Source organism: Triturus cristatus, chromosome 7 (genome assembly GCF_964204655.1).
Source record: "Triturus cristatus chromosome 7, aTriCri1.1, whole genome shotgun sequence".
NCBI lineage: Eukaryota > Metazoa > Chordata > Amphibia > Caudata > Salamandridae > Triturus > Triturus cristatus.
The window spans coordinates 1,690,745,076-1,691,024,577 of record NC_140590.1 but is presented as its reverse complement, the minus strand read 5'-3'; the positions used below and the strand labels follow the sequence as shown (position 1 = coordinate 1,691,024,577).

General features: G+C 47.4%; 1 protein-coding gene across 2 annotated transcripts; it reads right to left on the bottom strand.

Annotated features, from left to right (window-relative positions):
- Nucleotides 1-58,267: 58,267 nt before the first annotated feature.
- On the bottom strand, nucleotides 58,268-258,018 carry NECAP1 (NECAP endocytosis associated 1). 2 transcript variants are annotated; one of them, XM_085619868.1, is made up of 8 exons: nucleotides 257,843-258,011; nucleotides 214,252-214,352; nucleotides 175,472-175,576; nucleotides 174,825-174,906; nucleotides 173,700-173,808; nucleotides 149,348-149,528; nucleotides 135,872-135,986; nucleotides 58,268-60,876 (listed from the first exon to the last, which is right to left on the bottom strand). In XM_085619868.1, exons 1-8 carry the CDS (start codon nucleotides 257,956-257,958, stop codon nucleotides 60,828-60,830), a joined length of 858 nt encoding a protein of 285 aa, XP_085475994.1. In that variant the 5' UTR covers nucleotides 257,959-258,011; the 3' UTR covers nucleotides 58,268-60,827. The 2 variants fall into 2 exon arrangements, with proteins under 2 accessions (XP_085475994.1, XP_085475995.1); XM_085619869.1 differs by lacking the exon at nucleotides 149,348-149,528 and having other exon boundaries at nucleotides 257,843-258,018.
- Between the last annotated feature and the right edge of the window lie 21,484 nt (nucleotides 258,019-279,502).

Genomic DNA, 279,502 nt, shown 5'->3' with positions numbered 1-279,502 from the left:
CAATTGCTATTGCCTCCTTCACCTAAGTGATCCTCCAAGGCATTATCAAGACAAGTCAAATTCTCCAGCTCCAGAAGGACCTACACTAGAACCCGATGAGCTTGCCAACTACCGGCCCATCAGTCACCTACCATTCATCAGTAATGTCCAACTCCAAGATCAGTGCTAACCAACTCCTGCTCAACGACCATTCTGGCTTCAGATCACGCTGCTGCATGGAGACTGCTACTTCGCACATCATGGCGATGCCCCCTTGACCACAGATTAAGATGGCCTCTCTCCTTCCCCCACTATACTCTCTCCTTTAATTCTTAACCTCTGCATGGAGCCTCTTTGTGCTCTACTTACATAACCGCATCAAGATTCACTAATGTGCTGCTGTTTTAATACAGCGCTTGAAAGTCTCCTCTGCTTCATACAACCGCTGGCTCAAACACTGCCTTCACATGTGGATGCCCAGCACCTACCTGAAGCTCAATCCAAACAAGACAGAATTCCTATTAGCCGATAACAAGAAACAAGGCAAACCTTTATAAATTGCATCATCTTTAAAGACTTAGAACCTTAACCTTCACCAAATGCCAAGTCACTTGGATTCAGCTTCGAGGAGCATGTTACCAAAATAGACAAAGATTACCTGGTGCCAGCTCTCTCTTTTCTAAAGAAAGTGAATCTGTTTCTTCCAGAAAGAAACTCCAGAACTGTTGTTCAAGCTTTTATCCTCTTGCATCTGGAAGGTGGTAAAATATATGATCACGTCACCCTCATCCTCATGGAACTCAATTGGCTCCCCTTGCCGGCTACCACAATCTTCAAAACAAGCTGCCTCATTTACACAGTCATCACAACCAGCACCCCACTGATCTTGCGGACAAGCTCACCACCTCTGGCGTTTCTCTGCACACCTGCTGCTAAGGACACCATCAGACTGCAGAGTTAAAAAAAAGAAAGAAAAAGACAGCTGGATCTGGAACAACATCCTTTTATCCATCAAGCTAGATTTGTATTGTAGAACTACCATATACTCAAGTACATAAAAAGATTCCTAAAAGGGACCTGCCACCAAGTGGGTAACAAGATCTACCTAGGGCTGCACCTGCATACACAGCAGTCCCAGAACTACAGACAAGGTACCAGCACCTATGGAACTCGTGAAGGAGGTCCCGGTAATAAGCCAGGTCCCTGCCAAGAAGGATAGTGAATGGGAATATAGAGGCCCCATTTTTCCGTTCTTTATCCTCTTTGGTGGTGGTATCTGAAGCCTTATCGTCCCCCTCACATTGGATGCTGCTGGCCCGGTGGGACTCATTAATCAACATCAGTATGAATGCTGGTGGGATCCTGCAAATGAGGATGACCGGTCTCATATTAGGGCTTGGGTTTCTTTCACACCAGTGAACAAACTATATGTAACTTGTTAGATGTGTCACTGCCCACATCCTTCATGGATACTGAAGTAAGCACACGTGAAGCACTAGGTGGATTCCAGGTAGATTTATTTCCAACAGAGAAGACAGCTTGTACAACCACACAAGTCAGTCCCCAACCGCCAATGGTCCACAACCCACCATAGAACCTAGAACCCTGGTAAAGCAATAACACTCTAAACCAGAGGGTGCCCATGGATAGTATGAACACTACACACCTTCCCCCCTTGGAAAAAAAATAAATAATAATAAATGCAAAAATACTAACATTTAAAATCTAACAAAACCATTCATTTTAACAGGTGGTTTTCTAACACGAGAACTTTTCCTTTGAGCAGATATTTCTTCACATGCAATAGACACCTCTTCTGCAGGACTAACATGTTGGTTCACAACCGGAACATCACTAGGTATCACAGCATTACCCTGAATCAAAAGAGGTTTAATAATGTTACCACCCGCATCAATGATGTCAGTGTTTGAAGATGGAAACACCACCTCCGACTCAAAGTTAGAACCACTCAAATTATCCAGAAAATTTTGGACATCATCATTCTCATTTGTAACTAGAGATTCTTTTTGTGGAGGTACAAGTGATTCACCACCAATATCCTTGGATCTGAATATAGATATTCGTCTGAAATTCCAAATTTTACACCCTTGTACCCTTACAGCTTTACTGAATACTTCAATTACCTTAACTGGGTCAGACCACCTAGACCATCTTTTGTCTATGCCACCCAATTTAACACAAACTAAATCGCCCACTTTGATTTTGCAGTTCACAGAACAGTTGTAACTCTTAACCCTCTGCATTTTATCTTGGTATTTTTGAACACGCTCTCTAACTATTTTAAAATCCAAAATAGGATCATGAATATTATTCTTCTTCAACCACCATGGCATGAGCTTAGAACAAGGTCTCCTCCCTCTTAACATTTCAAATGGAGAACAACCTGTAACTGAATTAGGAGACATCCGATATGTATGCAAGGTGGCACGTAAAGCTTTTCTCCAATCAATATTGCTCTTGATAGCTAACTGTATGGATTCCTTCACAACCCTATTAAAACGTTCAACTTGGCCATTAGCCATAGGATTATAATTAGATACTCTTTTGTGAGTGACTCCACATTTGTTTAGGAATATTTCAAATTCATTACTGATGAATTGTGGTCCATTGTCTGAAACCAGCAGCTCAGAAGGAATGCCCTCCCGACTAAAGATGTTATCCAAAAATTCTATAACGTGGTTGGAAGTTATTTTATCCACCACTTTAACTTCCGGCCATTTTGAAAAATAATCCACTGACACCACAGCAAAAACATGTTTAGCAGAAGGTAGATTCAAAGGCCCAATAATGTCAATGCCTAACTTCCTCCAAGGACCTTGCGAGTACTCAATGGGAGAAACCCCCACAGATAGTGGTTTAACTGATTTGTCACTCTTCGCACATTGGACACAATCTCTAACCCATCTGTCCACCATACTATCCATACTAGGCCACCAATAAAATTCTCTCAGACGTCGTTTAGTGGAGGACATGCCCAAATGTCCTTCATGTGACAAGTTAATTAACTGTTCTCTAATTCTCTGAGGTGGAACAATTTTATCACCTCTGATTACGAACCCATGCAAAAACATAAGTTTGTCTTTAATTTTCCAAAATGAGCTCAACTCACCACTCAGCTTCCTCTCTTCAGGCCATCTGCCTTGTAAATACTTTACAACCTCTTGTAAAATGTCATCCTCAGACATTGCTTTTGCCCATATCGCCTCCGAGATAGCGTCCGAACTTATACTATTCTGAACATCTTCCATGGTATATGCTATATCGCACTCCTCTGAACTATTAGTGACATTAGGACCCTCATCTAATGACAAGCGAGACATGCAATCAGCATGGACATTCATACGGCCAGGAATATACACGCCTGAACATTGGTATTCCTGCAATTTAGCAGCCAACCTGGCTAAACGAGCTGTCAGAGTTCTACCACCCCCAGCTGCCAACATGTTAATAAGTGGTTTATGATCAGTTCGTAATTGAAACTTTGTCCCCTATAAAAATTGCCTAAAATGCTGAGCAGCCCAAGTGCATGCAAGTAGTTCTCTTTCAATAGTGGAATAATTAAATTCCGCTCCTCTCAAAGTTCTTGAAGCATAAGATACCACATACTCTTCCCCAAATTTCTTTTGCAAAAGCACAGCACCTAGACCTGTGTTACTTGCATCCACTGCTACAATACATTCCCCTCCAATTGTGAAAGGTCTCAAAAATGGAGCAACACCGATTTCTTTTTTAAGTGCTTCAAAAGCTAGTTTTTGCTCTTCACCCCAGACAAATTTAGCGTTTTTCTTTAATAGACTGCGTAAAGGGAATACTCTTGAAGCGTAATTTAAACCAGAGCGTGACCATAGATAGTATGAACACTACAGATACCGCCCTGCTTACAGGAAGGTGGCACCCAGGGCCGGACTGGGAACCAAAACCGGCCCTGGCAAAGTGCTCGTCCGGCCCCTACCCGTGCAGCCCAACAGGGGGATTGCCCGGTGCCCGCTATGGCCAGTCCGGCCCTGGTGGCACCCCGCCAAATGCTTCTGTGCAAACCTTGCTTGTCCTCCTTGACTTCAGGTCCACTGAGCTCCCAAAAACCCTTCCGGTGTCCTCCGTGGGGGTTACTTACTAAGGGGTGTGGTAGATGGGCTGGCATACACGGAAAGGGAAGCAGGGAATACGGAAATTATAAAAATAGCGTAAAACAGAGAGAGAGGAACAAATAGGAAAAGTGAGACGGAGTGGAAGGTAAATAAGGAACAGTAACGATGTGGGGACAAAACATGGGGAGAAAGAGGAAAGGAAGTATTGGGAGAAGGTTAGAAGGGCGAAAGGAAGGAATAACAGGGAAACGTAACTAAGGAAGAAAGGGTGAAAGGTAGGATATGAGGGTGAAAGAATGAAGAGATAGAAGGGTGAAAGGATGGAAAGATGGTTCTATGAATATATTAATTGAAAGTGCGGATGAACCGATGGGGGAGATTCATGGACTGAATCATAGCTAGGTGGATGGAGAGGACGAAAGGTTGAAGGGAACTCCCCTAAATAGGGTTGGCTTTCCTTGTTTCCCATGCTCAGTGTGATTGGAGTTATGGTTCACATGAGGGATATTTAAATTTTCTGGCTACTTTCCTTGATTTCTAAGCTTACCCCTTTAACTTCTGTACCAACTTAATTGGTGAACTTGGAAACATATAGTATCAGCGACAATTTAAATCAGAAAAGACATTCCTCCGGCAGAGGGCGCTCTTTTGGTGCTGAAAACATATTTGACATGGGCTCATTCCACAGCATAGCAACGTCCTTTTCATTGCTCCAGCAGAGGCTCTTTCACTGGTTGTAGTCCACTCGACCGGAGCACCGGTTTTTTTCTTTTAACATGAAGGATTTCTTCTACCGGTTTAGAAGAGGCAGAGACAGCACAAGTAGCGAGTGATGACAGTCTGGAGCCAGATTTCTGTTTGCACTGCTCCCAGCCCAAAGCAAAGCGCAAAGACGCACCTAACTGGTTGTGCCTAGCTGGGAAACTGCCAGAGCCCTTCTGCTCAGTTTTTATTTGTCCTTAGCAGTAAATGATGCCTGGTCATGCTGGTAGGAGTGCAGTGCAGTGCTGCCGAGAGTTGCATGTTTAGATGCTTGAATACTTGGCCCTACAGAGGGGCTCCAGATGTTGTGAGTCTCAAAAGGAACTGTGTTAAATATGCCCCATATCTGTGAGCCCAGTTAAACACTACAGGACAGTGGTTCTTAACCTTTTGACTTCTGTGGACCCCACGAAACCATGATTGGAATCCGGGGACCACGGCCTAAGCAATTTCGATGATTGGGACATCAATTAATTGACAGTGATATGGAAACAATTATTCATCAACCAAATGCTGAAATGTTTTATTTCATTCACAAATATAGAAAAAAATCGGAATGATCATTTTAATGGGACGGTTGAAGATTTTCTAAATTCCAGTAATCTTAAAAACGAACAGAATGCTTGTCTTGAAGCCTGCACCCTGGCAGATGAGAGCCAATTAACTAATGATGTGAGAAATCAGGCAGGCAACATGATGCAGGTGTACCCTTAGTTCTACATTATGGGAATCGTATTTGACCTCAGACATTCCGGTATGTTTTTTTTGCCTGGGGCCTATCTGCCTTTTGTGAAACTTTTTCAAGCTAATGGAATGGGGGGGGGAGAGGGGGGTTGAATGAATGGGTGTTAGAGAGGTGTGTGCATGTTTGACCCACCCCCCTCTTCCCCTGGTAAAATTACCGGCTCCCACCGCATTTTGTGTCCACTGTAGTGCAGGGCATTAGATATCAAGCAACCATTTAGCTCTACCTCCCACCACGAATTACTAGGAATGGTGGAGCAGTTCAACTCCACTTTGAAAAAACAGAATAGCAAAGATTTGTACTGAGACGGGTCTCAAATAACCTGATGTACTTCCCATGGCACTAAGGTATATCCCAGCGATCCCTAAGCTAAGTAAGCTACGTGCATATGAAATAGCAGTACAATTACACATGTTGCTTACATCAAATGGGTATTGGAACTTATTCCTGCCACTTCGACTGTCAGTCTTTCGGACCGAAGCCTACAGCATTCTGCAACCCTGAGATTGGGTACTATCCACCCTCCAGCCCATGTAGCGTGGTCCTTTTCAAGACCTGCGGGCCAAGAACATTGCTGGAAGGTGCCAGAGAATACCAGGCAGGGTGCATGCCAGCTACTGCAGGAGAATTACTGAACCCAAAAGTTCAGGCCATGCTGATACCCCTGTGCTGGGGAGACAAGTGTCCAATATGGATTGCTTTCATGCTCCAATGAACAACCCAACTCCATCTGAAGAGATTGTAAATTATTTTTGGGAACATATTTTATTGCTCTGTATTGCAAATAAAGTACACCAGCCCTGCCGAAATCTCCCACCCATTGATACATTGAGAGAATATGTAAGAATAAAAAAATCTTTCCCAAACTGCATAGCCCATGATGTTCTGCGGTTCAGTCGCAAGGCAGTCCCTTTTTGGCCGTGGAATGTCCTGACATCTTCATGTGAGTTGATGGACTGGTGCAAAATCAATTTCTCTGTATTCTGCCCACTACTTCCATATCTTCAAGTGTTTGCGGGGTCAGCCCCTAGCTTTATACACCGCGATCCCCATGCCCATGTAGTGGTCCATTCCCATTTTGAACATCGATAATGATGGAGGGCTGTCGCCTTCTTGAGATTGTAATTTGTTTCTTGCAGCCCAATAAGATTCATAAACTTGATCCTAGTCAATTTGAACTTTCCTCCAGCGTTCTTAATTCCCGCAGCCACTCAACAGCAATCTCGTACTTACATTGTGGCAACCAATCCTGTACTTTAATACCCAATGATTGGCCTAAATCCTGCTATCCCACTTACATCATCCACACCCTACAACATGCTTCTGCTATTGCATGGCACCAGAAAGAAATCAGAGAAAAATATCAGAGACTGCCATCTTCTTTAGTATCCTCTTTCCAATGTATGTGACATGGTAAACCAGCCACAAAACCCAAACTGTGGCTAAGGTTTTAGATATTTATACTAAGGGGCCAATTTATGAAAAAGTCACCTTGCTGCACTGCATGACAGGAAAAGGGCAGAAATATGCCGTATTTAAAAGAATATGGCGCATTCCTGCTTTTTCCCCTGCGCTGGTGCACAATGGGCTGCCTAGCGCCAACGCAAGCAGCCTTGGTGAAAGGGTGCTTGAGTTGCATGCAAGATTGTTTTTGTGCAGAAATGCAGCACACATAGAAAGAGGAAGAAACAAGGAGAAATAGAGATATTTCTTCTCGTTATGCCGTTTGTGGGAAGGCGTAACGTTTTAGCTCATTACCAGGCTTACCAGTCCTGCTGAATCTAGGAATGCGTAAACAACATGGGAGTTGCACGGGAACACCCACACAACGACCATAGAACGCATTCCCAGAGCAGAGTAATGAAACGCAATGCATCAATTTGCGCTAGATTGCATTACTCCATATTTATGAAGCCATTCAGGGCCAAACTAAGTGGCTCTGTGTGGCTTCTTAAATCTTACTTAAGGTTTGTGTTGCGTAAGTACCATATTGCACGCTGCAAACGTGATGCAAACCTCCTCGTAAATAGGCCCTTAAATGTTTAATTGCATATACATGCCCAGACTGACCACATTCTTAATATCTGAAAGAGACACGTTAGTGATATATTCCTTACCTTAGAATATCCCCAGGCGTCAGACTGGATCTGTAAAGTTTTCGTCAGCAGTACCCCTGCGTGTCGGTAGGTGTCATCGTACGGCTCCGCGTACATCGTAGCCGCCGAGATGACGTCAGAGCTACTTAGACTCGCCCACGCGCGCTGACGTCAGTTATTCTTTTTCCACGCAGCAGCGCAGATCCGAGAGAGAGCTGTACCCCTAGTTAAAAGTTTAACTTGGTTTCTAACAACGTCTTTTGTCATGTGCTTGACTCCTGGTGCAATAGAGATGCCCGGGTTTAAGTCCTGTAGGGCCTGCAGCCGCAACATGTCGGTGTCGGACCCTCACGACTTGTATCTCTTCTACTGGGGGCACGCCCGTTACCCTGACGCGTGCCCCAATTGCCGGGCAATGGCGCCGAATGCTTTGCAGGACCGTTCCCGAAAGTTGTTGGAGGTCCGGCAATCGGTTCCTCGCCAATCAAGGTCCCGATCCCATGGGAGGTTAAGGGACCGGTCGCGGAGCCATCAGCATCACTCGTCGGAATCGGGTATATGTAAGTCTCGGCGCCATAAAAAGTCGAAGAAGCGTCGTCGCTCTTCTACCCCCTCACCGGCCATGGGACGCGGTGGAGGGGGCGGGCGGTAACTCCCTGAGTTGCCTGGATCTGGCTCCGGCACCGCCGCTGACGCCGGACGGCGCAGACCCGGGACTGGTATCTTACCCTCCCATTCCATTTCTTGGAGGGGAGTTTATCCCGTTTCCCAGGGCACCTCGTCCTTACCGGCCCCTTCAGCAACCGGTGGACGAAGGGGAATACTGGGAGGGGTCTGAGGACCCTCTTGCAGCTCAATGCGAGGATGAGCCTAAGTGGGAAGGCGATGTGGGGGGTCCAGTGGATCTGGATTGCTCTCCACACCCCGGCACTCTGTCCCCTTCTTCCGTGGCCATGGAGGAGGTTGGGACTTTTTCAGTGGTTTTATGTCGGGCAGCTGAGGCTCTTAACCTCGAGCTCCCTTCTGTACCTATCTAGACCAATCTCCTGACTGAGGTCCTGCAGCCGCAGTCCTCCTCTGTGGAGCCATTACTGCCCTTCAATGAAGTGCTTACTGATATCCTGTTGGGCACCTGGCGTAAACCTAATACAGGAGTCCCTGTAGACAAGGGTGTGGCGCGCCACCATCGCCGGGCGATCCCAGCTTTCTCACACAACACCCGACGCCTGAGAGTCTAGTTGTCCAGGCTTCTGCCTCGCCGAGTGCATTCCCTTCTGCTCCTCCGGACAAGGAATCTAGGAAACTGGAGCAATTTGGGAAAAAGATTTTCACTTCTGACAGCTCTGGGTTGCGGGCGGTGAATACTGCGTGCCTGCTAGGCCGCTATTCCCATTCTGTGTGGGACGCTGTGGCACAGGTGCTGCCTCAGTGCCCTGTGGAAGCACGAGCGGTTCTCTCCCAAGCCATTAACGAAGGGAGAGATGCTGCGAAATTTACTATTCGTTGTGGGCTTGACACGGCCGATTCTCTCGGTAGGGTACTTTCCACAACTGTGGTGCTCCGTCGTTATGCTTGGCTCCGCACTACTGGCTTCTCTGGGGATGTCCAGAATACCCTGTTGGACATGCCCTTTGATGGTACACGCCTCTTTGGTGATAAGGCGGATAGCACCCTAGAACGCTTTAAGGACTCTCGGGCTACGGCCCAGTCCTTGGGTCTCGCCACCACGCGTACTCCCTCAGGGTCCGCTTTTCGGTCCTTTCGAGGTCAAGGTCGGGACGCCCAGGTGCGTTTTTTTCAGACCTTCAAGGCTGCGCAGCCACAGTCTCAGCGCAGCTGCGGACGTTGGACCCGCCGTGGTGGATCCTGGGGACAGCGGACAGGTCAGTCCACCACCTCTCCTGCCGCCGCCTCTAAACCTTCCTAGTCCAGTGTTTCAGGCCCACCTGACGCCAGTGGGTGGCAGGATTCGCCATCACCTTCCCCACTGGCGCTCCATAACCTCGGACAGGTGGGTTCTGCAAATAGACCCAGGGGCTACTCCCGCCCCTTTGAATCTACCCCTCCAGCCATGCCACCTCAGTACCACCGCATGTCGGGGGGAACACTTGGCACTTCTCCAGCAGGAAGTTACAGCCCTCTTGGCCAAGGGGGCCATCGAGCGTGTTCCGACGCCAGAAGTAGGTCATGGTTGTTACTCCCACTACTACTTGGTTCCAAAGAAGGAAAAAGGTCTGCACCCTATCTTAGACCTCCGGAACGTCAATCGCTTCCTCCGGAAGGAGAAATTCAAGATGCTCACGCTAGCTCAGGTCTTGTCTGCTCTAGACCCGCAAGACTAGCTGGTAGCGCCGGACTTGCAGGATGCTTATTTTCTTATTCCCATCCTGCCAGCCCACCGGCGTTTCCTACGGTTCACTGTGAGCCACGAGCACTTTCAGTTCACCGTGCTCCCTTTTGACCTTACCAGCGCCCCTCGGGTGTTCACGAAAGTGATGGCGGTGGTCGCAGCTCATCTGCGCAGATTAGGGGTTTCAGTCTTACCCTATCTCGAAGACTGGCGGTTTAAAGCAGGCTTGCCCCAGGCAGTCTACTCCCACCTCCAGACTACGGCTGACCTCCTGCATTTGCTGGGGTTTTCCATCAACATGCCAAAGTCGCACCTGACTCCCTCTCAGAAGCTCCTCTTCATCTGAGCAGTTCTGGATACGGTGCAGTTTCGGGTTTATCCTCCCGAACAGCGAGCCCGGGACATTCGGGCTATGATTCCTATCTTTCAGCCCTGGTCCTGGGTTTCAGTCAGGAAGACACTGAGGCTGCTGGGCCCGTGGCCTCCTGAATCCTGCTGATCGATCATGCCAGATGGCATATGCGGGCTCTGCAGTGGGACCTGAAGTTGCAGTGGACGCAGCATCGAGGGAATCTGTCAGACTACATCCAGATCTCGGAGGGCACTGCACGGGACTTGCAGTGGTGGCTCACGAACCAGAGTTGGGTTAGCGGCAGATCCCTCTCCCTTCCCCAACCGGAGCACACAGAAGTGACGGACGCATCCCTCCTGGGATGGGGAATCCACATGGGAGAGGCGGAGATCAGAGGCTCCAGATCAACCTTTTGGCGCTCAGGGTGATCCTACTTGTACTCAAAGCATTCCTTCCCTCTGTCAAGGGGAGAGTAGTGCAAGTGTTCACAGACAACACCACCGCCCTGTGGTACTGCAACAAACAGGGCGGGGTGGGGTTGTGGACCCTGTGTCAGAAGGCTCTACGTCTCTGGATGTGGCTGGAACGTCAAGGCATTTTCTTGGTGGTTCAACACCTGGCAGGTTCACTGAACGCCAGGGCGGACTAACTCAGCCGACGATGCATGTTGGATCACGAATGGCATCTTCACTCGGAGGTGGTGCATGGTCTCTTTCAGCAGTGGGGAGAACCTTGGTTAGATCTATCCGCCACCGAAGAGAATGCGCAATGTCAGCAGTTCTGCATGTTGGGGTTTCCAAGGCGGCACTCGCTAGGCGACGCGTTCGTCGCGAGTGGCGTTGCGGTCTGTTGTATGCCTTTCCGCCTATACCACTACTGCCCAGAGTGCTGAAGAAGATCCGGCGCGACCGGGTTAAAGTCATTATTGTGGCACCGGACTGGGCCTCGAAGAGATAGGTATCCCGCGTTACTCAGTATGAGCGTGGATCCCCCGATTCTACTGCCTCTTTGGGAGGATCTCCTGTCGCAGCAACAGGGGACGGTCCTCCACCCGAACCTGTCCAGCCTCCACCTCCTTGCGTGGAGATTGAGAAGCAACAGCTGATTCCATTTGACTTGCCCCCCGAAGTCTGTAATGTGATTCTGGCAGCCAGGCGTCCCTCCACTAAAACGGTATACGCCTGTCGGTGGAAAAAATTTGTGGCATGCTGCACAGCAAAATCTGTTGATCCTCTTGCTGACCCTCTTTCTGAGGTCCTATTGTTCCTCTTTTCTTTGGCCCAGCAGAGCTCTGCTTTGGGCACTATCAAGGGCTACCTCTCTGCTCTTTCAGCCTTTCTTAGGTTGCCTGATCAACCCTCTCTTTTCAAGTCCCCGGTTGTCAATAGATTTCTCAAAAGCATTACTCACTTTTTCCCTCCTATTCCTTTTGTGATGCCTCAATGGGACTTGAACCTCGTTCTCACATATCTGATGTGCGCTCTATTTGAGCCTCTTCATAACTGTTCTTTGCGGTTATTGACTTTGAAAACTCGGCAGGTGAGTGAGCTCCAGGCTCTTTCCTGTAAACCTCCTTTCCTGGCGATTCATCTGGACAAGGTTGTGCTTCGACCGCGTCCCTCCTTTCTACCAAAAGTAGTCTCTGCATTTCATCTCAGGCAAACTGTAACTCTGCCCACTTTCTTACCGCCTCCGCACCCTTCAAGGGAAGAGGAGAGGCTCCACCGTCTGGACCCAAAACGTGCGCTCTAGTTCCATCTCAACTGCACACAACAGTTCGGGGTGGATGACCAGCTCTTTGTTGGCTACGTGGGCGCCAAGAAAGGCCGGGCTGTGCACAAGCGAACTATCTCTCATTGGGTTGTCTTGTGCATTAAAGCCTGTTACCTTCTGGCTAAAAAGGAGCCTCCGGTTGGGCTGCGCGCCCATTCTACAGGGCGACAGCAGCTACCACAGCATTGGGACGTGGTGTCCCCCTGCAGGACATCTGTCAGGCGTCCACTTGGGCCTCGTTGCACACTTTCACTAAACACTATTGCCTTGACAGTCTGGTCCGGAGAGACGGCTTCTTTGGCCATTCAGTTCTCCATGACTTTCTGGTGTAATCTCACTTCGCAGACCCACCACCGGGGTTGGTATTGCTTGGGTATGTATTCTAAGGAAAGGAATCTATCACTAACGTGTCTCTTTCAGATGCACAAGTTACTTGTGTAACGATATATCTGTAAGAGACATTAGTTAGTGATAGATTCCTTACCGCCCGCCCATCCTCCCCATCCTGCGAACTGTTCTCTAGGGTTCAGGTCATCCCTTTCAGGGCCCTAGCTCTATTGCAACAGTAGTCTGTCTCTGGCATGGCTCTGCGCTTCTGGCATGGAAAAGTTGTGTACAGAACGGACGTCAGCGCGCGTGGGCGTGTCTAAGTAGCTCTGACGACATCATCTCGGCAGCTACGACGTACGCGGAGCCATACGACGACCCCTACCGGCGCGCAGGGGTACTGCTGACAAACTTTCCAGATTTAGTCTGACGCTTGGGGATCTTCTAAGGTAAGGAATCTATCACTAACTAATGTCTCTTATAGATAGATCGTTACACAAGTAAGTAACTTGCGCATCATGGAGCGACACAAACCTGATCATGGGTTTAGTCTCAATCGATAGAGAATATGGTCTTGTTTAAAGGGCCAATGTAGATCTTCTTTTTTATTTTTTTTTAAACTATTAATTATTCCAATCGGGCTCTTCTATGTATCCCCTATTACTTTCCCACCCCCTATTTCCAACTGTTTCAGAATGTTGGTGAAATTCAAGACCGGTCAGTTGAGAGAAAGAGGGCGTCGCTTCTGACAAAATTAAGTGATGTACAAATAAACTTACCACATGACATCCGAAGTTGTTGCTTGAATTTACTTCTTACTTGAATGTGGAAAGGACTGTAGTCCTCTTGATGGGAAGGTAAGAAATGTATTTAAAGGTAGAACGACTCTTGGCAAGGTTTATGTAGCCAAACGTAGTTTACATTTACTGGGCTATCTTGAGGTTAAACTGGACCCCAACCAATTTGAGAATGTATTTTAGGTAGGTAGAACACTAACTGGGGAGGATGTATGTAATTAATTTATTGAGTTTTTCTCAGATTTTTTGGTCTTCTGGCCAGTTACTAGCACCATATTAGGTTGAAGTTGGATGGCAAACCAGTAGAACTCATAGTAGGAAACATTTAATAAAACAATCACTCAAGGTTTACAAAAACCTATTAACAGAAAGGTAATCAAACCAACTAAGTCTTTAAAGTGGTTGCCACCCACTGTTAATAGCTTCCAAGGTAGGGTATAAGGATTTCTGGTTACCTGTGAATGTACGTTATCTCAATTCCAACATACGAAGGGAACACCACTCGCTCCTGAGGATTACCAAGATGCTCAACCTAGTAAAGGACAGCTGTTTAAGTGTTACTGACTTAACTTCATATCACCAAGTGGAGCTAACCTCCAATCGAGATCCCTTACCTCTTTCATAATCCCTCTGATGGCAAAACAAAAATAGGTCATCATTAAAAAGAAACTCTTGCCCCTTCTGATATAGAGGAGTTACATCACTGTTAGGCCTACAACAATATTATTAAAAATGTGTTAAACATTTTGCCAACATAGTTGTTCCCTTGCATGTCCTTTTAAAGAAAGGTGCACATTTCAGTTGGAGGGAGGACTGCATGGTGGCTTTTGAAAAGGTTAAGGAGATTATCTCAAATCTTTCTTCCCTACGTGATTTTAAAGAGACATGCTCGTTTGACCACAGATAGAAGCACAAAATGCCATTGTGCTACCCTATCTTGGGTACTACGTGGGAAGGAACGCGCTGTGGCATTCATCTGCATGAAGAGGATCACACTTACCTGTTCAGCAGTACAGTGGGACACTCTAGCTTGTTATTGGATTATAAGGTAGTTTACATTTTCTTCTGGAATCTAGGATCACTTTAAGAATTGCCCTCAAACCCATAACGCATGTTTTCCCTTCAAAGGGTTGGTAGCACATCCCCAGAAAAGGTAAGTGGTTATTGGGGCTGGGAAGGTGCAACCTTACAGTTGAGTACCATCCAGCAGGAAGGAACTCAGCTGCAGATTAGTTATATAGGATGGCACTGAGCCTAATGGAGGAAGACCTAACAAGATAAGGTATTGGTGGTTGTAAGAAATTGGGTTAGTTTTTGAGGTGGGTGAAAGCCTTCAAGCAATAATTCTTCTCAGAGTGAATTCACAAGCAAACCCTAAATTTACCTATAGTCAATCATCGGGTAGCTTGGCACAGAGCAGCCAGGCTTAAGTCAGAAGCAATGAAGTATTTGTGCAACTCTTCAAACAGTAACGCAGTGAAATCGAACCACAGAAGGATCCCATACCAGTTTATAAAAATAGATTAATTTTACAAAATAAAAATCAGTAGAACCACAAAAATTTAATTTTGAGAATTTTAGTGAAAATAGCACCAAAAAGCCGCAAAGTGCCAACTGTGGATATCTGGTTGTGCCGGACTGGGAACAAAATCACAAGTTCAGGCTGACCACGACTGAGCGCGGGCTGGCTACAGGGGCCCAGTTAGGCCTACTGAACAAAGTACCTTAAATCCTGGTTAACGGAGTGTTGTGAAGAACTGTGAAGATGCATGTGCAACGTGATGCTTCCGTTCCTAAATGCGTCGTGGAGGGCTTTTGGTGCAGTCTGGCGTCATGGTTGTGTCATACTGTCGGGCAATATGCTGGGTCTGAGGAGCTGTGAGGCTGCAATGTGGAGTCTGGCATCATCATTGAGGCTGCCATGGGTGAGGGATGCAAGGGCCTGCGCTGAGGATGCATCACACAGTGGCAGTTCCAATGCGGCGATGGGCTGCGGTGGGGGTCTTTGCAAGGGTTGTGATCCAGGCAGCAGTGGCGAGGCGTCGTTTATCCTCGGGGTTTCATTGCGCAGAACAGGATATGTTGTTTCCGGTGGATCCACAGAGGCTCAAGCTTAGACAAAACTCATCATGGGCTCCACCCCCTTCACCTGGGACAACTCATGGTGGCCCGCTGCACTTGAAACCCCCCCCTCCCCACCCACTGACCACACATGAAACTTCTGCATCATCCTGGACTCCTTGCTCACCATGAACCTCCAGCTCAATGCCATCTCATTATCCTGCTTCCACGCGTTACGCCTGCTCCGAAGATCTTCAAGTGGAGCCCCACTGATTCAAGAGAGACAGTCACCCACGCACTCATCAGCAGCAGAATCATCCACGGCAAAACTCTATGCCAACATCACCCAGAAACTTCTCAAGGAACTGCAGAACATTAGACGTCCCTGATAGACTCATCCTCCACATCCCCGCCGCAGCCACATCACTGGCCATCTGAGAGACCTCCACTGGCTCCCAGTCAACAAAAGAATCACCTTCAAGCTCCTCACACACACCTGCAAAGCCCTACATGATGTAGGACCTGCGTACCTCAACTATCGCCTCGCATTCCACGCACCACCAGAGACCTCCACTCCGCCCAACTGGCCCTGGCCACCATCCCACGTATCTGCAAGACCACAGCTGGAGGAAGGTCCTTCTCCTACCTCACAGCAAAAACCTGGAACACCCTACCTCTACTACTAATCACTGTCCCTGCCCCAATTCAAAAAAAGACCTAAAGACCTGGGTCTTTGACTGAACCATAGGGCCTTCGACGCACCAGCAGCTCCTCCCCCTCCTTCCCAGCACCTTGATATCCTTACGGGTGAGTAGTCACGCTTTACAAGCCACCTGGTTGATTGATTGAGGGTGGCAGAGCATCTTAGGACCACTTCCAAGGGTCCAGGATTAGGGTGGCACCAATTGGCCGGGTAAACTTACAGGTTCTGGGTTCAAGTATCAACAGGTCCAAAAGTGTACTGAAGATTTGGTGCCTGAGGTCCAAGATTTATACCCAATTGTGAGGGGGAGAATCTTCCAGAGGTTGCCCTTTGAAGTGCCCAGGCATCCTGCCTTCCCTGTCCTGGCTCCAGATTAACTACGGGGGTATACAGCCCTTGGTGTGGAGGCAGGACAGAGCCTATTCAACCGTAAGTAGGGCTGTGTTCAGCTCGGCCCTCCCATCCTGTCAGTGATGGCTCATCCAGGCACACCTAAGCTATATTGTGTGAGGCTGTGTATAAGAAATACACAAAGCTCAACTGTCGGCTACACCCAGTCATGTGACCCAAAGACAGGCCACAGGCAGGAAAATGCCCACTTTCTCCATGCCACTGGAGTCAAGCTATCCTGGCTGATGAGGGGTGAAACTCCGAAACCGGTCCTATACAGAATCCCCTGCTAACCTCACACACCCCCCCACATTTTTCTCACATTTCAGTGTGGGAAAGTTGTAAGATCACCGGGCTGACACACATTTCCTATCACCCAGCGTTCCTCTAGGTCTCCCAATAAAAATGGTACCTCATTTGTGTGGGTGGGCCAACTACCCGGGGCAGGGAAGGGCCCAAAACGTATTGTGGAGACATCAAAATTATCAATCACACAGTTGAATCAGACTTGGTTTTGCAAGGGCGTCACCTGTGTTTTTGGTCCTGTGCTCGGTGGGCATCTAGGGAAACCTACCAAACCCAGACATTTCTGAAAACTGGACACCCGGGGAAGTCCAGGGAGGCCTAACCTGCGAGGATCCACAAGCGTTTTCCTTCCCAGAATCCCCTGCAAACCTCAAATTTAGCTAACTCATGTTTCTGTGTCGGAAAGTTGTGGGATCACCGGACTGACACAAACTTCCCAACACACAGTGTTCCCCCGGGTCTCTCGATAAAAAATGGTACCTCACTTGTGTGGATGGGCCAAGTACCCACCAAACCCACACATTTCTGAAAACAAGACACCCTCGGGAGTCCAGGGAGGTATGGCTTGCATGGATCCCCCAATGTTTTCCTACTCAGAATCCCCAGCAAACCTCCAATTTAGCTAAAAGAAAATAACAAAAAAAATCAAATTTTCCTCACAATTCTGCCTGGGATCACAGCGCCAGCACGAATGTCCTACCACCCAACTTTCCCATTGGTCTTCCGATTAAAATGATCTCACTTGTGAGGGTGTCTAATGCAAACCCAGCCTATAAAACGCTTACAAAAAAATATATAGCGCTTAGAGCTCGCTGTCTTATACCTTCAATCCCTATGTTTTTGGCCCTGCCCAGTTGAAGGCCCTTGACCCACCCACACAAGTGAGGTTTTATTTTACTCAGGCGACCGAGGGGAACTCTGGGTGGTAGGTATTTTGTGCTGGCATGGTAATCCCTGACAAAATGTTAGGAAAATGATTGTTTTAGCTAAATTTGAGATTTGCAGGGGATTGCGGGTTGGAAGATGTTGGGGGAGGCACACAAGCCACACCTCCCTGGACTCCCCGAAGGTCTAATTTTCAGAAATGTCTGGGATCGATAGGCTTTCCTAGATGGCCACCGAACGCGGTACCTACAACACAGGTGCCCCCTCGCAAAACCAGGTCGTTTTGTGATAGATAGGGGCATCTGCGATTTTGGTCCCAGGCTCAGCGGCCATCTAGCGAAACCTACCAAACCCAGACATTGCTGAAAACTAGACACCGGGGCAGTCCAGGGAGGTGTGGCTTGCATGGAACCCCAATGTTTTCTTACCCAGAATCCCCTGCAAACCTCAAATGTAGCTGAATAAAAATCTATTTTTTCTCACATTCCTGAGTGGGAAAGATGTGGGATCACCGGGCTGGCACAAATTTCATACCACCCAGAGTTCCTATAGGTCCCCTATTAAAAATGGTACCTCACGTGTGTCGGTGGGCCAAATACCCATGGCAGGGAAGGGGCCAAAACGTATTGTGCAGACATCAAAATTATCTATCACAAAATGACCTGGTTTTGCAAGAGGGTGACCTTCATTTTTGGTCCCGGGCTCGGTGGCCAGCTAGGGAAATAGTCCATACCTACAGATTTCTGAAAACTAGACACCTGGGGGAGTCCAGGGAGGTGTGATTTGCATGGATCCTCCAAAGTTTTCCTCTACAGAATCCCCTGCTAACCTCACATTTAGCTGAAACCCCCCCCCCACATTTTTCTCACATTTCGTTGTGGGAAAGTTGTAAGATCACCGGACTGACACACATGTCCTATCACCCAGCGTTCCTCTAGGTCTCCCAATAAAAATGGTACCTCACTTGTGTGGGTGGGCCAACTACCCGGGGCACGGAAGGGCCCAAAACGTATTGTGGAGACTTCAAAATTATCAATTACTCAGTTGAACTGACGGGTGGTCTTTTTTTTTTTTTTAGATTGATAAATATTTTTCAACTTTTAAATATGTTAAGTTTACTTTGACCTCTGTGTTTGACTTGCTAATTAAGAAAATCACTAAGGGCCAATTACTCTAGGGATACATGAAATGGAATGTGGAGGAACATTAGTGAATGCAAATGATCTGGTGGCAACGAACAAGTAACTTACCTTCGGTAACGCATTATCTGGTAGAGACAAAATCTAGCTGCAGACTCCTTACCTTAGAATTTCCCATGCGTCAGGCTGGATCAGGAAACATTTGCATGAGTAGTTCCCCGTGCGCACACCGTCGGGTGGCGCCATTCGGCTGCGCCTGAGGTCGGCTATGACATCACGGTCACCTTTATGGGCACCACTGAGGCGCATGGACGTCATACTTTTCCACACCAGAAGCGCAGAGTCACGAAGGGATTGACCTGTGTGCCAAAACTAGAGCCCTGAGAAAGGGAGAAGCCCTAACAAATCAATATGCAGAGCGGGGAGGCATGGGTGGGTCTGTAAGGAATCTGCAGCTAGATATTGTCTCTACCAGATAATGCGTTACCGAAGGTAAGTAACTTGTTCATCTGATAGAGCCTTATAGCTGCAGATTCCTTACCTGTGGGTGGTGGGCTGCTGACAAATTCATCACACTAAAAAGTCCTGCAGGACAGAACGGGCAATATGCCCGTCCCTACGGACCAGACTCTCCAGGCAGTAGTGCTTGACAAACTTGTGCAGAGACGCCCACGTTGCTGCCTGGGACTCCCCAAGCCAATACTGTGGTCACAGCCTTTCTCCTAGAGTAAAGGGCTCTTAATTCCTCAGGGGGCTGCTGCTTAGCAAAGCACAGCAGATCTTTATGCAGAGAACAACCCAGCAACAAATGGTACTTTTCTGCACTGCCCGATCTTTCTAAGCTCCCACGTACCCACAAAGAGTTGGCCATCCAGCCGGAACTCTTATGTGGTCAATGTAGAACGACAATGCTTTTTTGGGGGTCCAGACGATGGTGGTGCTCCTCTTCTTTAGAGGGATGCGGGGAGCAAAAAAAAGGTGGGCAGTGTCATAGAGTGAATTCGATGGAATGGGGTCACCACCTTTGTAAGAAATGAGGCACGGGTGCGAAGCACCACTTTATTTTACAAAGTCATCATGTAGGGGGGGCTTACATGATAACTCCTGCAATTTACTCACCCTCCGGGCAGATGTTATTGCCACTAGAAAGGCGGTCTTGATGGTAAGCAGCCAGAGGGGACAATTATGCAATGACTCCAAAGGAGCACAAATGAGAAATGTGAGGAGACCAAATTAAGGTCCCACTGAGGCATAACAAAAGGTGCTGGTGAAAACAAGTGACCAAGCCCTTTTGAGAACCTATTTACAATTGGAGATTTAAACAGTGAAGGTTGGTCTGGCTGCCACAAAAAAAGCAGATAGAGGAAAAAGATAACCCTTAAGAGTACCAATAGCAGAGCCCTGCTGGGCAAGTGTAAGAATGAAAAGAAAAGTAGAAAGAAGCAGAAAGAGGGTTAATAGACCGGTCTGTACAATATGATACAAACGTTTGCCAGTGGCAGACATATCCCCTCTTAGTGGAGGGCTGCCTGGATGCCAAAGTTGCATACTTTGGGATGAAGGTCAAAAGCCATCAACTACCGCCGCTCAATCTCCACACATAGAAGCGGAGAGTTGGCAGGTTCGGGTGGAGAAACACCTGCTGCTGCGACAGAAGATCCTCCCGAAGTGACAGCCTGAATGGAGGATCGATGCTCATTTTCAGGAGCTCTGGATACCAGTCTCTCCTTGCCCAGTCCAGAGCCACAAGAATTACTTGGGCCCGGTGAGGAAATTCGATTTTTGATCACGATCGCATTGAGCCGCCATTTTGTGCTCCGACACCATTTTGTGTTGCCCTCACTCAGGCAGCACGACGAACAAAGTCTTTTCTGCTTTTCCTGCAATATTGTGTCAAAATAGCCTTGTGCCTCTGTTTACAAAGCTGGTGTAAGAGACTGGCCGAGTACACCAATCCCTGTTTGGTTTTCCTAATCCTTGTCTTAACTATCTATTGGTTCACACTATTCTCTCCTGATCTTATCTTGTCTTCTGGCCTTCGCTGTCCTCCGCTAGTATTCTCTTGTTTCACAACTGTCCTCCAAAACACACAAACATATCTCGCCACCTGCAAACCAGTTACAGACATGTTAATACCTTAACCTGTGGGAGGGATGGCAAACACCGTTGGAGGAGAGGCTTCTTCGAGTTACTCGATATCTTTGTTTTTCAACCTTTTCTATTGGACATGTTCTGTCGTTAACTTTCCTTATTGGTCCTCTATGTATGTTTTAGGTGTATTCTTGGTTAATTTATATGTTATCTATGTACTATATAAGATTGTGCGCCACGGAGTGAAGTGGCAGTCTCCTGAGAACATACCGTGTGTACTTCTAGGACAACTGTACTAGCTGCAGCTAATAAAATCTGATCTTTTACGCCGACAGAGTGTCCCCGTGTCCCTGTTAGCTGAAGCAGGAGAACCCAGGAGATTAAGGCGTACCCTGCGCCGCCAGGCCTAATTGGTTCTGGTTCTTCACCGGTCGTTTTTGATATTCTTCAGAAATCTGGGCTGAAATGGTATGGGCGGAAAGGCGTACAATAGGCCTGAGCTCCACTCGCAATGAAAAGCGTCGCCGAGCGATAGCTGTCTTGGAAACTCCAGGGGAAAGAACTGCATATATTGTGCATTCCCTTCAGAGGCGGAAAGATCTAACAAAGGTTCTCCCCACTGCTGAAAGAGACCACATCGGACTGGAGACGCCATTTGTGATCTGCCAGGCATAGACGGCAGAGTTAATCTGCCCTGGCGTTCGAAAACCTGCCAGGTGTTGAACCACCAGGGTTATGCCCTGCTATTTCAGCCATGTCCAGAGACGCAGGGCTTCTGGACAAAGGGTCCATGAACCCACCTCAACCTGTTTGTTGCAGTACCTCATGGTGGTGGTGTTGTCTGTGAACACCTGCACTAACTTCCCCTTGACAGAGGGAAGAAATGCTTTCAATGCCAGTCGGATCGCTCGAAGCTCCAACAAATTGAGTGTCCCCTGTTCTCCACCTCTCCCAGATGGCTGCCCTATCCCAGGAGTGACGCAGCTGTCACCACTGTGTGATCTGATTTGGGAAGGTAGTGGAGTCTGCCTCTGACCCAATCGCGGTTCATCAACCACCACTGCAGATCTCTCGAAATTCCTTCCTAGATCTGGACCATGTCGGTGAGATTTCCTCAATGCTGTGCCCACTGGAACTTCATGTCCCACTGCAAAGCCCGTATAAGCCACCTGCCATGCTTTAGCAACAGGATAGAGGAAGCCATGAGGCCCAACAGCCTTAGAGTTGGTCTCACCGAAATTCAGGATAGAGGCTAAAACATCGGTATCATAACCTGAATATCCTGGACTCGCAGCTTGGGAGGATAAGTCTGAAACTGCACTGTGTCCAGAACAGCTCAAATGAAGGGGAGCGTCTGAGAAGAAGTCTGGTGTGACTTCGGCACTTTTATACTGAACCCCAGCGAATGCAGAAGGTCCGCTGTAGTCTGAAGGTTGGAGACAAAGGCCTGGGGCAAGGACGCCTTCAACAGACAGTCGTCTAGTTAGGGGAAGACTGACACTCCTAACCTGCGCAGATGAGCTGCTACCACTGCCATCACCTTGGCGAACACCAGAGGGGTGCTGGCACAGCCGAAGGGGAGCACGGTAAAATGAAAGTGCTCATGGCTCACCTTGAACCACAGGTAACATCTGTGGCCCTGCAGGATAGGGATGTGAAAATACGCATCCTGCAGGTCCAACGCTACCATCCCGTCTTCCTGGTCCATGGCAAACAAGACCTGAGCTAAAGTAAGCATCTTGAACTTCTCCTGGAGGAACAGATTGATGGTCCGAAGATCTAAAATGGGCTGTAACGTTTGTTCTTCTTCGGAATCAGAAAGTAGCGGGAATAACAGCCATTGCCTACTTCTGACACAGTGACCCTCTCTATAGCCACCTTGGCTAGGAGAGCTGTAACTTCCTCTTGGAGTAACTGTAATGGTCTTCTACCAGCTGTTCTTGAATTGGCAGAATAGGAGGAGGAAAAGAAAGGCATGGTAGAGAATAGCCCTCCTGAATTATCTGCAAGTCCCACTTGTCCGATGTTATGGACCTCCAGGGGGAGATGATGAAGGATTCTCCCTCCCACGGGAGTGGCGTGGTCTTGAAAAGTCAGACTAAGAGTGCTTGGAGGATGCGACTGCAGAGGGCAGGGTGGCTGACTACTTCTGGCTTCTATTCCTAGGACGGAATGAGCCGCGTCCACACACAGCTTGGGAAATCTGAGCACGTCGGTGCCTGGGATAGGGCTGGTGTGGCTGAAACCCCCTTTTGTTGCCACAAAAGCTAGACTGGCCATGAGGTGTAGCAGAGAGGCCCAAGGATCTGGCAGCAGCACGAGAGTCCTTGAACTGCTCTAGGGCAAAGTCTGCCTTCTCTCCACACAGATGGGATCCATCAAAGGGCACGTCCATCAAATTAGCCTGGACATCACCCGAAAAGCCAGACGTTCTAAGCCAGGTGTGGTGCCGTAAGGCGACCATCAAAGAAATTGCTCTGCCCAGAGTATGAGTTGTGTCAAGTCCACACCTGATGGTGAATTTTGCTGCATCTCCTGTCCTTAACTGCCTAGAAGAGGCCAGCCTGGGCCTCCTCAGAAACTTGTGGCAGCGCTTGCACATCCATCTCCCAGAGGGAATGGGAGAAACGGCCCTATAAGCATGCAGTATTCACCAACTACAATGCCAGGCTGGAGGAAGAAAACATCTTCCCAAGTGATTTCAACCTCTTGGATTCCCTGTCCCGAGGGGCGGACGGGAACGTGCCATGGGAAGGTGAAGCCTGCACCACCAAGCTTTAAGGGGTGGGTGTTGGCTGAGGAACTTTGGGTCACCCAGAGCGAGGCAATGGTGGCGTGTACCGTCCTCTTCACAGGAGCCCCTGTGCTAGACTTGTAGAACATCTCTCAGTGCTTCAATAAAGGGCAGAAGGGATTCAGAGGCGGAAGCGCCAGGCTGAAGCACTTCGGTCAGATTAGTACTGACCTGCACAGAGGGCAACTCTAGTCCAAGGACCTCAGCTGCCCTCGGTACCACCATGGCATAAGATGCCCCCTCCTCCATAGTCATAGTTGTTGGAGAAAGAATGCCAGTATCTGGGGATGTGTCCAGTCCACTGGCATCCTCAAGTTCCTCATACCAGTCCATTTGCTCTGCAGACACATCCTGGTACTCTAAAGGGTCCATAGACCCCTCCCAGTCCTCTCCCTTGCCTGAAACGTCAGGAAAATGCTCAGGTGGCAACCTAGAACACCTGGGTTCTATCGGCGTTGGAATCTGTGATGAATGACGCTGATCTGACTCCATGTCGTTGGGGATGGGAATGAGGCTGGAACTGCTGGTGGGCGCCGGCAGTTCCGTAGGCACCAGAGTCAGATTCCAGGGAAGGTCACGCTGGCACGACCGGTGCCGTTCCAGATACGGATACCAGAGGCCCTACCGACGCTGGGCGGGAGCCGACTGAGTGGAATCTGATGGGGACCCTTCCGACCCGCTGGCCTGAAGTCTCACCAGAGGAGTCAGCCCGCTCAAATATGAGGTACACGACCTCATAGAACTCTTAAATTTGAGCGGGGGTCACTAAGGCTCCAAGATAGGTAGGGAGGCACGAAGTTGACCATGGCTCATGCTCTGCAGAACTGTGCCTAGAGTGTTCGTGCTCCTAACCTCGTTCATTGACGGTGAAGACGGTTGAGGTGAAGAAGAAGTTCGCTTGGACTTCTTCTGCCTCTTCTGAGTGTCCCGAGGACCTAGTGTGGGAGGAAGAGGACTTGGGGCTCTGGGAGGGGGATATCTGCGGAGTATCGCTGGCCTATGTTGACTGCTGGGGCGCAAGGAGCTTCTAGGCCTGCTCCAGCAAGGGATTCGATGACATGGCCCGACAGTACGAGCACAACTTCTTTTCATAGTTGTACTCGAGATACCAAAAGCAGATGAGGTGGGGATGGAAAGCGACATGGCGCAGTGACAAGCACCTCGCGGTTTAAGTCATGTTTTCCTCGAAGACATCTCTCGACACACAATGGAAAAAAACACCAGAAGTCGACAAAAAGTCGAAAAAGGCGGTCAAAAAGCAACAGTAGCGGTAGGTCTTCCCGGATCTGCGCTTAACTGCTGCAGAAAGAAAAGAAGTGACGTCCGTGCACCTGGATAGCGCATATATAGGTGACTGCGACATCATACTCGTTGCCTTCACGCTAGCCAAATGGACCCACCCGACAGTACGCACAAGGGCTACTGTTCATGCTAAATTTTCCAGATTCAGCCGGATGCCTAGGAAATTCTAAGGTACGGAATCTACAGCTAGAAGTTTCGATCAGATAGCGTATATAGAGTCTCGAGACATTAGAGTTGGATAATGTATACAATGTTTTCTCTTGTGTGTTTTACCTTATGAATATGGCAGTCATATACTTATGGAGGGTTTGCAGTTAGTATTTTTTGATCTAAGGGATAAAGTCCAGACTTTGCTCTATAATTCTACATACATGTGGAATTAAAAATGGTGCCTTTGTAGAGCTCCTAGTGTATACTCGTAGATGTGGTGGCGACACTGTATCAGTGGATGCACTGACCCCATTGTATCGGTGACATTAGGGACTCCAATAATGATCTCGCATCTGAATTTTATCCTATTAGATATGGTGGCCATGTACTTGCGGAGCGATGATAGTAAGTTTTGTCTCATTGCATGAAATAAGTCCCGCGGCCTCCTATTTCTATGTACTCGGATTTCAAAATGACACCTGGTTTGAATGCCAGTCTAGTACACACTAAGATGCGGTGACGATACATAGTTACCCACTGTAAGTATTGCTGGGGACAATCTAATTTGGATTGGTAGAGCTTTATTAAGCATGCTTAAATTCAAAATGTATATGCATTTATTATACATTTCTGTACCTTCTTAGAGACGTTGGTTTGGTCTACTTGATGAGTGGACGTGTTATACACTCAGACATGCTAAACAGATGTAAGTTAGTCGCGTATCAGGTTCATGGTGTTGGTTGCTGTAATTAGGAGTGGATATGGACATACGGATGAAGAATATTAATAATTTCCACTTTATATGTGGTATTGTTATATTCAGGCTTGATCTTCATACAAGTTATAGTAATCATATGATAAATTTAGGTTTGATTAAGGTTTGGGTGTTTGCACATTAAATTGGATAGTTCTATCTGACTCACGTTTGTCTTGCTCTCTGATTTGGTTCATGATGTGCTGTGGGATACTATGCTTCGGTCACTTCTACTGACTTTTATCATGTCCACATCTCCGTTTACACATGGGGCTACTTTGGTCAGTTTTGGGTTCTATACTGGTCTACGGACAGCATGGGCGCTCCTCTGTATGAGCGGAGGAGCGTCGCCCTGCCTGCTGCAAGTGCAGCAGGCATAGACATAAGTAAAATTGCATGTCAATGCCATTTTACTCAAACGTCGCAGTGCGAGGGCATGGGGCGAGGCTGAATCGTGCAATTGCAGGATTACAGCTGCCCCTGCAGGGCGCATGTCGGGTTGGCCGGCTCTATTGCTACAGCCAGCCAAACATGCGCAGTGCGCACCCAGCAATCCCTTGGCTGAGAAACAGCCGGGGAATTGCTGCCACAGGCACTCAGACTCAAAATGAGCGCTGGGTTAGCCTGCTCCTACACATCCTGGAACTGCTATCAGCATGAGAGCCGCTCCAGAATTGGTTTCATTGGTGTCCACTGAGCAGGAAGGAGGTCCTTCCCTTTTTCTGCTCATGAACGCCGATCGGGAGAAAGGTGTGAACAGGGGAAGCAGTGTATGGCGAGCTTGGTGCCGTAGTGCCCTACCAGGTTTATACTTGTAGCCACCATTGGTACACAGTGGCTTTTTACGTATGGAATTTTAATTGTTCTTAACCTACCACCATGGTGTTTTGGGGAAGGTATAACCATTTTACATTGTGGCATAAGTCAATTAAATTTAAAAAAAAAACGTTTTTTAATTATCCTTTAGGTCATATTAATCTAGCCATGAAGAAGTTTAAGGCGGATGGGCCTTACGAAACACGGGTTGGCTTGAGAGGATCCTTGATTTCAAGAAAATAAAGAACAAACTGTTGGACAGTCTTCTAATGATTCGACCATCATTCCTCTCTGGTACTCGCAGTGAATTCCAAAAGTAGGTGTGCTTGGTAAGTGGAAGAGATAGAACATTCCCATTTAAACTGGCCCTGCCGAAGCAAAACCAGTTCCTATCTGTGAGCAACATGCCCCTTCAAAATGGCTGCACCGACAAGGTCACTACGCATCCACTTAGCCATTCTAAAAGTCTCTGGAGAGACAGCAGGACAGACAGTCCAACAATGTTTGAATCTAGGAGCAGGAAGAGTGCTGCCTCAAGATTTGAGGAGCACACATGTATTCCAGTGGTGCAACATCAGTGATTGGCCAGGCATGACAATAAGGGAGGAAGTACAGGCCGCCCCCTGGCCAGGATGCTGGTCAAAAATTCCACTCATCATTAAGAGGGCATGTGCGTCAAGCATTCAGAAAGAAGACTTTGAAAATTACTAGCATTGCTGCTGGACTTGTGGAGAGAAGGGATAGAAACTACCCTGAGCCACAAGCCCTTAGCAAAAGTACCATACGAAATCTGGGTCAAGGAACTGCACCATCGCCAAATGGCATTTATAGGCGTGAGACAGCTCCCTCCCCTAACTCTCCATGGTCTATGAAGTTTCTTTACACAACTCCTCTTGAGTTCTGTAGAAATCTGGACTTTGACTCTTGACACTAAACCAATTTTCTTCCAGAGAGATCAACTGTTGTTCCCAACCTGGACTCCAGTATTTATATAAAAAGTTTTATAGAGCGCAAACAAGACCCGGCAGGGTATCTGAGTTCTGTACAAACAAAGCCAGCTAATTAGCCTGGCACAGAAGAAAACAATATCTAGGTAAGCTTATGCAGAAGAAGCACAGTGGAGACAAAGTCGAGAAAGTAAACCGTTAACAAGATGAAGATTGCATAGTAGACAAGGGAAGGCAGGGTTGTAAGGTCAGTGCCATTGGTTTGTAAGGCTATAGTCCTCTTGTCACTTGTAGCTATTCAAGAGCAAACCTTTGACTTTGTTTTTTAAATGCATAGGTTGAGGGGTTCGTTCTGATTTCTGGTGGGAGTGTTTCAAATTCTTGGTGCAAGACCTGAAAAGGCGCGGCTGTAGGTTCTCTCTTTTTTTAAATATTTTTACTTTTCAGCACTTGGTGGTTTCAGCAATATAGTGTGTGAACTTCTTAGTGCACGATTCCCACTTGTTAGTTCAAGTTTATTTACCAAGTACGTGGGTGTGTTATGATGGAGTGCTTCATGCGTCAAGCAGGCTTTCTTATACCGGATCCTTGAGTTGATGGAGAGCCAGTTGAGTTGTATTGGGTCTGGTGAGATGCAGTCACGCTTTCCTGAGCCCAGGATGAGTCTTGCAGCAGAGTTTAGAGTGGCCCTTAAAGGGGCCAGTTTACCTTTGGGGAGCCCTGCCAGGGTCGCAATTCCGTACTCTAAATGGGAGATGACTAGGCATTGGACCGCTAGTTTCAAATCAGTAGGCAGCAAAAATGGTTTGAATTTCCTTAATTTGCCTAGTTGGAGATTGACTCTTTGTTGTTGCACTGATGTGAGCTTGCATATTTAGGTTTTGGTCCAAGATTAGACCTAGTGATCTAGTGGTACTTACAACATGTGGGATGCATTTGAGGGCTGTTGTTTGAGCCAGTCCTGAATAGGTGTTGTATTATTGCAGGGGGCATGCAAGAGGAATTCTGTTTTGAGTGTTTAGCATAAGGTGGTTGTGAGATAACCACTATTCGAGTTTTCAGAAGAGTATAGTTGAGAGTAGTGATGTCGTCCGGGGAGGAGATCTTCATATACAGTTGAGTATCATCCGTGTACATGTGATATTGTATGTCAGACTTTCAGAATTTTGGTGAGAGGTTCCAGGTAGAGGTTGAAGAGAGTTGGTGATAGGGCGGATCCTTGTGGGACTCCAATAGAGACCAGCTTACTGTTGGAAAGGTCATTGTTGATTTTGATTCTCTGAGATCTATTGTGAAGGAACGAGGTAAGCCAATTTAGGACTGGATCTGATAGCCCAATCCTTGTTTCTAGAAGGTTGATAAATTTGTCGTGTTTGACCGTGTCACACACTGAAGAGAGATCCAGCAGTATAATTAAGCGAGGTTCGTTTTGGTTCTGAAGTCTTAAGGCATACTCTATTGTGTGTGTTAACGCACTTTCAGTACTGTGTCCAGATCTGAAGCCAGATTGGTGTTGGTCAAGGAGTTGAAAATTATCAATGTGGTTGCAGAGTTGTGAATGAACGTACTTCTCAAGTAGTTTGGAGGAAGTCATGATATTAGAAATTGCACCGATATTTGTCCAGTAACTGGACTTTTGACCCTCAACCAGGAAGCAGAGAAACCAGGGAACATGAACGCCTACCTTGCAACATTTGCACCATTAAAACACATCATGAGGCGGCAGGAGCATCAACTACTCAGAACAGGAACGTACGAAGTCCTGAAAGCCTAACACACCTCATGTCCAAAAGATGACAAGTAGGAAGCAAAGCCCCTGGAGGCAACCTGATTTCGAGATTGAGGCCATCAACAAACAACAAAGATAACTGAACCAGACCAAGACAAAATTATAAGCAAGACTCCCCAGTGCACCACCTAACGGACCACAACTGACTGCAATGGCTTCAGATACAACTCTCTTGCTCCTAAGAGAGGACATCCAAGAAGGCCTCAGGATGGTATCAAAGACAGTAAGAAGTAATTAATCAGTGAAATAGGAAAGACTGGCAAGCAGCACGCCACGTCCTTAATCCACTACAGCTAATCCAAAAAGGCAGGAGTATAAAATCACTAAAACCAACTTTTAAGTTTCTCCCAGCTTCCAGAGATCTGTTGCTCCCAACCTACAGTTCAGTGTACTGTGGACTCTAGAAACTGGACTTTTGCACCTCAGCCAGGCAGCAGAGAAAGGGCACTGTCATCACAATAGTACCCCCCCCCCCCCCCCAAGGAAACACTGAAAGCACCTACAGACAACATATGATCAAAGATGGGGTTCTGATTGCTTGGGTTTTTGACCCAGAGAGCTATAGGTACATTCCTCAAACTTTACAATCACTGCCTTTGATGCAGATACGTCAGTTATAGAGATTGTAACACTGTGTTCCACTACTACTCTACTAACATTGCAACAATTGTGAACTTACCAGCCCATCATAACATTGGAAGTAGGGATCAAAGTTAACCATTCGTGGGGTTTGGTTCTCCAGTCCAGAATGTGTTAGGCACTATGGTTTACTTTTATAGACAAATTTAAGTTTGCCATTTATTTACTGGTTACTAAAGTTTTCTTTCCTTTTAGAATAATGGATATTTATTTATTAAATGAATAATATTGTGCTGCACTGTGTTCTGAACCTCCAGGACGCACCTGTATGATAAGAATTGTCTTGAACTCTCAGCCTTGAGACACTTTGGTGCAAAAAGAGAGTACTTGTCATTTAAACTGGAGTACACCACCACAGTAACTCTGGTACAGCAGTGGAAAACAGCCAAGGATAACCATCTGCCCCAGGGCACCACAAAAAGGCCATTATAATGGCTGTACCCTCAAACCGAGAAGTTCTGGATTGTAGACTAAAAGGTGCATGAAGGGAGAAAACAGATCCCCTGCGCTGTAATTGCGCCAGCATTGTTTCTCTGAAGTCTGGTTCCAAGCATGGGATTAGAAGACCCCCCCCCCCCCAAAGTTCACTTGTAACCGTAAATGGACACAAATAGATCATTTACGGACACATGCCCTCATTTTCCATTGTGTACTCCTCCTAAGTGTCTGTGCTGTACCATAGACCATTCACTCACTTCATTAGCCGGCATGGTGGCATCCATCTGTATCCAAGAGTCTCTCTCTCAGCAACAGTAATGCTAGGTCTGCCATAGATCTGTGGATCTAACATTGCCTTTATCGTACCTCAGACTGCACCTTAGTGTTAAACTGTCTTTACTAATGGTGCTTCTGCGACAGTCCTGAAGATCCGCTGCCACTGTCTCTGTTCAGAAAATATATTTTCTGTCATGAATACGTCCAACTAAATATTTGAGGGTCCGCTTCCTTCGCTTTAAGTATCCTCATCTGAGCTGTGTTGTTGGATGTTCTCTTCAAATGTTGGCCAGTTTATGGTTTGAAGGGTTGATGTATATGCAGTGCAGTGTTTGCATAGCAGAAATCTAGCCAAAAGGCAGCACAGTGATTCACAAGACAGATACTCATGAATCAATCCAGGAGCTAGATTGGTTCCAGAAAAATGCAACAGGGCTCCTTTGAAAAAAGGAGGCACAATAGTTTCAGCTCACCTCGGGCATAAGCTACGATGTGGCATGACAAAACCATATATTGTGCCACCTGGCACTCTGCGTTAATCCTTATCCTTTTTCCCTGTATGCCCGCAGAGGACAGACAAACAAATTAAAAGGAAGGCAGTGCACAAAACCTACCTGGCACAATAGAAGCAGCATAGTAACCACCCAAGTGAGGAGGTGGGTGGTTTGGAACAGTAGCTGCAGTGAGCTAGTTAATCCACCAGAAAGATCATTATCGAAGGTAAACAACCTTTCCTGATAAGACTCCATAGAGCAGGACAAATGACCAAAACAAGGCAGAAGCCTAACCCGAATGATGAACACCTACACATCCCTGGCACTCGCTCAATGTCAACACAGAACAAGCATTTGCAATGCAATAGGTCTCGCATTTGCAAAAGTTTAAGCTATTAGCATTGTAAATAACAATGCCTTTTATTTCTTTTTAAAAACCAAAACATAAATAAAAGGCATTGTCATTTACAATGGCAATAGCTCAAATCGCGTAAATGCAAGATCTATTGCATCGCACGCTCTGACACAAGGAGCACAGGTTGTAAGTCCCATTTGCCTGAATTGTGTGCTCCTGAGCAATACGCGTTTTTCCCCCTTATTTGCCTAAACTGCAAGCCCTTGGAAACCACTGGCTTTAAGCACTGAATAAAAACACAAAAACAGACAATCTGTTTCTTCATCAGATTGCAGGCTCCCCGAGAGCCACAATAGACACTTGAAGGATGAAAGGCACAAACCACATTTGGTCAGAGTGGGTCCCAATTAATGTAGATTTTCAATCGCACGGACAGTTATTTCTGTTAATCTATGCAAGCACATCAAGGGCTGCAATTTATGAGGGATAGATTTCCAACTTCTTCCTAAACGTTGGTGAATCTGTATTAAATGCACATTTTTACCTGAGCATAGGGATTGAATCAGCCGAAGTGGAACGTTTAGACACTTAATGGGGTAAGCGTCCTTCTCATGTACAAGGCTAACATAGGGGTGAGGGTGTGGCGTAACCACTAAAACTACTGCCTTTGGAACTGAGGAGCCAGGTTCGAGTCCCGGCGCTCGTTAAACAGAATGTGATTCTGAGCAAATGACATAATCTACCCGGCCTAAATCCTTGTACAATTAACTGGTGCTCATGTAAAGCGCTCCGATACCTTCAGTTCACGATGGCGCTTAGTAAAATGACTTTAATAAAAAAGAAAGAACAGCAGGAGTGGGAGGAGATAGGAAGCACAAGCAGAGGGAAGGGTAAAGCAGCACGAAGGAGCCAGAGGGCATGGAGAATGTCAGGCCAAAAAAACAAGCAGGAAGTGGGATAAGGGAGGGGGTGGCAAATGGTGATCACTTTCGCGGCCGCTTTGATGTTCTCAGTGGCCGCGCGGCTCACTGTGAACATCAAAGCGGCCGCAAAAGTGATCAGCAGGCTGACAAATGGTGCGCGCGCCCGGCGCACATGCACTGTAGTTGGCGGCCTGAAAAGCACTAGTTTGCACTTCCAAATCCCGCTCTCTATAGCTCTCGCCAGAGCAGCGCTAATGCGCTGGCTCAGGCGAGACCTAAAAAAGGAAAGAGAAAACAGCTGGAAAGCAATGCCTATTACAACAGAACGTAGAGGCTCGGCAGAAAATAGAGCAAAGCCAACTGGGAGACTGAAATGAGAACGACTCAAGGGAATGGAAATGATCCATGGTTGAGACACCACAATTGAAAAGAAGGCAAAAGCAAAAGAAGATATACAAATAGTCACCAACCCCTGAAGCAAAGAAATGCTAAGAGGACACCAATTCATACTAACAGAAGAGCGCAACTCTCCATCACACAGCACGTCTATGCCACTCAAGAACAAACTGAAAAACAGGGGTACCAAATAAAGCTTACCAGTAGAAGGAAAAGTAAAAACCACAAGGTTAACTCTAAGCAGTGACCAGCATAAAAAGGTGCTAGAAACATTATCACTCAATAGTCAGGAGGAACAAGTAAAAGCACTACTCACAAGCAGAGACTCTAAACCTGAGCAAAGCAAGCAACCCCCGGGAAGCAGGAGCACAGCAACAACTTCGAAACAAAAAAACACCCACTGACCTCTACAATGGATCAGGGAAGACAATATAACCGATGGGGAGAAAACAGCCACAATTACAGAAGAAGTCTATAGACACAGAGGGTACCCAAGACCAATAATCTGGGGAAGCTCAATCACCAAAGGCTCTATCGGATAATGATCAGCAGACCAAAAGCCATACACAACTGCATCTTGTACAAACTAACTGCATGTATACCATGGTGCTCAAATAGTTAAACGTGGACCAAACTCTACTCCCATACCAGAGCAAAGGGCAACAGCATACAGAGAACAGGGAACATAAATGTCTATCTGGCACCATGAATGCCCATCATGAGCCAGAAGGAGCATCAACTACTCAGAACAGGAACGTATTGAGTCGTGAAAGCCTAATGCACCATATAACACACAAGCAGGTAGCAAAGCCACTGAATGGAACCTGATTTAAGATTAAGGGCATCAACAAAGAACAAAGACAACAGAACCAGACCAAGACAAAATTATAAGCAAGACTCCCCAGTGCACCACCCAACAGACCACAACTGACTGCAATGGCTTCAGATACAACTCTCTGGCTCCTAGCAGAGGACATCCAAGAAGGCCTCTGGATGATACCAAAGTCAGTAAGAAGTGATTAATCAGTGTAATAGCAAAGAATCGCAAGCAGTACCATGCACCCCTCTACAGCTAATCCAAAAAGCCTGGAGAATGAAACGTGTAGCAGCAAGGGTAAGATCGAAATACAGCATAGAACTTGTGACCAGAATATACGGTCTGCTCTAGGCTGCAGCAACAGATCGCAATCCAGGGCTGTGGAACAAAAGCTCCAAACCTCAATATGGGACCTACAAGAGTGCTATCCCACAAAGAATAACTGAATTAACAATGCAGAACACCACCAACCATGGGAATCCCTGGGTACGACAATTGAAGTAAGCAGTCAAACAGCCCTACCTTTTAACCATTTCAGCAAGCTTGACCCACAACCAGGCTAGACCAGAAGCAGAACATGGTTCTCATGAACATTTTGAATAAATTCAAAAGAACATAAAAGTTAACACCAGAAGGCATATGGCTCCTATTCACAGCATAAGAAAGTACAAATGCACTAGACTGCTACAAAGAGTGCAAAACTCAGCAGAAGGCCCTCAAAAGCTGCACCAGGGGTCCCGAAGATATAGCACCTAACTTTCAGCACTGGGGAATGGATGAATGCTTTATAAAGTTGACCACATAAGCGTCTCCTAGACGGCCAAACCCTCAAAAAACAAAGCTAAGACCTGCATGTGCAGCCTCTGCCGCATATGCAAAGGAGAAGACAAGCTAGAATGGGATAAAATGTTCCCTCATCTAGGCCTATCCAGGATCTGCTCAGCTCCTGCTCCAAAAAGATGAGATCCTTCAAATGTTCAACAAGTCACCATGGAAAGCGCTGGGGTTCCAGGGACACCAAACTGAGCACAAGATGTACAGATACTAACAAGCTCATCGATCTATCCACTGAGTCCAGTGTGTCAACGCCAGACTTAAAGAGCCGTCATAAAACACCCAGCAATGTAGGAAGTACGTTATCCTGGAGGAATGTAACCACCATCTGTGCCATGCCTTAAGAGTGTGTAATTGGAAGGTTAACAGTCAGGACATAACAGAGGGCCATACCATCAGAATAGAAACCATTCTCCTCCATCCCATCCACAGCAATGGATGCAGTAAAAAAAGCGGTGCTGCTGACAAACCTGCAATTCAAGGCAGAACACCACTTAAGATAGTTGCTCATGGTTAGATGCCAAAAAACAGGATCGCCAGGATATGCCATGCGACCCAAACAGTGATTGATGAAGCATGAGGCAGCCTAGTCTAAATGAACTTAATGGATTCCAGCAGCCCCTCACTAAAGGGCAGCGAGGGCTGAGAAGGATGTACTAGACTGCAGGATTTCCATCAGTTTTAATCTCTGCCCTGGGTAGTGGGAAATCCAACACCTCTTCAGCTATGCAGAGATGAAATGTCCTCAGAAGGAAGACTAGGGGGTCAAGTCAAGACGAGCCTAAGACTTCCATCTGCTATAGCATCAAAGGCATGAAAAAAACACTTTGAGACTTTGATGAAGAATAGGTGCCAAATGCCATGTATGAATATTCTCATACACCTTCCACTACATCATAATGGAGCAGGCAGAGACTCGAAGGTAGAGATCTAGAGGCGCGAGGAGAGTGCCAGAATCTGTTCTAAAAGTGGGTTAGACTCTGAAAGACGGAGTGTGGAAGACCAGATGAGGGCCTTCTGAGGACACCAGCATGACGCAATCAGCACCAACAGAGAAGCAAAGGAAAAAAGGACACTTCTCCAGTGGCAAACTGGAGCACATTGATGACAGGATAGTGCCAACCAGCTGCACAAAGGAAGCCCATGGCAGTAAGGACATAAATGGTAACTGGGTAGGCAAATGGCCTGAAATCTCCGGAGGGTGGACCGGAGACGATGAAGGGGCTGGAGCCTAGTCACCAAAGGCCGGGTGAAGGCAGCCATGTGATTGGGGTCAGCACCAGGTACTGGAAAAGCGAGTGTGGATCTAGCAGCTCATGGAATGGCAGCGGATCAGAGTCGGACACCAGTGCTAGGCCTCTGCCAACCAGACAAGAGCATAGTCTGCAGGGGATGTCAAGGTTGAATTTGAGAGATGACCCCCAAACTGCTGACCTGCCCAGAGGTCGACAGTCACATCTGATAGGAGTAATACCACTGAACGGTATTGCTGTAAAGGACAGTGTAAAGTGACCCTGAGAAAGGGGGAGGATTCTCATAATTACCTTTGAAGCTGGAGCTAAAATGAGACCTGGACCATTAGCACCTTCACCAGCCTCAGCAGTCCTTTGAAAGCTTTCACCTGAGCACGGGAGTGTACAATAACAAAGGGCTGACCAAAACTGGCTCCAGGATGGCTCTGAAAACAGACTTGTGTAGAGGAAGACACCAGAGCTCGAGGATCACATGAAGCCCTCTGCAGAAGCAGGACCAACAGCACACCCAAACCCTTCAAAATCGAATAGAACTTTAAAAGAGTGCATCAAATCCATGTGAACCGCACCCCCCGCTACCTCGGGGTGCGTCTATACACTTCCCCATCTGACATTTTCGAGGGCAATCACCGCACAGAGCTAGCCGGAATCAGATCGGCGGTCGGGTTCTGTAAGAACCTCCCTCTGGCCCCGATCGGCAGAGTGGCCTTAGCCAAGATAATAGTCCCACGGCTCTTGTATCACTTCACGAACCTGCCAGTAATCCCACCGAGAGCATTCTTCCGTGATTTAGACTCACTCCTTAGTACACTAATATGGGGAGCAGGCAGACACAGGATAGCGCTTGCCAAGTTACAACTGCCCACCACACAGGGAAGGCTAGGCGCACCCTCTTTTGAATCGTACTTCCTAGCGGCGCAACTGCAGTGGCTATCCTACTGGACGGCAGGCAGACACATGGGTGAGACGCATATGGCAACTGGCCGGACTCCCGTCCCAGAACTCTGTCGTCTACTGCTACCAGGTACCAAGCCGCAGCAGACATACCCATTACAAGAGTCAGTATCCTGCAGGTGTATGCAGAGGATACATCGGATGTCGGACGGGGGCACCACTGTATTCTCCTTTGCTGCCGCTTGCTGGCTGGCCCAGACGAGAAATGTACTATACACCAGGCATGCTCCACCTCTAGACAGAACACACTCTGAGATGGAGTCCCTTTTCGAGGACGGACAGCCGAGATCATTTCATCAAATTATGGATGAATATGGTCTCTCCCCCCCCCCCCCCCCCACACTATTTATTTCACAGATAGCTCATAGAAAGCTTCCGGCCATATCACGATCTGTCGACAAGAGAGCCAGCCACCCACCCCGTCATTCACACGATCATGCACATGGGGGTGGGACATCACCTGGCTTTATAAAGTCATACGGGAACTCATGCACAAACCCCTAGACGCCCTGCGGGCCACAAGGGAGGAAGAGTTGGGATGTCAACTGCATGACAAAGAATGGGAAATAGCCCTTGAATACCCTAAAAAGCTATCCAGAAATGCACAGTTTAAAAATATCCAATTCTATATCCTACATAGAGCATACCAAACACCCGCGCGTCTCCAACTGTTTTTCCTTGACACCCAATTCCTATGCCCCAGATGTTAGACGCCGACTTCCGCCTCATGTTCTGGAGCTGCCCTACACTCCAATCATACTGGCAAACACTCCACGAGACACTCCGAGATCTTACGGGCCTACCACACATGAACACCTGGGAGGCTTGCGCACTAGGAGTCTTCTGGAGACGGAAACACAAGGTGCCCACCCACTTCATATCACTAGCATTGCTCCTAGCAAAAAGAGGCAAAGCAATGTATTGGCGCCCCCCCACAGGTCCCCACGATAGCGGCATGGGTGGGAGCAGTACACAAGTGGGCAGCAGCAGAGGAGGAAACACTCAGGGAGGAGGTAAAAGGGATGCACAAACATCCCATATCCATGGAATGGACCCTATTGTTGCATCAATTCAAACAGCATCCCACACGTGATAAGTCAGACAACTCCACGCAAGCCCCGGTTGACTCGCAACCACAAGCCCAGGCTGAAAATGCACGCATCGCCACTCGAACAGCAATAGACCGGTAACGAAGCAAGATACAGCAATTACATACCACACAAAGCATCTAGATGAATAACGATGACTGGACAGATCCCCCGTAGCAGAACCCGGTCACACTTGCCAACGGAAGTACAATAGCCCGGCACCCCGTTTGTCCCATATGCCCAAGGTCCTCAGACTACTACCCCAGTTTCATCCCCCAGTTCAATATTGACATTGGCTACCGAAATGACTGTATTGCATGCAAGATAGATATCAATCCAGAGACAAGATCGTTTATCACATGAAATGAAGCCAATTTCACATGTAATGTAATGCAATGAGTTTGTATTACAGAAATGTTAATAAAAATATTTCAACCAAAAAAAAAAAAAAATCCATGTGAACAGCACAGAAAAAAGGAAACTGACAGAGCGCCAGGTGCCATATACGGCTCTATTACTTCATATGTGAAATGCGCAGGGGTAGACTTTGGCCCGTATCGCTAACTGTTGTGCGGAACAGCTGTTGCAATCTTTTGCAGGTCTAGTCTGGCCCTTGGAGGAGACTCAGGAGGTTAAGAATGCAAGCAGAAGTATTCATTCAAACTATACTGTTACTGCTGTGTTCATTAAAGGAGGGGTGCCTCTAGCTCTTTCCTAAACATTAGCAGGTTTGCTGTGGTCCTGATGGATAAAGAGATGCGGGTTCATAGCCAGTGTGCATAAAGGGCGAAGGACTATTGGTTCCCCCACCCCCCCCCAGGTGCCCTCCTACTGGCTAGTGTGCAGAAAGCCACCGGAGGGGGTAAGCTTGTCAGCCAGATTTAAGGCGGCCATTGATGATGGCTTTGTTGAAGGTGCAGACTTGCAAGAAGAGCCAGTGGTGTTTAATAAGGGTTGGAAGGATGTGGTAGCATTTCTTTTGGCCCTTTATGAGGCATAAAAAATGCCCATAAGGGGCCCATTGTTGAGCCTGGTAGGCTGTGGAGCTCGTTTCCACCATCCAGATGTGAGTGTAACAAGGCTTGAACATCAGTTTAAGGCACTTTCTGGCATGTATTGCTTCACTTTCTCCTGTAAAGATAGCTGGTAACAGGAGGTCTTGCTTTTCCTCGCAACGTGCTCCTTGATGGTCTGTTTGGTATCCAAGATGAATCGGAGGAACTTGGCATTTAATGAGAGCTGAGGTTTAAATGTCTGCATTTTCATGTCGGTAAGCCACATTTGACTAGCTGTTGCTTGTTCTTGACGAACCAAGATAATTCAGTCTTGGTGGGGTCAGCATCAGGTTAGTGCTTGACATTCAAGGCTTAATGAGGTGCAGGCATTGTTTGATGTACTTGATATCTGGAGCTGATGAAACCTTCAAGTAAAGTTGTGTTTTGGCATATTGGTGAACTTCATCAGAGTGCCTGAGGGCTATTGGTAGAGCTTAAACAGGATGAGGGATAATGTAGAACCCTCAGGATCAAGGCAAGTTCAGGGACCCAAAGGACTGTATTTGAACAAAATGTCCATGGATAGGTAGGAGGAGACTTGCCAGACGCGAGCAAGAACGCCCTCCCGCAGTGTCATTATCATCTACTTTATCAGCCTGCCATCTTTGGCCAGGTCACAATATATATATCTTTCACTGAAATACTATCAACACCAAGGATCCATCAAAATTGTAGCATCTACCTGGGAATCCTTTGAATATCAGACAGATCAAGCTTTGCTCAACCATCGATCATTTATGAAAACAAACCATTTGTACATCTAAACATGTCTGAAGAATGAATAAATTGAGCAGTTGACCCAAGTATCTGTTTCTACCAATCTTTACTCCCCTTGGAGGTCGCTCCTTTATGTGCAATCTATGTTACCATTTCATGCAACCTGTGAGTTGCTTTTTCTCAACTGTACCACCTTGTTCCATCAGTGGCTTGCCTGATTAAGGCACATGGCTTAACAAAACGCGCATAGACTCGATCCTATCAAGAGTCTACCATGATCTAAGCCACTAATGTTCCGAGATGTAAGGAATATGCTACTTACCAGTATGCATCTGTTCTTGGCATGTAGAGCTGCAGATCTACACACTTTTGCATAGATCGCCATCTGGTGTTGGGCCCGGATGTTTGCAGTTTGTTTTTCCTGTTGGTAAGTCTTTGGAAGTCACGAGGTCGGTGACTCCTCCTTTGGATCGTATTGCGCATGGGCTTCGGCTCCATCCTCAGATTGTTTTTCGCCAGCAGGGAAAGATGGAGCGTAGTAACCACAGTGAAGAAACCCATGTGTGTTGTATCTAAATAAGATAGACTGGAACAGATACAGATAGCCGGGGAGGCGGGTGAGCGTGTGTAGATCTGCAACTCTACATGCCAAGAACAGATGCATACTGGTAAGTAGCATATTCCGTTCGAGCCATATGAGCTGCAGATTACACACTTTTGTATAGACTATATAGCAGTTCCCAACCTTAGCGGCGACCACCGGTATCTGTTGCAGTGGTTTGAAATAGTGTTTTTAGTACAGCCTGGCCCACACTAGCTTGTTGCTTGGTTTGCACATCTACACAATAGTGTTTAGTGAAAGTGTGCTGTGTTGACCATGTAGCTGCTTTGCAGATATCATCTAGTGGGATGTGCCCTAGAAAATGCCATGGAAGCCCCTATCTTCCGTGTAGAATGGGCTTTTAGGGGGGAACGGAAAGCTTTTGTTTTGCTTTGTGGTAGCAAATTTGGATGCATTTTACAATCCACCTAGCTATCCCTGAGGTGGGGTTGCCCTTGTGTGGTGGAGAGAAAGAGACAAACAGTTGTTTGGTCTATCAGAAAGGTTGTGTTCTCTGAATATAGTAAAGTAAGGCTCGTTTGACATCTAGCGTGTGCAGAGCCCTTTCTGCAACGGTCTGAGGTTGCGAGAAAAATACTGGAAATTCTACAGATTGGTTTAGGTGAAAAGGGGAAATGACTTTAGGTAGGAATTTTGGGTTGGTACGGAGAACAACCTTGTTCTGGTGCATTTGAAGAAAAGGTTCTTGTATGGTAAGTGCTTGTATCTCACTGACCCTTCTAAGGCAAGTGATGGCTACAAGGAAAGCGGTTTTCCATGTGAGGAATTGCAGTTTGCATTTATGCAAAGGTTCGAAGGGAGGCCCCATCAGCCTTGTGAGAACGATATTTAAGTTCCACACTGGTGAGGGTGGTACTCTGGAGGGAATTATTCTTTTGAGGCCTTCCATGAAGGCTTTAATGGCAGGTACTCTGAAAAGCAATAGGTGCTGCCTGTTTTGTAAGTAAGCTGCAATTGCTGCGAGGTGTAGCCGAATGGATGTATAGGCTAGATTACACCTTTGTAGGTGGAGTAAGTAGCATATGATGTGTTGTATAGACGCGTCTAGAGGATTGATTGTGTTATGGCAATAAACAACAAATCTTTTCCACTTAGCAGCATAGCAGGCTCTAGTGGTAGGGCGTCTAGCTTCTCTGATGACGTTCATACAGTCAGGGGGAAGGTTTAGGTACCCGAATTATAGGATTTCAGGAGCCAGATCACAAGGTTGAGCTGAGCTGGGTCCGGGTGCCTGATCTCTCCATGGTTCTGGGTTAGGAAGCATGGTGAGAGGTGTAGCTTTTGGTGTGGTACTACCGAGAGTTCCAGCAGCGTGGTGTACCACGGTTTTCTGGCCCACGTTGGAGCTACTAGGATCAGTGTGAGGGATTGCTGTTGTAGCTTTCTCAGCACTAATGGAATGAGTGGGAGCGGCGGAAAAGCGTACGCAAATTTGCCTGACCAGTTCATCCATATCGCATTTCCTTTGGACAATGGGTGTGGGTATCTGGCGGCGAAGCTTGGGCATTTTGTGTTTTCGTGGGTGGCGAAGAGGTCTATGTGCGGATGCCCCCACATTTGAAAGAACGGATGAAGAACCTGTGGGTGAAGTTCCCACTCGTGGATCTGTTGTGTCTGTCTGCTGAGCAGATCTGCCACGGTGCTTTGGACTCCTGGGACAGGTTGAGCTAGGAGAAAGATTTTGTGGGGACTTGCCCATCTCCATATGCTCTGTGCTAATTGAGAGAGCTGTGGAGAGTGTGTGCCGCCTTGTTTTTGAATATAATACATGGCTGTCATGTTGTCTGTGCGAATGAGGACTGCCTTGCCTGAAATCTGTGTTTGAAAAGATTTCAGGGCTAGAAAGATTGCTTGTAACTCCAGATGGTTGATATGGAGTAACTTTTGTTGCGGCGTCCATGTGTCCTGCACTGTGAGGTGTAATAGATGAGCTCCCCAGCCGGAGAGCAATGCGTCCGTTGTTAGTATTATCTGGGGAACCGGGTCCAGGAACGGTCGACCTTTGGAAAGGTTTGTGGTGTTCCACCACTGCAGAGAGCGATGGGTGCGACCGTCTACAAACACCAGATCTGTCAGTTACCCCTGGGCCTGGTTCCATTGGTGTGCTAAGCACTCTTGGAGTGGACGAATCTGGAGTCTTGCGTGGGGCACTATAAAAATGCAAGAGGTCATCATCCCTATCAGTTGCATAAACACTCGTGCTGGAAGGGAGTGTTGGGGTATGAATTTTTGTCGCAAAGCCTGAATGCTTGCAATCCTGGCCGGATTGGGGTAGGCTATTGCTTTTGAGGTGTCTATGGTGGCACCGAGGTATTATTTTATGTGGGATGGTGTTAGCTGGGACTTTTGGTGGTTCACTGTGAAGCCTAGTTGGTGAAGTAGTTGGATTGTGGTGGCGGTGTGGTGTACACATTGGTTGTATGAAGTGGCTTTTATCAGCCAGTCATCCAAGTATGGGAAGACGTGAATGTGCTGTCTTCTGAGATGTGCCACCACCACCGCTAGGCACTTGGTGAATACCCGTGGTGCTGTTGTGACTCCGAATGGGAGCACCTTGAACTGATATTGTTGTCTGTCCACTACAAATCTGAGGTACTTTCTGTGAGCATGGTGTACTGGAATGTGGAAGTATGCGTCTTTCAAGTCCAGTGTGGTGAGAAAGTCGTTCTGGGAGAGTACCTGCTGAAGCGTTACCATGTGAAAATGGTCTGAGTGTATGTATGTGTTTAGGGGCCGGAGATCTAGAATAGGTCGTAGAGTCTCGTCCCTTTTTGGTATTAGAAAGTATAGGGAGTAGACCCCTAAATTTTGTTGATTGACAGGAACGTGTTCTATTGCCTGTTTTTGTAGGAGGGAGATTACCTCCTGCTTTAGCAATGTTCTTGTGACATTGGGCGTTGCCTGGGTGGAATGTTTGGGGGGGGGGGGGGTAGATGTTAATTCCAGGCAGTATCCTGAGCGAATAATTTGGGTCACCCATTTGTCTTAGGTGATGGTCTCCCAGACATGAAGGAAATTTGTGAGTCTGCCCCGACTGGAGTCGAATGGTCTGGGGGGGCCGGGGGGGGGGGGGGGGGGGCTTGGGGGAAGTCATTGGGTAGTAGTTGGTTTTGCCTCTGCCCTTGTTGTGGTTACCCCTGTAGCCGCCTCTTTGGTAACCTTTTGTAAAGGGGACTTGTACGATGTGGACGCTGTGTCGGGTGCGACTAAGGCCCCCATGGATTTTGCGGTATCTGTGTCCTTTTTCATCTTTTCTAATGCCTCATCCACCTTTGGCCCGAATAGATGTTCTTGGTCAAAGGGATGGTTAAGGATGGAGGCTTGTACTTCTGGTTTAAACCCAGATACCCTTAACCAAGCATGACAACGGAGAAGGACGCTGGTGTTAATGGCCCTGGAGGCTGTGTCTGCTGCATCTAGGGCACAACGTATAGAGGTGTTTGTGATTGTTTTACCCTCTTGAATTAACTTGTTGGCTTTACTTTTATATTTTTCAGGGAGATGTTGCATTATGCTCTCTAATTCGTCATAATGAGCCCGGTCATATCTGGCCAGCAGTGCCTGAGTGTTTGCTATACGCCATATGTTGGCGGCCTGGGATGCTGTGCGTTTGCCTGAAGCATTTAGCAGTTTTGACTCCTTGTCAGGTGGTGGTGCATCACCTGACGCTTGTGAGTTTGCCCTTTTACGTGCCGTAGAGACCACTAAGGAATCTAGTGGCGCTGGTCCTCTGATGTAAGAGGGATCTGAGGGAGCAGGTTTGTACTTCTTTTCGATACGTGGGTTAAGGACCCAGGCTCTAACTGGGTCTTTAAAAACTTCTGCCGCATGCTTTACTACCCCTTTGAGCATGGGCAGTATGGAGGTGGACCTCTGTGTAGTATCGAATGTGTCTAGGAGGAAATCTTCCTCCACAGGGTCATTATGCATGTCCACCCCATGATAATGTGCTGCTCTTTGTAGAAGATGGTTAAACCCTAATGAATCTTCTGGTGGAGATGGTCTAGAAGGGTAAATATCGTCTTGTGGGATGTTGGGGATATTTGGTATATGGTAATCGTCCCATGGATCTGGAGATCCTGTAGGGGTGGGGTCTTGTGGCACATCCCCCTGTATCATAATATGGGTCCCCGTGATCATCATCGTCTGGAGACGGAGTAGGAGAACGATGAGGTGGGGTGGAGAGGGTGGAGGTGGGGAGGGAGGAGGAGGTTGAGGAGGAGGGGAAGGTATTCTGAACAGAGAGGTAGCAGAGTCCTTCCTCTTTGGAGGTGGAGGCGGAGCAGGCTTCTCCAAATGTCTCTTCTTAGTAGAGAGTGTCAAATGTTCAGTTTTTGGATCCTTGGTGAGAGTTTTTTGCAAGGGATCCGGTGTAAATAGCTCCGGTGAGGTAATTTGGTCCGTCGGCGCCGAAGGCGTCGGGGCCGATGATTTTTTAGGTTTTTCCGTGCCAGTTTGATGTTTAGAACCCGGCTTGGGACCCTCCGGTCTCTTGGTCGGCACTGAGATGGGCTTCGGCTTCGAAGTGTCGGTGGCCTTGTGTGGTTTGGTTGGCACCGAAGATGGCGTCGGTGCCGAAGGGCTGAGTTTCGACCCAGAGGGCTTCGGTGCGCAGCTCGGTGTCGAGGTGGAGGCCGTCTTCTTTTTCGGTGCCGAAGTTTGTTTCTCGGCACCGCTGGCAGGCTGGCTCGAGCCCGAGCCGCCGGAAGGCTTACTTGGCTTCTTCACCGGGCCCAAAGGTGGGGTGTGTGAAGCAGTGTCTCTGGTCTTGCCTAGGCCCGGAGGCGAAGGCGTGACCGAAGCCTTTTTGGGTGTCGGCGCGGGTGTGGGAGGGGTAGATTGGTACTCATGACCCTCTGCGCCGGGGTGATGTCCTCCACATCTGACTCGTCGGCCTCGGAAGCGCTGACGAGGTCCTCTTCGGTACGATGATGTTCCGGATCGTCAATGTCGTCTCCGAAGATGTCGACTGGAATGGACGTCGAGGAGTGTGCCATGTTCCTTCTAGCTCTTCGGTCCCGAATAGTCTTTTTGGATCGGAAAGACTTACAGGCTGGACAGTCTCGAGCCTCGTGTTCTGGGGAGAGGCAAAGGTTGCATACCTCATGAAGATCTGTGTGGGGAAATTTGGACCCACATCGAGGGCACTTTTTAAATGGAGTTCTTTCCATGAGCCGGGACCGGAGCCTGGGTAGGCCCGAAGGCCACCGTCGACGACTGGAACCGAAGGTGTGCGTCGATGAGAAGGCGCGTTGATTTAAGAGATCGTGAGCGAAACAATACAGCGATTGGGGTGAGGATTGCGTGTCGATCGTCGAACTGGAAGCTGTTCGGAACCGGCGCGCGAACATCACATCCGAGCCCGATGGCGGAAAAAAATAATCTTAGGATGGAGCCGAAGCCCGTGCGCAATACGATCCAAAGGAGGAGTCACCGACCTCGTGACTTCCAAAGACTTTCCAACAGGAAAAACAAACTGCAAACATCCGGGCCCAACACCAGATGGCGATCTATGCAAAAAAGTGTAATCTGCAGCTCATATGCCTCGAACAGTAATATACAAATTGTTTTGTGCAGAAGTGAAACAATCATTATGACATTGGTTACGTATTAAGGATTAAACAAATTGATTGAGGGACATATTGTTATATATTACTCATAGGATTGCACATTGTCAATAGATTTTTAAGATTTGTTTGCGGTTTTTAATTCTATATTTGATAATAAAGGGAAATGCTACTTACCAGTATGCATCTGTTCTTGGCATGTTGAGCTGCAGATCCACACACTAGCATAGTAGATCGCCATCTGGTGTTGGGCTCGGATGCTTGCACCTTGTTGTTGTCTTGGAAGAAGTCTTTGTAGTCACGAGATCGGTGACTCCTCCCTTGGACGATAGTGCGCATGGGCATCAACTCCATCCTTAGATTGTTTTTCGTGTTTTTCACCATGATGGGAAATGGAGTTAGTAGAAGAAAAAGAAAAAAAGATGTCCATGTGTGTATATCTAAGTAAGATAGAACTGGAACAGATACAGGTCCCGGGGAGGTGGGTGGGCGTGTGTGGATCTGCAGCTCTACATGCCAAGAACAGATGCATACTGGTAAGTAGCATTTCCCGTTCGAGGCATATGAGCTGCAGATCACACACTAGCATAGACTATACAGCAGTATGTCCCCTAGCGGTGGTCACCTGTATCGGTTGCAGTAGTTTGAAAAAGTTTTAAGGACAGCTTGGCCCACAGAAGCTTGTTGCTTCGCGTGCACGTCAACACAATAGTGTTTAGTGGAGGTGTGTGTTGCAGACCATGTGGCTGCCTTACAAGTGTCTTCTAAGGGAATGTTCCCTAAGAATGCCAGGGAAGCCCCTAGTTTGCGTGTGGAATGCGCTCTAGGGGGAACTGTTAATGTGTGTTTAGCTTTTTGGTAGCATATTTGGATACATTTACCTATACACCTTGCAATCCCAGATTTGGAGATGAGGTGGAGAGAAAACTACAAACAATTGTTTTGCGAAAAGATTTAGTTCTGTCAATGTAATTCAGAAGGGCTCTTTTAACTTGTGAAGAGCCCTCTCCGCTACGGAGTCAGGGTTTGGAAAGAACACTGGTAACTCTACTGACTGGTTAAGATGAAAAGGAGATATGACCTTTGGAAGGAATTTTGGATTTGTCCTGAGAACCACTTTGTTACGATGTCATTGTAAGAATGGTTCTTGTATGGTTAAAGCCTGGATCTCACTTACTCTTCTGAGTGATGTGATTGCAATAAGGAAAGCTACTTTCCATGTAAGGGACTGCAATTCGCATTTATGTAGAGGTTCAAATGGGGGTCCCATGAGCCTAGTAAGAATTTTTTTTAGATTCCACACGGGGGATGGTGGTAATCTGGGAGGAATAATTCTTTTAAGTCCTTTCATGAAGGCTTTGATTGCAGATACTCTAAAAAGTGACAAGTGTTGTCGGTTTTGTAAGTAAGCTGCAAGTGCAGACGTATGGACGTATGGATGAGTATGCTAAGTTACATCTTTGCAAATCTAGTAAGTAGCAAATGACGTTTTGGATGGAGGCATCCAGTGGGTGTATAGGATTGTTAGTGCAGTAAATGGCAAATCTTTTCCATTTTGCAACATAGCAAGCTCTAGTAGTAGGTCTTCTGGCTTCTTTGATAATGTTCATGCAGTCTGGTGGAAGGTTAAGGTAACCGAACTCTAGGACTTCAGGAGCCCGATCGCCAGATTCAGTTGACCTGGATCTGGATGTCTGATCTCTCCATAGTTCTGGGTTATTAAGGACAGGGAGAGATGTAGTTTTTGGTGTGGAACTGGTGAGAGTTCCAATAGTGTTGTGTGCCACGGTTGGTGTGCCCATGTGGGAGCTACTAGGATCAGTTTGACAGATTGTTGCCTGAGCGTGCGTACCACTAGTGGAATCAGTGGGAGTGGCGGAAAAGCATACGCAAATCTGCCTGACCAGTTCATCCATATCGAATTACCTTTCAACTGCAGATGTGGAAACCTGGCGGCGAAGTTTGGGCATTTTGCGTTTTCGTGTGTGGCGAACAGATCTGTCTGGTTGGCCCCACATTTGGAAAAAGGGTAATAGAACTTGGGGATGTAGTTCCCACTCGTGAATCTGTTGTGTCTGTCGACTTAACAGATCCGCAATCTGATTGTGAACTCCTGGAAGGTGTTCTGCAAGTAGGTATATGTTCTGAGTAATGACCCTTCTCCAAATGTTCTGTGCGAGCTGGGACAGCTGCAGAGAATGTGTGCCTCCTTGTTTTTGTATGCAATACATGGCTGTCATGTTGTCCGTCTGGATGAGGACAGCCTTGTTCTGTACATGTAGTTGGAAGGACTTTAGTGCTAGGAATACTGCCAGCAGTTCTAGGTAATTGATATGGAGCACTTTTTGTTGAGTGGTCCATTTGCCCTGAGTTGTGTGTCCGAGGAGATGTGCTCTCCATCCTGTGAGTAATGAGTCTGTCGTCAGCACTATCTGTGGAAGAGGCTCGAGGAACGGCCGCCCTTTGAACAAGTTTGTTATGTTCCACCACTGTAGAGAGCGATGTGTGCGGCTGTCCACCAACACCAGATCTGTAAGTTGTCCTTGAGCCCGGTTCCACTGACGTGCTAGACATTCCTGTAAGGGTCGCATTTGGAGTCTCGCATAAGGCACAATGAAGATGCAAGATGCCATCATGCCTATGAGTTGCATGAACACTCTGGCTGGCAGAGTCTGTTGGTTTTGAAATTTTGTGATAAGAGCTTGTATATTGGCTATCCTGGCTGGACTGGGATATGCTAGCGCTGTGGAGGTGTTTATTGTGGCTCCTAGATATTGGTGTATATGAGAGGACTGGAGATGCGACTTGGTGTAGTTGATCGAAAACCCAGAGTTGTGTAACATTTGGATGGTTTGGGGAGTGTGTAGAACACATTATTGGAATGACTAGATATGGGAAGACATGAATTTGTTGTCTTCTGAGATGTGCTGCTGCTACCGCAAGACATTTTGTGAATACTCTGGGTGCGGTGGTCACTCCGAATGGAAGGACTTTGAACTTGTAGTGTTGTCCGTCCACTACAAACCTTAGGTACTTCCTGTGAGCAGGATGTATGGGAATGTGGAAGTAGGCGTCCTTGAGATCTAGTGTGGCAAGGAAATCGCCTTGTTGCAGCAGCGAGAGCACTTGTTGTAGAGTGATCATATGGAAATGATCTGAGTGTATGGAATATGCTACTTACCAGTATGCATCTGTTCTTGGCATGTAGAGCTGCAGAGTCACACACTGAGGATAAGATCGCCATCTGGTGTTGGGCTCGGATGATTGCAGGTTGTTGTTGTCTTCGGAAGAAGCCTTTGGTCACGAGGTTGGTGACTCCTCCCCTGGACAACAGTGCGCATGGGCATCCACTCCATCGTCAGATTGTTTTTCGCCATGATGGGAAAAGATGGAGTGTATAGAAATGAAAGAAAGGATGTCCATGTGTAATGTCTAAGTAAGACGGATGCTGGAACAGATACAGGTCCCGGGGAGGCGGGCGGGCGTGTGTGACTCTGCAGCTCTACATGCCAAGAACAGATGCATACTGGTAAGTAGCATATTCCGTTCGAGGCATATGAGCTGCAGATCACACACTGAGGATAGATTATACAGCAGTGCTTCCCCTTAGCGGTGGTCGCCTGTATCCGTTGCAGCAGCTTGAAATAAAGTTTTTAGGACAGCCTGGCCCACGGAGGCCTGTTGTTTGGCCTGCACATCAACACAATAGTGTTTAGTGAAGGTATGCGTGGTAGACCACGTGGCTGCCTTGCAAATGTCTAAGGGAATGTTACCTAAGAAGGCCATAGAAGCCCCTATTTTACGGGTGGAGTGCGCCCTTGGGGGAACTGTAAGTGTACGTTTAGCCTTGAGGTAGCATATTTGGATGCATTTAACTATCCACCGGGCTATACCTGATTTGGAGATTGGGTTGCCTTTATGTGGTGGTGCGAAAGCAACAAAGAGTTGTTTTGTCTTTCGAAAGGGTTTTGTCCTGTCGATGTAATAAAGCAAGGCTCTTTTGACATCTAAGGTATGTAGGGCCCTTTCAGCTACGGAGTCTGGGTTTGGGAAAAAGACCGGTAGCTCTACTGATTGGTTAAGGTGGAAAGGGGAAATCACTTTTGGAAGAAATTTAGGGTTTGTCCTAAGAACCACTTTGTTACGGTGTAGTTGTAAGAAAGGTTCCTCTAGTGTAAGGGCTTGTATTTCACTTACTCTGCGTAGGGAAGTGATTGCGATAAGGAAAGCTACCTTCCATGTTAGGAATTGTAATTCACATTTGTGCATAGGTTCAAATGGGGGACCCATGAGTCTTGTTAGAACCACATTGAGATTCCACACTGGTGCAGGTGGCAATCTTGGGGGAAGGATTCTTTTGAGACCTTCCATAAACGCTTTGATAGCAGGTACCTTAAAAAGGGACAGGTGTTGCCTATTTTGCAAGTAGGCTGCCAAGGCTGCTAGGTGTAAACGTATAGAGGAATACGCTAGATTGCATCTTTGCAAGTGTAGTAGATAGCAAATGATGTTTTGGATGGAAGCGTCCAATGGATGTATGTCATTATTAGCGCAGTAGATGGCAAATCGTTTCCATTTAGCGGCATAACACGCTCTAATAGTAGGGCGTCTGGCTTCCTTTATGATATTCATACAGTCTGGAGGGAGATTGAGGTAACCGAACTATAAGACCTCAGGAGCCAGATCGCTAGGTTCAGTGTTTGAGGATCTGGGTGTCTGATTTCTCCATGGTTCTGGGTTAATAGATCCGGGGAGAGGCGTAGCCTTTGATGTGGAACTAAGGATAGTTCTAGAAGCGTGGTGAACCACGGTTGACGTGCCCAAGTGGGAGCCACTAGTATTAGTGTTAGTGACTGTTGTTTCAGTTTGCGTACCACAAATGGAACTAGTGGGAGAGGCGGAAAGGCGTACGCAAATCTGCCTGACCAGTTCATCCATAGGGCATTGCCCTTGGACTGTGGGTGTGGAAACCTGGCGGCGAAGGTTGGGCATTTTGTGTTTTCGGGAGTGGCGAACAGGTCTATGTCTGGTTGTCCCCACTTTTGGAAGAAGGGGAGTAGAACCTTGGGGTGTAGTTCCCATTCGTGGATCTGCTGTGTGTGGCGACTTAGGAGGTCGGCCACTTGATTGTGGATCCCTGGGAGATGTTCTGCTAACAGATAGATGTTTTGGGGAATTGCCCATCCCCAGATTTGCTGTGCCAGTTGGGACAGTTGGGGAGAGTGTGTCCCTCCCTGTTTCTGTATGTAATACATTGTCGTCATGTTGTCTGTGCGTATGAGGACAGTTTTGTTCTTTAGGTGAACTTGAAAGGATTTTAGTGCTAGGAACACTGCTAAGAGTTCCAGGTGGTTGATGTGGAGCAGTTTTTGTTGACTGGTCCATCTGCCCTGAGTGGTATGGTGAAGGAGGTGGGCTCCCCACCCCGTGAGAGATGCGTCGGTAGTTAGCACAACTTGTGGAAGAGGCTCTAAGAACGGTCGCCCTTTGGACAGGTTGATGGTGTTCCACCATTTCAGTGAGCGAAGTGAGCGACTGTCCACCAACACCAGATCGGTAAGTTGTCCGTGAGCTTGGTTCCACTGTTGTGCTAAACATTCCTGTAAGGGACGCATTTGAAGTCGTGCGTGTGGGACTATGGAGATGCATGACGCCATCATGCCTAGGAGCTGCATGAACACTCTTGCTGGAAGAGATGGATGAGTTTGAAACTGAGAGATGAGATTTTGTATACCGGCTATCCTGGCAGTGCTGGGATAAGCAATGGCCTTGGATGTATCTATGGTTGCTCCTAGATACTGATGTAAGTGGGAGGGTTGTAGGTGGGATTTGGGGTAGTTGATAGTGAATCCCAAATCGTGGAGAGTTTGAATCGTGCGATGAGTGTGGAGAACGCATTTTTGGTATGTATTGGCTTTTATGAGCCAATCGTCCAGATAGGGGAAGACATGGATCTGTTGTCTTCTGAGGTGCGCTGCCACGACTGCTAAGCACTTGGTGAACACTCTGGGTGCTGTTGTTACTCCGAATGGGAGAACTGTAAATTGATAGTGTTGCCCATCTACCACAAATCGTAGATATTTTCTGTGAGCGGGGTGCATAGGGATGTGAAAGTATGCGTCCTTGAGGTCTAATGTGGCAAGGAAGTCTCCCTGTTGTAGGAGTGGGAGGACTTGTTGGAGAGTGGTCATATGAAAATGATCCGAATGTATATACTGGTTTAGTAGTCTGAGGTCCAGTATGGGCCTTAGTGTTTTGTCCTTCTTGGGAATGAGGAAGTATAGAGAATATACCCCTTTTCCCTGATGTTGAAGGGGGACTGGTTCTATCGCATGTTTTTGTAACAGGGATTGAACTTCTTGTTTGAGGAGAGAGAGATGATGTGAGGACATTGGGCGTTGTTTGGGTGGTATGTTTGGGGGGGGATTGTATGAGTTCGAGGCAGTAGCCAGACTGGATAATTTGTCTTACCCATCTGTCTGTGGTGATGGAAGTCCAGACAGGTAGGAATTGTTGGAGTCGCCCCCCGACCGGAGTGGAATGGTCCGGGGGGAGTGGTGGCAAGTCACTGTTTGGTGGCTGGGGAGGTGCGGGTGTTGTTGTTATTGCCCCGCCCTCGGCCTTTGTTATTGTTTCCCCTATAACCTCCCCGGAAATAACCTCTGTTAGGGGATGTTTGTCCAGAATTTTTAAAGGTGGACGTGGTCTCAGTTGATGTGTTTTTGGAGCCTCCTCTATAAAAGGAGCGACGAAAGGAACCCCGGTTTTGAGGAGACTGCAGTGCTCCCATAGACTTGGCAGTTTCATTATCCTTCTTCATTTTTTCTAATGCAGTATCCACTGCAGGGCCAAATAACTGCTCTTGGTTGAAAGGTTGAGCCAGAATTGCGGTTTGAACCTCCGGTTTAAAACCGGAAATACGGAGCCAGGCATGTCGTCTGAGTAAGACGCTAGTATTGACCGCCCTAGAAGCAGTGTCTGCCGCATCTAAGGCGCATTTAATGGAGGCATTAGATATTAATTTGCCTTCTTGAATGAGGTCAGTGGCCTGGGACTTAAAGGGTTCAGGCAGATGTTGCATAAGGTCCTCAAGTTGGTCATAATGTGCCCTGTCATACCGAGCTAACAGGGCCTGGGTATTGGCAATACGCCAGTGGTTCGCCGCCTGCGCGGCGACTCGTTTGCCTGAGGCCTCTAAAAGCTTAGACTCCTTGTCTGGGGGGGGCGTTTCTCCAGTTGTCTGTGAGTTAACGCGCTTCCTGGCATTTGATACGACCAAGGAGTCTAAAGGGAGCTGGGCTTTAATGTATGCAGGGTCCTGCGGGGCTGGTCGGTACTTTTTTTCGATGCGGGGGTTGAGAACCCTCGCTCGAACAGGGTCTTTAAAGACGTCAGTGGCATGCTTTATAACCCCTTTAATCATGGGAAGCATATGAACAGTTTTTTGTGACTGCTCAAAGGTATCGAGGAGAAAATCCTCCTCAAGGGGGTCCGTGTGCATAGTGACACCATGGAACGTTGCTGCCCTATTTATTAGTTGGCCAAACCCTAGGTGGTCATCAGGAGGGGAGGGCTTGGAGGGGTAGGTAGTGGGGTCAGGCATGTCAGGCATTGGATAAGACCAGTCATCTACCGGTGCTGTGTCTGGAAAGGTAAACGGGTCGGTTGGATCAACAGGATCATTAAATAAATCAGGGTCCGCCCCTCCCCCTAAGTCATCATTATCATCCTGTGGAGGAGGTGAATGATAGGGGGGTGGTAAAGGTAAAGGTAAAGGAGAAACAGGAGGAGGAGGGGGGGACGGGTTAGAAGGTAAAACAGGAGAAGAAGGACGAAGTGGTGAAGTGGCACAGTCCTTTTTCCGTATGGGAGCTGGGGGAGGTGTAGTGTCCAGCTTCCGTTTTTTATATGGGATGGCAGTCACATGTCCAGTGTTAGGATTGATGTAGATCCGCTTTTGAGTAGGATCTGGTCGAAAAAGTTCATCTGGCTCCGAAGGTGGTGGCGGCGACGCCCGCTTCGGGTCTTTATGAGCTGTTTTTGGTGTGGACGTAGTTTTCGGTGCCGATGATGTTTTCGGTGCCGAAGGATGTTTCAGTTCCGATGGATTTTTCGGAGCCGATGGAGTTTTCGGTGCCGATGTATGTTTCGGTGCCGATGTATGTTTCGGTGCCGAGGGACTTTTAGGCATCGATGTCGAAGAACGTTTCGGCGCCGGTGGAGACTTCGGTGCCGAGGAACGTTTCAGTGCCGAAGGAGATTTCGGTCTCGAAGCCTGTTTCGGTGCCAACAGTGGTTTTTTCGGTGCCGAGGGTGTTAAAGGCACAATTACATGAGGTTTGCTCGAGCCCGAGCCACCTACAGGCTTAGATGTCTTCGGAGCCGGGCCCGAGGGCGGGGCTTCTGAAGAGGATTTCCGGTCGCGACTGGGCCCAGCTGGCGGAGTCTTGACCACTGTCTTTTTGGATGGGGCAGGGGCAGGGGGGGTGGTACTCACACGCTGCCCTGGAGTGATGAGGTCATCGGAATCGTCGGCCTCGGACACGATCTCGAGATCTTCGGTGTCGTCTTCGGGAACATCTTGAGCAAAGATGTCCTCAGGTTCTGGAGCTGGTTTGGCCATAATATGGCGTCGAGCTCTTCGGTCCCGGAGGGTCTTCTTCGAACGGAAAGCGGCACAAGCTGGACAGGTGGACTCGTTGTGTTCCGGCGACAGGCAGAGGTTACAAACCTCGTGGTGGTCACTGTGGGGCAGCTTCGCTCCACACTGGGGGCATTTTTTGAAGGGTGTCCTGTCCATCATCCGCTTCCGGAACCGGTCCGAGTTGATTTCGAAGTCGATGGAATGAAGATTAAGGAGTTAAATTGATTGCTAGAAGTTTTCTGCTGGAGCGGAAAAAAGTTCATCCGAACCCAATGGCGGAAAAAAACAATCTGACGATGGAGTGGATGCCCATGCGCACTGTTGTCCAGGGGAGGAGTCACCAACCTCGTGACCAAAGGCTTCTTCCGAAGACAACAACAACCTGCAATCATCCGAGCCCAACACCAGATGGCGATCTTATCCTCAGTGTGTGATCTGCAGCTCATATGCCTCGAACATACAGATTTAGGAGTCTGAGGTCGAGTATTGGTGTCAGAGTCCCATCCTTTTGGGTATTAGCAAGTACAATGAGTAGACCCCTGTTCCTTGATGCTCTAAGGGAACTGGTTCTATTGCGTGCTTTTGAAGCAGTGAGAGAACCTCTTGTTTGAGGAGCGCAAGATGGTCTGCGGATATTGGATGCTGTTTGGGTGGTATGTGTGGTGGGGTAGTTGTAAGTTCCAGGCAGTAACCATACTGGATAATATGTCTTACCCACCTGTCTGTTGTGATGGAATTCCAGTCAGGTAGGAACTGTGTTAATCTGCCCCCGACCGGATTGGAATGGTCTGGGGGAGCAGAGGGAAGTCACTGTTTTGTGGCGGGGGAGGTGCGAGTGTTATTACCCCGACCTCTTCCTCTATTGTGGTTTCCTCTGTAACCGCCTCTAAAATATCCTCTACTGGGGGATGTTTGTGTAGTGGCTCTAAATGAAGAGGAGGTGTCTGCGCCCATGTTTTTGGAGGCTCGTCTGTAGAAGGAGCGACGAAAGGAGCCACGTGTTTGTGGATACTGTAATGCTCCCATGGACTTAGCAGTCTCGGTGTCCTTTTTCATTTTTCAAGTGCAGTGTCCACAGCCAGGCCAAAAAGCTGTTCTTGGTTGAACGGCTGACTTAAGTATGGTAGTCTGGACCTCCTGCTTAAAGCCTGAAATGCGTAGCCAGGCATGTCGTCTAAGGAGCTCACTGGTGTTGATTGATCTAGAGGTAGTGTCTGCTGCGTCAAGTGCACATTTAATTGACGCATTTGAAATTAGCTTGCCCTCTTGGATAAGGTCATTTGCCTGGATTTTATACTGGTCAGGCAGATGCTGCAATAGGTTTTCCAGCTGGTCATAATGTGCCCTGTCATATCGTGCCAGCAGTGCTTGAATGTTGGCAATATGCCAGTGATTGGCTGCCTGTGCCGTTACCCTTTTGCCAGAAGCTTCTAGCAATTTGGATTCCTTATCAGGGGGTGGTGCATCCCTGGAGGTCTGGAAGTTGGCGCGTTTTCTAGCATTGGAAACGACTAGAGAATCCAAAGGCAACTGTCCTTTAATGTAAATAGGATCTTCAGGGGCAGGCCTATATTTTTTATCTATTCTAGGGTTAAGAATTCTGGCACGTACGGGATCTTTAAATACTTCTGGGGCATGCTTAATGACTTTTTTGATCATTGGTAATATTTGCACTGACTTGTTCAAATGTATCTAAGAGGAAGTCTTCCTCTGGTGCGTCTGAGTGCATTGTGACGCCATGATAAAGTGCACCCCTATTTAATAACTGTCCAAACCCAAGGTGATCATCTGGGGGAGATGGTTTTGAGGGATATGGCTGTGGGTCTGGGAGGTGTGGTAGATCTGTTGGGATAGGATATGCCCAATCATCTAGTGGTGAGATATCTGGATCCGTGAACGGGTCATTCGGATCACCCCCCCCCCCCCCCCCCCCAGGTCATCATCATCTGGAGGTGGTGTATGTGGTGGAGAAGTTAGAGGTAAAGGTGGTGTAGGCAGAGGGGGTGGATTAGAAGGCAGTATAGGAGAAGAAGAAGGCATAGGTGATGTGGCAGAGTCCTTCTGTGCAGGAACTGGAGCAGGTGGTGTGTCCAGTTTCCTCTTTTTACATGGCACAGCTGTCACATGTCCTGTTTTTGGATTTATATAAATCTTTTTCTGCCTTGGATCGATAGGATCTGGGTGAAAAAGTTCTTGTTCCTCGGGAACCGCTTTCGGTACAGATTTTTTTCGGTTCCGAGCGAGGCTGCGGTTGATCTGTATGGTCTTTGGCCTTAGGAGGCGTATTAGAGTCATTAGGCTTCTGTTTCGGTGCAGAGGATGTTGATTTCGGAGCAGAAGCCGGACCTTTAGGTTTGGAAACGTTCAAAGCCAGCTTATACACAGGCCTCGGGGTTTTCGGGGCTGTTTTGGAGGTGGAAGGCATCGAAGCAGATTTCGGAGCCGAGTGTTCCTTTGGTTTCAGTGCCGAAGGCGCCGGCGGGACAATTACATGAGGTTTGCTCGGTCCAGAGCTACCGGAAGGCTTGTCCCTTTTCTTCGGAGCCGAGCCCGGAGGCGGGGCTTCTGAAGGATGTTTTCGTTCTCGACTGGGGCCAACAGGCGAAGTCTTGACCACTGCCTTTGGTTTTGGAGGGTTGGGGAAGGGGCAGTAGTACTCACTCGCTTCCCAGGAGAGATGGGGTCGTCTGAGTCTTCTGCCTCTGACACGATTGAGAGCTTCGGAATCTTCTTCCAGGACATCGGGGCCTTCATCAAAGATGTCCTCTGGTTCCGTTGCTGGTCTCTGCGCCATGTCGTCGTTGAGCCCTTCGATCCAGAATAGTCTTCGATCGAAAGGATGCGCAGGCTGGACAGCTGGACTCGTCGTGTTCAGATGATAGGCACAGATTGCAGACCTTGTGATGGTCACTGTGCGGGAACTTTGCCTCACACTGGGGGCATTTTTTAAATGGCGTCCTTTCCATGAGCCGTAGGCCTTACGGCGTGGATAGGCCCAGCGGCCCGCGTCGACGACCGGAATCAAGCCGATGATGTTGGGTCAAAGATGAAGTGAATCCGATGATTTTCTGGAAGTTTTGCGCTTCGAAAAAGTTTGAAATTGAGATTTCGAACCGGAGCGGAAAAGTTGCATCCGAACCCAATGGCGGGAAAAAACAATCTAAGGATGGAGTTGATGCCCATGCGCACTATCGTCCAAGGGAGGAGTCACCTATCTCGTGACTACAAAGACTTCTTCCAAGACAACAACAAAGTGCAAGCATCCGAGCCCAACACCATATGGCGATCTACTATGCTAGTGTGTGATCTGCAGCTCATATGCCTCGAACACTGCATTTCTCTTTTTTTAATCTTGTATTTCTTGGCTTTCATATTTACGGACACATCATTTGTGTAGTAAATTGCAGGTTGCCTAGGGTCTTTACAAATAGTATAGGTAGGAGGAGAACCAGCAAATAATTTTGCCAGTGAACCCCATTCAAAACGTCCGGCGAGAGCTGAGAAGTCCAGCTGCCTTTCTCTATATGCTGGTGAGTTTTTTTTGGTTAGATGCGTTATCCCCGGTGGCTTATTCCATCTGTATGCAGCATGAGCCACCACGTCTTATAGAAAGTGCTGTCCAGGTCATTCCAGTTGAGGTTCTGCTACCTGCTCAGCTTTTGCATATATACCTAGGGATTGTGAACTCTCCATACGTTTGAATCTCCTCTGCTGTCCTACAGCTTGTCCAGTTCAGTGTAATTCTCTCACCACTTATCACAGAATACAAAACACAAACTCGAGTAATGTATTTTTTATCGCTATTATCTTTGTCGATATTGCACAGATACAGCCATTTACTTTATATACATAATAATTGAATTTTCTAGCTCTTTCTGCTTCATATTTTGCTCAAACACACAATATATATTACTTCATGTATACATTAATATGATATTTTAAGACTAGGGATAAAGACAAGGGGTGTTGGCCCTAGTTTCTAGCAGAGCAGTTCAGATTCCTGGACTAATTTGTTATGTATACGAGGGTGCCAAGTCCTGCCCCTAACACATCCATTGTCTTTTATAGTTCTCTTTTGTCTCTACAAGTTCTATAATGGAGGAATGGCTTCTTTATTTCACTCCTTAACTGTACCTGAATTACTTTTTCTTAACTTGTAAGATTCTTTCTAGAAATCAAATACTGATCGAAACACCTGTGATCAGATAACCACACAAGGAGAATGCTAGAGGTGTTAACACTGCCATGTTTGGAAGGAACACCCCAGAAAGTCTAAATTGTACAACAGGTGAAACGTAAAGCACAATGAAATGTGACAATTCTGCACATCAAGTACTTGGAACATCTTTCGCACTAATGGAAGTTGTGGAAAGGAAGTGGCTAGTCAACAGCTTTAGAGGTCTGTCAACATATTTAGAATAGTTGACTGGTACACTGCTCGTCTGTCAATAGTCCTCTCTACAAAAAGCATAGAGCCCAGGAGCGATTCATTCACCAGGCGCAAACCGCGCATAAAGACTGTGGTCAAATTGGGGGAAACTTGTACTCTGCTCATGTATTGCAATATGGCAAAGGTGAAGGAAATGGGCTGCAATCAAAGAGGAACCTATTACAGATCCGAGGGAATCCATGCTGAGACCACACAGAGATGGACAAGGGATAAACTGCCAGCTCATGAGCTATTTTGAGATTGAGGGCTTTGAATGATCCAATGGAGACTCAACAGCTTTTGCGCTCATATGGGAGTGTGTGCTAGAAATGAGAAGTCTAGAAAGTAAGCTGTTTACTTCTCATGAATGATCTAAAAGTTAAGGGTGGCTCCAAGACAACTTGCACATGGATGGGAACGCTAAAAACAAATTAGGATTGGAATCTATGTCTGCTGCACTAAAAGTGTGGTGGAACAGGAATCAGTCATTGATTGCTTGGAAGGAGGGAGATGCAAACATGGGAGGCCAATTGCAGCTTACGCTGCTCAGTGCTGGAATCAAGTTGCTCTCTGACCAGTGGTATTTCCAACTGATGACGCAATCAGTCTGTGTGCTTGTGTGGAATCCAGTGATGGGCGACTCTTTCACAGCTTGTGTTCAGAAACTGAAGCAACACTGGCGACAGGTTCTTCTCAGTTATCATTCAGTTGCTAACAGCTAGTGTTCTAGGGAGCAAAATAATGCCAAGGTCGAGCTGGCCATAAGGAGGACAACTTGTTCATAGCTTTAGTGCCAAGTGATCAATCAACTCTATATATCTGCCTGGCTCTTGAAAAGGATTCTGAGGTGCAAAAACACAAACAAGCTAACATGCGAGTTTTATGTAAAGTGCCCTGTTCTACCACTTACAGCTTTACATTCACAATGGCAGCATAGGGGAGGCTGACATGATTGAACTTGCCAACTGATGAAATTGGTAGGCAGCTACAAGGGAAAGATAAAGAAAGGAACAAGAAAGCTGAATGCTGGAAACTTGAAACAATGTGAAAGAATAATTCAAAGTGAACCTGCAGGTATCCTTGTGAGGATGGAGAAACAGTGATCCTGGGGACCAACAAATATAGAACGTAGGCAACTTTGGGATTAGTTATGGCCTTCCTATATGTGACAGCAGGAATAACACCTCTGCAGCCTTCTGAAGAGGTGTGGCAGACAAAGTGCAGTAAATATTTCCTTTGGATGGATGGCACTCCTTTACGTAGTGGAATGCAGGGGAGTAAGATGACTGGTTAGGGAGCATTTTCATACCGATCAGCTGACAAATGGGCATGCACTTTTACACTCAAATAATACTATCTACAAAACAGCAATGTCGCCAAGCAGAAACAAGCGGGCAACCAGACCTTCACTGGCACATCCCAGCTGACCTTTGAACAGGCCAGTCAGGTGGGCGTGATCAATAAACCACATTTTGGAAAGGAGATGGAGGAATTCTGCTAAAAAGGGAAGCGGAGAGCAAACAGCCTTCCCTCCCATTGCACCCCAGCCCCAAAACACTCAAGTCACTTTTCGATCTCTCAAAAGTCCATGTCAAAAAAAGAATTGGCCCCGCTAGCCATTGTCAGTTCCAGAGTGGATTTTTCCATTCTCCTAATGCAGTTAGTGTTCTTTTCCAGTATATGTTTACACTTGCAGCTGATCTCGATACAACTCCCTTTGGCGCTTCTGGCAAGCAGTAACCTGGAAGCAGACATCCTTCTCATGAGAGACCAGAATGACACTTTAAAAATATGGAAGAGTAGAAACATCTGGGAATGAAGCACTGAATTCTTCTGGGAGTTTCACCGCTCCACAGTGTGGCATTCCGAAAGGGTCCAGCATGGCTTCATCATTATCTCCCTCCCCAGCTCAGAACTGAACCCAGCTGGATGACTGCGGGCCCTGGTTGATGATGCCGCTGTGGAAGAAGCAAAGCACAGAGACACCTGGTAAGTAAACCTGAAGCAAACTGTTGAAAAGCCTTACTTTCCTGTTTGTTTCAAGACAGAGGGCAGTCCATTTTAACACTCCAGTCTAGTTGTGAAAGAGGTGATATACAGATGACACTATCCAACCTACTACAATTGCCTCTTTTGCTTCCTTTGTTTCCCATCCCTTTTCCGTCCCTTTCTATCCATCTCCTGCAAATCAGAATGCACAATGTATTTCTTCCTTACAGTTTGGGTAGGGCTTCAGTGCTGTTGGCACTTACACCTTTTTTTTTTGTTGCCCTTCTTGCCTGATTTTTTTCTATGTTTAAAGCACTTCTTCCACATGATCCACATTGTTTTTCAGCTGTCTTACACCTATTTAGGACATGAAGTAATGTATAATTTAGACAATTTGCAGACTAGAATATGGGTTTTCAGTCTATTTCTGATTACGGCATTAACTTGCTCATAGCAATTTACAATGGCCAGAATAATTGTTCAAGGGCCCCCTTCCCATTATATTTTTCTACCCCCCTCACTTCTGCTCTGCTGGCCCCAAAGTGTTGAAACTTCTTGCCTCTCATCTAATCTTGGTCTTTCATTATCTATTTTTAAAACGTGCATAAAGCTTACCTACTACCAATTTTATCTCTAATAATATATCTTAACTGCTGTTTTAAATTTATTTGGGATAACGTGTTTCTTGTAGTGCAACAAAGTGAGATATATATGTACAACAGACCGGAAATCGGACTATACAAATTCAACAGGAGGAAAAAAAATTACATTATCCCGGTTGCTAAAACAGAGCAGTTGGGGCCAAGCTTACTGAAAAATCTGTACTAAATACCTTTGTCCCAAAAGGAAGCTGGACATTGGGGTCATTACACTTACACCGAAAGAAAAACTAGGTATATAAAGGAAAGGATTATGTTACTTACCCAGTAAGTATCTGTTCTTGGCATGTAGAGCTGTAGATTCACATGCTTTGCATACACCTGTGATCTAGTGTTGGGTCCGGATGTTTGCAAGTTGTTTTTCTACGAAGAAGTCTTTCCAGTCACGAGGTAAGGTGACGACTTCTTTCGGTGATAGTGTGCATGGGCATAGACTCCATTGTTGGATTGTTTTCCCGCAAGAGGGTGAGAATGGAGTACGTGATTGCAGTAAAGAGATGTTCATGCGTGTATAATGTAAATAAGGAGAACTGCAACAAGTACAGGTGACCGGGGAGGTGGGAGGGCGCATGTGAATCTACTGCTCTACATGCCAAGAACAGATGCTTACGGGGTAAGTAACAATCCGTTCGCGGTATGTGTGCTGTAGGTCCACATGCTCAGCATAGACTATATAGCAGTATTCTCCCAAAGTGGGGGCTAACCAGTAGATGCTGCAGTGGTCTGAAAAAGTGCCTTTAGCACTGCTTGCCCTACATTGGCTTGTTGACATGCCAATACATCCACACAATAGTGTTTGGTTAATGCGTGTGGTGTAGACCATGTTGCTGCCTACCATATGTATGCTATAGTAATGTTACCTAAAAGGCCATAGATGTCCCTTATTTTGCAAGTGGAATGCGCTCAAGGGGGTATAACGTTTTTAGCTTTTGTATAGCAAGTTTGAATGCATTTAACAATCCATCTTGAAATGCCAGATTTAGAAATCGAATTGCCCTTGTGAGCTGGTGCAAATTCGACAAACAGCTGATTTGTTTTACGAAAATCATTTGTCCTTTTGATATAATACAATAACGTTCTTCTGATATCAAGTGTGTGAGGAGCTCGTTCTACTACAGAATCAGGTTGAAGGAAGAACACAGGTTGGTTAAGATGAAAAGCAGAAACTACTTTAGGGATGCCTTTTGGGTTGGTGCGAAGATCTACCCTATCTTTACGAAGCTGAAAGAAGGGTTCTTCCAAGGTTAATGCCTAAAGCTCAACAACTCTCCTTAATGAAGTAACTGCAATGAGGAAGGCAATCTTCCATGAAAGGAACTGTAAAGGCCAATTGTGTAATGGTTCAAAAGATGGACCCATGAGTCTTGTAAGTACAATGTTGAGATTCAATGCTGGTGCCGGAGGTATTCTGGGTGGTATTACTCTTTTTAGGCCTTGCAGAAAAGCTTTAATCACAGGGACTTTGAACAAAGATAAATACGGTCTGTTTTGCACATATGCAGCCATTGCTGCAAGGTGCAATCAAATAGATGTGTAAGCTAAATCAGATTGCTGTAGGTGCAGAAGGTAACAAAATGTTTTGAACAGAAGTATCCAGAGGACTAATCTTGTTCTTACAATAAATAACAAATGGTTTCTATTTTGCTGCATAGCAACCTCTGGTAGTGGGCTTTCTTGCTTCTTTTAGAATAGTCATACAGTTTGGTGGCAAATTTAAGTATCCAAACTCTAGGACTTCAGGAGCTAAATCGCTAAGTTGAGCTCCTTGGGGTTTGGGTGTCTGACTTCTCCATGGTTCTGAGTGAGAAGGCTGGAACTGAGGTGTAGCCTTTGATGTGGAACTACTGAGAGTTCCAGAAGTGTGGTGTACCATGGTTGACGGGCCCATGTCGGAGCTATCAAAATCAGTGAGAGCGATGTTTGCCTGAGCTTGAGAACCAGAAACGGGAGGAGTGAGCGAGGCAGAAAAGCGTAGGCCAATCTCTGACCAATTGATCCATAGGGCATAGTTTTTGGAGCGAGGATGTGGGAACCTTGAGGCAAAATTAGGGCATTTTGATTTGTCCACTATAGCAAACTGATCTAGTTGTGGGAATCCCCATTTTTGAAAGTATGGAAGGAGAATTTGAGGAAGTTCCCACTTGTGAATGTGCGGTCTCCTTCTTCTGAGGAGATCGGCAATTTGATTGTTAACCCCTGGATGGTGTTCTGTCAGAAGATGAATTTCGTGACGAATTGACCAGCTCCAGATGGTCTGAGAGTGGTCTGACAGCTGGAGAGTGTTGTTCCCCCTTGTTCTTGTACATAGTACATGGCTGTCATGTCTGTGCGGACTAGTACAACTTTATTTATGAGATGAGACTGAAAAACTTTGAGTGCTAGAAATACGGCTAGAAGCTCTAGATCGTTGATGTGGAGATATTTGTGCTTGTTGTCCTAGAGACCTTGAATTGTGTGATTGAGGAGAATGGCACCCCAACCTGTGACAGATGTCTGCTGCTAGCACGATCTGTGGAACAAAGTCGATGAAATGCCGCCTTTTTGATAAGTTTTGTCGGTTCCACCATTGCAGAGAGCGATGGGTGCGGCTGTCTATCAACACTAGATCGGTTAATTGACCCTGTGACTGATTCCACTGCCGTGCTAAGCATTCTTGTAGAGGACACATGTGTAGTCTTGTCTGAGGCACTATTGCAATGCAGGAGGCCATCATTCCTAGCAGTTGCATTAAGGTTTTGGCTGGCAAGGTTTGATCGGCTTGAAACTGTAATAACAGTTTGAATATTGCGAATTCTGGCTGTACTGGGAGAGGCTAGAGCCGTGTGAGTGTTGTCGCTCTCAGATAAGACACTATTTGTAAAGGCTGTAAATGAGTCTTTTGCATGTTGACGGTGAAACCCAATTGGTGCAGTAGATTTAGCATGGCTTGAGTGTGTGGTAAACACTTTTGGTGTGTGCTGGCTTTGATGAGCCAGTCGTCTAGATACGGGAAGACGTGAATTTGTTGTCTTCTGAGATGAGCTGCCACTACTGCTAGAAATTTGGTAAAAACTTTGAGAGCAGTAGTTACTCTGAATGGGAGTACTTTGAACTTGTAGTGTTTGCCTGATATAAGAAACCTGAGATATTTCTGATGAGCTGGATGGATTGGAATGTGGAAGTATGCGTCTTAAGTCTAGTGTGGACATAAAATCTCCTTGCTGCAGAAGTGGAAGCACCTGTTGAAGCGTTACCACATGGAAATGTTCTGACAGTATGTGCTGGTTTAACTGTCTGAGATCCAAAATTGGTCTCAGGGGCCGTCCTTTTTGGGGATTAGAAAGTAGAGAGCGTAAACCCCTGAATCTTGGTACTGTAATGGAACTGGCTCTATGACTTTTTTTCAACGAGGGATTGCACCTCTTGTTCGAGTAACTGTAAGTGGTCTCATGACAGTTTGTGAGTGCGAGGTGGAATATTTGGAGGATTGGTGGTAAGCTTCAGGCAATAACCATGTCGGATAAGATCTATCACTCATTTGTCGGATATTATGGATTGCCAAATCGGGAGAAATTGTTGAAGTCTTCCCCCTACAGGTGTTAAATAATCGGGGGGAGATGTGGGCAAGTCACTGTTTGTTGGGAGAAGGGGAGTTACGCACTGAGGAACCTCTACCCTACCTTTGGAACTGCTCCCTCTATACCGTCTGCTATAAAAACCTCTAGAGGGTTGTTGCTTGTATAAGAGGAAGCATTCAGGTCTGAGGATGTAGCCTTGGACCCTCCTCTGTAAAAGGAGCGGCAAAAGGAACCTTTATTTGATGTGGATTGGAGCGCTCCCAAGGACTTTGCCACTTCTGTGTCCTTTTTCATTTTTTCCAAAGCCCGATTTACTTAAGGACCAAACAAGTGTTTATCAAAAGGGGTGTTTAAAATGGACTGCTGAACCTCAGGTTTAAACCCGAAATTCTAAGCCATGCATGCCTTCTGAGAAGAATGCTGGTATTTATCTCCCTAGCCGCAGTGTCAGCAGCATCTAGAGCACATCTGATAGAAGAGTTAGAAATTGCTCCATCTCATCCCAGTGTGCCCTGTTGTACCTAGCTAGTAGGCCCTGTGTGTTTGCAATGCACCAGTGGTTAGCGGCTTGAGTGGCCACTCGCCTCTCTGAGGCATCTACAAGTTTAGATTCTTTGTCTGGGGGAGGTGCATTACCAGAGGTTTGTGAATTAGCTCTTTTGCGAGCATTGGACACCACTAGGGAGTCAAGAGGTAATGGTCCTTTGATAAACAGGATCAGATAGAGAAGTTTAATACTTCTTACCGACAGAGTTAAAATACCTGCTCACACAGAGTCTTTGAAGGTGCCAGCTGCATGCCTCATCATGCCCTTTAGCATAGGGAGTGTTTGACTTGACGTGTGTGGAACCAAGTGACTCAAATAAAAAGTCTTCTTAAGGACTCTTTATGGAAGGCCACCCCAAGATATTCTGCTGCTCTAGCAATAAGTTCTTGATAAGCCACATTATCATCTGGCAGGGATGGCTTTGCGGGGTAAAGCTCTGGGTCAGAATTCCCTGAAGGATAAATGGTATAATCATTCCATGGGTCTACAGGTAAATGAGTGTCTTCATCAATATCATCCCCTTCAGGCTAAGTATGTGGCAATCCGTGAGGTGTTCTGTGTAAGGGATCTTGAATTGGTAAATGTGGAGAAGATTGTGGCGGTATAGGGGATTGCGGGACAGGATACGCAGGGCTGGTAGCCATGTCCTTTTTCTTCTTCAGAGGGATTTTATCTGCAGGGTCCTCTGAAGGAAGTCCATGTTTGACTGGTGTTTTGGCAGAAATATGTCCTGTATCAGGATGGACATAAATCTTTTTCTGTTTAGAATCCAATTTAGCCTTGAGAACGTCTAAATTGGTTCGGGAGGCTCGGAGAGGCGGTCTTTTGATTTAGGCGCCGAAATAGGTTTGTTTTTTGGGAGCGGAAGGTTTTGGCTCCAAAGCATGTTTTTGTTTTGGGGCGGAGGGTTTTGGCTCTGAATCAGATTTGTCCTCGGAACTGGAGGGTTTCGCTGAACTTGATTTTGTCCGACTCAATCCCGAGCTGGAAGGCTTGACGATTTGTTTGAGTGCTCAGCCAGAAGGCAGGGCGTTAGAAACATTGTCTCGGTGCCGACCTTGGCCAGAAGGCAGAGGTGGTGCTGTAGCCTTATGTTTTTTGGGAAAGGTTTTAGGGGGCAAGGGGTCTTCAGTACTCATGACACCCTGTCTCGGAGGCACGACGTCGGACTCCAAATCGAGCTCAAGTTCAGAATCCGACAGAGAAAGCGGCTTCTTCCTCTGTCGCCGACGCCTCGACCTCTTCATGCTCAGATTCTTCACTGAAGATATCTTGAGTGTGTTGAATGCTTTGACGTTGCATTTCTCGTCGCCGAGCCAGACTATCACGTAGAGTTTTCTTCGACCGAAGACCTACAAGCGTCGCAGTCTTCCTCCTTGTGCTCCACTGAGAGGCACAAGTTACAAACTTTTTTTTTTTTTTTTTTTTTTGAAACCGTTTATTGCAATCTCAAATAGTTACAGGTATGGGCCTACAACCATCTGGCCGGCCGCTAGAGTGGCAGAAGCATATGACATACATACAGAAAAATCTCTTGGTGGTGCAAAAAGGTTAAATCAGGAGATGTCAGCAGTGCAGGCCACATAACTCCAAACCCACAATACGGTTTCCTTTTAGTGAAACACAACAACACAAAAAACCACACCCGCAAGGCAACCCGCAATCCCAAGTGACAGCACGCGCTCCTTAAGTGGGGGACCCCAACCAATCACCAAACTCTGAAGAGGGGAATGAGAACAGATCAGGGACTGGGGAACCACGTGCCCATGGCTGGGGGAGGGGGTCGGCTAGGGGGACGGAGCTGGTGAGGCAGCCGGCAGCAGTGGCGGCTCGCAGATGTCCCCGCGATAGGCGTTCCAGGGGCCCCAGATTTTCACCCACGCCCCAGGCTTACCCCTCGCAACATACACCACCTTTTCACGAAACATACACCAATCCATGTGTTCTTTCCAGGCCGACACCGCCGGGGGCCTCTGGGATCCCCACAATTGAGCAATGTCACGCTTAGCTATCATGTATCCCAGAGTCACCCACCGCGTCTGCGGAACCGAGTAGTCGGTTGGCTCCCACACATTCAGCAAGCATCTCCTCGCTTCAGGCAACAGCGCGACACGTGTAACCACTCGCAGGACCTCGTGCACACCACGCCAGAATCGCTCCACCTTGGGGCATTCCCACAGAATATGCAGGAAAGTTGCCAAAGCACCACAGCCACGCTTACACAGTCCATCCTCAGCAAAGCCCATACGTAAAAGCCTTGGCCCCGTCACGTAAACCCGGTGGAGGATCTTAAGCTGGACGAAGCGAAGGCGAGCCGGGATGGCCACCTCCTTCGGAGAGGCCACCGCGGAAATCCAGTCCTCGTCATCCAATTCCAGCCCATCGGCAACCCAGGCCTCGCGGAGGCCAGTCAGCAGGCCCGATCGGTCGTTGATCAGTTTTTTATATATAAGGGAGATCGTGCTGTCTGGGACATGGCCATCCAGCACTCTGTCCTCTAGGGGGGAAGACTCCGGAATGGACGCGACATCCGGGAAGACGGAGCCCAGCGCGTGGCGGACTTGTAAGTACCGAAAGTACTCACTGCCTTGCAACTGAAACTCCGTCTGCAGCGTCTCGAAAGTTTTGAATCCCCCCCTCGTCCAGAGATCTCCCACGGTGCTGATACCGATCGTGTCCCACTTCTCGAAGCCCTTCGAGGTCCACAGGGAGCCCAACCTCGCAGACGCATAGAGCGGTGACGCCCGGGTCAAACGGTCCTTCCACCCCATAGCTGCGTTAGCCGCGTGCCATACACGCACCATGACACGCGTCGGTCCCGTCAGGCGAGGGTCCGGCGCGCCAGAATAGAGCGCTCGATTGTAGTCGCCACCGGGCAGGAGCATCTTGTCCATTTCAAATGCCGGGTTCAGGGCGGGCCCGTAAAGGCCATGATTAATCGCAGCTAGCTGGGAGGCCCAGTAATACCGTTTAATATCCGGGAGGGCGACCCCCCCATCGTACCACGGAAGCGTCAATTTAGCCAAGGCAATACGTGGCCTCCCATCCCAGAACAGGCGACGCTGCAAACTCTCCACCTCTCGGAAGTAACGCGCCGGGACCAAGTCCATAGTGTTCTGGAGAGCGTACAGAAAGCGCGGCAACGACATCATCTTAAACAAGGCCGCTCGGCCGAGCGGCGAAAGCGGCAGACGCCGCCAACGCACCACGTCCTCCCTCAAGCGCTGGAGGGGGGGTAGCAAATTCCGCTCGTAGCGGGCCTCCGGGTCCAGAGTAATATATATATACCCAGGTACCGAAACCCCTGGGAAGCAATCTGGATCGGACAGTCCCGTGGTAGGACCGGAGCCTCCCCGGCAAGCACATATACACAGGATTTCCCCCAGTTGATGACGAGGCCTGAGTTGCGACCGAATGAGCGCAAAACATCAACTAGGACGATCAGTGATTTACGCAGGGAGGCGAGATATAGAAGGATATCATCAGCGTAGAGAGACACACGGTCCTCATGCTCGGGGGTCCAGCGGAGACCACGGATGGAAGGGTGCCACCGCAGCCACTCCGCCAGGGGCTCCAGGGCCAGTGCAAACAGGAGAGGCGACAGGGGGCAACCCTGTCGCGTGCCCCGTCCCAGTGCGAATGGAGCCGAGACTCGTCCATTCACCACCACCTGCGCCAGTGGGCCGGAATACAACAACTTGACCCAGCCGATGAAGCCCGGTCCGAAGCCAAACTTCGCCAGCATCGCCCAGATGTATGGCCACTCGAGCGTATCAAACGCCATGGTGGCGTCCAAGGACGCCAAGATGGCCGGCTCCCGCACGAACGGGACACGCGCGAGCACCCCGTGCAAGCGTCGCAGATTAAGGGCCGTGTTACGATGGGGTATGAAGCCGGACTGGTCTTGGTGGACCAAATCGCCCACCACGCCGACCAGCCGGTTGGCCAGCACCTTGGCGAGGATTTTGGGCTCCGCGTTCAAGAGCGAGATGGGCCTATAGGATGTGACCCGCTCACGGGGTCTCCCCTCCTTGTGGATCACCACGATCGTGGCCAGACGCTGGTCCGGCGGAAGGGAACCCCGCGAGCGGGCCGCCAGGAACATCGCGCGCAGGTGGGGCGCCAGTACATCCGGTCGCAGCTTATACAGCTCGATAGGGATGCCATTGGGGCCCATGGCCTTGCCAGATGCGACCGAGCGGATGGCAAGGGCAATTTCGTCCGAGGTGGGAGGAGCGTCCAGCGAGTCCCTGTCCTCCACCGAAAGGGAGGGCAGCGCGATGTCCCGAAGCAGGGCATGGGAATCCTCCTCCGAGCAGGGAGAAACCGGGGAATACACCTCGCGGAAATAATCCGCGAAGCAGGAGACAATGGCGTCCGGCTCGGTGACACACACACCATCCATCCTCTCGATCAACGGAACCACACGACTCGCTCTCTCCTTTTTGTCCAACCACGCAATCAATTTACCAGCCTTATCACCCACGTCATACAGTCGCCCCTGTTGCTCCCTACTGAGGCCCCTGGCCGCCTCCGTGACGAGGGCCCTATAGGCCGCCTGCTTGAGGTGTAGAACATGCAATGTGGCATCCGTCACCCCGCTCCCCAGGTCACCCTGTAGTTCAGTAATTTCGGCCTCCACCCGGGTTACCTCCTCCCGCTCGCGCCTCCGGGCATGGGAGATAAGGGAGAGGGCCTCCCCCCTGAGAACTATCTTAAAAGCCTCCCAAAGGGAGATAGCCGAAGGGACAGACCCCACATTCTCCTCAAAGTACCGCTGCAAGGATTTGATCAATTCTGCTCGAATAGTGGGGTCGCGCAAGTACCAGGCATTGATTGGGGCTACCCTGCCCTCCCCCCTCGGGAAGACATCAAAGTGCAACAGTAATGGGGAGTGATCTGAAATACCCCGCGCCAAGTGGCGCACCTCTCCCACTCTCCCAGCATAGGCCGCAGGGACAAGGACATAATCAAGCCGCGAGAGGCTACCATGGGCACCAGAGTGGAAGGTGTATTGCAGCTGCGCGGGATGCTTTAGTCGCCAGCAATCCACCAATCCTAGTGTATCTAAAAGGCCGGACAGCCACGCCTGTGCCCGGGGGAGGTCCCTGGGGGGATGACGATCCATAGACCCAGAAGCCACCGCATTGAAGTCTCCCCCAACTACCAGAAGCCCACCCGGGAGGTCAAGGAGGAGGCGCCCCAGGTCCGCAAACGTGGTAGATTGCAACCCCGGCGGAACGTACACTGATACAAAAACGATCACTTTGCCCTCCATTCTACCCACCAAGACAGTGTAACGTCCCCTCTCATCATGGCGCACCTCATCAATCTCCAATGGGAGCGAGTTCTTAATCATGATGCCCACCCCCCGCGAGCCCGAGGTGAAGCCCGAATGGGCCGCCAAGCGATAGCCTCGCCGATTCATGGCATGAAAGGAATTACCTATAAGGTGTGTCTCCTGCAGGAAGACCACATCTGGTGAAATCCGTTTCAGATACTGCAGGACCACACCACGCTTAATCCTATCCCCCAGTCCGTTAACGTTCCATGATAACACAGTCAAATCCCTACCCCCCATCATACATGGAAGCCATCAGTCGTCCCCCAAAGAGCATCTCAAAAACAACAATACAGTAAAGGGTTCGCCTTGCGGTGCAAACAAACACTCCACCCCCGCCCACCCATCCCAACAGAACTCCCCCCTCCCTGCACCCCTGCATGAGCCCAGACAGCCCCCCCAAAGTGCAGTGTGCCTGTCGCCCCATAGATGAAAAACTAACTAGTCCCCTAGAGGAGGAGGGAAAGCCCCCAATGGGCCCCGCACGACCTCCATGGGAGGGGAACATACACGGTCAGTGAATGGTAACAGGAATGTTGTCCAGAGCAAGGCCTACTATGCACCCCTCAGTTCTGGTCCGGCGAGCCCTCCCCGCCAACCGCACCCCCCCCACCCCCCCGGCCCCGATCCCCAGGCAGAGTATCCAACCAGTCCCCAGCTGCCTCGGGACGGTCAAAAAAGTGCGTGCGACCATCCACCTCCCCCCTCAGCTTAGCTGGAAAAAGCATTGAGTACTTAAGGTTCAGGTCCCGTAGGCGACGTTTAACTCCGAGAAAACTCAGTCTCTGCTTTTGGACTGTCGGAGTAAAGTCAGGGTAGAAATTCACGTCCATATTATCGAGCTTGACCGGTCCCTGTAGCCTGGAAGTCTGCAGGATAGCGTCTCTGTCCCGAAAGTTAAAAATCCGGGCAATGAGAGGCCGCGGCGGGGCTCCGGCCTTAGGTCTTCCTCCGGGGACCCTGTGAGCACGTTCCACCGCAAAAAGTTTACTCAGCCCCCGGGGCTGGAGACGGGTGAGGATCAGGTCTTCCACAAACAAATCTGCCGCCTCCTCCTCCCGTCCCTCCGGCACCCCGACAATGCGAACGTTGTTCCTCCGGGCCCGACCCTCGGCGTCCTCCAATCGACGGTCCATCAGGGCGCTCGCCTGGCCAAGCCGGTGCACCTCCTTTTGAAGGGCCGCCACGTCTGTAGTGAGACTCGAGGTGGTGTGGGCCAGGGAATCGACCCGGTCATTTGTTTTAGACAAGTCGGCTCTCACCAGGCCCACATCCACCAGGGCCGAGTCTATCTTCTGCGCCAGAGTATCAAAGCGCTGGTCCACCGAGGCCTTCATCTCGGCAATGGCGCCCATGACGTCCCGGAGGGTCAGATCCGCGGGCTGAGCAGACGCCTCAGCCGGGCCCGCGGGGGATGTACGCTGTGCCTCTGGGGATCCCTTCTGGAGGGTGTAGCGGTCCATACTGTTTGACTGAAGTGCCGGGCCACGGCGGGTCGATTTCACCTTTGCCCGGTCGCCATCTTGCTTTGTGGACATGTCGCACTCCCAAAGTCGTGCCAATCTCCTCAAAAGGGCCGATAAACCAGTTCACGGGTTCCGGGGGGGGGGTGACCACTGGACCGCAGGACAACTCACAGCCGGCGGGTCAGCCGGGCACCGGGACAAGGCCACACCACCGCACCCCGCTCCGCAACCCTACCTCGCTTGAGGGCAGGGAGGGCGCAAAAGCGAAAGTGAAAGCGCGGGGTACGCGAGTCGCCCAGCCCTGCCCGCCGCTGTTGTTCGCTTTGTCCCCGGATCGCCCCACAACTCCAATCCGGGGGGCCGGCGCGGAGAAGGCCGCAATCTTCGAGCGGTGCTCCCACCAGTGTCCGGGGTCCGATTCGAAAACGGAAAACGGGTGCCGCCTCAGCTCGGGTACACAGACACAGTCCCCTCGTCAAAGAAAGGATATATTCAGGATTAATTCAGGAGGTCGCGGAGGTCCTCGGGAGCTTCGCACCTACGCGGCCATCTTGGTTGCGCGCTAGGCTCCTCCTCCACAAGTTACAAACTTGATGTAGGTCTGTGTGAGGGTACTTGGAACGGTTCGAGGGAGAACTGGAATGGAGATTGTTCCATCGGCGGAAGGGTAGGCCTATGCCACTACGCCCAAGGGCCTCCCCCAATGTTTCTGACCGAAGACAGTGAGTTTCCCGATCGATTTGATAACCGGAGAACAGGGAAACGCGTGCAAGAACAATACCATCTACGGAAGAGTGTATTGCGCACCAAGGGGAACCCGAAGAACTGTTTCGAACCTGAGCCCAGCAATACACGTCCAAACCCAATGGCGGAAAAAAACAATCTAACAATGGAGTTGATGCCCATGCGCACTATCACCGAAAGGAGGAGTCACCTTACCTCGTGACTGGAAAGATTTTTTCAAAGAAAAACAACTTGCAAACATCAGGACCCAACACTAGATGGCATGAGTATTCAAAGCATGTGTGTCTTCAGCATACATGCCTCGAACACTTACTTACCTGAGAATACTTCACACTTCTCCTGTGATCGACCTCAGATTCATAACTTTAACCTAGAATCATACCCAACAGCAGACTGAACCTCAAAACAGCAATTGTTTTTAAATTCAAAAACATTCGGGTTTTTTGCTACCTCGGCTCTTTGCCAAAATGCATAAAGCGAGAACTATCGAAAAAACACATTTGAGCAGATTTTTCCAGGAGTACATATTCTGTCATAACTTTCTTCTACAGTGACAATATCGAGGCAGAGATTTGCCTTCAGAAAGGCATGTGCTTTTTTGGAGAAGTCATGCAGCCACTATAAGGAGAGAATCGGTTATGGGATGGGCAGAGCCCACCCTGGACATCAATTGTTACAGGCGAGTAAATGATAATTCTCCCACAAGTAATTTACCCCCGATCAAAACCTTAGAATCGAATTCATAGCCGTGCCAAACTCAGGCGAGAGTCCTGGATGATTCAATTCGGCAAAAAGCTTCCAGAAATCCAAGCAAAAAGCGCACAAAACATGTGTGTACAGACATCCAAGTTGCTATCTTACAAATCAAAAGAAGAAACCTATAACAAATGAGCATTGGCAAATCCAACAGGTCTGACTTTGGTAATTCCACCAAATGGCATCTGGACATGATCGCATATGCATGTGCCTTACACAACATTAAAGCCATACCAATCGACTTTTCCAGTAATAGTTTACATTTGTTCCTGGGTCGGTCACAAGTTCAAGAACACTAAGGTTGTTTAAATAGGTTCTTTGTGATTAGATTTTTTATTGAAAAGCATGTTGAGAAAAACAAGACCACCACATTATTATATTGGCAATCTGGTTGCCTGCATTGACTAACCATCCCAGCCATATACAGCAATGCTCACCGTTACATTAGGTATCAAAGAACATATTCTTGTGTCACTTGGACAGCAAAGATAAGTAAAGTAAAAAAATAAAATAAAAAAATAAAAAGACAAAGGCATCTTAGATCACATTTGTCTCTTTGAGGTATCTGATCTCTAATCAATCTCCCCAAAGAGGTATTGATCCAGATGTCGTTCTTGAATTATCATATATTTAATCCAGTCCTTCCTGCTACCCACTTCGCTCCCATCCTATTTTCTCACCCTACACAACAATCAAGGTAGTAAAGCTTAATAATGCAACATGTACACTCATCCCAAGGTATACAATAAGTAGAGAACAAATGTAAATGTCAAGGTACTTATAGAGCGCACTGTCACTAGACAGCCACCTTGCGGTGTCGCCTTTGCGGTTTCCTGGCGCGGATACTCATACCGCTGTGGAACCCCTCCTGGCTTTCCCTGTGAAGTGTCCACTCCTGGACACCCCCAGGGTGAAGCCAGGCATCCTTAGCGCTGTTGGGGCCGGTGTGGAGGCTAAGCAAGCTATTGCCCAGAGTTGCAGCGTGGGGCCCGTGATTAGAATAGGCACCGAGGCGAGAATAGACAGGTCCGAGGAAATTGAGCCCGAGCCCCGCCGAGGCGGGAATCGAACCCTGGTCCCTGGCCAGAACTCTGCTTCAGGGTCTGCCACTCTAACCATTGAGCCACACTCCTCCACAACATCAATACATGAATAGCAGGTGCATCAAATTCAACACAGCACTGTCAGATGTCATTAAATGTGCATCATAAGCTCTTTAGATCTCGCGCCTAGCGTTGCAGTGCGCAGAACTGCTCGCGCAGCGCGAGACCTCTTGTACGGGGTTTAGAAAGCTACCCGCTCGTGCGTGTGGTTTTGCTTTCCCCTTCTGGCACTGGCTTGCGCGTGTTTTTTTTTTTTTTTAAACGGCACGCGATTGGGCAAAGGCAGGACAATGTCCAGCCTTTGAAACGCCCATTGCCGGCGTTCGCCTTGCTGTCGCGCTCCCGTCCCCCCGCTCCTCTGTGGCGTGCGCGCACCACTAGTTGTTGACAATAGCGATCGCGACGCGATTGCTTTCAGTGCCGCTTGTTTTCTTTACTTTTGATATAATCGCGGCACCTGCGCTTTACTTTTAATGTTATAAGTAAAGCGCGGGTGCCGCGATTATACCAAAAGTTAAGAAATAGAAAAAACATCTATTTCTTTACTTTTGGTATAATTGCAGCACCCGCGCTTTACTTTTAATATTAAAAGTAAAGCGTCGGTGCCGCGATGCTTGTTAAGGAGGTTCTTGCCAGAGTAATTATTTTTAAGAAGCTGTGTGAAGATCAATCGTCCTGTATAGAATTCACAATGTAGTGGGACTGGCAGAGGGGCTGGCACAGCTGTGCCCGGCACTTCTGTGGAAACACAGACGTGTGTGTGTGGAGGGGGACGGGCGGGAGGGTGAAGAGTGGTGGGAATCTCTCCTGAACTAATTCCTTTAGCAGTTCAGATGCAGGCAGAGAAGTGAAGAACCTGACGTGCCTGGCGGGCTGGCACAAGAGCCTCTTCACCCCTGGTCCTGGCTCCACTCAGACACTATCTGTTGTCCTTGGCAGACGAACACGAAGGGAAGCGCAGGGATGGAGGTGGGAATGCACGCGCAGGTTTTGCGCAAAGTGGCCTTGGCGGGAATGCCGATGGCTGTCCTCATGGCTCAAGGTATGTTGTGGGGTGAATGAGTTCCCAGGTGTGCCCAACGCCCACTGGGCCAAAAGAACTCTAGTCCCCCCCAACCCTCCCTCCCATGCCCTAGCCCGGGCAGCTGCACCTTCGACGATGCACACACAGCTCTTCAGCTGTTGTGTGCTTGGACAGCAGTGCCCAGGGGGCCTCAGTGCCCCCCCCCCCCCTTAAAAGTTTCACTGATTAAAACAAGAAGGGAAACTGAGTGCAAAGGGGACTGGGTCAGAAATGTGTCTGAAAAGGACAAAACATTCTACAACTATCATGTTAGACTTTCACCTTCATAAATTAAATATAAATGGAAGTTCAAGTAACCTGGGAAATGTGCGATTTTATGACACAAGAGATTATTTGGTTAATGCCGTCACTGCAGATATCTGTATATATAATGAGTCATACAACTGAATCCTGGTTGGTGCAGGCGGAAATAGTGGAGTCTATTTATAGTGCTACGAGATCCCCAGCCTGAGATTGAGCACTCTAAATATGCAAGTCATTATTTTAATATTGAGTTACACACAGCGTAAGCTAGGCTGCTACATAATGAATAGAGATATTTGGGTCTGATGTGCAGAGCCATTTTGGGGTTATAAAGTTTGTGATTCGGAAAATGGCGGGGTTTGGGACTACTAAATGGCTTTTTTATTGCGATTCGCTAAGAGGTTGTTTATATTGCAAAATGGACTTAGAAAAACGTCACAAATCAGTGATCAGAAGAGGCGTTTTTAGGGCGTCCATTCTGAATAGGATTAGTTATGGACTGTATCAATGCTTTTCAACCGATATCCAGCCACATATCTTTGAAAAGTCACTGATTCCTGATTTGGGTGGTACGATATTTACAATTGTGAATGTAATAAAAATGTTTGCTGGGGATAGTGGTCCAGAGGACTACTGAAACTCTCAGACAAGCCGAAAAATAAACTCATCTTATCTAAATCCAGTCCCATTTCCTTTAAGAAACAAGCACTGGCAAAGCTGTCGGTTTTGTCAGTGTGTTTTAGACATGTTACACATGCTGTACAGCATGGTTTAAAGTTAACAAAAAGGGCTATAACATGGTCAACGCAGTCTGTGTCATAGTGCGTTAAAAAAAACTTTAAACTATCTTGTGTTTGTGCTTGGAGTCCACTTAGGCAGAACTCCCTGGCAAACCTATTACAGTAGCTACATCCGCAAACCACCATCCTTTGAGTATACCTGGTTGCCAGAAAATGGACCACAGTAGTTACGGTAATCTTTTGTGAAAGCATGCAGTGTCTGTGCCCATGATTGGCATAAATCACCTATTGAGCACAATGGAAATACTTCATATACTATCCACATGCGCTTTCCAAATGCATTTGGGTATTGTTTGTAAACCTTGCTAGAACATTGTTCCCCATCAACCCCTAAATCCACTCATGCGAAACAGGAGCATTGGCAAAGCCAATTGGTCTTGGCAATGCGAGTGCTATTGCTTTTGTCAATGTCTTTTAGCCAAGTGGTACAGCAGGCGGCTGTTGGTCAGCATGGCTGAAAGTTGTGGAGGAATCAGCAACATCCTGGGCATGGCCACCAACCCGCATGTCTACATGAGGCGGCAAAGTATGATCCAAGTCCATCTTTTCGTGCAGCGGCTGGGGATTGGCGCAGAGAAAGAAAACATGGGTAATGTGTGAAAAAGCAGATGGTGACACTGGGCGTTTCAAGTTTAGCTAAAAATCAGAAGCGTGGACACACATTAGCAGAAGGGGTCATCATGGTAGGATCCCTTTTCTACTCTTGACGACTGAAGCTTGCCAAAAAGAATACATTTATGCTGTGTACATTCATGCTGTGTACATTCATGTTGTGCACATCCCCGCTTTGTGGGATGAGGAATGGTGCTCTCGTTTCTCAGACAGACATTGGGTCCCTCCTTTCGCACCAGTGTTCACTCTTTTTTTAAGGCTCGTAGTGGATAGTAGAGTGCTACTTGCCAAAAAGCGTTTCATCAACTCGCCAGAGGTAGTAAGCGCTATATAACTGCAATTACAATCAGGGGCCGAGGGTTTAGGGAGTATGGCCCCCAGCGATCATAATCACTTTAAAACAAGCATTTGCAATGCAATAGGTCTCGCATTTACGCGAGTGAGAGCTATTGGCATTGTAAATGACAATGCCTTTTATTTAGGTTTTGGTTTTTAAAACAAATAGAAGGCATTGTAATTTACAATGCTTTTTTTTGTTAAATGTAATTTACAATGCTAATAGCTTAAACTCTCGCAAATGCGAGACCTATTGCATTGCAAATGCTTGTTCTATTTCTTCCTAAACATTAGCTTTACACATTTTGTCCCCCACTTCATTGTCCCGTCCGAAAACAAATCCTCCTCGGATCTGGTCAAAAACAGGTAAACTGTTATTTCATTTATAAATTAATCATAGTTTGCCACCAGGGGCCGTATTCTGCATTTTCATTGTTTGCGCTGGGCACACCTTTTAAAACCGGCACCGGGCGCAAACAATGAAAATGCACCCTAGATGAGAAACAGTGCTTACAATGCGGTCATTATATTGCGCTTTACAACACAGTTGTTACAACGGCCGCGTTGTTAGTACGCGATGCATTTACATCACAAGTCATTACAACGACTTGCACTAGGGGGGCTCTGAGGTATTGGAAATGAATTCTAACACCTTCCCTACTGTTGTGCAAACTGGAGTAGGAATAGTAATTAATACTATTCCCAAGTCCAGCGCGCCCCCTAGTGCAAGTCGTAATGACTTGCGATGTAGGTGCATCGCGTACTAACGCGGTCGGTGTAACAACTGCGTTGTAAGAACACACAATGAAGTACATTGCGATGTAACGAGCTATATTCGCCCTAGTAAGACTAATAATCTGCCCCAGGGCAGCCGCGGACTTGCGCTTCCTTGGGGGCAGCGCATGCCTGTGAAAACATGGAGCGGTGGCTTGCAGCCCCTCCGTGTGTTCACAGTGCAGGCAGCAACCCGTCTGCACTTTTGAAGGTGATTAGAGATCACATTGCAGGCGGGTGCAGTCAGTGACTGCACCCACCTGCAAGGAGCTGACTGGGGGTGGGGGGGTCCATAGGACCCCCTCCCCCCGTCCAAAGGGCTGGTCTCAGGGGGCTCACTCAGTGCGCCACCTACAAGGTGGTGAACTGAGAATGCACCCCTGAGAGCTTCTTTGCCTCTGCGCCGATGTCTGTAATATGGTGCACACTAGGAGGCTAAGGAATGCCCCCTGAAGGTAGCGCTGGCGCCATAAGTGCGCCAGCGATATTGGTATTACTGAAGGGGACACACAAGCGTCTGCGCCCCTGTCTGTAATAACAGAGTGCCCCTGGGGCACACAAAGCGGGCGCAAACGCCTGTTGTGCTCCCGGGGCACTTACTGTGATACGGCTCTAGGTATATTTCTCGTAGCCAGGTTTCAGAAGTTCAAACATTTGTCATTTTCTAGAAGTGCAGCACACCCAAGGTTGGCAACAGCCAAAGCCGAGGCAAGCTATCTAATTGACTGTGGAGTGATCACTGGGTATTGCAATGTATTTTGTAATGATACCGCCTACCCCATTAAATATCCCTGCAGGTCATAGATGGTTCTCATCTCTTTCTAAATATGGTCTCAGCAGGAGCTCAACAAGGTGCATTCCCAGACTATGTGGACAATTTAACTAACCGGCTGGTGAGATATACATCCACATACGTGGAGAGAAAGATGGTGTTTTCTAACCTTAGCTTTGACCAATGCAACCTGTGCAGCAGTTTATAGTATCCTAACTTCAGCCTGGCCTCCTGTACATCATTATGATTTGAGAAAAAGCACCACCTATTTTTCATCTGTATAGTTCTTCTGTTGTCTGTTAGAGCACCTGTCTAAGTTGTGACATTATTGGGTGTTAGAAAACCATGTCTACAAGGATCGTGTAACAATCCTGTTCCTTCGTATGTTCCCACACTTGCAGGTAGGTAAGAAAAGGGGAAACAGACAGCAATACACATTTAGGACCTAGAGCTGTGGAAAGAATGTGATAGTTGCCTAAATTTCTACGAATGGATCTGGTGACGTCTAAAGACAGATTGTGCAAAAGTCAGCAACCTACTGTCCTTTAATAGCTGATGTAACATGCATATGCCTTTAGCTATGAATGCATCCCAGAATCGTTCCGTACCACAATCCAGAATTGGCTTTTATCCCATAAAGGAGTGCCTACATGTACTGCACTATCAGCCTTTAGTAACCGGTGTGCTCTCCGCTATGCATAAGAAATTGTTCAGAAGATTGGATCGGCCTGCATAATAGTGTGTTTATCTTAAGAGTAAATGGGCTAAGATCACCCATGCCGTTAAATGTTCTATATACATACCCCCATCTTGGCTTGTCCAAGGTGACAATGATAGTGGAGTCAACTGGAAAATATCCAATTGCATTCCATATGTGGTAATAGCAGGCCTTCGATATACATGTCGGCATGTAGTCTGTCTATTCTTAACCTGAGTTTTTTTCCTCCTCACTCAAACGGTCACTATACAGGATTGTTCCAACAGCATTTCTTTAGTTACCCATGGAGGCAGTATTGCAAAAACATAATTGACCCTAGGTGCCAAATTCATTTTAATAACTTGTGTTTTGCCCCAGAGTGACAAACAAAGAACTGTCCACCCACCGTCTAGTTTTAGTTTAAACAATAAGGGATTCAAATGGTCTTCCACTGTGCTCTCAATGACTGTTTCCAGTGAAAGGGATAAGGTTACAAAATGGCTACTGTTGATGATCATGGCAATGGCATTGCTTTACATTTTCCCCAATTGAGGAGATATCCAGAGAAAGTGGGAGAACCTCCAAATTACATCTGTGAGGAATGTGAGAGAGGCTTCCAGTCTGGACAAAGTTAGGTTATCAGCACAGAAAAATGCTTTAGATTGTACAGCTGTGTGGGAGACCCCCAGGATATCCTTGTTGTGCCTATTGGCAATCACCCTTGTCTTGTGCACCTGCTAATTAGGAAAGGGGATGAAGTGTGGCCAATGCAAATCACCACTGCTGTGGGGATTGGAAATTGCCATTTTACTTTGGAAATAAAGCTTTGACTTAAAACTATGCAGTCCAAAGTTCTAAACATGTAGCCCCACTCCACCCGGTCAAATGCTTTTTCTGCATCAACAAATGCCACAACATTTACAAGAGTTTGAGCTATTGGCATTGTAAACGACAATCCTTTTATGTGTTAATTATCAAAACAGATAAATAAAAGGCATTGTCATTTACAATGCCAATAGTTTAAACTCTAGCAAATGCGAGACCTATTGCGTTGCCGCCTCAACTGAAAAACCAGCCATCGGCCAGCTTTTTCACCCCCATTCGTAACGCTTTTGTTTCAGACAAAATAATGTTTTCTCTTTTCTTAATGTATACAGTGCAAAAAGGTCAAACTTTTTTTGTAGGACTTCTTGAAAGGTGTTGCAGGAGTTTAACTTATGTTGGGTTATGAGGAGCGGAATTTGATGCTGAAGGTCTTTCAGAGCGTAAGTTCTTAAAGTCTGAATCCCTGAAAATCTCCAGTTAAATATGCATTTCCTTCCTCCCAGAGCAAATGTGATTAAGTCAGTGAATGGGGTTTTCCTCTAGAAATCTACTCACTAACTCCTGTACCGGATGCCAGGCCTCAGAGAAATTATACCTAGACACATTATAGAGCTACTGGCCAGTGGGGGAAAGGGAGACAATAAGCAGGGTCACATGTATGGAAACGACATCATGATCAGAAGTTCAATTGGGGATTGTTTCTGTGGCCGCGGCATGCTGAAGGAGGTTGGCAGACAGTAAAAGTCTACTCTAGAGTACGTGCCATTCAAACAGCAAAAATAGGTTTATCCTCAAGCAGTAGGATGTGTTAATCACCTAGAGTCTTGCAAGGAATGGAGTTATCCAGGTCAGGATTGAATACCAGATTTCAGTGAAATCTGGTATTCAATCCTGACCGGAACATGCTGTGGTCAAACCGCTCCAAAAGAAACAACTTGCTGATCCCACCACCCTCACTAATCTTCGACCTATCTCTCTACTTCCATGTCGGAGTAAGATTACCGAAAAATTAGTTAATGCTTAACTAATGACCTATCTGGAAGGAGCCAACATCTTACACCCCCAACCAATCAGGTTACTGGCATCAAACACACTACAGAATCAGCTCTCCTATACACCGCTGAATCCCTGAAAGCCACCTTGGACCAGGGGAAAATTGCTGTGCTGATCTTATTAGACCCATCAGCTGCTTTTTACAAGGTTTCACATGTCATCCTCCTGGACCGCCTCGCGTTGTGGTATTTCTCATCTTGCCCTGGTTTAAATAATTTTTACAAAATAGAAGACCAGTCATTATGCTTGGAAACTATCAGTCAGCAGAAAAAAACTCTGCTTTCCGGGGTACCAAAAGGGTCTATCCTCAGTCCAGCACTCTTTAATGTCTCTATGTCTCCCCTGATTAGTCTGATATCGTCCTTTAACATCGACACCATCTCCTACGGGGACGATACGCAGCTAATCTTAGATAAAAATACCACATTGGCATAGGAAAATCTCCGACAATGTCTTACAGCCGTCTTTCGCTGGATGAAAACAAACCACTTAAAATGCAACTCTGAGAAAACAGAAATTATGCCACATGGGAAAGAGAACATCTTTTCCCCTAGCCTATGGTGGCCCTCTGATACACCCCCCCAATCCCTAGTAGTAGCTGGAACCTGTTTCCATCTAATAATGTCACTTAAAAAGTTCTTTGACCTACTTCCTTGGATGGCAAGACAGGCAATTGCAGAGGCATTAATCACCTCCAGATTGGACTATTGCAACAGCCTCTATGCAGGAGCCAACGAGTCGGCCTTACACAAGCTACTGATGGTACAGCACGCTGCAGCCCGACTAGTCCTAAAATGGCCCAGGAACTCATCAGCATCCGCCGCACTAAAAGCTTTGCACTGGCCACCCATCCATAAAAGGATCTTGTTCAAGATCCTGATAATTACCATTCGAATCTTTCAGTTCGAGGCATGTGGGCTGCTGAATTCATATCTGTGCATAGATCGCCGCCTAGTGTTGGGTCCGGATGATTGCACGTTGTTGTCCTGGAAGAGTCTTCGAAGTATCCTGGGATAGGTGACTCCTCCCCTGGACTACAGTGCGCATGGGCATCCTCTCCATCCTCAGATTGTTTTTTTCCGCCATTGGGTTCGGATGTGCTTATCTTGACTCAAGTTAGGAAAAACTTTTTCTAGGCCAAAAGGCCTTTAGTTCGCGTCGGTACTGTTCCCGATCGGTATCGATAGTATCTTGTTAGTTTACTAACTTCCAGAACCAACTTTTTCGCTTCCTACCCGACCATCGACCAGTCATCGACGATGGAATCGAGGACACCATTCAAGCGGTGTCCGGTATGTAATGCGAAATATCCCCACATCGACGTCCATCCGGTGTGCAACAAATGCCTTTCACCGGATCACGACGAATCTACATGTATGGCCTGTGCCCGATTCCGATCCAAGAAGACTCTCCGGAATCGACGAGCAGCGAGACTCGAAGCGCAGCAAGCGGCACCGGCCCCGGCCGACATCTTCAGCGCTGAGACCGAAGATGTCGAAGACGTGGAGAACCTACCCTCCAGCCCCGTTTCCGAACACGACTCCGGCTCGGAAGACGTTGAAGAAAGCCTCTTTCGCAGAGACGAAGACGACACCGAGGTAGGAGACTACAATGAGGCCTTAGGGGCCGAAGAGAGTAGCTCCGATGACGAGCAAGGCCTACCCGTACAGACTGAGGACATCCCAGTGCGCCAGTCTATGGCTCCGGTCGAGGGATCGCCTTCGGGCCTTACCCAAGACCTATCCCGCAGTTCTTCGGCCCCGCCCTCTGGCCCGGCCTCGGACATTCAGCGGCAGCCATTAATACCCAAACCGGCTGGTTTCCCTTCTTCGAAACCAAAAGCTGTATTGGTTCAACCGAAACCGAAAGTAACGCTGGTCGGATCGAGGCCCACCACACCTTCGACGCCAGCAAAACCCATCGGCACCGAGCGCACCAAACGAGACTTCGGTGCCGAGCTTGCAACGGCCGACGTCGGCGTCGACATACGGAAGAAGACCTTCGGTGCCACCAAACCTACTCGGCTCCCGGCACCGTCGCAATCGACTCCGACCCCAAAGGTCAAACTGCCTGCTGCGTCTCACACCGCTTCGACAGCACCACCAAAGGCACACTCATCGAAGACGTCGACGGCCATTACCGCCCCTCGACTCGATGACTCACCGGCGCCGAAAAAGTCCACGCCCGCTTCTACGGAACCGGTCGGCGCAAAGAAATCGATGGCGCTCCAGGTGCGGCCCGTTGCTGCGCACGGCACCAAACACAAAACAGTCCTCCAGGACACATCGGGCTCCGAGCAAATAAATGCTCCAACAGCCTCTTCGGCACCGGCCAACATTACTTTTGGCCTGCCGCCATCCACGGCCCCGAAAATGTTCCAAATCAGGACACGGGTCACCCACACCACGATCACGCCTGCCGAATGTTCTCCTGCGGAGACGTCTCCGTCACATATCATCGACGCCGACACCGGCAGGATGCTGCTCCACAAAAGGAGAATAACTTCAGAGCCAGCTTTGGACTCCTTCCGGTTCCCACTTAAAAGAAAGCTGCCAGTGGTTTCGGAACCGGTTCTTTACGAACCTCTCCATTCCCCCTACCAGGATCCACTGTCCTTCTCTCCCACACACTCCGACACAGATGTTTTGGAGGACTACATGGGTGACCACGTCCCCTACCCCGGAGAAATGGACCATCAAGGCCAACAGGACCCTGATCAAGCTTGGGATGACCCTGTCGACTCCGGTGCACCTATAGATGCACAGGACCCGCAACTCTATGGAGCAAAAACATCTCCCACAGAGGACACTGCCGCGTTCAACGCCTTAATTGAACGTGCTGCGGCCAATCATGGGGTGCAACTTCACTCTGACACCGTAGAGGACGACTTTCTCATGGACACTTTCGCATCCTCAGAAAGGAACATTAAAACTACCTATGTTGAAGGGTGTCCTCAAACCAGCAAAGGACATCTTCAAGGAACCCACCAGGGCAAGAGTAATAAACCCCAGGATCGACAAAAAATACAGATCGGCGCCTGGGGACCCCACCTACATTAGAGGCCAGTTACCTTTGGATTCAATTGTAGTTGCGAATGCTCGCAAGAGGGCACACTCGCAAACAGGTGATGCTCCTCCCCCGGACAAAGAGTCCAAGGTGCTAGAGACCTCCGGCAAACGGGTTGCCGCACAGGCGGCTAACATATGGCGTATTGCCAATACTCAGGCGCTCCTCGCTCGCTACGATCGAGCACACTACGACACATTAGAACAACTACTCCAACATCTCCCTGACCAATACAAAGAAGGTGCAGAGATCCTCATCAGGGAGGGACAGCTCCTCACAAATGCATCCATTAAGTGTGCACTGGATGCCGCGGATACAGCTGCCAGAGCCATAAACACTAGCGTCATGTTGCGACGACATGCCTGGTTGCGAATCTCCGGATTCAAACCTGAGGTACAAAATAACATCCTCAACCAACCTGTCAACCCCGACTACTTATTCGGCCGGAGGTTGACACAACCCTAGAGAAAATAAAAAAAGACACGGACACTGCAAAGTCCATGGGGGCTCTACAAACGCAGTCTTTTCGGAGCGGCTCCTTTCGTCGCCCCGGAAATAGAGGAGCAGGTAGAGGACAGGGGTCACAGCAAACATACAACAAAGGCAACACACAGAGCACCTACAACAAAAACACCTGGGGTGGATATCGTGGCTCCAGCACAAAGGGCAGAGGACGCGGCTACGGCAACACCAGGTCCTCCCCCAAGAACAAGCAGTGACGCCCTCTCCCTTCCTCCCGACCACATAACACCTGTCGAGGGAAGGCTACAAAGGTTCCTGTCCACGTGGAACTCCATCACCACGGACAGGTGGGTCAAAGATATTGTCAAATACGGTTACTGCCTAGAATTAACCTCAACTCCGCCCACAATACCTCCAAAAAACCGTCCTATGTCCTCAGAGCACTTAGCGCTCTTACAGCAGGAGGTGCAAAGTATGCTACTAAAAGGTGCAATAGAAGTCGTACCCGTCCACGAGCAAGGATACGGGGGTGTACTCCCTGTACTTCTTAATACCAAAAAACGACGGGTCGCTCAGACCTATATTAGACCTGAGACCCCTAAACCGGTACATTCTCTCCGAGCATTTTCACATGCTCACTTTACAGCAAGTCCTCCCGCTGCTCAAGCAGGGAGACTTCCTGGCCACACTGGACCTCAAAGATGCGTATTTCCACATACCCATTCACCCCTCACACAAAAAATACCTCAGGTTCACTGTTCAGGGGCAGCACTACCAGTTCAAAGTCCTTCCCTTCGGCGTGACAACAGCACCCAGGGTTTTCACAAAGTGCCTAGCTACTGTAGCGGCACATCTGCGGAGGCAGCACATACACGTCTACCCTTACCTGGACGACTGGCTCATTCAAGCAAAGTCAGCCCAACAATGTGCCAGCCACATATCCCGCACCATTCACCTCCTTCACAGTTTGGGGTTCTCGCTAAATTACCCAAAGTCCCATCTCCAGCCCGCACACGTACAACAGTACCTAGGTGCGACCATAGACACTCTGGCGGCCACAGCTCAGCCAAATTTAGTGAGAATCAACAGCATACAGATGCTGATTTCCAAGTTCAAACCACAACACTCCCTGCCCGCGCGAGTGTTCATGCAGTTGATAGGCATGATGGCCTCCTGCATTTTCATAGTCCCGCACGCGAGACTACATATGCGCCCGCTCAAGGAGTGCTTAGCACGTCAGTGGAATCAGGCTCAAGGACAGTTGAAAGACCTAGTGTTGGTGAGCGGTCGGGCATACAACTCTCTGCATTGGTGGAATCCACAAAACCTTTGCAAGGGCCGACCGTTCCAAGAGCCTGTTCCACAAATAATACTGACAGCGGACGCGTCTCTCCAGGGATGGGGAGCTCATGTACTCAGTTACACAGTGCAGGGACTATGGACAATACAACAAAAGAAGATGCACATCAACCTTCTAGAACTGATGGCAATCTTCCTAGCAATGAAAGCATTCAAAGTACACTTGTGCAACAAAGTCGTGTTGATCCGGACGGACATGACCGCCATGTACTACATACAAAAGCAGGGAGGAACACACTCTCCACAGTTGTCTCATCTGGCTCAGAGCATGTGGAAGTGGGCCATTCAGAGGAACATGTTCCTCATGGCGGAACACCTCCCCGGCAAGGACAACCAGATGGCGGATCTGCTCAGCAGACACAGCCACCAGATGCACGAGTGGGAGTTACACCCATCAGTTCTCCAACCGTACTTCCAGCAGTGGGGTCATCCAGACATAGACCTATTCGCCACAAGCGAAAACGCAAAATGCCAAAGCTTTGCCGCCAGGTTCCCACATCCGCAGTCGCAGGGCAATGCGATATGGATGAACTGGTCCGGCAGATTTGCGTACGCTTTTCCCCCAGCACCACTAATACCGCTGGTGGCACGCAAACTCAGACAACACTCTCTGACACTCATCCTAGTTGCTCCAACGTGGGCACGCCAGCCGTGGTACACCACCTTTCTCGAACTCTCCGTGGTGCCGCATCAACGGCTGCGGGTCAAACCCGAGCATTTGACGCAGAACCATGGAGAGGTTCAGCACCCAGATCCGCAACAGCTGAACCTGGCAATCTGGCTCCTGAAGTCCTAGAGTTTGGCTACCTCAACCTGCCACCTGACTGTATGGACATCATTAAAGAGGCCAGAAGACCCACTACCAGAGCTTGCTATGCAGCCAAATGGAAGAGGTTCGTCATTTATTGCAATAATAATGACATCAACCCGCTAGACGCATCCATCCAAAACATTATTTGTTACCTATTACACCTCTACCGATGCAATCTGGCGTACACCTCTATACGTGTCCATTTGACCGCAATATCCGCCTATCTACAGACCAGGCAGCACCTCTCTCTATTCAGAGTGCCTGCCATCAAAGCATTCTTGGAAGGACTCAAACGAGTCATTCCTCCTAGCCACCCACCAGCCCCAATGTGGAACCTCAACTTGGTCCTCACACGCCTGATGGGTCCACCCTTTGAACCTCTACACTCATGCGAGATTCAATTCCTTACCTGGAAAGTAGCTTTCCTAGTAGCGATAACTTCTTTACGAAGAGTTAGTGAACTCCAGGCACTAACCGTCCAAGAGCCATTTATACAAGTTCACGCCAACAGGGTCGTACTACGTACCAACCCCAAGTTCATGCCCAAGGTGGTATCGCAGTTCCACATGAATCAGACTATTGAACTGCCGGTTTTCTTTCAAAACCCACAGACTGTCGCTGAAAGGGCACGCCATACCCTAGATGTAAAGAGGGCCCTCATGTATTATATCGACAGGACCAAACCCTTTAGGAAAACACAACAACTTTTCGTTGCCTTTGCCCCACACCACAAAGGTAACGCTATCTCCAAAGCAGGTATAGCCAGATGGATCGTTAAATGTATTCAAATTTGCTATCAAAAGGCTAAACGCACTTTAACGATTCCCCCACGAGCCCACTCAACACGTAAGTTAGGGGCCTCCATGGCTTTCCTAGGAAACATTCCTTTGCATGATATATGTAGAGCAGCCACCTGGTCCACTACACATACATTTACCAAACACTATTGTGTAGATGTACAATCGAAACAGCAGGCAGCTGTAGGACAGGCTGTTCTCAAAACTCTTTTTCAGACCGCTGCAGCTGGCACTGGTAGCCGCCGCTAATAGAGGGCACTGCTATGTATTCTATGCACAGATATGAATTCAGCAGCCCACATGCCTCGAACTGAATATGCTACTTACCAGTATGCATCTGTTCTTGGCATGTAGGGCTGCTGACATTCATATCGCCCTCCCTCCTCCCCGGCGCCTGTAGCAGCTGCAGCTCTCAGAATTACTGTAAAGCATGGTCATCACTTTCTGTATCTACTCCATCACTGCCACAATGGCGAAAAACAATCTGAGGATGGAGAGGATGCCCATGCGCACTGTAGTCCAGGGGAGGAGTCACCTATCCCAGGATACTTCGAAGACTCTTCCAGGACAACAACGTGCAATCATCCGGACCCAACACTAGGCGGCGATCTATGCACAGATATGAATGTCAGCAGCCCTACATGCCAAGAACAGATGCATACTGGTAAGTAGCATATTCATTCCTCAGGCCCTCACCATCTTCGGCCTTGGTTTATACGCTATCTGCCATGCCGTGCCCTCAGATCTTCAATGCAAACCTACTAAAACCCCCTGTTTTCAGATAGGTCTCAAAAGGGGGAAAATCAATTGCAGTTCTAGGAACAAAAGCCTGGAACCAACTGCCTAACCACCCAGTTTCATCCAATCAGAAACTCTTTTCAGGAAAGCTCTGAAAACGTGCATTTTTACGGCTCCTGATGCTCTATGCAAAGCTAGCTAGTTAGCTTCCCGGAGTGAAAGTTTAGCTTTACAAATACCATATAACATAACATTAGGCCTCTAAGTGGTAACACCATGCAGAGTCTAGGGGTTCCCCAAAAGTTTACCTGGCTCAATGAGAAACCCAAAGTGCTCTATTAGTGGTAGTGTGGGTGAGTGGTCTTAGGCCTAACAGAAGAGTGTAAGACATTTATGGCGCAACAGTTATCAATAATGGACACACGACTAAAGAAGGAGAGCCAGACCAATTTTAGAAAAATAAACTTTGTTTGTACTTTATTTTAAGACCAAGATCATCGTAGTAAGGCAAGTAAGTCTTTAACCCCTTCGCCGCACGACAAATTCCGCCACGGTGCGAGGGGGGGCTGGGCGTGGCGCTCAGGTACCCATGACAGCTCCCGGCCGTCATAAATCACGGTGGAAGTGTGCCATGACGACCGGGAGCCATCCGAACTCCGCCCACTAATTAATTCGCCCGCACAGGCGGGGAATTAGCCGCGCGTGGGCAGAGCGGCAATGGTCGGACGGCTCCCGGCCATCATGAGCACACGACTACCGTGATTCATGACGGCCGGGAGCCGTCCTGAGCACCCATGGGGTTAATTAAAAATACTTTTCACAAAAAAAAAAAAAATTCTTTTAAATTGACACTTAGAAACTTTTCAGCACAGTCCAATGTTATCCTATGGGGAAAATCATTTTGCAGTTAAACAGGAAAGTACTGCACTTACAATCCCAGTCTTTTTTTTTGGTTTACCTTTTTTTATTGGGAGTTTTGCATTACATGGTACATAGTTGCGCCTCATCATTAACACACATTGACAGGTAAGTGCAGGTAATCGGATGGTATCATTGCAGCACATAAATATCCCATCATATAGTTTGCATCACAGGTAGGATACAGCAAGATAAAATGGGGAATACCCTTCCGTTGGATCCCATGTGTAGAGATAGGTTTTTTCGGCATCTGTGTATGTGGGTGTCCCAGAGGTATGGGCCGGTGTTTAGTCCCCATCTCTAGCCCCGTAAACCCACCTGTCTAGTGTCCATGAATTGTATTCCCAATGAGAGTGAATCGGCTTCGGGGGTGCCGGGGGGAAAAATAAACATTTAACGGGGGGGTGGGGGTGGAGAGCTGGAGTGCATTGTGTTATCCGTCTATTATGTGGCTAATGCTGGTTTGCGGTTAGCATGTTGTAGTGTCTGCAGCAGGGGGAGAGGAGCCGGGGGGGGGGGGGGGGGGGGGGGGGGGGGTTCGGGTTGTAACTCCCTTCCGGGACAGGGGTACTTTTCTGGTAGTATCCTGGTGCACAGTTGGTTTTACATATCGAGGCTGCCTCGTGTTGGTCATCGTTTGCTCTATGGGGGACAGGGGTGGAGTTTGGGTGGCTACGGGTGATTCCTCTGGTGTCGCCTCCTTAATAAATTGGAATAATAGTTGCGCCCATTCCATAGAGATGGGATATTTACGTATCCCCCTTCACCTCCTCGTCCCTCAGCGTTTCTTCCTTTGCCGCCCCCCATTTTTTCATGGCACCTACCCAGGCTGCCTCCGGGGGACCGGTCGGGGTTCGCCAATGCATGGCTATTCCACGTTTCGCTAAAAGAATGGCTAGGGATGCAAACCGGCATTGTACCTTTTCTGTCTTCTGCCTGCGGAAGAGTCCCAGGGCACACGCCTCCCATGTAGATATGGCCATGAGTTTAACTGTTGCCCGGAGTGTCCGGTGCACCCTGTCCCAATACTGTTGGATCGTCGGGCAGTCCCAAAACATGGGTTTAAAATTCGCCTCGGGAGTCTGACATCTAGGGCATGCAAAATGTGTGTCTGGGTAAAACCGGCGGAGCCGGTGCGGTGTTAAGTATGCACAATGTGAAATATTAAATTGGATGTTTTTGAATCGTGTGTTCCTAGAAACTTTTTTAGGGTATTCTAATGCTTTTTCCCATTCTTTGTCACGGAAAACCCGTCCTATCTCGTCCTCCCATTTCTGTCGTAAGACTTGTAAGGGGACTGTGATCAGTTCCCGGATCGCTTTGTAGTGCCAGGTGACCAAGTGTCTCCCCGTGCCCATGCGCAGAATTGTGTGGAGTAACGGGTGTGTCGGTGGTTCCCCCTCATTGACGTCCCAGCATTGTCGGGCGCTTTCCACTAATTGCCTGTGTGTCAGGAATTGACCCGGTGGAAGATCGTAGTATTCTCACATTTGGGCATATGTTCTAAGCTGCCCATCCTCGAACAGTGACACGACCTCTGTCACTTCGTGGTCGGTCCATATCTGGAGGGCCCTGGAAGTGTAATATTTCTCCCGTTGGGGAAAGCCTACTAATGGGAGCAATGGGGAGTAGAGGGGCTGACCTCTTGACATACAGTGGATACGCATCATGCATTTGCGGGCTATTGAGACCTGTATGGGGTGTGTACGTATGGGTTTGGCATCAGGATTCGTCGGAGGGCTGAGATAGGTATACTGCCTTCATTGGAGATTGTCTCTTCCATGTGGCGTTCGGCTGTCCAATGAGCCAGCCACTAAAGTTGAGCTGCTAAGAAATAAGCTTCGAAGGAAGGAGCTCTCATACCCCCTTACGTTGTGGGTAGGTACAGTGTATGTAAGGCCACTCGGTCTACCACCCCCCCCCCCCCCATATTATTGTTGTGAGTAATGTGTCTAACTCTTGAAAAAAAGGAGCGAGGTGGTATTACAGGGAGATTAGTGAAGGAGTAGAGCAGTCTGGGTACCATATTCATCTTTGCTAGGGCCACACACCCTATAGGGGCCAATGGTGAGGTCTTCCGAAAGGCGGCCGCCGTGCATAGCCCCGCCAAAGTCTTGCGGTGATTCCCTTCATAGAGGTTCTCGGTAAGTGATATAGTCTCACTCCTAAATACCGGGGTGCCGCAGCGTTCCATGCCAAGTGTCTGGGGTGCGATCGATACCTCCAAGGGAGCCAGATGAGGACTTAGTGGATGGATCGTGGATTTGTCCCAATTGACCTTGAGACCGGAGGCCTCTGCCAAGCCTTGTAACATTGCCCAAGTTGGTGTAAGGTCACTCGTGATATCCCGCACATACATCAGAAGGTCGTCGCGTATAGGGACACGCAGTGGACCTACAATCCCAGTCTTTGGAGCCAAAAAAGTCAGCAAAGGCCAGAGGCCAAGTGAGTACCAACCCTGCACCACCAGCGGCACAGGTGCAGCTGGGTGCAGAGGTCAAAATTGGAGTTCGGCCCTATGCTTTCCAATAGATAGTGTGGGGGGCTAGAGCCATGCTGCTTGGAGGTACGTAGATCGGTTGCAGGGGCCAAGCTTTGAGGGTTAGGTTAAGCACAGGGGCGAGCCACAAAGCAGCATCAAACATACACCACCAGTGGCCGGGTGCAGGGTGCAATTTTGATGCTGGGCGCCCAATGGTTTTCGATGGGGATTCCTTTTGTGGCAAAGAGGCTGCAGGCGGGGCATTGGAGGTTGCAGGGTAAAGACCAACAGCAGAGGTAAGTAGAGATGTAGGGAGTCGTAGGGGCACCATCAGTTCAGCTCACCAAGGCCTAGGAGCTTCGGGTGCAGAGATGCTTTGCAAAGTGGGAGTCTTCTTACCGGAGCCAGTCACGGTCAGGGGGAGCCTCTGTATTCCCACTGCAGGAGCCGTAGTAGAAAGCAGAGGCCAGCCAACGCTGGACACTAGGTCAGGATCGCCAGGGAGACTTCACTGCACAGTTGAGCCACTCAGACTCGGGCTGTGGGCATCGGGTAGGAGACGCGGATCCACCTGGATCCAGTACCTTTAGTTGGTTTCTTCTGGCTAGGTCCGCTGTCCATGGGAGATTGGAGTCTTTTTCGAAGGCAGCAATCCTCCCAGGGTTTTCACAGTTAGCTGGCTGCAAGACAGGTCGCAGGTTCGCATAAGCTGGAGAGAGGCCGTTGTCATAAGCCTTCTCTGCAGTGTCATCTTCTTTCTTCTTAGGTTGTCACAGATCTAGTATCTAGGTCTGGGGGAGCCATCTAAAAACGAAATGTACGAGGTATTTTAAGGGAGTAGTAGGTAGGGCCAATGGGCACCTTGCACGGGGTGACTGCACCTTCTAATATGCCACCCTCCGGTGTGAGGGGGGCATAAACCTAGCCTTGATTGGAGGGGTCCCCCATCTTCAAAAAGGCAGGCTCTAAAAGTTGTGCTTCACCTTGCCTCCCCCACCTTTGGGGTGGAGTTGACAGAGGTGAGCATACCTCCTATTCTTCTTGTGTTTTCCCATCGGCTTTCCCACCCAAATTGGGGGTGTAAACCGGAGGCTGCCATCTGCTGTTAGCAGCAGAGGCTGGGTATCGCATTACAAAGGTGGCGGGCCTTTGAAGCTCCCCTCTTCAAGCACTGGCCCATCCTAGGAGAGGAGGTGTGACATCTGCCTAGGAGGTGCATTGTCTCTGGTCTCAGAGAACAGAGGCTCTCAACCCAGGGGTCCAGAAACATGTCTGGCAGTGCCAGTGGACCCTCTTCTGCTCCCCAGCCCTAGGTATCATTTACTATACTTTACTTATAGGGGGTAGAAGTACCAACTGGGGATTTGTTTATAGGGTAGCGCCACTAGCACAGGGGACCTGGTTGGCAGACACCATGTGCATTGTATTTGAAACCATATCAAAACAAGGCAAAACGTGGGGGGCTAATCATGCAAAAGATGCACTTTCTCACACTTGGTCAAGGGTATCTCAACGCCTAGCCCAAAAGTTCTATATGCATGATACTCTCGCCCAACTCAGTCTTCTCCTCAGTTTCCTGCTTTCTGTCTAGGAGATATGAATCTTCTCAATCAATGCTATGTTGGGGTGGGATTTATGAAGAAACGACAAGCCATTCACATTTAGAGATACTACAACTAAATCTTTTGTTTGTTGTATTGGTCACCTTTCATGAGGGTACAGTGATGTTGAAATGTGTGCAGGCTTCAAAGGTGATGTGAGCTATTAGAGCAGCAAATGAGTGACCTATAACTCACGCAGTTAAGAGACTGTGCTTAAATTATAATGTAGGGACGTTTTTTTAATGTTTTGGCCAGCAAAACAGTGCCTGGGTGAGAGAATGGCATGTAATGCCAGGGAATAACATCAGTAACTTGAAGGGTTTCCTGTACCCCATTGGTCGTGGTGCTGTAAACTCAGACCCTGGGGTAGAAAGTAACAGTCGCTGGTACCCTGTAACTGAGAGATCAAACAGTCACCTAATAAAGCGGCAGAATCCCCGCAACAGCTTTGGAAATCCATACCTAAACTAAAAGCAGGGTCGCTCATAGGGTATTCTAGTACAATGGAGCAAATAAAAGATTGAGATTTTGAAAACAAGAGTATACTTGGGCCAACTAAACTAGCTGTACCCATCAGAGTCCCTCTAAGTAGGAATACAAAAAAATCGTTAGAAAGTACCTACTACAACTAATCCTTTACAGCAGTTCCTTTAAACTTAAGACTAAAACACTTGGCTCTTTATTCGAAAACCAACAGCTTACAATAATACTCTTTAGAGCAACATTTGGACTCACCTTAAGATCAGCGCCACACATCAACAGCTCAAGACAGCAACTAAAGTCAAATAAAACAACCCTTTCAGAAGGACTTTAAAGGCGATCTACACTTCTCTCGAAGGTGGTGGTCATTCTCTATGCTCGGACTTCAGCCTTGTGATTAGTTTTTGTGATTCCCCCTAGTCTCACATTCCTGCAAGGCTGACTGGCATGCCACTTCTTTGTCCTGTTGTGAGGCAGTCTTGACTCTTTGTTGGTCTGCTTGTATCCATAACTCAAGATTCAAGAGTGGCCAAGAATGTTTCAAGTTGAGCAGGGTCCTTAAAGCATTTCATGTACCCATCTTTGGTAATAAGGAAAACGCTACTTAACAGTATGCATCTGTTCTTGGCATGTAGAACTGCAGAGATTCACACTGTGTGCATAGATCGCCATCTGGTGTTGGGTTCGGATGCTTGCACCTTGTTGTTGTCTTGGAAGAAGTCTTTTGTAGTCACGAGATAAGGGACTCCTCCCTTGGACGATAGTAAGCATGGGCATCGACTCCATCCTCAGATTGTTTTTCGCCATGATTGAGTTTGTAAGAAACAGAAAAGATGTCCGTGTGAATGTATCCAAGTAAGATAACACTGGAACAGATACAGGTTCCGGGGAGGTGGGTGGGCATGTGAATCTCTGCAGCTCTACATGCCAAGAATAAATGCATACTGGTAAGTAGCATTTTCCGTTTGAGGCATATGAGCTGTAAAATTCACACTGTGTGCACAGACTGTATAGCAGTGTCTCCCCTAGCGGTGGTCACCTGAATAGGTTACAGTAGTTTGAAAAAGTGTCTTAAGAACAGCCTGGCCTACAGAAGCACGTTGCTTCGTTTGCACGTCTACACAATAGTGTTTGGTGAAGGTGTGTGTAGTAGACCATGTTGCTCCTTTACAAATGTCTTCTAGGGGAATGTTGCTTAAGAATGCCATGGAAGCCCCTAGTTTGCGAGTTGAATGCGCCCTAGGGGGAATTGTTAATGTACGTTTTGCTTTTTGGTAGCATATTTGAATGCATTTGATTATCCACCTTGCAACTCCAGCTTTGGAGATGGGGTTGCCCTTATGAGGTGGAGTGAAAGCTACAAACAGTTGTTTAGTTTTTCTGAAGTCTTTAGTCCGGTCTATGTAATAAAGCAAAGCTCTTTTGACGTCAAGCGTGTGAAGAGCTCTTTCCGCTACCGAATCAGGGTTTTGGAAAAATACTGGTAACTCTACCGATTAAGATAGAAAGCAGAGATTACTCTGGGAAGGAATTTTGGATTTGTCCTAAGAACCACCTTGTTACGATGTATTTGTAAGAATTGTTCTTGTATGGTTACAGCCTGGATCTCACTTACTCTCCTGAGAGAGGTGATTGCGACAAGGAAAGCTACTTTCCATGTAAGGAATTGTAATTCGCATTTGAGTAATGGCTCAAATGGGGGACCCATGAGTCTAGTAAGAACAATGTTTAGGTTCCACACCGGAGAGGGTGGCAATCTGGGTGGAATTATCCTTTTAAGGCCTTCCATAAAGGCTTTGATAGCAGGTACTCTAAACAATGACAAATGTGGTCTGTTTTGTAGGTAGGCGGCAAGGGCAGCCAGATGTAGTCTTATAGATGAGTATGCCAAATTGCATCTTTGTAGATGCAGCAAATAGCAAATGATGTTTTGAATTGAAGCATCTAGCGGGTTAATTTTGTTGTTATTGCAGTAAATGATGAATCTTTTCCATTTAGCTGCATAGCAATCGCTTGTAGTGGGGCGTCTTGGCTTCTTTAATAATGTTCATACAGTCGGGTGGAAGGTGGAGGTAACCAAAATCTAGGATTTCAGGAGCCAGATTGCTAGATTCAGTTGTGCTGGATCTGGGTGCCTTACCTCTCCATGGTTCTGCGCGAGCAGCCTTGGGGAGAGACATAGTTTTTGGTGTGGAACTACTGAGAGTTTGAGTAGTGTTGTGAACCATGGTTGCCATGCCCATGTGGGAGCAACCAGGATCATTTTGAGAGACTGCAGTTTGAGCTTGCGTACTACTAGCGGAACAAGTGGGAGTGGCGGAAAAGCGTACGCAAATCTGCCTGACCAGTTCATCCATATCGCACTGCCCTTGGACAATGGGTGTGGGTACCTGGCGGCGAAGGCTGGGCATTTTGCGTTTGCGTGTGTGGTGAACAGATCTACGTCTGGGTGGCCCGACATATGAAAAAGGGGTTGCAGAACTTGCGGATGAAGTTCCCATTTGTGTATCTGCTGCGCCGGACGACTCAATAGATCCGCAATCTGATTGTTCGCTCCTGGAAGATGTTGTGCCAGAAGATATATGTTTTGTGGAATGGCCCATCTCCATATGCTTTGCACTAGTTGAGACCGCTGCAACGAGTGTGTTCCTCGTTGTTTTTGTATGTAATACATTGCTGTCATATTGTCGGTGCGAACTAGGACAGTTTTGTGGAGGAGATTTACTTGGAATGACTTTAGCGCTAGAAATATTGCTAGTAATTCTAGGTGATTGATGTGGAGCGGTTTACGTTGAGCCTAGCGCAGCGCGCATGCGCTGCCCTGCGAGACTTTATGTAGGGGCTTTAAAAATCTCACCACACGCTTGTGTGTGTGCTTTTGGTTTTGTCCCAGGTTATTGGCCTTTGCGTGTGTCTTTTTAACAAAGACAGCACGCAATTGGCAAAAGGCGTCTTTTTGTCCCACCTTTTCTAGGAATGTTGACGCCTACGGCCTATTCCTTGCGGTTACGCGCAGAGGCATGCAGTGTGCCATCTGCTTCGGGTCACATTTCAAAGCTTGGTTTTAGTTGCTTTCACTTTCGATGCCGCATTCTTCCGGTGCGCCCACCACTCGCGGGACGCTGTAGCTGCATCCCACGGCGTTTTGCCTGCGGGAGCGAGCAGCTGCAGTGCCTCCTTGTTTAAGGCTTGTTAACCCTTGCCAGCTACAATGTGCTCACGTAACCAAATCTAGTTGTTAATGTTACCATTGCAAGTTTCAATATTTGAATTTGGAGGCTGCCGCCTTTTAACTAAATGCCCGCCTTCATTTTCACAATCGCGGGTTCTGATTATTTTAATTTTGGGGCAGCGTGCCTTTTAACTACACGCCCGCTTACTGCAGCTCTTTCGCTCTTCCCTCCGCTCCTCCACACGAAGGCTCTTGTAACGTCACCATCTCACCGCCCCCCCTATTTAGGCAGTTGATTTCAATGTGGCAGCTGTGAAACATGAATCTGAATGCGGAACGGCCACATATTGCTACACCAGTAGCAAAGTGATAAGGGTACAGACGTATACAAAGAGTACAAAGTCGGACGCTCTGGCCGTTACGCCACGTTTCTAAAGCAGGGTTAAAAAATTTGGTAGCACTGCACAGCAGATTCAGATCCCTAATGGAGCTTTGAACTCGTGTCTCCGACAGCCCAAATCCCGCTGTTTTACCTTCCGCATCACTTAACTCATGAGAGTCAATACTTACGTTCTGGCAGATGCACTGGGCTCGTTATTCTCTCACCTTCGGCTGCTCTTGGGTGAGTCATTTGGCGACTTCCAAGGAGGAGACATACAGGGCAGGCTGGCAGTAAACTGTCCAATCCAGTTGTTCCCAGGGTCCATGCTGGCAGAGGTGCAGCAGATCATAGCCCAACACTCACTCTGCAGTAGTAAACATCTTGCTTACTGTAGGGTACGCAAGACACACCCCCCCCCCTCCCCCCCACTACGCCTGGGTGCTAGCTACTCTGCCCGGGGAACAGTAGCACTCAGTGGTCCACCAGGGACTGGCTTTGCCTCTCTTGCGTTGTGGCATCCTCAGTGCCTGCAACAACTCTCGCAACCTCCCTGACCTCAGTCCGTGGGGATGCTATCAGGAGCTGAACCAGACGGACCCCTGATCCCTGTTCTACCTGGATTAGCAAAGTGTGGGGCCAAACATGCACGGCTGTAGTGACAGCCATGACACCAAGCACCACATGTAAACATGGGCGAGACTGGCTGTGAGGAGACTGTACCAAGGTCAGGCACAATTTCTTCTCTTCTACTAATAAGACATAAAACTGTTAGCCTGATCTTGAAACTGGTCCTAATCTGGCCCAACCGCAGCCTCGTTGTCTAGCTGTGGATTCGTTTGAAGTATTTTCCAGTCTTTTTACAGCGGAGAATCCCAGTAAAGCACTAGACCGCGAACAGTCCGGCTGTTGGACAGCAGGTTATAATCAGGGCCACTGGAATTATGCGACAGGAGAGGGTCAAATTATGCAGCAGAGGCTCAGTAGCATTCATTGTAGGGCGCCCTTATTTACTGTTCACAAGTGCCGTCACAACAGACGCTTGTTTTTCACTGCTGCAAAGTGGCTGCAGCCTGGGCCGTCTCTTTCCACAGTTGTGGCCATTGCCAGTGTGTCTTGTTGTTTCAGAAGTCAAAGGGAAGTTGCATGAGATTGTGGGGTGTTGGGGACTGTTTGGGTGTTGCTCCATATTGTGCCAGCACAGCTAGAAAAGGCTGCCCTCCTTTCACAGAGTAGAATGTTTAATGGCTTCCCTCCCATAGAATCCTTTTCCCTCTTTCGCTTGTGTAGGTTGTCTTTAATTTGTGTGCCAGGTGTAAAAGATAAATCAAGTAACTGGTTTTTCCAAATGACCTGTCCCTGTTGGGAATTTAACACTCTGACAAGTTCCTTTCTGGAGCCCACCAACGGCCAGCCCTCCTTCACCTAATCTGTGTTATTTATACTACTGTTTACACTGGGCCTAACAACCTCTGCAAATGGCCCATAATGACTTTCACTGATGGTAATGCTTATTGGTAAGCAGGGTCCTAATAACTGGCAAAGCGCCTTCTGTTTATTTCTGTAGCTCCGCTTTGAATTAGGGGGAGTGGGATTTACTGAGCATGCTTCGCATTTGCAGATCAGTCACAGAACTGCAGTCCACGTGCTTGGTAAACAGTAAATAGTGCTGATAAGACACGACAAGAGTTTCTAACTAAAACTCGTTTAAATGTCCTAAATACATGTTACAAAAGGTACACAGGCGCGTGCAAACTCTCACGCACACACACTCTAACTAGCTCACATTGTGCATAGTTGCAAACACATTTGTAATCATTCCAAATGACATCTACGTCATGAGTGACAAAATGTGTATGGATATATTTTGGATGTATTTTAGTGCTTGCCGTTTTTGGAAGAAACCTGAGTTTTTTGCATATAGCACTTGAACCCCAGATAGTGGGTGTTTCCTGTCTTTGCGGACTGTTTGTCAAGAGTAGGTATGAAAGACTGAATATGTAATGTTTTGTGTTTCACATCTGTATGAATCACGTCTAGCAACTTGAGGTGTGCATGACCATCGGTGCTCGCCAATTGAGTGTTGCGCGAGGTGGTTCCATGTATGACTGAACACAGTTGGTGTTAGTCTTCAGTTTATGCGTTATATATGATGGATACAAGGATGAGAGGGGAGATGGAAGCGAGCCTTTGAGGGAGGCATTAGTGAACTATTAATTTTAAGAGGGGGGTGGAACTTGGCAGGCCAGACTCTATAATTACCTCTGAGGAAAAGTTGGTTTGTAAGTTGTGTGTTTTACTATACATCCTTCAAAGTATTCAGGTACTAACTTGCTCTATGTACAGGATTCCCTATGTACATGGATTCCCCCAGAATGATAGCTACTTTCTTTTTACCCACATGAGTAGAGTTCCATCTAAAGATGGACATAAGAAAGGTTTAGTTCCCCCACACAAGCCAGTGGCTGGTTTTTGCTACTCCACTAAGAGCTTGTGCCAATTCTAGGGCGAGAGACCTATAGCTTTCATCTCACGATGTTTTGATGGCCATGGTGCATTACTGTAGGGTAACCCAACACAAATAGGTGAAGTGTATCCCTTTTCTAAAGGGCAGAGAAATGTAGGTCTCTTATGATTTCCTCCAGTGAGAAGGGAAACGAGGATTGGCATAGCCAATAGGTGTCGCCTTTGGGACCTTAGAAGTGTTTAGCCATGCAACAGTTGATGTTGTTGCACCAAGGATATTGTGCTGCATGACTAAATACTTATGAGGTCCCAAAAGAGAGACCTATCAGCTATGCCAATGCTTGTTTTGTTGAGTGGTCCACTTGCCCTGAATTGTGAGGTTTAGGAGATGGGCTCCTCAGCCGGTGAGTGATGCGTCCGCTGTTAGCACCATCTGTGGAACTGGCTCTAGGAACGGCGCCCTCTGGAAAGGTTGTGTGTTCCACCACTGCAGAGAGTGATGTGTGCGTCTGTCCACCAACACCAGATCTGTAGGTTGACCATGAGCCTGGTTCCACTGACGTGCTGAGCATTCCTGTAAAGGGCGCATTTGAAGTCTTGCATGAGGTACAATGAAAGTGCAAGAGGCCATCATTCCTATGAGTTGCATAAACACTCGGGCTTTAAGAGAGTGTTGGGGCTGAAATTTGGTGATAAGAGTTGGCATACTGACTAGCCTGGCTGGATTGGGGTATGCTAGAGCTTTGGAAGTGTCTATTGTGGCTCCCAGGTACTGATGTAGATAGGATAGGGTTGAAGGTGTGACTTGGTGTAGCTCACTGTGAACCCCAAGCTGTGTAGCAGCTGAATAATTTGATAAGTGTGGTGAACACATTGGTTATTTGACTTGGCTTTTATCAGCCAGTCGTCGATGGTATGGAAATACATGGATTTACTGCCTTTGCAAGTGCGCTGCTACTACCGCAAGGCACTTTGTGAACACTCTGGGTGCTGTGGTCATCCCGAATGGGAGAACTTTGAATTGATAGTGTTGGCTGTCCACTGTGAACCTTACATATTTCCTGTGACCAGGGTGTATGGGAATATGAAAGTAGGCGTCCTTGAGGTCTAGTGTGGCAAGGAAGTCGCCTTGTTGAAGCAGTGGAAGGGCGTGTTGAAGAGTGATCATGTGAAAATGATCTGACTATATGTAAAGATTGAGAGGTCTGAGGTCCAGTATTGGTCTTAGAGTACCGTCTTTTTTGGGGATTAGGAAATACAGGGAGTAAACTCCTGTTCCTTGATGCTGTGAACTAGTTCTATTGCATGCTTTTGAAGCAGTGAAGGAACTTCCTGTTTCAGGACCGTCAGATGTTCCGTGGACATCGAACGTTGCTTGGGCGGTATGCTGGGGGGAGTTACAGTAAGTTCCAGGCAGTAACCATAATGGATAATTTGGCTTACCCACTTGTCTGTAGTGATGGAATTCCAGACAGGTAGGAACTAGGAGAATCTCCCTCCGACCGGAGTGGAATGGTCTGGAGGGAAGTCACTGTTTATTAGTGGGAGAGGCGCGAGTGTTGTTACCTCAGCCTCTACCTTTGTTATTTCCTCTGTACCCACCCCTTAAATATCCCTTGTTGGGGGATGTTTGATGAGGTTTTTATTGGAGGAAGAAGCAGTGTTTGTACTGATGCTTTTGGATGCTCCTCTATAAAAGGAGAGCCGAAAGGAGCCTCGTGTAGATGGAGACTAATGCTCCCATGGATTTAGCAGTCTCCGTGTCCTTTTTCTTTTTTTCTAAAGCTGTATCCACAGCTGGGCCAAAAAGTTGTTCGTGATGATTGAGGATTGTAGTCTGCACTTCTTGTTTGAACCCAGAAATGCGCAGCCAGGCAGGTCTTCTTAGTAACACACTCGTGTTGATGGATCTATATGCAGTGTCTGCTGCATCGAGGGCACATTTAATTGATGCATTGGTTATTAACTTGCCCTCCTGAATCAAATCATTAGCTTTATATTGGTCAGGCAAATGCTGCATTAGGGTTTCAAGCTCGTCGTAATGAGCCCTATCGTACCTGGCAAGTAATGCCTGCGCATTAGCTATCCTCCAGTGATTAGCTGCCTGGGCAGCAACTAGTTTGCACGAAGCATCTAGTAATTTAGACTTTGACCGGAGGTGGAGCATCATCGGAGATCTGAGAGTTGGCACGCTTTCTAGCATTGGTCACGACCAGGGAGTCTAAGGGAAGTTGGCCCTTAATGTAGGTGGGATCATTAGGGGCGGGTTTATATTTTTTTATCAATCCGAGGATTGAGAATTCTAGCCCTTACAGGGTCTTTGAATATCTCTGGGGCATGTAAGCCCTATCAATGAGCGGACTAAAGCCAATATTGTCATCTGGGGAGATGACTTTGTTGGGTATACATCAGGATCAGGAAGGTCTGGAGGATCTACTGGGTCATCATAGTCATCCCATGTGTCCTGTGGTGTGTCTGTGTCATCATCAGGGTCAGTAAAAGGGTCATTGCTGCCTCCCCCATGCCCTAAATCATCATCATCCTGTGGTGGTGGTGAATATGAAGGAAGTATGGTAGACTTTGGAGGAGAGGAAGGCTTAGTAGGAAGAACAGGAGAAGAGGGTCGTAAGGGTGAAGTCCCACAGTCTCTTTTCTTCACAGGCACCTCAGGGATGAGTGGGGTGTCCAATTTCCTCTTTGTGTGGAATGCTGACAATATGGCCTGTCTTAGGGTCCACGGAGAGTTTTTTGTTTCGATAGTCTCTTTCGGCACCGATTTTTTCGGATCCGAGCGGGATTTAGATTTCTGCTTTGGAGCCTTTGAAGGGGTGTTTGAATCCTTCGGCTTTGGTGTGGAGTCAGAAATCTTTTTCGGTTCAGAGTGTTTTGGTTTAGGATGCGAGGACTTTTGTTCCTTCGGTGCCGAGGCCTTTTTGGAGACTGCGGGAGTAGGATGCGCTCCAAACTTCGGTCCCAATCGTGTCTGTGGGGCACTGACATGCGGCTTGCTCGGTCCCGAGCCGCCGGAAGGCTTCTCCTCTGTCTACGGAGCCGGGCCCGGCATGCGGGGCTTCTGAAGCTTTGTTTCGGTTGCGACTGGTGCCTGCAGGCAAAGTCTTGACCGGAGCCGCCTTTTATTTCGGGTGGGGTTGGGGCAGGGGAAATTGTACACACTCGTTGACCTAGAGTGATGTGGTCGTCGGGAGTCATCTGCCTCGGAAACGATGTCCAGATCCTCCGAATCCTCTGCCTCCGAACATCGGGGCCTTCATCGAAGATGTCTTCTGACACCGGTGCAGCCTGTTGCGCCATAACATGTCGTCGGGCCCGGCGATCACGGATAGACTTCTTGAGCCGGAAGAAGGCAAGCCTGGCAAGTTTTCTCCTCGTGCTAGGGCGAGAGACAGAGGTTGCAGACCTTGTGTTGGTCGCGGTGTGGGAATTTAGCTCCACACTGGGGGCATTTTTTGAATGGCGTCCTTCCCATTAGCCGTAGGCCCAAAGGCGTCGATAGGCCCAGCGGCCCGTGTCGACGACTGGAATAGAGTACTCGAGTGAGTGCGTCGAAAGGCACGCGAACAAAAACAATAACGTCGAGTTTGCGATGGTTTGCGCGTCGAAAAGGGTTGGATAACACGGTACCGAACCGAAGCGCTGAAGTTACATCCGAACCCGATGGCGTAAAAAAACAATCTGAGTATGGAGTCAATGCCCATGCGCACTATCATCCAAGGGAGGAGTCACCTATCTCATGACTACAAAAGACTTCTTCCAAGATGACAACAACAAGGTGCAAGCATCTGAGCCCAACACCAGATGGCGATCTATGCACACAGTGTGAATTCTGCAGCTCATATGCCTCGAACACATAGTTACCAGGTTTAGGAGGCTAAAACGAATATCAAGCATTTTCAACCGGGGTCATAGAATTAGGAAGCATTTTCGTTTGGACAAAGTTTCATGAGACAAGTCCTGGTGTATATCTATTTTAAGGCAGTCATATAGAAAAAAGCCCTGTTGTTTAACCTTATTGTTGGAGCCGGCCTCGTGGCGTGGTCCTGTTCCCCCTCGCTAAGCCGCACGAGGTCCCATGCACCTCGGGGCTCCTCCATTTTGGATTGTACGTGACTACGCAACCACCTACGTGACCCCGCTCCACCCGGCCTCGGTCCCAGCGAGGCCCGACATCAGGGCGCCAACCCCTGGCCAGGGGGATACCACGTGAACACCTCCCCACTCCCGGCGGAGGGCAGTATCGATGGGACCCCCAACCGTCCTTCCACACCTAGGTGCGATCGCCCCACAGCTCTCTTGGGCCTGGCGCCTCTCCTGCTGGGCGTCTGGCCGCTCCCGACCCGGCCTCTCCGCCCCCCCCGCCCCCCCGGCGCAAGGGTCCGGACATCAAAGGGCTCCAGACCTATATCTGGGGCAACCCGGCAACAGGACGGCAGTTGTATTTCGGAGTCAAGAGCCCTGCTGATCGGATCGCGGCTGACCCTACGGAGAAAGACTCATCCTGAAACTACACTCTGAGCCCTGCTGACGACGTCGCGGCTCCATCGTGCTTAAAAGACTTTCACGAACCTTTGGGGCCCTGCTGACGCTGTCGCGGCCCGACCTTGTTGAACTTACCATCAGAGCCCAGCTGACCTTGTCGCGGCTCGACCGAAGCGGACCTACCACCGGAGCCCTGCTGACTGTGTCGCGGCTTGACCCAAGCGGAACTACCAACCGAGCCCTGCAGACACCGTCGCGGCTCCCCACGTCCGAGCTGCTTTGAGACCAGCACGCAAGGTCTGGCGCAGAGCCTCCCCGTACCAGGCTGGTACTAAGACTGTCCCGCTACCCTACTCCCACAAAGACATTGAGACTCTTCTGGATCACTCGATCCCCCTGTAAATATATTGAATGTGCTACCATTGATAAAGTACCAAGATAAGCAACTGATACGGAGTCCTGTGTAGTGGTGTTACTGGGCCTAGTACTATCACAGGAGAAGGACCTCTCCTAGGAGGCTTCTCGGCGGCGCTCGGCTATAACTTTGCGGTAGGAAGGTACCCCGGAGTAGTCCCCCCGACTCCCCGGTGGTCCTCCCTCCAACATTTGGTGGCCAGCGACGGGATCCGAGCCAGACGCAATCGTACAGGCAAGTAACGCACCCACTACCTAACCAGACGGAAAGAAGGGAACCATGAACGGCCAAGAAGCAACCGTGGCCGCAACCTTCCAGCCAGAAAGGCTGGAAGAATACACCCACAAAGAACTGAAACAATTCTGCAAGGACAAAGGGATCCCAACCACAGGATTGGGTACCAAGGAAGAAATGCAGAAAGCCCTGAAAGCCTGGGCAGAATCCGAGACCACTCCACCCCAAGCCGAAGGGACCTCGGCCCGGGACGGAAACCAGCCACCGACCATGACCCCGACAGATGGGGGGCGAAGCATCCCGGAAGCCGGCCTATCCCACGAAGAAATGCAAGAACGGGAGAGGGTCCGGACACACGAAATGGACCTCGCACGACTCCGGCTGGACGGTGAACTCCTGCTGGCGGAGAAGAAACTAGCCTTGGAGCAACTACGGCTGCAGGAGGAAATCGAAGAAAAGAAACGGCATAGAGAACTAGAAGAGAAACGGCTAACCCTCGAGCACGAGAGGGGCCTCAAGGAACTCAAACTGAAATCCAAAACGGGGGAGACCAGCACCCCCGGGGCACGGGAGGCTCTGCCACTGACCGAACCAAAGGTTCAAATCCCCAAGGATGTCGTCAAGGAATACTACAAAAACGACGACATCCAGCAGTGGTTCCGAGCCTACGAGGTAGCCATGACCTCCCATCGGGTACCCCGGAAGGATTGGGGTGCCGGCCTATGGGGGAGGTTCCTCAGCGAGGGCCGGGATACCCTGCTGCAACTCCCCGACGCGGTGATGACATCATACGACCACATGAAAGAAGCCCTACTCACACGCTACGGACTATCAGCCGAGATGTACCGGCAGCGCTTCCGGGACTGCAAGAAGCTCCCCGGTACCACATGGGTCGAATACGTGGACTTCTTCAGCCGGGCCTTTGAAGGGTGGATAAAAGGGAGCAAGGTCACCTCGTACAACGAACTGTTCGACCTCATTGTCTGGGAGCACCTCGCCAACAACTGCTTTGTGGAACTAAGGCAACACCTCCTGGACAGTAAGCTGACCGAGCCCCGGAAGCTCGCCGCCGAAGCCGACCGATAGGTCAACACCCGGGTCCCCCGGAACCCCGTGGGGGACTACCAACGGAGTACCACGGCACCTCCTCGCCAGCGGGGCGGAGGAGGGGGGTCCCACCGCAGTCGAGAATTCCTGGCCGGGCCGCCCAGAAGCCCGCCACGAGGCCAAGCCGCCAACCACACGTCCCCGACCCTGGTCCGAAGAGGGACCCCCATCGCCAGGCCTGGACCCCACCAACAGTGACCTGCTTCGGCTGCCAACAGACAGGCCACTATGCGAGCGACCCGGCCTGCCCCGTAAACCGACGGAACGGGACCGCTGGGCCCCCTCCCCGACAAATAGCCGCCGCAGCCCTGGGGGAAGGGGAGGAAGAGGAGGAAAACCGCGAGGACGGGTCCCCCGAGTGGGAACCAGCTGCCATGTCACTCGTATGCTTGGGCTCCCGAGAAATGGTGCCCCGAGCTGCCATCCCAAGCAACACCCAGAAGTACCAGCAGTGGGTCACCATCAATGGACAACGGGCCGAAGCCCTCCGGGACACTGGGGCCAGTGTGACCGCTGTCCGCTGCCACCTGGTGACCCCCGAACAAATCCTGCCGCATGTCCTATGCCCTGTCCGGACCGCGGACAACACCGAAAGCATGTGCCGGATGGCCAGGATCCCCTTCGAGTGGGGAGGAGTGTCAGGCACTCTAAAAGTAACTGTCCGCGACGACGCCCCAGTGGACTGCCTCCTGGGGAATGACCTAGAGAGCTCCCCCTGGGCCCAGGTGGACCGCCGAGAGCATCTGGGGATGCTAGGGCTGCCCGAGTGGGCCTGCGCCACCACCCGGTCCATGACCGCCCAACCAGCTGCTGCCGCGGCCCCCGACGAGCCTACGGGTCAAGAACTGCCACCCTCCTCCGGCACGGAGGAACCCGACGATGAGGCCGGGCCCTCCGAACTTTCCCCCGACGAGGCCGCCTCCCTCAGCTAGATCCCCGAGCTGGCCCAGTGGCGCCACGACGGGGGCCCCACCCGCGAACAATTCCAGCAAGAGCAGAAGGCCTGCCCGTCCCTCGAGGGGGCCCGACAGCAAGCGGCCGCCCAGGCCTCGGGGGACCCCACGGGAACCCACTGGATCTATTGGGACAATTACTTATTGTATAGCGAGCAGAAAGTCGCCGAACTGGGAGCCGGCCGGGTGTTGGTGGTTCCCCTCCGATTCCGAGAGTTCCTCCTGAACCTGGCGCATGACGTGCCCCTCGCCGGACACCTCGGGCGAGACAAAACTTACAGCCGCCTAGTGACCCATTTCTATTGGCCCCGAATGCGGAGAGACGTGGACCACCACTGCCGGTCCTGCCAGACCTGCCAGGCTAGCGGAAAGACTGGGGGTCGAGTCAAGGCCCCCCTCCAACCGTTTCCAGCCGTCCACACCCCGTTCGAACGGGTAGGGATCGACATCGTGGGGCCCCTCGACCCCCGAACCGCCCTGGGACACCGCTTCATCCTGGTACTGGTCGACCACGCCACCCGATACCCCAAGGCCATCCCACTCCGCACTGTGACAGCTCCAGTGGTGGGCCGGGCCCTGATGGGCATCTTCTCCAGGGTGGGGTTCCCCCGAGAAGTGGTGAGCGACAGGGGTACGAACTTTATTTCGAAGTACATGAGATCCCTCTGGCAACAATGTGGGGTCACCTACAAATTCACCACCCCTTACCACCCCCAGGGGAACGGACTGGTCGAGCGGTTCAACAGAACCCTGAAGGGGATGATCAAGGGCCTGGAAGAGCCCCTGAGGAGGAGATGGGACGTCCTGCTGCCCTGCCTCCTGTTCGCCTATCGAGAGGTACCACAGAAATCCCTGGGCTTCAGCCCCTTCGAACTGTTGTATGGGCACCCCGTCCGAGGGCCCCTCAGCCTGGTCAAGGAGGGCTGGGAGGCGAACGTCCAAGATGCCCCCCCCCCGACGTCTACCGGTACCTCCTGACCCTGCGGAACCAGACTCGGAAGTTCCGGGCCCTGGCAGAAGCCAACCTCGAAGCCAGCCAAGCAAACATGAAACGCTGGTATGACGAAAATGCCTCGACCATCGAGTTCGAGCCGGGCCGGGCCAGCAAGTCTGGGTCATGTCGCCCGTGGACCCCTGCGCCCTGCAGGACAAGTGGACCGGGCCCTTCAAGGTGGTTGAGAGGAAGAGTCCCGTCACCTACCTGGTCGACATGGAGTCCCCGAGGAACCCCCTCCGGGTCCTACACGCCAACCGGCTCAAGCCCCACTTTGCCCGAACTGAACTAAGCCTGCTGCTGGCTACCGACGATGGGGGCGAAAGAGACTCCGAGCCCCTACCAGACCTCCTGGGGTCCTCGGGCCAAGACGGCTCCTTGGAGGGCGTCCACCTCCCCGCCACCCTGACCCCAGAACAGCGCCATGACTGCCGGAAGCTCCTGCAACCCTTCGCTGCCCTCTTCTCTCTCACGCCCCGGGGTGACCCCCTGGTGCGTCCACGACGTGGACACCGGGGACAGCCCCCCTGTGCGACACCGCGCCTACAGAGTACCCGACCGAGTCCGAGCATGCATACAGACCGAGGTCTCCAAGATGCTCGTCCTCGGAGTCATCGAGCCATCCGACAGCCCGTGGGCCAGCCCTGTGGTCTTGGTGCCGAAGGCCGACGCCCCCGGCACCCCCCCGGAACTCAGATTTTGTGTAGACTACCGGGGCCTGAACGCAGTCACCAAGACCGATGCCCACCCCCTGCCACGGGCAGACGAGCTGATCGACCGCTTAGGGGCCGCCCGCTACCTAAGCACCTTTGATCTCACCGCTGGGTACTGGCAGATCAAGCTCACCACCGGCGCCCAGGAACGATCCGCTTTTTCCACCCCCGATGGGCACTACCACTTTCGGGTGATGCCCTTCGGTATGAAGCACGCCCCAGCGACCTTCCAGAGGCTGGTGAACAAGGTCCTGGCCGGGCTAGAAGCTTTCAGCGCGGCCTACCTCGACGACATTGCCGTCTTCAGCAACCACTGGGCCGCGCACCTAGGACACCTCGGAGAAGTCCTGGCCGCTCTCCAAAGGGCCGGGCTCGCGATTAAGGCCAGCAAGTGCCAGATCGGTCAAGGATCTGTGACCTATCTGGGCCACCAAGTGGGGAGTGGCCAGGTGGCGCCCCTCCAGTTAAAGTTCGATGCCATCCAGGCGTGGGAGCCCCCCGCAACCCAAACCGCTGTCTGGGCCTTCTTAGGCCTCACAGGCTACTACCGGCGATTTATTAAGGATTATGGCAGTATTGTGGGGCCCCTCACGGAGCTCACTTCCAAGAAACAGCCCAAGGCGGTGCACTGGACGCCCCGCTGTCAGACCGCTTTTGAAGCCCTCAAGGCGGCCATGTGTGCTGCCCCTGTGCTACAGGCCCCTGACTACAGTAAGGAATTTGTGGTTCAGACCGATGCCTCGGAGTACGGGGTCGGGGCGGTCCTCTCCCAGATGGACACCGAGGGCCTCGACCGACCTGTGGCCTTCATCAGCCGCCGACTGCTGCCACGAGAACAGAGGTGGAGCACCATCGAGCGGGAAGCCTTCGCCGTGGTATGGGCTCTCAAGAAGCTCCGGCCCTACCTTTTCGGCACCCACTTCAGAGTCCAAACTGACCACCGGCCCTTGCGGTGGCTAATGCAAATGCGGGGCGAGAACCCCAAGTTGTTGCGATGGTCCATCTCGCTGCAAGGGATGGACTTCACCGTGGAGCACCGGCCCGGCAACGACCACGCCAATGCCGACGGCCTGTCCAGATTCTTCCGCCTCGGCGAGGAGAACCCCCAACGAGATGGGTGACTCTCCCTGCCTTCAGCTGGGGGGGGGGGGGGGGGGGGGGGGGGGGGGGACGCGTGTTGGAGCCGGCCTCGTGGCGTGGTCCTGTTCCCCCTCGCTAAGCCGCACGAGGTCCCATGCACCTCGGGGCTCCTCCATTTTGGATTGTACGTGACTCTACGTAACCACCTACCTGACCCCGCTCCACCCGGCCTCGGTCCCAGCGAGGCCCGACATCAGGGCGCCAACCCTTGGCCAGGGGGATACCACGTGAACACCTCCCCACTCCCGGCGGAGGGCAGTATCGATGGGACCCCCAACCGTCCTTCCACACCTAGGTGCGATCACCCCACAGCTCTCTTGGGCCTGGTGCCTCTCCTGCTGGGCGTCTGGCCGCTTCCGACCCGGCCTCTCCGCCGCCCCCCCCCCCCCCCCGGGCGCAAGGGTCCGGACATCAAAGGGCTCCAGACCTATATCTGGGGCGACCCGGCAACAAGACAGCAGTTGTATCCCAGAGTCAAGAGCCCTGCTGATCGGATCGCGGCTGACCCTACGGAGAAAGACTCATCCTGAAACTACACCCTGCTGACGACGTCGCGGCTCCATCGTGCTTAAAAGACCTTCACGAACCTTTGGGGCCCTGCTGACGCTGTCGCGGCCCGACCTTGTTGAACTTACCATCAGAGCCCAGCTGACCTTGTCGCGGCTCGACCGAAGCGGACCTACCACCGGAGCCCTGCTGACTGTGTCGTGGCTCGACCCAAGCGGAACTACCAACCGAGCCCTGCAGACACCGTCGCGGCTCCTCACGTCCGAGCTGCTTTGAGACCAGCACGCAAAGTCTGGCGCAGAGCCTCCCCGTACCAGGCTGGTACTAAGACTGTCCCGCTACCCTACCCCCACAAAGACCTTGAGACTCTTCTGGATCACTCGATCCCCCTGTAAATATATTGAATGTGCTACCATTGATAAAGTACCAAGATAAGCAACTGATACGGAGTCCTGTGTAGTGGTGTTACTGGGCCTAGTACGATCACAGGAGAAGGACCTCTCCTAGGAGGCTTCTCGGCGGCGCTCGGCTATAACTTTGCGGTAGGAAGGTGCCCCGGAGTAGTCCCCCCGACTCCCTGGTGGTCCTCCCTCCAACACTTATTAATTACATCACAGATTTTCTGATTGTGAAGAAAGCAGACAATAACCCATAGTGGGACTTCTTAACTGTTAGAGTCTTGATCCAATGAGCCAGTTGAAGTTTCAAAGACGGGGAGAACTCTATCTTGGTATGTTCTGGGGTGAACGCCATAATGATGTCTTCTGCTACCGTCTTAGAAATCCCAGAAATGCAAAGGATGTCCTGCTTATTTTGGTCTTCAAATTGTGTGATCTTTGCCTGAATGTGCCAGTTGGCCAGTCGTCCAAATCCGTACAAGCAGCTTAAGTCTGTTCAAAGCTTGCCATTCTATTTTCAGTCACCGTGAGACAGGAGTTAAAGGCTGTAACTTCTGATTGGAGGGAAATTATCTCAGAGGAATTTTAGAGTTTTCTACTGTGGAGGAGATGTATGCAAAAAGAACTATTGATGGACAGAATGCAGAACAATGTCATACAATGTCAGGCAGTTCGGGCTGGACTGTTCCCATGAGGCACAGCATCAGACTGATTTGCATATGGCCATGTCTGAACTGGGGTGGTGGAGTGAGCTAAAGAATGATGATGGATTAAACCCAGATTAGTTGACTGGAGGGGAGTGTTTGATTTGCTCAAGCGCTTCGTCCATCATCGCCTTTGGTATCGCTTTGTTCGCCCTAAGTTGGCAGGGTATGCCCAGACGTGGGTCCCTTGCTCACTTTGCCACTGGATTCAAGCTAGCCTGGCTGATGAGGGTTATGAACCCAAAACCGGTCCCAGGATGGTTGTTTCCGGTTCAGGGAAAACATGGCTTGGCAGTTCGGGCTGGACTGTTCTCATGAGGCACAGGGTCAGACTGATTTGCATATGGCCATGCCTGAACTGGGGTGGTGGAGTGAGCTAAAGAATGGTGATGGATTAAACCCAGATCAGTTGACGGGGGGGGTGTTTGATTTGCTCAAGCACTCCGTCCATCATCCCCTTTGGCATCGTTGTGGAGGAAATGTAGGTTCGAAGAGCTGTCAATAATCTATGGCAGTGGTTCTCAAACTTTTTTGACCTGTGGCTCCCCTGACAAAATTCCCAGTTGGCCGTGGCTCCCCATCATGACACTTTTTCTTTACCAGTGGGGGGGGGGGGGGGGGGGGGGGGGATGCATGCTTGACCTTGGGAGTACTTCCAGTTTTCTGCTTGAAGGGCAGCAGTAGCCACAGCTGCTGGGGCACTAGAGGGGTGATAGATCGAGAACTCAGGATACTGCCAAGCCAGTTAAGTGCCACCCTTGATGCTGGCCATGGCTGCTGCAATACTAGAGAAGAGATTCTGCTGTGCTGGATTAGGTGGAACCTCAGAGTGCTGAGGCTGTGTAGAGCAGTGCAGGCTTAGGTGAGGGTTTTGGGTGCTGCAGTGCCTGAGAAGTGCTGACCTGGGTGAGGGTTTGGGGTTCTGCAGTGCTAAAGAGGACCCGGATAAGGTGATGATTAGGGTTGCTAAAGTGATATAGGGAGGTGCTGGCTTGGGTGAAAGTTCAGGGTGCTTCAGTGCCAGGGAGGTGCCGCACAAGATGATTTTCAGGGGACTGCAGCGCTAGAGAAGTGCTGGCCCGGTTTGAGAGTTCAGGTGAGGATGTAGCAGTGGGAGAGATGCCAGCCTGGGTGGGTGTTTATCATGGGTGTTTATCAAGAGTGCTGCAGCACTAGAGATGTTGAGGGTCCGGTTTTAGGTCTGGTTAGGTTGCTCCAGTGGTAGAGAGATGACGGCTGGGGTGAGAGCTATGGGTGCCATAGTGTCAGTCAAGACCAGTGCCGCCCCGGGTCGAGGGCTAGGAGGGCTGCAGCACCAGAGGCCCAGACAGAACCTGGGCAGGTGAGGGAATGAAGGGCTGCAACGCCAGAGAGGTTCTGGGTGGGTGAGGGCTCTGAGTGCTACAGAGCTGGGGCTGCTGTGCCTGTATTCATGTCAGTGCATGGAGGGGTAAAAGACGCTCCTGTTTTTCACTGCTGTGGTATTCAGGATTCACCCATCACAAGTTACCAGCTGAATGGGGATTACAATTTACACAGAATAATCTCCTGTTTGTGTTAACCCATCCCCCAGCATTTTTACGCGCTAAAAATGGTGAAATCTCTGGGTGAGAAATCGGATGGAAATGGAGAATTGCCACACAAATGTGTGCACCACGATAATAGCAATTCCTGAAGTGAATCCCCATTTTTCAAGGTCAATGTCAAAATAACAGTATTTCTGAACATAATTATTTACACAACAATAATAATTTTATTTGCGAGCAGAAATACCAAATCAGCATCCTTGCCCTTCTCGTTTTATATATCACTAGTATGTTAAACATTCAAACAAAATAGGCATATGTCACCTTTGAGCTCAGCTTTAAGCGGAATTTAACAGACCAGGACCTGGTAAGACTGGTCTTGTTATGTTTACTTTTACTAGGTGAACCAGACAAAACTCTGCGCTGCCTTTTTTCCCCAATAACAAGTACATCTTAACAAATGTAGAGAAATATAAGCGTCTTATTATATGCTCAACATTTTGGATATTTTTGCAGTTAACCTATTTACCCCGTCACATTTTCATTTTTAATTTATCTCCCTTGAAAAGCAGTAAATATGATTGCCTCTTTAAAAATGAGTTTGTCTTTGCAGTTATTCAATCAAGTAACTTGTGAAGAGGGTCCCCAGAGGAGCGTCAAAACACAGGCAGCAATAACGCCTAACAGTCATCCTGTGTATGCAGAGGCTGTGTGAACACGTACGTGCAGAAGGCGGCCGTTAACTCTTGGGCCAAAACATGACTCCGGATTTTACAGGTGGCGCTTGTAACTCCCCAGTATGTTGCGCTGCAGCTGGGTGTATTTAAATAAGGCTCATTTGCTGGAAGGCTGATGACGAAGCCAAGGCTGCTGGTTTAATCTTCGATTCATTGCGAGCTTAGCAGAAACAGACAAAAAGGTGAGAGCTATGCATGAGACTGATAATAATAGAACACTGGGCCATATCACGATTCCTGACGCCAGCTGACAGGTAGGGCGTCAAAAGGCGCATCATTTTTAAATTTCTCACATGATTTGCACATTCCAAAGACGTGCACGGCGCCCCTGGCTGCTATTAACGGCGCACCGGGGAGCTGCGGCGCACAGTTTGGGAACCACGGCTCTAAGGACAGTGTCTAACACGGTCTTGGACATCGTGGCCATTTCCTTAGATGATTTCTGTGCCTTCCCCGTGACTACTTCGATAAACAGGAGGAGTTGGTGGGCCAGTTTTGACATTAGGATGGCCGACCCTAAAAACTCCAACGATAGTGGTTCACTCTATTTAGTGCTGATATTGATAACACTGATAAGAGAACTACCGGAAATCAGCTACGAGGCTCCCATGGGAGAGAGTACCATAAGACTAGAAAGTATAATTCTCTTTTCCCTTTTAGACACACCCTCCAATTTTAGTGCTTTTTTTCAAACTCCTCATTACTTCTACTGCTTTACTCTTTTTTTTTTTCTTTTTTAAACAAGCCCTGTAGGAAAGCTGGGAGGACTGCCTGTCTTCGATAAAGAACTAAGACCTCCCGTGGGATAGCGGACCCGTTTCCTGCATCTTGCAGAAACTCCAAAAGAAGGGTCTCTTATGAGGCCTCTGGTACCACTAAAGCCCGACACCTGAAGCCACCACTGCACCCGTCGCTCCAAATCCAAGTTTAAGTGGGCCAACGGTGCCAACAAGGATCCCAAGACCTTCAGAGCTGGAGTCCATCGTGGTTTCTTGCACCTCTTAGGCTTTGAAGGTAGAAGAATTTATGATGACCAACCTGAAATTTCTTTAGGCATGGGAAATGGCCAGCCAATGAATTTGTGAGATATGTCATTGCAAATGCTGGAGAAACACTTCACACAAAGTGAAAGCAGTTCGAGAGGCATAGGTTCTTTCGTAGGGTACAAGGACAAGATGAAGACATCATGACCTATGTTGCCTCTTTCCGTGGTCTAGCAGTAGGAATATGCTACTTAACAGTATGCATCTGTTCTTGGCATGTAGAGCTGCAGATCTACACACTTTTGCATAGATCGCCATCTGGTGTTGGGCCCGGATGTTTGCAGTTTGTTTTTCCTTTTGGAAAGTCTTTGGAAGTCACGAGGTCGGTGACTCCTCCTCTGTATCGTATTGCGCATGGGCTTCGGCTCCATCCTCAGATTGTTTTACGCCAGCAGGGAAAGATGGAGCGTAGTAATAACAGTGAAGAAACCCATGTGTGTTGTATCTAAATAAGATAGACTGGAACAGATACAGGTAGCCGGGGAGGCGGGTGGGCGTGTGTAGATCTGCAGCTCTACATGCCAAGAACAGATGCATACTGGTAAGTAGCATATGCCGTTCGAGGCATATGAGCTGCAGATTACACACTTCTGCATAGATTATATAGCAGTTCCCAACCTTAGCGGCGACCACCAGTATCTGTTGCAGTGGTTTGAAATAGTGTTTTTAGTACAGCCTGGCCCACACTAGCTTGTTGCTTGGTTTGCACATGTACACAGTAATGTTTAGTGAAAGTGTGCTGTGTTGACCATGTAGCTGCTTTGCAGATATCATCTAATGGGATGTTCCCTAGAAACGCCATAGAAGCCCCTATCTTTCGTGTAGAGTAGGCTTTAGGGGGAACAGATAGCGTTCGTTTTGCTTTGCGATAGCAAATCTGTATGCATTTTACAATCCACCTAGCTATCCCTGATTTTGAGATGGAGTTGCCTTTGTGTGGTGGAGGGGAAGAGACAAATAGTTGTTTGGTCTTTCTGAAAGGTTGTGTTCTCTGGATATAGTAAAATAATGCCCGCTTAACATCTAATGTGTGCAGAGCCCTTTCTGCAACAGTTTGAGGTTGTGAGAAAAAAACGGTAATTCTACCGATTGGTTTAGATGGAAGGGGGAAATGACTTTGGGTAGGAATTTTGGGTTGGTACGGAGAACAACCTTGTTCTGGTGCATTTGGAGAAACGGTTCTTGTATAGTAAGTGCTTGTATCTCACTGACCCTTCTAAGGGAAGTGATGGCTACAAGAAAAGCTGTTTTCCATGTGAGAAATTGCAGTTTGCATTTATGCAAAGGTTCGAAGGGCGGTCCCATTTGCCTTGTGAGAACTATATTTAAGCTCCACACAGGTGAGGGTGGTACTCTGGGGGGGAATTATTCGTTTGAGGCCTTCCATGAAGGCTTTAATGGCAGGCACTCTGAAAAGTGACAGGTGCTGTTGTCTGTTCTGTAGGTATGCGGCAATTGCTGCGAGGTGTAGCCGAATGGATGTATAGGCTAGGTTACACCTTTGTATATGGCGCAAGTAGCATATGATGTGCTGTATAGATGCGTCTAGAGGATTGATTGTGTTGTTATGGTAATAAACAACAAATCTTTTCCACTTGGCAGTGTAGCAGGCTCTAGTGGTAGGGCGTCTAGCTTCTCTGATGACGTTCATACAGTCAGGGGGAAGGATCTCAGGTTGAGCTGAGCTGGGTCCAGGTGCCTGATCTCTCCATGGTTCTGGGTTAGGAGGCATGGTGAGAGGTGTAGCTTTAAGTGTGGTACTACCGAGAGTTCCAGCAGCATGTTGGAGCTACTAGGATTAGCGTGAGGGAATGCTGTTGTAGCTTTCGCACCACTAATGGAATTAGTGGGAGAGGTGGAAAGGCATACGCAAATTTGCCTGACCAGTTCATCCATATTGCATTGCCTTTGGACCATGGGTGTGGGTATCTGGCGGCGAAGCTTGGGCATTTTTTGTTTTCGTGGCTGGCGAAGAGGTCTATCTGTGGATGCCCCCACATCTGAAAGAACGGGTGAAGAACTTGTGGGTGAAGTTCCCACTCGTGGATCTGCTGCGTCTGTCTGCTGAGCAGATCTGCCATGGTGTTTTGGACTCCTGGGACATGTTGGGCTAGGAGAAAGATTTTGTGTGGAATTGCCCAGCTCCATATGCTCTGTGCTAGTTGAGAGAGCTGTGGAGAGTGTGTGCCGCCTTGTTTTTGAATGTAGTACATGGCTGTAATGTTGTGCGAATTAGGACTGCTTTGCCTAAAATCTGTGTTTGAAAGGATTTTAGGGCTAGAAAGATTGCCAGTAACTCCAGATGGTTGATATGGAGTAACTTTTGTTGCGGCGTCCATGTGCCCTGCACTGTGAGGTGTAATAGATGAGCTCCCCAGCCGGAGAGCGATGCGTCTGTTAGTATGATTTGTGGAACCGGGTCCAGGAACGGTCTACCTCTGGAAAGATTTGTGGTGTTCCACCACTGCAGAGAGCGATGGGTGCGACCGTCCACCAACACCAGATCTGTCAGTTGCCCCTGGGCCTGGTTTCATTGGCGCGCTAAGCACTCTTGGAGTGGACGCATCTGGAGTCTTGCGTGAGGGACTATGAAAATGCAAGAGGCCATCATCCCCATCAGTTGCATAAACACTCTTGCTGGAAGAGAGTGTTGAGGCATGAATCTTTGACGTAAAGCCTGAATGCTTGCAATCCTGGCAGGATTGGGGCAGGCTATGGCTTTTGAGGTGTCTATGGTGGCCCGAGGTATTGCTTTATGTGGGATGGTGTTAGCTGGGACTTTTGGTGGTTCACCGTGAAGCCTAGCTGGTGAAGTAGTTGGATTGTAGTGGCGGTGTGGTGTACACATTGGTTGTAGGACGTGGCTTTTATCAGCCAGTCGTCTAAATATGGGAAGACGTGAATGTGCTGTCTTCTGAGGTGTGCCACCACTACCGCTAGGCACTTGGTGAATACCCTTGGTGCTGTTGTGACCCCGAATGGGAGCACCTTGAACTGGTAGTGTTGCCCGTCCACTACAAATCTGAGGTACTTTCTGTGAGCATGGTGTGCGGAATGTGAAAGTATGCGTCTTTCAAGTTCAGTGTGGTGAGAAAGTCGTTCTGGGAGAGGAGCGGAAGTACCTGCTGAAGTGTTACCATGTGAAAATGGTCCGAATGTATGTATGTGTTTAGAGGCCGGAGATCTAGAATAGGTCGTAGAGTCTAGTCTCTTTTTGGTATTAGAAAATATAGGGAGTAGACCCCTAAATTTTGCTGATTGGCTGGAACTTGTTCTATTGCCTGTTTTTGTAGGAGGGAGATTACCTCCCGTTTTAATAATGTGGAATGTTCTTGTGACATTGGGCGGTGCCTGGGTGGAATGTTTGGGGGGTAGATGTCAATTCTAGGCAGTACCCTGAGCGAATAATTTGGGTCACCCATTTGAGGTGATGGTCTCCCAGACCTGAAGGAAATTTTGTAGCCTGCCCCCGACCGGAGTTGGATGGTCTGGAGGGAGCGGGGGGGGGTACTTGGTTAGGCGGTGTGGCAGAGCGGGCGGTATTTGTTTTGCCTCTGCCTTTATTGTTATTGCCCCTATAGCCGCCTCTTTGATAACCCCTTGTGAAGGTGGACTGAGCAGGGGATTTGTAGGAAGTGGACGTGCTATCTGAGGAGTAGCCTCTAGCCGTACCCCGAAAGGAAGAGCGGCCAAAGGAGCACCTAGGAGGGTGCGACTGTAGGGCTCCCATAGATTTCGCCGTATCCGTGTCCTTCATTTTCTCGAGGGCCTCATCCACCTTTGAGCCGAATAGGTGTTCTTGGTCAAAGGGATGATTTAGAATGGAGGCCTGTACCTCAGGTTTGAAGCCAGATACTCTCAGCCAAGCATGGCGACGGAGGAGGACGCTAGTGTTAATGGCCCTGGACGCTGTGTCTGCTGCGTCTAAGGCACAGCGTATGGAGGTGTTAGTTATAGTCTTACCCTCTTGAATTAATTCAGTGGCCCTATTTTTGTATTTTTCTGGGAGGTGGTGCATTATGGTTTCTAATTCATCATAATGCGCTCTATCGTATCTGGCCAATAGCGCTTGAGTGTTGGCGATACGCCATATATTGGCTGCCTGTGACGCAGTGCGCTTTCCTGACGCGTCCAGTAGCTTTGACTCTTTGTCAGGCGGTGGTGCTTCGCCTGACGCCTGGGAGTTTGACCTCTTCCGTGCAGTGGAAACCACTAGGGAATCCAGTGGCGCTGGCCCTTTGATATAGGCAGGATCTGTGGGGGCAGCTTTGTACTTTCTCTCTATGCGTGGGTTAATGACCCTAGCCCTGATTGGGTCCTTAAAAACCTCTGGCGCATGTTTTATCACCCCCTTGAGCATAGGTAGTATGGAGGTAGACCTATGTGCAGTATCAAAGGTGTCGAGGAGGAAATCCTCCTCTACTGGGTCAGTGTGTAGCTCTACCCCGTGATAATGTGCCGCCCTCTGAAGTAGGTGGTGGAAACCTAATGAGTCTTCCGGTGGAGATGGCCTGGAAGGGTAAAGGTCATCTTGTGGGACGTCTGGAAAGTCTGGATTATTGTAGTTGTCCCATGGGTCTGGGGATCCTGTAGGGGTGGGGTCTTGGGGCACATCCCCTGGATCGTAATATGGGTCCCCCTGATCATCATGGTCTGGAGACGGGGAGCGATGAGGTGGGGGTGGAGAAGGCGGAGGAGGTGGAGAGGGTGGAGGAGGTGGGGAAGGCATTCTGAAAGGGGAGGTAGCAGAGTCCTTCCTCTTTGGAGGTGGAGGCGGAGCCGGTTTGTCCAAATGTCTCTTTTTAGAAGAGTGCGCCAAATGTCCAGTTTTTGGATCCTTGGTAAGAGTCTTTTGCAAGGGATCCGGTGTAAAGAGTTCCTGTGACAATGTTTGTTCCGTCGGCACCGAAGGATTCGGGGCCGATTACTTTTTAGGCTTGTCCGTGCCGTGCTTAGAACTGGGCTTGGGAACCTCCGATTTCTTGGTCGGCGCCGAGGTGGGCTTCGGCATAGAAGTGTCGGTGCCGAGGGCCTTATGGGGTTTGGTCGGTACCGAAAGGCTGGGTTTCGACACAGAGGACTTTGGTGCGGAGCTCGGTGTCGAGGTAGAGGCTGATCTCTTCTTCGGTGCCGATGTGTGTTTTTCGGCACCGCTAGAGGGCTGGCTCGAGCCCGAGCCGCCGGAAGGCTTACGTGGCTTCTTCACCGGGCCCGAAGGTGGGGTGTTTGAAGCAGTGTCTTTGGTCTTGCCTAGGCCCGGAGGTGAAGGAGTGACCGAAGCCCTTTTGGGTGTCGGCTCGGGTGCGGGAGGGGGTATAGTACTCACGACCCTCTGCGCCGGGGTGATGTCCTCCACATCTGAGTTGTCGGCTTCGGAAGCACCGACGAGGTCCTCTTCGGTGTGCTGCTGTCCCGGATCTTAGACGTCGTCCCCGAAGATGTCGACTGGAACGGAGGTCGAGGAGTGCGCCATGTTTCGTCTGGCCCTTCGATCTCGAATAGTCTTTTTCGATCTGAAATACTTGCAGGCCGGACAGTCTCGAGCCTCGTGTTCAGGGGAGAGGCAGAGGTTGTACACCTCATGAAGATCGGTGTGGGGGAATTTGGACCCACATCGAGGGCACTTCTTGAAAGGAGTTCTTTCCATCAGCCGGGACCGGAGCTTGGGTAGGCCCGAAGGCCGCCGTCGACTGGAATCAAAGATGTGTCGATGATTGGGGAGATTTGGATCTAAACAATACCGCGATGAGCGAGGATTCCGCTTCGATCGTCGAACTGGAAATGTTCAGAACCGGAGCGCGAAGTATTACAGCCGAGCCCGATGGCGGAAAAAAACAATCTGAGGATGGAGCCGAAGCCCATGCGCAATACGATACAGAGGAGGAGTCACCGACCTCGTGACTTCCAAAGACTTTCCAAAAGGAAAAACAAACTGCAAACATCCGGGCCCAACACCAGATGGCGATCTATGCAAAAGTGTGTAATCTGCAGCTCATATGCCTCGAACACTTGTGATTTCCAACACTTAATTGACTCGTTAATTAGAGACCGAATTGTTCGGTGCACAAACAAGAAAGTAAAAGAGAAACTTATCAAAAGATCCCACTTTGGAAGAATCCATAGAGATTGCAAGAAGCATGGAGCACACTGCTGTGTGGATGAGTAAGATTGATCTGGGGAAAAGCAGTACAAAAATTACAGAACAAGATCTTGAAATAGAAGTAAAAGAAGTCAGAAAAGAGGGTTTGAAAAAATCCTATTAAGAATGGAGATTCTACTGTTCCAAAATTTGAAGAACGTAGGACTGTAACTTGCTATAGGTGTGGGTGTCCAGAACACATTAGTTCAAGTTTGGCTTGTGGGTCAAGAAATATGAAATGTAGATCCTATGGAAAGAGAAGGCATTTGGCAAAAGTTTGTAGATCAAAGGGTAAGGCCCAAAATGCTAGTGTCAAAATGGTTGAAGATCAGAGTGCAAATCAGGAGGAAATAGTATTGACCATAAATGAAATAGAAAATTCTGCTCTTCAAAAGAACAACTGTACGAGTGATGGAAACATAAGGAAAATAAGTACAGGTAAATTGGAAAAGCCACACTGTGAAATCATATTAGGAACTGTGGGAGTTAAAGTATTGGCTGATTCTGGAAGTTTGTTTACTCCGATCTCTAAAGAGACCTATCAAAAGGAATTGGGTGCTGAAATTAAAGATCTGCAACAATCGGATGTGAAAGCTGTTGGATATGGCGGCAAGAGGATCAATATATTGGGAACGCAATGGATGGATATATTTTTCAGGCGGAAAGGCGTGCAAGGGAGAGTTTATATAGCCAGTGAGAGTTCTAATCCTTTGGGTTGGCGCCACCAGAGGGACTTGAACATGGTGCTTGATCCTAATGCCAAAACACCGGTCATGGTGGTAGAACCGGTGAATGAAAGTGAAATGGTGAAACACGACGTGGGTAGTGAGTGGGGGAAGGAACTTTTGGGAGGGTTCCCTCAAGTCTTTTCTGAGAAGTTGGGTGTTAGTAAAAAAATGTATGCACCAAATTATTAAGAAGCATGATAAACCTGTTGAGCACAAAGTGAGAACCATACCATAGTTGATGAGAACCGCTTCAACAAGAATTTTAAAAACTACTGGAAGAACAGATCATTGAGCCAATTGAATCGTCCAAATGGTTATCTCCCACTGTAGTTGCTCCGAAAGAAGGAAATACGATCTGCCTGTGCATTGACTTGAGAATCTCAATAAAAATATATGGGTAGACAGGCAGCTGTTACCTAACATTGGTGAGATGCTGATGAGTGGTGGTAGTGTGTTTAGTGTTCTGGACATGTCAGCGGTGTAACATCAGGTGAACTTACATCCAGAGTCTCCTCGCCCGTTGACTTCTTTTGTTACACGACTGGGAGCGTACCGATACTGCAGAATGCTATTTGGATTGGTTTCTGCTTCTGCTGTTTTCAGAGGATTATGCAAAACATTTAAGAGGGTATGCAAAGGGTGCTGTTTCCAGGAAGACATCATGGGGGAGGGAAAATCTTTTGAGGATCATAAGGTGGTGTTGGAAGAGGTTTTGGAAAGGATAGCAGGTTATGGAATGACCATAAAAATGGAGAAGTGCCAATTAAGATTAGAACAAGTAAACTATTCGAGATATCTCCAATATTGTCGCAAACCAAACTTATGCTAATAAATAGGACATACTGGACACCCGAGAACATTTTAAAACTTAATCTCAGTGAGAGCCCGACATGCTGGAACTGTAAATTACACATCGGCAACCTCGCCCACATGCTCTTCTATTGCCCTACCATACAAGCATACTGGGAGAAGGTTTACGAGTGTATAAGCAATACTTTCAACATAGCGCCTCCAAAGGAATTTTCCTATATTATACTAGGTGCTTTGGACTCTAAGATCGAAGATGTGAAAGAACGATACTTGTTAGATCTCATGCTCACTTCAGCCTGTAAAATTGTACTGTGTAAGTGGAAAAACTCTAAAGAAGTTTCTTTTAGAATGTGGCAAGAATGGCTATCTTTCCTTAGAGGAGCAGATAATGTCGCACTTCATACATCTCCATGGCGTAAATCACACAGGAAACTGTGGAAGTCTCTGGAGGCCTCATTCTTCTCATATGATCCCCCGTGAAAATCGACTTAAGTCCCCAGACTGTAATGCGTATTGTATGCTACATTTACGGGGATACCCCTGTACTTCATTGCATTTCCTGCCTCCACAACTATTAAAAATGTACCTGCTTGACACACCTGTACTATATATTGTATTGTATCTTTTTTTAACTTTCGTAGGGTGTGAGAAAGTGCCATCTTTCTTGCATGGTATGCCCCCACTTTTTGCTGAATTGCTGAATGTACTTTGGCAGGCGTCCAGGGCACACTCAGTCAATCAGGTGCCCAGGGCCTATGTTCCTTCCCTAAAACCCAAATTGGCAAACCCTGACCACATGTCCCCCCCATGTAAATGGCACCCTAGGTACCCAGGGCCTTGTGACTAGGGAATGCGTCTAAGGGCTGCAGCACTTATTGTGCCACCCTTAGAGGCCCTGTACCCTAACACAAACACACTGCCCTTGCAGGCTGAGTGTATGGGTACAGGACAAAACAGAGTCGACCTGGCACACATCCCTGTGTGCCATGCCCACAACATACACTGCCCTGGCATACATCAGCCACCCCTCTAGCTGGGTACCCTATGCCAGTGGTGTGGGCACAGGAGCATGAGCCCTGTGGCCCTACAGTACCCAGGTCCATTCCTGGGCACTGTAAGTGCAGTGCTGCCATTTAAGAGTATATGGTGCTGGGAGCTCGTCAAACACGAACTCCACAGCACCACATGATGGCTCCACTGAAGACTGAGAAATTTGGTATCAAACTTCTCAGCACATTAAACCTGCACTGATGCCAGTGAAGGATTTAATGTACAATGCACAACAGAGGGCATCTTAGAGATGCCCCCTGAACCTAACCTACAATCCACGTCTGGTCTGAGGGGCTGCCTAGGCTGCCACACAGCAGACATGTTGCTGGATCCCTGGGTAGAGAGCCATCTGCTCTCCTGGGCCTGCAACAATGCACATCCTGGGCGAGGTGCTAGGTCTCCTCCCCCAGGATGGGCAGGGGAAGCTTCAAAAGGCATGCCGCCTTTGTGAGCTTCTCCAGGCCACTTGCTGTACTCAGCAACAGGCCCCTACCGGTTCTAAACCCCCACTCTGGCGGGAAGACTGGCAGGAAACCCCATGGAAGGACAGGGGGTGTGCCAGCCTCTGCCAACCCCACTCCTCAGGTGGGGGAGGCGAGGTGAAACACATCCCCGGGCTCTCGCCATCTTGAATATGGGGAGCCCTGCCCAATCAGGACTAGGCCACTGCCCCCCCTCCCACAGGAGAGTGGCAGGATAGGGGGTGTACCCACCCCAGGACAGGGACCCAGTGGTCCCTGCCCTTTACCTACCTGTAACGCCCCTAAATTTAGTATTTAGGGGCCCCCTGAACCAAATTTAGTATTTAGGGGCCCCCTGAACCTTCCTTCCTCAGAATCCAGATTGCGAAACAGCAAAGAAGATCAAGAAGAAAGAAGACCTGCCGTGCAGCTGCTAAGAAGAGGAAGACACCAACTGCTTTGGCCCCAGCCCTACCGGCCTGTCGACCCTCGAACCAGCTCCTGCTAAATCCCAGCACCTCCTGTGGCTAGCAACCTCACGAACCCCTGGAGGACCTGGCTACCTTGAGACTGAGCATCTGGGACTCCCATGAGCAGTGGCTCTGCTCGAAGCAAGTAACTAACTCCTGGCATCAGCCAGGAACCGCGAACCCTGCACACACTGCACCCGTCAAGCCTGGCCTGTGCTGGAGTGGACAAAGACCCCGAGGACATCCCCCCCCGGCGACTATGACCCTGATCAACAGAGGGTTAGATTTCCCGACACCAAAAGGTACCCCTGCACCCGGCGCCCTGCGGCCCCCTGTGCCCAACTCCTGGGTACCTACCTATCCTCCAACTACCCAACTTACCTCTCGAAGTGGTGGTCACACCTGAAGAATCTTCGTCGCCGAGCTTGCAGCCTTTGTTCGTCCTTGAGCTTTTCCATTGCAATCCATTGAGCGCCCGAAGGCTCAAAAGCACCCTGCACCCAGCCGCCGAGTGGCCCTGGCAGTGCCCCCCCCCCCCCCCCGAGTCTATGCCCAGAACCTTAACTCTGCCAGTCGAGTACTTACCCAAAAGCTGAAAACTCACTTTTCTTCCATAGGATAACATTGACTGGTTTCTCTTGAAATTTCTTCTAAGTGTGGAGTTTCTAAACTTTAAAATATTCACCTAAAATCAACCAAGTAACGAAAACGGAAATACTCGCCTGCTATTAGGAGAGATCCCAGTGCTGGATCTTGGTGCCCAGCACTGACCCTGAAAAGTACAACCGTACTTACCGCTAACTCAATTTTCCTCCATAGGAAACCATTTACTTTTTCGGTGAAATTTCTTCTGTCGCTTTTTGCAAACTACAAATATTCTTTCAAAATTGTACCAACTGTGAAAACTTAACTAGTAACCTGTTTTAGATAGATGTCCCAGTACTGAGCCTAGGAGCCCAGCACTGGATTACAAAAGTAACGAGAACATACTTTACCCGTAACTTGAATTTTCTTCCATAGGAAACCATTTACTGTTTTTCTGTGAAATTTCTTCTAAGTGTCGATTTTGCAAACTTATAAATATTCCTTAAAAATTGCCTGTGTAACTTAAACACAGTTTCTCAACTGCTTACAAGTGGTACACTAGTGCTGGATCCAGGATCCAACACGGACCTAGAAAAAGTAACCCTAACAACACTTACCTGCTAGGTGAATTTTCTCCCATAGGAGAACATAGGTAACTTGATCAGAAAACGTTTCCAAGTGTCAACTTTTAAAATAGCAAAATATTGCTTAAAAATCACAACAGTAACTAAAACGTATTTACTCACTTGTTTCCAAGAACTGTCCTAGGACTGAATCTAGGATCCAGTCCTGGAGTTAGAAAAGTAATCCTGAAAGTAATCAATTGCATATAACGTAAGATTTCCATTGCGCTCAATGTATTATTGAGTTTGAAATTGTGTAGCCTATTGCAACAAACTAACTATTACATCCCGAGTCAATTGCCTCTTGTAAAGTATTTAACTAAAGCATCTCATTCTGAGAAAGTATATTTTGATACCTATTGTTGGTTCTAAAATAAAACAAGCATATATTTTTATATACAAACCATTGGCCTAGAGTTCAGTTATTGAGTGTGTGAGACCATTTGCTGACTGAGTGTTTACAACAAATGCTTTACACTGTCCTCGGATACTGGCTTACTGCTCGCCCAAGCTACCACTTTAGAGAGTAAGGTTATATATAACTTTAGCCTCTGCCAAACCTCTGGGGGCTGTGGACTCTATACTGTTCCCTAATAGGTACAGTGTGTACATACAGAGCCACTTTCCTACATATGGAAACTGTGCTTGTCTCCCCACCTGTACGTCAGTGCGGGTTCACTGCTACTACCATGGCTAGGCACTTGAGTAACTTGTAGTTTTCTATTTATTTATTCTGTATTTCTCATGATTTGTATTATTATTTGTCAGTACTTCTCATTTTCGCTCGTGTTTTCATTATTGTATTGTATTTCTATTAGTTATTTGTTCATTTCTTGAAACTCAATAAAAATGAGTTGAAATAAAAAAATAAAAAATAAAAATTATTTGGGACATGAAGTATCTGCGAATGGAATAAGACCGATATTGTTCGAAATTTGTGTCAAATTTTGCAGACGTGGTAGAACCTATGAGGATACTGCTAAAAAAAGGAAATGTGTTTGAATGGGTTTTGGAATGAGAAGATGCGTCTACTAGGGTAAAACAATCTCTTGCTCATGCACCGACATTGGGTCACTTTGACACTAGCAGGAAAACTATTGTAACAACTGATGCTAGTAATGTTGGTCTTGGGAGTAGTTTTGACCCAAGGGGTTGAAGAAGGGTAAAGGCTTAATGGATTTGCGTCCCGACCATTAAAAAGTGCAGAACAATCTTATTCTGCCATTGAAAAAGAGGACTTAGCTTGTTTTTGGTGAATGAACAATTTCATGTATTATTTGTGGGGTTTGCCGTTTGTACTCAAAACTGATCATAAGCCTCTTGTACACATTTTCAAGTACAGGCTGGGTTTAGAAGGAAATGTGACGCCTCGTATTTCGAGATGGTTGTGGTCTGTGATGGACTACAATTTTGTTGTTGAATATGTGCGAGGCAAAACAAATGTAATTGCTGATTGTTTGTCAAGAATGCCTGTGGAGGATATTTCCTGTACGCAAGAAATGGAAGGTCAAGTGGTTTGTGTTGAAGATGAATTTGTACGTTGACAGGATGAATGAAGAGAGGCTATAGAGAATGACAAAGAGTAGGAGTAATTAACGAAACTTACAGTATGTGATTAGCAGAATTTTTATCAACTAAATGAAAGTGTAAAGCCTTATATTATGGTGAAGGATGAGCTTAGTATTCAGGGAGATAAGATATTGATGAGAGATCGTATCATTCTGTCCAGTGTGTAGAGAGCAAGGATGATTAGGATTGTGCATGAGGGGCATTTGAGGAGGTTAAGGCAGTTTTTCTGTGGCTGGAATAGATGGAGCTGTGTAGGATGTGGTGCGAGATTGCTATGCCTGCAGCAATAGTGATAAAGTCAAAGTGGTTAGGAAACCAACTTTGGGATGTATGGAACTCCCAGCTCTGCCATGGCAAAAGCTGGCTGTGGATTTTTTGGGGGCTATAGAAAAACTTGGAAGAGGTGATCACTTTGTGGTTGTTTTGCTGGATTACCACAGCAAGTGGTTGGTCTGCAGATCCATGGAGCAGATTACCACTAGTAATGTGACGTTTTTGAGAGAGGTGTTCTTAGAAGAAGGGACACCTATGGTACTGGGCACAGATAATGGGGTTCAGTTAGTTTCTATGGAAATGACAGGTTCTTGCAAAGTTGGGTATCAGACATGATAGGGTGGCATTGTTCCAACCACAGGCAAATTAATTTGTGGAAAGAGTAAATCGCATCATCATGGATAACATCCAATTGTCTTTAGCGAATGGGTTGGCATGGAAGGATGAAGTGCAAAAATGGTGTGTGCCCATAGGGTGACGCCTCATTCTGTGATGGATGTCTCCATTCATAGCCTTGAAGAGTAGGGAACCTGCATCTAAGGAATCTCCCATGTGGTTACAAGGGAAAGAAAATCAGGTGTGGGTGTACCGTGATTAAATGAGGTTGAAGGTTTCCTTTTCCCAGAGTCATAACAAGGCTAATTATGATAATCAGAAGGGCGTCAAGAATTTGGATGTGAAAAGTGGAGTTTGGGTGATATTAAGGAAGACTGGTATTGTGAGGAAAGGCAAGAGCAAGTTTTTCCAATCGCAGAAGGTAATACAAGTGAAGGGGTCAATTGCGAAGCTGGATGATGGGAGAGAATGGAGTTTTGGAAACTTATATAGGGTCAATAGTTTAGGAGTACAGTGAGGAGTTATTCATATCCATCTTTATTTATGCATTTATCACTATTAAGACATTTTTTTGCTGAACTGTTCAGGATGGCTGATTTGGCAACTTTAGAAATTGCGAAACAGTAACCTTTTACCATGCACAGAGCAGTGCACTGCTGAGCCAAGGAAAGAATAAATAAGAGAACCTAGGAAAGGGTGCGGATGAAGGGTCAACATGCTCATCTGGACACCATGCCACAAACTTATTCCAACGGCAGACGTATACAGTCTTGGAGGAGGGACGTCTGGCTGCCAGAATAACATTGCAGACTATGGGCAGAAGGTCAGAAGCGGTCAATTGTCATTGATCAATCTCCATGCATAAAGGAAAAGCATTTTCAGGTTTGGGTGCAGGATCCTGCCCTGCTGCTGCGACAGAAGATCCGACTGAAGAGGCAACCTGATAGAGGACCAATGATCATACTCAACAGCTCTGGATACAAGGATGTCCATGCCAAATCCAGAGCCACAAGAATGACTTGAGACCAGGCATTCCTGGTCCTCGAGAACTCTGGGCACAAGTCATATTGGCGGAAAGGCATACAGGAGGCCAGAGCCCTACTAAAGACCAAAAGCGTCTCCGAGCGAGAGGAGCCTTGAAAAATCCAACATGCGAAATTGCTGACATTGTGCGTTCTCTGCAGAGGCAAACGCATCTAACAAAGATTCTCCCCACTCGTGAAAAAGACATGGCGGCCTCTCCAGGTGGAGATGCCATTTGTGATCCGCTAAGCATCTATGGCAGAGTTTATCCGCTCTGGCGTTCAGAGAGCCAGCCAAGTGTTAAACCACTAGTGAAATGCCCATGTGTTCCAGCCATGTCCAGAGGCACAAGGCCTCTTGACAAAGGGTCCACGACCCCACCCCGCCCTGTTTGTTGAAGTATCACCTGGCAGTGGTGTGGTCTGTGCACACCTGTACAAGCCTTCCCCCGATTGAAGGAAGAAAGGCTTTCAATGCCAAACAAATCGCCCGAAGCTCTAACAGACTGATGTGGAGTCCGGACTCTGCCGGAGACTAGAGTACTCTGATCTCCACCACTCCCAGTTGACTGCCCCAGCGCAGGAGTGAATCATCTGTCACTACATTGGGGAAGGAAGAGGGGTCTGCCACCGACAATGGCGGTTCATAAGCCACCACTGCACTGTGTAGGTCAGCGGGTATGTGCAACAAGCAGGATACAAGAAGCCAGGAAGCCCAACGACCTCAGGGTCTTTCTCACCAAAATCCAGGATAGAGACTGAAACGTTAGTATCAGAGCCTGAATATCCTGGTCTTCTCGGGAGGATAAGCCCAACACTGCACTGTTGTTTCCAGAACAGCTCTGATGAAAAGGAGCAACTGAGAGTGAGTCAGGGGTGACTTTGGCACATTAATAGGGAACCTCAGTAAGTGCAGAAGGTTAGCTGTAGTCTGGAGGTGGAAGACAACTGTCTGGGGCGAATCTGCCTTCAAAAGCCAATTGTCGAGGTAGGGAAAGACGAACGCTCCACCTCCACAGATGAGCTGCAATCACCACCATCACTTTAGTGAACACCCGAGGGGCTCTGGTATGGCAGAAAGGGAGCACACCAAACTGAAAGTGCCCTTGGCCGACAATGAACCGCAGGTAACATCTGTGGGCAGGCAGGACAGGGTTGTGGAAAAAGGTTTTCTGCAAGTTCAATGCTATCATCCAGTCTCCTGGATCTAAGGCAAAAAGGACTTGTGAGAGCATCTTTAATTTCTTCTTTTTCAGAAAGGAGGTTGAGATGGCGCAGGTCTATGATAGGACGAAGGCCTCGGTCTTTCTTGGGCACCAGAAAGTAGCAGGAATAGCAACCACTTCTAATGCAAAAACCCTTGCTACATAGCTCCCTTGGCCAAGAGAGCAAACACATCCTGATTGAGTAAGGAGAGTTGGTCCTCCGTCAACTTGTCATAAGTGGGTGGCATGGGAGAGGGGGTGGTCACTAGGGGGAGAAGTAGCTCCTTCAGATGAGCTGCAAAACCCAATGGTCTGATGTTGACATCCAGTGAGCAGGTGATGGCGTATGTGGCCCCCACTGGATGCCCATGATTGTCAAAGGCAAATTCAACGGGTTTGGAGGCTGCAGTTGCCAGAGGAGTGGTAGACTTGCTCGACTTTTGGCTACCTGTCCCATGTGGGCTGTGGGAACCGCGTCCTCAGCCGCAAAAGGATTGTGAACCATGCTGACTGGGAGTGTAGAGATGCCGTTGGAAGCCCTTTCTGTGACCACGAAAGGGGCGGAAGGTGGATTGGGTTTGGCGAGGGCCATAGAAAGGCCTAAGTACCCAGCCGTAACTCTACTGTCCTTGAAGCGCTCCAGCATGGAGTCCACCTTTTCACTGAACAGACAGGAACCATCAATGGACATGTCCATGAGCAAAGCTTGGACATCCCCCACAAAAAGCCAGTGATTCTCAGCCAGGCGTGGCAACTAAGGGCTACGGATGAGAAAATCGCTCTGCCCAGTGAGTCAGTCATACCCGGATAACTGGCCCTCATCTTACAGTGAACTTAGCTGCATCTCTCCCATTGGCAATTGTCTGAGAAAGAACAGCTAGGGCCTCCTCCGAGACCATACGCAGCACCTGCGCAACAGAGTCCCAGATCGTATGGGAATCTCAGCCCAATAGGCATACTGTATTCACTGATCACAATGCTAGGCTGGCAGAAGATTACAGCCACTTCCAGAAGGTATCCAGCCTTTTGGATTCTCTATCCCGTAAGGAATGCGCCTGGATTCCTTTTAGACATGGAGGCTTGGACCACCAAGCTCTCCGGGGTGGGGTGCTGTGAGTCCACTGGGGTGAGGCGAAGGTGGCAGGCAATCATTCTATGCCTCAGCCTCCCTCCGCACAACCATAGCAAATGAGACAGCCTCCTCCATAATCACGGTAGGAGGAGACTAGGCCAGTGTCTGGGGAGGTGCCCGGGCACTGGCATCTGCCAGATCCTTATACCAGATGTCCTTAGAATCTTCTGTCAAGTAAACATAAGGGTCTAGAGATCCCTCATCATCCAATCATGGCCTGTTGTAGAAATAAGGCGCTGGCTCCGATATGGGGGAGGGGGTGCGGGGGGGGGGGGGGGGGGTCTGCCCCTCAGTCGTGAATAACGATGGGGTGGTGCCACCACTGGGTGTTGGTGGCGCTGGGGAAGGTAGAGGTTGCTCTACTGGCACCGCTCTGAATCGGTCAATGAATCACTGGTGTAGCTCTCTTCAGATCGGTGTTGACTGGCTCAGAAAGAAAAGTACTGATGTCAGCACGTTAGGTTGGTGCCTATATAGGGGCCATGCACGTTGATTGCGGGGCGGGCGGCGGCACTCTGAGCTGAACTGCACCACCTAATGACACGGAGGGGTACTGCTTATCAAAAGTTTCCGGATACAGTCTGACATCTGGAGAATATTCTATAGTAAGGAATCTACCGCTAGAAGCCTCTATCAGAGAAGTCCATTAAAAGGCTTGCTGAAGAGCCCAAGGACTTATCCGGTGAGCAAGAAGGTGTTTCAAAGTGACATTTTTTAAGAAAGAGCATGGAGTCTTCAAGATTGAGTGTGGGGAGGAGCCAAGATGGCGACCGGAGCAGACGCTTGAGCGCCCGGCTCCGCCGGCCCTCGGCCTCGGACTATCATCCTGATTCCTATCCTCGCCGATTTTCGAGGTGCAACGTGCGCGACGACGCGCTGACCGCGCCGCCGCTTTCCCGGAGTCTGAGCCCGCCCGGATGCCGGAGTTCTTGGTGCCTTTGTTCTCCGCGCTGGACCCCTGCTCTATTGTGGCCTTGGCCGGCCCCCTGGAAGCTCCGCAGTCACTGGACCCCCGGCGCAAATCTGAGCCCCGCGGCCCCGATCCCGCCTCATACCACGGATTGTCGCCAGATGAGCCGGGGGAGAGACGCCCGGACACCTCCTTCACCTTTCACCTGACGGGCTGGAGTTATAGGGTAAGCCCCGGTGTGGCGGGTCGCCTGCTTCGCTCTGTGGCCCGCGCTGTGGAAGGCTGCGGACCCCCTTCTTCTATTGCCTAGTCGGCTGCAAAGAGAGTCCGAGGGAGGGGAAGCGACTGTTGGCTTTCACCTGTTGCGGCGCAGACCTGCGTGGAATTGCCTCCTTGTTACGACCCCCCCCCCTGGCCACTGTACCGTTCAGCGGTAAAACATGGCGTTGATTGCCTGCTCGTTGCTGGGGGGCGATGCTCCGGTCTCGCCCGCTGCCCGCTTCGCCCTCCCTCTATCAGACTCCAGCTCCACAGTGCCGTCCCGGATTGCTGCCGATGTGGGGGCGCAGCTTCCGCTGACATGCGGCTCCGTTCTGGCTGCCCTGCGGGACCTTCGTCTGCAATTGTGTGTTGGCTTGCAAACGCTGAGTGAGCGGTTCGACTCCATACTGTCGGCTGCGGGTCGTGAGCGCCCCGTTTGTTCTCAACAAGACGTGGGTCTGCCAGTGCTTCTGTCCTCTTGCGGGGACGCAACGACTGTGTATAACCGTGCTACACTGGTGTCTGCATCTGGCTTTCCCGGCACCCAGGATCAATCGATCTCCTGCTCAATTGTGGACACTTTGTTTCCCCGTTCATTGCTGCCTGCTTTGTTGTTGCCTGCCTCACCGCGTCCGCAAGAGTATCCAGCTGAGCGACACCTGACGTCCTCGAGGAACCGTTCACGGTGGCCTACGGCTTCTTTTATGTGGAACTCCTGTACTTTACAGGCCAGGTCTGGATTTTATATGGTGCACAAGGGGACCTCAATGGATGATCGGCGGCCATTTTGTGACTCTACTTCTCCATCTTCTCCCAAGCGGCCATATTGTCTTTGTCTGCACGGGCTGCGGGGCCTTCATGTGGGGGCTAGTCTAATCTTACGCCCGCGATCGGGCCAGGGCTAGATTGATTTCTATCACCATGGTGTCACGGATGGGCTGGATTGGGACTGGAACTGTCTGCATACGTTGTGCGCACTCGTCGCGATTTTTCTGCCTTCATTTATATGGTTGTCACACGTTATCTTCACACGACTGCCTTTGGGTGTAGTGGGTTCTTAGTGTGTGGAGACGTAGTTGGCCGGTGGTTTCGGGCGCTCCGAGGTTACGTGGGCTCCTCCCCGCTTTCTTCTTTGATTTCTTATTTTCTTTACTCTATTCCTACTTTCTCTCTTGTCTATATTTCGGGTTCATTGGGCGACAGGCACTATGCCGGGGGGGGGGCAGGCCGTAGCCTCCGCATTGGTGTAGGGTGGGGGGGTAAATTACCTTTTCCTTTTGGTTCTATGGGCCTCTTTCTTCTATGTCTCTGCGCTATACTTGTTTCCGATTCGGGGTCCGGGTGTGGGGTGGATTGAGTGAGGGCGGCTTTGGAGGGGTGCGTATTTACTCATGTGACTATCCTGTTCTATAACTGCATCGCCTCACTGTCTGAGATTTTCTATGGCCGTTTTAATGATGCTGCTGCTCTCCCGTGTGATGAAGCCATCTTGCGGACTCGAATCTCCTTGGTTCTATCCTCTACTGACTTTTTCCTCGATAAAATTATTTTGAAAACCTTAAAATTAACCTTTACTTCTCCTTCCCCTGGTGTCAAGGATCTCTCCAGTGTATAACTCCTGAATCGTTGCTAATCTTGACCATTGACGCACAGGGGTTGTAATGTGTGTCTCAGTGCTTAACCGTTTTGTGGCCGGCCTGATGGTTGTAGGCCCGTATTTGTCCTTTTCATATGCACAAATAAAGGTTTTTAAAAAAAAAAAAAAAAAAAAAAAAAGATTGAGTGTAATCTTTAAATAATGGATCTTGATTTAGAGAATATTATCAATGTTGCGGCTATTCAATGGCAAACGTGTAGTCCACGATGCACACCCAGAAATCCAGTGCTTTGGCAACAACTGCATAAAGTGGGATCCCATTTTCGCTCCATTTTTCACATCTCCCCTGTATACGAGTCCAATGAGTGGCCAGACTTTGCTGAGGTAGGAGAGGCCTTCCTCTAGCGGTCTCTTTACAATCTCGGCTATCCAAATGGATCATTTATGCTTATTCTATTTAGACTTTCATTTTTAAAACTCTCATTTCCAGTGACCAGTGATTTAATCACACCCCAAATAGATTTTTCATTGGCTAACAAGTTTTCGTTATTAAATCCTGCAGGTACGCAGATCTGAAGATCTAGACAAACGATACAATTTTTTTTTTTTTGAAGAGATTGCTTCATTCAGCACAAGGGCCAATGAACATTCCATGTTGGAGAACCAGAACGCCAGTTTCAAAGTGGACAATGTAGCCACATCCCAATGCATGAGCCACAAATTACCTGCCCGCTGCCGCACTGAAGTCTCCCCATAGGTCTGAAGGTGCAGGTGCCGCTGCTGGTGCTGCTGTTGGCACAGTAAATGCTGGTAAGGGTGCCTCAAGGTCCAATAGGATACCTGGCAAGATGGAGTATGAAAAGAATGATAGAGGATACAGAAAACAAACTGACACACTCGTAGATTTTATATATGGTCCTCACTTTCACTCTAGAATTTGGGTTTGTGCCCATAGTACAACAAAGTATTTCCTCTCAGTCCATACCCACTCTCCATCTTCACTGATCTAACTGCTCTCTAGTCTAACTGCATAATCCTACTCAGCAATGCCTCCATCAGTTCTGGAATTGTTCCTACACACTTTAGGCACAATATTTATTGAAAAAACGTAAACTCTTCAGACAAAAAAAAAACTATTGCCCAATCTTCAACCTCCCATAGCGTACAACACTCTTAAGAGTGCATCTTAACAACAAACTCTAATCTTCTTTGTAACAAACTGGAAGGTTTTTGGCCCCAGATAATAACTGCCATGGTTAATTTTGCCCTTGATGATCTATGTGTGGAAATATGGATTTTTCTGGTCAGTTATGTCCCCTATCTTGGACCCCAACGGTTCTATGTACATGTCACAAGTACATGTATGTTCCCTCCAGTTCCAGTTATGAAGACGCAAATACATGTGCGTCCACCGTCAACATGTCCTCTGTCAGATCCGCCATGAATAGGCCGGATATTCCATTCCTAAGTACAAAAGGCCACCGGCTTTGTATGGCTCACTTATGCCATTTTACAGTCCAGGCAAGTAGGCCCTGATTCTGTCATCAAAACTCCTCTTGCCTTCTGCCTCTGAAAGCTCCAGTCTGAGCCTGCATCTGTGACCATGAACTCGGTCTCATTCTCTGCGCGGCTCACGAAGCCTGACATCAGCCTATTCTCTGCCAAGAACTGTATTTCACCTTCGAGTTATCTGCTTCCCCCTCAGCCGATGCATTCCTGCCTAGTAGTTTAAGTAAACATTCTTCCAGCTACCAAGCAAAGGGCCCGGCTTCTCTGTCTTAATGCAAGTAATTCATAGCCCTGTTACTATGGAAGATTCCTGCCCTCACATTTAGTGTAGACACTTAGACGCTTGTACACGCACACACAGTCAGTATAGAATAGATTCTGTCCGAGAGTCCTTCTTTATGGATAACACAGTTCTTTAAACATAGGATGTTAGATATGATTTGGGATTAGGTTGACTTGACCCCTCAGACTTCTCGTCTCCACATGTAGAGCTAAATGTCAAGTCCCCTTCACCCCCTAGTTACACGTCAATTACACGTCATGCTGCTGCGCGCGCATCTATGCCAAGTATTATCTTATAGATCCACCTATATATGATCTCGTAACCAATTATGTTCCTTTTTTCTCCTAGTTCCACCCATTTTCGGTTACGTAGACAATTCGTCATTTTCCTTATCAATTGTTACGCCTATTGCATTTGCTTCATTGTAATGTATGTATTATAAAAGCCATTTCATGTCAATAATGTGTGTGCTTCACTTCCTGAACCTTCGTGGTGACGGAACATTGGGAGCAACCGATTATAATCGAGTTAATGGAATAAAGCCCATTCCGAACCTCTAATACCACGGATTCTGCCTCTCATTTTACTGAGCTATTTTATTATGTTTCTGTATCAAATTCAGTCCCGGTAAAGGAGAAATATTTACCACATGAATGGCGCCCGAATAGGGACACTTTCTCATCTCACGCGCCGGCGGTGAGTTGCAGGCCCGGTCTCCTGCCACAGCTGGACGGACAATAACGCGTACCAGCAGGATTTCCTGTATCTCCCTCCGGTCAAGCGGGGGCGACTGAGACTGCGATCAACACCCAGACGAGGCGGTGAGAAGTGCGAAGTATCCCGACCAGAGCCTAGCTGAGAGAGCAAGATCCGAGGTATACAGAGACCCACCAGTCCGAAGTCAAGCCCAGTGTCCGACGAGTCGAGTCCAGTCCGAGTCAAGTTCAAGTTACTGAGGCCTTCCGTTTCCGAAGCTACCCGGTGAGTACCATTGCTGGGGAGGCATTTCTGACGTGCACATAGGTTGTGCCGGTCAAGACGGGTTTGGGTACACAAAATCCGGTCTGCACTGTTTTAGCAGTGTATCTGTACTGTTTAGCAGTATATCAAGTATTCCGAAGTATTCCGAAGTGTCTAGTTATTGTCTAGTTACTGTCGAGAATTAAGCTTGGTGATTAGTTATGCAGACGATCATCATTGTTTTAGTTAAGGTTTAATGTTTAATGTTTAAATATGTTTTAATACGTTCTGTATATTGTGGTATGAATGACTGTTTATTATCGTGTTTATTGTATTAAGTCTGTTCAAAATCAAGTATCAGGTCAGTGGTCAAAATCAAGTATAAGGTCAGTTCTCAATATGCCGCTCTTTTCGAAATTAAGACAGATCACTACTAGAAAAGGGGCTCTCGAAGAAGCCGTTCCTATTCCTCCTAGGGACACTCCAGGGCACTTCATGTATCATAAACATGGCTTAGACGCTATATTATTTCTTGATTTATGGGTAGACTACACCAAGGGATTACCAGAAAGTCAGAGGTGGCCCACAGCGGGAACCTGGGATGCAGAGTGCATCATGAAAGTAGAAGAAGAGTTATGGAAAAGGAAAGTCAGACAGTCACAGAAAGATGCCATTGAATTATGGCGTAAAGAATCACATAGACGAACAGAAAAAGCACGTAGACAGGAAGAGAAGAGTAAAGAGAATTCCAATAAAGTTCAAGAAAATCTATTAATTGAGGAAGGTACCCGAGTGAAATCAGAACAAGTAGACAGACAAAGAAATGCCCTTATGAATGGTATGTATCCCCTTCTGGCCGAAGGATTACCTAAGGCTACCCCAGAAATACCGAAAGACTTGCCACCCCCATTGTTCCCAATAAAGGTACATCCTAAGGGGCATCCTAGAACAGCAGAAGACGTTTTTCTTTCCTCATATTTAGATGACACGGCTCCCGAGTATGCTAATTCCGCCCCGCATAGACCGCATACCAGGGAGGTTCAACGCTCAGATCCAGCACCTGTATCCCTACAGCAACAAATCGAGTCACAAGTTCTGGCAAGCACATCTGTTTCTACATCCGCTCCTACAGCTGCTTCTATAGCTGTGTCCACACCTATAGTTGCTGTATCACGTTCAACGAATCCTTTCACACCCGACACCCCAGATGGGGCCACGGGAGGTGCTACCAATATCTTTTCTACGCCACCCAGAATAAATAAACTCACTTTTCAAGAATCAGCACATTCACGTACACCCAAACTCCTTAGTGCCCGTGCGCTTAAGGAACTTCTTGTAGATTGCAGATATGACCCTGTGCCTGGAAAAGAGGACGAAATGACCCTAGCATCATTGCGTATCAGACGAGCCGCAGTGTATTTAGGGAAGTTACCAGGAATGACTGCGCATCTAGATAATATATACCATTTTGTCCACACAGGGCGAGATCCAGGATGTATTAACAGAGCTATGGAATACCAGAAGGTAGAGATACAGGGGGAACTGTTACGTTTCCTCATAAACTGTGTGATCAGAAATCAAGACCGACCGGGGGTAGACCCGGAAGCAATGCAAATTCTTACAAGATGGAGCCAGAATATATCAGAAGGGAGACATGATAAACAAAATTGTATAATAGCCATGTGCCGAAAGATCCGTAGAGAAATAGAACGACTACACGAAGAGAGATCAGAGGTAGACGAGTTCGAACAAAGCGAGGAAGAAGGGTCAGGACCGCCCACAGGACAGTCAGAAACTATAGCCTATGTAGGTAAAAGAAGATCTTGTAATAGTACGAGATGTCTTAATGACCCGATACGCCCGATATGTCCAGACAATAACAGGAGTTTCCCAACACCCATAGTCCATATAAGGTCTAGTGAGCATTCGTTCCAAACAGCTGACAAATTACTCCGAGAACGAAGGGGTTATCATTTCCTCGATTCTATGGATGGACAAGATTTAGCCAGGGCAGCTGTCCATTGGGTGGACAGTCCCGGAAAATATAGTGATGATACAGTAGTACGTACATTCTTGAATCTTACCCCAGATGAACAGAGGTTAGCTGGGATTTATATGATTCAACAACTCATTAATACTATATCGAAGTCAGCATTCAGATCCTGGTCCCTTACCCGACATGTTGACTGAATTACTCACGAATAGATGGAGAGGTGCAGGTACTAAATTAATTAAAGAAATTCTAGAATCAAGAAAGCAATATATTCTTTTTGTATGTTCAGAACATGTTCCATTGCCCGTCAAGGAAAGAACCACGTATCACATAGATAGACAGAATCCCTTACAAGAAGTGCACCCAATAAAAGGCGAGGACAATCAGTTTAGACGCGTATTTGTATATACGCCCATATCGAAAATAGAATTGTTACAAATGAAGAAAGTGGTACCCAGTCATGACAAAGACCCAGCGGGTTTTCACCGAGAAATTAAAGACATGTTACTCATGGGAGAGTATACCTACCCCGACATTATGACAATATTAAAGGTATTGATGCCTGCTGGCATTTATGAGAAACTCAAGGAAAAAGAGTGGGAGGTAGGAGACCAAAAGATAGAATGGTCAGTATTAGAAGCAGAAGAAAGGGCCCGAACTGCAGGAGCAGGACTTGGGGACAAAACTAAGGCATTACCAGGATTACTAGTACAGGTACTGCCGCGTTTATTAACTACGAAAAAGGAAGACTGGGGTACAATTTCAGCCTGTAAACAGAAGCAAGATGAGGACACTAGTGATTACTATGCCCGATTTGAAAAATGTTTTGGTATAAATAGTGGCATAAAAGCAAGTAGCGAATCATACCCACATCTGTTTGTAACAAAATTAGTTGAGAATGCTCTGCCCCCAGTAAAGAATAGAGTATTAAAGTTCGAGAGTACCTGGCAAGGTAACACTCCATCACAAATGTTACAAATGTTACAGTACCATCACAATAGAATTAGAGAAGAACAAGAACATGAACACAGACGCATGAAAGACACGAAAATGAAAATGTTAGTTTCCCAGACAGTTCCAGCTGAAGGACATAAAAAGGGTATGACACATTCCGATTCAGCAGGACCTGTAAAAGGGACATGCAATTATTGCAAAAAGCCAGGTCATTATGTACACGATTGTCCAGTTTTAAAACATAATATCAGCATAGGTAAAACACAAGAAAGATCACGGCCACTCAGACAAGATCAGAATGAACAAGGAGCTTTGCAGCATGCCCAGGCCATGCCAGCCGCACAACAGCCAATACAGTTTGTGCCAGCTGCACCACCGTTGCCTGTTACTGCCACACAGACAACAACACGACAAATGTATCAGACCGCACAGTATGAATATCCTGAGTACCAGCGTTACGCATGAACTAGCCTAGAGAGGGAAGTTGACTTACCCCTTATCGAGATACCAGTAGATCAAGAAGGACCTTATGTACACAGTGAATTATTAGGTCAAGATAGAACATTTTTACTCGATACAGGGGCAAGTCGAACAACAATAAAACGTAGTGAAGTTCCAGGGGCACCCCTCTCAGGCTCACAGAATGTTTCCCTGGGTTTTTCAGGAAAGCCCATTGTTAATGAAGTGTCACAGCCTCTTCCACTTACGATAGGACCTTTGACCCGAACTACAGATTTATTGCTTACTAAATCATGTCCAGAAAACCTGTTAGGAATAAAAACGTTAAAGGCTCTAGGAGCTATAATATGTTGTTCTCCGGAAGGAGTAAGATTGTTTTTACGTGATTTTAAAGGTCACTATGTATCTAGAGACATGGATCCCCGATTACAGACTTTACCGACACGTCTATGGGCACAAGGCCCTACTAATGTTGGTTGCATGAATATTACACCATATCGAGTCACATTAAAGGCAGGAGTGGTGCTACCACGAATGCGACAATACAAGTTACCCCCAGATGCTGTAATGGCTTTACTACAAATCATTGACGAGCTCATTACCCAAGGAGTAGTTGTAGAAACAGACTCCAATGTATGTAATTCACCAATAATACCGATTCTTAAACGAACAGATCCTAAGGCCCCGCCAGTATATCGATTGGTTATTGATCTGCGCGAGTTAAACAAATGCATTGTGCCACAATTCCCTGTGGTCCCAGATATCTCGTCATTACTGACAGCTATTGATTCCGAAGCGACATTCTTTACTGTAATCGATCTCAAGAATGCTTTTTTCAGCGTCCCAATAGATCCGGAAAGCCAATATTTATTCGGATTTAGTTTAAATGGACGTAGCTTTAAATTCTCACGCGCACCTCAAGGATTTACAGAAAGCCCCAGCATCTATAGCCAAGCACTGAAACGAGAACTTGACAGTTTACACATGCCAGTTAACACGGCTCTGCTTCAATACGTCGATGATCTGCTGATCACCGCCCGAAGCGAACCTGAATGTGAAAAAGCATCACTGACAGTTTTACAATTTCTAGCCGAAAAGGGGCACAAGGTGTCCCCTTCTAAGCTGCAATTCTGTGTCCAGCGAGTTATTTATCTTGGACACTCGCTGTCCAAGGAGGGAAGGCAGCTTACACCAGACCGCATTCAGTTAATAGCTAACATGCCAATGCCCAAGACACAAAAGGAGGTGCGGGCTTTCATAGGCCTCACTTCATACTGTAGACAGTGGATCCCGCAATATGCCTTTCTAGCAAAACCACTCATTCAGTTGACAACACAGGAGGCAGCCACATCGACTGTTCTCCCTTGGACTCAGGAACATACACAAGCTTTTGTAAACCTAAAGAAAGCTTTATGTCAAGCACCTGTTTTAGCAACGCCATGTTACAGCAAACAGTTTACACTCTTTGTTACAGAACGCGGAGGTACTGCTTTGTCAGTACTCACACAGGAACAAGCAGGAGCACACAAACCATGTGCTTATTTTTCTAGTACATTAGATCCCGTAGCTCAGGCTTTGCCTGCATGCCTGAAATCAGTAGCAGCGACAGCTTTAGCAATAAGACAAAGCGATGCCATAGTGTTAGGACATCCATTGACAGTTCAAGTACCACACACAGTAGAAGTCCTTGTGAATAGAACGCAAACACAACACTTGACTATAGCACGACTTACAGGGTATGAACTTACATTGTTTCAGCCACATATAGAAATCAGACGCTGTAACACATTGAATCCTGCCACACTTTTGCCAGTAACCGGAACAGACCCACTAGCTCATGACTGTATTGAAGTAATTACTATAACGACGAAACCTAGACAAGACTTGACAGATGTTCCATTGTCAGATCCAGACCTGACATTGTATGTAGATGGTTCATGTATGAGAACAAGTACAGGAGAGTTAGTGGCTGCTTATGCAGTCACAACAGATACTGAAGTCATTGAAACTAATCGTATAAATACTTTGTCAGCTCAAGCCGCAGAGCTTGTCGCTCTGACACAAGCCTGTATTCAAGCCACAAGTAAAAAAGTCAACATATACACTGATTCACGTTATGCATTCGGAGTCGTACATGACTTCGGCGTGCTGTGGCGAGAGAGAGGTTATTTAACTTCCCACGGTGCCCACATTCAGCACGGACCCCTCATTCATGCCTTATTAGATGCAATACATCTACCTACTGCAATATCAATTATGAAATGTAAAGCTCATACGAAAGTTACTGATATCATTTCTCAAGGCAATGATTTAGCCGACAGAACAGCTAAACAGACTGCTCAAACCCAAACATCCGACATGACAAAGACAATAGTCCCGATGCCGACACATTGTATGACAGTTAAAGATCCTACTCTTGACGTAATTGACATACAGACACATGCTACACCAGACGAAATAAAGAAATGGACTGAATTAGGAGGGATCCAAACAGACCAAGGATGGATGATGAAAGAAAAGTCTGTATGGTTCCTTCCTGATTCAATGGTCCAAGTCATTATTAACACTATCCATAGTCCAGCACATCTAGGAGAAAAAGCTATGCTAGACAGCATTCAACACATTTGGTTCAATAAACATTTACGAGCAGCAGCCAAACAAAAAGTCCGTACCTGTATGATCTGTTGCCAGTTCAACCCAGGAAAAAGTGTTCCCGTAGAACAGGGTGGATTTCATCCTCCTGATCACCCTTTTGAAGTCCTCCAGATGGATTATATCCAGATGGAACGATGTCGAGGATTCAAATATGTTCTCGTAGTTGTCTGCGCTCTGTCCCGTTGGACGGAGGCATACCCGGTTTCAGATTACACTGCCCCGACTACTGCCAAACAGTTAGTTCGAGAATTCTTCCCACGCTACGGTTTACCACGTGTTGTCTACTCAGATAACGGCCAGCCGTTCTCATCCGAATTAATGAAACATGTTTCACTTCTGCTAGGATATCAGTGGAAATTCCACTGTGTCCGACACCCCGAGGCAGCAGGTCTCGTAGAAAGACATAATCAGATACTGAAAATCAGACTGTCCAAAATATGCAGAGAGAAAGGGGTCGACTGGATAGTAGCATTACCAGTTGCACTTTTTTACATGAGAATGGTAGCACACTCTAGAACAGGGCTATCCCCGTATGAGGTGATCTTCGGTAGACCACCAAATATGTGGGGGACGCCTATACCACGCAAAATAACTGATATTGACTGTAATATGCTGACAGATTACTTGGCTTCCTTGATGTCTGCACTACAATCTTGTCGTTCACAGGTTGCTGCAGCATTTCCCGACAACACTGAGGTGAAACCCCAACTTGGGTGTCTTCCCCAGGTGGAAGACACCCAAGTTGGTTCTGCTGACCACAAGAACAGCCGTGAAGATCGAGGGCCGCAAGGGTTGGATTCATTCAAGTCATATCAAGAAATTTCATGGACAATACTCGGATATAGACATTGTGCCCTGCACTCCCTCACAGACTGATTCAAAACTTCCTTTGGTGGAAAAAACTGAAAGTGAACTCTACAAAGTTAAGTTGAGGCCGAGGACGTCAGACGGTTTGATTGTTTAAGTCCTCTCCTAGGTGAAGCGGTTGAATCTGTCTCTGACATGTATCCTCTAGACCTGAATCATGAACAGTCGCGAAAAACGATGAAACAACAGGCGTATTGTAAATCACTGCGTAGCCATTGTATAGGGACATTATTAATTTTGTTTTCCTTAAGTCTTTTAATAATTATTACCAGTATGTTGTTGCACATATATTACCCTATTGCCAGAAATGTTCACAATGTTATTGCAGAACATTCTTTTAGTGACTTACCACCGCATGAATTGTCCTATAGACTTGCGCTGCGCAATAACACTTTCATTAGTATGTTACACCATTCCCATCAGACTAGTAATGCAACTAATTGTTGGGTGTGCGGCCGACTCCCTCCCTATCAGAATTATGAAGGAGTCTTGCCTTTCTTTCCACATCCATTTACACGTAATGGCTCCTGTGGGGCATGGTTTAGTTTAATGAATTCCATAGACTCAGAGACCGCAGTTTACCAGGATCAGTGGGTATGGGGAAACCTGAACCTAGTTTTACTCAAAGTCTGTTATCCTGACAAGGAGGGTCGCCCCAAAAGAACAGGAACTGATCTAGAAAATGAAGTATATGGATTAGGTAATTTTACACCTAATCTCATGATTCTAAATGTTGTATCCGAAGTTGAACTAGTCTTACCCACCATGTCAGTATTCCCAGCAAAAGGTGAATTGTGTGTAAGAAAGGTTGGTTCCATACATATGGGCCATAGTAAGTGCACTACTACAGTAGAATTCAGTGATCAAGGCAAATCTTCATTCAGAGCTTATCGCCACTCCTACTTTATATGTGGTCAGACTGCATATATGCGTCTACCTTTAGATTGGGATGGTACCTGCTATATCGCATTCCTTTTGCCACCTGTTTTCCTAGCTCCTCCTGATTATTATAGAAATATTCATTTAGTACACCATAGAGAGCGGAGAGATCTCCCAATTGTCGATTATACTGAGACAGCATGGGACAAGTATGTAGATTTCAATAAAGGCATCTTTCCCTATATAGGTACCGTTACCAATAGTAAGCTGATACGTAGATTAACTAGAACCCTTGAAGCAGTAGTGAATGAAACTATTTCCGCCTTAGGCAATTTAACAGAAGAGCAGTCTGCTATGCGGATTGTTGTGCTTCAAAATCGTCTTGTCCTTGACGTCATCCTGGCTGATAGAGGCGGAGCTTGTAGGGTCATCGGATCAAGCTGCTGCGTATTCATACCAGAAAATTCGCCATCAGTATATAAAGCCATAACTCGCCTTCACAAGATTGTAAGCCAGATACACCAGAACCCAGGCACTTGGACTTGGTCCAGTTGGTTTTGGAATGTGATATCAGCCTGGGGATGGAGAGTTCTGTCCTTCCTAGGTATTGGCCTTCTCATACTATTCAGTTGCTGTCTATGTCTACAATATGGACCAGCGATTTGTGGTCTGTGTGCCACATCGTGTATTCCACCACCAAGATTTCATTCAAGATCCCGGAAGAAGAAAGAAGAACAAATGATGCTATATGAACAGATCAATGGATTAATGAAGATTGATATCTCTTAACGGGCAAGTAGGGGACAAGGAGGGAATGTGGAAATATGGATTTTTCTGGTCAGTTATGTCCCCTATCTTGGACCCCAACGGTTCTATGTACATGTCACAAGTACATGTATGTTCCCTCCAGTTCCAGTTATGAAGACGCAAATACATGTGCGTCCACCGTCAACATGTCCTCTGTCAGATCCGCCATGAATAGGCCGGATATTCCATTCCTAAGTACAAAAGGCCACCGGCTTTGTATGGCTCACTTATGCCATTTTACAGTCCAGGCAAGTAGGCCCTGATTCTGTCATCAAAACTCCTCTTGCCTTCTGCCTCTGAAAGCTCCAGTCTGAGCCTGCATCTGTGACCATGAACTCTGTCTCATTCTCTGCGCGGCTCACGAAGCCTGACATCAGCCTATTCTCTGCCAAGAACTGTATTTCACCTTCGAGTTATCTGCTTCCCCCTCAGCCGATGCATTCCTGCCTAGTAGTTTAAGTAAACATTCTTCCAGCTACCAAGCAAAGGGCCCGGCTTCTCTGTCTTAATGCAAGTAATTCATAGCCCTGTTACTATGGAAGATTCCTGCCCTCACATTTAGTGTAGACACTTAGACGCTTGTACACGCACACACAGTCAGTATAGAATAGATTCTGTCCGAGAGTCCTTCTTTATGGATAACACAGTTCTTTAAACATAGGATGTTAGATATGATTTGGGATTAGGTTGACTTGACCCCTCAGACTTCTCGTCTCCACATGTAGAGCTAAATGTCAAGTCCCCTTCACCCCCTAGTTACACGTCAATTACACGTCATGCTGCTGCGCGCGCATCTATGCCAAGTATTATCTTATAGATCCACCTATATATGATCTCGTAACCAATTATGTTCCTTTTTTCTCCTAGTTCCACCCATTTTCGGTTACGTAGACAATTCGTCATTTTCCTTATCAATTGTTACGCCTATTGCATTTGCTTCATTGTAATGTATGTATTATAAAAGCCATTTCATGTCAATAATGTGTGTGCTTCACTTCCTGAACCTTCGTGGTGACGGAACATTGGGAGCAACCGATTATAATCGAGTTAATGGAATAAAGCCCATTCCGAACCTCTAATACCACGGATTCTGCCTCTCATTTTACTGAGCTATTTTATTATGTTTCTGTATCAAATTCAGTCCCGGTAAAGGAGAAATATTTACCACATATGTATACTTGAAAATAAAAAAGGAGCTGGGGAAACTCATCTCCCTGGACTTACAAACTGCGCCCAAAAGCGTGGATCGCAACATCTTCGCTCCCACTTCCAGGCAGCCGAAGTTCAACAAAGCTGCTTGGCTTACTTCTCCCTCTTTTCCAGCACACTCCAAAGTATAGCCTTCTTTTCAACTGAAATCCCCCCCCCTAATTCTCTTTTGGTGTTACTATGGGGACGATTTCCAAATCCTGTCTTGGCAGCCCTATATTTGATACCAGTTGCCAAATAAAATTCAACTTAGTATGACATCTGTCTATCTTTTCACTAAAGCCCTCAACTAAATTCTGCAAAATTCACTAGAGGTTCTACAGAGGAAGATTCAAAAGGGACAAAGTCATGGAACTTCCTTCAGACTCCGATATTAAATAATTTCAGGCCTTCTGCAAACCTATCCAAGAGATTGCGTTGGTAGCCTACATTTGAAGCTATATAAGATATAAAATACAACCACAGTAATTAAATTACAGATTTTCATGAAGTAGAGGGTTTGTTATCCCATTTTGCCCACTCCAGTCCCTGTCAACACCTACATGGTCTTATCTTTTAAATGCAATGTCCTGAGGATCGTGCTAAGTCTCAATTTCGACTATCTCCAATCAATAGGTGTACTGCTCCATCCATTATTCTAATACCCTTTAGACAACCTGACATGCTTACTCAGAGGTACAGACTTGCACAATCTCCAGCTTGACAACCACATAGGAACTTCTAATGCCCTCTCTGTTTCTCAAAGGAAGTTACACCCAAACCACTTTATTGGTCTACTTTTTCAATTAAATCTCACCTTTTACTTCACTTTGTTTCGTTTACTTTTAAACTAATCTCTATTCCATGCTGGCTACCCATTTTGTCAGTGATTGAGAAAGGAAGACAGGCACAATTAATAACGATCCTGAGACATTCAACACTAAACGTGCTTTGGAGGTTGGCATACTTGCGATTTGTTCGAATGCTTAGCATCTCAGGCATCAAGTAATATTTGTACTGCCTCCTTCCAGCTTAGGGACAGACACTCAGAGCGTGACAAAGGCTGCTGCGAGTTCATTCGGGAGCATGGACTGTCATAACTCTTACTGAGGTGTAGGAGAGATCAAGGAGCAGGAAGGACTGTCCGGAGTCTAGAAAGGACAAAGCGCTGTGGTGGATGTTGACCGCATGGGAAGAACCTTAGGTTGTCAAAGCGGTGGCAGGAACTGTAGGATGGACTGTCATAAGGGGCTACAGATAATACAGTTTTGATCTTTGTCGGAAAGCAGATGAAAATGCAAAAGAAACCTTGGAGTGTAAGGGGAACAAGAAGGAGACTGAGTGGGACCCTGACAGAATGGCAATATCGATTCCAGAATATCACAAGTGTACAGGAGCTTTTGGGAGCATGTAGGGTGAAGCTGGAGTGTGGTCAGTTTATTTTTTGGTATGCCTGAGTGGGCACAGAGCCTTGATGCAAGCACAGGAATAACAACAGATATTCCCAATTGCTGCTGTGGGTCCAGGAGGACTATGTTTTGGGGCTTCTGGGAACAGAGAAGGGATGATGGAATGCCAAGAGGGTTGCTCATGTCTGGGTACTGCTTGCTTCCTAGCATAATATGGCTCCGAACACAATGTGGTTACCTGCATCTCCATCATCGTTCGATGTCTGCAGGGGTGGTGGGGTCACATGGTTGGCAATTGCTGTGGATGGCTGTGATGGTGGAGGGGGGCCAATCTTGCATCCTGGAGGTGGCGGGAGCAAACCAACTGCCCCAATCCCAGAAGGACGAGCCTTGGAAGACCCTTCTTTCTTCTTTATGTTCTGGAAGAAGAGAAGGTGGCAGAGGTGGAGGGGTGAGTGGTTAACAAATGTAACGCGATCTATGGTGCTTGGCACGCATTGAAAAACAGTGGGTAAACTGTTGTGTGAGCAATAAGACATACAGAAATAGAAATACTAGCATAATCTTGGCTGTTATCGTCTCCCCTCAGAAGTTGCAGCACTACCGACATACCTCACTTCTGCCGTACCTGATCTTACATTTTTCTAGTATGTACCTGTCCACATGCAAAAATGTTTCTATTTTCCCTCTTTGAACCCTCAATTAGTGCATACACCTGCTGTCTTTTGATCTGCTCTCCACCCAAGTTCCAATAATGTCACAAATGTATTTAAAGAACACTAATCTAGTTAATAAAGCAATCAGACAGGGTGATGTTTTGGACAGCTGTTCTGTCATCAGGGAGAGAGACATCACTTGTCGAGTCAAAGAGTTGTTTTTAGGCAGCTTACATGTTTCTCGTGATGCAAATTCTGAAGATAATCTTAAAGTGAAAAACGAGCCATTAGGATTAGTCAACAGTTGTGAGAAAAAGCTGCAGAGTTTGATTAAGGAGAGCAAATACTACACTCATTGCTTACTTAGTTTTGATTTCATGCCTCTTTCACAAAACTACACTTCTTGCCTCTTTACCTCCCTCTTGCAAGTAATTGTCATCCCCGATTTCTTCCTTAGTTATTGTTTCCCCCATCTTGCTCTTCCTCTTACTTTCTTTTTTCTGCTTTGCTCTGGGTCACAGACAGATGATGGAAACTGGGTCTTGGTCATGAGAATTGGCACAGATACTTTGAAATAAAATCTACTAGGTGTTTGTAAGGAATATGCTACTTACCAGTATGCATCTGTTCTTGGCATGTAGAGCTGCAGAGTTGTACACTTAGCATAGGTCGCCATCTGGTGTTGGGCCCGGATGTTTGCAGTTTGTTTTTCTTCTTGGACAGTCTTTGGAAGTCACGAGTTTGGTGACTCCTCCTTCGGTCCGTACTGCGCATGGGCTTCGGCTCCATCCTCAGATTGTTTTTCGCCAACAGGGAAATGATGGAGCGTAGTAATAACAGTGAGAAACCCATGTGTTGTATCTAAATAAGATGTACTGGAACGGATACAGGTAGCCGGGGAGGCGGGTGGGCGTGTACAACTCTGCAGCTCTACATGCCAAGAACAGATGCATACTGGTAAGTAGCATATTCCGTTCGAGGCATATGAGCTGCAGATTGTACACTTAGCATAGATTATATAGCAGTACCCAACCTTAGCGGCGACCACCGGTATCCGTTGCAGCTGTTTGAAAAAGTGTCTTTAGTACAGCCTGGCTCACCCTAGCTTGCTGCTTGGAATGCACATCTACACAGTAGTGTTTTGTGAAGGTGTGCGGTGTAGACCATGTGGCTGCCTTGCAGATGTCATCTAAGGGTATATTCCCTAGAAAAGCCATAGAAGCCCCTAACTTTCTTGTAGAGTGGGCTTTAGGGGGAACAGATAATGTTCTTTGCCTTTTGATAGCAAATTTGTATGCATTTTACAATCCACCTAGCTATCCCTGATTTTGAAATGGGGTTGCCTTTATGTGGTGGAGAGAAGGAAACGAACAATTGTTTAGTCTTCCTGAAGGGTTGCGTTCTTTGTATGTAGTATAGTAACGCCCTTTTTACATCAAGTGTGTGTAAGGCCCTTTCTGCAACAGATTGGGGTTGCGAAAAGAAGACAGGTAATTCCACTGATTGATTGAGGTGGAAGGGGGAAATGACTTTGGGCAGAAACTTCGGATTTGTGCGAAGTATGACCTTGCTGTGATGCATTTGTATGTAGGGTTCCTGTATGGTGAACGCTTGTATTTCACCAACCCTTCTAAGGGAAGTGATAGCTACAAGGAAAGCTGTTTTCCAGGTGAGAAACTGTAGCTCACATTTGTGCATTGGTTCGAAGGGCGGACCCATTAGTCGTGTAAGAACTAAATTTAGATTCCATACAGGGGAAGGTGGTGCCCTGGGAGGAATTACTCGTTTAAGGCCTTCCATGAAGGCTTTAATAGCGGGCACTCTGAAGAGTGATAAATGCTGCCTGTTTTGTAGATAAGCAGCGATCGCTGCTAGGTGTAGGCGTATGGATGAATATGCCAGGTTACACCTGTGAAGATGGAGCAGATAGCATATGATGTGCTGTATGGATGCATCTAGGGGGTTGATTGTATTGTTACGGCAGTAAATTACAAATCTTTTCCACTTTGCGGCATAGCATGCTCTAGTGGTAGGACGTCTGGCTTCCATGATGATGTTCATGCAATCAGGGGGAAGGTTAAGGTATCCGAATTCTAAGATTTCAGGAGCCAGATCGCCAGGTTGAGCTGAGCTGGGTCCGGGTGCCTGATTTCTCCATGGTTCTGGGTTAGGAGGCATGGGGAAAGGTGCAGTTTTTGATGTGGTACCACTGATAGTTGTAGTAGCGTGGTGTACCACGGCTGCCTGGCCCACGTTGGAGCTACCAGAATGAGTGTGAGGGAGTGCTGTTGTAGCTTCCTGACCACTAATGGAATTAGTGGGAGAGGTGGAAAGGCGTATGCAAATCTGCCTGACCAGTTCATCCATATCGCATTGCCCTTGGACAATGGGTGTGGGTATCTGGCGGCGAAGCTTGGGCATTTTTTGTTTTCGTGGGTGGCGAAGAGGTCTATTTGAGGATGCCCCCACTGTTTGAAGAATGGGTGAAGAACTTGTGGATGCAGTTCCCATTCGTGTAGTTGTTGCGTTTGTCTGCTGAGCAGATCTGCTATGGTGTTTTGTACTCCTGGAACGTGCTGTGCCAGGAGAAAGATGTTTTGGGGAATTGCCCATCTCCATATGCTCTGGGCTAAGCGGGAGAGCTGGGGAGAGTGTGTCCCCCCCTGTTTTTGTATATAATACATCGCAGTCATGTTGTCTGTGCGAATGAGGACTGCTTTGCCCGAAATTTGTTTTTGGAAAGATTTTAGGGCTAGAAAGATCGCCAAGAGCTCCAGATGGTTGATGTGGAGCGATTTTTGCTGTGGCGTCCATAGACCTTGCATTGTGAGGTGTAGGAGGTGCGCTCCCCAGCCGGAGAGCGATGCGTCCGCTGTTAGAATCACCTGAGGAACCGGGTCCAGGAACGGCCGCCCTTTGGAAAGGTTTGTGGTGTTCCACCACTGCAGAGAGTGATGTGTGCGGCCGTCCACCAACACCAGATCCGTCAGCTGACCCTGGGCCTGGTTCCACTGTTGTGCTAGGCACTCTTGAAGTGGACGCATGTGGAGTCTTGCATGGGGCACTATAAATATGCAAGACGCCATCATTCCTATGAGCTTCATGAACACTCTTGCTGGAAGAGAGTGTTGGGGAAGGAATGTTTTGCGTAAGGCTTGAATGCTTGTGATTCTGGCTGAGTTTGGATAGGCAATACCTTTGGAGGTGTCTATAGTGGCCCCGAGATATTGCTTTGTGTGAGATGGTATGAGGTGGGACTTTTGGTAGTTCACCGTGAAGCCTAGCTGGTGGAGCAGTTGGATGGTGCTGTTTGTATGTTGCACACATTGGTGGTAGGACGTGGCTTTTATCAGCCAGTCGTCTAAGTAAGGGAAGACGTGAATGTGTTGACGTCTGAGGTGTGCTGCTACTACTGCTAGGCATTTGGTAAACACTCGTGGTGCAGTGGTGACCCCGAAGGGGAGAACCGTGAATTGGTAATGTTGCCCGTCCACCACGAACCTGAGGTATTTCCTGTGAGAGGGGTGTATTGGAATGTGAAAGTATGCGTCTTTCAGATCCAAGGTTGTGAGAAAGTCTCCCTGGCAGAGGAGTGGGAGGACTTGTTGTAGAGTGACCATGTGAAAATGGTCTGAATGTATGTAGGCATTTAGAGGCCGGAGGTCCAGAATGGGTCTGAGGGTCTCGTCTTTCTTTGGTATTAAGAAATATAGAGAGTAGACCCCTAGATTTCGTTGGTTGACGGGGACCTGCTCTATAGCGTGTTTTTGCAGGAGTGAGAGTACCTCTTGTTTGAGCAGTGTGGAATGTTCTTGAGACATTGGACGGTGCCTTGGTGGGATATTGGGTGGGGTAGATGTTAGCTCTAGACAGTACCCTGACCGAATGATTTGGGTCACCCATTTGTCCGATGTTATGGACTCCCATACGTGGATAAAGTTTTGTAGTCTGCCCCCGACCGGAGTGGAATGGTCTGGGGGGAGCGGAGGGGAGTCATTGTGCGGGGGGGGGGTGGCAGAACGGGTGTTGTTGGTTTTGCCCCTGCCCTTATTGTTGTTACCCCTGTAACCACCTCTCTGATTGCCCTTTGAAAAGGTATTTTGAGGAGGGGACTTGTAGGAGGTAGAGGCGTTATCGGTGGAGGAGCCTCTGCCTGTGCCACGAAAGGACGAGCGTCGAAAGGAACGTTTGGAGGCTTGTGTTTGGAGTGCCCCCATAGACTTTGCTGTGTCTGTGTCTTTCTTCATCTTTTCGAGCGCTTCGTCTACCTTTGGCCCAAAGAGTGTTTCCTGGTCAAAGGGGTGATTGAGTATGGATGCCTGGACTTCAGGCTTGAACCCTGAGATCCTGAGCCAGGCGTGGCGACGAAGCAGGACACTGGTATTTATGGCCCTAGAAGCAGTGTCGGCTGCATCGAGGGCACACTTAATGGAGGTGTTTGTAATTAGTTTACCCTCCTGTATCAGGTCATGAGCCTTGTGCTTGTATTTTTCTGGAAGGTGCTGCATAAGAGCCTCTAGTTCGTCATAGTGTGCTCTATCATATCGCGCAAGCAGTGCTTGTGTGTTTGCAATGCGCCACATGTTCGCAGCTTGGGAGGCGGTGCGTTTACCAGACGCGTCCAGAAGTTTAGATTCTTTGTCTGGCGGTGGGGCATCTCCTGAGGATTGGGAGTTAGCCCGCTTTCTAGCTGTGGAGACAACTAGGGAATCTAGGGGAGCAGGGCCCTTGATGTAAGCAGGGTCTGTGGGTGCCGCCTTGTACTTCTTCTCTATTCTAGGGTTCAGTACTCTGGCTCTGACAGGGTCTTTGAACACCTCTGTAGCGTGCTTGGTGACACCCTTAAGCATGGGTAAAATGGAAGTAGATTTGTCTTGTATATCAAATGTATCCAGTAGGAAGTCTTCTTCTACTGGTTCACTGTGCATGTCCACCCCATGGTAGTGTGCTGCTCTCTGCACTAAATGATGAAACCCTAAGGAGTCCTCTGGAGGAGACGGCCTTGATGGGTATAGGTCGTCCTGAGGTACATTGGGTATATCAGGGTTATTGTAATCCTCCCATGGATCTGGGGTCCCTGGTGGAGTGGGATCCATTGGGGCGTCCGCCGGGTAATTGTCCGGATCCCCATTATCCGGATCTGGGGATGGGGCCGGATCGTAGTGAGGTAAAGGTGGCGGAGACCTGTGAGGTGGAGGGGGTGGAGGAGGTGGAGGGGGTAGGGGAGGCGGTGGTGGGGAGGGCACTCTGAGGGGAGAAGTAGCAGAGTCCTTCCTTTTGGGTGGAGGAGGAGGAGCCGGAGCATCAAGGCGTCTTTTCTTGGTAGTTAAAGTCAAAAGCCCAGTCTTTGGATCTTTGGACAAAGTCTTTTGTAAAGGGTCTGGTGTAAACAGAGCCAATGGTGTCGAGTCGTCTGTCGGCACCGGTGATTTCGGAACCGGGGGTTTCGATGGTCTGTGTGCGCCATGCTTTTTTGAGGTCTCCGGGTGTTTCGGCGTCGAATTGTGGAAATATGGATTTTTCTGGTCAGTTATGTCCCCTATCTTGGACCCCAACGGTTCTATGTGCATGTTACAAGTACATGTATGTTCCCTCCAGTTCCAGTTATGAAGACGCAAATACATGTGCGTCCACCGTCAACATGTCCTCTTTCAGATCCGCCATGAATGGGCTGGATATTCGATTCCTAAGTACGAAAGGCCACCGACTTTATATGGCTTAGTTACTCCATTTTTGCAGTTCAGGCGAGTAGGCCCTGATTCTGCCATCAAGCCTTTCCCTGCTTTCTGCCTCTGACAGCTCCAGTCTGAGCTCGCATCTGTATCCATGAACTTTGTCCTACTCCCTGTGCGGCTAACGGTGCCTGCCTCGGCCGGTCTGCCTGCCTGCCAAAAACTGTATTTCACCTTCAAGTTATCTGTTTCGCTCCTCAGCCGATGCATTCCTGTCTAGTAGTTTAAGTAAACATTTCCTTCAGCTACTGAGCAAAGGGCCCGGCTTCTCTGTCCTCATGCAAGTAATTCATAGCCCCGTTACCATGGAAGGTTTCTGCCCCTTGCATCTCATGTAGACACTTAGACACTTAGACGCTTGTGCACGCACACACAGTCAGTATAGAATAGATTTTGTCCAAGAGTCCTTCCTTTGTGGATAACATAGTTCTTTAAACATAGGATGTTAGATATGATTTGGGATTAGGTTGACTTGACCCCCCAGACTTCTTGTCTCCACATGTAGAGCTAAATGTCAAGTCCCCTTCACCCCCTAGTTGCACGTCAATCACACGTCATGCTGCTGCGTGCGCATCTCTGCCAAGTATTTCTGCTGACTTTGCGAAATTATTTCATAGATCCACCCTGTGTGACATCACAACCAATGACGTTCCTTTGTTACGCTCAATCACGCCCATTCTCATTACGCATGTATAATGTTATCTTCCTTATCAATTGTTACGCCTCCTGCATTTGTTTCATTGTAATGTCTGTTCTATAAAAATGATGACTTGTCAATAAAGTGTTGTACTTCACTTCCTGAACCCCCGTGGTGATGGAACTTGGAGGCCACGATTCGAATCGTCCATTGGAATAAAGCCCATTCTGAACCTCTTATACCACGGATTCTGCCTCTTATTTTACTGAGCTATTTTATTAAGATTCTGTATCAAATTAAGTCCCGGTAATTAAATTATTTACCACATGAATGGCGCCCGAACAGGGACACTTTCTCATCTCACGCGCCGGTGGTGCGTTGCAGGCCCGGTCTCCTGCCACAGCTGGACGGACAACAACGCGTACCAGCAGGATTTCCTGTATCTCCCTCCGGTCAAGCGGGGGCGACTGAGGCTGCGATCAACACCCAGACGAGGCGGTGAGAAGTGCGAAGTATCCCAACCAGAGCCTAGCTGAGAGAGCAAGATCCGAGGTATACAGAGGCCCACCAAGTTCCGAAGTTTCCGATGTTCCGAAGTTTCGGGTCGAGTCCAGTTCAGTTCAGTTCCGTTCCGAGGCCTTCCGTTCCGAGCTACCCGGTGAGTACCATTGCTGGGGAGGCGTTCTGACGTGCACAGAGGTTGTGCCGGTCAAGACGGATTTGGGTACACAAATCCGGTCTGCACTGTTTCAGCAGTGTATATGTACTGTTTAGCAGTATATCGAGTATGTCTAGTATATGAAGTCAGAATTATCTAGTTAGTATCGAGTATTATGCTTAGTGAACGGCCATCATTGTTGTTCATTAAATGTTAAATGTTAAATGTTTTAAATACGTTCTGCATAGTGTGGTATGAATGACTGTTCATTATTGTGCTTTTGAATTAAGTGTGTTTAAGAATAAGTATCAGATCAGTTGTCAGTATGCCGCTCTTTTCGAAATTAAGACAGATCACAACTAGAAAAGGGGTACTCGAAGAAGCTGTTCCTATTCCTCCTAGGGACACTCCAGGGCACTTTATGTATCACAAACATGGCTTAGACGCCATATTATTTCTTGATTTATGGGTGGACTACACCAAGGAATTACCAGAAAGTCAGAGGTGGCCCGCAGCTGGGACCTGGGATGCAGAGTGCATCATGAAAGTAGAAGAGTTATGGAAAAGGAGAGCTAGACAGTCACAGAAAGACGCCATTGAATTATGGCGTAAAGAATCGTATAGACGTACAGAAAAAGCACGTAGACAGGAAGAGAAAAGTAAGGAAAATTCAAATAAAATTCGAGAAAATCTGTTAATTGAAGAAGGTACACGAGTAAAATCAGAACAAGTAGATAGACAAAGAAATGCCCTTATGAATGGTATGTATCCCCTTCTGGCCGAAGGATTACCTAAGGCTACTCCGGAGATACCAAAAGACTTGCCACCCCCATTGTTTCCAATAAAAGCACATCCAAAGGGGCATCCCAGAACCGCAGAAGATGTTTTTCTTTCCTCATATTTAGATGACGCAGCTCCCGAGTATGCTAACCCTGCACCACATAGACCGTCTGCTGGGGGGGTTCAACGTCAAGACCATGTGTCTGTACCTTTGCAACAACAAATTCCGACACAAGTTCCGGCAAGCGCATCTGTCTCTACATCTGTTCCCACGGCCGTTTCTACAGCTGTGTCCACACCTATAGTTGCTGTATCACGATCAACGAATCCTTTCGCGCCCAGTACCCCAGATGGGGCTACCGGAGGTGCTACCAGCGTGTATTCTACGCCACCCAGAATAAATAAACTTACTTTTCAAGAATCAGCACATCCACGTACGCCCAAACTTATAAATACTCGCACACTTAAGGAACTTCTAGTAGATTGTAGATATGACCCTGTGCCCGGCAAAGAGGACGAAATGGTCCTGGCATCATTACGTATCAGACGAGCTGCGATGTCCCTAGGGAAGCTACCAGGAATGACTAAACATCTAGATAATATATATCATTTTGTCCAAACAGGGCGAGATTCTGAATGTATTAACAGAGCTATGGAATACCAGAAAGTGGAAATACAGGGGGAACTGTTACGTTTCCTCATAAATTGTGTGATCAGAAATCAAGACCGACCGGGGGTAAACCCGGAAGTAATGCAAATTCTTACGAGATGGAGCCAGAATATATCAGACGGGAAACATGATAAGCAAACATGTATAGTAGCCATGTGCCGAAAGATCCGTAAAGAAATAGAACGAATACATGAAGAGAGATTGGAAGTAGACCAGTTTGAACAAAACGAAGAGGGAGAATTAGAATTTCCCGCAAGACAGTCAGAAACTATAGCCTATGTAGGTAGAGGAAGATCTTGTAGTAATACTAGATGTTTTACTGATCCGACACGTCCGATATGTCCAGATAATAACAGAACTTATCCAACACCTATAATAAATATAAGGTCTCCCGAACATTCGTTCCAAGCCGCTGACAAAGTACTCCGAGAACGAAGGGGTTATCACCTACTCGATTCTATGGATGAACAAGAATTAGCCAGATCAGCCGTTCATTGGGCTGACAGTCCCGGAAAATATGGTGATGAAACAGTAGCACACACGTTTTTGAACCTCAGCCCAGATGAACAGCGTTTAGCTGGGATTTATATGATTCAACAACTTCTTATATTATACAAAAACGAACATTCCGATCCTGGTCCTTTACCAGATATATTGACTAAATTACTCACGAATAGATGGAGAGGTTCAGGTACTAAGTTAATTAGAGAAATACTAGAATCCAGAAAGCAGTACATTCTCTTTGTATGCCCAGAACATGTCTCACTGCCCATCAAGGAAAGAACGCCGTATTACATAGATAGACAGAATCCCTTGCGAGAAGTGCACCCAATAAAAGGCGAAGACAATCAGTTTAAACGCGTATTTGTATATACGCCCATATCTAAAATAGAATTGTTAGAAATGAAGAAAGTGGTACCCAGTCATGACAAAGACCCAGCGGGTTTTCACCGAGAAATTAAAGACATGTTACTCATGGGAGAGTATACCTATCCCGACATTATGACAATATTAAAGGTATTAATGCCTGCTGGCATTTATGAGAAACTCAAGGAAAAAGAGTGGGAGGTAGGAGACCAAAAGATAGACTGGACAGCATTAGAAAATGAAGAAAGGGCCCGAGGTCCAGGTTCGGGGCTTGGGGATAAAACTAAAGCACTACCAGGTTTACTAGTACAGGTACTGCCACGTTTATTAACCACGAAAAAGGAAGACTGGGGTGCAATCTCAGCCTGTAAGCAAAAACAAGATGAAGACACTAGTGATTTCTATGCCCGATTCGAGAAATGTTTTGGTATAAATAGTGGCATAAAAGCAAGTAGTGAGTCATATCCACATCTGTTTGTGACAAAATTAGTTGAAAATTCCTTGCCCCAAGTGAAGAATAGAGTATTGAAATTCGAAAGTACCTGGCAAGGTAACACCCCGTCACAAATGTTACAGTATCATCACAATAGAATAAGAGAAGAACAAGAACATGAACAAAGACGTATGAAAGACACAAAAATGAAAATGTTAGTCTCCCAGACAGTTCCAACTGACGGTCACAAAAAGGGTGTGACACATTCCGGAGATTCAGCAGTTCCTGTAAAAGGGACATGCAATTATTGTAAACAGGCAGGTCATTATGTACACGATTGTCCAGTCCTGAAACGTAATATCGCCATAGGTATTGCAAAGGAAAGGCCACGGCCACTCAGACAGGATCAGAATGAACAAGGAGCACTGCAGCATGCGCAGTCCATGCCAGCTCCGCAACAGTCCATGCCAGCTCCGCAACAGTCTATACAGTTTGTGCCAGCGGCACCAGCGCTGCCTGTTGCTGCCACACAAACCACGACACGACAAATGTATCAGACCGCACAGTATGAATATCCTGAGTATCAACGATACGCATGAACAAGCCTAGAGAGGGAAGTTGACTTACCCCTTATCGAGGTCCCTGTAGACCAAGAAGGACCTTATGTACATAGTGAACTATTAGGCCAAGATAGAACATTTTTACTTGATACAGGGGCAAGTCGAACAACTATAAAACGTAGTGAAGTTCCGGAGGCACCCCTCTCAGGCTCACAGAATATTTCCCTTGGTTTTTCAGGAAAACCTATTGTTAATGAAGTATCACAGCCTCTTCCACTTACGATCGGACCCTTGACCCGAACTACAGATTTATTGCTTACTAAATCATGTCCAGAAAACTTGTTAGGTATAAAAACATTGAAAGCTCTAGGAGCGATAATATGTTGTTCTCCGGAAGGAGTGAGATTGTTTTTGCGTGATTTTAAAGGTCACTATGTATCCCGAGACATGGATCCCCGACTGCAGACTTTACCCACACATTTATGGGCACAAGGCCCTGCAGATGTTGGTTGCATGAACATTACACCATATCGAGTTACACTAAAGGCAGGAGTGGTACTACCACGAATACGACAATACAAGTTACCACCAGATGCTGTAGTGGCTTTACTGCAAATCATTGACGAGCTCATTGCCCAAGGAGTGGTTGTGGAAACCGACTCCAATGTAAGTAATTCCCCGATAATTCCGATTCTTAAACGAACCGATCCAAAGGCCCCGCCAGTATATCGATTGGTTATTGATCTGCGCGAATTAAACAAATGCATTGTGCCACAATTCCCTGTGGTCCCCGATATCTCGTCATTACTGACAGCCATTGATTCGAACGCAACATTCTTTACTGTAATTGATCTCAAGAATGCCTTTTTCAGCGTCCCAATAGATCCGGAGAGCCAATACTTGTTCGGATTTAGTTTAAATGGACGAAGTTTTAAATTCACACGCGCACCTCAAGGATTTACAGAAAGCCCCAGCATCTATAGCCAAGCACTGAAACGAGAACTTGACAGTATCCACATGCCAGTCAACACTGCACTACTTCAATATGTCGATGATCTGCTGATCACCGCCCGAAGCGAACCTGAATGTGAAAAAGCATCACTGACGGTTTTACAATTTCTAGCCGAAAAGGGGCACAAGGTGTCCCCTTCTAAGCTGCAATTCTGTGTCCAGCGAGTTGTTTATCTTGGTCACTCGCTGTCCAAGGAGGGAAGGCAGCTTACACCCGACCGCATTCAGTTAATTGCTAACATGCCAATACCCAAGACACAAAAGGAGGTGCGGGCTTTTATAGGCCTCACTTCATATTGTAGGCAGTGGATCCCTCAATATGCATTTTTAGCAAAACCACTCATTCAGTTGACAACACAGGAGGCGGCCACATCGACTGTCCTCCCTTGGACTCAGGAACACACACTAGCTTTTGAAAGCTTAAAGAAAGCTCTATGCCAAGCACCTGTTTTAGCAACACCATGTTACAGAAAACATTTTACACTCTTTGTTACAGAACGAGAAGGTACTGCCTTGTCCGTACTCACTCAGGAACAAGCAGGATCACACAAACCATGTGCCTATTTCTCTAGTACATTAGATCCCGTAGCCCAGGCTTTGCCTGTGTGCCTGAAATCAGTGGCAGCAACAGCTTTAGCAATAAGACAAAGCGATGCCATAGTGTTAGGACATCCATTGACAGTACAAGTACCGCATGCAGTAGAGGTTCTTGTGAACCGAACGCAAACACAACACTTGACCATAGCAAGACTTACAGGGTACGAACTAACATTGTTTCAGCCACACATAGAAATCAGACGCTGTAATACATTGAATCCTGCCACACTTTTACCTGTAATCGGAACAGACCCACTAGCTCATGATTGTATTGAAGTTATTACAATAACGACGAAACCCAGACAAGACTTGACAGATGTCCCATTGTTAGATCCAGACCTGACGTTGTATGTAGATGGTTCATGTATGAGAACAAGTACAGGAGATTTAGTGGCCGCATATGCAGTCACAACAGATACTGAAGTCATTGAAACAAACTGTATAAATACCTTGTCAGCTCAAGCAGCAGAGCTTATTGCTCTGACACAAGCCTGTATCCAAGCCACAAATAAGAAAGTCAACATATACACTGACTCACGTTATGCATTCGGAGTTGTACATGACTTCGGCGTGCTGTGGCGAGAGAGAGGTTATTTAACTTCTCACGGTGCCCACATTCAGCACGGATCCCTCATTCATGCTCTGTTAGATGCAATACATTTACCCACTGCAATATCGATTATGAAATGCAAAGCTCATACGAAAGTTACTGATATCATTTCTCAAGGCAATGATCTAGCTGACAGAACAGCTAAACAGACTGCTCAAACTCAAACATCCGACATGACAAAGACAATAGTCCCGACACCAACATATTGCATGATGGTTAAGGATCCCGCTCTTGACGTAATCGACATACAGACACATGCTACACCAGACGAAATAAAGAAATGGACGGAATTAGGAGGGATCCAAACGGACCAGGGATGGATGACGAAGGAGAAATCTGTATGGTTTCTTCCTGACTCTATGGTCCAAGCTATCATAAATACAATACACAGTCCAGCGCATCTAGGAGAGAAAGCTATGCTAGACAGCATTCAACATATTTGGTTCAACAAACATTTACGAGCAGCAGCGAAGCAAAAAGTCCGTACCTGTATGATATGTTGTCAGTTTAACCCAGGTAAAAGCATCCCCGTAGAGCAGGGTGGATTTCAGCCTCCTGATCACCCTTTTGAAGTCCTCCAGATGGATTATATCCGGATGGAACGATGTCGAGGATTCAAATATGTTCTCGTAGTTGTCTGCGCTCTTTCCCGCTGGACCGAAGCTTACCCAGTATCAGATTACACTGCCCCGACCACTGCCAAGCAGCTAGTTCGAGAATTCTTCCCACGGTACGGTTTACCACGTGTTGTCTATTCAGATAACGGCCAGCCGTTCTCATCCGAACTGATGAAACATGTTTCACTTCTGCTAGGATATCAGTGGAAGTTTCATTGTGTCCGACACCCCGAGGCAGCAGGTCTCGTGGAACGACATAATCAAACTTTGAAAATCAGATTGTCCATAATATGTAGAGAGAAAGGTGTTGACTGGGTAGTAGCTTTACCAGTTGCACTCTTTTACATGAGAATGGTAGCACACTCTCGAACAGGGCTATCCCCTTATGAGGTGATCTTTGGAAGACCACCGAATATGTGGGGGACGCCTATACCCCGTAAAATAACTGATGTTGACTGTAATATGCTGACAGATTACTTGGCTTCCTTGATGTCTGCACTACAATCTTGTCGTTCACAGGTAGCTGCAGCCTTTCCTGACAACACTGAGGTGAAACCCCATGACGTAGTTCCGGGGGATCTAGTTTTAGTGAGGAACTTTGATCGGAAGACTCAGCTGGATCCTAGGTGGAAGTCGCCGCAATTGGTCCTGCTCACCACAAGGACAGCCGTGAAGATCGAGGGCAGAAAAGGCTGGGTACATTCAAGTCATATCAAGAAATTTCATGGACTACCATCGGATGTAAATACCACACCTCGTGTGTCTTCACCCATTGACTCAAAACTTCCTTTGGTTGAATCAAGTAATCACGAACAATATAAACTGAAACTCAGGTCTAACCAGTCAGGCAATTTGATTGTTTAAGTCCTCTCCAAGGTGAAGCGGTTGAATTTGTCTCTGACATGTATCCCTTAGACCTGAATAGAGGAAAAACCCGAAAAATGTTGAAACGACATGCGTACTGTAAATCACTGCGTAGTCATTGCACAGTGACGTTATTAATTTTGTTTTTCTTGAGTCTTATAATAATCACTGCAAGTATATTGTTGCACATATATTATCCTATTTCTAAACATGTCTATAATGTTACTGCTGAACATTCCTTTAGTGACCTACCCCCGCATGAATTGTCCTATAGATTTGCGCTGCGCAATAACACTTTCATTAGTATGTTACATCATTCCCATCAGACTAGTAATGCTACCAATTGTTGGATATGTGGTCGACTCCCTCCCTATCAGAATTATAAGGGAGTTCTGCCCCTCTTTCCATATCCGTTTACACACAATGGCTCCTGTGGAGCATGGTTTAGTTTAATTAATTCCCTAGATTCAAATTCTGCAGTTTATCAAGACAACTGGGTATGGGGAAATTTGAACTTAGTTTTACTTAAAGTCTGCTACCCTAACAAGGAGGGTCGTCACAAGAGAACAGGAACTGATCTAGAAAATGAAGTATATGGATTAGGTAATTTTACACTTAATCTCATGATCCTGAATGTCGAATCCGAAGTTGCACCAATTTTGCCTGCCATGTCAGTGTTCCCAGCTAAGGGTGAATTGTGTGTAAGAAAGAATGGTTCCATACATATGGGCCATAGTAGATGCACTACTGTAATAGAATTCAGTGATCAAGGCAAGTCTTCGTTTAGAGCTTCTCGCCATTCCTACTTTGTATGTGGTCAGACTGCATATATACGTTTGCCTCTAGATTGGGATGGTACCTGCTACATTGCATTCCTTTTGCCACCTGTTTTCCTAGCTCCTCCTGATTACCACAGAAATATTCATTTAGTACACAATAGAGAACGGAGAGATCTCCCAATTGTCGATTACACTGAGACGACATGGGAAAAGTATGTAGATTTTAATAAAGGGCTCTTTCCCTATATAGGTACAGTTACCAATAGTAAGCTAATACGTAGATTAACTAGGACTCTTGAAGCCGTAGTGAATGAAACTATTTCCGCCCTAGGCAACTTGACAGAGGAGCAGTCTGCGATGAGGATTGTTGTTCTTCAAAATCGTCTTGTCCTTGACGTCATCCTGGCCGATAGGGGCGGAGCTTGTAGGGTCATCGGATCAAGCTGCTGCGTATTCATACCAGAAAATTCGCCATCTGTATATAAAGCTATAACCCGCCTTCATAAGATTGTGAGCCAGATACACCAGAATCCAGGCACTTGGACTTGGTCCGGGTGGTTTTGGAGCGTGTTATCAGCCTGGGGATGGAGAGTTCTATCCTTCCTAGGTATTGGCCTTCTTATACTATTCAGTTGCTGCCTATGCCTGCAATGTGGACCAGCGATTTGTGGTCTGTGTGCCACATTGTGTATTCCACATCAAGATTTTCATTCAAGATCCCGGAAGAAGAAAGAAGAACAAATGATGCTATATGAACAGATCGATGGATTAATGAAGATTGATATCTCTTGACGGGCAAGTAGGGGACAAGGAGGGAATGTGGAAATATGGATTTTTCTGGTCAGTTATGTCCCCTATCTTGGACCCCAACGGTTCTATGTGCATGTTACAAGTACATGTATGTTCCCTCCAGTTCCAGTTATGAAGACGCAAATACATGTGCGTCCACCGTCAACATGTCCTCTTTCAGATCCGCCATGAATGGGCTGGATATTCGATTCCTAAGTACGAAAGGCCACCGACTTTATATGGCTTAGTTACTCCATTTTTGCAGTTCAGGCGAGTAGGCCCTGATTCTGCCATCAAGCCTTTCCCTGCTTTCTGCCTCTGACAGCTCCAGTCTGAGCTCGCATCTGTATCCATGAACTTTGTCCTACTCCCTGTGCGGCTAACGGTGCCTGCCTCGGCCGGTCTGCCTGCCTGCCAAAAACTGTATTTCACCTTCAAGTTATCTGTTTCGCTCCTCAGCCGATGCATTCCTGTCTAGTAGTTTAAGTAAACATTTCCTTCAGCTACTGAGCAAAGGGCCCGGCTTCTCTGTCCTCATGCAAGTAATTCATAGCCCCGTTACCATGGAAGGTTTCTGCCCCTTGCATCTCATGTAGACACTTAGACACTTAGACGCTTGTGCACGCACACACAGTCAGTATAGAATAGATTTTGTCCAAGAGTCCTTCCTTTGTGGATAACATAGTTCTTTAAACATAGGATGTTAGATATGATTTGGGATTAGGTTGACTTGACCCCCCAGACTTCTTGTCTCCACATGTAGAGCTAAATGTCAAGTCCCCTTCACCCCCTAGTTGCACGTCAATCACACGTCATGCTGCTGCGTGCGCATCTCTGCCAAGTATTTCTGCTGACTTTGCGAAATTATTTCATAGATCCACCCTGTGTGACATCACAACCAATGACGTTCCTTTGTTACGCTCAATCACGCCCATTCTCATTACGCATGTATAATGTTATCTTCCTTATCAATTGTTACGCCTCCTGCATTTGTTTCATTGTAATGTCTGTTCTATAAAAATGATGACTTGTCAATAAAGTGTTGTACTTCACTTCCTGAACCCCCGTGGTGATGGAACTTGGAGGCCACGATTCGAATCGTCCATTGGAATAAAGCCCATTCTGAACCTCTTATACCGCGGATTCTGCCTCTTATTTTACTGAGCTATTTTATTAAGATTCTGTATCAAATTAAGTCCCGGTAATTAAATTATTTACCACAGAATGATGTTTCGGCGCCGGAGCGTCGGTGCCGACAGATTTATGTTTGTGTTTGGTCGGCACCGAGTGTCCAGGCTTCGGCACCGGTGGTTTCGGAGTCGAGCTGGATTTTGCAGTCTTCGGTGCCGGATGCTGTTTTTCGGCACCGGGTGTCGGCTGGCTCGATCCCGAGCTGCCATGAGACTTTGGGGGCTTCGACACCGGGCCCGAAGGTGGGGTGATCGAAGTTTTGGTTTTGGTTTTGCCCAGGCCGGCAGGCGAGGGAGTAACCTGAGTCTCTTTGGTTTTCGGCGCGGGGGTGGGAGGGGGCATAGTACTCACGGCCCGCTGCGCTGGTGTAACGTCCTCGACGTCGGAGTCGTCGGCCTCGGAAGCGCTGACGACGTCTTCCTCCTGCTCGGTGTGTGTTTGCCCCGAAGCTTCGGCGTCGTCTCCGACGATGTCCGGTGGAGCTGCAGAGGATGAGTGCGCCATGGTGCGTCGAGCTCTTCGATCTCGGATGGTCTTCTTCGATCGAAAAGACTTGCAGGCGGGGCAGTCTCTAGCCTCGTGTTCCGGAGAGAGGCAAAGGTTACACACCTGATGGAGGTCGGTGTGGGGAAATTTAGACCCACATTTTGGGCACTTTTTGAACGGAGTCCTTTCCATCGGCCGGGACCGGAGTCGCGGAGGGCCCGAAGGCCGGTGTCGATGTACGGGATGGAGAAAGTGCCGCTTCGAGAGATGAAGATGATGAAGGAACTCGAAGAATCGAGGATTTTCCGTCGAGGCTGGAACCGTAGAAGTTCGAAGCCGGAGCACGAAGTATCACATCCGAGCCCGATGGCGGAAAAAAACAATCTGAGGATGGAGCCGAAGCCCATGCGCAGTACGGACCGAAGGAGGAGTCACCAAACTCGTGACTTCCAAAGACTGTCCAAGAAGAAAAACAAACTGCAAACATCCGGGCCCAACACCAGATGGCGACCTATGCTAAGTGTACAATCTGCAGCTCATATGCCTCGAACAGATAGTTATTGCGCAGGATTGTGGCACTAAAGAAAAATATATATTTAAATATGCATCAAGAGACTTTAAAGCTGAGATCACACCCAGTACTATGTTTGGAAGCAAAAACTGAGACTCTGAGATGCTGTGGAGTTTGATTGTGCACATACAAAGAGTTGAACCAGACACAAGTGGATGTAGTCAATGCTGATGGAGTTACAATTGTGACAGGAGCCCTTCTCATATTCCTGGTTACCCATAAAAGTGAGGTTCAAATGATAAAAATAGAGTATGTATGAAGAGCAGCACCAAAAGTGGTTAGCATAATTTCTCATAATTGCATGAAAGTAGTTGACCAAGAGCTCTGTGGTGCCCATGGTTAACATCAGTTAGTACTCCTTTATGTCGACGGATAACAAAAAATGTTTTGGGACATTACTCCATCCCTTTAATGTTCTGACCATGCCTAGTTGTTTGTATAATTTTTTTAACTGTCAATTCAGAAAATTGATGAATGAGAGTTGAAGACTTCCATGTTAACATCGAAGGTTAATGGAGACAGAAAGGATCCTGGGGCAACGTCATATGTTTCAGAGATGGAGTTGGATGAGGAGGCGCTCATCAGGATAAGACGGAATGTGTTGTTAAGGTAGATTGAAATAAAAATGAAGGACAATACCTTTCATGCTCGTTCTTAGTGAGGTCTGATGTCTCTATGAAATGAGTCAGATGAGATGCTCAGGACAATCAAAACTTGGATGACAGGAGTCTTGATGCGGCATAAGGGTCAGTATCAAGTCAGAGTCCTGGAGGAGGGTTTCTTTGATTTTCCTACACAGTTGCTTGGCAAATGCAATTTTGGTGTAATAGTTCGGCAGTTTGCAGGGTCACCAAGGTCCAGGCTTGTAGCAGGAATTGTCAGCACTCGACTGGGAAGCGACTCCTTGAGTGAATGAAACACAGATATTGTAGAGCAATTCAAGGTGTCAGAGATGTCCTTCCATATATCCTGCCAGGCAGATCATTTGTATAGTACGAGTTCTGGAGAGTTGAAAGGGATGGAGGTGGATCCACGTTGGCCTGTCACAAGGTTTCTATTGCAAAGATGTCGGACAGTTCTATGTTGCTAATGTTTTGTCTGATATTGTCAATTTTGTACGTGAAGTTGGAGAGTAGTGCATTTTTTCTTTGAATCTTCGATGTGCTAATCAAGGATGAGAAGAGTGCAGTGCTCAACTGCTTTGAAATTATATATGCCACTGTTGGGTGTTCCAGTAATGACCATACCGCTGTATGAAGCCTTGGTTCTTGAGATGCGCCTTCTGTGGGACATGCCCTTCCATTCTGGGTTCCTATGAATGTGATAAACACCAGCGTCTCCCAATTTGTGGTGGCATTTTATAGGTCTGCTCTTGTGCATATTACAGTGCAGAATGAGGCCCTCTATTATCGGAGCCAGTTTTGATCAGGGAGCAGAACACAGCTATTGTTTAGAAGGGGGAGTGCTACAAAGTGGTCATAAAGTGCACTAATGGTAATACATGAATGCCAAACTATCCGGTGGATGGATTACGATCTCCTTCATGGGGAGGTCCGGTGGTAGGTCAAAGACCATGGCAATGTGGTTAGTTCAATCCAGTGTTTGGTATAGCAGGGGTACGTGCCAATCTAAAATTGGCTTTGACTGGTCAGGGTTGGAAGAGTGATGAGCTACTTGATGATTGCCAGTAAGCGGAGGAGGGATTATGCCAGACTTGGTTGCACAATTGCTTTGAAGCTTAAAAGCACCAGCAAAGACATCGTAAAGGCTGCAATGATGAGGTATTATCTCAGAGAAGGGGTGGGGGGGACCCAGGAAATCAGCAGTCCGCTGTGACAGTCTTAGCTACAGAGAGTGGCAAGTGGAACTTGAAAGAGTTGCTTGGAGTGTGCAGAGCCATGTTTTTTGAGGATGCTAGTCCGTATTGTGACACATTTGGTGTACTATATGATATGGCTGCGGGGCCTTATCGTGGAGTATACTCGTAAATAGCGCCTTGGGTCCAGTCAGGCTTGTTTGCATCCTCTGTATCTCAACCCTGGTTAGCTGTGGCTTCGAGCAGCAAGGCTTAACAAAGGAACTTAGTATAAAGCATTTCACAGCACCAAACAATGGAATAAGAAAGTCACAGGGTTCCGGAGATATAATTTTTTTTTTCAAATAACCACTTTCAAAATGCAACCACAAAGAAGCATTGTTCAACAAGAAACTTTGCGAACTTTTGAAAACGTTGAATCAGTTTGGTGACTCCTTCCCAGCTTGGGCAACCAAATTAGACAGGGCGGAGGTCTAGGAGTCCAGTAAGGTTACTTTGTACGGTTACCTGGCTACCAGAGCCTGTTCCAGTCCAGTTCCAGCCTTTAGGATACGACTGTCAGACAACAATGGAGTGGTCCTGATGCTGGGGACGCGAGGTTTTAGGGGGCATTTTATTCTGGGAAAGTGCCCGAGGGAACAATGCAGTTTCCCTTCTGTTTGGTGACAAAGTTCGGTGATGTGTGGCATTTGGCAATCACACAGTGCAATATTCTTGCAACTCTCAAGATGTCTGACTCTTCCCTTGACTGTCAGGTGTTGCCCACCCCAAAGGTGTGGCTACCTAAGGATTACGTGCCCACGGGAAAACCGGTTTGGGGGCGGGTCTTCCGTCTGTCCATGGCGTTAGCTTTTCTGCAGGAACAAAAGGCATCCTGATAGAGTATGCTGTCACAGGGGGCCCTTCAAAGGTGGTTTCCACATTGAATCTCGCCTTCTCCGCTAAAACCCAGAGTGGTCTTCCTGGGAGAGGAGGGTCACACCTCACTGTGCCTTACATGCCCTTGGTACCATATACTATGGATCTATAAGTAAGTCGGTACTTGCCAAATGGGGCATCCAATTTGACCTACCTTTTGTAATGGGTCAGAACACTGGCACTGGGGTCTGGGCTCACAATCGAAAAACCAGCAGCTAATAGTACAAATGGGGCAAAAGGTAAGGGGGAAACCTGCAAGAAGAGGCCAGTTTCCTCACATATACATGTATGGACAGTCAAGAGCTAGAAGAAGGATGAAGCTGGTGTTAAGCTGAAGTGTGATGCAATCAATTATGTGAAGAACTGCAGGGCACACAATCATCAGCATAAAATTAAGTGGGTGCTTAGTGTATTTGCTGCGATGCGCAGGATCCTGATGTTTGGGTTATGGGATTAGAGTAACTGGGCTTTTGAAGATACAGGTATTTGTTTGGAGGTGGGGCATGACCAATGCAGGATTCCAGACCTAGGCTCAACCAAGAGGCTGAGAAAGATTTATTAAAAAGGAGAAAGAAAGCAAGAATATCTATTTGAGGAGGTGGGTTGAGTAAAGGGTGGCTGGCAAAATTTCACTTGTAAATCCCATATCCCATCGGAGGAGAAAACAAAAGAAATAGGAAACCAATGCTTTTAAGGCAGTTGGCATCAAAGCGGAAGCAATCGATGGGTGAAAAGTACTAAAGGTAAGTCAGTCTCGGTCTGGGATTTCCAAATCTTAAGTTCTACACTTCACTTCAGCCAGTGCTGCTTCAATTTCATCAACCATTCCTGAGGCAAATGAGAACTACTTACTGGCCTAACAAGAAGCAGTTGATTATTTGATCAGCTATCTATCTGGCTTAAATGAGGAGCATGGTGTAGATAACTTCTTATTACAAGCTTCATTTTATGCGCAATTCTCTTGCCAAAGAAGACAAGAAACAGTAACGGGAGGGTGCAGGAGGGGAGAAGAGTGTGCACTATTCTAACTCTTGCAGGAAATGGATCAATGTTGTTTTTTGCCTGGAGGGATCCACTGGCGATTGTAGCACACTCCGGGGGTTCACTACCCAATAAAACACAGGTCCTTGTGTTGAGTCTCAACAAACGTGTACTACCGGGCCATTATAGTAGTTCACATAGCTATATTGCAGATTGAACATTCATGCCAGTGATAATCTTGATACCTAGGCGGTCATGTTGCCATCTTTGTCCGAATCTTTCACAAGTTTCAGTCTCGGTCCCAAATGAATCAGAGAGATTGAATAATGGCAATTTCTCCCAAGACAATCTTCAAACAGGCCTTGGGCACCTCATCTCATCACTGGTCTCCTAAGATCGTGTACTTGTATTGTGGTTGCCGTGGCACTTAGCACAGGGAACAGGAGATTTTGGTGTTCACAATAGAATAAATCAATTTTTTTGCTGCTGACCTCTGGAGCGTTTACAAAGGTCTCCTTCTTGAAATTCTACAATGACTGCAGCCCCAGAACCTTCTTCACATAACAATGGAAGGGCTGCTCTTCTCAGATGAGTAAGGCTCGTCTCTGAATCTGGATTGGCCTCGCAGCCCTAGAAGGCTAAAGTTCAGTTACCAGACCAGAATTTACAGCCATGGGTTCCACCCCAGGGGTGCAAGGAATGTGAAGCTGCACAGATTTTCCACCAAATTCTCCAGACTAACAATTATGGGTAGGGCAGTTTTGGAATACGGTATACGTTGACATCTTTTAACACTATGGGGTTTCCTTGGACACTGCTCTTATCTGTAGATACCACTTTCTTCTCTGCTCCAATCAGCTTTAGTTCCACCATATTCAGCTTTTTTTCTTGCTTTTCCCAATGGCATCTAATTTGGTGCAAACCTTCTCCACTGAGGTCCTCAGGAGCCTCTTGCTCTTAGACCAAGTAGATGGGGCTACTTATGTTAACTGCATAGGAAGGTGCTCCCCTTCAGCAGTACCGTTCACTTATTAGGATGCAAGGCCACAGGCCAATTTATGACTCCTGCTGTGGTTTACTCATCTTCATCACCTCAGACAGGACCCACAGATAGTTCTGCAATGAGAAAGTCCCAGTATTCCCATTCTTCAAAAATCAGGGGGTTGTATGATGGGACTACAAGAAGGTAATATTTTTCTCTATGGTGCCAGTCTGGACTCTGGTAGCTGGTGGCTCAGGAGCTTCCCCCGAGCATCAGAAGTACATTTCTTGTGTTGTTGCAGGGGTTCCTCTCTAGTGTACACTGTGCCACCTTCACCAGTTTGGTCTCCTGTGCTGGTCCATTATGCTCAGAGACAGCAGTACCACAGGCCATACTCTTTATCGTCATATCCAGCAGCACAGCCCACACGCATCGCTGAAAGAGAAGCACTGCCATCTTTGCTACAGGCCCAATGTGCATCAACACATCAAACTCCCTCACCAGCATTCACTACTTACCAGGCCTCGCTATCCTCAACAGTAATGTCAAATCACCACCGAGTGAGCAGGTGAGATGGAAGGGACACTGCTGTTTCAGGGATCGCTCACAAAAATCAAGCAAACACCTGTACGCTTTTCTTTGGTCATTTTGAAGAGGATTTATATAGTTGTTCCGCATTGCTTGCTTTATTACGTCTGATCCTCCATCATACCCATTTAAATACCATAATTTGATGTTGATGCCTTCTACACACCGTCTAAGCTATTCACACCTTACCTAAAGATCTCGGAGTTTTAGACAACACCCTTTTTCCTTCTCCACCTGCCGCCCCCCCCAGACTTCTATCATTCACTTTCCCACCCCTTCCTTGACCATTATGATTACCCAAAATATCAATAGAGGAAAACCAGAGAATGGTGGGAATGCCCACAGTCTACCTTCATGGAAACTACACCTCCATCTACTCTTTTACCTTATGTGTGATTCCTCTTTGTACACTGACCTAGAATGGCAAAACATATGTAAAAATAAAAAATGTAAACAAAGTATTGTCTATAATTTCTCCGCTTGTTAGATGAATAGGTTTCTCAAAATGATTGCTAAGAAACAGGGCCCTTTCAAATCGCTGCATCTCATCATTCTGTGTAAATTCATCTAACAACCATTATTGTACTGTTTGCAAAGCATAAAAAATGAACCAACAGATGTCTGATCGGTGGTCACGGTCATTGACTAAGAGGATGAGTGTAAAGGAGGCATGTCGCAATGATTTCTTGCAGCCACCTCATTAGCACATCCAGCATCCACCTATTCTTCCTAAACAGCCACTCTTTACTAACAATCAGATCATTCTTTAAGTCTGTCTGTGGTTGCTGTACACTCACCCCAATGCTGAGTTTGATAGTCTGACCTTCCTTGAAGCCCAGATCAAGTTTTGGCCGAGTGTCAGGTGTCTGGGACTCTTTCGTGAGATCGGACTCCTGCTTCACCCACCTGCACAGAGAAAGGGGAGTCAACTAGCATGTACAGCAGGGAACAATGTTCACTTAGAAGGCTGGGGAGGACCTTAAGAGAGCATCCAACAACATCAAACCACAAGCCTACACTGATGTTGTGGTATATCTGGAATGCGGTAGGGCTTGAAACCAGATGATAGTTCTAGTTCCAGTTACCTCACATGGGCAAACGGTTACCCAGAGGAGCAAATAACAATATCACCAGACCTACCTCCTAGTGGTTTCAATTGAAAGTGGTTATTAACAGGAAAAATCTACCTTAAAAAGAAAAACTGGCGTTTTCATTTAAAAGTATTCCCTGAGATGACAGTCTGTAATGTTTAGAGCTTGGTGCCAGCCTCTGCCATGAAGCACTGCCCGATGAGTTTAATGGACCCCATTGTTCTTACTCTACAAGAAGCAGCAAATGCATGGATTTTACACTCCATGCTGGAGTTTCTCTTGGTGTTCACTTAACACTTTGACATACTCTTATGATACGTAGTGATACCCATCACTACAAGTTGAGTTCCTCTATACAATTCTGTTGGACAGGATGCAGAAACAATTTACAATAACTTGGGAAAAATCACCTGTATTTGCTCACCACAGTAAGTCCAAACCCCACATAATTATGATGCAAACGGACTCTCACCCAGTTTATCCAAAGCACAAACAAATTACTAGTCAAATAGATGAAACAATATCCGGTGCTGCTAAGGTTAAGGCGGTCCTGCCAGTACCCAGATTATACAACATTCTCCCAGCTTCATTATAAAATACCTCCAAACAATTTCAGGAATGTTATTCAACAGGTTTAATAGTTCACACAGATTTAAAAATAGTGGCACACTTCAAAATAACTACAGATTCAAACCTGATCTTCACAGCACCAGTCTTGCCCAGATCTAGGTTGTGAATACTGTGCCTGCCCAACCTATTGTGGTTTCTGAATAAAAGACAAGGCCATCCACCGTCCTATAACAGCATCATGACAACCAGGGTCATACTTACTTGAAGTGGTCCTGAAGTGCCACATTGAAGTCAAAGGCGTCACCACGATCCGAGAACCCAATACCGATGAAAGCGCTTCGCCCTAGAAAACAAGTGAATGAGTAAGCACTTCCTGCAATCTCAAACTGCCCAACTCTCACTTTACTCACTCAGACGGCTATATCTGCCAAACATCCTAGCAAACCGCGTTGAAGAGGGTGTGTGTGTTAATTCGGGCATCAAGCTCTTTCCTGATTCAGCTGTTCCATTTTTCGACTGGAGTATGCTACAATCTCTTAGTTGGCTATGCAACCATGCTGCTACGCCTCCTTGCAATACTTTGTGGAAAGTGGAAATCAGTGTTTATGATCAGGTATGCTTAACTGGACTGACAATTCTAAAAGGCCTGTGCCTTAGTCTTCTCCTGCACCAACCACCCACTACAATGTTCCTCTCATTTCCTAACTTCCTGGTCTTCTTCATAAAGAAAGAAACAATACATACTTCATAAATCGCTTCTCTGCTGCCTCACTGACATCTTGCCATCACCCATTTCCACTGCAATTTCCTGAGCCTAGCCCCCAAATCCCTTTCTTTGCTAGTCTAAGTAGGCACCTCCCTATAACCTGTTCTTGTTGTCACTTACATTTTTTAAAGCCCTTACTTACCATTTCCGTCTTGAATACGGATTACAAAATATCGACTTGAGTCCGTCACAGTCTCCACAGTGAGGCCAGGAAATTGATCAACAGGGGCTTGGGCAAACAGCTCTCCTGGAAAAAATATTTAAAAAGACAAGTTACATACTTATTGTATTATTTTTTCCGCGAACGGAACTTCCTTATCAAGAAGTTTCTCTAGGTGTCAGACTAGATCAAGAAAATGTTCATTTCAGCCATCCAACCATCCAGGGGGGAGATTGAATTAAAGCAGTACAGCCACAGTGTTGGCACTACCCCACGTGAGATTCCAGTCTCAAAGGCACTGAATATGCTTGCTACTTCAGTTATGTCCAATTACCCTGTCCAACAGGAAATGGTGGAAGGGAAGCCTAAAATAATCTCAACCAATGGCAACTGCTTTGGGCCAGAGGTCTATAGCTAGAAAAAGCCTTACCAAATAAGTCTGCCTAAAACAGAGCTAGCCAGGGGATGAACCATTCTCCCTCTGAATAAGTTTGATCAAGAACAGATAACTTCTAAGGGATACTTCTTCCAACAGATCTGTTACCGAGAAATACCTCTACCTGGAATGGTAGCCACAGCAAGGTCTAAGAATAGAGAAGGACGTGATTAACGCAAATGAGCTTTACTCCTCAACATTATCTTGATAGGAATGCTTGCTAAAACTAGGAAACTACAACCTAGTTACCGTTTAATGTGCAGGAAAAACCAGTCCCTACTCAAGAGAGCAGTCATAGCTCCCCTACACCTCGTACATGATGGAATGGGGAGAAAAGGCACACTGCATGGGTGCGGTCCTGCCTCAAGGCATTTTTCAGGGAACTTAACTATGAACATTTAAGAGAGGAAAGTAAAGATTGCATAGTTGATTCATGCCGACGACAAAAACATCCACAGATGGCATGCCACAAGTGAAGAAAAATCCCAGAGACCACATCCTGCATAGGTTGCAAATAATCGTTGGAAGACATCAACCTACTGACTGTGCCTGCTCATAATGTCCTCTGAAAATACCCATTTTCTGAACCCAGAAACACATTACCAAGTCCTAAACCTCACCATCTTATCACATCTTCATACAATCATTTCGATCATGTCTGTCACATTTGATTCTGGCGGCTGCCCCAAGGAAAAGAACACTGTTGGTGCTAGGCTACTACTCAACAGTTGTAAAAAATGTATACAGAGACGAGATTTCTTCACATTCGCAAAGCCACTTTTTGAATGAGGACCTAGAGCAGTTCAACAATCTTGAAGGAGATATAGGTCTCAATGGTCTCTTAAACCAATTCAAGGGAGAGGTTTATAATCCCATCCAAAAACGTGCAGATGATCCAACCACCACAGAGACTGGTTGTGTGGCGAAAAGGTATGCATGAAATTGGTTCCACCCGTGGACATCATTTAAGAATTGCCAGAGGTTGTCCCTTTGAGTCCCCACTGTTTTAAGAGATCAAAGCAACTCCGACAGAATACAAACAGCTTTGAAAGAACCATAGATACTTTTGGCAGTTCAAATTCCTTAGCTCGTGAATAACGTTGGTTTCTCCAAATTTCAGCAGATTTATGTAATTTCCTGCTTTAGAAACAGGGGTCGGCATGCTAAAATAGATCACGTAAACAGTGGACGTTCTGCCCCATTTCCTAAAAGGTAGAATGTCCATCATGCAGCACTGAAGTAGGCAAAAAAAGTAATGGACCCAATGCTTGACTTTATTACAGCCACTTGTACTTACTCGGGCTGCATCCCAGACCATCGTTATTTTGCACACTATGCCACTTCAATTTGGATCCAGCCATGTGCAAATCTGTCTTGCCCCTGCTCCAATAGTAACCGTCCAGCCCTTGAAAATCCAGGCCAGACACACTCTGAACTGGAACACAAGCAACCCAAGACAGTTTTTAACCTTACTGGGGCAGTATAGCTTGATTCCAGTGTACAGTGTGCACGGGACCCAAATCTGGGCATACCCTTCCCACTTAGGGAGTCGCACTGAAGCATACAAAAAAGTGATGGATAGAATGATTGAACTCATCTCAAGCACTGGTAATTACTTAGGACCGAATCACAGAACATCACTTGGCACACCATGCCACCTCCGTTTTTTTTATTTTATACATCACATTGCATGTAGCAGTTATATGAAACAAGCATTAGCAAAGCCAATAGGTCTCGGCGACAGGAGAGATATTGGCTTTGTTAATGTTAATCTCATTTAGCCATGTAGCCCAAGTACATACACTTTAAGCAAGAAAGCAGTGATTTTTCCTTGTTTTCTGGGTTTCGGCTGCAGAACTGTACAATTTTCAAACCGAATACTTTTCCTCCCCATCCAACCTCGGGAGTGATCTCACTTAGAGTAGCAAGAACCAGTGTATTAAATTATTGCAAAATGCTGAAATCGCATAAGAAAATGTAGCAGTCCGCTTGAAAGGGTAAAGTAAAACAAGGAGGGAAAAAAAGGGACACATACAGCAACTCTTTATGACTGAGTTAACTAGCTCTCCATTGCCGCTGATGCAATGTTAAGACATGGTGGTGAAACCACATCAAGCATAAACCGCAAACGCCAACTCTCAATGACTGCAAGCATGGAGGTGGCTGGAATCCATAGGGCAAAATCAACTGCAGTCACAAACTATTGACTGCCCGAATTTCGTAGCACTTTATAGTGCTGTGAGCAACAGAGGGAGCACAGTGGTCTATCCAGTCGCATGCAGCTGTTCACTTGACATATATACCTTCTTTTTCTTTTAAACTGAACTTCTGCTTAGCTACCCCCTAAAGGATAATGAAAATAAGCCATTTAATAATGTGCTCAGAAACAGCTACTTTGACAGGCACAGATAAATTAAGGAGAATGCACTTCACTTCATTTGCGTGGTCAAACTACGATCACAGGGCAAATGATATCAAGTTAGAAAGGTTACACGATTTGCACTACACAAAGAGCGGAACAGCAACCACGGGGCAGCTGATCCTACGAGGCTCAAAAGAGGTAGTAACGTGGAGACAGACCTAGCAACAGCCGGGAATGCCAAAGAGGGAGGAGAACTGAGGGGGGCAGGGATCACAGTCACCTGCTGTTCCCAAGGCTCGCAGCTGCTCCCACTGACAGGAAGGGGCGGCCCTTAGGCACAAATAAACAGTAGCGTTATGGCCAGAGCCTGAAGGGAGAGAGACATGACGCATTCATGCCATGGACAAACGGGGACAAAGGATTTGAAAGCAATATGGAGCAGGCATATGAGAAGCTTATGGGCGGGCTGAAGCCCACAGATTGAGCACAACATGTCTCTTCAAGACAGCGCATGCTCCATCTAGCTGAGACCTAAAAAGAGCATGCTGCCAGTTTACCTTTCTATTTACGTCAGACACAATAACAACTTATTTTTCAAGTATAGGCATTATGTCGATCTCATTGCTGATATTACTGCCTGCAATGCTATATTTCCATTGTGCATCCCTCACTTCTTCTCTTCTTAAATGGCTTGAAACATTTTGTACTCAGCTCAATCTATAACCATCCATCTGCTGATCATTCATTCACTGACCTCTCTCTCTCCATATAAAGCACATCGTCCTCTTGTTAACATACCTTATTGTGCAAATTTTTATGACTTTCAAATAAGTTTAAATATTGATAAAATGACCATCACACTCTCCAGGTGAGGGTCATTTGAAGCCCGATGCAGTACTTACTTGAACAGTGAGTTGTAAAACTGTCTCACGTGTGCATGGGGCATTGCGCTGCGGATGCCTTTCAAACTGTTTTTAGGCATGCTGCACTGCCAAATTGGTGCAGTAAGAATATAATATCGCACATAATCATTCATAGTGCTTAATCTCCAATAGCACAGCTGAATGATTAGATAGGTGTTCAGAAAGATGTGAAACTTTTCTTACATTTTTATTGTAACTAGTTTACTAGAAAAAGAAAAAAAAACAATTCTTGTCTGATGTCCATGTTTTTTATTATGAAAAGTATAGTTTCCTCCTTCAGCCTCCTCTCCTTCCCTCTTTTTCCTCCATATATCCACTAAACCTACATCGGAAATTAATTGTTTCAGAACCCTCCTCATATTGGGAGTTGACGTTGCAGCCCTTCTAGAAGTGTAATTCAGCATTGGATCCAAACACACATTAAAATCTCCTCCCATTATAACCGGGATATCAGTATCCACCAAATGTAAAAGAAGTATACGAAGGGGGGGCAGGATCATCTAAGTTGGGTCCATAGTATCCCACAAAAGCCAGCCATTCGCCGCAAACATTAGCCTCGACTATCACCCATTTACCTCGTGGATCTACAACACAGTCTCCCAGTATGGCCCGAAAATACATTTTTTTTAAAAGAAGGGCCACCCCTTTCACCGTGTCCGACTGAGACGAATAAATACAGTGCTCAATCCAATATTGACTTTTTAAAATGTCGGGCCACTCTTCTTTAGCTAAATGAGATTCTTGAATGAAAAGAATATCTATCTTTAATTATCAGATATTCTAGAATTTTATTCCTCCTTGCCAGAACTCTAAGACCATTGACGTTCCAGGACAGAATCTTTAACATTTTACGTTTGTTAGAGTTTGCCATCTCCTGAGCCACCATCTAGTATGATTAAAGTTATCAGGCCTAAATCTTTCCCTCAGATCTGAACTTCTATTTAACAAAGCAAATTTCTTTTTAACCCAAACATAGCAAAAGAGGACTTTTTTTTATTTTATTAGATTTTTTTCCCACATACTCCCCCACCCAGTGTATAGGTTTGGCAGTTAGATTTCCTTGTGAAACACACCCCCTACTGAAACCCTCCCTCCCTGGGGAACCCTCCGTTTTCACCAAAGACAGAATTATGTTTTCTGTCCATATGGGCCCTACCAGTATGCCCTGGAGAAAGATTTGAAAAGTTAAATTTGTTGTGCTTTTATCTCATCTATAAATTTGCTAACCTCAGCTGGGTCTTGGAAGTTGTGCATCTTGTTGTTTCGCATTACCCTCAATGTAGCAGGGAATCTTATATTTAAAGTGGGGCCTATCTCCCTCAGTGCTTGGATGAATTTACCCAATTCCCACTGCTTATCTTGGGTAGCACGTGAGATGTCTGATCTTATACGGAAAGACCAGTCATCTTTTTGAAATGTTCCCGCTTTTAAAGAGCTAGCAAGGAATTTTTCTTTAAGTGTGTAAGATTTAAAATATACAAGAATTCTTCTAGGGTTTTTCTTTCCTGGTCTTCTTATATATGGGTCCCGGTGTACTCTTTGTACATCTTCCTCCGGACTAGACTGCTCAATTTCCATGTTAAATTCTCTCAGGAGACTGACCACATAAATGTCCCCCCCTTCGAGGCCCTCGGGAACATTCAGAATTCGAATGTTATTTCTTCTGGCATTATTTTCCAGGGATTCCAGTTTATCTTTCAGATCTCTCTCATTACTTTTTAAATTCTGAATCTCCTCCATGTTAACAGTCACTTTTTTAGTGAGATCCTCTACTGAGACTTCTAACACCCCAACTCTCTCCACTAAGTTGTCGATTTTGGCTTCTACGGCTTCCATTGTGCCCTGAATTTTCTGTTGATTGGCTTTTGAAATTGCAAATTTGTCACTGACCTCCGTCAGCAAAGTGGACAGTATCTTCTCCAACTCCGGATTATTGCTCTGTTTAGTGATTACATTTAGTGTGTCTTCGAAAGGATGGCTCTCAGGAGTCACCGAGCTAGAACTGGGGGTAGTGCTTTGGTGAAATGAGTTTGAGTGGGGTAGGGAATGTTCGCCATCCCTTTATGCCAGGGGATCAAACCTGTTTTGTTTTATTAAACAAAGGACCCCCCCCCCCCCCCCCCTTGCTAAGCTTTCCATGGCTCTTGGAGAAACACTTCTCCTCTCAAGCTGTTCTAAAGCAGTATTTGTGGGGCTTATTGTAGTCTCCTGAACTAAGTTTGAGGTAAAGTTTGAACCTTCAAGTAGGAGCGAAGGGAGGGGGTTGTTTTTTTTATATAATTGTGTGCTTTTTTTGATGGATCTACATTTAACTTTTTGGGAGATTTTTTTTCCAATAAAGGTTTTTTAATTGAGGAAACCTGGGTTGAATGTGATGGCTCCAAGAGTTTCTTGCAGGTGTTTTAGAGCTATCCGTTTTGTGAACAACAGGAATCGCTAAACCATCCACTTACTTGAAAAGATGTTTGAGGTGGCTCCCCCTCTCCTCCAGATTTGCCTGCTCCTTAATGTATATCTATTTACAACAAATACAGTTCCTTCTTTATCCTTTTCATGCACCGCCAATATCTTGGTTTTAGATTTTTCTGCACCCTCTGTATTAAATTTCTCTTTTTGAGACTCTCCCTTCTCCTTACAGGGGTCATTAGGGGGTTTTTGAATTCATCACCCCCTGCTGCAAAATACGTTAGAACACAGGTCCAAACGCTCGAGGCCTGACCTGGAGTCGAGCTACTGCCTGGGAAGCCGATCCTCGCTGCAGCGCAGTGGCCCCAGTTGAGCTGAGCTGCAGCCTCTGCCCACACGCCTCTCCTCGGACTCGGCTCTGTCATGAGCCGTTACATGAAAAGCCTCCTACCACGAAAGAAACTTCGCCTCGGGGACACGCCAATATCACCAACACGCTGCACTCGCTCCTCAAACGTTCCTGAATTGTCACCCCTGACTTTGCTGCGACCTCGAGAGACCCTCAACCGTAAGTAAAGCACCTTTTGAACGGACCTCGCCTGGTGGTTGTTCCCATCGGACCCTTCCGCAGCTCTGTAAGCTGCGCTACATCTCGCCGGACCCGCTGCGCGGGTCCCGCTTCGAGGAGGAGAACAGTGGGTGCCCCGGACTTCGTGCTGACACCTGGAGGACTGCTGGGGCGTGCTGAGGGACACTAGCAGGGCTGCGAGCAGAGTTGCAGGGACTCCATTTCTCAGGAGTCCCTGCCTGGCCAACCTGCCACACCTGGCCCGCTCTACCTGCTTGTCACGCCCCGTCTGTATTTAGCAGTAATAGCCTGCTGCTGCGCGGGAGCGTCCCGGGAGAAGCCCGGGACAAGGGCGGGACCGTCTGTGGCTGTCCGTGGTCGGTCGTGGTTGGGTTGGGCCACCCCCCCCCCCCTGCTCTTTTATATTTTTTGGTCATATCGTTGTGTCAACATCACCCTGTTGTGGTAACAATGCCTTTACGTTCTGGAAAGGAACGCACTGTACAGCTGCAGACTACCAAGGGGGTAGTCTCTGGCCCCTTAGACGCCTTTATCACCAGGGCTACAGGTATTCTTGAAAAAGAGAGCCATGGCCATGGTCGAAAAACGGCTTTCATTAGTTCTGGTTAGCGGGAAACGCTCTTCATTAGGAAAATTGGCCACAATACCCAGCCCTGATGCACTGGCCCAGAGTACGAGCAACCACTTGGTCGAAGCCGCGGTGGATGTGCACAGTGAGGTGGAGGGGGAAGGTCTATCTTTGACTTCTTCAGAGAGTGATTCAAACCCTGACAACATTCAAGGTAGTGGGGATGAGGGCAGTGTGCTCCTGGCCAGTCAATCTCAGTCGGACTCATCCATGGATGAGGACGCTCTGAGAAATGTACCCCGCAAAAGGAAAAGATGCAAGGGCCATCAGAGGGGGGTGTTACTAAGATCCAAAGACCCAATGCTCCAGCTCAGCCCACTATCATAATCCCCGAAGTCACCCCCTCCTCACACCCTGTCTTGGTTTTAAATGATCCCCTGTGCCCTCCCCATATCCCCTTTGGGTCCTCGGACCCATGTCCTACCTGTTATAGTAGTGATGATAGCCTGCTGGCCAAAATGGAAGCGGTGTTTAAAACTCTTTTACTTCCCGTACTTGAAAGAACACGTTTGATGACCTTAAAATTGGACGCACTTGAGACTCTTGTAAACACCAATACTGGCTTTTTTAAAAAGATAGTTAACCCTCAAAATGCCCTGGGGAATCCTAGTTCTTCGAGTAATTCTAAAGGCCAGAGAAATGTAACCATAGCTAAACTTCCATCCTCAGCATCTGCTAGACCAGTATCCACTAAGCCTGATCCTAACAAAAACAAGGGCTCAGTGGCAGGGGGGAGCTCTGGGAATAATGATTGTACGCCTGTACCAGCCACTTTGCTACAGGTGCCAAAGAAGGCTTCTTTTAAATTAAACCAACAATGCCAGCCGAACATCCCTACACCTGCTGTGGCTACTTGGGTACAAGATAATGCGAGTGGTGTTCCGAGTACATCATCACAGCCCAAAATAAGTAATGGAGTAAAGGGGAGCAGATCCATCAACCCCCCTATTCTCCTTGTGAAAGCAAATAAACGGGCACCCCCCTGTACAGACCTACCTTCAGAAGCCACCCCATACACGATAGTTCTAACAGGTGTTGCCCCACTTAGGGAGGGTTCAAATGAATCACATGGGGACCTCAGAAATAAAGTTGTATTCTGGCTAAATAAAAACCGCCCTCTTCCCCCCTCCTCCTCGACTGAAATATTGTTTGAGAGAAGAGTTGAATGGGTGGGCCACTGTACCAAGGACCTAGAGGGGGACTGCATCATTATATCCTTTAAGGATCCCTGGGTGGTAGATTTCCTGCGTAGTGAAGCAAGGTTTGGGAGGTTGGGTGATGTGCAGACCCTGGGCCTTGGATATTTTTTATCCCAAACGATTCTGCGAGTTCCCCTCTAGTCATACCTTCCCTAGAAGACCTGTTAGGAGATATCTTGCTGATAGAACACCTTACATCCCGCAGTACCCTTTATTGTCTAATCGCTACGAACCCCTCTCTGGCCTGGAGTGTATCGATTGACTTCACCCGGTAGCTGGCAGCGGGAGTGTTCTGGGTAACCAAGTGGGTGGGGCTGACAGAGTCTGTACTGAGGTATCTATCCAGGGGGGTGTCATCATGGAAAAGGAGAAGGTGGTGGACTCTGCATATCATCATCATCAAGATGACAACATGGTGGAGGGTTCCCAATTTAATATAGTCTCATCTTTGGGAGTGGATCATTGTAGCATGCATAGCACAACAACACCTAGTCAGGTCGTGACACTCAAATTAGCATCATGGAATGTAGCAGGGTTGAAGGGGCGTATGGCTTCAGAGGACTGGCTGGATTTTATTGATAATTTTGATATCCTACTGTTCCAGGAGAGCTGGGCCCCTGATCCAATTCAAAGGGCCGGGTTCCTAAAATTTTTTAAACCAGCAATAAGGGGCAATAAAGGTCGAGCATCGGGGGGGGGGGGGGTTAGTGATCTGGGTTAAATAGTCCATTGCCTACCGACCAATGGAAATTGTTCTGGATAACCCGGACCTCTTGGGAATTAGATTAAGTAAGGATAACTGCCAGGACATTGTAGTCATTAACATCTATGCACGTGGTCAACCTGGAGGGCGCTGTCCTAGTATCCTAGATGTGTTAGACTCTGACCTTGAAGGGATAGGGAGAGACAAGTTACTCGTCCTAGCAGGGGACCTCAATTGCACCTTTGAGCCTCTTTATAATGCGGGGGAGGACCTGGGGTTTGAGGAGGACACTGTCTGGAATATCCCGATGCGGTCTTTGAATAATATTAAGAGAGGCTCTGAGGCAGCTTTACACTGGATGGGGTTGTGTCTGGACTGGGGTTTGAGGGCAACCAATGGTCGTACGGCCTCTGATAAGGATGGAAAACCCACTTTTGACAATGGGGTGAGGAAAAGTAGAATAGATTACATCTTGTTAAAAATGGAATATTGGTCACTCTTGGATAATATGGAAGTTGTGTCCCGTCCTGAAAGTGACCACAACCCTTTGTCATTAAGCATGAGACTCCCAGGTGGATTTGGCAGGTCTATAACTGCTGTTCATCTAACAGGTGATGCTATCTTGACAAACGATAGAAGAAGGCTCAGATGGTCCAGGGTGGTGGAGGATCCAACCCTTTTAGATAGCATAATGAAGGTAGTCTCGTCGACTTTGAGCGACATTTCGATTCTTGCTCCCACCATGGATGTTAGTGATCAGATTTGTGATCTTCACGAACGGTGCTTTGCTAATCTTAAGGCCCTCTTAACCCTTCCACCCACACAAGGCAAAGTAAAGGCATATGGATCCCGTGAGAAATGGTACAATAAAAACTGCAGGGAGGCACATAGTCGTTTAGTCAAAGCAGTGAAATCTAGGATTTCCAGCGATATAAAAGAGGCACGTTCAATGTACAAAAAAATTCAGTGGGAAGCGAAAAAGGAGTGGGATGACCTACATTGGTCTGACCTATTGGACGCCTGTACTTCTGGCAACCAGATCAAGTTTTGGGAAATCGTTAAGTGGGGCAGAAACCTCGATTCCCAAACTCCAGTTAATCATGTGTCTGCAGAAGCATTGGTTGATTTCTATTCTGGCCAGTTTATGGATCCTGATTTAGAAATCGACATTGAACTAACCAAGCAGGAAATTACCCTTACTCCTAACCAAGAGTTAAACTTCACGCCACTGGAAACTGAGTCTGCGCTCCGCCTGGTCCAAAGGGGGAAGGCGCCAGGGATGGACTCCATCCCGGCTGATTTATTCAAAATCAATCCCCAACTCTGGGTTCCTTATATAACTGCGGTAGCGAATGCTATTGCCAAGGGGGCCCGGATCCCAGTGTCCTGGAAGGGGGCGGAGATTCTCCCCATTTTTAAAAAAGGGGACCGTTCAGTCCCGGGAAACTACCGTCCCATAAGTTTAATTGATTCACTTCAAAAGGTCATCGCAAGGATGGTCCTTGCCAGAGTTCAGGGGTGGATGGAGTTGGAGGGTATCCTGTCCCCCCTACAGGTCGGTTTCAGATCAGGTACCAGCACTATTGACCAGGTCTTCAGATTTTGTCTGATCTACTGGAAGGTGGTGCTGTTGGGCGGCGGGTCCATCTATGCAGCCTTTATAGATCTGAAATCTGCCTTCGATCTTGTGCCAAGGGCTAAACTCTGGACCGTTCTTAGAAATTTGGGACTGCCGTTAGAATTATTGGACATGATTGTAAGATTACATGAGGGAAATTTTGCTAGGGTGAGGTGGGGAGGCCAAGGGCAGGTGACGGATTGCTTCCCCGTAACACGTGGCGTCCGTCAGGGTTGCGTTCTGGCACCTACACTCTTTTTGTTGTTCATTGACCAGGTGGTCAAGTTCTTTGCTAAGACCCCCACTGATGCACCCTCTTTGGGTGGGACCAAGTTCCCTATGCTCATTTTTGCCGATGACACCATACTTCTCTCAAAGACTCGTAGTGGTCTGCAAATCGCATTGACCCGATTTGAGGAGTTTTGTAATGTCAACGATTTAAAAATCAATGTGAGCAAAACTACATTTATGGTTCTAACTAAAAGTCGCCCCATTAGGAGCTCAGTGAGCATGAATGGAGTCGGTTTGGAACAAGTTGAGGTTATGACCTATTTAGGAGTAACCTTGGACTACCGTCTCCGCTGGAAACCACAGGTTGACACATTACACCTAAAATTTGCTCGCCTTACTGGTGGTCTTCTGCAGGAGCAAAAAAGGTCCTTAACTAAACGTGTCAAACCCACACTTAAGATCTATGCTACCAAGGTAAGCTCCGCGATATTGTACGGGGCAGACCTCTGGGGGCATATGGACCTATCAACCCTGGTGAAAGTTCAAAATAAATTCTTGCGGAAACTGGTAGGACTCCCCCAATCAGCTCCAATCAAACCACTATGTCTGGATATGGGCTGCAACCCAATTAACGAAATGGCTCGATACAGGCTAGTAGCCCTGTGGAGACGTATCTGGACTTCCCCAGACTTAAGCCTCTTTGCTAGGGAACTTGAGGAAGTAAGATCTATTTGGGGGGTCTAGTAGTATACCGTGGCTTCGTGAAGTGAAATTGATCTTGGATGACATGGGTCTTAATCAGCTGTGGGTTTCCCCGGGTTCAACCACCTTTCCTTCAAAACAGGAATTTAAAGCACTTTACTGGGCTTTTGTTCGCCAAGCATTAGTTATCGCCTCAGATTCTACTAGCTTAACAGGAAGGTTCTTGTCCCATAAATTGGACCCTTTCCTGGAGAATTACTGGGACTTTATAACTAAGACATTTGACAAAAAGCTCTACCACCAGTTCCGAGTAGGGTCTCTGCCCTTAAGATCCTTCACCAAGAACTGGTCTAACCGAGCGAGTGATTTCTGCCCCTGGTGCATTGGTCACAAGGAGAGTGTTGGCCATCTCCTATTTGCATGTCCAGCTTATTATGCTCCAAGAAGCAAATGGATTAGGCCCATTTGCCACCATCTTAAAGTCAGAGGGAGTGCTGAGGCTATATGGGTGCTTCGTACCAATACCTCTGAGGTGGTAGTTGTGGGCGTAGCCAAATTCCTGGGGTGGGCATGGGTGATTAGAGCAAGATATCTGCAGGCACCTTTGTTCTTGCTCTCGTTTTTTAACTTCTCTACAGGTTTTTTCATGTATTAGGTCTTTATCATACTGTTTAATTCTATTTTTAACGTTGAAATGTTTTTTGAAATTTATGAAATTGTAATTGTGATGGTTTTAAATTAACTATCTTATGTAAGTCTAATTTCTATTGCTTTCAATTGTTTTTTATGATGTAAAAATCGAAATAGACTTTAAACCACAAACCACAAGTAAAGCACAATACACCATTGAAATATGTGCTTTCTCCAAGCACACCGGATCGCCCGCGACCGGCACTAACTGACGGCTGCCATGTTCTCCCTACTGGAGAAATATTCTATGTTAAGCATCTTCCTGAACACCTATCTGATCATTCAGCTGTACTATTGGAGAAAAAATCCTCTTCATCGAGTCGTTGGACTCTCAATCGCTCGCTACTCCTCGACCCCTCTGTTGTAGAAAGGTTAAAAATTGCTACAAAGGAATTTTTTTCTTTTAACATTGGGTCTGCTTCCTTAAACATTGTATGGGAAAACATACAAAGCCTTCCTTAGGGGTTTGTTTTCCAGCATTGGCTCCACACACAATAAGAAGTTTAAACAGGAAGTTAATTATTTGGAGGCGGCAATAAAAACCTCACAAGAGGAGTTGACTCTGGCCAAGAATCTGATTAGCAAAAATCAATTAGAGCAGAATTTACACACAGCAAAATCTAACTTAGACTTTTAAGAAGCTAAAATTAGGCGGAAATGGGAAGCCAGCAAAATATCCCACTACAAACATCGTGAGGGGTGTGGGAAACTTCTATCATGGAAGATAAAAGCTAATCAATCCAGAAATTCTCTAAAATGTCAAAATACAGGCAAAATAATAACAGAAACCTGACATTGAAAATGCCTTTATAAATTTCTACCAAAAATTATATTCGGAGGACACAACACCAGATAGGGCCCAATTGGAGGCTTTCTTTCAAGACATAACTCTCCCTCGCCTCAAGGAGGTAGAGAAGGAAAAATTAAACAGTCCGTTTTGTTTGGAAGAGGTGATCAAAATCATAAATACTCTAAAAAAAGGGAAAGCTGCTGGCCCGGATGCTCTCCCTAATGAGATATGCATTATACTAAAAAGAAGAACTTGCACCTATTCTTTTGCAACTCTATTTTTGTCTTTGACCACGCTCTACCTCCATTGTGGGATATTGCCACCATTACCATCTTACTTCAATCTAATAAAAATCCGAGGGTGAGTCATTTCGCCCAATCTCATTACTTAATTGGGATTATAAGATCTATTCGCAATTATTGACAAAACGATTAGACAAAAAAGTTGGAACTCTGATCCATCCAGACCAGAAAGGATTTATAAAAGGGAGGCAGCTGCATGAACTGACACAAATTAATTGGGGCGATTGACCTGGCCAAAGAGTAACAGTCCCCTGACTTATGACCCTAGACGCGGCTAAGGCCTTTGATAGGGTGAGTTGGCCTTTCCTGTATGAGGTGATTCAAAGATTTAACTTGGGAGAAACTTTTTTGGCTGCTGTTAAAGCTTTATATAAAAATATCCGTCAGCTAGATTGCTAACAAATGGTAATTAGTCAAGAATAGTAAATATTCACAGGGAGACTAGACAGGGTTGCTCCCTTTCACCTCTTTTGTTTAACCTGTATATAGAGCCCTTAGCCATAAAATTAAGAACAAATAAAAACATCTTGTCTTTTGTATGTAATGGGTGGGGGGGGGGGGGGGGGGGGTGGGGGGAAGAAAAAAAAAAAAAAAAAAAGAAGAAGATCGGCCTGTATGCAGATGATTTGATGATATTTACTGGTCATTCATTTTTGTCTTGGCCAACAATTTGGGAAATACTGGGGGCCTTCGGAAAAGTATCAGGATATGCCGTAAATCAGCAAAAAAACGAAATAATGCAGTGGAATACCCACTATCAATCTAATTTAGTTAAACAAAACAGGAGATATCTAGGTATTCAAATTGTACAAAACTTAGATAACACTGCAAGGGTGAACTTTGATTTTATAGCATCAAGCGTACGGAAGCAGTTACAGGTTTGGAGCGTACTTACTTTGTCGTTCTTGGGTAGATCAAACTTGATAAAGATGTTCATTCTCCCAAAATTTACTTTTTTATTCAATTCTATTCCGTTAGAATTTAAGAATAACTGGATAAAGAAGGTTGAGGATGATTTCAATAGTTTTATTTGGGGAAATAAAAAGCCTAGAATCGCTTGGAGAAGACTTGGAGCGAAGAAGGCATCATGCGGGATAGCCAGCCCAGATCTTTTGCAATATTACCGGGCTTTTCATGTGAAAGATTTTAGACAAACGTTGAGAGAGAACTCTGAGATGTCACCATTTTTCAGGCCCTTACCAATAGCCCCCAGACCTCAATAGATGTTTCCTATTTAAATTTGGACACCCAAAATTTTTCTAAAAAGTAAGACTAAAGATTCTCCTGAGCGCATGCAAGGTCTGGCATCAGATAAGAAGGTCTTTACAAATTTCATATTTCAGTTATAAGGCACCCATATGGAATTCACCAGGTACGCCAGTCTGTCTCCAAGATTCCTTAGCAATTCCTCTTAAGCAGTGCGGCATTTATACATGGGGTCAACTTTTAGATGGTACAGAGATAGTTTCTTGGCACCGTATACAGGAATTGTCGGAAGGGAAGACCTCAAAATTCAAGTACTATCAAATAGCAAGCTGGGCTAAAACACTGGAAAGGGACAGGAAGGGAAATTCATTTTGGGAAATAAAGATGCGTTTCCCGCCCCCTCCTGCCTAAGGAAGTATCGGAGTGGTACTGGATGCTGATCCAGGTACCTGAGGAGGGACAAGCTTTACCGGTGTCGATATGGAGGAGGGAATTGCAGGATTCAGACCTCGAACAGATATGGCAAGTATCTATGTCTTACTTATGGCACTATGCAAAGTCTGCTCCACTCAAGAAGAATCTTATCTTTACAGTTCATAAGGCTTATTGGACTCCCAAGAGGCTATCGAAGCTGGGGTTGCAGGTGGAAAAGAGGTGCCTTAAGTGCGGGGAGGCCAACGCAGATGAAGCCCACATGTTTTGGTCGTGCCCTTCGATCCAAATTTTCTGGCAGAAAGTAGGTACAACACTCCCTGGCATACTGGGTCAAGAAGTACAGGTGAGTGTGGAGTTGGTCATTTTTGGAGTGATACAAGAGAGGATGGGGACAGATCAATAACAAAAGCCCACAGAGCCTTGGTGTTTATGTTAATTCTTCTTGCACGTAGAGGGCTCTGTATAAAGTGAATCTTACCAGTCCGTCTGCTAGAAATTGGATGGGTGACATCAATACAAAGAATAGAATCACTAGATAGAGCCTCGGCTAGTCTTAAAAGAGCAAAGATACGGGATATTTGGAATAATTGGGCAAAGAAGACAAGGCATCGAGTGGTATACCCTTTTCTTTCTCCTCTCTTTTTCGTTTTCTTATGTACTAATTGCTCTCCTTCCTTTGTGTATTACATTTTTTGTTTGTTTTTTGTTGTTATTTAAAAGTCCAATGATTAACACCAAACTAGCAGGTTGTTGGAGAGGCCGCCCCCTATTAAAAGGAATCGGTTTCAGAGCTGGCAGCACAATGGGAGATTTGTCATGTGTTCTCTGTGGTTCTTCCTATAGAACACCCCTTCTTTATCAGGAGAGGCCGACATCCTCCTACCTAAGATTTGCTGCTTGGAATTTTGATACCTTACACATAATGGCAAATGAGGACCGAAGAAAAATAAAAGAATAAGAAATCATCCATAGTGCTTAGGGCGTTTCAAGGTGAACGCTTTTCTGATGGGTGGGCCTGAAGATCAGGATGACTCTTTCTATTCTATTCTGAACTGGAAAGTGAACGGGCTGGGTCGCAAAAATCAAACTAGGGCTAGTTGCTGCTTACATTAGGAGATTGAAACCAGATGTGGTGTCCAGGAAACACACCTAAGGGGCACTAACTGCTCCTTCCTGGGTAGGGAAGCCTATGTTACAATGGCACGTGTAGGTTTTACTTCAGGCGTCAGGGGGTTGCTAGACTAACATCGCCTTTCCGTATAGAAAAAACATGGTTAGATCCTAATGGAACTTATGCCGTGGTGCAGGGCCAATGGGTACGTAGAAGTATCACTCTTATTACAGTATACGCTCCACCGAGACTCCAAAAAATACCATGAACAAAGTGGCAGGTAAACTCCTGGAGGCAACGTCATCACTAAATGTTATGGGAGGAGATCTCAATGATGTCCTTGACCCCTCTCCAAGGACCGCTCTGACCCTGCCAGGGTGGCGGTGAAGGAGACACATATGGCTAGATTTGTGGACACTAGGGCTGGCTGACCTCTGGCGTCACACACACCAGACAGCGAGAGAATATTCTGACGTTTTGGGCACTCTTGAAGCATTCTATAGTTCTGACTATACACTTGCTCCCACAGGAGCAGCCCACTGTGAGCAAGGCCCAATATCTAACGTTGTGGGAGTGTTCAAGGGTACAGGAATATTGCAGGGACATACTAGGGGAGCTCGGGAAAATATTCAAGGATACTATGCCAGAGAGTCCAAATATGTACTCTTGGGTATTCCGATTGAAGTAGACCTCCCCAGGACCAAACTCCTCTTTGCCAACTGAGGATTGACAGTAGCCAAGAGGGATGTGGCTAGGAAGTGGAGGTGCAGGAGTTGCAGACCCTTAAGGAATGGATAAAGGCAATGGATCTCTATATGGTAGCAGAAAAAGTCACATACAAGGTGCCCGAGAAAGTTCCATAAGATATGGACTCCATGGATGGAATGGTATGATATAGGCTTGGAGGAAGATGCATCCAAAATATAATATATGTACCACTGCTTAGAATCTTCACAGACTGCTGGGTTATAGAATGGAATGGATGTCAGACTACTTTAAGGTTTTATACACTATTATAACAATGTTGAGTCTGCCCTCCTGGCCGGCCATACCTTTACTGCTTTGTAATACCAGATGCAAACAAGGTTATATATACTCCGTTGTATATTCCCAAAAAATCAATAAAGAGAAATAAAAAAGAAATACATCAAGTGTTAGGCCTCAAGCAATTTGTAATGAGCTTGTAATGAGCTTGTTTCGTGCTGTGCACCTTCTAACTGAATACGTAGCTCATACCCTGCTTTTAATTATTTTCCTCTTACAAATGTTCAGAACTGTCCAGAACCCCGCAGCCAGACTGATCCCAGACATCCCAGTTACAACCACATCACCCAACACCTGTGCGATCTTCACTGGCTCCCCATCGAAAGAAGAATAACCTTCAAGCTCCTCACACATGCATACAAGGCCCTCCACAACATCGGACCAGCATACCTAAACAATCGCCTCTCCTTCCACGCACCAAAGAGAAACCTCCGATCAGCTGACCTCTCTTTGGCCACCACGCCACACATCTACAAGACCAGAAAGGGAGGAAAGTCCTTCTCTTACCTTGCAGCCAAGACCAAGGAACAACCTCTCCTCCACCTTTGGCAAAACCCTACATTGCTCCAGTTCAGGAAGGACCTCAAGACCTGGGTCTTCAGATGACCCCAGCACCCAATGGAGCCGCCCCCCCTCCCTAGCGCCTTGGGACCCACACGGTTGAGTAGCTGCGCTTTACAAACTCCCGATTGATTGACAAATGTTGATGCAGCTTTAACTTACTATGTTGCATTGGACCAACATTTTTGGAATGTCGCAACAACAAGAATCCAAATAAGTTATGTATTGATAATATATCAAACTTCGGGAGCTGCACTGCACGTTTTGAATTGTGTGACATACCATGTGCAGGGATATCGTAATGTGGTATATACTGGGCTCTTATGCACCCCCATTATGCTCCACGGTCTAAAATAACAGATCAATGCAATGTCTCGCCCATAGAGTATTTTGCACTCTGTGACCCTGTGTACTTAAGGTATTGTGTCATACAGTGTTTTTAAAAATCTGTACAATCAGGCAAGTACCTGGAGTATTGTACTGACAGGGTGGTGGGGGGGGGGAGAATACACAGCTCACAATCCATCAGCTGTAATGAGTGTCTCCAACATCGAATTGTTGGTCCAATTCAAACTGTTGAAAAGCATCTGGCAGGGTGAATGAGCTCCTGAGTGTCACAGTAAAACTGTTTTTTTTCAACTTAAGTTACTAGAACAGCCATTTCTCCCAAGTAAGGGTAACTACAAGTTTCAGAGATACCCTACAACAGTACTGTATGGGCAAGAGTGTGTGAAGGCGGTGACTTTCCATAGAAATGGAAGAAATGCCCTGATTGAACTATCTACCCACACACTGGTCTTTGGTCATCCCCTACTATATCAATGAAACCTGGTGCCCTTTCCCAAAATGTGGGTTTCTAGTACCGCGGAGACCAAATCACTCAAGAGGTTGAAAATATGGAGAGTTTACCTACCTGCCATAATAGGCAAAGGTGGTTTTGTCCATGAATTTTCCAGTAATGTTGATGAAATTGTTGACAAAGGAAGGCAAATTCCAGCAAGAGGGCCTTAGTCCTACTCTACTTGAGCAGTTCCAGTACAAGTGGAAGAGGAGTTTTATGCCCAATTAGAATTCCTAGTCTTGGAATTAAGCCAAGAGGATTTAGCCCTCAAAAGGCAAATGTTTTGTGAGTGAAGTGAATAACTCACATTTGACGATCTACACAGATCTTTGTCATAGCAATATTCAAATTTAGATCATAACACGATCCCGAAGCATCACAGTCACAAGACATTTGCCGTTTGCACTGACCGCCTAGTTTCAAACTTGGGACTTGAAACCGGGGGAGGCAACAAGCTATGTACCAGTACAAAATACATAGGTCTGCAAACAAGTAAAGGCGCAACTCCGGGCTTGATAGTCTGACATCTATGCCACATGAAAACTGACATCACTGGTGCAGGTGCAGTTTTTATGAACCCTCATCACTTCTTCTAGTGACACCTTTACGATAGTGCAGCCTGCAGTCGTTCAGCACCAACTACACTCAGGACAGATTAACTTAGGAAAACACCTGGCTCATGTATAATGTCTGGAGCTACTTCTAAAGCTACAAAAGTGCAGAATTAGGCAATAGAAAAATGTGCAAAACAATGTTGCTTTCCCATTGAAGTAACATATTAAAAGGAGGTCATATATTAAAAACCTTACAACTAGTTTTTATCATCCACTCCTCCAAACAAGTCTTCCCAATTTAGAATACCATATCAATAGGACATAAAACCAACTATAATTGTCAATATAGTCACAACTCCCATATCTTAGCCATACAACCACTTTACCTCAACTACCGTGACAAAATCCCAGCAGATCTCGTATCCTTCCTTTCATCACTGCAGGATACCAAGACAAAGAATGACACAGCCAAAAAAGTCCTGCTTTTTATTTCTGAAAGTGCTTATAAATAGATGCAAGTTGTGTGCATGCGATATACATTATATATATATATATCCACTCCGCTTCTCCCTAGTGCATCATCGCACAAACAGAAACACAGACGCTTCAATCTGCTGTTGCCAGAATATTTATTTAATTTAACATGGTGTATACAAACTGTGCTGCCTCAGACGCGTTGCGGACACTGGGTTGTGTCCTATATATCTCCAAACGAAGTTGCATCCAAAGAGCGAAGAGTTGCACAGGTAGGTTTCTATTCCTTTATTATGTTTGGGGCTGCAATCCACACGGGCAAGCACCAGACAACCAACAAAGTTGTTTCGCCGACGCGTTTCAGGATACACTTCCCCTTCTTCATGGCGATAGTGTGGTGCTGTAGATAGACAGTCTTTTATCGAAATGTTTTGCCTTAATTGTTCCCTGCCATACGGGCGTTGCCTGTGAGGCATTCTGGTTCAGGGAGCCTGAGGATAGAGTGCTAGCTATGTCCTGGGGAGCCCACGCCCGGGACAGTTTCCATGCCCGAGTGAGCAGGGAAACTTTTGTCAAAACACCACACTGGAGCAAACACAAAGTCTGCTCCAAGCAGGAAGGAGTTTTGAAAATGCTCCTGCCAGCTGGGAGCAGACTTTTGATTTGTTTCCCTGCCCGCACTGATGCTGGCAGGAAAACTTATTCAAATAATACTCCTGCCTGGGAGAGCAGCAGAATAATTAGCTGCTCCCTCTGGTGGGCGCAATACCAGCTTCCGATGCTTGCGAGAAGCCGGCTGGGGGAACCACAGGGGCCTTGGGGCTTCCTCGTGGCCCCGTACGAGTATATAGTGGGTGCCCTGAACAGGCACCAGAGCGCCCACAATTAATAGTGCAGGCCCCTTTAATTTATATAAAAAAAGACCCTGCGGATTGGGCCCTCAGGGCCCAATAAGGCTTGGAAAAGGGAGCCATGCAGCACCCCTCTTTAATTTAAGCAAAAAAAAAACGGCTCTGGGGTATGGGGTCCCCAGGTCCTAATAGGACTCTGTGAGGGGGCCCACCCATTTAATAATTGTTTTTTATGGGGAACTCTGGCCTAATAAGGCTCGGAGAGGGGATACAAGCAGCCCCCCTCTCATTTAAACACAAGCATTGGCATAGCCAATAGGTCTCGCCTTTGGGACCTTATAAGCGTTTAGTTATCCAGCACAATATCCTTGGTGCAGCAACATCAACTGTTGCATAGATAAACACCTATAAGGTCCCAAAGGCGAGACCTATTTGCTATGCCAATGCGCTTTTTTTTAAAATTCTTTAACCATCCTGCACAGCATTGGGGATGCTGTTCAACCACTGGCAAATACAATAGGTCTCACCTGTGACTTTGTCAATGCTTGTTGTCAAATATCATACAAACACATACAATTGATCTGCCCAGCTTTCTTCATTGCATAATGAGTTGTGTCACTTTAGATTGAAGTCCAATGCAAAAGACGTTTCACTACTGCCAATGAAACACTGTAAAAAACACGTATCATAAATCCAGATCCAGCACCAAAACAAGAACAAGCAACCCAATGTACATCTCTGCACCCAGCAGCAGGACAAGGCTGCGTTTTTTATCAAAGCCCACAGTTCCAAACACGTCTTGCAGAGCAGGGGAAAAAGGTTTAATTTAGGATGGTGCATTCTGACGTATCTTCCTAAAGAGTCATTTTCAGAATTGAATTTTTTAAATTTCTAATTATACACAACAAAATTATCGCTATTCATTTACCAGATACACCTAACCAGTATGGGCAACGCCAATAGGTCTGGTTTAGATAGATATATCCGTTAGTTGTTGTGTGACGTTTCTGGACACAGTAATACAAAACTCGGAGACAGACACTCATACTAGTAGCAGTGTTAAGCACCGGATTATAGTTTACATGTTGAAGCCATGCCTTTAATTACACAGGCCTCGCCTTTTAGAAAGAATTCCCTTTTATGCTTCTTTGTCTACGTCCCTTATAGAGACAGGCTACCCCTACACAAATACACAACTTATCCCAATTAAAGCACTGTAACCATCATTCGGAATCCAGTTGAATTGCCGAAATGATAGATGCTCTAACAGCTGTTTAAAGACAGAAAACACAATACATGAATTTTGGAATCTGAAGGGTAGTACTAAACAAAAATCTAATATACACCATACTCTTAAAATAAACCTTTAACAGCTCATAAAGGATAGCCCAGAACACTTCTCTGTGAAAATGCGCACAATAGCAGTTTGGCTTGTGCTGGGATATAGGTGCAAAATGTAGAGTGGGTGAATGAGTGTGTGTGTGTGTGTGAGTGTGTCATTTTACACTAAGCATATATTTCACTGAACATTACAGCATAAGTTTTTTTATGTGACGTTATTCATGAAACACTGACGTGCTTTGCTATTATTTCATCATGTAAATTTTTTGGGGGCGTTTGCACACTGCCCAAGACAAGACAGCCACCGATGACAGCGAATAAATAAAGATAAGCCCATCCCTAGCAAAAGCATGACAGGCTTACAACTTATGCCCTGGTAATGAAAAGGAGCTCGTTAAATTAAAGCAATATTCTGCCTCATTAAGGGCCGGCACCTCAACTTGTATGTCGAGATCCGGGAGTGACGGACTATAACGCTGCTCACTTTGGTAAACTGCTTTACCACAGAGGCGAAGGTTTTACACAATTCGTGAAGCATGGAGAAAGACGACGGGCTTGCCCAGGCTAACACGAGCAAGAACAAACAAAGATTCATCGCGGTAAAGCATGGCGCGCGCGCCCGCGCACATGCACTGTAGCTCTAGGCTGGCCTGGTAGCACTTTTTGGAGCCCTCTCAATAAGTCTCGCCAGACCAGCGCATGCGCTGGCGCAGGCGAGACCTAAAAAACAACAAAAAAAAGCCGGGAGTTGGGGTCACCAGGGACTAAAAAGACTTAGTTGCACGTGTCACCCTCCGTTTTAATAATAAAAAAAAGGCCATGTGCGATAGGGTTCACAGGGCCTAATAAGGCTCAGGAAGGTGGCCACTGTATCACCCTCCCCTCTAAATAGAAGATAAAGGACAAAAAAATAACTTGACCTAGGGAATGCTTTGGCCATGCGCAGCAGGAGGTTGCTTTTACGTGTAGTAATACAATATTACTTTACGTAACATTTTTTTTTAAAAAGTATTAAAAAAAAAAACAAATTCACTGAAAAATGAACTTAAATATAAAGTGACTGTCAGTGACAACACTAACGTTTTGAACTATAAAGAATAAAAACACAGAAATTCACCAGTTATGGTTAACATAGCTAACTATAACTTGGTCCTCTGCCATGCATTACATATTAAGTCACATATTACATCACTCATGACATTCTATGACATAATTTGTGACATCTCAAACAACATCATTGATGACATCATTCAAGCTTATTTTTTGCACACATTGCTCTACAAACGAGTATAGCATTAGAGCTATGAAAGTCAGGGCAAAATAGCTCATATTAATATGAAACATCATTACTGCTATCATACATACAACACCCACAGGTAAAGCATTCTTGTGTTTTGTCCAACACTGACCCTATACCATACACTTCATGGGTAGCCGAGTTCATGATGACTATGAACCACAGATGGAAGGGTAGCCTATCCTGAACACAGTGTTCAATCTGTATATAACTGTTCAGGGAAAACCAAGTTCCTTCAGATACTCAAGCCCTGTTACACAACTAATGCCCTACTATGGACAGTCTTTACCTGTAGCAAACCCCTGACAGTCACTGAACCTACACTGAGAAATAAAGTGTATGTAAGAGGTGAAGTGGGTACTGTTAACAGTGCTTACTCTATGTATAGAGTTTACACTGTACCACACTGTCTGCTGACAGCGAAACTCATGAGAAATACACCACAAAAAGTCTCCACTAAGAACAGTGTACACTCTATGCAAAACCTGTCCAAAAAGAGACCATTCACTTAAAATAACCAAGGTCTGACTGTGCAAAAGATCATACAACCTGAACCCTTCATACTGTGGTGAAAAATTTGCAGACAGCCAATCTTCTGAAGCAAAACAAGCACATGTACATAGGTTAGTACCTGGGGCACGCGGTCTTTTATGTTAAGTAGAAGTTGTTATGCCGAGACAATTCTGTCTAATACCTTGAGGCTGCTTACAATACTTAGTATGTAGTACATAGAATCTTTGCCCTGCTGCTGTAGTGGTTGGTGTGACGGCAGAGTGGGGAGGCGGACGAAGAAAATGCAAAAAATAAACAAAAACAGAAAAAAACCACAGCACTTACCTGCCGCATCGCCGCCGGCCGCTCTCGTGTTTCTTCCTCGCAGCAGCACAGGCTCCCAGCCTCCCCGCAGCCAATCCTGACACTGCTCTCATGCATGAGAGCTGATTAGGGATTGGCCTGAGTGCCCTCAATTTGCGCTACCAGGGAGACTGGGAGCCTGTTCTTTGCTGTCTCCAACACAGAGGCCACTTCAGTGCACATGTGGGTTTGGCAGTCCTGAGATGGCCAGCCAAACCCACATGCGCACTGATAGCAGTGCTGCCCACCACTCCCTCTGACAGCCCCCGTGATGGCCCCGTCCCCAAGACGCATTTAATGGAAGAAAAATAAAATGATAATTAACATGTTTTATTATGGTTATATTTTTCAAATGTTGAGGCTGGCAGGGTGGGTGTGCGAGTCTTCTCCGCCATAGCGGAGGAGGGGAGCACGCTCCTCCACCATAGCGGGTGGGTGCGACGCTCCTCCGCCATAGCAGGTGGGGCGACGCACCTCCGCCATAGAGCTGCCACTGCCCTGCTGGAAACTTTCTGCAGGACCAAAAAACTTGTGTTGAACATAATGAATACAAATCTTCCACTGTCACCTGCACACAGAGTTACTCTTCAATACAAAGATTTGTGTGTTCAATACCGCTAAACACCTATGGTGCATTAGGAACAGACGTGTTTTGTTAATTTGTTAACATTTGAACCAATTAGCTGGACACAGGCTGTACAAAAATAGGTAGAAAAGTAATATATTAGTTTCCCGCAACTACGTAAACTATAAAACAAACGAACGCTCACTGGATGAGGTCATCAGTGATGTCAGATGATGTCATAAAACATACCATATCAAATAACTTAAAGGTCATAAGCAGTGGATGGCAGGGGCACTAGTTTTAACTATGTTTATTTGTTTTAATTCAAAACGTTAATGTGATCATTGACATTGACCCAACTATAAAGTTACTTTAACCTTTGGTTTTTTTTTGTCTTTTCAGTGAATTGGCAGGTTTTCTTTTTTTATTATAAAAAAAACGGATCTTTTTGCTACACCCAACTATAAGCTGTTTTTTTTCAGTGAATATATATCTCCAAGGCTAGCCACTTACAAAGTGACATACATGCACACTCAAGAAATGTATTTTGAGTGTGCGTGTATTCGTTGTATGATGTCGCTTTGTTAGAGGATAAGCTTGGATTTGTGAAGGCGAGGGCCGCACCAGACACCATGCGCCACTCCCATAGTGCCTGCACTGCATCTCTGGTAGAACGTGTATACACACACACACACACACACACACAATACCCTTTCAGACAAGAGTGCTGCTTAAATTATGCAAAAAAGAAGCACAGAATTCAAGGTGTTGCCAAGATTAGTTGTAGAGGAGCACCAGTACACCAGAATGCTCTAAATGTGTTGTCCTCAAATGTCTTTTTTTCTAGGAAAGTTTTTAAGCATAGGATTAGCACAGGGCCATCCATGCTGAGCTAGAAAAGAACATAGTCTTTTGCTATTTATACAGCTAAGTCTATAAGCAGCTAGTGCCATCCATGTCGAGCTGTAAAATGATAAAAGCCTTTTACCACTCCAAGCACAGTATTACAGCTTTGGGTTAGTAAAATACCATTCAACCTAAGCTGGAATGAATAAAAGCAACCTCTGATTATATTATACATATATACACACATATATACATATACACACATATACACACATATACACACACACACACACATATATATATATACATATATACATATATATATACATACACATATATATACATATATATATATACATATATATATACATATATATATACATATATATATATATATATATATATATATATATATATATATATATATATATATATATATATATATATATATATATATATTCACTGAAAAAACCATAGGTTTCACACATGTTATAGTTAGCTGGACATTTTACTGATAAAAAAACAATGAAATTCCCCCGTTATAGTTACTGTAGGCAACTATAACTCACGCGACCGCAATCCTCTGCTGATGCTAATACTGTATTTAGACACTTATTTGCCCATGTCTTCTTCCATTAAATTTTAGCTATACATATATTACAAATATTTTTTTTTCATAAAGACACATATGTCATCAGCAGAGGATTACGGTCGCGTGAGTTATAGTTGCCTACAGTAACTATAACGGGGGAATTTCATTGGTTTTTTATCAGTAAAATGTCCAGCTAACTATAACATGTGTGAAACCTATGGTTTTTTCAGTGAATTTGTACGGTTTTTTAAATGCTAAGTTACTTTACGCCATTTGTGGCGTGCGCGCCCACTTAACGCATTTCGTTCCATGCGCGCACGGTGCGCTTCGCGCACCGTGCGCGCACAGTGAGCACGCGGTGCGCTTCGCGCACCGCGTGCCCACATTACGCTAGATGGGCCATGAACGCACGATGCGCTTCGCGCACCGTGCGCACATGGAGGACATATGAAGAGCAAACTCTTAAATCTGCTTTTCATTTTTTTTTTTTTTTTTTTTTTACCGTACGCTTACCGTAAGCTTACAGGACGCGTACCCCGTGATTTTTTTTAAAATAAATAAATGTTTTTTTTGTACTTTTCTGTCCTTCTTTGACCCCCTTACAAATGTTAGGGGGTCTGTAACTCTCCTCATTGCCCCCTTTCCTTGTTTTCTCTGTTTTTTTTCTGAGTGAAACACACAAAATGGCGGCCGCCGCTTCCTGGTTTCGGCCGATTCGAATGTTTACTAAGATCTATGGGCCAATCAGAATCTCCTTCGCGCACGCCATGTTTCTTCCGTACGCTTACCGTAAGCTTACCGTACGCGTACCCCGTGATTTTTTTTAAAAATCAATAAATGTTTGTTTTGTACTTTACAGTCCTTCTTTGACCCCCTCACAAATGTAAGGGGGTCTGTAACTCTCCTCATTGCCCCCTTTTCTTGTTTTCACTCTTTTTTCAGAGTGAAACACAGAAAATGGCGGCCGCCGCTTCCTGGTTTCGGCCGATTCGAATGTTTACTAAGATCTAAGAGCCAATCAGAATCGCGCTCGCGCACGCCACCGTACGCTTACCGTAAGCGTACGGTAAGCGTACCGTAAGCGGGCTCAGATATATATATTGATTTAAAGGCTATTTTCTCAGAATCTACTGAACAGATTTACACCAAACCTACAAAAGGCACTTCCTTGACCTAGGGACTACCTCTCTGCCAAATTTTGAGTAATTCTGTTCAGCCGTTCGGGCTGTAGCTCGTTCTAAAGGTCCTATGGAAAAATGCATGGGAAAAACGCGTTTTGGGACCCCCCTTTTATCTCAGCCCCCGCTTGACGGATCCCCCTGAGACTTTCAGGGTAGGAGCGGAGCGTAGCGCCCCACCTATTTTGAGAAATTCGCGAGGATTCGTCGACCGGCGCCAAAGTTATTCAAAATAGAATGTTGAGGTTTTCCTATAGAAAAGGGGTCCTAACTATAACTACCTACTGGCAGTCGCCAGTAGGTAGTTATAGTTAGGACCCCTTTTCCATAGGAGAAAATATATATATATATATATATATATATATATATATATATATACACACATATATATATATATATATATACTCCCAGTGAGTTGAAATGCGTTTTGGTGGCATCAATAAACAACTAATGAATGCACTTAATCTATGGTCCGTGTAATTCTATTTTGAAGAACTTTGGCGCCGGTTGACGAATCCTCGCAAATTTTTCAAAATAGGTGGGGCGCTCCGCTCCTACCCTGAAACTCTCGGGGTGATTAGTCAAGCGGGGGCCAAGAAAAAAGGGGGTCCCAAAACGCGTTTTCCCTATGCATTTTTCCATAGGGACATTTAGTCCAAGGTACAGCCCGAACGGCTGAACAGAATTACTTGAAATTTGGCAGAGAGGTAGTCCTCAGGTCAGGGATGTGCCTTTTGAATATCTGGAGTCAATCTGTTCAGTAGTTCCTGAGAAAATTTCAGTTAAAAGTACATATATATCTATAGGCGCGCACCGTGCGTGCACGGTGACGTGCGCGAGCGCAATTCTGATTGGTTGTTAGATGTCAGTAAACATTCTAATCGGTTGAAATCAGGAAGTGTCGGCCGCCATTTTGTCTCTCGCAGTCTGAGGCAGTGAAAAACAAAGGTGGGGAACGTGAAAAAGGGGCAGGATGGACAGTTCCTGACGCCCTAGCCTTTGTCAGGGGGTCACTGAAGGACCCCCAAGGGTAAAAAAAACCTATTTTTTTGACGAAAAAGCACGGGGTGCGCGCACGGCACGCACAACGCATCGTGGGCGCTCGGTGCGCGAAGCGCACCGTGCGCCCACAGCGCGCGCATGGTGAAAAACCTGAAAAAAATATATATTGATAAATACATAACTTAGCATTTAAAAAACTGTACAAATTCACTTAAAAAACCATAGGTTTCACACATGTTATAGTTAGGAATTAGCATTTAAAAAACCTTGCAAATTCACTTAAAAAACCATAGGTTTCACACATGTTATAACCAATGAAATTCCCCCGTTATAGTTAGTGCAGGCAACTATAACTCACGCGACCGCAATCCTCTGCTGATGACGTCAGATATTACATCACTGATTACATATGTGTCTTTCTGAAAAATAAATGTTTGTAATATATGTATAGCTAAAGATTAATGGAAGAAGACATGGGTAAATAGGTGTCTAAATACAGTGATCTAATATCTGACGTCATCAGCAGAGGATTGCGGTCGCGTGAGTTATAGTTGCCTGCACTAACTATAACGGGGGAATTTCATTGGTTTTTTACGAGGGAAATGTCCAGCTAACTACAACATGTGTGAAACCTATGGTTTTTTAAGTGAATATATATATATATACACACACACACACACACGTATACACAGTGGTAACGTTGGTGCCATTTGACGAAACTTCAAGAAATGGTCCCAAAAAGTGCCATAATTTGCCTAGTTCCGCATGGAAGGTTACGGGGGTGATTAGGCGAGCGGGGGTCCGAGAAAAAGCAGGGGTCAAAAACTGATTTTTCTCCATAAAATGCATATTGGGATTTTCCAATTTTGAGACACAGTTACAGGCCTAACCACCAAATGGATTTACACCAAATTTGGCAGACAGCCAGGCCAGAGAGAACCCTTTTTGTAATTTGGTGCAAATCTATTCAGTACTTTTGGCGGTATTAAAGAAATAAAAACTTTGCATGTGTAAGAACGCGGAACAATAAATTACGTTAATAAAACATACAAATTCACTGAAAAAACAAAGGTTACAAGGACGTTACAGTTAAGTTCACGCTTTACCCACACAAAACCATAGAAGTTCAGCATTTACACTTATCTGAAGAAACAATAACTCATGCCGTTAAGTAACTTTAGGCCACAAGTTCTAGTTCCTTCAGATAAATAACTATAAGTGTAACAAAATGTGTGAAGTGGGTCAGGAAACCGGTGACAGTATATGAGTAAATGTGGGTGGAGGAACAATCAGTTCAGTGAATGTGGATTAGAATGTGAATGCGAGTGGGAACACTTCATGGATGTGGGTGAATATAAGCAAGTAACTAAGTGTGTGAAGGTTGTAGCTTGGAGGCTGAAGGTGAACAAATTGGTGGAACTTGTGTCTCTAGAACAAAAAAATACATGCGAGTTGGAAAAGCTATAATTTTGGGTAATGAGTGGCTGAAGGCAATTGCGCTAAATTGCATAAATGAAAAGAAAGGAGAAAAACATGGTGTTGAGCTGACACTACATAATTCATCACAAGAAAACAAAACTCTAATAAAGAACAGACTTATTAAAATATTTTACTTCTACAAGTTATTAGCCTACCTCTCGAGTAGAGAACAAAATTACATGTAAAAAATGTATTAAACTTTTCGTAAAACAAATTTACGAGTTTAAAGACAGACTAAACATGGGAGGGACAGGTCTACTGAGACTGAAATAAATGTAGTACTGGGGCAAAGCCAGTCAGCCATTTTCAGGCTGCACTGGAAATGATAGACTCTACCTCAGCTCTAATGCAGTTAGAACTATTTCTGCTTTAGGCCACCTTTCAGAGATGACCTAAACATATAACTGAATGTACCTAGCTGTACAAATCTTTCAGTCACTTACTAAATCAGCCTGCCTGCCATCAGAAGCAAATCTGTTACATTACTGACTCTTATTCAAGCCTAATGGCCATTTATCCACAGCTTCATTTAAAGGGCTATCCAGTGTAAAGCAGAAAAGTAGTTCTTTGCCCAGCGGCGCACCTCTACTAATCACCATCAATAGGCAATCTAGAATGTGGCTTTGTTTGATGCAGTCTATTTGGGTTTTTAGAAGTATATTGAAATTCACCGAATGGCCCATTTAACACTAAATGGAGGCACAGAATGTTTAATATACCTTACCCAAGCTGCATGTTTCCATTTTCAGACAAAACAGCTTAATTTTCAAATAATGGTAATTCTGAATAGCTCTTACAGTGCCTCCAATAATGGATTGACCCGCTAATCATCAGGGACTCCAATTTATGGTTTAAATGTTTATTAGTTTGCATGTTTCAAACAAAACTACATACATGTAGCGGTCAAACACAGCAGTGATATACCCTTGATGAAGTCATTTGAAAGCGTCATCTGAACAGTGTGCGCATAGCTGAATAGTAACCTCGACAAAGAAACTCTTAAATGAAAAGAAAAACCGGAAAAAGGGGCCCCTCCCCTGCCCTCATCCTTCCCCCTCCCCGTGCTCCATGTCCTTCCCAAAGCCTTGCAGAACCCCTATTGCTCCTATCGGCAACCCTCCCCCCGGACCTCTGTGATGCGCCGCAGGCGGAGATATCGGGGGGCATGTGATTTCCTTAAATTCAGTGGCCAAAAGCGATAAAAAGGGCTGCCACAATTCACCATATTTATCCCCTTCCCCCGCCATAGTCCGTGCCAATTTCTCCATACCCAGAACATACCAGAAACGGTGCAACCAGCCTGTGAAGGCAGGAATCTGGGGGGTGCGCCAATGTGTGAGAATGTTTTGTGTCGCTGACCCTAGGGCGATGGCCATCTGTCTGCCCCATCGAGATCGCAATGGGTAAGTCAGAGGATTGGGAAGTTCCAGTAGTACATAGGCTGGAAAGCGCGGTATCTCAGTCTCGAAGTGTTTGTCCACTTCATCCAGCACCTGGGTCCAATAGGCTTGAATATGTGTGCATTCCCAGAGCAAGTGGACTAAGCTTCCCACCTGGCCGCAACCCCGCCAACATGTCGCCTCACGAGAGCGATCCATCGCATGCAAGTGTTCCGGAGTATAGTACCAGTATGTCACAATCTTCGTAAATGTCTGGCCCTATAATAAATACCCTCCCAGTCTTTAGGACTCAATGTTCTGCCTAATTCCCGTTCCCACCGTTCCCTGCTAGGATTGTGTGAGTGCTTGTGTTTAAGCTGCAGCTGCTTATAGAGATCAGAGATGAGATTTTTGTCCGATGTGCGTGTGATGAGCCATCGTTCATATGGAGAGAAGCGCCTATTGGCCCCAGAGCGAACCTGCGGTTGAAGCGCCCAGTGCCTCACCTGCAGGTACCTTAGCCTCTCCGTCTCCGGCAGTCCGAAGTCCCTCCGCATCTGAGTGAACGAATTTACCCCTTCCTCCCCATAAAAATTATACAGAAACCGACAGCCAGCCATCCTCCAACCTGAGAAGGCTGTGTCCTCCATCCCAGGGGTGAAATCAGGGTTGCCACTCAATGGGGTAAGTGGAGACGGGAAAGTTGTGAGTTCGTGGGTGAGGTTAGTGGCATCCCACACTTCTAGGTGGACTCGTGTAATACAAGAGGCGTACAGATTAGGGGGCCTGTGAGGTTTGCGCAGGAAGGGGATTTCCTGCAAGGGCCTCGCCACCACCGCCTGGTCCTGAAATAACCAGTGCTTCTCCGATTCCCATCTGCTCCACTCCACCGGGTATCTCGGTTGAGCTGCCTGAAAGTAGAGTCCAAGATCAGGAACCCCAGAGTCCTCCACATTCCGGCGCCCACGACACCAGTGCTCGACGCATTCGCGGTTTCCAACCGTTCCAGACGAACCATTTTCCGAATCCAGGCGGTCGGAGAGGTATAGTGCGAAAGAGGTAGAGGATCTGCGGGAGAATGGTCATCTTGACCGCCGCAACCCTGCCTAACCAAGAGAGGGGGTAGTGCTGCCACCGATCGAGCTCCCGTCGGACTCTGCCATGCAGCAGTGTATAATTAGTATGAACCACCTGAGGAAGAGAGGGGGCTAGCTGAATCCCTAGATATGGTATCGTGTCTGCCACCCAACGAATGGGGAGCAGAGTTTGCAGATATTCCCGGGTGGGACGTGATAATGATAGGTCCAGAGCTAAGGATTTCCCTGCATTCACTTTGAACCCGGCAGCTCGAGCGAAGGCATCCAATTCCGCCCAGTAAGCCGGAAGAGCGGACGCCGGTTCCGCTAACAAGATTAACACGTCATCTGCTTATAGACTAATCGTATGGACAACGCCCCCAAATTTTATTCCTGTGATCTCCGGGTTCTGCCGCATCCTCTGAGCTAAAGGCTCCATATAAAGGGCAAAGAGGAGGGGGGACAGCGGACACCCCTGCCTCGTGCCTCATTCACTATGGAAGCGAGAGGATGTATAGCTGTTCACCTGGACCGTAGCTGTAGGAAACTGGTAACAATTGAGGACGTACGTGCGGAACCGTTCACCTAACCCTGCCCTCTCTAGCACCTGTTCCAGATAGGGCCAGTGCACGCGGTCAAACGCCTTTTCGGCATCAATGGCCAGCATCATAAATTCCCCCAGGACCCGGGTAGCCTTCTCAATAAGATGCAGAATCCGTTTCGTATTCTCCGACGTTTGGCGCTCAGGGATGAAACCTGCTTGGTCCGGGTCAATGAGGCATGGCATATGGGGGCCAAGACGAGCGGCCAGTATTCCTGTGTATAATTTAAAATCTATGTTAAGGAGGGATATTGGGCGGTAGGCTTCGCAGCATGAACTGTCTTTCCCAGTTTTGGGAATGACCGCTATAGAGGCCTCCAATAGATCACTCGGGATCGCCCCCGGATCAGCAAAGGAGTTAAACAACCGAGTGAGAATCGGGGCAAGCAAGGAGCAAAACTTCTTGTAAAAAATAGCGGGAAAGCCGTCCGGACCGGGGGCCTTCCCCAGCTTGAGACTAGATATGGCGGTTACGACCTCCTCCAATTGAATGGCTCTGTCGAGGTGATCGGCCTGTGCCGCGGTCAAAACAGGCAAAGTGACAGAATCTAAAAAAGCCGCCCCAAGAGAGCGCTCTAAAGGGGCCCCCACATAAAGAGTGGCGTAAAAATCCCAGAATGTCTCTGCTAAAGCCCCATCATCCGTAGCGCATGTGTCGTCCTCCCACGTGATCGCTTTGACTCAGTGTCTCTGGTGAACCTATCTCAGTTTATGCGCTAGGAGGCGCCCACACCTGTCCCCCTCCGCATAATAGGCATGCCACAGCCTCAGCGCTGCCAATTCTGCCCTATCCTTGTCAAGCGCCGATAACTGTTGGCGAGCGGCTTTAAGTTGCCGCCACACTCTCGGAGCTCCCGTCCGCTGGTGCATCCGTTCTAGCTCACGGACCTGCTGCGTGAGCTCTTCCCTTTTGCACCCTCGTTCCCTATTGTCTGCTGCTACAATCAAGATGAACTTTCCCCCCAATAACTGCCTTCAGAGCTGCCCATTGTGTAGCAAGTGTGGTGTCCGGGTTTGTGTTGTGCGTGAGATAGTCGTGAATGGAGTGCTGGATGCGTTTAACCACGTCCTCCCGGTACAGAAGGGTGTCCCTAAGGCGCCACACTCTGACCGGTCGCGACATGGGTGGAAGGGTGAGGGTTGCCAGTACCGGAGCATGGTCTGATAAAGAAGCCACCCCTATGTCGACCGCGGTCGTGAGCACTCGTACTGGAGCTGTTAGTAGGAAATGGTCCAGTCTAGCATAGGCCTTGTGTGCATTGGAATAAAAGGAGTATTCCCTATCTCTAGGGTGAAGGCTACGCCAAAGGTCGCATAGCCCAAAGTCCTGCAGTCGCACAAGTCCCTCCACAGAAAGTGCCCCCGCCTGATGAGTGCGCCGATTGGATCTGTCCTGAACATTATCAAAAACCTGGTTGAGGTCGCCCCCTAAAATGATATTGCGATCAGGTGTAGCCGTAGCCTCTGTGAGAGCGGAATGCAAGAATCGCTCCGACCCCTCATTCGGAGCGTACAGGGAACGGATAGTGAACGTCATTCCCCCCAGTGCAAAGCGGTATGTCAACAGCCGTCCCTTAATCTCGGCCACCTTGTGCAAGACCTCACCCCGAAACTTCTGAGCCACCAGGATCGCCACCCTTGCTGTCTTATTAGGCCCAGAAGAGAAGAACTGGGTGGGAAACTTCCGGGATCTCAATCGGTGAAAATCGCGTAGCAGGAGATGGGTTTCCTGCAGAAGGCAGAGATCTGCTTGTGAATTCTCTAAACATGATAGAACCGCCCTGCGCTTTACTGGATTGTTAAGACCCCATACATTCAGGGTCAAGATCTTAAGTGAGGTGGGAGGCATGATATGTGTCAGATAGGGGACCCTGCAATAGGGAGGAGTCATGCGGCGCAGCACCGGGGTGTCCGGTGTGTAGCGGACCAGGGATGCGTGGTCACAGGGGGTCGTACTAACCCCAAAGGGAAGGTGGACGTGAAGCACTAATGTCCCTCCCCAGCCCTCCCCAAAAAAAAACCCAAAAAAGGAACTGTTGACCATAATAATTGAGAACATTTAGTCCATCACTCGTCGGTGATCGGTGAAAAGTCATTGGGGTAAATCCACCAACAGTGAAAGGAAGCCCCTCTCCCGCCAAGGATCTGAACAGTGGTGACGAAAACACTCGGAACAGCATAGCGTTCAAGTTCAGCCAAGAATAGAACCAGAGAGGTCCGCGGACACCGCCGATTGTCGGCCCTTCGTAATCTCCGCAGCCGGTGGTTTCCTGGGACGGCGTTTACAACCCTGCTGCCACCAGCGAGGCCTGGTGTCTTCCGATCCAGCCTTGCAGTCCCCCTCCCCGCCCTCCTCCTCCTCCGGGAAGTACACCCCTAATAATTTGCTGGCCTCGGACAGAGAGCGTAACTGGCACAGTTTGTCATCCTTACGGAATACCAAGCGAAAGGGATGGCCCCAGCTATAAGGAATGTTGAGTTGCTGAAGATGAGCAGTAATGGGCTTGAAGAGGCGCCTTTTCTGCAACATGAGAGCAGATAAGTCTTGGTACAACACCGGCCTTTGATCACGGAACTGAAGGGGGTGCATTTGACACGCTTTTTGCAGTATAGATTCCTTAGTGCGATAATCCTGCACCCAGACTAGAATGTCCGATGGGGGAGCCGTTGGCGCTCTGGGAGGGCCCACCCTGTGCGCCCGGTCTATACACATCTGTTTCCAGAGGCCGACCCAGGATGTGGTTGAAGAGTTCCCTCGCGTAGGTAAAAAGGTCTTTCGAGGCTGCATCTATTTTCACTCCCCTGATCCGAATGTTGTGGCGGCGGGAGCGGTTTTCCAGGTCCTCAAGGTGGATTTGGAGATCAACCTGCTGATCATGAAGTCTGATGATTTCCTGTTGTAAGGTCGCTATCTCCATGTTCCTTCCGTCGCTCTTACCTTCCAGGTCAGCAACCTGCTCTCCAATGCCATCCATGTCGCGACAGACCTCTTCAAGTTCGGACGTAAACTCTTGCTTGAGTGTGTGAGTGTCGTCCCGCAACGCAGAAAACATGGACTCCAGAAATGCCTTGGTGATGGGCTCCGCACCCCCAGTCTCCGTCGAACCCTGTCCCGTGGCCCCCACCTCCATACCAGAGGCCATCTGTCCGGTTGATGTCTTGAAGAACAGGTCTTTAAGGGTCTTGTCCTGCCGCTTCCTGGGGTTGGACATAGCGCCACTCAATGGGCCCGAAGAGCTTTGTGCAAGATTCCTATCCCCCCTCACCAGCTCGCCGTCAGGTCCCAAAGGAATCTAACAGAGGGCGCGAAACTCAGGGTCTCCGACTTTCCAGCATGCCTCTCCGATGGACCGGTCTCGCCCGAAACGCTACTGCCCCTGGTATCTTGCACTCGGGCTACACAGCTCGGGCCAACCTCCCGCTCCTTCAGGGACAGAACCGTTGCCCTCCTTCAGCTTCTGTGTTACAAGTCAGGGAGTGGGCCCCTCGCCACCGTCGTCCTGGCCTCAGCGCAGCTCCTCCAAGATGGCGGGCCGCTCCTTGTCGCGGCTCCGCTCCAGACTCCGCCGCTGCTCCTCACCTGCTCACTCGCCGCCACCGCATGGGAGGGAACTCGGCTCCCAGCTCAACATGTTCTCGCTGGCACTTCAGGCCCCGGGCACATCCGCGCGGCACACAGCAGGCTCCCAGGCTCCGCCGATCTGGCCCCAGCGCAGCTCACCGCTCTCCCAATATGGCGGGCCAGGCCTAAACGCCGCTCTGCGCTGTGCTCCACCTCCACCTCCACCTCTTGCCAGCTCCGTCGTCGCTGCTGCACCCGGGGGTCCCCACTTGCCGCTGCCGTCTCCGGGTGATAGAGGGCCCGGCCCCAGCTCAGCAGGCTGTCGTTGCGACACCGGACTCCAGCCACTCCCTCACGGCCCGGGTGCCGCGATGCGCCGATCGCTCCGCCCTATCGCCGAAAACAGGCTTCAGCCGCCGCTCGAACCACGGCGGCGAGCTCTCCTGGTTCTAGGGCTCTGGTAGCTGCAACACAAGTACCGTCGGTGCCAATGACGGCCCACGGGCCGGTGCTCTGCAAATCCTCGGTGGGAGCCCACTAGCAGGACATCTGCTCACACCGCCATCTTGGCTCCGCACCCCAGGGACTCCAATTTAAATGTATCCAGACCCATAGGTCTGGAACTTTTCCAGTAACAAAATATTTTCCTAGATCACTTTTGATTTTTTACGAAGAGAATTCATGATCTCATCCTCATTTGAGAAACAACCTAAGTAAAAGGTAGGCCATTCCTTTTGTCACCATTATAGATCAGCCATTGTTATAACATTATTCACTCTCCAGTCAGGGAGATGTCTCAATGTGAGAGAGATAGCAATGCCAACTGCAGAAACAGAGGAAAGAATTAGATCTTCCTTCTGTACTTCTGAAATATCCTTCACCATCAATCACAGCCAGGCTTCCACCAACGTGGAGTTAAACATTTGCCTGACACAGGAAAGCAACCTTGAATCCTCTGCAGTGATGCCTGGTAGTACGCAGGCATCGCCTTTTGCAGTGACGACTGAAAAGTCAGGCTAGAACTAATCCCATGCTCAAAGTAGGGAGAAGTCCAACCTTCTATCTGCTGCGGAAAGGGATAGGATAGCAAGAACTATCTGCTGCCTCAGTCCACACAGCCTGAGTGCAACATCTTCATGCACAGGAGTGATACCATACCAGTTGGTGTGTGGGGAAGGGGTTGAAGGAAATCTGGATTGATAGATCCAGATTTGTACCCTGCCCAGGTGTTTTTGTGCTGTCTTTTATTATATTATACAAAAAAGTGATAGATGGAATGCTTGAATTAAACTCAGCCACTAGCAATGACTCGCGAGGCATCACAATCCACAGTTATTTTGCACACCATGTCACCTCAGTTTGACCCTAGCTACAGCATATCAGTCTAGACCTTGTTCCATTCGGAAGAGTCCAGCCCGAACTGCCAATCCAGGGCGACAAATTAAAGTATACAGAAAAGTGATGGATGGAATGATTTGTATGCTTATTGTGTCCCCTAAGTGGGATGGGTATGCCCAGACGTGTCCTGTGCACAGTGTCTCTGGAGCCACGCTATATCCGACTGATGAGCCCATAACAAGGTTGAAACCGGTCCTAGATTGCTTGTGTTCCAGTTAAGGGAGGACCTGGCTTGGCAGTTCGGGCTGGACTGTTCCCACTGCAGCAGGGTCAAGACCGATTTGCACATAGCTGGGTCCAAACTAAGGTGGCATGGTGTGCAAAATAACAATGGATTGGAATGTGGCCCGAGTAATTACCAGTGGCCGAGATTAATTCAAGCATTCCCTCCATCACTCTTTTGTGTCCTTTATTAAATAATACTGAAATAATGCGTTTCCACAGTGTATTTCTCCCTGACAGCATGCACCCATGATTAGGAGGGTGTCGGAAGGGAATTAGAAAAAAAGGGAGAGAGAGATTCAAAACAAGACTTCAGATCAGTCCATTGACATTCTAAAATACTAAAATTCCACCGACTATAGCTCTTGGTAGGACACCTCAATACTTTGCCAAACAGTAAAACATTTTTTCCCAGTTTACAAAACAATTTTAAGCACAACAACTTGAACCCGGTAAGTAGTCGAGTATTGGGGTGCATTGTGATCCCTCTACATTACAGCTCATGGAATAAAAATTGTGACCTTCCATATAATCTTATGTACCCGTTAAGTCAATTACTCTTCCCGCCTCAGAGCTCAAGCATGCTATAAAACCATTGAAGCCCTTGATCAATCTTACACCACTACCACCTACCACTTAATAATCCCACAAACCATTTTTTTTCAGATCCCTACCCACACTGCGTCCCTTCCAGCATCTAAATCTCTACCTACCAGACACCTTGTCATCCAGCTTGATATAGGCCATCTTCCCCTTGGAGGTGACGCGAAGACGGCCTGTCCAGTCTGGTGCATCCAGCTTCCAGTCTGAGGCCCTGTCCAAGAAAAACAAAGTATGACTGAGTTATACTGGGAAGAGTGTCAATGCTTTCATGGCAGAGCAAAGAATCATCATTAATTGACAAACGTGAAAAAAGTGCATCAGCACAATCACAGCAAGACTTTTGCACTGCAAGCCAATCAAACTGCTCCTCCTGCTTAACTGACCATGGCTGCTCATTAACTACAGACCAAGAAAGGTTCCCTGAAAAACATACAATGAAGGATTCAGCATTCTGAACACCACAACTTTATTTTTAATATGGAAGCCCACACAACATGAAAAGAATCCAGTTCATTAACTTTTAGAAAAATATGTAATGCAGGAACCCTCCAATACATCATTACCAGGCCTGGGCATAGTTTGCAGAGTTTTGCTATGCGGAACTCCACGAAGTTACAAAATAACTCTGCGAAGTTCTGCGAGTGACGGAGTGCAGTGCGAACTGCAGTTTGTGCTGGCATTCCTGACGCTCTGGTAGAAATTCTACCTGAGCGGCAGCTCGCGAACTTACCATTCACGATCATGAACTTGCCATTCGCGATCGCAAGCGGGGAAAAAAAACTGGAGCTGCACATCGCGAAGTGGAGTTTTCTGCACTCCGCGCGCTCTGCGGAGTGCAGAAAACTCCACAAACAGAGCGAAGTTCACTGCCCAGGCCTAATCATTACATTTTTGGAATAACCCAATATTGTATTCCAAACAGAAAGCAATCCAGTATGGGAGACTGCATTCCAGGTCATGGCACTATTTTTTATAAACTGCAAATTTGGAGTAAGAAAGAAAACTCTTCCTACTACAAAATGTATTTTGCACAGCACCACAATACATGGAGCACAACCAAAGAAACATTTGAGCACAATTTGCGTTTGGGTCGAGAGCATAAAGTACTTTTTGGAAACAACGCTATTGTTAATGTGTGTGTATAAAAAAACAGAATGCTGTTCAAAAAGAAAATAGTTTCTAATCAGAGACTGAATTGCATAGAAGATTCTTAAAACTGTTGAAGTGCTGCTCATGCCCGATGGTAGAAGATTGCATTTTTGGTTTACTCCCGAGTCAAATATAGGAAAATCAGAGTCACAGCGTGAGCAGTAGTGAATATGTACGAGAGAGAGAAGCACTCATGACAACTGTAGCCCCGTGTTTTGGTTAGGGAAAAACGACTCACAACAAGTAATATACTAAGGAATATTATACGAGTTATTACTGACATTTCTTGTAAGATATCGTCAATTTGGTATAGCTTTATTGTAGCTACTTTAATATTAAATGTTAAGAAAACAAAATTCAACATGCTTGTCACTGCAAGCTAAGAAACATTTGGAGAAGTAGTAGATCTGGTGGCGTTTCAACAGATTGAAGTGGGCGGGCTGAATGGGCATGGCCATTCAGCTGCCAATGTCTAGTGAGCTAGGTACTTTGGTACAGCAATTAATTTCCACATTAGGATCGCCCCCGCCCAAATCTATTAAGGGAAGAACTGTTATACTAAAAACAAAGCAGCTTCTTGAACTGTTGTACACGCTACAAAATCACCCACACTAGATTCGCAGACATTCTTTCAGGCTTTAAGCACTTTTGTGAAGTAATGGTTTCCATAGGGTCACGTTCGTAAACGGATGTAAATTCACCCTTAATGGTGACCTCACACTGAATTGTGATAAACAATTGGCTGCTTAGTCATGCAGCAGATCGTATGGTGGAATTAGTTCCCTCCGCCTTCTTCATAGCAGGAAACCTACTAAGATCCCCCATACAACCTTCAGGTGCAGACATGACTTGCTTACGGGAATTGCATGGATGGATTAATTGAATTGAGACTCCCCTGCTGCAGCACTGCAAAGCTCCACAGATTAGGGTAGAGTGGGACACCATAAAGCTCTCTAAAGTTGGGGTCTGGTGGGCCAGGACTGCATTTGCATTCTCGTTTGCTGATTTAGTAAGCACAGGATTCAAAGCTATTGGTGTCTGCAGTTGAAAAGTGATTGACAATCATCCACTAGTCTAACAGCCACTCTCCCGAAGGCTGGAGGCAAAGCTCTCAATGAGGGCACTTGGCAATTAAAAATTTTTTTGTGTATGTATAGGGGATTCCCTGAAGTGATATTTCCAAGGCTGAAAGGTGGACTTGGGCACCTTGCCAGAGATGGTGAGTGTTCGGCAATGATGGCCCCTGGAAAGTCATCATTTCTGCTTACTTTCAAATGATTTCATTTAAATATCTGCACTGTCTTTTCTATATTGAGGTGTGCGCCCCTGGTGCCTACGTGGAAACCTCTCGCAGATGTGCCTGTGGTACTTTACCTCGGGGAAGAGAGGAGAGGAGGGCGGGACTTCTGCAGTTTGGAAATGCCCTGCGATACAAAGGTTTTGCGTAGAGAAAGGTGTCCAAAATACTCACTAGGGTCCTAGGATGGGGAGCAGCACTGACTCCCAAGTTAGCTCTTCTTGGTAATTTTGAGGATGTACACTTGATCATTACTGTAATGATTTGGTGAACCTGGGTTTCATTTCGGCAAAAATATTGCTCTGAATTGGCGGATGAGTGAGGCACATATACAGATGCTTGGTTACAGGGAACGTAAAATAGTAAGGTGTTTAAAGAAAACCAAATAAAGGAAGACAGACGCAGGCCATGGAAGCTTCAGAAGATCTGGCTTCCCTGGCAATTTTACTTTGCACTGTCATGAAGACCTTAGGAAACGGTGCAGTGGTAACAGGGTACAGCTGCTGTTGAACTGCCTGCTTAAAACTATATTTTTAGCTCAGTATTCAACTGTTAGTGGTCAGTGAATATGCTTTGAAGTTCTTGAGACTTTATTTTCCGTGCATTGGGATTATCGCTCTTAGTTTGACTTTAATGGTAGTGTCTAGAAAGTTGTTCATTTGCAAAAAGAACGGCTTTCCAGCAAGCTTCATAATGAATGTATTTACGAAGTTAAAATAATCAATGCCAGCCACAAACGCCTCTCAAGACTTGTGTAAACTATTCCCAGGTTTAGGCCTAGAGACCAGTTAGCAGCCCTGAAGAGATACTCCTCGTAATCACGGACACTGGGCACAATCAAAGTGCTCCAACAACCCTTAATGAACAATAGCTTCAGAGAGTCCAGAAAGCTGTGAGGCAATTGTGTAAAATGCAAATGGTGACCTTTTTAACTACACTTTGAACATCCCACAATATGTTGGCTCCCTGCACTACAGTTAAAACGTATTTATGCTAGGAGCACCCCAAGAGGCTTGCGTCTCAAACAAATGGTCATTTTAAATATCTAGACTTCAACTCTAATTCAGCTAATGAACTGATGCTGGAACACAGAACTGATTAAACTGGCTTGGCTACTTCCCACCAGAATTTCCCAGCAACTACTTAAACCCACCTAGAATGTCTAACACAGCGACTTTTAAACCCACATCAATTGCTCCTCAGATTGTGGAGTAGAAATACCTGCTAAAATGCATCCTTTGCTGCTAGGCAGAGATTATGAAACTTAAAGATGGCAACTGAAAGACTGGGCACATGTTCTTTTTACCAACTTGAGCAAAGTGAAACTTTGTGTTTCACCCTAGGCATCTGTGGCCTGCTCAATTAGGTATTTTAAGTCACAAACTTTTCAACAACATAGTTCCTGCATTAAGATTTACGTCAGGTGGCATCATCATCCAGGATGTCTCCGATCTTGAGTGTTTATTAATTATCCAGAATAAAAAACAGCTATTGCAACCAGTCGATCACAAAATATAGCTTCTGGAAAAGTGGGTGCAAGTTGTATAGTTCATTTGGTTTTGGGGTATTTTGTACTTAAGCAAGAGAAATTGAAGCCATAACTGTCCCACCGAACTGCGTTACAGGACCCACTTTACAGCCTTAATTTCGGAGGCTCTTATACACTAGACACCCAAGCAACCTCGAGATGCTATTCAAGCCAAGCTAGCACACCAATTCAAGTCTGGGTAGGTAACCCTTCTTCACTTTCACGTTGCAGGTTTATTGGGTTGGTATAAACGCTTCAGCATTGCCTCAGGCCTAATTAAGCATCTTGTTTGAACAAGGGCTACAGAAAAACAACCAAAAACAAGACCGTGATAGGACATTCTTTGTTCGAGGTGTATCTTACTTTCAACTGTTCTACATCCTGCTGTTGTAAATGTAAAAATTTTTAAAGATGCAGCTCAGACTGGATGGTGATTTTTAGATTATTATTAGCTCGTGCCACGCAGCATTCTTGTGCCAAGCCCTCATCACCTTCTAAATTAAGCTTTGACTGCTAGACCACTTTACTAATTCATGGAAAATGAAGGTCCTAATTGGGATGTATGTCTTCAAGCGAGCACAGCAGTAGTAAGGAAGGTACTGGGACTCCAGAGAAGAAAAAAACTCAAGGAACTGCAAAGAACCCCGGACTTCTCAAGAATATGGAAAAAAAAACAAAGCTGATAAGTATGCTTTACATTCAATCCCTACAATCAAACAGTGCATCAACTACAGGTACAAAGACAAAAAGAGTCAAGCTGGCCATCAAGTATGTACAATGAGATTGCCCGAGTTTGACTGGAAAGTTGATTACTGTGAACAAAATATCCATTTTGAAAAGCTGGCTGTACATGAAGCTCATAGCATTTCAGGGAAGGTTACATAGCAATACAAGAGCTTTGCCATTAGGGTTTGGTGATCGGTGGAGCTTAAAGTAATGTTGGCGATTTTCCAAGATGGCAACACCTATCTAGGAGTAGTAGTAACTTTAAAATAATTTAAAACAAATAGAATGAGCGTGAAAGTGCATTTGCAAAATTGATTTGCAAGTAGCAACCTGCAGCAGCACGTAATGCCCGGTTTCAACTGGTGCAGTACTTCATCTTGCATAGGGCATACTTGACGCCAGCAAAATTATTTCAGTATTTTGGGGGCCCCACACCCCAGTGCCCTCGCTGTGGGGAGGAGGGGGCTGACTTCAAACACATGTTCTGGTCCTGTACGGCATTAAGTCGCTACTGGGAGGAGGTTATTGATTGCTTGACTCAGGTGACAGGGCGAGATCTGGAGGTGGAACTGGGAGTTTGTCTGCTGCTATAGTTTCCCCATACTCCGCGCACGAAAATCACGAGCAAGTTTTGCGATTTAGGGCTAGTCGTGGCCAAAAGAGAAATCACCCTGCACTGGAAAGCGAGAGCTGGTCCTAGCTTTAAGAGGTGGAAGGCGACTTTCACCAAATGGGCGGTTAGTGAGGGCACATACAGGCTACAGTTAGCGTTAAGGGGGAACGACAAAAAGGCGCTGGACATGGCGCGTGCATGGGAGGCACTAGTGGTTGAGCTCCAAGGGTGGGGGACGGATGTAGTTGAGGATGATGAAACGCTGGAGCAACCTTCAGAAGCGCAGTCATAGAGAGGTACTTGGTGGAACACGCGCGATGGCAAGAGTACCTCACTTCTCCCTACAGCTCTGAGCCTGACTGTGGGGGTGGGGAGTGGCCCGCAACCAATAACACGGCAACTTACAAAGAGAGAATTATCCTTATACCTGGTATTTTGGCACACTGACATGGGGGAGGGTGTATATGCATATGGGAGTCCTGACGGACAACGAATTGCTAGTTGGTAGTGGTTTAGCTTAGGTTATGCATTGGTTCATAGCAGCTGGATATAACTGTCGGCACGATGATAATTGATGACGGTAATTGTAACTGTGTAAAGCAATAACAATTGTTTTTGCAAAAAAAAAAAAGTAGCAACCTGCAGCAGGTTGTCCTAATAAGAAAAAAAATACATTAAAAAAGGGGAAGCAAGGGAAGCAAGGGATCAAGTAAACAAGTCTGTAAGAAATCTACCTTTTCTGTGTGGTCTCCCCATACTTTTCACCTTTTTCTGGACCATATATTTTTGCTGGCTGTAGTAATCGCTGAACTTCACCCCTGCAAACCAGTAGTAAACTGACTACGCTCCCCTTTTAAACATGTTTGAACCAGCAAAACTCTAATTGGCATAATTAACTTTAAGTCCCTAGTGTTTGGTACAAGGTGGCCTAGAAATTAAATGCCACTAGTGGACTGCAGCACCCACTTTGCCATCCACTACAGTAGCACTGCAAACATACTTCAGGTGTATCACTGTAGCCTGACTTTAGCAGTGCAAAAACTGCAATCTGACCTATCAAAATAAACCCTTTTGATAGGCCAAAACCTTAACTTTAGATATTAATAAGTCACCCCTATGTAGGCCTTGTAACACACAAGGCAATGTGCATGAAATTCAAAAGCGGACATGTAGAAATGTAATGTTAATTGTCCTTACAGTAACTAGCACCCAAAAGCTATTTTCTACTGTGGCAGGCCTATCCCCTATGCAAAAAAAACTAGAGTGCAGATTAAAATAATACTTTATCTTGGGAATGGGGCCAGCTAGAAAACTAAACAACTACATGTAATAGTCCTTTAAAAAATCCAATTCAATGGTGAAGACAGATTTTTTTTATGAATATTAACCTCTTCAGTGCCCCGCCCTTTCCACGCCCTGTGCCGGGCGTTTCATTAGCGGGCGGGGTTCATGACGAGATAGTCTCGTCATGGGCACAGCGCAACCGCGCTCCATGACGAGACTATCTCGTCATGGGCACTGAAGGGGTTAAGGAAAGGCAACTATTAGAAAGTTAACTTTGGATGTGAAATACCTCCCAGGTGCGAATAAGAGGCTGGCCTGAGATGGCACCTCTGTCCTCCACAGACTACACAGGTTGGGGGACGTGAGCATCTTTCGACACTAGAGGGTCAAATCCTGCTCGACAGGCCTGCTGGGCTTGCATAGAACACTTGGGGCACACTTGAAAGGAAAGAGAAAAGGAGGCCAGGCCAGTTCTTGTAGATCCATTGCCTGATTGCTGAAGGACTCTGCTTTACCAGACTTCTGTCACTGTTTTTAATGTGGATAAAGTGGCAGCTTCAAACTGAATTTTATTGTTAGATGTGGGAAGACACTAGAATTACCATAGCACACTTTCCACACACACCTACATTCCAAGTCCTCAGAGTCCAAGTTCAAAATAGCTAAAGACTTTTGACATTTTGAAAATGGCCAGTGGTTAGAGTAGGTCCCGGGAACTTTTACTCCATTGTTTATGGCTTGACCAGGAGGCATTCCTACCCACTAGCTAATGCAAAGCATAAAAAGGGGGAACCCCCAGGCAACCACTTCTGAACATTTACTGGAGCTGCAAAAGAACAGAAGATTAGACCTGCAATCTGTTACCTGAGAGGGGCCCTGAAGGACTGGACTTACTCAGTTTTGAACCCAGGACATAGAAATGGACCCCGAGCATCATAAGACTGACCTCCTGTGCTAGCTACAGGGATGCAGGCTACAAGAAGCCTCTTCCTGAAAGAATCTAGCTGACCAGTGGCAACTTGACCCCACTGTTGACCTCTGTCTGATACACTGAGCCTAGATCCCAGTCGACCGTAAACATGGACTAACATTGGCTGCATGGCACTATTTCTACTTCGCATTTTAAAAAAATCATACCTCCAGTTTTACTGCTTTGCTTTTTGTCATTTTAGTGCAATTTTGTTTACCAAATTGTACTCTATTTTTTTTCTAATTCTGTCTGGGATTTTTATTGTTTTGCGTCTTAACTTCATTACTGCATAAATATTTTACTTAATGCCCCCAAATTAAGCCAGTCTGCTCTGTGGCATAGCTACCAGGGGATTGAGCTCAGGTTAGTGATTTTGAGGGTTTGCACAGACATAGGTTGGGATTGTTCCTTTGGTTGGGTAGTAACCCACTCCCAATAACCTAATTTCTTTCAGATTCCAACTAGTGGCGACTGCGAGCAGGAGGGAGAGAGCAATAGGGCGGGACAGGAACAGGGGTGGAGTAAGCAACAGGCAAGCTGGTGGGCATGAAAGAGCGGGTTGGGTGGAGGTAGAACAGGCACACAGGGGAAACAGCAAAAAAAAACCAAAAAAAACGAGAGAAAAAAAAAACCTCACAATCGTAAAGAAGCTGTGCTCCAGGGAAGGGACACCACACAAAAGGAATTAATGCCATCAAATAAGCAAACAAATTAGACTGACAAGAAAGTCAACCAGTGATGCAAAACAGGCAGCAAAAAAACTCACTGTAAGTATTGGTTTTGTCCCCATTAGGTCTTTTGACAACGGACAGCTAAATCCTTACTACAGACTGCTGTAACGACCTAAAAAGCAGTGACTAACAGGCAGTAGTGTGTAGGAATTATGTACAGTTGTCGCAGGGCTTGATTTTACATCCAGGACACATAACCTAGGGACGTCGGTTTCTATCTCTTGTAGGTTAACATAGCATGGGTTTTAGTTATAGTTTTCTTACGCTATGAGCTTGTAGACTTGTGTTTTTATTACGCTTGGATAGGTTTTATGCATCTTTTTGGTGGGGTGTTTAGCAATAATATGTAATGGCCATTTTGGTTAAAATAATTCTCATTAATAGTACTGCGTCTTTGAAATGTACAATTCTCATGCCTTACTCTCACGAATATCTTGGGACGCTCGTACAGTCTGATCACACGCTTTTTTATTCAGTATAACTGTATAAACAGATACAAGTTTTGTCTTGCAGAAGGAGATAATTGCCATGTTTGCAGACATTCTAAAAGAGGAGCCATGCTCATTGATCGGGGAAAGGCAGTGAGCGCTCACAGAAGACAGCGTAGGAAAAGAAATTTGGTGCAATGGGGCAGAAAATAAGACCGGATTATGTCAGACTATTATTACGTTGCGTGTTTTCTTTACATTCAGTAAAAGAGTGGGAAATAAAAACAAGGTGTAGTTATAGATGGCACAGAGAAACAGGCTATACAGAAATAAAGCACAAGTGGTTTATGTCTGCATGCCGTAGCGCATTAAAGTTTAGCAAGAACACCACACCTGGTCCCTGCTTGCCTCTACCAACAGGACTGGTGCTACTTCCACCCAGTCCTCAGTTCACTTCTACTTGAGTCCCAGGTTCCATCCGATGTGTCTGACTAACCTGTCTTTCTGAGCCCTCTCCAACCACCACATTCACCGCAAGCAAGAGACAATACCCTGAATAGGAGCCAGGCACTGTGACGGAATTACAGCCACTTCTAGGTATCAAGTAAATGAAGGGGAGGGTGCAACAAGTGGGTGACCCATACTGTATGTGCACGGATAGGCGTGTAAAGGAGTCTGTTTGAAAATAAGTGTACTTGAAAATAAGCAAGTTATCATGTGTACTGGATAATACACACAGAATGCATTTTAGAACCAGACAGCTGTAGCTACCGCTACAATAGGGACTTGGTCTTTCCTAGATAGGTTTACCTTTAAGGCTATACTACAGTTGATCAATTCAGGATCCCCATTGGACCCTTTACCACGCAGCAAACTTAGGTTACTGGACACTTGCATGCTATTAATAATAATGAAACTCCTCTTATGAGAGGGTTTGTCCCTCTGAAGCGGAAACATCCGATGGTTCTCCTACTTTTGAAAAAAAGAGAAGCTGGATTTGACCAATCTGGCGAATTTTCACTATTTCTTTGTTACCAATTTTCTCCAAACTTTTGGGGAAACACATTCATTTTCAGCTTAAAGCATTTGTTGAGGCTCAAAACTACCTGCACCCTTCCCAGTCAGGCTTTAGGGTGAAATATAGCACAGAGTCCACCCTACTGAGTGTAACTGAGCACTTGAGGCAATGCCTTGATGAGGGTGGACCAGCTGTGCTTATTTAACTAGATCTTAGCGCAGCTTTTACACCGTGTCCCACTCTTTCTAGGTGGACAGACTGATGTTACTAGGTCTTGAAGGCTCAACACTTGTGCGACAAACTTTTTTAGAGGAACGCTTGTTCCAAGTAGTTCCATCTTTTGCCAGATCTGAATCACATGCCCTGACCTCTGGCGTCCCACAGGCATCAGTTTTGAGTCCTCTGCTGTTTAGGATCTGCGTCCGCCCTTTGGCTGATGTAGTGGAAAGCTGTGGCTTGACCCTTTTCTCTTATGCAGATGACATGCAGATCATCTTTGCATTGCCATCTGCACAGATTCAGGTACCTTCCGATCTTAACCTGGGCTTGAGTCATAGCTACGCATAGATGAATAAAAACTCACTCAAGCTCAATGAGGAGAAGACGGAGGTCATGATTCTAGACAAGCACTCCTCGCTCTGGAGCCCGCAACACTGGCCAGTGTCTCTTGGGGCTCTGCAGACTCCCTCGTCAAAAGGAAAAACATTGGTTTCTTGTTGGATGATAAGTTTGCCATGAAGCCTCAGGTGACGGCCATATGCTTTGCTGTGCTTAAATGGCTAAAAAAGACAATCTGGATAAACCCAATCTCAGCCCAAAAGACGGTGATCCAGGTCCTTATGTTATCCAGATTAGACTATGGCAACGTACTATACCAGAGGACTGACAAGACAACAACCCATCAGTTGCAGGTAGTACAGAATGCGGCTGCTAGGCATCTGTATCTGCTTCCAAAATCAACCTCAGTCTCTCAATTTATTCATGAGCTGCACTGAATTACAATCTCTAAGCGCATCAAATGTAAAGCCCTGTGCTACATGTTCAAGACTAAAGTGGGAATGGGACCATGGTACAGCCAGAACTTGGTGATGCCTCATCAGTAGGTCTGGGCGGTAAATTCCGTTTCTCTCGCGGAATATGGGTAATTTCGCGTTCCGCCGAGAATGCGGAATTGCCCAAAAATATGCGCTCTGCGAAATTTTTTGCTTGTTCACATTCTCAAAATGCATGCAAAAAAAGCATCGCGAACAAGCAATTCCGCGTGTTTGCGGAATTTCTGCGTGCTCGCGGAGATTTACCGTTTTGCGGAGCTTTGCGTAGCGCGACTACGCAAATTCCACCCACCCCTACTCATCAGCCCTCCCGAGCTCCGAAATCACGAATCATGCCTCGTTTAATGTGCCCAGATTTCACCTGACCCATTTGAAAGGTAGTTTTTTTTTCTATTTAGGCCTGAAATTATGAACTCCCTACCAGAGCACTTGAGAACTTGCACGTCATTACTTTCGTTTCGCAGGGGTCTGAAGACCTGGCTTTATGAATCTGTTAACTTTATAGTTCCCTTCCTTGCTGCTTCTACACTGGGAAACTCTTGGGGGTAGCTGAGCACATTATAAATCCTTATATAAATTAATGATGCCACAACTTAGGCACTTAAGAATGTAAAAGAAAGCCAGAGAGTTCAGGGAGGCAGCTGTTTTCAAGAAGGATGAACCAGCAGACAAAAGGAGTGCATTTACTAAACAAGCATTGGCAAAGCCAATAGGTCTTGCCTATGCGAGATAGGCGTGGGATAAATTGGAGAGGGGTAGAGTGGGGTAGATTGGGGAGGGGTGGATTGGGGTAGAGTGGTGTGGATTGGGGTAGAGTGGTGTGGATTGGGGTAGAGTGGTGTGGATTGGGGTAGAATGAGTGGGATAGACTGGGGTAGGATTGGGGAAAAGTTGAGTGTTGTGGGGAAGACTGGGTGGGATATAGTAGTGTAGTATGCAATGGAGTGGGGTAGATTGGGGAAGTGGGGTAGATTGGAGTAGGGACGTTTGGGGTTGGGTAGGGCAGACTGCGGTGGAGTGGGTTACATTGGAGTGGCATGTGGTAGACTGGAGTGAAGTGGGGAAGAGTGGGGTAGACTGAGTGGGGTTGGAGTGGACTGGAGTGTGGCAGATTGGGATGAAGTGGAGTTGGATACATTGGAGAACGAATTGGAGAGAGATAGATCGGGGAAGAGTGGGGTGGATTGAGGTGGGGTGAGCTGAAGAGGGATAATTGGAGTTTGTTGGGGTTGGATTGGAGTGGGGTGGTAGAGTGCAGTGGGGTAGATTAGAGTGGGGTGAGGGTATTGGCCTGGGGTAAATTACGATGGGGTGGATTGTGGTAGAATGTGGTAGATTGGGGTGGATTTGATTGAGGTGGGGTAAACTGGGATGGGGTGGAGTGGGGCTGATTGTGGTGGAGTGGGGTAGATTGTGGTAGGTTGAAGTGGGTCGATTATGGTAGATTGCCGTGGAGTGGGGTAAATTGGACTGGGGTAGAGCGGAGTGGTGTAGACTGGAGTGGAGTTGGGTAGATTAGAGTGGTTGGATTTTGCTACATTGGAGTGGGGAAGACTGGAATAGATTGGAGCAGGGTGGGGTAGAGTAGATTGGAGTGGCTACAAGTAGGGTAGATTGAGTGGGGTCGAGTAGGGTAGATTGGAGTGGAGTCAAGTAGATTGGATTAGAGTGGGGTCAGGCAGGGTAGACTACATTAGAGTGGGGTCGGGCAGGGTAGACTAGGATTAGAGTGTGGTCGGGCAGGGTAGAATGGATTAGAGTGGTCAGGTAGGGTAGACTGGATTAGAGTGTGGTCGGGTAGGGTAGATTAGAGTGGGGTCGGGTAGGGTAGATTGGATTAGAGTGGGGTCGGGTAGTGTAGATTGGATTAGAGTGGGGAGTTTAGGGGTAGATTGGATTAGAGTGGAGTAGGGTAGATTAGATTAGAGTGGGGTTGGGTAGTGTAGACTGGATTAGAGTGGGGTTGGTAGGGGTAGATTGGATTAGAGTGGGGAGTGTAAGGGTAGATTGGATTAGAGTGGGGTCGGTAGTGTAGATTGGATTAGAGTGGGGTAGAGTAGATTACAGTGGGGATGGGTAGGGTAGATTGGAGTCGGGTAGGGTAGATTGGATTAAAGTGGGGTCGGGTAGTGTAGATTGGATTAAAGTGGGGTCGGTATGGGTAGATTGGATTAGAGTGGGGAGTGTATGGTAGATTGGAGTGGGATTGGTTCAGGTAGAGTAGATTGGAGTGGGGTAGGGTCGCGTAGGGTCGAGTGGGGTAGGGTCTAGTAGGGTAGAGTGGAGTGGGGTTGGTTCGAGTGGAGTGGGGTAGTTTGGATCATAGTGGATTGGGTAGAGTGGGGTTGGGCAGATTGGAGTGGGGTTGAGTGGCATGTCAGAGTATCTTAAACTGGAGGGGCAAAGAGTGGAGTGGCATTTCGTAGTGTCTTAAAGTGGAAGGGTGTAGAGTGGAGTGTCATAGTAAGGAGTGGTGCTGCACAGCGTGGAGTATGCATGGTGTGGTAGCGCACTGCCATTACAAACACATTTCCCATTAAAATTAAGCTTACATTTGCACCGAAATACGGTTTTACTGCACACAAACGATAATGTGTGGAAATGTCATCACCTAGAGTATTGATGCCTTTTGATCGTATTCAAATATTTGTTTCCGCCACAAGTAAAGACCAAGCTCCCTCGGAAGAGAGAACTTGACATCTGACCTTGGTCTTTGAATACACAACAAAAGTGGCAAGATAAGAACAAGATTTAAAGGCCTGTTTACAGAAAGCAAGTTTGAGAAGAATACAGTAATCAAAGTTTGGGCAACGGGAGGGACAAACTCATGCTAGGCAGCCTATGGCAAATAAAGCCAGCAAATAGAGAGCCAGAAATGTGAGTTACAAACCACAAAGCAAATGGTAAGCAATGGCCAAAATGCATTCCTTGGTCAGTTTTCTGAATGTACCCAAGATGTCTTTAGCAAACCAGAAAGTCTGGTAGGCTTCGGCCTAATAATCACCCATGCCGGTATTTTTCGACAACTGTGTATTTTCAGAAAACAAGTAGGCAGGTGTTACAATTGACAGAATATGAAAAGCTGCTTTAAAAGAACTGGTGTTTTTCCAGAAAGTGCTGAGCTGATATTTGGTTCCCAAAAATCATAACGTGGTCTTTCAAGCTAGAATTAAAAGCAAAAAATGAAAAGTATGATCACTTTTTAGCAGGCAAAACTAGTAAACTTTCAAAACATTGTGGTGGTTTGAATGCTAACTCATGCTAACCTTTGAACACATTACTATAAATGACTTTAGGTCAGTACATTACGACTAGACTCACAGTTGGAGTAATTTCATGAGGTTACTAGACCCACAGGAGTGTCACTCTTCATTTTTCAAGTACAAGTAAAATGAATTTTAAATAATTTACATATCCATTTCTAAATCATGGGCACCGATTCAGGGTAATGCATTGCTAATTTACAGCATGCAAAGGAGCGTCAGGACACAATGAATTAGATGTTAGTGTGCCTGCCTATAACCCACAGCCTCCACTTTATCGCCTCTTACAGGCAAGTCGGATATCAGATTGTTTTTAGGTCTCACCTGGCGTAGGCTGCGCGCAAGCACAGTCTCGCTGGCGAGATTGAATGAGATGTGGTATTTTCTGTAAGGGGCATTAAGCCCAGCCCCTCTTTTCCATTGGCTGGCGTCAACGTTTATGCTAAACGGTGGCCAGCCATTGGAAAAGAGGTGTCGGTGACGTATTTGCTTGGCTTTCTGAGCCGTCCCATTTGGACGGCCTCACCTGCTTTGCGTTCGTCGCAAAAGGTTTCCTATCTTTATGGGGCCAAACACATGACCCCATAAAGACAAGAAACCTGTTGGCAGAAGCAGAGCAAATAAGTCATGGGGAGCGCTTGTGTGATGTGAGCATGCGCAGAGCCTTTCGGTCCTAGCGTCGCCTCTTGTTTTAAAAAACTCTGCGTGCTGATTCACCGCTCATATTTTGAGTGAACTTCTGTGTTGTACTCGCTGCTTGGCAACTGCCCCCTCGTCCTATCGCTGGTCAGTTACACTCGTTCTGCACACGCGTGCATACGGCCAACGGTCTGCGAGCCTCACCGCTCTGCGATCACTGGTCTCAGAGGGCTTGGCCAGCGATGGTGCTTCCACATTCAATAACCGCTCCACTGCACCCTACAGCGGATCACTCGCGGACGGGTGCTTCATGCGTGGTAGTGCCCCAACGATAAAAGACTGCTCCAAACTCCTTCATCAATTGTAAAGAAGAGACAGCACTGGCAGGTTGCCGGTGTTTATTCACAGCGCAACAAACACGTTTCAGATAACTTCATCAGCCTTGACACGGCACACAGCGAGACGTCATTTAAAATCCCATTTCATTATTGACAACAACATTGAAAAAGGACCAATTACATTTTACCACATTGCGGGCGACATGTTGATGGTGTGTATGTGTTGCATTACCTCTGATGTTATTAGTTTACACATCAGCTCTTAAACACATCTGCCTCTCATAGCATGACATATTTATACATTTCATGTTTAATTAAATTTGTCATGATTTATTTAGCCGTCTATCAGCAAGCGCGACTGTTGTTACCCACGCTAAAATTATATTACAAGATCATGGCTTCATAATGATGTATGCCATACGGGCATGTATATAGCAGAATGATTGCAAGGCACAACACACAATTTTCAAATAATGGCAGGCATTCAAAATTACTAGTTTGCAAATGCTCAGAGAAATTTATTTTCTTATCTAGCCGTGAATCGGCACGAGCCCGCCCAAGTTGAACAGTCCATCACAGTTTTGCCCCTCCTGCGCGCTTGTTGCGCGGTGAATAAACACCGGCAAACTGGGGTTTAAGCAGAAAGAAGGATCTCTGTCATTATCACCGAAGATCCGGTGTTCAGGTTCCTGTGTATGTCGTCTTGCGACTTGTTGTTTATGCAGTCCCTGCCGGCGTCTAACTGCGAATCCATGTGACAGTGACAACATATGCACACAAATATTCCACAGAGCCTTTCTATGGCACAAGCAAGGTTTTATTCTCACACCTAGTCAAGTTTCTACAGCAACATGAACAGTACAACCACCTGAAATGTGTGTAATCGGTGCATTTTAGACCGAAACACCACATTTAAAAAGTAAAGGAGCATTGCCAAAGCCAATAGGTCTCACCTTTGTGAACTATTGGCTTTGCGAATGGTTGTTAGCCACGCTGCAAAGCACTTGTGACGCTGTGCCTTTGACGCAGCTGTCTGCTTAATTTTGTAGGTGTGTTACCTATCCAGTTGGATCAGTAACTAAAAAGAAAAGAAAACGCACAAAAGCATTTGTTTTCTAAAGCTTATGGGCAGGGGAGAGTGGAAGCAACACGGGGTAGGGTGTGGGGAACGGCAAAGCAACACAAGGGAGACAATGCGCAAGCAACAAAGGATGAAGATTCAAAAGCAACACAGAAGGGTGGGAGCAAAAGCAACACCCTCCCGCCTGTGGGGGGAAGCAATGGGAATAAGCAAACAGGCAAATGCAAGAGGGAGGAGGGCAGGGAGAACCCAGCGGCAATAAGACCAACGCGGAATGCATGGATAGAGACGTATATGAGGGAGACGGCTCAAAAACACACGCACTCTAATGGAGCTCTGCACACAAAAGAAACAAGCATTTGCAATGCAATAGGTCTCACTTTTACGCGAGTCCCCCAAAAATCCCTGGGGTTCAGCCCATTCGAATTGCTCTACGGGCACCCCGTCCAGGGACCCCCGAGCCTGGTCAAGGAGGGCTGGGAGACCGCCCCCCCGAGGGCCCCCCCCAAGATGTATTCCGATACATCCTTGCGCTCCGCAACCAGACTCGGAAATTCCGAGAGCTCGCCGAAGCAAATCTCGAGACTAGCCAGGAGGAGATCAAGCGCTGGTATGACCAGAATGCCACTCTGGTCGAGTTCCAGCCAGGCCAACAGGTCTGGGTGATGGCCCCGGTGAAACCCTGCGCTCTCCAAGACAAATGGACTGGACCCTTCAAGGTCGTAGAGCGGAAGAGTCAAGTCACTTATTTAGTTGACGTCCAGTCCTCTCGGAACCCCCTCCGGGTCCTCCACGTGAACCGCCTCAAACCTCACTTCGTGAGGACGGAGTTGAGTTTGCTCCTGGCCACCGACGATGGGGCCGAGGAGGACACAGAGCCCCTCCCGGACCTCCTGTGCGTGAAGGAAAAAGATGGCTCTATAGAAGGAGTGAGACTTTCCTCCTCCCTCACCCCCCAACAATTCGACGATTGCCGCCAGCTATTGGGGCAATTCGCAGACCTCTTCTCCCTCACCCCCAGGGTCACCGACTGGTGTGTCCACAACGTGGATACCGGAGACAGCCTGCCAGTACGGCACAGAGCCTACCGCGTCCCTGACAGGGTCCGGACCTGCATCCAGGCCGAGGTAGCCAAGATGCTAGCCCTAGGGGTGGTCGAACCCTCCGACAGTCCATGGGCCAGCCCCGTGGTACTGGTTCCGAAAGCAGCGGCCCCTGGGGTCGCCCCCGAACTAAGGTTCTGTGTGGACTACCGGGGGCGCAACGCGGTCACCCGAGCCGACGCTCACCCTATTCCCCGCGCAGACGAGCTCATTGACCGCCTGGGGGCTGCTCACTACCTCAGCACCTTCGACTTGACCTGCGGATACTGGCAAATTACACTCACCGAGGGAGCCAAGGAGCGGTCCGCCTTCTCCACCCCAGATGGGCACTATCGCTTCAGAGTTATGCCCTTTGGAATGAAAAATGCCCCGGCCACCTTCCAGCGGCTGGTCAACAGGGTCCTGGCCGGGCTGGAAGAGTTCAACGCTGCGTACCTAGACGACATTGCGGTGTTCAGCTCCCAATGGACCGAACACCTCCAGCACCTCCGACAGGTGCGTGTGGGGCCCGGCCTCATGGGGTGGGCCTCCATGACCATTAGCACCCCAACCCGACCCATACACCACCCCTGGTTATAGCCGCCCAGCCTCCCCACCCCGTAGCCACCGAAGACCCCTGGCCACCATGTCCCGATGTCCGGCCCGGGGCCCCAGCGAAACCTAGACCCTAAACGCGCCATGCCCGGCCGAGGGAGAGGGACCCCCCCCCCCCCAAGTAAGACAGGGAGGAGTAGTCTCTGTCACACCTCTGACCTCCTCTCAATAGAGGGTTTCGATCTCCCTCCGGGCCCCCAGGGAGCTGGCTCCCTGCATGCTGGGTGTCTGGAGTCCCTCCCGGGCCAACTTGAAAGGATCAAAGAGCCGAGCGGCAGGAAATCCCAACACACCGCCCCCGGACGCCAAGACCCCTCTCTGTGAGGACGCCGGACTTTAAAGAGAAGAAGGCGTATAACAGGGGGTGCTGAGGGGACTGGGGCAGAGAAGACCTGGAACTAAGAGAGCCCTGCGGACCTGGTCGCGGCTCGACGAAACTGGAAAGAAGGACACTACCTGATCCTTGGAAACCATCTGAGCCCTGCTGACGTTGTCGCGGCTCCTGAGAACACTAAGAACACCGGGGCCCTGCTGAGAGACTCGCGGCTCCTCCCCAACTTTAAGACCGGCTGAGCCCGCCAAGTGAATCGCGGCTCCCCGAAGATCTCCCGATCGACAGTTCCTTCCTACCGGAGCCCTGCGGACGTGGTCGCGGCTCGAGAATACACTGGTCCGGCTGGACCCAAGCCTGTACTGTGTCCCCCGGCTCGAGGATTGAGAGCTGTGCGAAGGATACTCGGCATTGACTCTGAACCTAGAACTGTCCCGCTACCCCAACCCCCTTTGTCAAGGAATTACCAAGCTTTTTGTATTGACCAAAGACTACCTTGCGGATCATAAAGATCCAAAGAATCTTAGATAAAGATCTCCGTCTACTGAAACCTACTGTGTGGTGTCCCTTTGTCAAGTAGTGCCAGCTCAGCGAGTGCGATCCTAAAGTACGAGACCCCTTCCTGGAAGGGCCTCCCCGCCGGTGCTCGGCCTGGTTCTGGGAGAGGTGGGTCACGGGGTGGTCAGGAACGTTTTCTGTAACCCCCCTGAGATCGCCCCTTCCAACACGTTGCTTGTAGTAAGTGATGCTGGTTCCTGGTGGCAGTGCAGGGTCGGTGATCAGCTATTGCCTGGGAACGATATGCATCGATTGCAGGTATGACACCTTGATTCCTGACTGCGTTTTTGATGACTAAATCGGCACCCAGGGACAATGCATTGCACACAGGTGGCGATGCATTGCTTTTGGGGAGGCATCTGTTCCGATGGCAATGCGTCACGGACTTTGGATAAGTGGCGCTCTCGACTCATGCAGTAGCAGTTCTTCGTAGGCGCTGCTGCAGAGTCGAGACTTGTGTTGTAAACCGTAGAAGTTACGTCGAGCGGGAGCCGTGGCTTCGGTGTAGGCAGCAGCAGCAATGGATAGAGTTTTGCAGAGATGCGGCAGTTTCAAAGTGACACTTTGAGTCGATGCGCTTGTTCCTTCTTTTAACACAGAAACTCACTTCCAAGGGTCCAGAACTGTAATTAGGACCACTTGGCAGAGTAGGGCTGTCAGCAGAGGAGCCCAGGTGCTGCAGGTGAAGTCTTTGGTGACCCTGAGACTTCCAACAAGAGGCAAGCTCAACTCAAGCCCTTGGAGAAATTTAGAAAGCATGATGTAGGGAGAAAAGTCCAGTCCTCTCACTTCCAGGGCAGCAGCAGCAAGCCAGCACAACAAAGCAAGCGACAAAGTGACAGTAACTCATGACAGCAACATAGCTCTTCTTCCTGGCAGGATGTCCTCAATCCAGAAGTGTTCTGAGTATACAGTGTCAGAGGTCCAGTACTTATACCCAATTTGGTCTTTATAGTGCACAAGACCCTACCCTTACGGGCCCTGGCCCACTAAAGGGAGGTGGAGACTGATTTGTGTGGGGGACAGGCACAGTCCTATTCAGGTGTCTGTGTCAACTCCTCCCACCACTCTAGCTCAGGAAACCCAGCAGCATGGTGATGGGCCATCAAGATATGCAGGGCACACCTCAGCTCACTTTGTGTAGGACTGTCTAGAATGAATTCACACAGCCCAACTGTCATCCAAACTGGATGTGTATTTAAGGACAGGCAGAGGCACAAAATGGTTAAGCAAGAAAATGCCAACTTTCTAAAAATGAAATTTTCAGACCTGCAATTAAAAAAAAAAACCTTAACAAAAAGATATATTTTTTTGATTGTGAGCCAAGAGACACCAAACTTCAATTTTCTATCAGCTCCCAAATGGAAGATACATTTGTAGGGTGTTAAAAGGCAGCTCCAATGCTAACCTATGGTAGAGCTTGGCCTTGCTGTAGTGAAAAACAATGTTACTTTTTAATTACCAGGACATGCGAAACACCAACACACGTCCTACCTTTTAAATACTTTGCACCTTGCCCTTGGGGCTGCATAGGGCCTATCTTAGGGGTGTCTTGCACGTAATAGAAGGGAAGGTTTGGGCCTGGGAAGTAGCTGCACTTGCCAGGTCGACATGGCAGTTTAAAACTGCACACACAGGCTCAGCAGTTGCAGGTCTGAGACATGTTTGAAGGGCTACTTATGTGGGTCGCACAATCAGCGCTGCAGGCCCAAAAGTAGCATTTGATCTACAGCCCTCAGCACATATGGTGCACTGTACTAGGGGCTTACTAGTATATCAATCAGTCAGCATTTGTATATTGCAACACCGTCACCCCTAGAGGTATTTGGGTACTGATGGTGCTGTGTCTCCTCCGAAACGCCAGGTCTTATGCTTCTTTCTGAAGTATACCAGGGACGGTGCTGTACGGAGATGGAGGGGCAGGGCGTTCCAGGTCTTGGCAGCAATGTATGAGAAGGAGCAGCCCCAGCTGTGGCTGCAAAGGATGCATGGTGTGTGCGGGGGCAAGAATGGATGATCACAGAGGTCTTTCGGGTAGGTGGAAGTTCAGTCGATGTAGGATGGTCCTTGGCTGTGTTGGGCCTTGTATGCGTACGTGAAAATCTTGAATGAACATCTCTTCTGGATGGGTAGCCAGTGGAGGTTTCTGAGGTGGGGGGCGATACGGTTCTGTCTAGGGAGGTCCAGTATGAGTCTGGCCGCGGTGTTCTGTATGGTCTGGAGTCTTTTGAGAAGCTGGGTGGAGATTCCAGCAGAGAGAGCATTGCCTCAATCGAGGCAGCTGGTGACAAAGGCCTGCACGACTGTCTTTCTGGAGTTGATTGGGATCCAAATATGCCAATCATAGAGAAATCAGTTACCATCATACTTTAGACCAGTGATACTCAAAATAGGGCCAGAGGGCAGCCTGGCAGTCCTTTCCTTGCGGCCTGCAGACATTCCCATGGGAACCTAGTAAACTGCCACAGAAAAATAAAGCTACTCGAGTTGCGTTTTTTTTCCTATTGCTGCTAACCAAGCAATATCGTTCTGCGATTCATGGCCGTTTCTACAGTTATTCAATCCTGTTTTATGAGCAAGGCTGCCCTGCTTATAAAACAAGCTGAAATGACTATAGAATTAAAGCCCATTATCAGAAAAAGAAAAAAAGAAGTTACAAGGGTACATTTGTTTGTGCTCTTGTGGGCAATGGCTTTGTTCCTACCTCTAGGTCAGCAAGGCTACCCTGCTCATAGGTGAAACCTTAGCTGAGCGGAGTGGAAGTGCAATGAGGGCGTATGGGGCCTATGAACAGGGGTATAAAAGGCCAGGGTTAGTGAGCATGAGGATGAGGTCAGCAGGTAGCTTTAAAAACTATTTTTTTACAATATTTTCTGGGTGTTTACTGAGGACAGTTTTCCTTTTGGCATGGTTACCTCCCACTTTTTGCCCGACTCTGAATGCAACTTGGACTGAATCTGCACTGGGTCCCTGCTAATTAGGTTCCCGGTGCCTGTGTTCTTTCCCAAAAACAGTACCTTTGTTTCCACCTCTGGCTCACATGTAAGTCCCTTGTAAATGATACCAGTGGTACCAAGGGCAATGTGACCAGAAAGGGTTTTTAAGGGCTGCAGCATGCATTATGCCACCCCAAAAGACCTCTCACCAAGCACATGCACACTGCCACTGAAGTCTGCGTGTTGTGGTGCAAATAAAAGTGAATACTCGACCTGGCACACATCCCTGTGTGCCAGGCAAGCCAGCACTGCCAGGGGAATAGGTAAGTCACCCCTACAGCAGGCGTCACAGTCCTGAGGCAGGGCGCACTATACCTCTGATGAGGGCATAACTGCATGAGCAGATATGCCCCATAGTGTTGAAGTCTATTCTTAGACATTATAAGTGCATAGTGAAGCCATAACGAATACATGGGCTGGAAACTTGCAGATATGAGTTCCATAGCTCCATTATGGCTTTACCAAATCCCAAAATGTTCGGAACTGAACGTCACGGATTAATGAGCCCACACGGATGCCAGTGTTGGATTTATTAACAACTGCACTCGGAAGGCACCTCAGAGGTGTTCGTTGAAAACCTAACCGATTGATAGTGTATAGCTGACTGGTTTGCACCAGGCTGCCACTTTCATACAGGTTTCTGATCTGGGTGGGAGCCTTTTGCTTTCGTGGGTCAGAAACAAAGCTTGCTCTGGGTGGCGATGCTTCAAACCTACGCCCAAGCAGGAACATCATTCAAGGGCGGTGAGCAACAAAGGCTTCTTACCCTTTGTTATGCTAGCCAGGGCCTCTCCAGCTAGTAGAGATGCTCCACTTTTTACGGCAAGGTCGGCAGGAAAATTAGTAATTATTTCAGGTGTGCCTCGTCTCAGTCAGGACCACCCTTAGCTGAAGTGACTCTGTGGTGAATGAGCCACTTTTGGGGTCTGACACCCTATGATGACCCTCAACCACCACCATTTTGTACTGACTTAAGTGTGTTATGTTACCTTAGCCTTAATGTAGGATGGGTTTGCATATGCCTGCTTTTCTTCTGTCTTTTAGTGGAATAGTCTTTCCAAGAATAGAAGGTATGGGATGTTGAGGTGCAGTCTTGTGGGTGGTGGTGCACACATGTGCTCAATGTTGTATACTGAGGGATTAAATGTATAATGTTATTTGGGTTAGGTGAATTATGACTTTGACCTATTGGCTTTGACGTAGTCTAATGTCATTCTGCCTTCCGACTTTACCTTGCTTCAAACTTTTCTGTGTGCACAGTGGTGCTTGTAAGTTGTGTGGGTGAGAATTATAGGTGCGGACTATTGCCTTTGACAGGGCCTCATGTCTGACTCTGCCTTGCTGCTACGTGCACAGCCGTGCTTGCAAGTTGTTTGGGTTATTCACATTCAAGGTCTTGGTGTTTTCCTGAGCGATTATTTTTGTTTATAGTGTAGGCCTCGTGAGAGCTTCGTCAAGACAGAGGCTGGAAGAAATGCGAATGGAGGAAGAGACTTGAGAGCTCCTTACTGCCATGGAGATGCTGGCTTGGAACTTGGCCAGTTCTGGTAAAATTCCTCTGGCGGTGGGAGGAGGTCTTTCACGAATCTTCTAGTGTGTTTATAGCTGAGGGTTGCAGGCTGAGAAACTGGGAGTTTGGATTCCGAGTGAGGGCAGACGTGTATCTCGGATTGAACCCTGGCTTGCTGAGCTCCGATCCCCGGCTGTAATTCCCCCAGTCAGAAGTGGGCAGTGTATGCACCAGGTGATGTATTGAGTTGTGTGGTTCTTTGATCATTGGAGGCGTTTTCTTTGTGGTGTGGGAGGTGCACATCCAGAGTACTCCTCTGCTCTCTATATATGTATATCTTCCTGATCTCTTGCAGGACGTCCAGTGTACCTTATCTTATATCAGTTATTGCTTGTTTATTAATCGGTATTATAGTTTGCTCAGTTATTGATTCATGCCTTTAGATTATAAGTTTGCTACATATATTTGAATCTTATGCATTTGGTATCTGAGATAGCCTTTGCCAGTGGCGGCTGGTGGATTTTGAAAGTGGTGAGGCGCGAAAAATGTTGTACCCTAATTGAATAAACGAAACAAAAGGCTGCGCATGGTTTGAGTTGGGCAGGGTTTGATAGTCTTTTGGACATTACACTGCTTTGTTTGGCAAACATAGCAAACTGTTATTGGGAGACAACATTGTGCATCACAACACACAAACAGCACTCCACACAACAAACCAATGAGCATTGCACCGGCGAAAATATAATGTGTGGCACACAGCACAGGCCGCTCTCAAGCCTTTCTTATTGCCTGCATCCTGAGGTCTCAGCCTCGACACTCAGATAATGCTTCCCACTGTCAGACCCTAGGCATCTTACTAACAGAACATCTCACTGTAGTCGGAATACATTAAAAACCTTAAACACAAACAATAACACAAACCCTTCTAAAACTGCGTCTACAGATATAGTCTTTACCTGACAATATGCGCACATATAATGCTACAGGGAAAAGCAGCCCTTCTTAATTTTGCATGATTTACATGGTGTGATAAGTTTGGTCGATGAGGCTCAGAGATGTTCAATGGCCTGTTAAGGGAAAATCCACGTCATTTGTGACCGCTCATTACATAAAACAAAACTCAGACATGGCTTGCATGGCTTACGTCTCCTCTGGTTAACACTGCCATTTACCATAACATGAAACAGAGAGAGAGAACAAGTTTCATTGTCCAAAGCAAGTCTCAACTGTTTTTGTTAGAACTTTGACTAAAGACCTATAGCTCAGACAGGTTAGTAGTGGATCTCTGTGCAAGACTTCAATAAGCTAATTCAATGCGCTACATATCAAGGTAAGGACAATGCACAGTGCCAAACTCTCAGAGCTGGTACTATTCATTATGCAGAGCAAAAATACAGCACACAGCAGAAGTCTGCTAATTTAATTACAAAGGACATAACCCTTCAGCATTGCATATAGATGGGTAAACCTGATTGTATTTAAATTAAAGCTACAAAAAAGTGCCATATTACTACTCCAAGAAGCTATGTTTAATTTCTGAAATGGTTACAGTGAGACCGAGATGGGCTTCATTTTTTAAAGCGAAGTGACTGCACTAAGAAACATGGCGAAAGCCGAACTTTGCATTATGTTAGATCAAGGGGACAGCAACCATCCCTTACACATGAGCACTGGCATGTACTAAGTGTCTGCTTACATTATTTCCCATATTCACCATTTTCAATCTCATCTTTAACTGAGTCAAGATGCAGCTTTCACGCAATGTGTGTAAAATACAATAAATCAGTGAGTTTCCAGAATAATCAAGTCAGGGGCTGCATGTGACCACTGTCTGAACTACCTCAACCCAACTGTGTGCATGCAGTTTCTGATATATGCATGTAAAACACAAATTCGGCAACATGAGGTTTTTCATAGGCACGGGCAGCTTGAAAAGTGCAACCCCTGAAACTGGTGTGGCTCTGACATACCGAGATCTGCACATGTTGCTTGCAGTCCGAATAGACAGCCACTTCACCTTTTCACGTCGCACCTGCGACTCCACTAACCATTTCAAAACAGATTGGAAATTTACCTCTTGAGGATAGTAACAGTATTTCTCAACAGGACTGTGTGCTTTGAGTGGGACCCCCATCCTTACAGACCGGGCACGCAGGCATCTTAGCATGCCATGCAATCATGTGCTAGTGCTCGTGGTACTTTAAGCCTGCATACTGTTAACGTACTAGCATAGTAATAAAGGCCCTTACAAATGCCATTCATTCTTGGGCCGTCAACTTCAAGCAGTCTGCAGACAGTGGTAATCACGCCGCATTGTAGCGGGTGTTGGGATGACGCAGGCACCCCCTCTCCCCCATAACTCTGAAACACAAACACATGCAAACGAGCTAAAAAAAAAAAAAAGCACTGCCTGCCACGTTGAACAAGACGTGTACAGCAAATCACAACAGATAATCTAGCTCCAGTCGCGGCTCGGGGGGGGGGGGGCAATGAAATATTAAACGAAAAACCTACCTCACAGCCGGTCCCGGGTCCACGGCACGCCACCTCTCAGACCTCTGCTCCCCTGGACTGCGCGCCTTTCACGAACGGCACTGGAGGGGCCTGCCAACCCCTCTCAGCCAATCCTGGCGCTGCCAGCAGCGCCAGGATTGGCTGACGGCACAGCTTACGCTACGCCCGCTGCCTGCCCATTAGGAGACCGAGGGGCTCCTAATGGGCATGCGCAAGCCAGTGCAAACACAAGTGCGCATGACTGGGCACGGGTGAAAATTCGCTCACCATCCCCACTCATGCGCACTTGTGCTGCTGCGCTGCCTGTTGCCCCTGGTCTGACAATCATGTCAGTCAACATGACGCCGGACCGCCCACCCCCTTCAGACTCTGAAGGGGGTGGGTGGTCCAACGTCATGCTGACTGACATGATTGTCAGTTGGTTCTCTCTGCGTCTTTGAACTTAAGTGTACTTAGCCGCGGGAGCTACGGGCGGGAGCTACGGGGGGGGGCGACGCAGCTACGGGGGGGGGGGCGACGCCCCAACGCCCCCAATGGACGCACCGCCACTGGCCTTTGCTTAGAGAGTATTATGTAATGAACCCCAAGCCTTAAAAGTGATAGAGTCTTTGCATTTTGTTAAATAAAACCCATTTTCAAAAGTTGCTGTTTGTTTTGTGTTGCAGTCTTGCTGTGCCAGGGGTGGTAAGACATGCTCAAAAGTGTATTATTCAAAGGTGTAGTAGTATATTTGCCTCCCAGGTGGGAGTGCAGGGATTGGGTGTGGCTTATTGGTGAGAAGCCATATTCAAAACAGGCTCCCTCCTTTCAAAATCCTCCATATTGGTTATGAGGATTTTAGCCAATAGGATGAGGGGTGTGCCCCCTCCCTAAAGGGAGTGGACATACATATGGTGTAGTCACACTAAAGGCAGGGAGTCCATTGGCTTCTACCTGCCAGTACCTGTAACGCATCTAAATTGAGTATTTATGGGCACCGCTGAACCTTTATCTTCCGATTCCTGGCAACCTAAAGAAGAAGGACCGAAGAGCGGTGCAACAGTGAAGCCTCCAGACAACCAACTTGGCCCCAGCCTACAGGCCTGTCTCTAGCCCTTGAAGAAACCTGCTCTAAAAAGCAACTTGCCTTGCAGGCCCAGCGACCTCCACAACCTTTTGAGGACTGCCTGCCTTCCCTAAGGACCAAGAGCTCCCAAGGACAGCAGACTTGTCCACAAAGAAACTCTCGAGAAGAGCTCGAGTGCTCTGCTGACCCACCCAACCAGCCCTCTGGACACACCTCTGCACCAGACGCCTCCAGCCTGAGTCCAAGTGGCCAACCAGTGCTAAGGTGGTCTCCAAGCAGTTCTACGCTCAAGTCCATCCCAGAGTGATCTCTCCTAGACTCCACGACAACACCTGCAGCCTGAGGACGAAGGATCCTCTAACCACGACCGGCTCCGGTAAGGATCTTCTGACCTCAAAGGACACCCCTGTACCCCGGCTTTGGGGAGCCCGAACAATGGTGCCCAGGTGCCTTTCAGCATCTCAACTGACCTCCAGGGCCACTGCTTCCCTACATCCAGCTTCCTGGTCCAAGCCTGCAGCCTTTGTTCAAGATCTTCAAACTCCATTGCTTTAGTCACCCAACATGTGTGGGCACTCTTCACCTGTCTGCCTCTGTGCTGCTGAGGGTGTGTGTTTGGTGTTGCCTCATGGCCCCCACCCTCCCAGTGCTGGTCCTACCCCCAGAGATTGACACCCCGCTACCTCCTATTTACCTACCTGCACCTCTTTGCGTGCCCCCAGTATCCATTGGCTAACATTGGTCCCCAGTGACCGAATGTGACCTCTGCACCTGGCTGCCCCAATTCTGCTGGAGGTGCAGTCTCTACACGTACCTGCCTCTTGCCCAGTACCAGTCCTAAAACACGAAGACTGGAATTGTAATTCGTGTAAAATTGCACGATCGTTTTCCTCCCACAGGTTAACATTGAAATGTTAGAAAAATGCACCAAGTGACCACTCTTAATACTTAAAAACGGATTTCACAAAATGTATTTTACTGCAACTATGCAGCTTTGGTTCCAAGAAATAAACATACGAAAAGTAATATTTTTTTTTAATGATTGGTCTCGGCTTTAGTCATTGAGTGTGAGTAATCATTTCTTGCCTGTGTATGTACAACAAATGCTCAGCACTGCCCTCTGATGACTAACTGCTCGCCACACTACCTCAAAAGAGAGCATTAGTATTATCTACTTTAGCCTCTGTAAAGACTCTGGGGATCCACTGGCCTCTGTGCACACTATACCTTACTTTGGTATAGTGTATATATACAGACCGAGACTCGTACATTTACCTACAGGTAACTGCATATAATATGTAATGCACATACCTTAAATGAATAATTAATGCAAGTTAAACTAATATCTGAAAATACCTTGTTTTGGTGGGAAAGAACAGTGATCACTACAGACTTCAGTGTAAATGGAGGGCTCATTACTTGAATCCTGGCTGATGCAATGTGTATTTATAGTGCTACTGGATCCCATCCTATGACAGTAAGCACAGTGAATATATGTAATTTATTTACAAATGTATTACACACAGTATAACACAATTTTCTTTTTTAATTTATGGGTTACACAGTATGAGATAAGCTTCTGCAAAAACCATGCAAAAATACATTTTTTTTACTAATCTTTAGGAAACCTGCATGTTTTTCTTCTGTCCCTTTAAACCCCCCACTTCACCCAATCTCCTGCAGCCTGTGCTAGGATATGCAAGTACCCATGCTTTAGACACAGAGCACTTGCACTTTAGCACTGATCAGAAATGGTAAAGTACCCAGAGTCCTAAAACTAGAAAAAAATGAAGTTCAGCAAACATCAAAAACAGGAGGTCAGAATCAAAACGACTCAGGAAATCATGGTAAAGGATTCCAGGACCAACACGCCACCTCCCAGCTGAAAGTGGGGAGAGCTAACCAACCTCTAGGGAGTTCTCATCACTAAGGAGGAAAATCATGGAAAGACCATCAGCGTTGATGTGTTTTGTTCCAGGGTGGTGTTCCACCATGAAGTTAATTCCCTGTAGGGAGAAGGACTACCTCAACAGTTTAGAATTCACACCCCTCATCTGCATTAACAATCTGAGGGACCTGTGGTATGTCTGAACCAGGAAGTGTGTCCCAAACAAGTAGGGTCTTAGATTATTCAGCACCCAGACCACAGCAAAAGCTTCTGTTTCTATTGTGCTCCACCTTTGTTCCCAGGAAAGTATCCTCCTGCTAATGAAGGATACAGGTTGATCTAGGCCCTCCTCGTTTACCCGTGAAAGCACGGATCCCACACCATGCTGTGAGGCATCAGTCTGCATCACAAATTCCTTAGAGAAGTCAGGAGACTTGAGCACGGACGCCAGGCACATGGCCCCCTTCAGGGTGTCAAAAGCGGTCTAAGCAAAACCAAAGGGGATGATGGACGGAGTGTTGAACATTGCAAGCACTCACCGCCAGTCAACTGATCTGGGTTTAATCCATCATCATTCTTTAGCTCACTCCTCCACCCCAGTTCAGACATGGCCATATGCAAATCAGTCTGACCCTTTGCCTCATGGGAACAGTCCAGCCCGAGCTGCCAAGCCATGTCTTCCCTAGACCGGAAACAAGCATCCTGGGACCAGTTTCTGGCTAATTAGCCGTCATCAGCCAGGCTAGCTCAAATCCAGTGGCAAAGTGAGCAAGGGACCCACGTCTGGGCATACCCTGCCAACTTGCGGCAAACAAAGCAAAACCAAACTCATCAGAAAAACGAGAGGAAAAAAAGCGATTGAAGACAGAATCTCTACTCATGCACACAACAGCAAAGAACTCTTCAACATCATCAAGGTGTTTGCCCAACCCACCAGCGAGTCCACCGACATCCCTCCCTCACAAGACCTCTGCGACAAACTCAGCACCTTTTTCCACCACAAAATCAAGAGCATGTACGACAACTTTGACGAAGACAACCAACACACTGAACCCTCACCAACCACCCCCGACACCCTGAAGCTAGCGATCGACAACTGGACAGCCCTCACCACCGAAGACACACTAAAGACGATAAAGTCAATCCACTCCGGGGCCCCCACGGACCCCTGCCCCCACCACATTTTCAACAGAGCCGCCGACACCATCGCACCCATGCTCTGCCACACCATCAACCGCTCCCTGGCAACCGCCTTGTTCCCCGACGACTGGAAACACGCTGAGATCAACCCCCTCCTGAAGAAACCCTCGGCGGACCACACCGACCTCAAAAACTACAGACCCATCTCCTTGCTCCCGTTCCCAGCGAATGTCATTGAGAAAGTCATCAACAGCCAACTCGCCACATTCATTGAAGAGCACAACATCCTCGAATCCTCCCAATCCGGCTTCAGAAAAAACCACAGGACGGAAACCGCCCTCCTTGCCGCAACAGACGACATCTGTACCTTACTGGACAAGAGGAAACAGCAGCCCTCATCCTCCTCGACCTCTCAGCAGCGTTCGACACAGTCTCTCACAGCACCCTAATACGCAGATTCCACGACGCAGGAATCCAAGACAAGGCCCTTGACTGGATCCGTTCCTTCCTCTCCGGCAGAACGCAGCGGGTCAGACTGCCCCCCGCCCCTTTCCTCTCTGACCCTACACCTACAGAGTCCCCCAGGGGTCCTCCCTCAGCCCTACGCTCTTCAACATCTACATGGCTCCGCTCACCCCCATCGTCAGAACATACGGACTCAACATTGTGTCATACGCAGACGACACCCAACTCATCCTCTCCCTATCCAACGAACCCAACACCGCCAGACAACTTTCGAGAAGGCATGGAAGCAGTCGCCAAATGGATGAAAAACAGCTGCCTACAACTAAACACCAACAAAACGGAAGTACTCATGGGCCCAAACCCAGATGCCTGGAACACCTGGTGGCCCCCCGACCTCGGAAGCGAACCCACCCACCCCTCCCCCATGGACCACGCACGTAACCTGGGAATCATCCTGGACTCGGAGCTCAAAATGGACCGCCAGATCAAATTCGTCTCATCCCCCTGCTTCCACACCCTCTGCCTCCTACGTAAAACCTTCAAATGGATCCCCCTCGAACACAGAAAGACCGTCACTCACGCCCGGATCACCAGCAGGCTAGACTACAGCAACGCACTGTATGCCGGAATAAACAAAAACCTCACCGCAAGCTACAGAACATCCAAAACGCCGCTGCAAGACTGGTCCTCAACCTGCCAAAACAATGCCACATCTCCTTCCACCTGCGCACACTCGACTGGCTCCCCATCGAAGCTAGTGTCACCTTCAAGATGCTAACCCACGCTCACAAAGCCCTCCACGACACCGGACCAGCATACCTGAATAGCCGACTCAAATTCCACGCACCCTAAAGGACCCTACAATCAGCCCAGCTCTCCTACACCGTGATCCCCCGCACCAAAAAGACCAGATCGGGAGACCGCTCCTTCTCCTTCCGCATGGCCAGAGCCTGGAACGACCTTCCACTCCACCTCAGACAGATAACATCGCTCCCCATCTTCGCAAGAAACCTCAAAACATGGCTCTTCGACAGACCCCCTCCCTGATGGACTGGAACCTGCGAACCCCCCCCCCCCCCCCCTCCCAGCGCCTTGAGACCCTTACGGGGAAGTAGTCGTGCTTAACAAACACCTGATTTGATTTGAAAGGGGATGATGGACGGAATGTTGAACATTGCAAGCACTCACCCCCAGTCAACTGATCTGGGTTTAATCCATCAACATTCTTTAGCTCACTCCGCTAACCCAGTTCAGACATGGCCATATGTAAATCAGTCTGACCCTGTGCCTCACAGGAACAGTCCAGCCCGAACTGCCAAGCCATATCTTCCCTGGACCGGAAACAAGCATCCTGGGCCGGGTTTCTGGCTAATCAGCCGTCATCAGCCAGGCTAGCTTGAATCCAGTGGCAAAGTGAGCAAGGGACCCACGTCTGGGTATACACTGCCAACTTAGGGCAAACAAAGCAAAACCAAAAGCGGTCTGGCATGCCTCTGTTTAGATCACCGGACAGGACTGTTTCTTAGAAGTCAGCTCTGTCAAGGGGGCAAAAATTGTGCTGTATCCCTTGGCAAATCTCCTGCAGCATCTAGTGAGATCTAAAAAGGCACTCACTTGTCTAGGGGGGTGCCCAAACCAGAGTTGCATCAATCTTTGGCTGCAGGGGCTGCATCATGCCGCTCTTTATATGGTGTGTCAAGTACACCACAGACCCCTGCCCTATCTGGCAATTACTTGCCTTAATAGTGAGGCCAGTAGTCTGCATAGCCTTCAACACCTCCTGGAGGTGGTACAAATGATCCTCCCAACTGGAGCTGAAGACTGCAATGTCATCAAGGACGGTGGCACTGAAGTTCTCCAATCCAGCCAGGACCTAGTTGACCAACCTCTGGAATGTGGCAGGGGCGTTCTTCCACCCAAATGGCATGACGTGGAACTGGTAGTGCCCTCCAGGTGTTGAGATTGCTGACCTCACGTGCCCCCTCGGTCAAAGCAATCTGCCAGTACCCAAACGTTAAGTCAACCGTGCTGAGGAACTTGGCCTCTCCAAGTCGGTCAATGATCTCATCAGCTTGGAGGATGGGATGCACATCAGTCTTGGCGACGGCATGGAGTCAATGGTAGTCAACACAAAACTGGAGTTCATATGTGACACCAGGTGGCGCAGCTTTGAGGACCACAACTAATGGGCTGGACCAAGGACTGTTGGAGGGCTCGATCACCCCCAACTCTAGCATCTTAGAGACTTCTTTCTTGATTCTGTTCCTCGCTCTGTCAGACAACCGGTAAGACCTGCACTTAATAGTTTGACTATCCTCAGTGTCAATACCGTGGGTGACTCCTGGATGAGTGAGAACAAAGAGGCAATCTGACCCAGCAACTGCTGACAGTACCTCTGCTGTTCTAGGGTCAGAGTAGGAGAGAGGATCACTCCCTCTACTGACCCATCCTGCTCTTTGGAAGACAGGAGGTCGGGGAGATGTTCGCTGTTCTCTTCCACCCCATCATCCACAGGGCTCGAAAAATCAAAAAAAATCTTACCAAACCTACAGGTCTAGTAACTTCAAAAATCTACTCAACCTAACTGTAATACACTTGACCTCTGAGAGCAAATGTGACAAGTTAACAAAATGTAAAGGCATTTTTATTTCTCATTCAGTTTGTGAGCAATAAAGATGCCTTTAAATCTTGCTATCTTGTCACATTTGCTCTTCTTTCAGAGACAGAGGTCAAAAGTCAGTCTTCCTTCCTACATGCCAGAAAGGGCGAGTAGGACCTAAAAGAAGCTCACCCTAATTCAATCTGGCTCGCAGATGCGAGCGGATTTTGAGAGCCCTGATCCATGACTAAGAGCATGGTCAACTCCGATCTTTCCAAAATAAGGTTTGGGGCGGTTCATGTGTAGAACCTTTAATGGGCTTCCTAGGAGTCTGCAAGTCCACCAAGTAGGTGACTTCACTCTTGTGCTCCTTCACCTCAAATGGCCCAGACCTTTGGTTTTATTGAGCACTGGGTTCTACTGGTGCCATCACTCATACTTTCTGGCCAGGCTGAAACTCAACCAGAGAAGTATTCTGGTCATACCAACATTTCATATCCTCCTGGCTAGCTTCCAGATTCTCCTTGGCGAGTTTCCGGAAGCGGGATATCTGGTTTTAGAAGGCCATGAATCCATTCTGGGATGGCTTCCTATAAGCTTGTTCCCAGCCCTCCATTACCAAACTGAGAGGTCCCCTCACAGGGTGCCCATACAGACGTTCAAAATGGCTGAAGCCAACTTCCTTCTGCGGTGCCTACCTGTAAGCGAACAGAAGTCATGGTAAGAGGAAGTCCCACTTAAGCCTCACGGGTTCAGGGAAACACATTCATGCCCTTCAGGGTACAGTTGAACTGTTCAACCAGCCCATTGATTTGGGGGTGGTGAACCTGTGGGGTAACACCACATGCCTTCCACATGATCTTCATGTACAAGGACATGAAGTTGGTACCACGGTCAGATACCACCTCCTGGGGGAAACCCACATGGGTAAAGATATCCCTGTGCCCTGGCCACGGTGGGCGCAGTCACCGGCCTCAGAAGGATAGCTTCTAGATACCGGGTGGCATGGTCCACAAAGACCAGGCTGAAACAGCTGCCTATGGCCGTCTTGAGATTAAGAGGCCCCACAATGTCTATGCCCACCCACTCAAATGGGGTGCCCATGACAGGAAATGGTTGCAGGGGTGCCTTGCACCCCCCCCCCCCCTACAGATTTGCCACCCGCCTGGCAGATAGGAAGGACCTACAGAACGCATCTTAGGACTTCCTCACTTGGGGACAATAGAAGTGGGTGGCAAGCCTGTCAAAGATTTTGTCCTGCCTCAAAAGACCTGCCAGAGTCACATCACAAGCCAAACCCTGTAGGAAGGTTCTGAAGCATTCGGGTGATACCAGCACACGGGCTGCCCCAGTCTCAGCAACCTTAGGCTCTCTATACAGGAGATCATTCTCCCACTAGATTAGGCAAGATCCTGAGGAGTTACCAGCTGCCTGGTCCTTGGCCTGTTTCCGAAGACCCACAATAGCGGGACACTCTTTCTGCACTGTGCAGAATTCCTCCATGGCGAGGCCTCCTTCCTGCTGCCAATGGGTCAGCTCAGGCTGGTCCCCCAGTTTGGTCACATCTTTCCCTGTAGGTTTCACCCCCCCCCCCTCCCCCCAGGGTCGGCCTCCTCCCCCGTGAGAATCTCAGGATCTGGTTTCCCCATGCCCCTTGCCCTTTCTCTTCCTGGCAGGCAGCTGGGCCCTTCTTTCAGGCTCGAGGTCCATCTGATCACCCTCTCGGGCTACCATGGATCGTGTGGTCAGGCACACCCACTCAGGTAATCTCAACATCTCCATGTGCGACCTGAGCTCCACCTTCTTCCAGGCTGTATGCTCCAGGTCTTTGCCCAGCAGACAATCAACAGGCATGGATGACTCACAGCTACCCTCAAGGAACCCAAGACCCCTCTCCCTCCACTCGAAGGGAACCTGAGTCACCAAACATTGGCGCTCTTCGTGGTCCGCAGCAACAACTTGGTGGGCCACATTAGGGACTGTACAGACACCAGATGAGAGCGGAGAGTTGTCATACTGGCTCCTGTGTCTCTCAAGAGAGTCCACCCTCCTCCCATTGATTGTCACCCAATGCCTGTACATACTGTTGTCAGGCATTAGAGTTCTCTGTACCATCTCACCATCACCCATGGAGACTAGTGTGATCTCAGCTGGCTCCCCAACACTACCTGGGAAAGACTCCTCCCCAAGCACTATACTCTCCATTCCCAGTGACTACCCACCGGTTGGGGGGGGGGGGGGGGGGCTATGCCTGACCCCCCGACCCCCCCCCCGCCCTCTCCCCACCGGTGCCCTTCCTGGCTAAAGTCAAAACATTTCAGGGGTCCCTTCCCTCCAGGTTTTTCTGGCAGGAACCACTTCTTTTCAACAAGGGGTTGGGAATCCTTACCCTGGGAACTATTTTGGAGCCCTTTAGAGAACTCCTCACTTTTATCTGTGTCCCCCTCTCCTTCCTAGGTATAACCTTGTCCACCCTTGGGGCTCAGTCGCTACAGTTTCTTTTGGACCCTGGTCCTGAGATAGCTGGCTGCCTCCTGAGCAAGCTACCTGGGGTCAGTAAGCTTACTGTCAACCAAGTGCTGGCGCAGCTATTGAAAACAAAGACTAGACAAGTGCTAACACACAATCTAATTGTACAGACCCTGATAGTCTGTCACCTCACTGCCCTTATCCCAACTATCCACTGCTCTGCAGAAGGAATCAACACACTCAACCCATGTCTGTGAACCAAGCTTAGGGCTCTCACTAAACTTCTTCCTGTACATCTCCGGGGTAAGACCATATCCCTTGATCAGGGTTCCCTTCATGGCAGGATACCTCATCTTAACTCCTTCCTCTAGGGCTAGCGAGGTGCTCCTCCCCTCTTCTGTGAAAGGCTTCCACAAACCTGTCCTCTAATCTCTCTCATGGACCCTGTGCATTCATAAAGCAACTTCATAGGCCTGGAATCAATTATCCATGTCCTCTCCCAGTTTAAAAATCAGACACTTCATCCTAGGGTATGTATACCATTCCTTCAGAGTTCACTACAGAATTGCTGCCACCATCTGTGCTGGACTTGTCCTTCAAACCCAGCTTCTTCAAGCTCAGCTCCTGAGCTCGAAGAATCTTTCTCTCCTCCATGGCTAGCCTTTCTTTCTCCCTCTCCAATTTTTGTTTTTACACATCTACATCGAGTTTTGCTAACTCGAACTTGAGCTTATTTTCTTCGAGCCTGTCCTTCAACTCAGTTGTAGACAGTTCTTTAGAGGAAACACTTCTCCCTGCCCTGGAGGGCACCTTGCCCCAGGCAGATCCTGGTTATCCAAATCACCATGCAGACTTTGTTACTCCATGTCATCAACAATATCATTCCCATTCCCTGTGAGCTCACCAGCCTACCTGGCTACAACTAGGCCCTCAGCACCTTTTACAGCTCCTCTTTTGTTGTGAGGCCCTTAAAAGAACATCTGAAAACCCTGCAGAACTTTTTAAACTGAGGCAATGTATAGGTCTTCAACCTCTCCTACTCAAACACCAAGTCTGCAGGTATTGCTGGTGGCTCTCCAGACTGAAAAACGATTGTAGAAACTCAAAGAATTGTAAACATAAACATTAAAAAAGAAAAATAGTATGCTGGTAAGTCATGGAAGTAGTGTACACCAATCACTGTATGTAATGCAGAAATACAAGTCCTATCCTCAACTCTGATCACCAATGTTAGAAATGGGGTCTATAGTTGGCAGTGGTAAGCACCTGGTCCAAGTAGTGACCCTCACGCTAGTCAGGGTAAGTGTCGCAACATACCTGGAGCTGCAGTAACGGAGGGCGAAGACTTATTCCCCCCTTATGTCTCTCCTCTCATGTACATCTCCTCCCCACAGGATCCCATTAGAAGTAAACACGCCATCTTGGTTGCCTAAACGGACTTCCAGGGTTACGACAACCAAAACGTAACCCTGTCACGTGGGCCAATCAATAGCAAGAAATATGACCCGGCTGCCTTGATAGGCTGGGCTGCTGGTGACGTAGGGGGGAGTAACTGGATGCCAGGGCGAACAATGTGCTCGACTCGCCGAGGCAACAAGAGGACGCCGAAAGAAGGGAAAAACGGGAGACATCCCCGAGTGAACCCCGGCGTGTTATTGTTATTTTAATCTTATAAGGCGCACACCTACCCAAGGGTTTTCCAGGGCCGCCTGATAGGAACAAAAGGAAAAAGAAAGTGCTCTACATATTGAACAACCAGGTTTTTAAACACTTACGAAAATTCTCGTAAATAGTTTCAGTCCGAAGTGACGTTGGAGAGGGGGGGTCCATAAAGAGGGACATAGACAAGTGAAGGACCGGCCGCCCATACGCGTCAATCTGGTCCTAGGCACCGTAAATTTTGCCCGAGAGGTGGAACGTAAGAGAAGTGGTGGGAGGTAAGGATGAACTTAAGCATTTCAGTATTGGGGTGCCTTACCAACTTTGATTTTGAACATATAACTCAGGGTTTGAATTTAATATGATTCTCAACCCTGAGTCAATGTAGATCCCTAAGGGAACCGGATATGGAAACTGTTTTAGGAACCTTACAAAGTAGCCTAGCTGCCGCATTCTGCACCATCTGCAGTTTACGTATCACATCCTTGTTGGCTCCTAGATACAGAATGTTTCCGTAGTCCAGTCTAGAAGTGACAAGAGCCTGGACCATGGTACGTTAGTTGGACAAAGGCAGCATCCAAAGGATTTTCCTGAGCCATTTAATGATGTGAAGCAGATTGAAGACACTTTCACCGCTTGTTGCTTCATTGATAACTGGTCATCGATTATAACACCTAAATTCCGGACCTGATGATTAGGCTGGGGCAGAGCACCCATTTCAGGCGGCCAGTGTTGAGGTCCCCATAGGTCTTTGTTCTTACCCAAAATCAGCACCTCCGTCTTTTCACCATTGAGTTTGAGCAGGTTGGCTTGCATCCATCCTGCTATGTTCATCAGCCCAGACTGAAGGGAAGAAAATTTTGACGCCCTTTCAGCAGAAAGTGAGAAAACAATCTGGGTGTCATCGGCATAGGAGAAAAGGGACAACCCTGCATCTTCAGCAATCGTCGCCAGAGGCCTGACATAAATGTTGAACAAAAGAGGGCTAAGGATGGACCCTTGAGGAACCCCATAAAGGTGAGAAACGAGTATTGGAGCTGGCCGTGGGGGAGAAGAACTGGAACGTGCGATAAGTCAGAAAATCAGCAAGCCAGTTGAGTGCAAAAGCAGTTATTCCTAAGGACTGCAGTGCAATACAATAGTAAGGTGTGAGAGACCATGTCAAAAGCGGCACTTAAATCTAAGAGTATGAGTGCCACGATGTCTCCAGAGTCAACACAGTTGCGTAACTTTTCTGTGACTCCAAGCAGAGTAATTTCAGCTTGAGAGCCAATTACCCGAGAGTGACAGCAGAGAGGGTACCGGACCCGATCTGGTATAGCGACATAGGCAGCCACGTTCCAGGCGGAACGTGGCTGTGAGAGGTACGTGCACGGCTACGGGGCATTCTTTTAAAGGATCCCGCAGGGACGGAAAGGTTCTCCGAGAGTAAGGGATGGGGCGGTCTTTAGCTCCTAACGAGCAGAGGAAGCCCAGAGGTTGGGACTACCCTAGAGCGGGGCACCAGTGTATCGCAGGGAAACAACACTGGTGGTGGGCCTGGTGGCTAGCTGACCCCCTCACTCCCTTCATAAAGTGAGGCGCAGAGAGGGTCCTAACCATTTCTTGTTTTGTCCCCCCCCTCTGAGGACCAAGAGATGTCCCAAGAAGGAGCCTGTACAGAAGGTCTCTTGCCTGAAGCAAGTCAACGAACCAACTGAAACCCCAGAAACTAAATGGTAAACTGACAAACCCCAGAAACAAAACGTGAACTGACTTAATAGCCAGAAATAAAAACATTCTAAGCAAACCCAAGCATCCTGTTTCTCACACTGCCACAGTAAGTTACACACAAAGATTAACTCCTGCACACCCCCTTGGTAGCTTTGCACAGAGCAGTCGGGCTTATCGCTAGAAGTAATGTGTAAAGTATTTGTACACACACTGAAAACGCCATAAAAGTACTCCACACCAGTTTAGAAACATAGCCACTATTTATTTTAATAAAACAAGACCAAAATGACAAAAATCCAGCATACACAAGTCAAGATTTGGGGAGAGGATGTGGCCTAATGGCTAGGGCGGTGGACCTCAAATCTGGGGAACCGGGTGCAAGTGTCAGCAACGACGCTCCACATACTATGATTCTGAGTAAATCAATTAATCTCCCCATGCCTAACAAAAATGAGTGTATCCTTATGTAACGCAACTGGTGCTCATGTAAAGTGCTCCGATACCTTCGGGTCAAGTTTGTGCAATATAAAACTACGAAATAATATATACACATGACTTGGTGGCACAAATTAATAGGAACAAGCAAGCGGCTATACGGAACTCTGATAAAGGGGGCAGTGTTGTCCTATGGCCGATGAATATGTACTAACAGGAAGCCCGCACACAACTAAGTCAAACAGACTGCTATAAAAAGTGTAAACAGGAAACAATGATCAAAGCTCAAACTGAATATATTCTGGAACGAGAGCAATGGATGAAGGAGGGTTTACTCTCACATGATGAATTTAGATATCTGAAGAATGACACTCCTAGGACTCCAGTGCTGTACTTGATTCCAAAGGTGCATAAAAATGCCAGTTGCACCCCAGGACGACCAATAACATCGGCCAATCAAAGTATGATGGAAAAAACATCGAAGTACATGGACTTCTTTTTTAAATCATACGTAGCAAAGTTACCATTGTACGCAAGGGCGAGCAGGGACTTTTTGAAAATGATATACAACATACCTATGGAACATGATTTCGTGTTAATAGCACTGGACATAACGACTCTCTACACAAGCATAGCCCACAACGATGGTTTGAGAGACATGCAATATTTCCTAAGTGAAATACCAGTAAGCTTATGGAAACACACCCAAATGTTGCTGGCAATGGCAAAGAGGTGCCTGGAAGACAACTTCTTTTTATTTGAGGGTGATCTTTATCAGCAAAATCGGGGGACTGTGATAAGCATCTGTTTCGCCCCCAGTTATGTATGCTTGCATGTAGGGTGGTGGGAGGAACAGGTGCTCCGCAGAGAACACGCACAGATGTGGGAGAACCACATAGTATTGTGGGCTAGATTTATTTGTGATCTGGAGAGGAACCACTAACTCCACAGAACAGCTTGTTAATCGTCTAAATAACAATGATTTAAATTTGAAATTTACACATACCATCAGTAAAAGCAGTGTGACATTTCTAGATGTAGAGGTGTATGTTGAGGCGGGGAAACTTGAGACTAGACTTTACAGGAAAGAAACAGCAGGAAATACAACCCTGCATGCATCGAGCTTTCATCTGTCCCATATAAAACAAAGCATTCCATATGGTGAAATGCTGCGAACGAATTGAAATTGTAGCACACCCAGTGAATTAATGAAGTGTCAGAATGAGATGAGCGAGATATTTCGTTAGAGGGGTTATAGGGAAGCAATGGTTGAGGAAGCAAGACATGCAGCAAATAGGAAGAAACGTGAGGTGATTTTATGTTCCAAGAAAGTCGCTAGAAAGGAGAAGATAGAACCTCAGATGCGATTTCTCACTACTTACAATACCCAAAACAAAGAATTTAGGAATCTGGTCAAAATAAATTGGCATATTCTTAAAACAGATCCATTGATTGCTATTGTTAAAACAAGCCTGGAAATGGAACGTGACTTAGGGTAGTTAAGCCCCTCACCAGGCTTTAAGAAGTGTAGCAGGTGCAGGAGCATGCAGTATAGGTCAGACCACCACAGTTTACTCAACTCCCTTTGGTGGTAGGAAGATGAAGATTAGGGGGGGCTTATAATTGCAATTCTGAATTTGCGGTCTACATGCTAACCTGCACGTGTAATTTGCAGTATGTGGAGAGCACAACACTGCAGGTTCATAAAAGAATCCGGCAACATATGAGGGCGATCACCAATGCGGACTGATCATACCCCGTAGCTCGACACAAATCATACAACAGAAAGATCCTACACAAGTTAAATACTTTGTAATAGATGCAGTTCCGACAAATAAAAGGGGTGGTGATCGTGTAAGAACATTACGTGAGCTTGAAACAAGATACATTCTCACACTTGACAGTAGAACACCTAATAGGCTGAACTATGATGAATATTTCCATTCCTGTCTTTATTATCTATGGTGAGATAATTGTTGTAATCCATAAGTATTTAAAGTGTTGTTGAATAGAGGATGAAACCTAAACCGACTCCTTGTTAAGATGGCCTGTTTCCATGAGTTTAGAACTGCAAATGGTACCATAAGACACAAACCTGGAAAAAAAATTTTTAGTTGTTGGATCTGAAATATGATTCATTCATCAAATGTGCACTTGCCTGCAATTTTGATGTTATACTTAATTTGACTAGTCGAACTGTGTATTTTACTTTGACACTGGTCTTGTCGTTATAGAAAGTTTGATTTATTTTGTGCAAAGAAACATATATGAATGTTTATTTTAGGCACAGTACACCCTAAAATTGGTAAATTTCATTAATCATTTCTTCTCCGCCTCAAAATAAGTTTGATGCCATGTTCAGGTTATAAATGCCGACTGAATAAAACTCACAGTATTGCATAATGTTATGTGAACTGGTAGTCTTTTTTTCATTGCAGTTTGACCCTTGGAAAGATAAGGCCACTGATGGGCAGGTAAACTGTGTGTGATCACGGCCACCGCGACGGCCGAAACATGTTATGGCTAACACGGAATATAGATAAATTGAATACTATGCAATTGAAGTCCACTCAGTTTGTTGTCTAACTTTTGCCAAACATCATGGGGATATATATTATATAATATATGACCTTTCAAAGATTAAATAAATTTATAGCTCTAAGAAAACAACAGCTCCAACTGGGGCCTATATGGTCGTACTTGACCAGGACAAATCCACTAGTTCAGTCAGACTACGATTGAGTGGGGCCGGCTACAGGAATCATGCAGATCCCGGTACAACACCTTGGATGAGTCAAAAATCAAAGACTATGCTTGGTACAGGGGAGGGGAGACGTTGATAAAGCAGGTGATGCGTTGGTTCCTTACTGCTTTGCAGGTCATTGCTGCTCAGTGTCAGTGCATTGCGCAAGGGAGGTGATGCATTGCTTGTAGTAAGTGATGCTCGGTTCCTGGAGGCGGTGAAGGGTTGTCTAACGCGGTTGATGCGAGGCGCAGGGGAGGTAGTGCGTTGATTGCAGGCGATATACCTCGATTCCTTACTACAAGTATGGAGACTTCAAAGAAAGTTATTTGTAGTGAACAAGACCCCGTGCTTCCTGGCCCTGGCTCCAGACACTACATGGGGGTGGAGACTGGTTTGGGTGGTGACAGGCACAGCAATATTTAGGTGCCAGTGGCAACTCCTCTCACCACTCTAGCTCAGGATATGCAGGGCACACCTCAGGTCCCTTTGTGTGCAACTGTCTAGAGTAAATTCACAAAACCCAACTGTCACTGTCATCCAACCCAGATGAGTATTCTAGGGACTGGCAGAGGCACAACTTTCTAAAAGTGGCATTTTCAGAACTGAAATTTAGGACCAACTTAACTAGAAGATGTGTTTTTAAACTGGAGTCCAGAGACACCAAACCCAGATTTTCTAATTTTCTATAAGCTCCCAATTGGAAGACACACTTGTAAAATGTTACAAGGCAGCTCCAATGCTAACTTATGGGAGAGATGAGCCTTGGTGTAGTGAAAAAAATCTTTTGCAGTTTTTCACTACCAGGACATGTGAAACATCAACATACATGTCCCACCTTTTAAATACACTGCACCCTGCCCTTGGGACTGCCTAGGGCCTACCTTAGGAGTGTCATACATGTAATAAAGGCAAGGTTAGCCTGGCAAGAGGGTGCACTGGCCAGGTCGACAAGGCAGTTTAGAACTGCACAAAGAGGCTCAGCAGTGGCAGGCCTGAGACATGTTTGAAGGGCTGCTTATGTGGGAAGCACAATCAGTGCTGTGGGCCCCCTAGTAGCAGTTGATTTACAGGTCCTGGGCAAACATGGCACACTATACTAGGGACTTACTAGTAAATCAAATATCAATCATGATTAAACCAATTACCACCATACTTTACACATAGAGCACTTGCACTTTAGCACTGATCAGCAGTAGTAAAGTGCCTAGACTCCAAAAACCAGCAAAAACCAGAGTTCAGCACACATCAAAAACAGGAGGTCAGAAGTAAAAAAAGACAGGGGAATCGATGTATTTAAAGAGGAGAACATGGAACAGAGAAGCCATCTCTACATGGTTGCAGGTGTCTGGTTTAAACTGTTCTCCGGCATCAGCACCTCTTTTGCAGTAGGTCATGCAGATAAATATTTCAATACATAAATCCTGCATTCCTAATGCCTCACATCTTTGGCACCGGTTGTACCCTTTATTCAACGGGGATTAACATTTAAATGAATATATAACAACCAGTCAAACCGTTGTGTTAGTTATCACACCACACACCCATCTTTATGTAAAGATCTGTTTCCAAATAACCATGGCTTAAAAGTGGCATTGTGTAAAATAAGTCTTAAATCTCTAACCAAGTATGTTTGGCAAGAATTATTAAATTACCAAACAACTGCAAGCCTCGTGGTCACGATTAAAAGCTGTGATCTTATAATGGATTATACTACATAACGGTACGAGTATACAACTCCTGGACCGACCACTGAGCATTGCTCCTCTCTGTGCTGTGAACCCAGGGCCCTCGCACTCACCTGTACCCCCGATTGGAAGCCCGCGGAGGGATGCGGTAAACGCTCACCTCGGGCTTTACACATAGTACGGACTCATACTCCGCCTCCACAGCCGCTGCCATCTTGGCTTCTCCCATCCTCTCGCCTTACCAGCTGCAGTCAGAGAGGGCGGGACATACGCTGTTGTCATGGGGAATCTCACCACCACAGCCTATTGGTTGAGCAAGGTAGTCAGAGGTAGCCATCTTAGTATGGGGTTGATTTGACGTGAGGCAATGATGGATCTGTGCGTCACTAATTCGAAAACGGACGATGTGACGTCATAGCTACCGTTTCGGAGGCGGGCGTCACGTATACGTAACAAGTAGAAGTAGACGTGCGACGGTGCGAAGGGGCTGACGTTAGGACAGTTTAGTTGATCGTTATTTTTCTTATTTTTGTTTTGCGAATAATCCCGTACAGTATTATTAGTTTATGGTTTGATATGATTGGTGTAAATGCATGAGGCTAAATACGTGTAATTGAATAATAGAGACCATTTTATTATTACCATTTCAAATTGTTACGGCGAGGCATTTCGAGGGAAGGAAGTGCGTTTTGGCTTGTGTTTACTTATTTAACGATGTTCGAAACTGAAGTACAGTGGCCGCGTTGGTAGTCAGTAGAGTGGATTGGTAAAGAATGCGTTGTGCCCAAGTAGCGCTATTGGTAAATAGCACGCATTGGTATTTTGCAATTTTATATAGAGCAACCAATACCCAAAAGGGTGTCTGGGTGCTTTACACAGAGCATTTAATGCTGTATATAAGCAGTTTACAAAATAACATTTTTAGGATGTAACGCATGCATGCCATCATATTGGAACAGGAAAGCCATTTGGAAAAGAACAGCGACGAAATGTATTCTGCCCATTGACTTCTGTTGAAGCAGAGGGAATTTTAGGTAGGAGACAGTTCAAATAATGCAGTTTTGCGCTTAAAAAATTGGGAACCTCTCACCAGAATCAGGCTTGTTGTATGGATACAGACATTATAAACAGTTACGTGAGGGTATAGCAACTGACCCGCATAAACAAATTCAAGAAAAAAAATAGACTTTAACCTTGAGGATATGACATATGTATATTGTTGATTAAATGCAAAGTGGCTCGGCATTGAGAAATGTCTGGAGTTAAGGCAGCTGGAATTTGAGGTGTTCCAGGGTAAGACTAGAATTGCCACCAAGAAAAACAAGACTAACTGCGGCCAGGAACACCATATAGCTCACCCCTCATTTCCATAACAAGCGGAGGCAGACACCAAGTTACGCATTCTACCAAGGCGTAGCTATTAAATCTCTTAAAATTAAATCAAGGAATGGATGACAGTTAAATACATCAGTGATATGAAAAGCAGGTAAATGCCTCATACATATTGTACTCACCGGAGGCATGGGCACGCAGCAGGAGAAGCAGCGCAAGGCAGGCACGAGACCTAGGGGACATAGCACAACCGAATACAAGGTAAAATGTATGATGCACAACATAACACATCTTCTCATTGAAGAACAAGAACTAAAAAAGGTGAGAGAGGATACCAAGTTTGAAACAGAATGCGGAGGAAGACGGGACCAGAGGCTTTAGTCACACACAAAGTCGTGTAACTTAGCAGGTGGTTTGACTACCCTACCATATCTGTTCACCATTGGTTCCTTGATAACATTGCTACTAGAGGGGAAAACATCGTCAGTATCATGACTATTATTTTCAAGGTTTACACCACTTGTACCAGGATTTTGTGGGGCATCCTTCGATAATTCTCCACTGAAGGTACTACAACTGTCCTCCCGAGTAGCTATACCATCAGGAACGTTCACACCGTCAGAAGACGCAATATCCGTCCTCTGTGGATAAGAATCCTTACCGGCATCGCCATCCAGAATCCAATCATAGTCTAGGAAAAAGGGAAGGCCGTCGTTGTCGTGGTTAACATGAGAGGGGGAAACGATCCCACCACTCCTACACACAGATAGTGAAGAAAAATGCCATATTTTACCGTTACTTAAGAGGGCAGAGTTACAGGAAACTTTTTTGACCTCCATGGGCTGTGAGAAGTGACTTTGCCCCTTTCTTACGAAGTCAGTTCTCCTCACCCTAACTTTGTCACCCACCTGTATGCTCACTGTGAGAAAGTGGCTCTGTATATACTGTTCCTTAATAGGTACAGGGTGTACAGAGTCCACAGTCCCCCAGGGTTTGACAGAGGTTAAAGTTAGATATAACCTTACTCTCTAAAGTGGTAGCTTGGTCGAGCAGTAAGGCAGTATCAGAGGACAGTGTAAAGCATTTGTTGTACACACTCAGTCAGCAAATGGTCTCACACACTCAATAACTGAACTCTAGGCCAATGGTTTATATATACAAAATATATGCTTGTTTTATTTTAAAACCAACACTTGGATTTAAAATATACTTTCTCAGAATGAGATGTTTCATATAAATACTTTTGCAATATGCAATTGACTTTTGTAAACAGTTACAAGTGGTTGCAATAGGCAACTCTATTTTAAACACAACAATGCATAGAGCTCAATCGAAAATTCAAGTTATTTGCAACAGATTACTTTCTAGATTACTTTTGGAATTCCAGAACTGGATCCTAGATTCAGTCCTGGGTCAGTACTCAGAATCAAGTGATGAAAGTCGACTTAATTACTGTAATGATTTTTAAACAATATTTAGCTATTTTAAAAGTTGACACTTAAAAAATATTTCAAAGAAAACAGTCAATGATTCCCTATGGAAGAAAATTGGGTTACGGCTAAGTACAGTTGTAAGTATTTTTCAGAGTCGGTGCTGGGCACCAAGATCCAGCACTGGGAGCTCACCTAAGAGCAGGTGAGTAATTTCGTTTTCGTTACTCGGCTGATTTTTTGTGAATATTTTAAGATTTGAAAAGTCCACACTTAGAAGAAATTTCAGGAAAAAGCCAGTCAATGTTACCCTATGAGGAAAATAGAGTTATCGGTTTAAGGGTAAGTACTCGACTGGCAGAGTTGAGGTTCTGGGCATAAACTCAGGGGTCTCCCAGTGTCAGGTAGGTACAGTTGGTTCACCCTCAGCGACTCTAGGGCGGCCGGGTGCAGAGAGAGTTAGACCCAATGTTATCCTATGAGGGATAGGGGGGCCTTAGTTGGTGCCTGCTGACTGGCAAGCCACGCGGCTGTGGGAGCTGGGCTCCTGGTCACTTACTCAGGGCAAGTGGGGAAGTAGGTAGGTGTAGAGTTTTCACTGCCAGGGCCACTCGGGCGGCTGGGTGCAGAGTGCTTTTGAGCCTTCGGGCGCTCAATTGATTTCAATGGGAAATCTCCGGTTTAGAAAAAGACTGCAAGCTCGGGGACGAGGAGTCTTCAGGTGCCACCACCACTTCGAGAGGTAAGTTGGGTAGTTGGAAGATAGGTAGGTACCCTGGGATTGGGCACAGGGGGCCGTGGGGCGCCACGTGCAGGGGTGCCTTTTGGTGTCGGGAAATCTTACCCTCTGTTGATTGCGGTAGGGGGGGCTCCTTGTTCTGAGGCTGCAGGCTTCTTCAGGAATGTCGAGGGAGGTCCTTGGGTGCCGGACTCGGGGTCACAGTCGCCGTGGGGTCGTCCTCGGGGTCTTTGTTCACTCCGGCACTGGCCAGGCTTGGCTGGTGCAGAGTGTGCTGGGTTCGCGGTTCCAGGCTGCTGCCAGGGATTAGAGGTAGGTTTTGAGTAGAGCCTCTACTCATGGGAGTCCCAGGGGCTTAGAGCCAAAAGGTAGTCAGATCCTCCGGGGTTGGTGAGGTTGCTGGCCACAAGAAATGCCGGGTTGGAGCAGGAGCAGGTTCGAGGGTCGACAGGCCGGTAGGGCTGGGGCCAAAGCAGTTGGTGTCTTCCTCTTTTTAGCAGCTGCAGGGCAGGTCTTCTTTCTTCTTGCTCTTTGTAGTTTTGAATCTGAAATCTGGGGAAGGAAGGTTCAGGGTGCCCCTAAATACTAGATTTAGGGGTGTTACAGGTAGGTGAAGGGCAGGGACCAATGGGTCCCTGTCCTGGGGTGGGTACACCCCCTATCCTGCCTCTCGCCTGTGGGAGGGGGGCAGTAGCCTAGTCCTGATAGGGTAGGGCTCCCCATCTTCAAGATGGCGAGAGCCCAGAGATGTGCTTCACCTCGCCTCCCCCACCTGAGGGGTGGGGTTGGCAGGCTGGCACAGCCCCTGTCCTTATTTGGGGTTTCCGGCCAAAGCTTCCCACCAGAGTGGGGGGTTGCAGTGGCCTGGGGAAGCTCACAGAATCAGCATGCCTTTGAAGCTTCCCCCTGCCCATCCTGGGGGAGGAGATTTAGCACCTCGCCCAGGATGTGCATTGTTGCAGGCCCAGGAGAGCAGGGGCTCTCCTACCCAGGGGTCCAGCAACATGTCTGCTGGGTGGCAGCCTAGGCAGCCTCAGAGCAGACGTGGATTGTAGGTTAGGTTTAAGGGGGCACCTCTAAGATGCCCTCTGGGGTGCTGGGTACATTAAATCCCACACTGGCATCAGTGTGGGTTTAATGTGCTGAGAAGTTTGATACCAAACTTCTCAGTCTTTAGTGTTGCCATTATGGTGCTGTGGAGCTCGTGTTTGACGAGCTCTCAGCACCATGTACTCTTAAATGGCAGCACTCCACTTACAGTGCTCAGGAATGGACCTGGGCACTGTAGGGGCACAGGACTCCTGCTCCTGTGCCCACACCATTGACATAAGGCACCCAGCTAGAGGGGTGGCTGATGTATGCCATGGCAGTGTAGGTGATGGGCATGGCACACAGGGATGTGTGTCATGCCGACTTTGTTTTTGTCTTGCACCCAAACACTCAGCCTGCAAAGGCAGTGTGTGTGTGTAAGGGTAGAGGGCCTCTAAGGGTGGCACAAGGAGTGCTGCAGCCCTTAGAGGCCTTCCCTGGTCACAAGGCCCTGGGTACCTAGGGTACTATTTACCAGGGGCTGACATGTGGCCAGGGTTTGCCAATTTGGGTTTGGTTTGTTTTAGGGAAGGAACATAGGCCCTGGGCACCTGATTGGCAGGAGTCCAGGGCACACTCAGTCAAAGTACATTCAGCAATTCAGCAAAAAGTGGGGGCATACCATGCAAGAAAGATGACACTTTCTCACACAACCCCCCCCCCCCCCCCCCCAAACGAAAGGTGATGAGACTAACCTTGCCCAATGGAGTCTTCATTGTCTAAGTGGAAGAACCTGGAAAGTCCATCTGCATTGGCATGGGCAGCCCCTGGTCTGTGTTCCACTTCAAAGTCCATTCCCTGTAGGGAGATGGACCACCTTAGTAGTTTTGGATTTTCCCCTTTCATCTGCATTAGCCATCTGAGAGGTCTGTGGTCAGTTTGAACCAGGAAGTGAGTACCAACCAGGTATGGCCCCAACTTCTTCAGGGACCAAACCACAGCAAAGGCCTTCCTCTCATTGGCACTCCAACGCTGCTCTCTGGGGAGTAGCCTCCTGCTTATAAAAGCAACAGGTTGGTCTTGGCCTTCATCATTGGTCTGGGATAGGACCATTCCTATCCCTAGCTCAGAGGCATCAGTCTGCACTATGAACTGCTTGGCATAATCTGGAGCTTTTAGAATTGGTGCTGAGCACATTGCTTCTTTTAGGGTGTCAAAAGCCTTTTGGCAACTAACTGTCCAGTTCACCTTCTTGGGCATCTTCTTGGAGGTGAGTTCTGTGAGGGGGGTCACAATCGACCCAATCCTCCTGTAGTATCCAGTCAAGCCAAGGAATGCCCTGACTTGGGTCTGGGTTGCTGGCGCTATCTAGTCCATGATGGCCTGGATCTTGGGTTGTAAGGGCTGTACCTGGCCTCCACCTACAAGGTGGCCCAAGTACACCACAGTGCCCTGCCCTATCTGGCATTTGGATGCCTTGATAGTGAGACCTGCATTGTGCAGAGCCTCTAAAACTTTTCCAAGGTGGATCAGGTGATCCTGCCAGGTGGAGCTAAAGACAGCAATATCATCAAGACAAGCCGCACCAAAGGACTCCAGCCCAACCAGGACATGGTTCACCAGCCTCTGGAAAGTGGCAGGGGCATTCTTTAACCCAAAGGGCATCACAGTAAGCTGATAATGCCCATCAGGGGGGGAGAATGCTGTCTTTTCTTTTGCTCCTGGAGCCATGCCAATCTGCCAGTACCCTGCAGTTAAGTCAAAGGCAGTGGCGGCTGGTGGATTTTGAAAGTGGTGGGGCGCGAAAAATGTTGTACCCTAATTGAATAAACGAAACAAAAGGCTGCGCATGGTTTGAGTTGGGCAGGGTTTGATAGTCTTTTGGACATTACACTGCTTTGTTTGGCAAACATAGCAAACTGTTATTGGGAGACAACATTGTGCATCACAACACACAAACAGCACTCCACACAACAAACCAATGAGCATTGCACCGGCGAAAATATAATGTGTGGCACACAGCACAGGCCGTTCTCAAGCCTTTCTTATTGCCTGCATCCTGAGGTCTCAGCCTCGACACTCAGATAATGCTTCCCACTGTCAGACCCTAGGCATCTTACTAACAGAACATCTCACTGTAGTCGGAATACATTAAAAACCTTAAACACAAACAATAACACAAACCCTTCTAAAACTGCGTCTACAGATATAGTCTTTACCTGACAATATGCGCACATATAATGCTACAGGGAAAAGCAGCCCTTCTTAATTTTGCATGATTTACATGGTGTGATAAGTTTGGTCAATGAGGCTCAGAGATGTTCAATGGCCTGTTAAGGGAAAATCCACGTCATTTGTGACCGCTCATTACATAAAACAAAACTCAGACATGGCTTGCATGGCTTACGTCTCCTCTGGTTAACACTGCCATTTACCATAACATGAAACAGAGAGAGAGAACAAGTTTCATTGTCCAAAGCAAGTCTCAACTGTTTTTGTTAGAACTTTGACTAAAGACCTATAGCTCAGACAGGTTAGTAGTGGATCTCTGTGCAAGACTTCAATAAGCTAATTCAATGCGCTACATATCAAGGTAAGGACAATGCACAGTGCCAAACTCTCAGAGCTGGTACTATTCATTATGCAGAGCAAAAATACAGCACACAGCAGAAGTCTGCTAATTTAATTACAAAGGACATAACCCTTCAGCATTGCATATAGATGGGTAAACCTGATTGTATTTAAATTAAAGCTACAAAAAAGTGCCATATTACTACTCCAAGAAGCTATGTTTAATTTCTGAAATGGTTACAGTGAGACCGAGATGGGCTTCATTTTTTAAAGCGAAGTGACTGCACTAAGAAACATGGCGAAAGCCGAACTTTGCATTATGTTAGATCAAGGGGACAGCAACCATCCCTTACACATGAGCACTGGCATGTACTAAGTGTCTGCTTACATTATTTCCCATATTCACCATTTTCAATCTCATCTTTAATTGAGTCAAGATGCAGCTTTCACGCAATGTGTGTAAAATACAATAAATCAGTGAGTTTCCAGAATAATCAAGTCAGGGGCTGCATGTGACCACTGTCTGAACTACCTCAACCCAACTGTGTGCATGCAGTTTCTGATATATGCATGTAAAACACAAATTCGGCAACATGAGGTTTTTCATAGGCACGGGCAGCTTGAAAAGTGCAACCCCTGAAACTGGTGTGGCTCTGACATACCGAGATCTGCACATGTTGCTTGCAGTCCGAATAGACAGCCACTTCACCTTTTCACGTCGCACCTGCGACTCCACTAACCATTTCAAAACAGATTGGAAATTTACCTCTTGAGGATAGTAACAGTATTTCTCAACAGGACTGTGTGCTTTGAGTGGGACCCCCATCCTTACAGACCGGGCACGCAGGCATCTTAGCATGCCATGCAATCATGTGCTAGTGCTCGTGGTACTTTAAGCCTGCATACTGTTAACGTACTAGCATAGTAATAAAGGCCCTTACAAATGCCATTCATTCTTGGGCCGTCAACTTCAAGCAGTCTGCAGACAGTGGTAATCACGCCGCATTGTAGCGTGTGTTGGGATGACGCAGGCACCCCCTCTCCCCCATAACTCTGAAACACAAACAAATGCAAACGAGCTAAAAAAAAAAAAAAAGCACTGCCTGCCACGTTGAACAAGACGTGTACAGCAAATCACAACAGATAATCTAGCTTCAGTCGCGGCTCGCGGGGGGGGGGGGGGGGGGGAGTCGCGCACGGGGGGGGCTATGAAATATTAAACGAAAAACCTACCTCACAGCCGGTCCCGGGTCCACGGCACGCCACCTCTCAGACCTCTGCTCCCCTGGACTGCGCGCCTTTCACGAACGGCACTGGAGGGGCCTGCCAACCCCTCTCAGCCAATCCTGGCGCTGCCAGCAGCGCCAGGATTGGCTGACGGCACAGCTTACGCTACGCCCGCTGCCTGCCCATTAGGAGACCGAGGGGCTCCTAATGGGCATGCGCAAGCCAGTGCAAACACAAGTGCGCATGACTGGGCACGGGTGAAAATTCGCTCACCATCCCCACTCATGCGCACTTGTGCTGCTGCGCTGCCTGTTGCCCCTGGTCTGACAATCATGTCAGTCAACATGACGCCGGACCGCCCACCCCCTTCAGACTCTGAAGGGGGTGGGTGGTCCAACGTCATGCTGACTGACATGATTGTCAGTTGGTTCTCTCTGCGTCTTTGAACTTAAGTGTACTTAGCCGCGGGAGCTACGGGCGGGAGCTACGGGGGGGGCGACGCAGCTACGGGGGGGGCGACGCCCCAACGCCCCCAATGGACGCACCGCCACTGGTCAAAGGTACTGAGAAATTGGGCAGCTCCTAATTTATCTATCAGCTCATCTGCTCTTGGGATAGGGTGAGCATCTGTCTTGGTGACAGAGTTGAGCCCTCTATAGTCCACACAGAACCTCATCTCTTTTCACCTTGTTGATGAGGTTTGGGGACCAGAACCACTGGGCTGGCCCAGGGGCTCTCAGAGGGTTCAATGATCCCTAACTCCAGCATCTTGCTGACCTCAGCTTTGATGCTCTCCTTGACTTGGTCTGACTGTCGATAGATTTTGTTTTTGACAGGTGCACTGTCACCAGTGTCCACATCATGGGCACACCAGTTTGTCAGACCAGGGGTCAGGGAAAAGAGGCTAGCATACTGCTGCAAAACCTGCTTGCATTCAGTCTGCTGTTGGGCAGAGAGGGTGTCTGAGAAGATCATACCATCTACTGATCCATCTTTTGGGCTGTAGGAGAGGAGGTCAGGGAGAGGTTCACTCTCTGCTTCCTGCTCCTCATCAGTCACCATCAGCATGGTGATGTCAGCCCTGTCATTGTAGAGCTTGAGGCGGTTCACATGGATGACCCTCTTGGGTGTCCTGCTAGTGCCCAGGTCAACTAGATAGGTGACCTCACTCTTTCTTTCTAGGATAGGGTAAGGGCCACTCCATTTATCTTGGAGAGCCCTTGGTGCCACTGGCTCCAAAACCCACACCTGTTGCCCAGGTTGAAATTCAACCAGTGCAGCTTTTTGGTCATACCAGTGCTTCTGGAGCTCCTGGCTGGCCTCAAGGTTCTTGGATGCTTTTTCCATGTACTCAGCCATTCTGGACCTTAGGCCAAGCACATAGTCCACTATGTCTTGTTTGGGCTCTTGAAGAGGCCTCTCCCAGTCCTCTTTTACAAGACAAAGTGGTCCCCTTACAGGATGAACAAACAGAAGTTCAAAGGGTGAGAAACCTACTCCCTTCTGTGGTACCTCCCTGTAAGCGAAAAGCAGGCATGGTAACAGGACATCCCATCTCCTTTTGAGTTTTTTAGGGAGACCCATGATCATACCTTTCAATGTCTTGTTGAATCTCTCAACAAGGCCATTGGTTTGTGGGTGGTAGGGTGTAGTAAACTTATACTGCACTCCACACTCCTTCCACATGTGTGTTAGGTAAGCAGACGTGAAGTTGGAACCTCTGTCTGAAACCACCTCCTTAGGAAACCCCACTCTGGTGAAGACACCCAGGAGGGCCTTGGCTACTGCAGGAGCTGTAGTAGTCCTAAGTGGAATTGCTTCAGGGTACCTAGTTGCATGATCCACTACCACTAGAATAAATTTGTTCCCTGAGGCTGTGGGAGGTTCAAGTGGACCCACAATGTCCACTCCTACCCTTTCAAAGGGGACCCCCACCACTGGTAGTGGGATGAGGGGGGCCATTGGCTTGACAGGTAACACAGGAGCTGACAAACTCCTTCACCTTTTGGTGCATCTGGGGCCTGTAAAAGTGACTCACTAGCCTTTCCCAAGTTTTGGATTGCCCCAGATGTCCAGCTAGGGGGATGTCATGAGCCAAAGTTAGGAGGAACTACCTGTACTTCTGTGGCACTACCACCCTCCTGGTGGCTCCAGGAGTGGGGTTTCTTGCCTCAGCATACAGTAATCCCTCTTCCCAATAAGCTCTGTGGGTACCACTGACATCTCCCCTTGCTTCTGAAACAGCTTGCTGCCTCAGGCTTTCAAGAGTGGGACAGTCTCGCTGACCCTGGCACAGCTCTTCCCTAGAGGGTCCCCCTGGGCCCAAGAGTTCAACCTGGTAGGGGTCAAGCTCCATGGACTCAGTTCCCTCAGGGGTATCCAAATCCTCTCCCTGTGGAGAGGGGTCCTGAATGTTTTGCTGTGTAGAAGCTGGTTCCCCAGTCTTCTTTCCTTTTCTCTTGGTCGGCTGGGCCATTATTTCAGGCTCCAGACCTACTTTTTCACCCTTCCTCTTGCTCTGTGCTCTGGTTTGCACACACCAATTCAGGGATGCCCAGCATGTCTGCATGGGACTTTAGCTCAACCTCAGCCCAGGCTGAGGATTCCAGATCATTTCCAAGCAGACAGGCAGCTGGCAACTTTGGAGAGACCACTACCTGTTTCAAGCCAGTAACCCCCCCCCCCAGTCTAATGTTACCATGGCCATGGGATGACTAGTGGTGACACTGTCAGCGTTGGTGACTGGGTAAGACTTCCCAATCAAGTATTGCTCAGGGGAAACCAGTGTGTCTTTCACCATAGTGACACTGGCACCTGTATCCCTCAGAGCTTCTACCCTAGTTCCATTCACCCAGGGGTACTGTAAGTATTTCTTTAAGTTGGGGGGCCACACAGCTACAGTGGCAAACTCCACTTCTCCCAAGGAGACTAGACTTGCTTCAGTGTGTTCCCAGATTTGCTCAGGGTACACCTCTGATCCCATTTGTATGCTTGCTGCCCCAGGAGTAGCTGTACTGGGTGCCTTAGGGGCTTTGTTTTGGGGGCAAGCTACAGTTAGGTGTCCTGACTTCTTACCGTTATTACACCAGGCCTTTAAGGGATCAAAGTTCTTCCCCCTATATGGTTGGGGCACATATGGAGTAGTTTGGATCCCACCCACCTGAACAGGTTTTTGGGGCCCTTTGGAAGACTCAGACTTTTTATCTTGGGGATTCTCACCACCTTTCCCCTGGGGAGGCTTTGTGACCAATTTCTTTTGGTCACCCCCAGTGGCTGTCCTTGTCACCCTAGTCTTGACCCAGTGGTCTGCCTTCTTTCCCAATTCTTGGGGAGAAATTAGACCTAGGTCTACCAAATGCTGATGCAACTTTTCATTTGTGCAGTTACTCAATATATGTTCCTTCATGAATAAATTATAAAATCCAGTAAAACCCTGCACACCATGTGCAGCTAACCAACCATCCAGTGTCTTCACTGAGAAGTCTACAAAATCAATCCAGGACTGGGTCTGGGTTTTGTGAGCCCCCCTGAATCTAATTCTATACTCCTCAGTGGTGAATCCAAATCCCTCAATCAGAGCTTTCTTCATGAGGTCATAGGATCCTGCTTCTGGCCCAGAAAGGGTCAGAAGCCTGTCTCTGCAGTTACCAGAGAACAGTTCCCACAGGAGTGCCCCCCAGATAGGTTTCCTTACTTTTCTGATATCACAAGCCCTCTCAAAGGCTGTGAACCATTTGGTGATATCATCACCTTCCTCAAATTTAGGGACAATCCCTTTGGGGATTTTAAGGTCAGAAGTTTCCTCCCTATCCTTATGTTTATTATTGCTGCCACCATTGATGGGTGCTAAACCCATCTCTCTCCTTTCTTTTTCTAGAGCCAGGAGCCTGGACTCTAGCTCAAGTCTTCTGGCCAGCCTCATAAGGCTGTCCTCTTCACTGGTGGGTTCCCCAGTGTTCTCTCTGGTACCAGAGCCACCTGTGTAATCTCTAGGTGCCCAGATGCTAATCCTTGGATTGAAGGGTATGGGTGCCCTCTCCTCCCTAGGGGATAGTAATGGGGGGGTTATTGTCAACCTCCTCTGCTTCCCCTTCCTCATCTGACTGGCCATCACCATGTTCAGACGGGTGGTCCTTAGCATACTCAGCCAAGAGCTCCTAGAGCCCTAGTTTGGTTGGATGCAGGCCCATGGGTAAATTTTTAAGTTTGCATAAGGACCTCAATTCCTTGAAAGACAAGTGTAAGTAAGGTGTGAGGTCGAGCTCCTCCACCAGGTCCATGTTATTATTGTCACTAACAGCTGGGTTTGTTTGAGTCATTCTAACCTGACAGTTCTAATCCTCTACCCTGACTATAGTGACTTTTATTTTTCTAAAATTCTAATGGGACTTAAGCAAGGCCCTAGCAAGACTTTTAGTAATTTTGGAAAAGACCAATCAGAATTCTAAAGGCAATTTTTAAGAGTTCTGTCGTGTGATCAGATGGTAACCAAGTAGTCCAACAAATGCAAGTTTGTATCCCACCGCTGATCCACCAATGTGAGAAAGTGGCTCTGTATATACTGTTCCTTAATAGGTACAGGGTGTACAGAGTCCACAGTCCCCCAGGGTTTGACAGAGGTTAAAGTTAGATATAACCTTACACTCTAAAGTGGTAGCTTGGGCGAGCAGTAAGGCAGTATCAGAGGACAGTGTAAAGCATTTGTTGTACACATTCAGTCAGCAAATGGTCACACACACTCAATAACTGAACTGTAGGCCAATGGTTTATATATAAAAAATATATGCTTGTTTTATTTTAGAACCAACACTTGGATTTAAAATATACTTTCTCAGAATGAGATGTTTCATATAAATACTTTTGCAAGATGCAATTGACTTTTGTAAACAGTTACAAGTGGTTGCAATAGGCAACTCTATTTTAAACACAACAATGCATTGAGCTCAATGGAAAATTCAAGTTGCAGGTACAGTATGTTCTCGTTACTTTTGTAATCCAGTACTGGGTGCCTAGACTCAGTACTGGGGCCTTTATCCAAAACAGGTAAGTAATTACGTTTTCAGATATTATGCGATTTTTGAAGAATATTTAAAGATTGCAGAAATCGACACTTCGAAGAAATTTCACAGAAAAACAGTCAATGATTTCCTATGGAAGAAAATTGGGTTACGGGTAAGTACCGTTGTAAGTATTTTTCAGAGTCAGTGCTGGGCACCAAGATCCAGCACTGGGAGCTCACCTAAGAGCAGGTGAGTAATTTCGATTTCGTTACTCGGCTGATTTTTGGTGAATATTTTAAGATTTGAAAAGTCCACACTTAGAAGAAATTTCAGGAAAAAGCCAGTCAATGTTACCCTATGAGGAAAATAGAGTTATCGGTTTAAGGGTAAGTACTCGACTGGCAGAGTTGAGGTTCTGGGCATGGACTCAGGGGTCCCCCAGTGTCAGGTAGGTACAGTTGGTTCACCCTCAGCGACTCTAGGGCGGCCGGGTGCAGAGAGAGTTAGGCCCAATATTATCCTATGAGGGATAGGGGGGCCTTGGTTGGTGGCTGCTGACTGGCAAGCCACGCGGCTGTGGGAGCTGGGCTCCTGGTCACTTACTCAGGGCAAGTGGGGGGCGGCTGGGTGCAGAGTGCTTTTGAGCCTTCAGGCGCTCAATTGATTTCAATGGGAAATCTCCGGTTTAGAAAAAGACTGCAAGCTCGGGGACGAGGGCTCTTCAGGTGCCATCACCACTTCGAGAGGTAAGTTGGAGGATAGGTAGGTACCCCGGGATTGGGCACAGGGGGCCGCGGGGCGCCGCGTGCAGGGGTGCCTTTTGGTGTCGGGAAATCTTACCCTCTGTTGATCGCGGTAGGGGGGGCACCTTGTTCTGAGGCTGCAGGCTTCTTCAGGAATGTCGAGGGAGGTCCTTGGGTGCCGGACTCGGGGTCACAGTCGCCGTGGGGTCGTCCTCGGGGTCATTGTTCACTCCGGCACTGGCCAGGCTTGGCTGGTGCAGAGTGTGCTGGGTTCGCGGTTCCGGGCTGCTGCCAGGGATTAGAGGTAGGTTTTGAGTAGAGCCTCTACTCATGGGAGTCCCAGGGACTTAGAGCCAAAAGGTAGTCAGGTCCTCCGGGCTTGGTGAGGTTGCTGGCCACAAGAGATGCCGGGTTGGAGCAGGAGCAGGTTCGAGGGTCGACAGGCCGGTAGGGCTGGGGCCAAAGCAGTTGGGTCTTCCTCTTTTTAGCAGCTGCAGGGCAGGTCTTCTTTCTTCTTGCTCTTTGTAGTTTTGAATCTGGAATCTGGGGAAGGAAGGTTCAGGGTGCCCCTAAATACTAGATTTAGGGGCGTTACAGGTAGGTGAAAGCCCGGAGATTGTGGATGAGTTTTTTCCTCCATGAAAGGTCGTTGTGATTAGCTAGCTGCACAACACCTTTTATGACCCGATTAAACCTTTAGACTGCCCCATTACCAGCTGGATGGTACAACAAAGTGGTTTTATGAGAGATACCATTCTCCCTTACAAATGTTTTGAAAATGGCAGAAATGAATTGTGGGCCATTGTCTGACACTATACATTTGGGTTGGCCTTCTCTAAGAAATAACCTCTGCAAAAAACTAACAATGGTTTTTGCATCGGCGTTCTGTACAACTTCCACCTCCGGCCATTTAGAAAAATGGTCCACTAGTACAATAAGGAACAAGTGTTCACCATGTTCCCAAATGGGACCACAAATATCAATGCCTAGTCTAACCCAAGGCATACAGGGACTAGCAAGGGGTTGGTGGGGGGGGGGGAGGGGGGGCTAAGCATGTGTTGTGATTTGTCTGAATTCTCACAGGCTGAGCATTTTCTGACTCTTCTCTCAATTTCGAGATAGACACCCTGCCACCAATATGAATTCCTCACCCTACTTTTAGTCTTCCCTATGCCAAGGTGTCCTTCATGACAGATATCAAGGAGTTTTGCACGTAAAGTGGTGGGATGTATGACTTTACCGTTTCTTAGTATTAAGTCTCCTTCGTTGGACAATTCGTCTCTGAGTTCCCAGAAGGTGTGAAATTGTTTGGGAATACATTTTTTTGCAGGCCAACCATTTTTTATATATCTTTTTACTTCAAGTAGTGTTGTGTCTCCCTCCAGGGCTGATAACCACCCAGACTGTGATATGCAGGGTATTTCCTCTAGGATGTTGGCCACACAGACCGTCTCAATATCCGAGGTGTGATCTCCTGTTTCCAGCAAAGGCAACCTACTTAAACAGTCTGCCACAGAATTCTTTACTTCTGGAACGTACTGTACGTTGTAATTAAAATCCATCATCCTGACGGAAATGCGTGCAAGACGGGGAGAGGCACTTTGTAGGCCCTTGGTGGAGAGCACCTTGACAAGCGGTTTATGGTCACTTCTAAGAGTGACCAGGTACCCCCATATGTACTGCCTGAAGTGCTCTAAACCCCAGGCGCATGCCAAGGCTTTGCGCTCGATCACAGAGTACCTTTCTTCAGTAGGTGTGATCGAGCGGGAGGCGAACGCCACATTTACCTCATTGCTAGCTTTGGTGAACTGGGTGAGGACCGCTCCTAAGCCTCTACCACTAGCATCTGTTGTGACTACACTGTGCAGGGACGGATTAAACCCTTGAAGCGATGGAGCATTGCAAATGTCATCTTTAATTCTATTGAAAGCCTCCTCACAAGTGGTGGACCACTCAAATTTGTTTTTAAGGTTTACGAGTTGTCTCAAAGCGAACGTTTTGGAGGAGAAGTTTTGGACAAACTTGGCTTAGAATTCAGAGAGGCCTAGGAAGGCTCTTACTTCATCCCTGTTGTTTGGAGAGGGGACTTCTCTAATGGCAGAAAGGAGTTCTTTTTTTGGTTTTATGCCATCACCATTTATCTCATGTCCAAGATATGTGACATTACTAGTAGCGAATTTGCACTTTCGTACATCTGCGGTAAGACCATGATGTTCAAGGATACTTAATACCCTGTTTAATTTGTCATCATGTTCCTTCCTATTAGCGCCTATCACCATAATGTTGTTCTGAAAGATGAGGCGATCTTTTTCATTCTTGAAGAGCGTGCGCATCAACCTCTGGAACATGGCCGCAGCGGAGGCCAATCCAAAGGGTACTCTTCTAAATCTAAAACATCCCAATGGTGTGACAAACGTTGTGAGGCTTCCACAGTTAGGGTGCAAGGCCACTTGGTGGTAGGCAGGACTTAGATCGATCGTGGAAAACCACTTTGCTCCATTAGTGTAGGACAGCATCTCACTTATTTTGGGCAAAGGGAATTGGTCGATAAGGATGTTTTTGTTAAGATCACGGAGATCCACACATAAGCGGAACTTACTGTTGGACTTCTTTGCTATGACCAAGGGCGAAACCCACTCAGCCGACTCCACTGGTTCAATGATACCAGACTTCTGCAGCCTAAGAAGTTCCATTTCCACCTCGCTTATGATGGAGAAAGGTATGTTTCTAGATTTATGTATTCAAGGGACAGCATTTTCTTTGAGCTTAATTTCGTGGTTGAACCCTTTAAGTTTGCCAATGTCCTCTGAGAATACATGAGGATACTTTTTGACAATAAGATTTTTGTACTCCCCTTCCGTTTGTAGCGAAATCACGGGATCAGGGCTGTTGGGGTCAAGAATTGTCCCCAAATTCCCTTGATCGATCCATCCAAGAACAGAAGGACCGACGGCAGATACATAAAGTTTGCCCAGCATTTGTCGAGTTTTAAATTGAAACTGCATTTCCCTGCAACTCAGCATTTCAATGGGTTCCCCAGTGAATGTTTTAGGAGAGATGTCCGGGTTGAGTAAATGGTTACCAATGACAGAACACATTTTTCTAGCCAAACATTCTTATTTACAATAGTATAAGGAGATCCCGAATCCGCCACATTGGAGATCTCCACCCCTCCAATGTTTAAACGAGACATGGGTTTTTTACCTTTGCCCACCATATTATCCTCAACCTGTAACATAAATAAATTCATGTCATCATCATCATCAGAAGAATATGCATTGTCTTGTTCTTCAGGTACTATTAGTTTTACATTTCTTCTACCCTTTTGTTTTCTCTGACACATTGCAAGGAAATGACCCACAATTCCACATCTTGAACATTTCTGCTTGAGTGCGTACACGTTTTATCATTTGCCAAGTGATATCTGCTGCCACATCTAAAGTACTTTCTATCATCAGACAACTTTGCCTTAGTATTGGTGTCTTTCCCTTGCAATGAGTTTGAACGCTGTTTAATATGAGAACTTTTAGAAACCGTGACTTTAGCAATGGTTGACTTGTCCTCGGCATTTGTCTTTTCTTCAGACAAAACTGCCTCTGCACATCTGTCTGTAAGCTCTGTGCATTTGACAATTTCGATGACCTCTTCAAGTGGCAATTCCCCTTTTGCCCAGTTTCTCCTGGATGTTGCTATTGGCAGCCCGTATGACGATTTGGTCGCGGATGAATTTGTCATGCAATTAACCGAACCGGCAAGTAAGTGCTAAGTTCTTTAAAGCAGCAACAAAGTCTTTCACAGACTCTTCAGTACTCTGTTTACGTTTATAAAACGTGTATCTGTTAACAGAAATGGAAACATTGGGTTTGGAGTATAAGGATAAGTCTTCCAGTGCATTGATGTAGACATCTCCCTCCTAGGCTTTTTGTTGATGCGATTGTAAATTTTCATTGTTTTTGTGCCTAAACAGTGGAGTAGGATTTTTCTTTTCCTCTCAGGAGTCAGTTCCTCTTCATCCTTGAATGTGGAGATATAGTTCTCAGAATATTCTCGCCATTCATCTCATTTGAGAGAAGTGTCCCCTGTCGAGAGAATAAAAGGCTGTGGAGGAGAGAGGTTCCATATGTTACCTGATGCCATGATGAGGAACAGAAATACTGTGAAAAAATAAAGGAGAAGTGATATCAAAATAAAAACACAAGGTGCGCAAGGTGTGTGCACGTCACAGATGAAGGAGTGAAATTACAACCAAAAGGTGTGCACATCACCGGTGAGGAGAGCGCTAAAAGGTGAACAACGGGACAAACAAAATGATGGATGAAGGTGTGCGTGTTACCGGTACAGAGAACGCACATAGAAGGTGCACTGTGGTGCGCAGGAATTAACACTGAGGCAAAGCAAGATGATGTATAGAGGTGTGTGTGTCACCGTTAGAGAGAACGCACATATAAGATGCACTGTGGAGCAGAAGTTAAACAATGCTGCAAGGCGAGCTGAAGAATTGAGGTGTGCGTGTCACCGATACAGGGAACGCACGTTGGCAATGCACTGTTAAAATTGCCTAGTAATATAATGAATTGAGGTATGCGTGTCACCGATATGGAGAACGCACGTGGAGGATGCACTGTGGTGCGCAGAAGTGAAACAACGCAGCAAGACAAGATGAAGAATTGAGGTGTGCGTGTCACTGATACAGTGAACGCACATTGACAGTGCACTGTTGAAATTGGCCAATTCCCAAATCAAAATGGCCGCCGGCACGTGCGTTTCAGTGACGTCACGCCGCATTGTAAGGCACTCAGGAGATTTTAATCAAGCCGCCGCTTGGCGGGAATGGCGCAGAGGAACATGAAAGGACAACGCCGCTTCTCCCACAAGAACCGTAGACCAACACCAGGAGGCGAGGGAGCAGCCGCAGACAGCAGAGATCTCACCGTGATTATACTTGCATCTGAGTCAGCACAGTGGAATTCACATGCAGCTGGGCTTGTCGGTGTGGCAACTCCACAAGAGAAGGAGCAGTACAGGAGCCGGAAGGATGCAGCACTCGGTCACTTTCCGAAGTTGAAGCACTGGTAGGTTCCGCCACAACATCAGGATAGGAGCAGGATTGAAGAAGGCAGCATGAACGGCAACCCCTCAAAATTGGACAGCAGGAGAAAAGAAGACGACCCTCGTAGGAGTGAATAACGAGGCGGAGAAATGCTGGAATGCACTCGTGATTCCGTTGTGGTGTCAGGGCAGCTCGTCGCCAAAATTGTAAAGACTCACCGGAGGCAGAAGGTAAGTTCAAAAGTCTTTATTACAAGAAAGCCACTGACACCAGAGAGCACGTCTTCTCAAGGGCTACAGGTAACGGCAACTGCCACTCCAACCGTCACCCATGCCCAAGATTCTACCACAGAACCATAAGACGTCATAGAACCCTTGGGCATGGGCACGCAGTAGGAGAAGCAGCGCAAGGCAGGCACGAGACCTTGGGGACATAGCACAACCGAATACAAGGTAAAATGTATGATGCACAACATAACACATATTGTACAGTAAGTGTCACTTGAAACTATGTAAACTCAAAATACATTCCGCCATGACACATCAGTGGTAAACAGTTTAATATTGAGGATCAACTCCCTTCGGTTGTATGATCCTACCAAAGATGGCATTGCGAACAACAAAGCATATTCTATTTACATCCGCCACAAGGGGCAGGCACCTGGTGCCAACCATTTCTGTTCGTTCTCCACTAAGAGTCAGAGATAAATTACACCATCTACATTCAAAAGTTCTACCCTTGTTTAGGTGAGGGATGAAAAATGAGATACACATTATTTCAAACACACACAACACCAGGGAACTGTACAACTCGCAATCTCTGCGAGGGCACCTGGTAATCTAACCAGCCTCCAAGCGAAGTCCCCATCAATAATCAAACCCAGTTAACCTAGTGTGCTCAAAGGTCCAGGACCACCAGCAGGTCAGTCCTCCTTCTAGCCAGTCCCGTGTCCAGATACTCATTACAACATCAAGGGGGCAAACCAGCAAAGTAGCCAAATGTGTCAGGTATCCCCCTTCTTTTCTGTGAAAATATCCCCTCTTACTCCAGTTGAGGGTGAGTGGGTGTTTCGCAGAGCCACTCCCAGCTGCTGGATTGACGTTCCTGAATCCTCCATCTGCCTTATCGTGTCTGTTGGAAAGGCGTTCGCCGGAAGGGGGTTCGATACACGTCTTGCCCACCCCTTTGAACCACCTCTCCCAAGTAAGCCGAACCAGGCGCGCACACCCTGAACTGCACTGTGAACAGAGGGACACCACACGTATTCTTTGTAGGACGATAAGTTCTTTTATCGATGATTTCAAGGGATCTTTATGACCCAAAAGGCAAATAGTACAGCAGTGGCACAACGTACCACAAGTCAGTCGTGGGGAATGGGGGTAGCGGGACAGTCTTTCAAGATAATGTCTCTGCGAAATACCCTGCGGAAGCTCACAATCCTCGAGCCGGAGGGTGTCGTGTCTCTGGGCGATCTCTTCCCGAGTCGTCCTCAAGGGGAGCGCCGCGAGTCTCTCAGCAGGCACAGGTGGTCGGAGTTCAGGAGCCGCGATTCCGTCAGCAGGGCTCAGATGGTTTAATAGCTGGGGGCCGCGAGTCACTCAGCAGGCCTAGGTGGTTCAGTGTTCGGGAGCCGCGACCTCGTCCGCAGGGCTCAGATGGTTCAATAGCAAGATGCCGCGAGTCACTCAGCAGGCCCAGGTGACTTCAGAGTTCAGGAGCCGCGACAGCGTCTGCAGGCTCAGATGGTTCCAGGTCTTCTCTGTCTTTGTTTCTCCGGCACCCCTTGTTATACTCCGCTGGTTCTTTGAAGTCCGGAGTGCTCGCAGAGGGGGGACTGGGGTGACGGAGGGGGTCCGGCGGGATTTCCGGCCGCTCACTTCTTTGGTCTTTTCAGGTGGGTCTGGGAGGGACCCCAGACGCTCGGTAGGGAAGGCGCCTGCTCCCCAGGGGCCTGGTGGCCGATTGAGTCCTCCCGGGGAAGGCGACCCGAGGTGTGACTGGGCTGGCGCCTCTGGGTCTGTGTTGAGGGCTCCCGCTTCCTTGGTTGGACATGCGTGGTAGGGAGGTGAGTTGGTCAGGCCTCTGGCCGGCCCGCGGATCGGGGGTGGCTGGGGCGGCCAGAGTCGGGGATGTCGTGTCTTGAGGGTGGTTGCAGGTTGGCTGGATGATGGAGAGGGCCACGCCGTGAGGCCGGTCTCACACGCGTCCCCCCCAGCTGAAAGGCGTGGAGAACTACCCATCCACTGGGGGGTTCTCCTCGCCGAAGCGGAAGAACCGGGACAGGCCGTCGGCGTTGGCATGATCCGTCCCGGGGCGATGTTCGACCGTGAAATCCATCCCTTGGAGGGAGATGGACCATCGTAGTAGCTTGGGGTTCTCCCCCCTCATCCGCATTAGCCATTGCAAGGGCCGGTGGTCCGTCTGTACTCGAAAATGGGTTCCGAATAAGTAGGGCCGCAGTTTCTTGAGGGCCCAGACTACGGCAAAGGCCTCTCGCTCTATAGTACTCCAACGCTGCTCTCTCGGCAGCAGCCTTCGGCTGATGAAGGCTATGGGCTGATCAATGCCCTTGTCGTCGAACTGCGAGAGCACGGCCCCGATGCCATGTTCGGATGCGTCGGTCTGGACCACGAACTCTTGGGAGTAGTCGGG

Bases quoted from the DNA above. Each gene is read 5' to 3' on its own strand.
- NECAP1 (XM_085619868.1), bottom strand. From the start codon at position 257,958: ATGGGAGAAGCCAAGATGGCAGCGGCTGTGGAGGCGGAGTATGAGTCC. The intron at 173,809-174,824 runs GTAAGTATGACC...TTCTCTGTGCAG, and splicing joins GCACTTCAGGACCACTTCAA to GTGGGTGAAGCAGGAGTCCG. The intron at 60,877-135,871 runs GTAATTTGTGGC...CTTCTTCCACAG, and splicing joins TTCAGTGCGGCAGCGGGCAG to CGGCATCATCAACCAGGGCC.